Source organism: Pithys albifrons, chromosome 5 (genome assembly GCF_047495875.1).
Source record: "Pithys albifrons albifrons isolate INPA30051 chromosome 5, PitAlb_v1, whole genome shotgun sequence".
NCBI classification, from domain to species: Eukaryota; Metazoa; Chordata; class Aves; order Passeriformes; family Thamnophilidae; genus Pithys; species Pithys albifrons.
The window spans coordinates 34,942,677-35,174,665 of NC_092462.1; the positions used below are offsets into that span (position 1 = coordinate 34,942,677).

General features: G+C 37.9%; 3 protein-coding genes across 6 annotated transcripts; all 3 read left to right on the forward strand.

The window, feature by feature from the left end:
- Positions 1-1,364: 1,364 nt before the first annotated feature.
- On the forward strand, positions 1,365-63,319 carry KLHL2 (kelch like family member 2). 3 transcript variants are annotated; one of them, XM_071556199.1, is made up of 15 exons: positions 1,365-1,547; positions 4,409-4,534; positions 8,754-8,860; positions 13,371-13,492; positions 43,052-43,214; positions 51,248-51,357; positions 52,744-52,860; positions 53,391-53,540; positions 54,382-54,499; positions 55,129-55,326; positions 56,052-56,153; positions 57,093-57,221; positions 61,472-61,612; positions 61,779-61,922; positions 62,544-63,319. In XM_071556199.1, the coding sequence occupies exons 1-15, from the start codon at positions 1,525-1,527 to the stop codon at positions 62,570-62,572; spliced, it is 1,779 nt and encodes a 592-aa protein (XP_071412300.1). In that variant the 5' UTR covers positions 1,365-1,524; the 3' UTR covers positions 62,573-63,319. The 3 variants fall into 3 exon arrangements, with proteins under 3 accessions (XP_071412300.1, XP_071412302.1, XP_071412301.1); XM_071556201.1 differs by lacking the exon at positions 1,365-1,547 and adding an exon at positions 2,281-2,348; XM_071556200.1 differs by lacking the exons at positions 1,365-1,547; positions 8,754-8,860 and having other exon boundaries at positions 4,448-4,534.
- Positions 63,320-64,533: 1,214 nt separating this feature from the next.
- MSMO1 (methylsterol monooxygenase 1) lies at positions 64,534-72,737 on the forward strand. The gene is made up of 6 exons (XM_071556203.1): positions 64,534-64,659; positions 66,253-66,558; positions 67,220-67,368; positions 68,280-68,406; positions 70,163-70,317; positions 71,793-72,737. The coding sequence occupies exons 2-6, from the start codon at positions 66,304-66,306 to the stop codon at positions 71,998-72,000; spliced, it is 894 nt and encodes a 297-aa protein (XP_071412304.1). The 5' UTR covers positions 64,534-64,659; positions 66,253-66,303; the 3' UTR covers positions 72,001-72,737.
- Positions 72,738-81,341: 8,604 nt separating this feature from the next.
- Positions 81,342-141,720, forward strand: CPE (carboxypeptidase E). Of its 2 annotated transcripts, XR_011697904.1 has the most exons (10): positions 81,342-81,689; positions 123,396-123,592; positions 125,408-125,575; positions 126,547-126,664; positions 127,631-127,813; positions 133,929-134,068; positions 136,474-136,573; positions 138,855-138,973; positions 139,409-139,516; positions 140,038-140,125. XR_011697904.1 is itself a non-coding variant. In XM_071556204.1 (9 exons), exons 1-9 carry the CDS (start codon positions 81,407-81,409, stop codon positions 140,134-140,136), a joined length of 1,407 nt encoding a protein of 468 aa, XP_071412305.1. In that variant the 5' UTR covers positions 81,343-81,406; the 3' UTR covers positions 140,137-141,720. The 2 variants fall into 2 exon arrangements, 1 of the variants encoding a protein (XP_071412305.1); XM_071556204.1 differs by lacking the exon at positions 139,409-139,516 and having other exon boundaries at positions 81,343-81,689; positions 140,038-141,720.
- The last annotated feature ends 90,269 nt before the right edge of the window (positions 141,721-231,989 follow it).

Consider the following 231,989-nt stretch of genomic DNA (forward strand, 5'->3'; position numbering starts at 1 on the left):
AGAGAATTGGTAAACTGAGATATCTAAAATAGTCCAAGTGAGTGTTATTGAAGATTATCAAAAATGAAAATAACAAATTAAAATATGTTTAGTTTTAATAGCCAGTGATTTTATTAGAAACACTGGTGAAGACTTCATGTACCCATCTATAGTATTCTTCACCCAAAACACACCTGCCATTTTCTATTTTGCCTTCTACTTAAAATATGCTGTCCTTGAATTCTTCTCACTCTTAGAAAAACAGTGTTGATCAGTTAGTGGTAGATTTATTAGTTTAGAAATACTATTCCAAAATAAAATCTCTTATTCCAGTGAAAAAGCATTTTATTTTTACAGACGATCAGACTTAATACCTGAGTTGTGTTCAGCTTGCTAAACACATTTCCCACTACACAATCTAAGATGTAGAAGTAATTTAAAGTCTAAGTAAATTCTAAATGTAGTATTCTTCATCACTATTTGCATTAGTATTGCTTACAAAGACATGTCTGAAATAGACCCCTGATCATTTTTCTTTTTGGCATTTTGGATCACAGAAGCTACTGTAGCAAACATGAAAATACAACTAAAGTACTTAATGATAAACGTCAGCAACGTTTGCAAAAGACAGAAGGGCAGCTGTTTTAAGTGTCACTCTTCCCACTGGACTGGATCAAATAAAAGCAGATGAGTTCAAGAAGTCAAAGCGAACTGGAGCACTGAGGCTGCAGCCCGCACAGCTCCTGTGACCCGATGCACTTTTTTCTCTTCAGCCTCTGCTCGAGCCGAAACCACCTGCACGAGCTGGTGCCAAGCCAGCCCCTCGGCTGGCAGGGGAAGAGGCTGGGGATGTCCCTCACGGAGCGCACCTGCGGGTCGGTCTTCTCACTGAGGAGACCTGGGGCCGCTTTCACGTGTTTGGCTCTTTGCCCTGGGCCGGAGCACCTGTGTCCGCACGCGAGCGCCACGAGCCTCCCACCCTCCCGGGTGCCGAGGGCACCCTGACCCGGGCGCTCTGCGGGACGAGTTCCTCTGCACGGGAGCTCGGGGTGTCGCTCTCCGGCCCTGCTCTGAGCCACCGCTCTCCTCGGAGGCGGCAAACACGTACTCGGGCGCTGGATTCGGGCTCACCCCCTGGAAGGCCACGCTTCTTCCAGCAAAGGGCAGTGGCGCCTCATCCTCTCTTCCTGAAGCCCCCGGGACGGCGCTGCCCCACCACGAGGCAGCGATCGCGGCGCCCGGGCGGGCAACTCGGGGGGTGCCGTACCCATCGCACGTACCGCGCCCACCGCCTCCTCCTCGCTCCGGCCCCCGGACAGCGCCGGGGCCCCGCCGCGCCTGCGCGGAGGGGCCCGTCCCCGCCGCGCCCTCCCGCGGGCGGGCACCCGGAAACGGCAGCGCCGGCGGCTCCGGCGGCGGCGGCTCGGCCGGGCGGGCGCAGCCGGCTCCGCACCCCGCACCCACGGCGGGGCAGCGCAGCTGGCATGGTGCTGGCGGCAGCGCGCCGCGCCCGCGTTGCACGGAGGAAGCCCGAGCGGAGCCGCAATGGAGATGCTGCTGCCGCCCGTGTGAGTGCGGCGGTGGCGGGGCGGGCGGGGAGGCTGCCGGGCTCCCCGAGCCCGCCGGGACGGCGATGCGGAGGGGAGCGCTCTGCGGTCCGCGGGCTGGGGGCGCGGGGCGGGCCCGGCCGCGGAGCAGGAGCAGGAGCAGGAGCAGAGCCTCTGCGACGCTCTGCAGCCCCGCCGGCCCGCCCGGGCCCCTCGGCACCGGCGGGAGCGGTGCCCGTGGGCGGGCGGGGATTTGGAAGCGGCTGCGGGGCAGCGCCGGCGGGGGCCGTGTCGGCGACTTGGTGGCGGAACCGGTGCCTGGCGGGCCGGGCTCGCCGGACAGCGAGGCCGCCCGGTGCTCGGAGATGCCTGGTTCTACCGCGACGATGCGGTTCCCGTACCGGGGGCATCCTCCGGGGGCAGCGGCGCTGGGCTGCCCGCACCCCTCCCCGCCGCCTGCCCCAGTGCCTTCCAGCTTGCGAGGGGGACAGGCGGGCTTTTTTCTCTTTCCTCCCCCTCGCTCCTTCTGTTTTCTCCATATGTGGTCCCAAATTATTCCCTGTTTGACTCAGCAGTCGTGCTCATCGCACTCTCGGTTTTCTGCTTATTTAGTTAAGCATCTTTTTTAGTGGAAGTGCCCAGGCAATGTACGTATCTTCAGCTGCATCTCAGCCGGATTCATCGTCTTTTACATGCTCCTCTTTAGTGCAGCTTCATCCTGTGCCTTCGGGAGGTAGTTTTCAGGCACGCTCTGTGTGAGGTTCTTGAGAACAAACCGAAGGCAACCAGTTGCAGACAAGCTTTGACCCAACTCGTGAAATGGTAAGAGATACTCCAGTAACTTCAAGCAGACTGGTAGTTCTTAAAACAGAAGGCATATGACTGATGGTTTTGTAGGCTTCATTACCTTGCAACAAAGTCATCCTTTGTGACAAACAAATGAAACTTCAGCAAATTAATTTGCACTTCTTTGGAGCTCCTCCATCTAATCCAGGTTGCTTGGCAGCTCTGATTGCTGGTTTTCTCCTTGCATAGCTGTGTTCGCTGTGTATGTAGCCTGTATGTGTATGTAGCTTGGTAGACATCAGTCTCTGGTTCATTGCTTTGGGATGTAAAAAGATGCCGCAGAAGTGTTGATCTTGGACTTGCTAAGTCAGTGGTGTAATTAAAAGTTGGGGTTAGTGTTTTGAATGTTTTTTGCTGTCACCGATTTCTCTCTATAATATTTTTGAATGCTGATCACTACATACGTTGCATAATGTAGAAGAGTAATATTCAGTCTAAAAGAGTTTGCTAGATAGAATGTCTTTTTCTTTTTTTACCTCTATGAAGCGGCATATACATGTGCTGAATAGAATGTAATGTGATTTCTTTTTTCTGATTGATGCAAAATTCCCATCTCTTACTTATCAGCTTCCAGTAATGAGTTGTATAATTTTCAAAATTGAGTGTGAAACTTTTAATTCATACCAGTTTCAGGGTACACTGTAGAAAGTTGGTAGTAGGTTGAGTTCTGTGGATGGATATTACATTGTTAGCCAGTATTTTATTGAGACTTTTTACATTGCTTTGTTGCTTGATGCAGTTTTGTGTTGTTGTGCTCCAAAATTTTGCTTCTAGTTTTGGAATAATGAAAAATAAAAAGAATTTGGCTTTGCACTACTGTAGGGAACGGAATATAGAGTTTTAGCTTAAAATCTTAAATTATCAGTGGATTTTTCTTTTAAGCTTCTTTAGACATGCCCAAGTAAAAAGTTTTAGGTATGCCAGAAGAGAGGCTGCAATTATGTGAGTCATTGAATATGTTCAGTTTGACTGTGCTTACCTAAAGCTAGCAAGGTTGAATTTTCATTTGAAATCAGATCTTTGATGTAGCATCAAGTGACTTCGGTGACTTTGCTTATTTCCAGCTCAGAGGTTCAGGAATACAGTTACACTGTTGTAGAAGAAAACGTTGCAGATGCTAAGCATATTTCAAGTGCGTAACAACACAGTTTGCCTGTAACATTGTGATTGTAAACAGGAAACTCATTGGTTTGGTATGGCTTGGAAAATCTACTCGCTTTTTGACTGGTACTAGTGACTGAGGAGTGTGTATAATAATTTTTCTACATTATTTAGTGTCTGTGGAACTTGGGTATTTCTTATTGAAAGAATTAGTTGTAGCTAGGGATAATGATTTTTTACACGGCTTTGTTCCTCTCTTGCTATTTTGTTTGTGTTTTTGAGAGTAAAAAAAATTAAGATGTTGGTCACTTAGGCTTTCTAAAATATTAAGTGGATCTACAAAACTACTCGATTTTTCTGTCACTTATGTCTCATGCTGCTGCTAGGAAAAGCCTGGACAATTACATCATGTGGTCTTCCTGCCAGAGGTGAACTGGGAGTTGTGTGAACCAGTAGGTGAGGGTCCTGGTGGAAGAAAGCTCTTATCTCACAGGCAGTGAAGGCATTAAGAGGCTGAGGTGATGAATGCTGCATTCTGCCATTGATCTGTATGGGCACCAGGCTGAAAAATTCAAAAACTATTTCTCCCTTCACTTCAGGGCTTATTGAAAATATTCTAGAATATTTGTCCACTAAATGAAAAAATATTCACAAAGCCAGAAAATATCTTCATGTTTTCTCTAGTGGAGATTATTATTAGCCCCGAGTGTTTCTTGTCAACCCCACTAGTGTTGGTTACCAACTGATTGCTTCCATGGGAATTCTACCTACTTCTTCACACTGGTGGTAATAGGGAACCCAAAACTGCCTGAAATAAAGAATGAGTTTCAAGTGGAAATCTTCTTCTCCCCAAGATGAAGGTGGAGAAAATAAGTGACAGAATTGGAGATTAGATAGAAGTGTTAACTGTCTTTTTTTCCCCTCTTTCTTTCCAGTTGTACCAAACTTTGCCATCAGAAACCTTTGGATCTGAAAGATGATAACACCGAAATTCACTGTCCTGTTACAGTAAATCCATGGCACATGAAGAAAGCTTTTAAAATTATGAATGAATTAAGAAGGTACTACTTCACTGTATACATCTGCCTGCAGTCCATAATCCAATTTTACTTTCATTTGCCTTTATTAAGTTAATAATAATAGTTTGTTTATTGAGAACATGCAATTTCAGCAGTGTAGCTGGTTTAATTAAGAGAAGGATTAACTATTAAAGGAAGTGATAGCTGAATGATAGTTGTGTGATCATAGCTATAGTGTGTGCACTGTTTCTGCCCTTTGTAAGTTAGGCAAAACTAGTTTTATGAGACTTAAAAGATACTTAGGGGTTGTATCTAAAGATTTACAGCTACTGGTCTTGTCTTGTATGTAGTTGATCCTGCATAGATGAAAAGTGACTCTTTAGTTGAGCCTAAGGCTCTTTGTGTGCCTCTTGTTGATTTCTGGGAACTGGAAAAATGTTAAAATTTTCTAGTCTGGAGACATAGGTCACAGTCTTAACAAATATAAACCAACTGATGGTACATTTTCTTTTCTTAGTTATCTTTTGCTTGCCCCCGGGAGAAATTGATGAACTCCCAAATCAAACGTTTACAGTAACTTAATAAAGTTTTGGAAGACCTTAAGTGATATTATGATCAGTTTCAGCAAAACTGGGAGGCTGGTACTGATTTTGGTTATAGCATTCATATTGATTTATATTCTACATATGAGTAGGTAAAAGGATGTTGAAAACTGTGACAGGTGGTAGGTATAACTCACAACTGAGCTCTGGAAATCAGGACTTAAAACTATCACTGACAGTAATTCAGAACCAATGGAAAAATTAAGTAAATAAGATGCTTCTCTAGCAAAGACAATAACGGAGGCTGTGAGAATCTTGTATTTTTTTGTTACTTCCCATATAAGATTGAAAACTGGAGAGGCTTCACCTGAATGAAACACAGCAACTTATGCTCTTTTAAAGTATGTGCCTGACTTTGATCTTCACTGTTCCTTATAGGTAAATCTTTAGTACTATGTGCTGTATAGACTGACACTTGTTGCTTCACCTAACATGCCTTTTGCTTTTCCAAGTATCCCAGTAACCAGATTCAGTGTCTAAAGGAGCATAATAGAGCCTGGCTAGAGCCAGCAGCAATGACTTCTTAAGGATGAGCAAGAGTTTAGATGGAGAAAGTTTTCCAGAATTAATCTTAACAACAGTTTCAGAAGTCATAAACCTTACCTGCATTTTGTTGTGTTGCAAGTAAAAGATATGTGGTTTTCCAGCAGAGTGCATTGTTGAAGGCCATGGATTATTTTCAGAACATACTTTAGTTTCCATGGTTACATAAATTCTATTGCTGTAGAGGCAATTTGAGCAATTTTCTCTTACATGTATAAATAGTTAAAGTTGGAACAGGAGCAATGCCATGCAAACCTTAACTAGTTCTTATTTAATAAAGTAGTTGATGTAGCAATGTTTACTGTTGAAGCTGAGTATAGCTTTTAAAGTGGTAAGTGGTAATTAGATAAGACTATAAACATTCCTATTTGCATTCATTTGTTTGAAAAAATAAACTGAAATATTTTAGAAATGTTTCAGACTTCATTACTCTAAATGAAGATCTAATATTAATCAAGTAAATTATATTTTTGATTTTGAATACATTTTTAACGTGATGTCTATCTCAGTTCTTTTCATTAGTGTAGCACAGACAGGTGTTTGCCAGAGGGTATACTCTCCAGAAAGTAGATAACTAGTGAAAAAATAATTTGCTTAAGCACCTAAAATGCATTTGGTTTTGAATGCTGAAGTCCGTATGTTTGTATTAAATTTTTGGCTGCTGTCAAGTTGGCTGGCTCTAGTAGCTCATAAGGGTTTCTCTGTGCCTTCAAATTTTGACAAATTTGAGTAATTTTGTCCTTCATAGTTTTTGTCATTTCATTGTTCACCATCACCTCAACTCTGAGTCAGAGAGATCATTAGGATAGCTAATTAGTTCTTGACATACAAAGAAATTACTCTTATGCTTATCTTTTCACATCATTATAATTTGCTTTTGTCACAATGAAATTCGACGTTACCTGTATTTCTTAAAATCCTCATTCTTACAAACAAGACTTTACCAAAACATTTTGAAGATGTAAGTAATTAACTTTCTCTGTATGAACCAATGAAGAATAGCCTGTAAGCTGGTAAGCAGTTATTATTCTTAAATGTATATTTTCTTGTCCCCTATTTCTCATTTTCTTTACCATGAATGGTGTATTCCCCACAGTTCTGTTCTTTCATTCACTCTATAGAAGCAAATTAGTGCAATATCCCTTCAGAACACAAGCCTTTCTAAAATAAATTGATGTGCCCTCATGAAAGAAAGCTGCTGAATTTTGCAAGTTGCTTTCTGCAGAGTACATGATTAAGTTTATAAGCTCATTTCTTTAGCAGTTTATTTATCTTGTCAGCTTTGTAGTAATGCTGAGCATATTCATTCACCTAATGCAGGTCCAGACTAGCGATGTATCTGAACTACCTCTATGTTATTGTGTCTGTATATATGCAGTGTAATTAGTTAGCCTGAGTTTTGCATTGATGTAACTCTCTTGCTTCTGGCTTCATTGTTATCTTTGGTATTTCTGTGCAACTAAGTATAACGCTTTTTGTTCCTGTAGTCAGGATAAGCAAGTGTGTCTGATAAAGCTGGTTATCTGATGCCCTTTTATGTGTAGCTTTCTGTTTCAATTTTATATAATAAATGTAATGGTTGTTTTCAAGATCCTCTGAATTGAGTATTTCATCTGCGTACAGTCATTACCTCATATTGTACATATTTTTTGATAATAATGGTATTGCATATTATGAGATGTAGATAGTTGCTGGAGGTATTAAGAGCTGAAAGGGGAAAGATAATGTTATGGCAGGATTGTAATGTGGCCCCAAAGGTCAGTTGTGGCCACCAGAAATTTTGGTGCGTGACCTCCACAAAGTCACTTTACCTGAATCTGGGCTCATAGAAATTGTATGATTGCAGAGTCTGAGAGGTCACAGGGTTTTCTTTGGACTGAGGTGAGTTTCTGAGCAGTTTGACTGAGAGCTCTAGCTCTGGACAATGCAACTACTCACCTGTCATTGCTACAACTCACTGTGGTAGTTGCAAATTATCTAAAAGTATGCATTCTAACTGTAATATGTATTCAGGAAAAGTAAAAATTTATATTTTTGCAAGTACTGAGAATTGACATCACTGAATTGATGTACAGCTCTAGCTCCATACCTAAGAAATATGTTCTGTTAAAACATAGTTTTCCATCTTCCCTCTGTTGCTGTGACTCTGAGTTTTGGGGAGTATATGCTGCTTCCACAGGAACAGTGCTAGTGTGAGCAGGAAATAAAAGGCAACTGTGACTATGGCTGTTTAGATGCTGGGAAACTGCAGCCTTTTGGTATTGTGGTGTGTTTTCTGTCTTCCCTCCCCACCCCTAACCTCCACCTTCAGCCTAGAAAATGGGAATATAAAGAGTACATGGTGTTGTGGGTTTAACTGGAAGAGGTGTAGCCAATAGCTGTAAACTGCATTAGGAACACCTGCATTAGGAATGATTATAAATGAGATGTTATTTTATTGCAACAGAACAGGGAGGAAATACGTATTACAGTCACAGCGGGCAAGAATGCAAATGGATTTAATGAAGATACAAAGGCAAGATAAGAAGTTAACCATAATAAATTCTAAACTGCTCAGAGTAGAAAAATAATTGCTATTTTGTGCCTGGGCTGGTTATGAAAAATGCTTGGAAAACAGTTAATATAGAGAAGATTGAGGAGTGATTTTGAACAATTAAATAGGCATGAGCTTCCAGTGTAATGTGACACAGGAATCACAATTGAACTTTGGATTCTTTGTTGTCTGTAAAGTCTAGTTTCTTACCTCATTTTTTTAGTGTTTGTGTGTGTTAAATTTTGGTTTTCATCATAGTTATTCAAAGAGGTCCAGACTTCCAGAGAGAAGGTTTATAAATGGGACTGATACAAATTATGGTTATTCAATGCAGAAAACTTCTATGCAAGGGATCACAATTCAGTTGTTTGATTTTTTTTCAAATAGTTCCATGTACCCAAGCACCATCTGTAACCTGATTTGAGTACTAGCCATGTGGTTGTGTAACGCATTTAAAAACATTGCTTCATTAATATTGTCTGCCTCTTTTGAGGACATGGGAAAAGAAATTGTATATGTTATTATATACTTTTCTGTTGTAGTTCACTTATGTGAAACTGCCTTCTCTGATATTTTTAAATAGTCAAAACTTGCTGTGTGATGTGACGATAGTAGCTGAAGACATGGAAATTGCAGCGCATAGAGTTGTGTTAGCCTCCTGCAGCCCCTACTTCCATGCCATGTTTACAGGTACCAAATGTTTCAATATTTACTATGTTCTATTCCAATCCAACTGTATAAAGCACAAAATTACATGACTTTGGCTGTTTAGGATCCGTTTTAACTTTTAGATAAGCCAATAGGAACATTTGGGGTTCTTAATGAATTTTTCAGTCTAAGGACATACTGGCAACTTATTCTTTGTTAGCATGACGAATGCTTTAAAAAGTCTCCTTAATTTAAAAAAGAGTAGATATTAAGTAAGCAAAGAATATACGGGTTGTTATACCCTTTAAGGCTCTGGTAATGTCACTTATCCAAAAGAAGGTTAAAATAACTTTCATGTGAATTTTGGAGTAAATGATGTCCTGTAACAACTACTGCTGCTACATTCTTGAGACCCTGAATGCTCTAGGCTATTAGTAGATACAAAAGCTTTCTGCGGCTTTGGCAGCCTATAGCTGGAGTGCACGTTTCAGTATTTTTAGGGTAATTCTCCGTGGCAGATGTACTCTGCATCATTGCCACAACTTTTCTGTGCAGGGTTGATTCTGCCTCTGCTCGCTCCATGCTGGCCATGTTACTGCTACAGCAGGAATGCTGAGGGCTTTGCAAGGCTAAGATAGGTTCAGGTTCACAAGACCCTCCAAGCTGAATTCCTGTGCTGTGGGTTTAATTCCATAATCGCTATAAATCACATTGAAATAATGTCAAACTCAGTGTCAAAGTGAGAATGCTACTAATGCATGTTAAAATTAACTTCTGAGGTTTTGTCTGTTCCTCCTCAAATCTCATGCCAGTTTTATAGTCTGAAATTAAAAGAATTCTTTGCAGTGCAATTTTTTTGACCATCAACTCAGATGGAGGCAGAAATGTTACTTTTGGCCTGCCTGTGTGCAAGCAGATGACGTTTTAATAACTTTATTTGTATATAACTGAAGATTGATGTAATTTCAAATACTGTTGTGTTCTGGGGAAGCAGGTGATTATTCTTGATTTTATATGCAAATATTTTGACATAACCAAAGCTAAAAGTGGAGTCACTTTTATAACAATGCTTTAAAGTTGCATGTAAAATTAAATATCTATTCCTCTAGTAGTTCTTCAAGTTTGCGTTTCCGGTAGAGACAAACATTCTGGGTGACTTATACATTCTTTCTTAATTTTTACTACTATCCTTAAAGTTAGAAAGAAAACAGCTGCTTCTACAGTTCCTTTTTATCACCTTAGTAACAGAGAAATGCAAGCTTCTTATATTAGTTCTGTATTAAAGATTAACTATTGTTGACTATCACATTGAAAATACTCTTTACTCAGAGTATGGCTTTTTATAATCCTTTATATAGTTAAGACATTTCTACTTGTCCTTACTGCCCTTTCTGTGAAAAAGTTTATTACCCATTCCGAGTGCCAGTGCAGCAGTATTTGTGGCTGCTCTCCAGATAGAATTGCTGAAATCTTCTCTTACCTTGTTTCTATCCCTTTTAACATTTTATGCTTGTTTTATGTTTTAAAATGTAGGTGTAGGAGGTGGAAATGTTTACCTGTGTAATGGGTGTGAACTGTGTAGCCTACATCTGTGGCAATGTTTGTGTAGTTGATGAACCAAATTATTTGGAGTTTAAATAAAATGCAGCTGTGGCTTTAAGATTTATCAACAGATTTTATACTATGCTTATAGGCTGCTTACAGAAAGGGCCAGCTGTGGTATTTGTGCATTACAGCTATTCCTCACACAAAAAAATCCTGAAGTTCATGATAATTATCTCCATGAACCCTGCAATTCACACTTCTCAGGTGGATTTTTATTCTTGTTCAGCAAGTTCAAATAAACAAGTTTAATCCATTAACCAGCCACAACCAAATGGAAAAGTATCTTTATCCATCCTGAATAAAATAGTGATTGAAAAGACAGTAAAAATAGGTGCGCTCTTATGCTTTAGGATTACTTCTTGAAATTAGAAGCTTATATTTAAACATATATTTGCAGGTTGCTTCCATCTTTCTCTTGAGTCATTAAGGACTGTGGTGCAGCACAGGATGTGGCATTAACTGGATTCAAACCCTCTGCCTATTTTGGGGTCTTTTTTCCCCCATTTGCACTTGCAATTGTAGCTCTAATGAATACCCAGAAAGAAAGAAAAAGTTACTGCCTTTCAAAGTTACAAAATCAGTTATCTCATGGAGAGGTATGGGGAAGAAAGGATAAATAGCTGGGACTATGTTAGTAGCAATATTTCTTTTTTCTTATATAATAGAATTATTTAGAAATATGATTTAAATACACTTAAATGTTTAGAAGAATGGATTATGAAACATCAAGGAAGGGTCTCTTCAGTGGTAGTATGACCTGACTTGGGACAAGAGTGACCTGAGTTTAATTTTCAATTCCTCAGTGACAATTATCCTTAGGGAATTACCTGCTCTCTTCACTTTCATGCTCCATTTATAAAATTCTTGTTTTAAAAAGAAAAGAAAACAAACACCCCTGCCTTACATTACTTTGTGAGAAACCATATAAGTTTTCTAGTTAGCCCTTTTAGTATCTTCAACTCATCTGGTGCTTTGCTGCTCCTGTTCGGGAGGTTGGATTAGTTCAGTGCTTTCATTTCTGTTCATGATATGCTTTCCTGTCACTAAGAAATCTGTGGAGATACAGTGGTGCAACTTCCCAGTCATGAACTGAGTTCTTCAGCAGGTTAAATTCCAGACTGAGACTGCCTAGTGAATGCATCTATGGTTTCCTGCATATGATCTATGTAAAAAAGGATGGCTTGATCTAGAACTGCAGTAAGACTGCATGTCTGTTTAGCATGAAAGTTGGGAGCAAGTATTTTTGTAGTTATCTTTGTTGGGTTTTTTTTCATTTGTTTGTTTGGGTGTGGATTTTTTTGTTGTTGGGGTTTTTATATATATATACTCTGGACTCCATTGTTAAACAGAAAAGGTGCCTATCCATGACTCTAAAAGCCTTGACACAAAATCTGAAAACAAACCTAATGTGCTTGCAGAATATCTAAATCTGTTCTCCCACACACAAAATTTTCCCAAGGGACCACCTCCACAGAAGCTTGCATAATAAATAACTTGCAGCATACACGCTCTGAAGATCAAGAGGTTTAATCTGTGTCAAACTAGAAGTAGAAACTTGGAATACAGAGCCCTTCAGGGAACATGCTGCAGTCATGCTTCAAAGGTGTAGGGAAATGTTTCAGAAGAGCAGGTGAAGAGAAAGTTCTGTTGGGGCTGGATTTTGCTGGGTTTTGTGCAGACCTCTATCAGTGTTTTCTAGAATGCTAGCAACCTATGTTGCTGTTAAAGTAATATGAACTTCTGAACTTTCTGCCACTTAAAGGATTGATTTACAAAGCCATTCTTTACCCTTCAGCTCAAAAAAAGGCATGAATAATGATAACACATTTCTCAGTCATGACCCCTTTGCTGGAAGCACTGAGTGACATGTATTGGTTGACACAAACCCTAGAGACAAAAGGGTAACAAACAATGAAAATGTGTATGTACGTCATAAGAAATTATCAGCAATGATTGGCATGTTCTTGTTCACTTCCCCATTCTATCTGCTTTTGTTGTTGTATACATTGCATTTATTACATCATCAATACCCTTATCTCTAGATGCTTAGGCCTAAGGGAAAGAAATAATATCCAACATGGAAGAATGAAAAAATAGTATGTCCCAGTCTCTGAATACATTCTTTCATAGTCCAAGTTTATATATCTTTCAACCTGATTGGTGTAGTTCATGTTCTGCTTCTCAGTGCAAGTCAGTGCAAAAGGGTTTAAAAGTCTGAGATGATGTGGTTGGAAATCATGAAGAAGTTTGTAATCATTACTTCAAGATGTATCTTTTGACAATAATTTCAGACATAAAGAAAATGTTGCAGTTTGAGAAACATATTTTGGAAGGTGGAAGCTATTTTGCAGGTCTTTCTATGAAGATCAGTTGTGGCAGATGGCCAATATGTCAGCCTCCACAAAATGAGATCCAACAAGTTTTCCCTTGCTTACCATTTTATCGGAGCTTGAGTTTTAGCTGCTAAATCAGATCTGTAAAAAATCGGTAAAAGATGTGAAATTGCTAAGGAAATAATAGGAAGGCAAGCAAAGAAATATATATGTTAATTCTTCTGTGGGGATATAATTTATCTTATTTAAATAAAATTACTCCTAACTGTGTTTGGTGTGCTCCTTCAATTAAGTGTATTTTAACAGCTTGCTTTGCCAACAAAATGTTTCCATATACATTTGAAGAGTATTTAGGTCTGATAACAATATTTTCTTGATACTGTACACTGGAGAAAATAGGTCACCGGAAGAAGAGTGTTAACGCAGGTAGCATTTGCATGATGGTAACACCAAGTCTTCCTTTCTTGTTAGAGAAGAAAGAAAGAAATTGAATTACTATTAAAGTTGTTCTACTACCACAGCTGATCATACATGAAATTTCTGCTGCTATTAAACTTGTACATCTGTACTGTATTTCTGTCTAATTTACTTGATTAATAAGTTGGTTTTTGTAGGTGAGATGAGTGAAAGCCGAGCAAAAAAAGTTCGAATAAAGGAAGTTGATGGCTGGACTCTAAGGATGCTTATTGATTATATTTACACTGCTGAAATTCAAGTTACAGAAGAAAACGTGCAGGTAAGATTGAGACCATTTTCTGCAATAAAAGAGATGTAATGCACAGAGTCATTTATTTTGTCAGTACAGTTCAATTCCAACGTAGGAATTTTATCTGCAAGCGGGTTTTTTTCAGAGCTTGTGCTTACAAAGCAAGTAGTCATGCTGTTTAAATTCTGGGTCAAATTCAAAGACTATTCAACTAAATGAAGAGTCAGTTAACTTTAATGGGCTTTGCAACTAAAACTTACGTAATATAATAAAATAGATGGTTTACTCTGCCCGAAATTAATGCTGTCGGCCACCTCTGTACCACCCCCTCTCTGATATGTAAGTGCAATTTACACAAACAAAATAGATATGTTCCTAAATGTGAAACCATGTTCTCCAATTAAGCTGTGCTGTTTGGGTTTTTGTTTGCTTGTTTGTTTTTTTAATCTGTTAGACTACAGAATAAAGTTCTTTCCCCTGCTCAGTCTCTTTAACTTGCCAGTAGTCAAATGTGCAGAAATTTTTAGATACTGCTTTTTTTTTAATCAACCAATATCTACCATGATAATTTTGCCCATCCCACATAAAGCTAATCTGTTTTTCCAACTGGCTGTACGTTAAGCTGAAGCTTCAATTAGAATAAAACAAACACAAGCTTAAAAAAACATCGCCTTCTGCCCTTGATGTTTTCTAACTGCAAACCCTGAGGATGGACAGAGTAGATTTTCCTCAGAGTAGATTCTTTTGAGATTTGGCATATATGTTTGGTAGGTTAAAAACCCATAACAGGTGATATATTTCATTCTCATGTTTTATTTCTTGCTCCTCTGCTCTTCTTTCTATTCTTGCCCAATGCCAAATTGCTGGTTATTAGCAGTTATTTTTCTGCTTTTGTGGGGTGTAAAACCATGTTGCTGTATTAGGCATTGAAAAATTCTGTTACAATTGTGTATTCTGAAATTAATGTCTTTTACTGGGCATTAGGCAGACATTGATAGGTTTTTATTGGCTGCTGAATGCAATGGGAACGCTGCTACTTATAGCTATGCTTGATTGAAGGCCTAGAAATGAGAAGTATTGCCAACTTGAAACAAAATATCCTACTACTAAATCCTCCATTCCTAGGTCATACCATAAGGAATTTAATTCTACAAGATTACTTTCTTGTCACTTTCTTCTTAAGAAATTGTTTACTTCTGGTCTGATGATGAATGTACATAGTGAAAAAACTGACTGAAATAATGTTGTGTCTTACCAATCCAGTGGTTGCACAAATCTCTGTACTGCTGTGGAAGACTTTGGGCAAAATCCAGAGCTGTCAGAGATTCCCTAATATACCTCTTATTGCTTGATCATGCTGGCTTTTTATCCTTAAAGCAGAATATTCTGTCTTGCTGACAGAGCTTAATGGCCTTAATCTTGTACATTTGATCTATAACATCAGAGTGGACTTAACAGGCAGCCTACTGTATTTTGGCTGTAGGTGCTGCCTAGGAAACAGCATTCTCCTTGGCAATGCTGACTCTTCTATGTTTATGCAGAGGAAAAGCCAGAGTTATGTTTCTTCCTCATACAGGAATCATTTATGGCCAGAAATCCCTGTGTTTAAAGCTCCTGAGTCTGACAGGGCTTTAATTTTCATGGCTCCAGCTTATCTGTCAGAAGATATATATGATGATGTTGAGGATATTACTATAAGTAATATGGCCTGGTGAGTGATGTTACAAGTTTGTGGTGACTTTAAGAACTGAGAAGACAGTCAAGCTTTTAAGCTAGATTTTGATTTATTGCAATACAGTTGCACTTTACTGTTGATAATGAATATACTTGTAATATGACTGATAATGTAATGCTATTTTTACTTTGTCACTTTCATCCTTTTTGCATTAGTATTACTATACATGTAGTATTTATTTTCAGTACAACAGAAATATACAGTATGAAAAAAAACAAGTAAGCTAATGCAAGCCCTTTTCCTTAAATTTGAAAACCAAGATGGGAAAATTGTTACTATGAATTTCTGGAAACTTGGAAACATAGCACAAATTGTCAGGCCTTAGTTAAAACTGTGTTCTCTCCATAAACATGTTGCATGCTCTTGGAATTAATTCTAGCTTTCCATTTCTTGTCTGTTATCTAGAAGGTATTGTGAAATGTTAGTAATGGTCAAGTCTTAACTTACTTTATATTTGTCTAATATGCTACAGTGGAGCTTCAGCTTCTAGGTAGCTGGTTATGATTCTCTATTCTGATACCCTGCATGGAATCTCACTGATATTATTCTGTCAGGGTATGCATAATAAGAATAGGTATTGAATTAATATGTGATACAATGTTTGAAGAGGATGTGCATTCTTCCATGTTTAAGTAATGTAGAATTGTTAATTCCAAAGCAGAATTGTAATTCCTGGTATTAAAATAGGTACATTGTATATTTATGAAAACTAATTATAAATGAATACATAATGATATAGGCAAGTTCACTGGCCTTTCTCAAGGGACAGGTTAATTATGAGCCTCTTTCATGAGGGTTGTACTTGATCTAGATATGGACAGGAGAGTGCTTCCTTACTGTGCCTTTGTAGCTTCTGAGTAAGAGCTATTCATTTCTTCTCTCCACTGGCCTGTTCTCACTTGTGTATGTTTTTGGACAAGGTGGAGGGATAGAAAAGACAGGTGTAATCAATGATTGAGAAGAAAACCGCATTCATTTAGAGCATAAACTGTCAACACAAGAGGCCCTCATCACTGCCTGTTTTCACTTCATTAGTTAAATACAAAAAAGCATTTGTTCTTTTCTTCAGTTCTTCCTTCAATAGGTTCCACCCAGCCCCCAACAGTAAGACAGCTGGTATATGAATGTGTACATACTTTTAGTGTTTGTCCTTCATTTAGAATGAGTTATTTTATGATGCATCTCTAATAGCACCCACTTTGCATAATACTATACCAATGTTTCTGCTGTATTGACATACTATGTCACATTTTTCTGCATTCTTTACTCTCTGCTCTTCTTTTTCTTTCTTTTTTGTTTTTCCCTCCAGGAATGAAATTAAATGTCAGACTTAATACCATATCTCATTCTTCATATTTTAAGAAGGGAACATCATAGTTAATGTTTTCAGAAGGCAAATCAACTTTCTTGCACATCAAATTTTTTTGATATCCATATAGATATTAACTACATGCAGTGCACAATGTGGGAGAGTTAGTTACTATAAGAAGCTCATGCATGAGTAACTCTCCCACGCTATACGTGTGCCTTTCAGCACGTATTTAGTCAGCTGTTTACCTAGGGCATCTACTGAGCACAAATGTATCATGGAGAAATTCCTGCAGTTGTTTGCAGGCTGTGGATTTGTTATGAGGTAAGCGTGATACAGGGTGAGCAGAATGTGATTTGAGTAAACATGGATTAAAGTTGATTGAGTTCCTTTCTGATTCCCTGCTACAGTTCTCTGTTCCTTTAATTATGCTGATACAACTATACGCTGGACTGCTTTATGAAACAGATAACTGAACTTTAAAAAGCATCCAGGAATACAGCACTAAGTATCTCCACTCCCACTCTGCATGTTTTTTTGTTTTGGTTTGGTTTTTTTTTTCAGTTATTCTTACCTTGGATGGCTTCAAGGATCTATTCTATAACATGGTCCTGCCAGGGGTTGAGTTCACCCAGTACTTCAGGTTAGCGTATTGAAGTGTGGAAACATACATTTGTGTTGGGAATAGACATTTCCCTGCTTCCTGAGGAAAACATTACACATAGCTTCATTTTGGACCTGCTGCTGTCTTGCTTTTGAACAAGATGAATGCATGAGAGCAGAAGATAAAATCACAAAAAATGGTATTTTTACATAACTCTGTCCTAGCATATTCTTCCCTTTAAAGAATTTTGTTAGGTAAAACAAACACTAAGTCCAAAATCCTGAACAGGGTCCTTTTTAAGATATATCATTTTTGTGTTCGTTTTCTATAGTTATTCAAGAACAACGTTAGCATAGTAATAAGCATATTATGAACACACAGTGTGTGTGCTTTTTTTTATTTGTAATTTATACTGCTCACATAGATTGCCATAAAAAGTACAACTAACATGCTTCTATTTGTATAGTGTCATGGGGTGTGGGTATGAGTTGACAGTACTTTTGATTTGAGTCAAAACAAGGTCCAAAAAAGCAGCTGATTTCCCCAAGAAATCCTCAGAAAAGAAGATCCTCATGTTATCCCAGCTATTTACTAAGGTAGTCATTCTACAATACCATGTTTGGTAATACAGGCTTTGACTATTCCTGCTGCACCTCATCACCTGTAGGGTCTACTGATTGAACAGCTTTGCAGGGTTGTTGAATCTTGAAGAATTCTCTAGGCTGAAAATGAACAGATTCTTCACACCAAAAGCCAGAGAAATTCCATAGCTTTTGAAGACAGTTGTGTGACTTTTAAGATGATCAGCTTCTGAATTATGTTTGTGGCATGGCCCATGTGCACAAGCTCAACTGAGGGTATGATAAAGTAGCACAAAGGAAGAAGGAATGTGAGATTACAGGGAAAATCATAAAACATAACTGCTACTGAACTCTGTAATAGTGACTGAATGTACAGTAAGTGACTGTGTCTAGACCTGGCAGAACATATTTAATCTAATAGTAGAAACTTGATAACAATCCTTATGTGGTTAGTGCCAGTTGCTTTAATAGTTTTTACAGTTCAAAAGGTAGTATCTGACTTAAATCTTAGTCTGTACTAGACTGGTACTTCCTTCTGTTCTCTTGTAAAACAACTTGTTGCTAGTTTTGCTGTATGTGCTGGTTTAAAGGCGAACCAGCAGAGGAAATGAACTCACCACGAGAGAGAGATTATAAGTCAGACCTAAAATTTAATAATAATATTACAATAAAAACACTGACACAAAAGGGAAATTGCTTTCAACTCACAAAAACCCAGCAGTATAACCCAGTGTCCTGGGGCACAAACCCAAGGGGGTTTGTTTGCCCTTGGGCTGAGACCCCTGTGGCTCCCCCAAGTCCAGAGCAAAAGGAAATGAAAAACCTGTTGGTGCAGACGAGGGCTGTGGTCTGGGCAAGAGCAGTGATCTCCTCCTGTCGAGGTCCTGCTGCTCCTCTGGATCCGACGAGAAGTTACTAAAGTCTTCTTACCCACCACTTATGTACCCTCAGGGAGCACCCAGTCCCTCCCCCTGGGCGGGGACTCACACAATGGGTGATTAACTCTGGGAGCCAGGGGGTATTGAACTGTTGATGGCCCACTAGCAGCTCTGCCCCCTTAGGCTGGGTGTGAAGGTGATAATGACTCCCTGGGCAGCTGCTGCTAATGGCCCATTGTCCTTGGGGAATGAATAGAGGGGGTAGAATACACAGCTTTGATCACCCCCACACAGTGTCAACTGGTCCCTCCTGCTCAACTAGGACACTGTAACAATCTTATGTATTAAAAGACTGGTTTTATTCATGTAATTTAATTTTTTTTCTTTAGGTCAAACATCAGTGACTTCTTTGGAGGCAATAGTTTCTAAATCTTTTATCTTTCTCTTCTAGACTCTTTCCATTTCACTTACATCTATGTTTTTAACATGCAATGGCCAAAATGGGTCCATTGAGGCCTTGTTAGAGTGAAATTATTATCTTACGAGTTAAAAAACAGTGTTTCTTTAGATCATTGAATGAGTTTGCCTTTCCAGTAACATGACATTTACTCTAGCAGTTGCTTCCTATTTATGCTGGTAGAGAGAGTGAGAACATGGAAGTTGTCATCATACAGTGGGAAAAGGAAATTGTGGTACCTCTTCATTTTGGTAAATGCCAATTTGAGTGGTTTGTTGTTGTAAGTATTTAAGCTTATTAGCAGAATACTTCTAGTGAACCAAAAATGCAACCACTGGAAGGCATTATCTGGTTTAATAGTAGTAGAGTGTCTTTCAGTAAGTTTATTGGGCAAGACTTCAGTTTCACACCTGGCACTATCTGTTATGAAAAGGTGCCAATGTGCAAGTCTGTTTCCAGAGTACAACCACATGTTAAAATTGTTTTTTAATAAAAAATGTAAAGAAATTTCTTGTTTTCGTTTTGGAGAATTGTTCAATTTTATTTTAAAGCTCATTACAACAGAAAAGAATGACGTACTGAAAATCTTGTAAAATTACACTAGATTTAGGGTTGGGAGGGCAAGGGAGGAGAAAAAAGATATGTACAAGTAATTTTAAAAATGTTTGAAAGAAAAATTTAGAATATTTTTAAGAGACCATTACACAGAATAGAATGCAAAATAGTGAGTAACCCAGGCTTGTGCATGTTGAGGAGGACAAAAATCCCCAACAAACCACCAAGGAGTAGCTATTAGTTACAATAAAATGTAGTAAAACTGTGCATGATTAGTAAAGTGAAGTCCTACTGGACACTAATTTCAAGGCAGAAATAAAATTCTGTGCAGCATGTAATATTCCTTATTTGATCTTCTGCTGAGCACTTGGATAAACTCAGATAAAAATATTCAGGATAAATTGTTGTATTGTACTTGGAAGTGACCTGCTTATGATGCACCATGGGCAGTTTTATGTGGGTTGGACATGTGAAATGACCTGTTTAGGGGCTATGAATTTGTTCTGAAACTTGTGTTACCAGAATGTCAGATTTCGTAAAGGAGTTTTTTTCCTCATGCCTGTGTCTCGGATCCCCTCCTTTGGTACCCTTTCCACTAAGGGACAGATATATGAGTTTACAAGAGTTTAATTAAACAGGGGGTTCAGATCATGATGGAATTACCAGTTTGACAACTTGCTATTGCACATCAGCTGAACAACAGCATCTAGTTGTGTGCACTTTTAACTTGAACAAAATACAAAATGACCAAGTACAAAACAGCTTATAAAACCGATCTCTTTACTTAGTATTTGCCACAGTCTTCTAGCACTTACTTGATCAAATTACTTACATTCCAGTAATCTTCAGAGCTATACTATCTTTGTACCTGAGCTTAAAGTCAAAATAACTCCTGAGAGTATTGTGGTGCTTGTCAAGCTTTATCCTTGAAACCAAATATTTTGTGTATATGAGCTGGTGACTAAACTAATAGTCTTTATGTGAATTAGCAACACAGTGATGTGTAAAGAGCATAAAGCATGTGTAAAGAGCATAAAGCATGTTTTTTTGAAACTAGTTTCATTTTAGATGCCTAACTTGGAATGTTTTCCAAGAGTTTGTAAGGCCTGCCAACAAAGTATACCTTTGAACACTGAAGAACTTCTTTTTTCCCTTATTACCTTATCAAAAGATGTAACTCCCCTTTCAAAGGGGTATACCCAGTTTTCTTTATAAATATAGGAAATTTTCTGTTTTAATTGGGGTAGATTTTTCCTTTTTAGAATCAAATGCTGACTGTCCTTTACAAATATATAATTTGGCTTTGTAAGAGGAGAGAGTTGAATTCAATACTTGAACAGAGACGTGCATTCTGTGTTCTGGAAATGTGCCTGCTGCTGTGTAAGTGGGTGGGAGAGATAAAAGAAATATTTATTCAACTGATCTGAATGCTGTGAAGCATTTACTGAATCTTATAATACAGGAGGTTCTGTTTCAAATATAACATTATATATATGTTTTAGATATAAAACTGCTTTGAGAGAAGGTAATGCTGAAATTGCTTCTAGGGGAATTGGCTGTTCTCCTTCAGAGAACCTATGAAAGAGATGTCTGGAAAAAAATGCCACACTTAGACAGCCAAAAAGGGCAGGAAGGGAGTAAGTTTGATGCATTTACAGATGTGCCTCTACCTTCTCTTCTTTAAGGACTTTTTCATAATCAGGGAAAGTGAACCAGCTTAAATGAAAGTATATCCTGAGGAGAGCGAGTGCTCGGTAGGCTGGATCTAGGCAATTGGATCTAGACCAACAGCCCTGATGGTCATGATTAACCCCTTGCAAGGGACCAAATCCCCAGTTGTGCACTCTACTGAAATGCAGGGCTTCTTAGGAAGAGTTTGTTCTGTATTAACAGCAATTACTCAACGATTTTCAAATAAATTACGATGTCCTAGACAGTGCAGTTTGGTGATGACAGCATGGGTCATGATAACAATTTTTCTAGCTAGAAGTCACAGTCTTCTAGCAAATGCAAGTAACTTATAAAAACTATTTATTGCTATACCACAGGTTAATGTTGGCATCTCTGAAATTTGCTGACTGGTTGTTGATAAAGGCTTTTTGTCTACTTGCATTTGCCTCTATATACTGAGCACAGCATTTGAAAATCATCACTATATTATCTATTAATTGAATACAATTTTGAGTTTCTAGTAGTATGTTCTAAGCTAGTGGGTCGTTGTGGTGGGTCATCCCCCTGTCCTGTTCCCCCCCTTCCTCCTGGTTCTGTGTCCAGCTTTCCTCTTGCATCTCCACAGTACCTAGACAGTCGGTTCATGTTGGTTTAGCTTCCAAAGTCTTTCCTGTAGTATGTGGCTACTTACGTGTTAGGTGCTAGAGATAGAATACTGGGCCATATGACTATTCTTCTGAGTGGATTTATTGCTAAACTCTGCTCCTAAAGAAGAATGCAGTTAGGTCAGACAATACTAACACTATTGAAGATAAGCGATACTTGTTTGGGTTTTTTTTTTTTTGTTTTCTCTTTCTAGAGATAATTTTTTGGAGTGAATGACTTTAAGTTGTTTCTCTTACTGTCCCTAAAATAAAACAGGGAGCAATATGGCACTGATTTCCCTGTTGATAGCTGCAGTAGATTTTTAAAAAAAAGAAAATAGCTCTGAATTTACATTAAAGTTTAAAAATACAATTGGTAGACTCTTGAGAGCTGAAATCTGTCAATTTCTGTTTCCTATGACTTAAATTTAATGTGTCAGAAACTCTGAGCAAAGTATCCTGTTGTGGTACTTGTTTTTTTAGACAGACCATTAGGCCAAATCTTCATTAAAACTCTAGAGCTATCTTTTAAGCTGTTCCTATAGTTATATTTTTCTGAGCTGGTATGGAATTCCAATTCCCAAATAATCTCCTAAAAGGTTAACATTTTGAACAGATTTGGCTTCCTGCCTCCTATATATTATGATGAGTAAGGTGTTAATAATTGAACCCTGAAGTGACAGGTTAGAATCCTGCTTATTTCTGAGAAAATTAAAGTATTTGCCATTGTCTTTGATTGCCTTATCTTCCATATCCTCCACCAGTGGCTGTTTCTAGACTCACTGTAAGCTTGAACTCACTGTATTTCCACCATCATATTTCAGTTTACCATCACTTTTTGTACTTGGCTTTCATGAAGACCTAAAACTTTCTGTCCATAAACTCACTTGTTTTTTTGTTAATATGTTTCAGGCAACTGCACTAATTCTTGAAAGTAGTTTTCTTTACAAAAATGTTTCATGTAATAGAGCCTATTGAGTGTCAATAAGTATGGGTGGTCAGTGATCTTATTTCCCTGACACAGATATTACTAAAAATTTAGGAGGAGATGAAGTTCTTTGTTGGATCATCTTATGGAGATTTAAAAATAAATAAACCTTTGGTCTTTCTGCTCATCTCCATCATTGTTGCTGTGGCATAGCTACTAAATTATGAAATGCCTTGCAAAAAGTTGTATTCAGAGTCATTCAGGTTAAAAAGTTTTATGAAACTGGTTCATCCTCATGATTTCATGATTAAAACAGGATTAACTGATTTTTTTTCATTCAGATGTATGCTTAAATTACTTGTTACATGGTAATCGAAACTTTCACTGTTATTCTTTTATGCCAGCACAGTTCTAATAATATTAGGGGCTTGCTGACACTGCAGAGAGGTACTTAAATCCAAGTTGACATGAGTTTCATTACAAACCCTATTCATAGAAACACGTTTAAGTCTTACTGGGCAAGAATTTCATGTTGGACTAAACAGCCTTATGGTATACTCTTTGATTGTGTGCTGAAAGAGCACCACTGTGTTTTGCTATTGTACATATTTTATACTTTAGGCTTCAAGCAACCATCTGGTAACATCCTTTTGACCTATTTTTATATTTCTGGCAAGCTTTGAGGATTTTAATAACGTGAGGGCACAACTAATATGTGGCATAGCTGGAGGAGAGACAGTGGCACACTTCTTAAATTTATATGCATTGTAGGACATGTCAGGCAACAGTAAATGATCTCATTTTTCCAGTGCAATAATCCTAGTATGCATTCTTCATTTGCTTATATGTGCCTGCCTGTCAAGAGAGGGAGTGTAGGAGGGAAGGGAAAAAAGGAGTGAGATCTTTTTACAGGCGTATTTTATTAAAATACAGGCTTTGTTAATTTGCACTTTAAATGAGTAATCTTCACATAAAAGAGCTGCTGAGTGAAATACTAAGCAAACAGCTTTGCAGAGAAACTTAATATTTTGTTCTCTGCCAATTTTAAAATGCATTTAAGATGTATTTTTCTCTATTTTTTCATAGCGTATCTTTTGTAGCTTTACCTATAAGATATGATATTAATAGAACTATGGTTTTTTTGGGGCAGAATATGACCCTGAGATTAGCTCAGTCAGTTAAAACTTGGTTGTAATAATGCCAAGGTCATAGGTTCAATCCCCTGTATGGGCCATTGACTTAAGAGTTGGACTCGATGATCCTTGTGGGTCCCTTCCAACTCAGAATAGTCTGTGATTCTGTGATTATTATGTGCACTGCAGAATATACATACAGTAGCTATATTGTCACTCCCCTTCCTATGTTTATTTTAACTGAGGAACTGGAGTTTTGATGTGGTTGAAGGTGTATTCCAAAGCCTTGCATTTAGCTGTTTGATGCTCTTTTAAAGGATTTTCTTTTCTACTCTGTCTTGCTTGGTGGCATGTGGCAGAAGTAAATCACACTGTGAGCTTAATGTGAGGCAAGTGTTAGAGGTTGCTGAATCTGGTAGCCTGATAACGGCTGGGAGGCTGCAGCTCCATATCTTCAAGCTCCAGCTTGGTAGTGAGGCTGAGCATGTCTTTCCAGCAGGTACATACACAATCACATGTGCACAGTACATGTACAGTCAGTCCCACAGATTAGTGCACACAGAAACACTCACCTGACATCTCCATTCTTTCTTGAGCTGGGCCATCTTCTGAGTCTCTTGGACATGTCTGTTCAACACCTTCTTTTGCGTTGTTAACCCAAGCTGAATAAATACAGTTCATGCTTCATTTAGGAATAAAATTCCTTACTATTTCCTCTCCTGAGTTAGAGATGGTATGGTGAAGTTCATGAGGTAGGTAGCAAAAGAGAAAGAGAAAGCAACTGCTGTTCCTGTATAGCTGTAGCTGTGATTAGTGCAGAGAGAAAAATGGTGGCAGGACCATCAGGACCAGGAGAAGCAGATGTTGCACAGATATGGCAAATACTGTCTCCTGAGGTATTCACACTTTTATGTTCTTTTTTTTTCTTCCCTTCTGCAGATACCTTGCTGCTGTTTTTCTCTGTTCTTCAAATGATGGTTTATTCACATTTTCCTGTCCCTTTCCAGCCAGTTAATTCTTTTATAATTTTTGGTGGTTTTTGCAATGGCCTTGCTGAATAAGAAAATTGAGTAGGCAGAAGGGTATGAGCCTTATAAGAATGAAAAGATACCTGAATGGACATTTGAGCTCTTGTACAGCAGCTTGTAGGTGCTAAAGGGAAATACTTAAGGGAGAAACAGAACTGAGCACAAGATATAAAGATTAATTTAAAGTGTGGATCAAAAGGTATGAGGAATGAATTAAAATTGTCCCCAGGCTGTAAAAGTCTGTCTTGGATTATCCAGTGCCAGTGTGTGTGGGAGGCAGAGTTGTGTACTTCAGGAGAGAGACTAAGATATTACCGACTGAATTACAGATTTTCCTTGTCTCAAAATCTTTGTAGCTGCAGAAGATGTTTGGGTGTTGTGTTGGTTTTTTTGGTTTGTTTCAGGGGAGGAGTGGGTGGGTGGGCATTAGGGCTTAAAAAGCACTCATTTCTGCTTATTTGGAAAAGAGACTTCTGGGCAAAGGCGGTGAAGAGGCTTGTAGCTTGGCTATGTCAGCATGGGCTAAGCGAGAGCCAAGGAATGAATCAGAAACTCTTGGAGGAGGTGATGGGGTGAGAGAGAAGTGGGGTTGAGGCAAGAATACATTACAGAAGAGATACTGATCTGTAATCCTGCATTTCAGAAGCATGTGATTCTGATTACTGTGGGAGGTGAATGGGAAGTCACCGAGGGATTTAAACAGGCATGTTTAATTTAAATGATAAAAAGAATAAAACACTTTTACTCAGCACTGCAACTCTAAATATAACATCTGTTCAGTTTCCTGCATATTCTTTCTTTAATGAGTGATTTAGGAGAGCGTGTAGGCTGTCAGAGCCACACATGAGCAAGGTGCCAAAAAACTAATTAAGGTAGAAAAAAGCCCCAGTTATGCCAACGGACTGTGCAAGGTGCATCCTCTTGCAGATCAAGAATAGGCTTAGAGAAGGGGTCAAAAGATAAAGCAAATGAATAAAAACATGCAATCACTAGGGCAAATAGGATTTTCAAGACATACTTGTAAAAACAATCCTTACACACCCACAGAAAAGAAACTTAAAGTGAGGTGGCTGAGACTGTGCAAAAATATTATATTCTCTAGCTGGCTATTGCTTGGAATTTCAGTTCGTGTTTTAGTAAATCACTACAATGTCTTTAGTGATCCTGAGCTTTATAAAGACTATGAAATATTTGGTTTTTCTTAGTGGTAGGTGGGATAAGGAAAGTTCAAATTTTCAGTATGTTTCAGAATTCTAGTTGTGAGTTATGCATAGCTCCTTAAAACCTCCTGTAACTCTTTGAGTGGTCCAGAAATAACCATATCAAAGGCTTTTGAAAGTCAAGTTTTAGTTATAGTCCCTCCTAAATTGTCACATGATGAGCAATAAATAGATCAAAAATCCCTAGGGAGCACAGGAACAAATAGGAATAAATAGTTGGTTTTCACTGTGTCAAAGTGGTTATAATGTATCCCAGGCTTCCAAAGGACACATTTTCTTTAGTTTTGAAAAGTAGGTAGCAAAAGATGTAGGTGATGAACTGGTTTAAGGATTTTCTTCAAGATCAGACAAAAATAGAAAATTTCACTGCTTTCTAGCTAAGCTAGATGTCAGGCTAGAATGATCACAGACCAAATTTAATGTTGGAAAGTGTAAAGTAATGCATGAAAAGAAAAATTTGAATTACTCCTACGTATTGCTATGTATTACATTAACAGCTTTTCCTAGAATAGAATAACATACTGTAGTCACCTTAGAAAAACTGCTCATTGTGAAATAGTCTTTCTAAAGGAGCATAAAAAAGGGCACAGCAGCATCTGTGTGTCATTGTATAAATCTGTGTTATCACCTTAACACTGCTGGATGGTCTAAAATATGACAGGAATAGCATGTGTTGGGGAAAGGCTTAAAGCCAGTAAAGGCAAGGATAGGCTATCATTTGAGAGAGGCAGGAAATTCAGGCCTTTTCTAGATTGACTGAGTTGACTAAAAAAAGGACTTTATTTTTCTTCCAACCTGTTTCAAAGACTCCACATACACTTTTTAAGGGTAAAAGGGTGAATTACTTACGCTGAAAGACAGCAAGCTTTTATTTAGGAGAGGGATGCACAAAAACATACATATGCATAGATACTGTTATGACATTTAGGGTGGACGCCAAAACGAATAGAGCATGCTGCTGCCAAATGTATGAGTGCAGCTGCCTAGGATGGACAAGATGAGCAGTGAGCTTTCTAGTTGTGCTGGAAATGATTATCTGTGAACTTTGGGTTACCATTAGATAGACTGTGTTTCAAAGCAGGTATTTTCACCCCTTAAGGTTTACCTTCCTAATTAGGTGAGAACATATGAGATCCAGATCTGGGTTAGGTTCACCTGTTCTACTTTCCTCCATCTCAGGTTTCCTATCCTCCTTTCCCTCATTAGAGGGGTGTCCTAGTTCAGCAGGAGGGACCAGCTAACCCTGTGTGGGGGTGATCAAAGCTGTGTATTCTACCCCCTCTAATCATTCCCCAAGGACAATGGGCCATTAGCAGCAGCTGCCCAGGGAGCCATTATCACCTTCACACCCAGCCTGAGGGGGGCGGAGCTGCTAATGGGCCATCAACAGCTCAACACCCCCTGGCTCCCAGAGTCAATCACCCATTGTGTGAGTCCCCGCCCAGGGGGAGGGACTGAGTGCTCCCTGAGGGTACATAAGTGGTGGGTAAGAAGACCTCGGTTACTTCTTCTCGTCAGATCCAGAGCAGCAGCAGGACCTCGACAGCAGGAGATCACCGCTCTCGCCCAGACCACAGCCCTCGCCTGCACCAACAGGTCTTTCTTTTCCTTTTGCTCTGGACTTGGGGGAGCCACAGGGGTCTCAGCACAAGGGCAAACAAACCCCCTTGGGTTTGTGCCCCAGGACACTGGGTTATACTGCTGGGGTATTGTGCGTTGAAAGCAATTTCCCTTGTGTGTCAGTGTTGCTATAATAATATTATTATTAAATTTTAGCTCTGACTTATAATCTCTCTCGTGGTGAGTTCATTCTCCCTTGCTGGTTCACCTTCAAACCAGCACATCTTTTGGCGCCCAACGTGGGGCACGAGAGAGAAGTCAGAACTACAATTTCATTTTGTGTATTTGGGTACAGAAACTCCCTGACTACCATGTTGCTTGATGTATTCATGTGGATGGTGTATCTGGGCCTGTTCATATTTCGACACATGGGGAACCATGTGCCTGTTTTGATGCTCTCTTTAATACCAGGGAGAAGGATCAAAATTGCTTTATTAATATACTATGTTTATGTTGTCATAACATCAGAAGCAATGAATTTCATTGTGAATGTATATTCAGTCTGGTCTGCCTGTCCTGGTTTGGGTTGTTACCTCTGGGGTCTCATTAAAAATAGCACCCAGACTGTGGGGAAAACAGGCGGAGATGGTTACTTCCACCTTTTCACCTCTGCTACAACAATCATTGAAAATATTGAGCTTCCTTTTGATGTTAGGGACAGCATAATCTTGCTGTTAGTGTTGCTTTGTCTCCTCTGTACTGTATACACCATGTTTAGGGTCAGAACTGGGCTCTCTAAGGAGACTTGCTGGAGGCCTGCCCTGGGAGCGGATGATGTTGAGTGGCACGGGAAGTGGGAAGATATGGGCCAGTATTTGGAGACCTTCTCTCCTCAAATGATCTGGAAATTCACCCCAGAACAACTGCAGGACCCTGCCAAAATGCTAAGCTATGTGAAAGGAAGATGCTCTGGTAGTCCCAGAGATGTGCAGCTCACAGCAACCTGCTGGGCCCTGGCCACTGCCTACCGCACACTGCTTGGTGTGGTACAGCATCATCAGGAGGAGGAGAAAAGGAGCAAATCCACAGGCACCATGTCCACCCAAACCACGTCTGAGCCAGTGAGGAAGAGAGATACATCAATCAGCACCATGTCCAGCCAGACCATGACTGAGCCAGAGAGGAAGAGAGATACATCAACTAGCGCCATGTCCACCCAGACCATGACTGAGCCAGAGAGGAAGAGAGATACATCAACTAGCGCCATGTCCACCCAGACCATGACTGAGCCAGAGAGGAAGAGAGATACATCAACTAGCGCCATGTCCACCCAGACCATGACTGAGCCAGAGAGGAAGAGAGATACATCAACCAGCACCATGTCCACACAAACCATGGAGGAGCCAGAAGGACAACAGAAACCGATAGCAGTTGCCCCTGTCCAGAAAAGAAAATCAAAGACCAAATCAGTTCGTATAGTGCATGACGAGGAAGAGTCAGGACCTTCATCTCAAGCAGAAGAAATGGAGCCAGAAATAATCACCCGGTCCCTATCCCTGGGAGAGCTGCGTGAGCTCCGGAGAGAGTTCACACGACAGGCAAATGAGTCCATCTTGACCTGGCTACTTCGAATCTGGGATGCTGCAGCCAATGATACCATTCTAGATGGGAGTGAGGCAAGGCAGCTGGGATCCCTGTCTCGAGATGTTGTCATTGATCAGGGCATTGGAAAGAGACAGGAAACTCTCAGCCTCTGGCGGCGACTGTTGTCAAGCGTGAGGGAGAGATATCTTTGTAAGGAGGACCTCCACGTACAGCAAGGACAGTGGAACACGATGGAACAAGGTATCCGGTGCTTAAGGGAATTAGCCGTACTGGAGATAATCTTTTCAGAGGATGAGAGATTCCCTAAAAGTCCAGATGGTGTCCAGTGCACATCCCAGATGTGGTTAAAATTTGCACGACTTGGGCCAGAAATGTATTCTCGCTACCTTGCAACATTGCAGTGGAGAGAGGGAGAAGACAAGGTGGGTGCACTGGTCAGCAAACTCAGGATTTATGAAGACACTGTCACTGCTCCATTACGAGCCCATGTCTCAGCTGTGGAAACAAAACTGGCTGAACTGGAAGAGAAGATTAAGGAAGGACTCTTCCATATCTCTCCAGAACAAACAAGAGTCTCCGCCATCAGAAGCAGGCGTCTTCCAGCTAAGGAGAAAGGGTACACTCCACGCGGCAATCTGTGGTTTTACCTCCATGAGCATGGAGAAGATATGAGGAAGTGGGAGGGGAAACCCACCTCTTCCTTAGCAGCTCGGGTACGTGAATTGCAAAGAGGCACAACTAACACAGGGAATTCTTCAAGGTTGAAGGCTGCTCCGGTCTCTCGTGGGCAAGGCTCCAGACAGTATAGGAATGATGATGTTATGCCCGATCCTCTTGAAGGAACCTCCCGGTCATATTCACAGGGAGAGCGCAGTGAATACCATGACCAGAACTAGGGGGGCCCTGCCTCTAGCCAGGTAGAGGAGAGGGACAATCGGGTTTATTGGACTGTGTGGATTCGGTGGCCTGGCTCATCAGACCCACAGAAATACAAAGCTTTAGTGGACACTGGCGCACAATGCACGTTGATGCCATCAGGATACGTCGGGGCAGAATCCATCTCTATTTCTGGGGTAACAGGGGGATCCCAACAGCTGACTGTACTGGAAGCTGAAGTCAGCTTGACTGGCAAGGAATGGCATAGACACCCCATTGTGACTGGTCCAGAAGCCCCGTGTATCCTTGGCATAGACTACCTGAGGAATGGATATTTCAAAGACCCAAAGGGACTGCGTTGGGCCTTTGGCATAGCTGCTGTGGAGACAGAGGAAATCAGACAGCTGAGCACCTTGCCTGGCCTCTCAGAGGACCCTTCTGCTGTAGGACTGCTGAAAGTTGAAGAACAATTGGTACCGCTGGCCACAGCCACAGTGCACCGTCGGCAATACCGCACTGACCGAGACTCTGTGACCCCCATACACAAGATGATTCGTGAGCTGGAGAGCCAAGGGGTGGTCAGCAAGACTCACTCACCCTTTAATAGCCCCATATGGCCAGTACGAAAGTCCAGTGGAGAGTGGAGGCTGACGGTGGATTACCGTGGTCTCAATGAGGTCACACCCCCCCTGAGTGCCGCTGTGCCGGACATGCTGGAGCTTCAGTATGAGCTGGAGTCCAAGGCAGCCAAGTGGTATGCCACCATCGACATTGCCAATGCCTTTTTCTCCATTCCGTTGGCAGCAGAGTGCAGGCCGCAGTTCGCTTTCACCTGGAAGGGGGTGCAGTACACCTGGAATCGACTGCCCCAGGGGTGGAAACACAGTCCCACCATTTGCCATGGACTGATCCAGACTGCATTGGAAAAGGGTGAGGCTCCAGAACATCTACAGTACATCGATGACATCATTGTATGGGGGAACACAGCAGGGGAGGTTTTTGAGAAAGGAAAGAAGATAATCCAGATTCTCCTAAGAGCTGGTTTTGCCATTAAACGAAGTAAGGTCAAGGGACCTGCTCAGGAAATTCAGTTCCTAGGAGTGAAGTGGCAAGACGGGCGTCGTCAGATTCCAACAGAGGTGATCAACAAAATAGCAGCTATGTCCCCACCGACCAGCAAGAAGGAAACTCAGGCTTTCCTAGGCGCCGTGGGCTTTTGGAGGATGCATATCCCTGAGTACAGTCAGATTGTAAGCCCTCTCTACCTTGTGACACGGAAGAAAAATGATTTCCAGTGGGGCCCTGAACAACAACAAGCCTTTGAGCAGATTAAACAGGAGATTACCCATGCAGTAGCCCTTGGGCCAGTCAGGACAGGACAGGATGTGAAGAATGTGCTCTACACTGCAGCCGGGGAGAATGGCCCATCCTGGAGCCTCTGGCAGAAAGTACCTGGGGAGACTCGAGGACGACCGCTGGGATTCTGGAGTCGGGGATACAAAGGGTCTGAGGCCAGCTACACCCCAACTGAGAAAGAGATCCTGGCAGCTTATGAAGGAGTTCGAGCTGCCTCAGAAGTGATTGGCACTGAGGCACAGCTCATCCTGGCACCCCGACTACCAGTGTTGGGCTGGATGTTCAAAGGAAAAGCTCCTTCTACCCATCACGCCACTGATGCCACATGGAGTAAGTGGATCGCTCTGATCACGCAGCGAACCCGGATAGGGAATCCTAATCGCCCTGGGATTTTGGAAATCATCACCAACTGGCCAGAAGGTGAGAGTTTCGGATTGTCCTCTGAAGAAGAAGAGGAGCAGGTGACACGAGCTGAGGAGGCCCCACCATATAACCAGCTACCAGAAGAGGAGAAGCGATATGCTCTCTTCACAGATGGCTCCTGCCGCATTGTAGGGACAAGCCGGAAATGGAAAGCAGCTGTATGGAGTCCTACACGTCGAGTTGCAGAAGCGACTGAAGGACAAGGTGGATCAAGTCAGGTTGCAGAGCTGAAAGCTGTTCAGCTGGCTTTGGATATCGCCGAACGAGAGAAGTGGCCAAGACTCTACCTTTACACTGACTCGTGGATGGTGGCCAATGCTCTGTGGGGATGGCTGGAGCGCTGGAGAAAGGCCGGCTGGCAGCGCAAAGGGAAACCCATCTGGGCGGCTGAGATGTGGCAGGACATCGCTGCCCGGGTAGAGAAGCTGAGTGTGAAGGTCCGTCACGTAGATGCTCATGTACCCAAGAGCCGGGCTAATGAGGAGCATCGTAACAACGAGCAGGTGGATCGAGCTGCCAGAATTGAAGTCTCTCAGGTAGATCTGGATTGGCAGCATAAAGGTGAATTGTTTCTAGCCCGATGGGCCCATGATGCCTCTGGTCATCAAGGCAGAGATGCGACATACAGATGGGCTCGTGACCGAGGGGTGGATCTAACCATGGACAGTGTCTCACAGGTTATCCATGACTGTGACACATGTGCTGCCATCAAGCAGGCCAAGCGGGTGAAGCCTCTATGGTATGGTGGACGGTGGTTGAAATACAGGTATGGGGAAGCCTGGCAAGTTGATTACATCACACTTCCCCAAACACGCCACGGCAAGCGCTATGTGCTGACCATGGTAGAGGCAACCACTGGATGGCTGGAGACATACCCCGTATCTCACGCCACTGCCCGGAATACCATCCTGGGCCTTGAGAAACAAGTCCTGTGGAGACACGGCACCCCAGAGAGAATAGAGTCTGACAACGGCACCCACTTCAAGAACAGCCTCATAGACACCTGGGCCAGAGAGCACGGCATTGAGTGGGTGTATCATATCCCCTACCATGCTCCAGCTGCCGGGAAAGTTGAGCGATGTAATGGACTGCTGAAAACAACCTTGAAGGCGTTGGGTGGGGGAACTTTCAAACACTGGGAGCTGCATTTGGCAAAGGCCACCTGGTTGGTCAACACTCGGGGCTCCATCAATCGAGCTGGCCCTGCCCAATCAGAACTCTTGAATACTGTAGATGGAGATAAAGTCCCTGTGGTCCATATGAGAGGTATGTTAGGAAAGACTGTTTGGGTGAGTCCCACCTCAAACAAAGGCAAACCCATCCGAGGGATTGTCTTTGCTCAAGGACCTGGTTGCACTTGGTGGGTAATGCAAAAAGATGGAGAAACACGTTGTGTACCACAAGGGGACCTAATTTTGAGCGAGAAGAGTTTGTAATGTTTCATTGTATATATGTGTATATATATGTATGTATAGGTAAAAAGGGGATTAATTTGGGAATGACTAGATGGAGTAGAATAAGGGGTGGATAATGTCCTAGTTCAGCAGGAGGGACCAGCTAACCCTGTGTGGGGGTGATCAAAGCTGTGTATTCTACCCCCTCTAATCATTCCCCAAGGACAATGGGCCATTAGCAGCAGCTGCCCAGGGAGCCATTATCACCTTCACACCCAGCCTGAGGGGGGCGGAGCTGCTAATGGGCCATCAACAGCTCAACACCCCCTGGCTCCCAGAGTCAATCACCCATTGTGTGAGTCCCCGCCCAGGGGGAGGGACTGAGTGCTCCCTGAGGGTACATAAGTGGTGGGTAAGAAGACCTCGGTTACTTCTTCTCGTCAGATCCAGAGCAGCAGCAGGACCTCGACAGCAGGAGATCACCGCTCTCGCCCAGACCACAGCCCTCGCCTGCACCAACAGGTCTTTCTTTTCCTTTTGCTCTGGACTTGGGGGAGCCACAGGGGTCTCAGCACAAGGGCAAACAAACCCCCTTGGGTTTGTGCCCCAGGACACTGGGTTATACTGCTGGGGTATTGTGCGTTGAAAGCAATTTCCCTTGTGTGTCAGTGTTGCTATAATAATATTATTATTAAATTTTAGCTCTGACTTATAATCTCTCTCGTGGTGAGTTCATTCTCCCTTGCTGGTTCACCTTCAAACCAGCACAAGGGGGAAGACAGAAGAAGCGATGGTGCTGATGGAAGCAGAGTAGTGCTGTGAAGCTTCATTTCACTAAATACTGGGTTTACCCACTTATTGAGTAAGGAAAAAGGACATAAAAGATTCTGTCTTGAGCCAGTCCCCAACTTGCTTCCAGCATGGCTCAGACTAGGCAGGAGATCCCTAGCTGGTTGCAGCAGAGCTAGACAAAACAGTTTACAGAAAGGCAAAAATTTTGCCATTTCTTCCTCTTTATATTCTAACTCCATCCTCCTCTTAAAGGATGTTTGCATCCCTGATGCACCAACCAGAGCCATAGCCACTATCATAATCTTTTACTGTCCCCGTTCAAACCTGAAAGACCAGGCTTTTGTCCTGTTGCAGCCCTGATGTTTATTTACCTACAAAGCACTGGACAGTGCTAGTTTTTCTCAAGTGAAGTTTGGTTTTAACTAACTAGAAATGCTATTCTAAAAGGTTAACATCCATTCGTGTGCTTTAAGAGCAAACTATTCATTGCATTTTGTTACAGTGGCTAGTTTACTCTGGACTGTGGAGTTTCATGCACTCTGATAGTGGATGAAGATGGATGTTTCTAGACTGCCTGGGGTGAATAGACTATTGCTTTGGTCTAATATGTAGTTATCCCTGTAATTTCATTGTTACCATGACTTACGATTAGTCTTTTAACTGTTTGTAAGTGTTCAGCTTCTACACCAGAAGGCTGTTTTCCTTCTAAAAATAGTGTGGGAGAAAATGCAAATGAAAGCATGCAGAAAGAAACAGATATTTGTTATGTAGCTGACTAGGGAGGCATGTGATGGTTTTTCCTTTTAGAAGACATGGATTTTACTCATTATTTAAACACTTAGCTAAAAAACTGTAGTTCTAGACTAGCCTGAAAAATATTTTTAACTCTTTGTTTTGTAGGCCAGCAGGGATTAGTATTCCATTATGAAAGGTATTACAGCAACAAGCTGCAAGTATGATGTGATTTGAAACAGTTTACAAGAGCTTACAAAAGACTGTATGCCCAGAGAAGTTGTGGCTGCCCCATCCCTAGAAGTGTTCAAGGCCAGGTTTGGTGGGGCTCTGAGTAACCTGGTCTAGCGGAAGGTGCTCCAGCCCATGGCAGGGTGTGTTGGAACTAGATGATCTTTAAGATCCCTTTGAACCCAGGCCATTCTATGATTTAAATTAAGCAGAAAATTAAAAAAAAAAAAGGGTAAAACAGGTATGATGACCATTGGGTAGGTCAGAAGTAGTCAGGACCAAGATTACAAGTTTTCTGATTCTAAAACCTGGTGCCTTCATCTTCCATTCCTAGGATGTGGTTGCCCTTTAACTAGACATTAATGAATAATACCTTCTGCATCTAAACTGCTTTCTCAGACCAACCAGCTTGTGCAACTTTGAGTCTGTGATCTTTAAAATCATCATGCTGCTAGGCTGTGTCAAGTCAGATGGAAAAAGCTACTTTTATCTTAACTATGACCTTTCCCATAGGCATCCATGTATCTATTTCTCTGTATGACTGTAAAGCTACCTGTGGCAAAACCTGAAAGGGAGTCCCTGCCAACCTAAAGTGCAGAGGTCATTTGCTCAAATGAGTGCATGTGTTCCCATCTACCTCCCTATGAAATTCAAGGTGCTTATTATAAGTAAATTAAGTCACTTAAAGAGACTCTACATTTAACCTCTCTTACTTGCAGATAGGTGCAGAAGTATGCTGCTACACATAAGAAATTTTGGAAGCTGAATAAAGGTTTTCTTGAAAGCCTTTTTTCTAGATACTGGTCATGCTTTAAATCATGAAATATATGCATTAAACTTTCCTCTGACAAAAAAAAAAGTCAAATAGGAGGCTAGAGATGCCATTTGCTTTGGGAATTTTGTCCCTGCATACCTGAATTTTGCAAGCACAACATCGAGATTAAAGTGGTTATGAAATTTGTCACTAAATCTAGGGCTTTTTTTTGAGGACATGCTCTGTGACATTTCTAGGAGAATATAATTATGGGCTGTTGTAGAAAAATGAAAAATAAAAGATTATATTATTAAACTACAAAAACATAACTGTAATATCAAAAGCTTGAAGTAATCAAATGTGTTTTAAGTCCACTGAAGGGCCATTTATTGCATATTAGATGGTAATTGTGACACAGTTTTTGTATTGAAGATAAGCACCATGTACAGAAACCATTTTTACTTCATGCTGTTTTTGCTGTTCTCAGTTCTTCGTTTTGGATTACTATAAAACTTGGTAGTATGGATGCATCTTCTGTACCAGAGAATGGAATAATAGAGAAGGCAGAGGTTCATAATTTATCCCAGTCATGCTGCTGTTTGTTTCCAGCACAGGCTTTAAGGTTTTGCAAATGGTATTTCAAGCCCTCTCTTTTAGATTATCAGAAAATAGGCAGTTGTGCTAGGAGAACAAACCTTGTTTGTTACAAGTCAGTTTGTAATGTACAAAAAAAACCTCAACAAACCAACCAACAATTCCTTCCTCAGTGCCTCTACTCCCTTCCACTCCCAGCCTCTTCAAAATTGTCTTGTATAGGAAACAGCAAATGAACAATTTTAGTCTTTTGTCAGCCTTTTACATCTTCAGTTTTAGGCACTCTTAAAAATGTTTTGATCATAGTAATTTTTGGTATTCTCAAACTTGGTGTGTCTGTCAGTGGGGTCTGAAACTGAAGGTGGTCTGGTACAGCAGGTGTGAGGTATTACAGCTAAATCCTGCAGCTGAAGTACTCTAGCTGAAAGCATCAGCTGATACAGCAATTCTTTATGTGGGTCAGCTTTTATAGAAGAGAGAAGACCATGTAGTGCAAATTATGTTATCCTGCCTACTTAATTTTTTCAGCTTCTTCTAATCCTTTTGCAGGGTAGCTTTTTATATTATTTGGCTAGGACTTTAGATCCCATAATTAATGAACAAATTGTCCCGTTCCTGAATGACGTGGTATCAGCAGCAAGTGGCTTTGTTCAGACTCTAGTTAGTCTCGTTTAAATTACCCTGTCCTTAAAAAAGTATAAAGGTTTGGTGGGGTTTTTTATGCAGCTGTATAATCTTTTAAACACTGAATTAATTACAGTATGATGAAGGATTCTGAGCTTTCATTTTATATTACTTACTATACACATACTTAAATTCATTGACCAACCTTCAAATCAAAAACCCTGCTCCTATAAAATCAAAATGTCTACATTTTTTTTTCAATGAAAGAAAAATCTAAAATTCTAACTAAAATTATTTTAGGTTCAAGAATGTTTTACTCCAAGTGAGAGAATGTTCCATTTCTATTTCCAGTATCTTTTAACGAAGAAGAGGATCTGAAAGGCTGAGCTTATGACTGTTAACAAAAATAACCATCAGACTAGGAAATCAGTCTGTGTCTTTTCTGTGGAAGCTTATGACAAAATGCACAGTTACATGGTGGTTAGGGCACTGATAGAGAAGATGTAGGAGAATCCTCAAGCCAAGCAAGACTGCATTGTTCTCCCCTGTAGATGAGATGAACCCTCCTCATTATAGTGTATTCCTTGATTAAAGTGACTCTTCTGTTATTTCATTTGCTTCAGGAATCTTGTTTCTGTACTTCAGCAAACCCTAACTGCATCCCTAATTCCTCTCAAAATTTCCACAGCTATCCCCTTTAAAAAAACCCCAAGAAAACAACAGAACACCCACCTCCACAACAGATGTTTTAATTAATAATTAGTAGTTAATTCAGACTAATCTTCTGAAGTGGTATCTGTTCAAATACTGCTTTTCGAGCAATTGGTTACTTCTTATCAATAGCATGTCACTACCTGAAGTGGACTTTTAAGTACAGATTATGATACAGGTTAAACAGCAGGCTTGTAAAGCAGTTAATTTTTCTTTACATTTCATTTTAATCTGTCACACTGGTTTCCAAGTTGAGAGCTGTTTAGTATTTTGTAGATCATGTCACTCATTTAAAATATTATATTTTCATGATTATTTTCTTCTACTGAAGTGTTGCTCTACCAATTTTTATCTAGTACAAAGGGAATTTGAAGGAATAGGTTTGTTGTTTGATCAGTAGTCTGATTCCTTCATGTGATAGTAGAAAACTGTCTCCTGCACCTGATTTTTAATTGCAGGGAGCTCCTTAATCTAAAGATAAATTTATACATTTGTGTCTTCATTGTGCAGTAGCCTATAAAGTCAAAGATGTTAAGATATCCAGAAGGTATATTTTGTATAATGTGATATTATGTTCTAAACTTGCAGCTGCTGCCCATCTTTAAGTCCAATGCAGCCTCTTATTTTGGTATTTCAACACTGGAACAGTGCACTTAACATGCACATGTTGTTTGTACAGAAATTCTAACAGGGTTGAATTTTCCAAAATTGGAACTTCTACATTTTATTCCATAGATGCCTTAAAATATTTGTATCTATTTTAGTGTTTTTGTATGCATATTCCCAAATAGCAAAATTTCAGTGCAATGTGGAATGATTTCACTAGAATTTAACTACAGTTCAGTTACAAACCACAGTTTTAATTACAGCACAGATGCATGTAGATGAGAATAAAAAGAAATAAGATAATTTGGATTATCTATAACTATTATGTTCATTTCCTTCTTTCTTATGCCACAATAGTATAAACAGCAAGTGAAGGAGTTTAGTTTGCTGAAGTGGTTACTCAGAAACAGATGTTAAACCTTATTGTATTTCTCAAGATTTTTTTATTACAGGTGTTAACATAATGACTGTTCTGTGTCATAACTGAATATATGCAGTATCGGTGATTAGCAAGGATGTAACTTGCACTTCTGTGTGCTTCTATGTTGCACTGTAGTGTGTCCGGATTATTATGAATCTGTTTTCCTAGGTTAGTGTCTTTCCTAATGTCACAAAATTGTTTTTCTTTCTATGCAGTAAAGAATGGAAGTTTTCTATTTTAGGCAGCACATTATTCAATTCTCTTGGCATATACCACTTTGATTTTTATTGACTTATTTGATTGCAAAGTACTTCAGTGTTCTGAAAAATTTTGGTTTTGTTTATGTTGTGGGATCTTGTTTTCAAAACCTGCAATATGATCATTCATTGTTTTCATATTGGCTTTATACAGATACACAGATATATATGCAGTTTTGGTGGGTATCAATTTGAATTTGAGCAAGAATTCCTGACAGAAATTTTAAAGAAATTTAAAAAAAAAATTAAAATCAGTAGAGATGAAAATATTCCCTTAAGCATCTTCATATGTCAGGTAGCACAATATGTTCTGTGTAGGAGAATCTATTAGCACAAAAAGAGTGCAAAGAGGATAGCATGTATTTTTACAATATTACTGGATCAAATTGGTTTAAATCAGCAGGCAGAAAGATGTAATCAGTTTAAATTCTACTTTGCGTTGAGCTTTTTAAAAGCAGGTCTAGTTAAAGCAGGTTCATGGGCCTGTTCACTGAATTTTTAGTATCTCCCAGGTGTGGAGATTCTGCAGCTACTTGGGGCAACCTTTTCCAGGGCTTAAGGAGCCTCATGGTTTAAAAAGTATCCAACAAAACACAATACAAAATAACAAAAAAGGCAACTTAACTTCTTTTTCTATCAATCAGATTTCCCTATGTTCCTATTTGCCTCTTCACTCACTGCTATGCATCTCCAGGAACAGTCTGGCTCACTCTTCTCTACTCTCCCATTGGGTAGCTGTAGACTGTAATAGGAGCTCCCTTTTCTTTTATGGCTGAACAAACTGTTTTCTTAGCCTCTCCTTGTAATATCACATGCTTCAGCCCTCTGATCATCTTGATGGCTCCTTCTACTGGACTTGTTTCTCCATTCTCAACTAGTGAGGTAGTTACTAAAAACCTTGTGTGTTGCATCAAGTGCTACCAGTCAAGGGGCTGTGGGAAAGGAGGAGTAGCACTGAGCTCTGAAGTGAATATACTGTGAAGGGGTGCCTGGTAGGTCATCTAGCAGTCCTCAGGCAGGATGGACACCCTTCTCTGGTATGGAGGCAGTCCAGGGCAGCTGGTCTGACCAGATTCTTCTAGACAGTCCATGAGAAGGGTTTAATGTTTGATATCAAATGTCCTTTTTTGAAGATACTTGCTACTACATAGTGTTATGTTTTGATTTAGTTTTTGATCAGAGACATACTGCAGTATGCTGAAATCACAACACAAACATGATACAGCAATTGAAATAGACATTCGGATCACGATGCAAAAGTGATTCCCATTACTGATCTTTTTATGCCTACTAGCAGAATGCTTGGTATTCCCAGTTCCTTCACCAGGAGGGAATATGTGGGCTAAAGCTGTCTCAAGCCCATTGCTCTCTTGAGAGCTTCTTCTATTGGTTTTTCAGCTTTACACTTAATGTGTGATGAGCCATATCACATATGTACTTCTCCCCCTGCTGGCCTGGTTAGCTGGGGAAGACCTTACATGCTCCTAATGCTACTAATTATTTTAGAGAAGGCTGTTTACACAACCTGATGACTTACTGCTACAGCCATATATATAAAGTAAAAGTTACCCTCCAGGTCCCCTTATGTTGAGATATAGTGTGCTTTCTTTATGCCACTTGATGCTCATTCTTACATTTCTTCACTGACTTCATCAGCCTTGCCTACCTCCTTTGAGCCTTCTTCCATGGTAGGGGTTTATTCATTGGTCACATAGGCTGTATCTCCCTGAGACGGCTATAAATGTGTTCCCTGTGAACTGATGGGTCACAGATACCTGTAGAGGTGCCTGCCTGTACCAGTGGCTCCTCACCACGAAGCTCAATGCACATATGTATTGGGTCAATGAAAGTAAATATGCCCAGCTACACAAGGATGAACAGAGTCATACTGCTGTCAAAAAAATAAAAAAGGAGGGGGGAGGGAGAAAAGCTGCAGGGATCATCAGTAGCCCAGCCCCTGACAGACTCCTGGAATGTACCTGAAGGGCCATAAAAGAGGGCAGCAGCCTCAGATGCAGGTTGATGGTCTAGTTGAGTTAGTGTGAAGGGCTCGAATCTACTCCAATGAAAACAAAGACCCAAGTACAAGGCCTTAAGTGGATCCTTCCTGACTATGCAAGTGACCTTGCAGGTGGATTTTAAAACAAATACTTGTACCTGGTTAAAGTCCTTTTTGTCTCAGTGAGATGTATTTGGACATCTCAGGAAGATGTATTTGGTATGGGTAGTGCATGCAGCTTTGGGAATAGTTGTGTTACTGCAGGAAGGAGAATCAAGAGGAAATAACCAGGAAGGAGTTTTCAAAGGCTGTAAGAGTTAAATCATCTGGTCTAGGAAATCTAGCAGTCATTCTAAGATTCATCAAAATTTTGACAAAAAGAAAGAGAATATGTATTTTCTTATTTGCCATCTGTAGTAATAATGTGTTCAGTTTCTTTGATTATAAAACCAACAAATGCTGTGATGAGGATACATTTTGATAGAATAAGCAACTGGAGATTATTTTTTTCACCTCTGCAGTTCTTGCAGTACAAAGCGGTATGCGTATTATTTTGATCTTTTAAGGAAAGTTATGATACCCTCTACTGGCTATTTTTGGAAATAAATCTAAGCTGTAGCTGACCAGTTTAGAGTTAGCTAAACCTAGTCTGCACTTCAGTTTTAATGTCGTGGGAGTTTTTGGGGGGGTTTTTTGGTGGGTTGTTTGTTTGTGTGTGTTTTTTGGTTTTTTTGGCTGGGTTTTTTGATTGTTTGTTTATTTGTGGGTATTGGGATTTTTGTAAGGATTTGACAGGAATTTTTGTTGTTTTGATAGTTTTTCCCTCTCTGGTTCTGTCCCTGGCTTCAGCAGAGTGAATCTGTCTGTGGTGGAGCTGTATTTTTAAATCCAGGTTTTTACAGCTTCCAGGCCGGCAGTTCTATAGGTACAGATGAAAGTAGCTAGATGTTATCACAGCTTTTGTTGCCTAGTAACCAAAGCCCAACATATAATTGAGTAGGATAAATTTGATGCCCTTTGCCTCTCTTTTCCTTTTTAGTTGCAGAATATGTAAATATTTTTAGATGTTTTATTGTCTGATAACTAAAATGTATTGAAATCTGTAACTTTACAAACTTGATTGAAAATAGTTTAAGAATTGATGTAACTTTCCCATATCTTCTAATTCTTGTAACATCGCTTTACTGTTCGTATGAATGAGCAAGTGTGCCAGTGTGACTGTATCTAAAACATTATTTTCTGCATGGCATTCTTAAATTTCACCTTTCCATTTTGCATACTGATTTGATGATGATTTTACATATCTTTCTACTGGATTCATTTATGCAGTCAAGAATTGTTCTAATAGTTATTTGCTCAACTATGCTGATAACATGCCTAAAATTATCTAGGACTGCCCTTGAGTTAGTTACTGAATTTGTGAATGCTGTTTGCATAATTATTTATAATATGCATAATAATAATTTCTGATGTTAACAAGAAAAGGATACACTGTCCAGTGCTTGCATGCAAACAAGATTTATATGTCCACTCGTGGTCTAGAAAACTTTGATTTAAAGACATATGTAATGCTGAAGGCTTGGAAGTAATTATGGACTGTTGAGAACTTGTGAATGAATATTGGGAATTGTTTACATGAAGTATGATAATTACAGTCTGTGGAACGATTTCTCCAGGGAACAGGGTGGTAGAGTTGGTGTGTATTATTTCAAATCTTAAATGGTATTTGTAGGGAGGTAAAAATCATACTAATGTTGGGTTGTAACTTTTTTGGTTGCATAATGCTGAAATATTCCTCTCTGTTTTAGTCAAAATTTTTTAATAGTTTGTTTTGTTTTCCTTATTGAGAATACTCTTGTATAAGCTTATAATTGAACTGAGACTTTAACCGCCTGTTGCTTCTTCTTACAGGTACTGCTCCCAGCAGCTGGTCTCTTGCAACTGCAGGATGTGAAAAGGACTTGCTGTGAATTTTTGGAATCCCAACTTCATCCGATCAACTGCTTGGGGATTCGTGCTTTTGCTGACATGCATGCATGCACAGATCTATTGACCAAGGCCAACACATATGCAGGCAAGTTATCATTAGTACAGTGCAGAGCTTGGTATCTCTATGTGTGGGTGCCCACACCGTGGGTTCCATGCCCACCTCACCCAGAGGAAACCGAGTTTTATCCAGGATATTGCAGACATGTATGTCCTGATGAAAACTACATTTGATATGAATGTCTTAAGACAATTAAAGTATCCTGGCTGGATTAAGCCCAAAGGAACAGCATCCTCACAGCCAATCATGTCCATGCAGGGTTCAAGCCATTAGTAATCCAGAAAGAAACTAGCTTGCTGTTCAAAATTTTGCGTCATTGCTTAGGAGAGGAAATCAGGAAAGAAAAATTAAAATTTTGGCCACTATCACAAGTCAAAGTATGTAGGAAGAAATAAGGGCATGATGGAGGATATCTCTATCCTCTGCACTGCAGTGGCTAAGAAGGAAGAAATGTACCATCGGGTATTGTGTTATCAACTTGTCTTCTGAGAATTCTGCTCTTCTAGCCCAAGACTTGAAATTTCTTCCTAAAAGGGTACCTATAATCTCATTCTACTACCTTGACACAAAGTAGACAGAAGTGCATCTTCTAACTAACCATAACCCACAAAATTCTACTTTCCTTGTAAAGAGCGTTTGCCATTGGATTTTTCTCTTTTTTATTTCAGGAAATTTTTTAATGGAATTCTTAATTTTGTTACTAAAAGTACATCATTGTGGTGTGTATGTATGTCTAACACACTGAAGATTGTGTTATTTATATTTGTAAGAGGACTGGCTCACATCAAGCCTTGACATTTTTGAAAATTATGTTCTCTTTTTCCTTGCTGTTAATGGAAAAGGAATTAAAATTCTGCGGTGAAGTAATAGTAGTGATGTATGGTGGAATAACAGAAAAATTATTCCCTTTTTCTTGATAGTTGTGAGGCCTCAGATGCAAATTGCTGAACCAAACTAAGATAGATGCAAACAGGCTGAAGCAAATCCAAGGAAGTCTAACATGAACATTATAGCAAGCCGATTAACCTGTGACAGAGAAGAGTGTCCTCAGTTAAGAAACCTAAAATGTTAGGAGGATGAGAAAGATTGTAAATCTTCTGTGCATGAAAATGACTGAGAGTGAATAAGTTTAACTTGCAAGCTATTTTTAAAGTAATTTCAGATATTACGGTAAAAATCTGACTGTAACAGTAACAGAGGTTGGACAAGCTGTCTGTGGAAGTTTCATTTCTGCATCAGGTTCAGAAAACCTGAATTGCTGTCAATCTAAACACCTTTCCTTTCTCCCTATGTTCCTCTCACTAGTTATTTGAGGGTTCTCCCATTCATTCAGGTTTGTAAATTTGACAACTTGAACTCTCCTCCATCATATTCTCCAAAATACCCAATTTTGTGTTGCTCTATTTTGTTTCTTCTCTCCCTACCAAATCTGCTCTATATCATTCCCTTTTGCTGCAATTAAATCTCTCTCTGCCCTAACTTCCTGTTTGCTAAGGTCATTTTACTACTTTTGCAATATTCCTTTACCCCTGGATCAAATCATCAATGTGTTTTTCAGTTCAGCAGTTGAATCTTTCATCTCTCTCTCTTTTACTTTTGTGCTTGGTGCTGTCTCTTTCCTCCGTAATCAAACCACATTCCATTTTTGTCAAAATCCTCCAGAAAGCACTTTCCTTATCTACACTTCCCTTATTGTCATTGTATTCTTGGAGTACTGCTAGCCCATACAACAAGCTGCCAGCTCAACTCCTACTGTGTTTTTGCTGTATCTGTGTGGTGGATTTTAAGGTAATGCACACTCTGTTCTTACTTTTGAGATAAATATGCTGTGCATGGTCAGGATGCACAGTCAGGTCCACTCTCTGCCCTGCCTTCCTTAAGGCCTAACACTGTCAGACTTAGTATAAGAGCAATACAAAAAAAGAGAATTAAAAATGAAATGTCCTGATAATGAAATGTCCTGTAGAAAAAAGTATGTGATTGCATTGCTTTTCATAACTTTTCTAAAATGTACAGCATCGTTAACAATTAGTACAGAGTTAAAATCGAAGATTTTACTGAAATAGAGCATTAAGTGTTTCAACTCTTATGTCCAGGTCCAAATAATAGGGGTTTTGTTGCCTTGAGTAAATTTAGATGTCATAAACACAAAGACTTGGATGAATGCTTTCAGTTGTCTTTATTCCTAGAAAATCTGTTTTCTGGTATAGGGTTTTTTTCCTAACCCCAAGGAGATTATATTATTTCTATCAAGGAGGGATGTTTCAGGAAAAAACAGAAATGCAGCAAAATCATGAGTAGATGTCTGTCAACAGAATCTGTGACTACTGTCTTAAGTGTACAACTGAGGTATACAAATCAGGCATACTCAGAAGCTTTCAGTCAAGTAAAATTTTATTCAAATTATTGATATATCAATTTAAACATTCAAAATCTTTTCAGATTGTTTTTGAAAGTACTTACTCAAGAATTTGTGATGTGTACATGACTGAATGACTTTGTGATATTTGTATTTAGACAACTATGCAAAATGTTTTAATTAAATCATTTTATCTTTCAATAATACAGTATCAAATCCAAAAAGCTATTATATTTTTGACCTTTTGTGCAATAAAAAGCAAGATATACATTTATTGACTAGAGCTAATGTTCAGCGGCTTAATGTTTTAGGGAACACATTTTAATATAGCTGCTGCCTAATTTTGAATTTTAAATTATTTTTTCCAACTTCTGTTGTGACTTCTGGGCCTCAGTTACTTCTAAACTAAACTAAACCAAATCTCTAAACTACTTCAGTTACTTCTAAACAATCATTGTTCAGTTTAGTAGTTGAAGCTAATATTTATGTAGATTACTTTCTAGAAACATAGACCCTGGGAAGATCTTGAGTGCATTACTGGTTAAATGTGTTTTGAGAGCACAGGAACTGTGTCCAACTGGTAACTCTCCCTCCCTGAGTCATTTTGTTCAGGCATCCTTTACTGTGCTCAGAGAGACTCTGCAAACAGGTTATAGGCAAGTGAAAAAAAGAGGGAAGCTGTTCGTTGGTCCCACACAGGACATGCACGCTACTAGACTGAGCACCAGAATGCTCAGTGTTCCAGGTAAAAGCATCAAGAGAGAAAGAGTTGGCCTTCATTTCTCCTTGGCACTGGCTGATCATCAGTCTTGCTGAATTTCTGTCTGCTGACTCCAATTTTCTTCTCTACACTTCTGTACATTTTCGGGTCAATGGTTTTCCTCTTGAATTTTCAGGCTACTTACTGCCTGTATCTCAGCTATCATAGCTCCTTTTCACCCTGTTTTTACCTCAAATGGCTCTTTTTAGTTCATCAAAGCTTTCTTACAATGGAAAAAAAATTCTCAAAAGTCTGAGACAAAAATATGTGGCTGTGCCATTTCAGAATTAGGCCTTGTATCACAGGCAGCTTAACTCTCAGAGCAGACATTTTGGAATGAAGGCTCCAGAAGTCAGAGTGAGTACAGAAAAGGATTGTTAGATTGACAAAAGCAGTGAAAATATTTCTCTACATGAGAAAATGAAAAGCATTTTTATTTTTAACTTCTCCCAGTTTTTTGTTTTACCTGTTACTTTATATTTATACAAAACTAGTCAGGGAGATAGTTCTGCTAATAGACAATGATAGTATAAAAGCAAATGGATGCCAATGGATCAAAAGTTACTGCTTCCAGTGGGAGTAAAAACTCAACTTTCATTGAAATTGGAGCTTCATTATCCTATGGTGGGGTTGATCCTTCTGTAGCAGAGTGCAAGATTTCTAGGAGAGTCACTTATATCCACCTGTGATGCCTATGGAGAGATCTGAAAATCGTGGACAATTGATACAGGTTACTTGGAACGAGCTTATGTTGCAATTAAACTTTGAGATACTACCTGTTCTCATCATGCTCCAAAGTAATTCTGCTCTGGGTCTTGTTGCTCTTGCACACTCAGGGACTATGCATAGCTAAGGCCTCTCATCCTTCTTGTGTGAGGATTCCTATGAAGAGGATGCAACATGAGCATCCTCATCTGTCTTTAGTTTTAGTCTGGGATATGTCCTACATAATCTTAAAGGATGTTCACAAAATAACAATTTTGACTCAGAAAGTGGTCTTCTACAGACTATTCTTGTGTACATCCAAATGCATGAGATTGAAAGGATGTAGTTTTCAGAATCTTTCTTATGATTCTATTCTGAGTAGCAACGTCTGTTGCTATGCTGTTGTTGCCTTGGCTTCTGTGAATTTCATGGTGTTCTAAAAAGCAGTTATTTAGGCATAAAATTGACAAGTAAATCATATTAAAAAAATACTCTGTAGTGTTTAGTTCCTACTGGTTCTCCAACTGGCAGAGCTTGTGTCTATCCTTCTGCAATAAGGCTGGGATCCCTGCTTGATCAGTGCCTTAAATTAGGCCATTAGCAAAGACCTTTTGTCCCAAGCCAAAAAATGACAATGTGACATTATGAATTGAAGCAATATTTTTAAAGATAATTCTTCTTCATGTTTTTGTTTCATCTGCTTGAGAAACTGTTTTCCATCTTTCTTCTAAGTGACCATAAGGCTTTGACCTTTCCAAGCTCCCATGCTATGCATTGCTCTAAAACAAGAGGTCATCAGTTCAGAAAGAACGGGAAACAAAGTGCTGTAACATTCCAGTGGTTTTGTAGTAGTATCACATCAGAAAGGTGCAGGTACTCCAGTTGGGTTATAAAAAAATAATTTCTTTTGTGGAATAGAAATAGTTGCCCTAAACCAGACAAGAGGCACTTAGGAAACTCAGTATATTTGGTTGTGATATTTTGCCTCACACATAAACACATGTTTGAATACAGTCATGAAAAGATCTAGAGAATGAGGAGGTTTTCCCTTTTTCCAGCTGCAGACTCTGGCACTGTTAAGCTGTGGCCATTTTTTTTCATACACATTAATGTGGCTTTGGGAAGATCTCTTCTGACTGCAGGTATACAAATAAGTGAACAAGTGTTTTGGTGTTAATCTACAAATGTTTATAGCATAAAACATCCTATGTAGATTTCAGATGTAGCTTTCCTTCCTATGTAATTGAAAAATATAATGTCAGTATCTTTATGGACCAGGAAGATTTTGTGCCTTTCAGATAGAAGAGCTGTCAAGTGCTTTTTGCTGCACATACATGTGTCATACATGGCTCCAGACTAATCATGTACGAAAAGTCTTACATGTACATCTCCTATTATCTTTCTATGCTCTTCTTGCTGGGATTGTTTATTGTACTTACAAATATTTTGTTACTAGCCCCTCTACTGTTGTTAAGGAGTCCTTTTAGTCCTCATAGTTTGTTCCTGCAACTAAAGTCCCATCCTGCTGGTACAGGGCAGACAAGGACAGATTTTTAGCTATTCAGATACAAACTGACTCGGTTGTGAAAATGTGAAAATCTGTTTTTCATATGCAATTGGAACAGATATTTTAGAAATGTCCTAAAATGGAAGGGTTTTTTTTAAAAGACAGATTTTAGTTTTGATAATAAAGAAGTAGGATTCTACTTGCTGAGGAAGTGGGAATTTGGGAGCCAATCCTCTGCAGTTCCTAAGCCAGCTTGTTTCCAGGCTGCCAGACTTTGGAGCCAGCTGGCTTCAATGTCTGAGTAAAGAGGCAAGAAATGGGGCAGGATTCCAGTACAAATTTGTCAGAGTTGCATACTGTGTGGAAAATTCTGATTTAGGAAAAAATTATTATTTTATTCTCTTATGGAAACTTCCATCTGGATAGTTCTCTCTTTGCTTCTCTAGAAGATGTTCATTAAAAAAGAAGTATGTTACCTAATACAATAAATAAAAAAACAAGGTAATTTAAGATTTTACAGGGGACAGATGCATGAAATATTTAATCATGTTACGAGTTTCATCACGTTTGATGTTAATATCTTCAGATTATCAAATCTTTCAGGAAGTGAGCAATAATATGAGATAATTCAAATCTTAACCCAGGCAGCAAAAAATTTCACACACCTCCAATACTATTTTTGTCTCCTCATTATGGGGAAAAGAGGATCCAAGTGTGATTTTTTTTTTCAAATATAGTACTGAATCATATTATTTCAAAGATGCTGATATCCTTCTTGTTAAAAAAGATGCAAAAAGTTTGGTTTTCATAAACAATTATATATGTAATAAAGCCACCTGTCTTCAACATTTGAACAGCATTACATTAATTGCCATAGGCAGATTTAATTGGTTTTGCATTTTCTTGTTATTTTTCAGTTTTTATTTATTTCAAATAATCCATTTAAGCTGTAATTTCAATTGGCTTCTGCCCAAAGGTTATCTGTCCATCAGTTTTGAAGACAGGAAATTATTTGTAAAGAGTGGAAAAGTATTGGGGATGTTAAAAAAAATCAATAGTAATTCTCCTCATCCTTTTTCTCCTATACCTGAAATACTGCAGAAAATACTGCCTATCATAAGAGAATGCTGCAGAATTAGAGGAACTTTTAGTGATGATGATTTCATGAATGAAAAGGCTGGTAGGGTAAGGGACTGAAAATGCAAGGACTATCTACTTTAGAGGTGAAGACTAAAAAGGAAATAGAGTAACGGATGATTTTGAATAAACAGGTTGCAGCTTAGTAGCATTAGTAGCATAGTAGCATTAGTTGCATAGTAGCATTAGTATGGGGACTCAGATTGAAACTGAGAACTAATTAACGGTAAACTGGGTGTTAAATCTAGTGGCTTTTTGTTTGTTGTTACTGGGGGACTATTACTACAGGAAAATAATAAAGTCAAGATTTTAACAGGATTCAAGGGGACTAGACTGTATCTCACTAAACTCATTGTTTAGTAAAATGTGGTTAAGGTAAAATACCATCTTTCTAGCTAGCAAACTCTAATCATTTATGGTTATAGTGAGACCTTTATGAGAGGAGGTTTTATTATCATACTTTTCATATAAATTCTTGGACTTCCATCTGAAGCAATTTGTGCTCCCTATTTCAAGGAACAGTATGCGGAACTAGATAAAGGATGAGAATTATACTGAGTTATATTTATTATTTTATACTCTCTGTATTTTAGTAAAGTAAAAAAGAGCTGTTGTACCCTGCAAAGTTTAACTGGAAATTAAATCTCCAGAGCTGGAAGCACTCAGCATTCTTTAAATTTTTTAACAGCTTGAAGCTGCTTCTCAAATATGGAGTCTTAACTATAGTAGCACTAGTAGAGTGATAGAAAAGGCTATAAAATGTTCTTTAGTTTGAATATGTTTGATGGTCTCTTTTTAACTTATTCTTGAGTGAATTCTCAAATTCGCAGTAACAGTTGTCCCTTCTATTAGGAATAACAGAAGAGGACAAAAATAATTTAACTAAATGGAACTATTTTTTTTAAGTAACTGAATGGTAGCAATTTTAAGGAAGGAAGGGGGCAACTGAATAACTGAACAACAATGATAAAGATACATGCTCTGTGTTAAAAAATTATTCTATAACTGAAAACATTAAATTTTGTTAGTTAACTTTAGGTTGAGGCTTTAAAAAAGAAAATCTGAGGGAAAATTACTGACTTTCTACACATTGTAGAGATTGTGATATGCCAAATTTTATGACCTTGGAGTAGTTGTGAAAGATGCAACAGGATCCAGGATTGATTTTGACACTTCTGGTTAGTTCTGATGAATCAATTATTGTTCATGTTGAACTACAGATTTAAAACATGTTTGTCAACAATATACAGAGCATGTTCTTTATCTGAAGTAATTTTTGCTGTATTTGTGTGTATAAAGTTAGCAAAATGAGATTTATATAATTGTCAAGGAGAAATACTGAGATTAAGCAGTGCTGAAAATTGCTATGGTCAATACTTGTGTTTTAATATTTCAGTTATTTTAAAGAACCTTTAAGTATAAAAGCTAATTGTGAGACCAAGCTTTAACTTACAGAAAAGGTTTTAAGATATTGCTTCTAGTTATGACAAAATAGCATGCAATTGAATCCCTTTCCTCTGTTTTCCCCTGCTGCTTTAATGCTTGTTTTGAGATACGTGTCACACTGTATGTTAACATATTTCTTCCTACAGAACAGCACTTTTCCGATGTTGTACTTAGTGAAGAATACCTCAATCTTGGTGTAGAGCAGGTGTGCAGTCTTATATCCAGTGACAAACTCACAATTGCCTCAGAGGAGAAGGTAAGATCATCCGTATCCTATTATTCTTTTTATCCTTTGGGTGAGAGAGAAAGCTTCCTCATATTGCTCTTTTATACTTCTTTGGATGTGTTTTTTATTGTCTTAGTGCATTTTTTCCCAAAGTATTACCAGTCTGATGTTGAAAATTAGTATCTTACAAATCCTAAAACTGTATTAACTCACATTACTCTTCTTTGGGGAAAAAAAAAAAACAAAAACCCAAACAAACAAAAAACAAAGTACATTAAATGGAAATTCCTTCTCATCTTCAAAGAGAACAAACAGAACGCATGCTGAGTCACATACATAGGAGTTTAGTTTACCAAGGTATAAATAACTCGAAGTTTGCAAAGCAAGTATATGCCATTTGCTAACTTGTAACATCAGCTGTCCCACAAAGATACTAAAACTCTATATGTATATGTGAGCTGTTTAGCCTAACTGAACAAATGTGGCTTGCAAGGGAGATGACTAGGCAGCTTGGTGTTACCTAACTGGAGTTTAATGTGTACTGGATAGATCTCAATCTTTAAGAGCTAATTTTGAAACACTGTGGTCTTCAGTGAGCCCAGGGCATTTCTACAAACTTCTAATGATTTTCAGCTTGTGGATGTGTTCATTATAAGCTTTTTTTATTCAGTTATGATCTATTCGAGGTATGTTGGTTTTCTTTCTTCCAAGGAGCATGTAGTTGTACTAACACCTCTGTTCAAATGACGCGAAATTGTGTTCAAAATCATGTTTGAGTACTGATTTGTATGGCTAGGTAGTGTTTCATGTTAAAGCCTTTTTGAAACTTTGAATCTAAGAACTGTATGCTTAAACTGCAGCTGGCAAAGGCATGCTGTTATTACTGTAATACCCTGAAGGTCCAGTTCTATCACTTTGATACATGTGATGTTGCTTTTGTAGAGTATAATTAAGGTTTTAGTGCAATGTATGATACGCTGCTGTGCAATGGAAGTCAAACTAGGCTTGGGATTATTCTCTCAGTAAGACTCGGTGATGATAAGTCATTTGAATGGTGATGTGGCAGGCCAATTCTCCAAGAAAGGAAGAAAAGTATGAGAACTGTAATATCGGTGCTGCTGTGTTGTTTGTTTACTTACCTTTACTGGATTTTCAGTATCAATGAAGTTACTGTCTGCATTTTATCAGTGTAGCACAACTATCCTTGAAACACCAGCAGATGAGCAGTATAAAAGGAGACTGGCTAATACACTTAATTTTGTAGTTGATAAATATGGAAGTAATGGAAGCTGTAGCTGCATCTTTTCTTATATTAGGAATTTTAGCGTAAGCAAAACTATTTTTGGAGGCACACTGATGTTTTCATACTTAGGAACTTGTAAGTAAAGAGACTCACATTTGTTTATTTTCTGGAAGGTATTTGAAGCAGTGATAGCCTGGGTAAACCATGACAAAGATGTAAGGCAGGAGTTAATGGCACGTCTGATGGAGCATGTTCGGCTTCCTTTGCTTTCTCGGGAATATTTAGTTCAGGTAAGCAAAAAGGAATACTAATTATTCTGCGTGTGAACATTTCTGTTCAGTATTTTAATGCCAGATGAATAATTTAAAATTTAAAGAACAGTGTCATGTATTTTATTACTGATAGTAAAATTAAACAGACAGCCATTACCACATATGCATGTGCACATGCACACACTGAGTCAGGTGAGGGACTGCCACTTAGAGGATGACTTATATAAGTAATTTATCTGTTTGACTGACTACATGTTATACCACTTTAGTAATCTGAACAATGCAGTTCGCTGAGATCAGGTTACCTTTCATTTGTAATGCAATCTCTGATAAAAGATTTGGTTAGAATCAACATCTATTTTTTTCTTTTTAGGGACTGCATATTGCCAACACATAAATTTGTGTCTAACTGGCTAAACAACCATCTGAAAAATTAGATGAATCTGCATTTGTGTGATACAACACAGGCTTTATTACACTTCAGACTGTGATTTGTGTTTTACTTCCTTAACATGCTCATAACTTGTTAAACTTCTATTAATAAACAGAGAGTTGAAGAGGAAATATTGGTTAAGAACAGCAGTGCTTGTAAAGATTACCTCATTGAAGCTATGAAGTATCACTTGCTACCAACTGAGCAACGAGCATTGATGAAAAGCACTCGAACAAAATTGAGAACACCCGCTAGCCTTCCAAAAGTAAGACCCTTATCTTTCCAATGTACTTACTACTTCAAACTCCATTTTAAAAGATTTCATAAGAGCATGGCTGTCTGTTGGGGTATTACAGTACCAGAATATTTATCACAAAATTATAACAAGTGATTAGCTTTGCACTCCATGCTACTTACAATATAGGTGTTTTAGTCTCGCACCTACACACAGTACCACCACTACCTCTCCTCCCAGAAAACATCTTTAATAAGTGCTTCAGCATTTCAGAAATATACAGTGGGAAATAAGTCCACTGTTAAAAAAAAAAGAAACAATTGAAACCAAGCAAAGATGAGTGAAGCTTCTGAGTTGAGACATTTTATTCAATTTTTAGTTAAATATTGCCTTTCGTCCATTTTAGGAGAAAACAAAACAAACAATAGATATTATCTTCTCTCCAATGAAGTAAAGAAGTTTTCTCATAGTACTGTTGTGACTACTGCAGTAATGGAATAGGAGATTCTTTCCAGCAGATGGATGGTCACAGTTTCATTACACATCATAGACATTGAATTCTCATACCGGAGGTCAGAGTAGGATGTGAAGATACAGCAGGATCTCCCTTGTTTGTGGGAGCTTTACTTAGATTCTAATTACTTTTCTACTTAAGGTATTTCCTCTGAATACAATAATTATGAATTACATTTGTTTAAAAAAACCCAGCAATCAATTTTGCCTAGTTTGCAAGACACCAATTTCTAATTTAGGAGAAGCAGCCCTAAATTATTTCTTGTACAGAGGCTTGCTTTATTTTTTTAACACTTTTGATCTTTCAGGTGCTCTCCTATATGCAGATGACTAACAATTATTATTATCTCCGTTTTAGTTGATGATGGTAGTTGGAGGACAGGCACCAAAGGCAATTCGGAGTGTTGAATGCTATGATTTTAAAGAAGAACGCTGGCATCAGGTGGCTGAATTGCCTTCCAGAAGATGTAGAGCAGGTAAGCAATGCCCAATTTTTTGGTTTGGATGGTAATGCGTCAGAATTCAGGCATCTGTATAAACCATTGTGTGTTTTTTGGAACAGTACTTAAGATACTTATCAGAGAAGGACTAAGCCTTGACTTCAGCATTTGAATTACTTGCTAATTTGGAACAATACAAGTTTGATAAATTGTGCTTAATTTTTGTGCTTCAGTTTGTAATCTGTAGGATAAACTGCTTTATTACCTTCATTAGACACACGGGATAAATAAATTTAAATATTAATGTGTTGCAATAATGACTAATTTTGCTATTAAAATACCCTATTATTATTATTAAATGAAATAAAGAATGTGAAGAAGTGATCAACCACTATTAAAAGCATGAAAATGTGATCTTGAAGCAGCTGAGCTATCTAAGCAAGAAGAATTTCAGCCAGCATGGTAATCAGAAGTGTGAGCTATTAGCAGCAAAAAGTGTCAGAACCTCTAGTGCTTAATCTGAACGAAGACTGTCAAAAGCACCACAAGTGTAGTGAGTACTGTAAATTGTGTCAAGTATCTGCATACTTAGGACAATACGGAATAAAATTAATTGACAAAGAGACCAAAACACTCATCTTTCCTCCCCATTTCCTTGCTCCTAGGAATGGTGTACATGGGAGGCATGGTTTACGCTGTTGGGGGTTTCAATGGTTCTTTAAGAGTTCGCACAGTAGACTCCTATGACCCAGTGAAGGACCAGTGGACAAGTGTTGCTAACATGCAAGACAGGAGAAGCACATTGGGAGCAGCTGTATTAAATGGCCTTCTTTATGCTGTAGGAGGATTTGATGGGAGTACAGGTATATTTGCCTTACACACTTCTGAATAGTTTTGACTACTCTTTACATAATTGTATCAAATTTGAATGTCTCTTTCTTGGTGGCTGTGGTGAAACCAAGCATGTGGCTAGCCTGGCATCCAGTGATGTGCAATGTACTTAAGTGGGTCACAACCCCTCTACCTGAACATTGGATTGTTTCCTCCTGTCTTAAGTGTTCAGATTTAATGAATAGTGAATTTTTGACAAGTTCTCATTCAATATTCCTTCTGCAGTCAGAGTCCTTAACTTCTGGAAGATGTGAGCAGTTATTCCTGCATTTTCATGTAGTGTAAATAGCATTATAAACAGTTTTTCCTGACCTGTGGCAAGGCTTTAGAAATACACTGTTCATTCTCTTCCCAAGTGCATGAAACCATTTGTGCAGAGGCAATCCTTTTGCTTAATAACTATTGTAGAAGCATATGTAGGAGAAAGAATGTGACTTAATTAAAAAGAAAGGAAAAAATGAGGGAAGAATTTCTCAAAGTTCAGCAAAAGCTTTTAGTAATTTGTCCATTTTCAGACACCAAGAATATGTTGACTGTAACTGGCTATGTAAAGGACATCAGTTATGCTTTTTGTACAGTAATGAACAGTCCTTAAAATGAAATAATTTGCATTTTCAGATAGGAAGAATTTTCTGAAAGCTAGACAGTATGTTCCACCTAGATTTATAGAGAAAATAATGTTATATTGTCTTCATAGGTTTATCATCAGTCGAAGTTTACAACTTAAAGACTAACGAGTGGTTTCATGTAGCTCCAATGAACACAAGAAGAAGTAGTGTTGGTGTAGGTGTTGTTGGAGGTAAGTTGACAAATTACAGTAGAAAAACTAGGGGGGAAATATAATCACTTACCCTACTACTTTTTCTTACTTTTGAAAACATACTTCTCATTTATGCTTTTGCTCAACCTTGTAATTCAAATGGAATGAACAATATGTAATAATTCCACCTGGGTTTTATCAGTTTTTACCATAGTAGTTTTAGTATTTTTTTTCAGAGCTTCAACTGTGTCTGATAGAAAAGCTCTCTAAGCATGTCTACTCTATATTGTGTATGTCAGCAAAGTCAGAGAGCTGAAGTGACAACCTTATCAGTTGGTCTTTAGTGATGTAGCACTACTGTATTGTCAGCTCAGTTATCCGTGGCTCAGTTTGCTGGCTGCATGCTGGGGATGATCCCAAGGACAGTGCCAGGAAAACTGCTGACTTTCCAGTAGGTTGGTGGTGAATAGCCTGGATGTCACTTGCGCAATGCAGGCGTGGGCTGTGTCTTGGATCTTGAAACAACTTTAGGTTCGCATGTTTTAACTGCATACTGCTGTTTCTAATCTGAAAATGCAGACTGTACAGTTAATTTTCATATGAATTTCTGATAGTTCTAGGAAGCTGTCTTGGGTTGAGCTGTCTATTTGTGAGTGTCCAGCATTGAACATACTTGAATTAACTTGCTTTTGAAGAATGCTTAATTAAAAACCTTGCTTTTGTATTTCAGCTAGGCAATTTAAAATATTTCGACTTGCATTGTTCTTGTAGATACTGACTGCCTTTTACATCTTGAAAATGACAAAAACTATGGTGTGCTATAACCTAAACTGTTTACAGAGTAGAAACTCAGTAATTGCTTGATGACAGGTACTGATTAGTAGCTAATCTAGAGAACAATTACATCCTTTCTGCCTGTGTACCAGTACAGTCTATGTGTATTAGAAATTTGTTGCATTCTGTTGGTTACCCTTCTAGGTAAACTGTATGCTGTTGGTGGTTACGATGGAGCATCACGGCAGTGCCTTAGTTCAGTAGAATGCTATGATGCTAATACAAATGAGTGGAGCTATGTTGCAGAAATGAGCACTAGACGGAGTGGAGCGGGTGAGTGGACAAGGATGAACTATCCTTGTAGAACTGAAAATTTATGGGTTTAAAATGTATCTTAAGAATATAAAAGGTAAGCAAAAGTCTAAATCTAATGGAATGTTCTAGTCCTAGATAACTGATATAGAGCAGGTTATAAAACAAAACTGTCCTACAGAGTAAGATTCAGTCTGTTAATAGTAAATATTTATCTTTGCTTTTTCATACTTTCCTGTTTCTCCTCTTTCCACAACTTCTGATGTTTTTTAACATACAGACTAATACTCATGGATTGTAACAATCACTGTAACCTAAATACTGAAGTACCGAAATCAATACTGCCAGGATGAAAAAATGTCTTTTCTTCAGAGATATCTCTTTGCCAGTGTAGGGCTGCTTTGTCAGGTTGACTTTACATGAGAACTGTGACTAGGTTTCCACCTGTTTGGAGGACTTGTTCTGCATTCTGATTCACTGCAGGAAATATTGTCCTTGTTCATTCTTAAGTTTGTATTACTGGTTTCATCCTATTACTTCCACTTATGTACCCTTTATTTCACCTTCAGTAATTCTTCTCATCACCTGGTGTTTACATCCTCTGTACATGTACACCCTACCACGTTATCCTTCCTTATCATTTAGCCAAGGTATATCCATTTATTTTGTATAATCTTTAAAATCCCTTTTTTATTTTTTGTGGATTTTTTTTCCTTCTTGCAATTCTGGGTATGTATATTTCTCTTTAAAGACATCAAAAGTGCCTGTGGTATTCCACTTTAATGAAATGATGCTTCCACAGCTCCAAACTGACTTCAGCGTTTTCATTATCTATTTATATTATGGACTTGAATCTCATTTACTGTTCACTGTCCTCTATTTGTCTTTTGGTATTTCAGGTTTTTTCAACTCGCAGAAGTTGTTTTATTTCTCTAGATGCGTTCCCATGGACTTTTTCAAGTCAAATTCCATGATATTATTTTCTTCATTTATTTTTTAATAGTTTAAGTAACGTTTTTTGCCAAGTACTCAAAGGTGTTTTTTAGCAACACCCCTCAAGTATCTATCTACTGGTGATTGCATTAATGTGCTTCATAATTGGAAGACATATTGCTACAAATAAATCTGGATGGACTTCTAGTATGCTCAGTAGATGATTAATAGTTATCCCAACTTTTCATCTTGCTTTTCGTTATTCTTTGTTAACTCTGAACAGTTTTTATCTATATAATTATATTTAAGTTCAAATTCAAAAGAAATCTATCAAAGTATTAAATTTGTTACTAAAATTAAGATATTTTGTGATACTTCCATTATAGCCTTACAAAATCAGTACGTTGATATCTCTTATGACTAAAAGTCAGGTTTTCATTGTGTTTCTAAACTAAAACTACAATGTTATTGAAGGAAACATGATACACTGTACCTCAAGAAAATAATTGTCTTGTGACACTTCTAGTAACTCAATCTGCACATCTTGGAAGTAAATTCTGGATTCAAAACTGGACAGAGTTGCAATACGGGTACCATTAGATACTCCTGTTTAATACTGGCAAATTTTGAAGAACATACTTTTATAAAATGGGCAAATTACAAGTATCATTATAAAGACAAATAGTGTTGGTGGGTTGTGGCAAAGCTTCATTTTGCAGTCTGCCTGCACACCATTTTGTTTCAGCATTTGGGGTTTATTTTTTGATACTGTTTTTGCAAACTGTTGTTGTGCTTGTAGCCCATTTATACAATAGTATTTTCAGATTTTTTTTTAATGTTGAATTTCTTCTACAACTTTGAAATTTTTAGTTCTTTAGATACACTAACTCCTGGGATCTTTCTGCCCCTCTCCTCTCTCCCCTTGTCCTTGAGTTCAGGACTGTGTTTGCTTACTCAGCTCTCTTCTGCCTTTTACCTTGCCCTCTGATTAAAAAAAAATGGCAAAGGAAAAGTAAATGTAGTCAGTTATTTCAGGCTCTATAATTGAGTAAAATAATGGACATTCTTCTGCACCACTCTGTTAAATATGTGGAAAACTATATTTTTGTGTGCTGGAGGAGTGGGTGGTGATGTGAAAATCATGACTGCTGATTGAGCTTGGCTGTAGAGGCCTAATATCCAAACCCACCAGAACTGTTTCAACTGGTGATCAGTCCTGGTGGTGTTATAGGTGCTAACAGCAAAGAATTTTGTTCCTGTGTTAAATTTGTGGATCTCTGGTCATCTCAAGGAACTTAAGCTCATCTCTCTTCTGTTCCTACTGCTTCAGCTTCATTCAAAAGCAACTTTTCAGAGGTTAACCCTTCTTTAGTACCAACTGCTTCTCAGTTGATCAATACGGGGACAGATCTGTTTCCAGCAACATATTGGGATGAGGAACTTCAGATCCATATATAGGCCATTTGGGAGGGCTGAGATTTAAGACAGGGTCCTGAAAAATGGGCAGGAAAGAAAAGTAACAAAGAAAGGAGAACTCAGAAGACGGCAACAAGAGGATACAGACGGAAGGAGCAAGAAATAAGGTAGGACCTGGAAACTGGGTGTGGGATTAAGGGAAAACGAAGCACCAAGGAGTAATGGAGGACATTATTAAAAATAAGGAGCTATGAAAGAAAAAAATGGCAAAATGTGGCAGAGGGAAAACTCTAGACACTAAATAGGAAGGTTGGTAACTATAGCAAACGTATGGGTGGGTGGGGTTATACCACATCACATATTTAAGCTGAAAATCGTAGCCCTCCTTCTAGCTCTGTGATGTTTAATTCTACAAAAGCTGCATGTTGCATTATCCTGTCTAATAATGTGTGATCAGAGTGGGAGAAAGAAAAGTTGTCATACTATACTGTGACATGATAGCTAGAAATAATAGCAATAAAAGAGGAATTAAATGAACTAGGAAGGATATGAAGAAATGTTAGTAGTGAATATCACTGATAAAGCATTAGATAGGGTGATTTATAAAAGTGTCCTATCAAAAAGCTATTTTTCAGAGTTACAGTACCAATTAAGTTCCATATTTCCTTTCTCTCTTCCTTTAATGATTAAGTCTTCTTAGTAAGAAAATTTAGTCATTTCAACAGTTGTTTCTCTAGCCATGTATATGTAAGAATGGCTCTTACATACAATATTAGTGATATGTTTTCAAAGATATTTCAGCTGGTTATTAAGGTATTGGGGTTCTCTGTTGTTGTTTTTGTTTTACAATGAGTATTTTTTTCATCTGGAGGACTTAACTGATCTTTTGCATTCATACTTGTTTTTTCCCTTTAAAAAAGATTTTAAGCAGTGACCTTTCTGTGGAATCTTTTATGAACTATATTTGCAAATCTCTATCTCAGCTTTGAGTTTCACAATCTTAAATGTGACATATGTTAGATTTCCCAATATATTTTCATAGTGGTGCTCTTTCAATTGTCTTTATGGTCCATCAGGCAAGGGTTTTAATGCAAAAGCCCCCTACATTTCTGAAATTTATTATGTTTGGATACTAATAATGCATTATAAAATGAGGAGTAAATAGACACCTTTCTTTCTGCTTCCCCCATTACCATCTTTTCAGTATGTGCAGCCCAGTTAGCAAGTAGATAGAACTGGCTTTATTCATTCCTTCATTCCAAGCCCACAGATTGATAAACTTTTGTTGTATAGTAAAGGAGACTTTAGGATTAAAGAATACGTTTTAATATCCTTTTGGATATTTTGATAACTGAAGCTTGGCATTCTCCTCCAAATCCCAGAGAAGGTATTCACTCTTAACTCTTTACTTTTGTTCCGTATATATGTTTACAAAGTATTCCAACACTTCAGTGGAAACATCCCTATTGTATAATGTCTATCCATTCAGCTTTTATCCTCTGTATTGCACAGTTTTTACTTTCTAAAGATTCACTTACACTTTATCATCTTGTCAGATTTCCTTTATGCTGGCTGAGCACACTGTCTCATTTACTGTCACTTCTAATTAGTCCTAAATTTCAACAATCCTCATTTTCCTGCACATCATTTTTCGTCCAAAATTTTCTAAATCTTCTGTTGCAGAACAGCACTGGTCTTTGTATGCTGCAATATGGTAGATGGGCATGCAAGGCACTACTTTATCAGTGTCCTGCTATAGTTACTGTCTCTTTGCTTTAATGCGTCCTGACCCAAATGTTTTTTGAAAGAGTTTCTAGCATTGACTTAATGATCTATGTTAGTGGACACAGTATTTGTTTTTTCTCCTTTGTATCATTCAAACCATTCTCTGGTTAATTCTGAGTATTTTCATATTTTCACAGGTGTTGGTGTGTTAAACAATTTATTGTATGCAGTAGGTGGTCATGACGGTCCTTTGGTAAGAAAAAGTGTTGAAGTGTTTGACCCCATTGCCAGTACGTGGAAGCAGGTTGCAGACATGAACATGTGCAGAAGGAATGCAGGTACGTGCAACAATGACTTTAAAATCGTGCCAATGTCATTTGGTGTGAATGGCATGTTCGTGAATTTCTGCTTCTTTCATGATGTGGCAGAATAAAAACCATGCTTTTTTGGGGGTTGAATAAGTGAATTGCTATTTTTCATACTTGTTTCTTGTCATTTTTTTAGGTGTTTGTGCTGTAAATGGTCTTTTGTATGTAGTTGGAGGAGATGATGGTTCCTGTAATTTATCAACAGTGGAGTATTATAATCCAACAACTGATAAATGGACAGTTGTGTCATCTTGTATGAGTACAGGAAGGAGCTATGCAGGTAATGCATATAGATATTTTTAATAGACTATTTACAGTATAACAGCTAGGACAAGAAATTCAACAAAGCATCCAAACAGTCTTATCTAAGGTAAAACCTAAGGTACTAAAAGGGGTAGGAAGAATCTGATGGTACCTTTTGAATGATGACCTCAAACAATTATTCACTACAAGGAAACAATGGTATTAAACTGTACTCAAGAGAGATTCGACACATAAATGGTGATTCAGAAAGATGATTCTGTTATGATTAGTTTTTTTAACAAGAAATTGGTCTCAGTCTAGGGGGTCCAATTCAGAAGTTATTTGGTATTTAGAAAATGAGCTGTTTCCTTCAATAACTGCAGTTTCGGAAATGAATTATCTAAGTGAATGTTAAGTATATATTTCAGTGATAACAAAATTAAATTCAAGTTGAAGAAACTTTCAGAACATTGCACTGATTCAGACAGCTTTGTGTCAGAAATTAGGAAGAAGTATGTATGTGGATGCTGGTGCACAGCTAAATGCTAATTGCAACATACTATACTAAAATGATATATATACATGTATAGGTATATATTTTTTCTTGATTTTTAAAAAAATACTACCTAAAGAGTTATCCCTTTTTTCCCCACTCTAGGTGTTACAGTTATTGACAAACCCTTATGATCAGTAAAGGGATTTTCAACTTGATTATGCACTAGAAGCAGTCTTCAGCAAGTGTATTTGAAGTGACTGAGTATCTAAGCACTTCTCTACTTGTAGCTGCACCTTGAGTCACAGTGGAAGATGTGACTGTCTACAATGACAGATGACAGATGATGAAGATTACTCTAGGTAGAAGCAATGCGTGGGATTATTCTGCAGTTGAGCAGAAGCTGATTGAATTTGTGAAGCCTAGTGGACCTTTTTTTTAATTGCAAGATCTTCAACAAAAAAAAAAAGCCACCTTTCATAAGGACTGACTTACGTCAGTCATGACTGAGAAACGGATTGTCGGTGAAGAATGGTGTGTATTCTGGTGAAAGTAAATTTTTGTCTTATTTTTTCCAGACACTAATAATTATATTTAAGGAAATGAACTGTCAGTCTTCATAGTAGGCATTGAATCCCATCTCAGTAATTCAAGCTGGCACGGGATAAATTTGTTTCCTTTTATAAAACTTTTGTTACATAACTATACTATGTGCATATGTTTGTTGCTCTCTATTGAAACTCTTCAAAACCTGATTTTACTATTTATAATTTGGCACAGTACTTTGAATATGTCAGTACTATGTAGTAAAACAGAGCTGTATTTTTTGATATGTAACAATGCTTAACGCTACTAATTCCCACTGAAGGAGATCAGAGACGGTATAACACTTCTTAAATGTGTGTAATTTCAAGATCTTTTTAATAAAAATGTTGTCTGTACTTCAGATTTTTTTTTCCTGTTCAATTTTGGTCATGTTTAGATGTTACTTCTTTTTTTACCTTTTTATCCAAAAGGTGATTTGGCATGAGAATAACTGAAAATTTATAGTGAATGTATGCAATTGCATTGAACTTGCATGGTACTAAGGCCTATTTATGCGTGTAAGCTCAGCTTCTATTAGCCAGTATCTGAATATACTGTATGTGGCCATGCTTATAAAAGCAGTTCATTTTTATTTGTACTTGGATGGCCTCCTTTTAACATGACCAAAGTTACTGTCATATTTGAGACATTTTCTTCAAATAAAAGTTTGTACATTGTTTCTTAATGCCAACAGGTTGCTTAAAACTTGTGTTTCTCAATACAAGTCTCAAACCAAAGAATCCTGACATCAGAGAAAAAAAAATAAAAATTGGGGGACGGTGAGGTAGGCAGGAAGTTGGGTGTTCTAAACATCCCAATGCAAACCAATTAAGAATTAAGGTTTAGGAACCAGTCATGTCAGCATCAGTGGTTTGCCGCAGGCTTTGTTTCCGAAAGCTTTGGTTGTCCGAGAGTGAAGGAAGGACTGGCCCCCGGTACATTCCCGTGAAACCGCCTGAGGTGTGAGGGATGAAGGGGCCGAGCGGCTCTAGGTGCTCCAGCGCGATGTGCCAATGCCCGAGCTGCGCCGGGCGCGGACCGGAGCCCTGCCCTTCGCACTGTAGGACTTTACCCGCATGGCAACCCCCAGGAACGGGGCTCAGGGCCGTGGCCACCGTGACGACACAGTCGCCTTCGTACTCCAGTGTTTTCATTAGCAGTGGAGCAGGAAGCGGGTCCGGACACCTGCAGGGCTCACAACAACGCGTCCGCCCGCACGACGGCTCCTGCAGACAAGCGCTTTGAAGGCAGCGCAGGGGGCTGGCGGGCAGCGCTTCCCACCGCTGCTCCTGCGGCGCCAGGTGGGGAGCCGGACCGGGAATCTGGAAGCGGCGCAGCGCTAGCGCCCCGCGGGCCCCGCCCCATCGCGTCGTGTGCGTCACCCGCCTGCCCCCATCCCATTGGCCGAGCGCCGCGGTCTCACTATCCTCACTCCACCCCTTCAACCAATCGCTGCGCGGCAGCCGCCGCTCTGGTCCCGCCCCCCACCCGCCTGACCCTGCGCCGCTGCCCCCAGCTGGCCAATGGGCGCCACGCCAGACGGTGCCGTGTGGCCAATGGGCGGGCGCGCTGGCGGAGCGGGCGGCCCCGGCGGGCGGTACCGCTGCGAGGACGCTGCTGCTGTTGTCGCTGCTGCTGCCGCTGCTGTCACCGACATCGACACCATCGGCACCGCCGTCACCGAGTCCGCCACCAGGTGAGAGCGGCGGGCGGGCTCGCTCGGCGCGGAGTTGCCGGTGCCGGGCGGGCTGCGCGGCTCCTGCCGGGCGTCTCCCCTCGGCATTCCCCGCGCGTGGGCGCCGTGTGCCTGGTCCGACTGCTCCCTCGCAGGGGCCCGGCGGGACGGGCGAGCCTGCTCCCAGTGCGGGCTGGCCGCTGATCCCTCGGCTGCCGGCGGCTTTTTCGGGGGGAGAGCGGGTAAATTGACTTGGGTGCTCGAGGCTCAGGAGCTCGGGTTGGTAGCTGCTTTGGCATCTGATGGGATGCTTTTGCTGTTAGTAAGAAATGGCAACATCATGATGCTGTTGCTAAGAAACAAATAATTAGTGTTGCTGAATACTGGCTTAGTATATTGTTTGGTATGTTAGGATATGTTATTTGGTATGTTAGACATTGGAATGGGCTGCCCGGGGAGGTGGTGGAGTCACCATCCCTGGGGTGTTTAAGGAAAGACTGGACATGGCACTCAATGCCATGGTCTAGTGGATGTGATGGTGTTCGGTCATGGGTTGGACTCCATGATTTCAGAGGTCTTTTCCCACCTAATTGATTCTGATTTATGTTAGACCTAGCCTAAGCCTAACATCTGGGGACTGACCAGTGTCAAACAAGGAAGTTTGAGAGGGGTAGGTGGTCCAGAGCAGGGCCCTGAAAATGGTCAGAGGACACATCACCTATGGGAGGAAGCTGGCAGAGTTGGAGTTGAGCTGCCTGAAGGTTCCAAGGACACTATAGTGTGGCCTTTTGGTGAAAAAAGGGAGCTTCTTGCCAAGGCTTGTAGTGACAAGGCATGAGACAGTGGTTTTAAGCTAAAAATGGTTGGGTTTAGATTGGGCATAAGGATGAGAGTGCTGAGGGACTGAAACAAGTTGCCCAGAGAAGTTGTGGATGCCCCATTCCTGAAAGTGTTTGAATGCCAGATTGGATGGGGCTTTGATCCACATGATTTAGTGAAAAATGTCCCTGTCCATCCCAAGAGCAACCCTCTATGACTACAAATGACCCTTAAAGGTCCCTTCCAACCCAAACCAACAGGCAGCCTAGTCTGTGAAAGTGGCACAAGTTCAGGGCACCTGCGGGAATGCAGCGTCCATGCTTTTGGGAGCTGTGATGAAAAGTCCATTACTCACAGAAAGGTAGATTGCCTCAGGCCAGCTGCAGTGTTGATTTTAATAATTTGCATGGATTTTGACTCACAGCTGTGAGAAGAATGGAACTGGATAATCAAGAGGTCACAGTAAATTAATTTATTAAATCTCATTTGAACCTTTCCATGCTCTTTTAGTATAGAATATAATTATCCCACAAAAAACTTGAAATAAAACTGGCCAATAATTAGTACTTCGTAATCTTTTGCTCCCTTGACCTAATCTCCAAACCTAAGAGCTGATTGCCTCTCAAATTGCTTCTCAAACCTAAGCGTTGTCCTTTTAGTCTATCCTGTGGAAAGAGAATCTGTATTTCCCCTGTTTTTCCAGTTTTTACTTTTAAAAGTATGTAACAACTATGATAGGTCGTGTTTTTTTTTCTCTGAAGATTAACTACTGTTAAATCTTTCTCTAAATTGCAGGGTACTGACAACTATAGAAGAGCTGTAATTGTGATGTTTTATGCTTGAACGATGGCAATGAACGACAGTGTTAATATCTTGAACTCTGCTTATCTGGCAGTGGAATATATAGACTCTTTCTTGCCTGACAATCCCCTGCAGCAACCATTTAAAAATGCCTGGAATTACATGCTGGATAACTACACAAAGTTCCAGATAGCAACTTGGGGGTCACTCATAGTTCATGAAGTTTCATACTTCTTGCTCTGTGTACCTGGATTTGTCTTCCAGTTTATACCATACATGCAAAAGTATAAAATTCAGCAGGTAAGAGAAAGTTGTGAACTATACACTTCCTGATTTGTCTTTGAACACATCAAATAGAGCATATAACTGCAGTATCACAGTTTCCAAGGTATATGGCCCCATTTCATCTGAACATCCCAGAAATGACAGAGTAGAATTCCAGTGTATGTATCTAAAGATCATTGTTTTCCCCCAGTTCATTGCTTTATGAATTGGAAATTAACAACACCAGCTTCTGAAATTATTATAGGAGTTCATAAAATGTCTCCCTGCAAAACCTGGATGTTTTCAAGACAATTTCTTTGTCCTTCAGCTTCTCTTTGTATTATTTTAGCAATGGAAATGCATTCTGTGGTGTGAAGAAGAAAAGCAAACCTAAGTTGTATTAACCTGTTGAGTATGAAGTGTTCCTGCTAACTATAAACACTAAAATAACAAAAATAGTTTGGGATGACTGGCAAAGACAACTTACATTAAAACACTAGCTTAGAAAAAAAAGAGGTTTCAATGAATCTAAATCACATCCCTTGTCATTTGTATTGCCTGAGTTAATTTGCATTATTGGAAGACATGCTATCTGCTTCGAAGGTGAAATGACACCTTCTCCAAGTAACTTTTTGCAGCACTTCAGTTATGTGCAGTAGAAACAGTAACACAATTGATTCTTTTTGCTTCTTTTTAGGATAAACCAGAAACATGGGAAAAACAGTGGAAGTGTTTCAAAACACTCCTCTTCAATCACTTCTTCATTCAGCTTCCTCTGATTTGTGGTACCTATTACTTCACAGAGTATTTTAACATCCCATATGAGTGGGAAGAGATGCCTAGATGGTATGTAGATTTTTCTGCTATGTTGATGCTGAGTTACATACAGTTGGAGGCAGAATTTTTAACAGTTAATGTTGTCAACATTAATACACAATAATTTTCTGGCAACATAAATCGTCTGTATTAGTCATCCTTTTGTTGATGATTAACTGCTATAGGAGCTAATTGGAATTTTCTAGATTTTTTTAAATGGCCCCAAAGTTTTTCTAATCCTCAGAATAAAGGAGATTAGGAGAGAGTTTATGGAAGTGAAGCAAGATTCATGGTGGCAGGGTTTAAATGTTGGACTTCTGGGGGGAGTTTGATTCATCCAAATTTTTTTATTCCTTCTAAATATTTCTTCCCTCCATGTTGTAGGTGTTCCTCAATGCAGTAGGGTGTTCCTCAAAGGCGAGAATGTACCACCTGCTTCATATTCTCTTTTATATGGACTAAACTGATGCACCTTTAAAGAAAGCTGAACTAGCTATAAGTGTACCCCTCCTCGCTCACCTCCTCCCCCACCAGCCCTGATAGCAGTTTTTTACCACAGAAGGTCATCTTTCTTGGAAAGCCATTTGCTCCCTGGTGTAGATGGCTGATGCAGCTCTATATTTTTATATCAAGGTCTCACACGGTCTGTGTTTCGACTATACACTGTGTGTTCTTTGTAGACTGCATGTGTAATATTGAAATGACAGCTTGTTACACTGTGCTAACTCTTCAGCATATCAACAGATGAACTGATAAGCACAATAGCCTTTTTACCTGGTAATTGGTATTTTTAGCATGTTAAAAAAGTAGTTTCAGTGCACTGTTGTACAGTCAGTAAAAAGTATACTCATTTCTGACCATTATTAGCATATAAACTATTTTCTTTTCCAGGACTGTGTGTCTGCTAGTATATAACTAATAGCTCTTCTGCTTTTTTAAAGGTATATTCTGGTTGCCCAGTGTTTTGGGTGTGCAGTAATTGAGGATGCCTGGCACTATTTCCTGCATAGATTGCTGCATCACAAGAGAATTTACAAGTACATCCATAAGGTTCACCATGAGTTTGTTGTATGTATTCCTTGACTTTCTTCTTTAATAATAGTTTATAGTATATGTTCCATACCACCTATTTAAATATCTTATTGGAAAGACCTAAGAATTTTGTGTCCCTCTCACAGTAGGTAGACATCTTTTCTTGAGTTCATTGTCAAGAACAGTCATCCATTTTGTTTCTGCAGACACCTCCAGTAATTTTATTTTATTTCATGGGAATTAAAGATTGCACTCTTGCTGAAGTTTAATCATATCTGTTGAGCGAGGTGAAGCAGGCTTTAAAAAGTGTACATATGGGTCTCATCATTAGAGGAAGGGAAATAGTAAATATCTGGGTTTGGTTGTTTGGTTGGTTCCCCACCACCTGGGCTGTTACCCAGAGCATACAAATCCCCAGAATTTGATTAGACAGGCAGCTCTTGCACAACTTGGGCGTGTGCATCCTATGCATGATTCAGGCAAGTATTACAGCTTTGGATGTGGGGTTCTAGAGCACTCCAGCCCATTGTGCAATACTGCATCAAGAGCACAGTGCAGCACAGAGATTTTGGGTGGTTCTGCAATTTAGTGTTATTACCCAGCACTGAGCACACTTGACCGGAGGAGATGTTGTGAGACAGGTAAGGTCCAGCAGTGCTTGCACATTACAGTTAATATCCTGTGTTTAGATGGCACTGCCTCAGGATCACAGAAGTCAGTGCTACTGCATTTGTGTAGTGGTGTGTTTCAGGGTACAACCTATGCAGTGCCAAAAGTAAACTGCAACCTGCTGGAGCAGGGTGGTTTATATATGTGCTGGCAATAACAGAGGAGCCTGGTGTTGATGGATGCATGCATATGTACAGACATCTGCAGCAGCAGCTGCTCTGTTCCTCTTGCTCTTGGCAGCCCCTTAGATCTCTGGCAGGAGCAGCTTTTGGCCATTATTCTTGAGAGTGGTTAGCCATTCTCACAGAAGTGCTCTGTGGGCTAATAGCTGTTTCAAAAACTTTTCCTGATAGTAAAAAGTGATGATTTTAAAATATCCTTAAGACAAAGTGGACTTTACTTTTTTCTGATGAGCTTATTTATAACCTTCAGCATTAAGTTAAAATTTTTTAAACTGTACTCTATGTATGGTGTTCTGCTTTCTGTGGAATGTCTTGTTTTGGTAAACCAAATGTAGGAATGACTGATGTGTGTGTGTGTGTGTGTGTGTGTGTGTGTGTGTGTGCACATATATATATGTAAAGGAGAGAAAATGTTTTAAATCCATCTCAACATCTGAGTGGTACAAATTTATTTTTAAAGATGGTCAAAGATGAGGGATTTTTACTTTTCATAATAAATTCCTAAGTGAGTCCTGCTTCTGAGAATATTTTGGCTTCCTTCTTTCTTCCGCTTCCAAGACTGGATATGTGGCAAAGCTGATAGGAGCTTTCCAAACACTTTAATATTCCTGAAATAATGCTATGACCTGGAGTAATGGTAGGCCTAAATAAAAGTTTTCAACTTTTCAACTAGTAGTGAAGTGTTTGGAATTACTAATGGAATGATAATTCTGACCTTGGAATACTGTTTTCCCCATGGAGGACTGAATACATGCGTTATGACCCTTGCTCAGTCATACCCTGTTTTTTGCCCACAACATCATTCCATTTGTCCTGTTGCAGTCTTGTGGAGTAATGGGAAGGAGAGAGTAGCACAGAAATATGATGATTTGGTGATTCTTATTTGGGTGTATATAAGACTGAAAATGATGACTTGTTTCCTGTCTCCTGTCTCTTTCTAGTCTCCATTTGGAATGCAAGCAGAATATGCTCATCCTCTGGAAACACTTATACTTGGAACTGGCTTTTTTATTGGAATTGTTGTTTTCTGTAACCATGTGGTTCTTCTCTGGGCATGGGTGATATGTCGCTTGATGGAAACCATTGATGTACACAGGTGAAATGCTTATTGCTTCTTAATTGCTTTTTCTCTTGCCCCTAAGTCTGTCTCAAACTTACCTGTCCCTTTCATGAGATGTACTGCTTATTTTGCACTGAAATGCTTTTATGTGTCTTACAGATAATGGCACAACCTGAAGAGTTGTCACTGTTTTCTGTTTTGAGTAGTGTTAACAGGTAGTCTTGCTGATTAAAAGGGTGTGGACTATCAGCTAGAGCATCTCAAGGAGGGTTTGAGAAGCTGGGTGCCTCGTTATCTGAAGTGATCCTAAGCATATTAGAACACCAAAAATCAATTACAAAAAGAGATATTGCAGCCAAGAGTTCTTTCTGTTTAATATTTTATCAGACTGTTTTCTTGGGCCAGGGAAGCTTTATGCTATATGACCACTGACTCTCTTTAAAATAAATGTATAAATTTCTTCTCTTTAGTTGTTTATTTATTGTAGGTACAAAGGACAAGACTTCTTGTCTCTGTAGTAAAATTACTTAGTTCAAACTTGGCTCCAAAATGCTAGGGCAAATCCCAGTAGGCTTAGTTTAGTTCATCTACAAATGAATGAGCTTTTCTTTCCTGTGTTTAAGGACGAAGGAGTCACTAAGAGTTCATTTTTGAAATGCTAGTATTAACACTTGACCTTATATTTGTGAATATATTATGAAGCATATAGTGTCCTATTGCAATTTGAGTGTCAAGTGTTTTAGTGGAACATGAACTACTAGTAAATGCATCATATAGAGCATGGGTGGTTAGTTACATATTGCAAAGTATGTGTTGTGACATAAAGCAATTGATGCAAACCCTGGATTTCGTCTGATAATTACCATTTGAGTTCAATGACCACATGAGTTGTTTATAACAAATTACCATGTGCTATCCCCACTAGGTGGCGGTAAAATGCTTTCCAGTACTATTAAGCAAAAGAGTTGAAATCCTTCTAAAGCAAACTGTTCTGTTTTAAATCTTATTTTAATCATATATTTGAATTTTAAATATTTTTAAGAACTTACAGTAAGCTGAAAATAACAGTAGGCATACTGTAACTGTAGTTGATTTGAGATGCTCTCTCATGAGCTGCTGAGCTGATGCCCATAGCTTGTCACTAAAAGACAGTGTTACCTCTTGTTCCTCCTTTCTATTGTCACTCCTAGCCAGTTAAAACTGCTAAGCCAGAACAAAGTCAACCACTGTGATTTTATAGGTTATTTGCTTGAATTTTTTCATATTACCTAGTAAACTGAGCTGAAAAGCAAGTGTCAAAGCCATTGTGGGATAGTTTACAGAATCATTTGGCTGGGATCGGAGCAATCTTGTTTTCATACTAAGTCAATATCATAGTGATTACCTCAGGGCCTTAGAATACCAAACAACATTTTGTTTTTATAAAATGACAAGTTGGTGTTTATATTTTGTAGTTATTTCTGGGAAAAATCCTTACCGTTGTTTCTTTTCTTTTTTTTTCTCCCCTATAGTGGCTATGACGTTCCACTGAACCCTCTTCATTTGGTGCCTTTCTATGCTGGGGCCCGTTTCCATGATTTCCATCACATGAACTTTATTGGTAACTATGCCTCAACCTTCACATGGTGGGACAGAATCTTTGGTACAGACTCTCAATTCATTGCCTATCAAGAAAAAGAGAAGAAGAAACAATTCATAACAAAGAAGAAGGCTAACTAAATTTCCAGTGTAAAAGTCAAATTTTGCTTTTCTGTAAAGCAAAATCATGATTGTGTGTTTAGCATAAATCTTGTTCCTTGGCTAAGGGGTAGGGAAAAACAGGTAATTAAACTGCAGTATCTTTCTAATGGGAATGTTTTCTATTTTATACATAAGTACTGCATATATTTTAACTACAGATTTAAAGATGATGGAAAAAAACTGAGATGAATTGTGTCTATCTTCTTTTTTTTCATTGGATAAAAAGAAGTCAACTTTATCTATAATATTGCCCATTTTGGATCCAGGTAGAATTGTACAGGTACACTGAAGTTGGTCTTAGTTTTTTTAATATATATTCTTAAATTTGTACTATCAAATAGCAGAAGATATTAACTAGTATGATCACTGTATTATTTAAATATTGAATAAAAGTTGCTTAAAACCAAAATATCTGTTACTAGGAAGCTTGGACAGGTCTTTTGCACACTGGATAATGTGAACTGCTAATAACAGAATACCTGGCTAAACATGAGTTTGCAGAGACATTCCTGATCTAGATTTATTATGTTATTTTAGATAACAGGTAAAAAGAACTTTTTATTTGAATAAACTCAGTTTTTGCTGCTCTTTTCAAGTTGGTCTGTCAGTGTACTTAGCATTTACATTACATTCTTCTCTATGTGTTGTAATTTGCTGAACTGACGTGTTGCTATATTTGCACTTGTGACTGATGAAATAAATGTGGTTTGGTTTGATGCATGTGTTCTATTTTTCATATGCTTCTTAATACAAAGCCGTGATAAAAAACATGTAGGGTGTATAGTGTCTTCCTCTTCATCTGTTTAAGGAAGTGTCGCAGGTTTGTCCTGGCTGTTGCCAACCCTGGACTGGCCCCCCTTCCCCCTCCCAGAACCTTCCCAGCAAAGGAAAGAAAAAAAAACTGAAAAGAAACGCACTCTAGAAAAACTGAACTGAATAAAAAGAATAAATTATATTTACTAACATTTACAAACCACACTGTATACACAATACATAGGATCCCACCCCCCAGGGGAGAGGGGAAGGGAGAAAAGGGGAATGATTAGCCGGAAAATAGGGAAGACACCAACCCAACCCAAAGAAACCGAATGAATCAAAACAAACACAATTAAAAACCTCAAGGAAGGGGAACAAGAATGAAACAATCTCACCCAGGACAGGAGAACCACCAGGCACCGGAGGGACCAGACTTCAACCACCTCCCTCCAGCTCCTCAGCCAAGGAAGCGAAGAAAGAACCAAAACCACTCCCCCACTGCTACGTGGAAGAAACGTGTGGAATACTTGTAACTTCCTTAGATACAATGGTTACTGAGGAAGCCATGGGTCAAACCATTACAGGAAGAAGCATTATTTGTAAGTATGGTTTATTGCAGTTCCATCTGTTAAACTAAGACAGCAGTAAGAAATGGAAATGGAGAACATGCACATTCTGTTGGTTTGTGTCTTTAAGGACTTGGATGCATAACCTCTCAATGTAGCAACAACTTTTGAGCCATGTGCTTTCTCGAGTTAATCTACAGCTTGATCACAAACAAAATCTCAAAATCTACTACTTCAGGTGTACTAGAAGCAGTAGTCAAATATTTTTTAATCTACTATAAATATTTGTTTATTGCACAGGAAATAAAAGTGAAAGTACTTGAGAAGGGTTTAAACCCTTACATCTTGCACTTTATATTGTCACATCAGCTGTTCTTCAGTCTTCAAATACCACTTCAACTACTCTGTAAGTCCTTTAGAGAACTTTAGAGTGTTTTAAGACCTCACCTGGAGTTTCATTCTGCTTCACATACAGTTTGTATAATACTCAAAACAGGTACTCCAGTGAAAGTTCAGATGAGATCAGGCTTCTAACAAAACCCAAGGTTTGAATGACATGTGGAATGACTCAAATATTACTTGAGATATGGGAGTAATTCAAATTCCTCTTCTGCATGTGCTTTGTAGAAGCTTTTAGTTCTCTATCTGTATCCCTGTTAAAATTCAGCATTCTTCCCTGTAAAAAGAAGTAAAAATTATTTTACTATGGCAGGTGAGTGGAAGCTGAAATCCCTGTATTTTTCAGTTTTCAGCAGAGACTGCTACTAAGACTTGCGGAATCCATATGCACTGCCAGCCTGAACTCTCCATGGTGGAAGTGATCTCTTTAATCAGATTTTAAAGATGGCCATTGTCTTCTGATGTGTCAACTCCCACTCCCATCCTGCAGCTGCAGCTATACTTAGTTTCATTTTACTGAACCATTAGCCTAAAAACACAAGGAGCTTTCAATGCTTCAGATTTTCCCTGAAAAATTAAGAGAAAACTACAATAGAACACACACAGGAAAATAACTTCCCACTCCCCAATTAATACAAAGTGTATCACTCTAAATCTATAAGTATTCTAAAAGACACCTATCAAGAAACAAAGTATAACAACGAAATATTTATACTTCCCTGAATTCAAACAAAATGCAAGCAGAGGCAGCAGGAGGAGGAGCAAGGCCTATTCCAAGACAGAAGCTGGATCACATCCAGCTTGTACCTCGGCCATGGCAGAACTGAACAAAGCCACTCCCACACACTGGATTTTACACTCTTTGAGATGATGTAGTATGGTATGGAATACAATATTATTGGCTAGAAGGAGTCAGCTGTTAGCTAGCTCAGCCCAGCTCAGATCAGCTGACAATCCCAGGCCTAGCTGAACTTTAAAACCTAAGTTTAGGCCCACCTGGCCAAACCCATAACATTACATCATTCTATTCGCTGGCTTTCAGCACACTGCCTTGTGTATACACTTGCAAAATTATGCAAACTTGTAAGCCAATTACTTAAATAATCTAATAAAGGTATTTGTAAAAGCTTGTTCTCTCAGTTATTGAAAAGCTCAATCAGAGTGCTAAAAGCTTGTTGGGATTGACTTACAAATTGCAATGTGTCTTCCATTCTTCAAGCAGTTTAAAAATAATGCAATCTTAATGCTTATACTATTGTTTGAGGTAGTGTGCATGGGGTTTTTTTGAACCTTTGTTCATTACTTGAATCTGTGGTTTTCTCACATCCGTTGGTATTTTAGTTTTTTTGGTTATTTTATGTACATCTCTAGTGTGATCACATCGTTGCTTTTATCTTTTTTTAACAAATCCCTAGAGAATTCTGTAAGCGCTGCTTTATAAATTTATTCTTTTCTGAAAAAAAGAAGTGCCTGCTGGACCTCTCAATACAGGAACTTGCATTTGAAACCCACAGACTTGTTTTGCTGCAGTACTAGACAGATCTGCATTTTACTACCATTTACCACTTTTTCAAATGCAGAACCTTGTATTTTTTACTGAATGTATCCTGAGTAAATGACCTATCTCATTACCTCGTATGTATTTCAAGAACTGTGTCAGACAATTACATTTTTGTTATTTTAGGCCTTTCTCAAATAAGACAGTACTGATTCCCCCCCTCCCCCCATATTTCATGAGAGAGACTATAGAGCATGGGTAGTTCTGAAAATGAAGATGGTTTTGTGCAAAGAGAGCAACGTACGGGTAACAGTTTTGGTTCTTCACAAGACACAATAAAACGTTACGCAATCAGTTGTTCTTCATCCTCTTTAACAAGGAGACAAATTTAAATGTGGTAACGTAGGAGAATAAGTGGGGAAGGAACATTTTCCACCACATAATCTTTTCCTGAAAGTCCAGTTAGTTTAAGTAAAGCTCATCTGTGGGAAATAACAGTTTGTACTATCACTTAGGATATGGCAATAAGTAAGTCCTATGAAAGCAATTAATTAATTTCTTGGGGTTTATGTCAAAAAAACATGCAAATTTGAAAAGCATAATAAATTGTTAGGATTGCAAAATAATCAACTTTTTCGTGGCTGATGTGAAATACTAAATGAGGCAGTTTATTTTACACTAGCACAATCTGCCAGAAAATATTAATCTTGATCAATATTATTATATTTGCAGATTATATTATTTCATTTATTTTCCTTGCAGAGTTTATAATAAATGCTGCATGTTCTATGATAATCTTAAAGAAAAGTGTGATATGCTTCTATATTTTTGACATTCAGGGTTTTTAAAAACATTTTATTACTGAAACCTGCATTATGGCTACAGATTGTTGCTGACTACAGTGTCTGGTTCATTGCCTCCAAATCTCCATCTTGTTGCCATTGCCTCTCACACTCTCAGCTGCAGCCTTCTGGCAAATCTCAGCCATGGAAACCTGCAACTGGCAGGTCCAGGGAGAAGACAACTTTGTGCCATTAGTTCTTGCTAAAAATTTGTCTGTGAAAGTAATAAACACAACAGTCAAATTGCTTTTCAATTGTATTTTTACCAGTTAACCAGATTATATCATGTCCTCTTCAGTAAGGCTTTTCATCTGTTTCTCAAATCACTTCTGTGGCTTGTCTCTGAACTTTCACAGTCTTGTTTCAAGTGTAGGTACCAAAATTTTGTGTTCAGGTTGTTCTAACACCACCTTAGTGATATATCCTTCCTCTTAACCATAATCCTTCTGTCTAAGCATTGCTCTGGAAAATAGTTGTTATCTATCTTTTGTGATCTGTCAGTGCTTCAAGAAATACTTTTGCCAGACTGTTATGAATGTGTTTTGTATATCTTGCTCTTAAGTGTAATTTGAAATTTGCTTCTCTGAAATCTTTAAATGTGCTTGACATATCAGGTAAACCACATTCCAGATCTGCTATAGCCTTATTATCACCATTTTAATCAGTTTTGATTCACATTTATGTAATTACAGACTCAATTAACCCCCAGATTTGAAATACTGGTACCTATGTGTCCTAGTTAAAGAGGCCAGGACCCACTGTGTGGGTGCAACTAAAACTACACCCTCTATGTCCTTTCTGATGAACTGTTAATAATGGATCCTCTGCAGCAGCTGCCCAGGGCACACCTGACACCTCAGGCTACAAGCTGGGTGTTAAGGAACTCTGGGACGCATGAGAATGTTTTCTGTCTTCACACCAGTGACAGCTCTGATAACTCCCCTACTGGGCGGCATTAGCACCTCCACACCCAGTCTGAGGGGTCACATCTGCTAATGGGCCATTACAGACTGGCATAACAGGCAGTTGCAAGGACCTAGACCATTTAAGATTCCAAAAATATTCCCTGACTCACCCACAGTGAAACTCCCTGCCCTGGGGGAGATACTGGACATTCCTATCTGAACCTAAACATATATAATCTTTGGGTTTGGGGACTTTGGCTACCACTTGTTAGATCAAGAGGAGGACCAGAACCTCAACAGGGCTGCGACTGCCACTCTGAACAAGACTGAGACCACCACCAACTCACCAACAGGTTTTCCTTTCCTTTTATGTTGTACTCGGGGGAGCAGGTGTCTCTCAGCACAGGGGCTAACAAACACTATTCTGTTCATGCCTCAGGGTGCTGGGTTATACATCTGGTTTTTGTGGGTTTAAACCAATTTTTTCTCTGTATCAACGTATTTATTGTGATCTTTTTAGTAAATTGTAATCTCTCTTGAGTTGGGTTCATTTCTCCTGCTGGTTTACCTTTAAACCAGCACATTGTGGAAGACCAGAAGAATGCTCCTCTAAGATCATATCTCACCACTTTAAAAAAACGTGTCAGCTAGTTTTGCAAACTCTCACAGTGATCCTGCATGGTAGTTTCTCTGTGTGAGAGTGTTTGGCACCACAGCCAGGCTATACCATCTCTCGGAAGCAGCATTCCAGTTCAGTGTCCAGGGCTTAGCATCACTCCAAGAGCAATTATTACTCCTGCAAACTGACACAAGGGGCAGCAGTAAGTCATGGCCATTTGTGTAGATATGCCCTGTGTAAATGCAAATGTCAGATATGTTTTGCATAAAATTTAAGTTGCAATCTATAAAGAGGTTCATTGCAGAATTGTTACATACATAGGATGTTCATCATCCCGCAAGAGCACAGTATGCTCTTAAATACCTGATAGGGCTGGATTTCAGTAACATGTGAGTCATCTAGCAGCTGGAGACAATGAAAGATTTGGTCTTGCCATGCTTGGAAGGTGGGTGACTTTTTTCTTCTGCATTTCTGTGATGTCCTGCATAAGTGACTTGTCTTTATTTATATTTTTACAATTTTTTGTTGTTAATATTTCCTTTGCCCTGCTTTACATTACGCCCCTTCTTAAGGTATTGGAAAAGCTGCAACTTTCTATATCTCAATGCTGTTTTGTAAGCATTCAAGAAATAGAGCCACTGAGTTGTGCAAGACTTTTTGAAGGTTGTTAATTGAAGCATCTATCTTGAAGACATATCTTCAAGTGACCAGAGCTGCCAGGTGCAGTATATGTGTATATGGTCAGCATTCCAGTGAGTTTTGTAAAATCTTCTTACAGTTACAAATATCTCTACCTACTTGCTCGGTAATTTGTCAACACTGAGATCAACTGTTTTCTCTTTTAAATTGATCCTTGCTGGCGAATCATGATTTGCTGAAAAAGACAGATTTAGGTAAGTAAAAAGTATTGGAAAATTTGAATAAGAAAATTCTATTTGAACAAAAGAATGGAGTAATCTATAAATATGTATGAATATCATATGTATGTTTGTGTGTATATGTAGATTTGTCTATAAATAAATACTTTGGAAATGTCAATGAATTTTTTCACCATTACCAAGTTATTTAGGCTGTGTCTGTTGGTGAAATATAACTTACTATTTGGTGTTATATACAGACATAAAAGAGAGGTAAACCAGATTTGAAATCTGCTGAGCAGTACATTTCCTGGAGCACTTCTGCTCCACTCACTGCTCTCATTAGTATTACCAACTTATGAGGCCATACCCAGATGCCTGGTTATGCACGTAGGCTGGGAATACCCCTGGGGTTAGTGTATTCCTCTGAGACTAAGGCAAGTGCCAAAACTTTTTCCATATTATAAGGAAATTTGGCCTTTGTCTTTGACGATAGTCATCATCCCTGAACTATGGAAAATAGAAGGAAGGATTAGATACAAAGGAAGTCATCAATTTATTCCTCCTACTCAGTTCTGCAAATGCTCCTAAACTCTCTGAGAATTTAAAAATTGTTTCTTAATCCCCTATTTAAAAGAAATTAGTATGTGTGAAATCAAAATTAAATATTTGATAGTATATAAACCACCCTGTTTTACACAAGATATATATGTGCATATGTTTTTATAAGTATGAATTCTCTTAATTTTTTAAGGGTGGATAGGGGCTTAATGAGTATGGAAATAAATGTAAATGTTTCAAATATTGTTGTGAGACTAATTTTGTGTAGTGGAATTCACTGCTTGAAGAGATGAAATGCATGATTTCTGGACCCACATATATCTTTTAGTGATCTATTTTGGGCAAATAAATTTGAAGGGAAGCCAGTGAGAGTTGCTACAACACACAAAGGGTTTTTTTAATCAGAAAGTTACCCAAGAAAATGATACTATGAGTTTTAAATCACAGCATCACCAGATTTATTTACTTTGTGTATTGAATGCAAGGAAAAGTGATTAAGAAACAAGGAACGTTTAGCCTGTGATGAATGTAGCCAACAAAACTGATAACGAATGTGAATCTTTTGAATGCCAGGTCAACTATCTTTATTTGCAGGTCAGTTTCAAGCCCTGAGAGTGCTGCATGTATTGCACTTAATTCTAAAACAGGGTAAAGTCATAAACAAATTCATACTACAATTAATGCTGTTAGGAAGGAGAGAATTCAGAAAGATAGCATTTTTGTGATCCTAAACCCAAAAAGTGATCTTGGTAGGAGAAAACACCATATCAGGTAGTTTGTATACATCCAAGTCTTGTGAAATTCTTAGGCCAAATTTGCATTGTCATAAACCCAGAGCTAGTGTGACATGATCTGGCAGGCATCTCCCAAAGTTTTCTAGAAGTAAGAATGGAGAGTTGAAGACTTCAAGAAGTGCACTGAAGGTGGTTTTGCACATGGTTGCCTACTGGTAACCTGGAATTAAACTAGACAGAGAAGCTTCTGAACCTAGATGGCTTTGAAAGATGTTAAGGACTGGACAAGCAGAACTTTGGTTCTTGTTATAAAGAAACACATCAAATAGTCTAGGATTGAGTTACAGCACTGGTAGACAACAAGTATCGGTTATATCAAGTATTTGTGCATAGTAGTTGTATTTTCAGGTCTGAGTTACAAATGCTGGATCAATTTCTGAGCTGGTATATCACCAAGCATCAGTGAAGATGTTCTCCTAGCAGAGATTATTTCCATTATCTTAGTTGGAACTATACACCCAAAATTTAGGAAAATATCCATAGGATCACAAAGGCTTATTAAAAAGCATGCCTGAAAATTGATTCAGTATTAATCGCTGATAGAAGGGAGTGTTATACAGGCTCACCCTTTTAGATGGAAGATCTGAATAAAACATGCATAAATTATTGAGGGCAAGATTCTATTTGTAGAATGATTAATTGGATGTGTACTAATAAAATTTTGAACCTCTCAAAAATTTCCAGCAAGTCCTTGTGTCCTTTATAAAAAAAACAAATATCCCCTCCAAAAAGAAAAAAACAACCCCAAACCTAAAACTACCCAACCAAAAAACCAAACCCAGAATAACCCCAAACAAACAAGGAAAAAAACTCCACCAAAACCCTGAAATTGAAAACCAAAACCCAGTAACGTGACATGGAAGTTTCTTTTTAGCATTTATCCTTTTGCTTTTATCACTTGTCCTGTACAGGCTGTTTCAACATAGTCTAAACACTTATGTCTATAGAAACAGGTTGAAAAATTATGACTTCAGAAGCCCTGTAGTATCTGTGGTTTAGAAGAAACTGTGATTTATTAAGATATGGTGAATGGTTCCTCACAGAACCATTCCCACTGAATGTACTGGTATGTGCTCTCTAAGTGTAGTCAGTATCAGAAAGTAAGTCTTGCTTTATCCTCTCTGTTCTGTGATGCAGCAAAAGGTGTCTTACAGATGATGAGCAAAGCAATCTTTGAGGAGATTGTTAATAGTTTTCCCTGTGAGGTCAGTCAAATACATTCGTGTTATCCTGCCATAGCACTGTCTGAATCATTCATGGAGAACTCTGTTACTTTAGGTTTGTAGCACTGGGTTAACCCGCTGGGACCGCAGAAAATGATGAAGCAGCGCGGAAAACGAGCACCCGGATTCTCCCAGGGCTTTTTTCGCATCTGGTTCATGAAAACAGCTTTAGCGGCTTTCGCTCGCATCTTGTGGCCCCAGGTCACCGCCCTCCGCGGGCGCGCTCGCACCTCCCGCCGCCGACCGCGGAGAGGGAGGAGCGGCCGGTACCACCCCGCCCCGCCGCCCCCTAGCTCCCTCCCAGCTCCTTCCCTCATTCCCTGCCGCCGGGGCTGGCGACAGCTGCGTGGCCGCAGGCGGGCGGGATGGCGGTGCGGGTGCTGCTGGCGCTGTGCGGGGTACTCGCTGCCTGCTGGGCGGCGGCGGCGGCAGAGCCGGCGGCGGGGGCCGTCAGCCGGCGGCGGCGGCTGAGCGCCGAGGAGGGCATCTCCTTCGAGTACCACCGCTACGCCGAGCTGCGGGAGGCGCTGGTGGCCGTGTGGCTGCAGTGCCCCGCCATCAGCAGGATCTACACGGTGGGACGCAGCGCCGAGGGCCGGGAGCTCCTGGTCATCGAGATCTCCGACCGCCCTGGCGAGCACGAGCCCGGTAAGGCGGTGCCCGCACCTGGCGGCAGGTAGCGGCGGGGCGGTGCTGCCGCGGGGACGGGCGCTGTCCCTGCGATATTCGCTGCGGTAGAAGCACCGGCTGTCAGCGATCGTCTGCAGCCGGCGTGGAGCGGCTTTGTGCCGCTGTGTTTGGGTTTAGCGCCCCGTTGCAGAGAGCAACGAGTTGAATTCCCCTTAAAATGTCAGGAGGTGCAGCAGCTGCCGAAGTGACAGCGCTCGGAGTAGGCGCCCGGCGCGGGGCCGCCGGCAGGGAAGGTGCTGGCGGCCCCTTCCCCGCACGAACCGCACCGCCGAGGAAAGAAAGGGCTGAGGCAGGAGCCTGCCCGTGTGAGAGGCGTGACGCGGTCAGGGTGTCCCCAGCGCCGTGTCACCCACCGCGGCACGCTGCAGGCGCCGGCACAGATACCTCGGCATATGTGGTTGGGTGTGTTTGGCGTTAGGGACGTTTTTGTTATAAAAAGGAATGTGATTGATGCTGTGCACTTGTTTTATTTTACACCTACGAGTGTGTATGTTTCGTTGTTTCCAGGGTTAGAATCCATAGTATCGCTAATGTCTGTATGTGAAAGGGCTTAATCGTGAAAGCTGCTCAGCACCTTTGGCCCAGCCATAAGCCTCCTGCAGTCATGTCCTCACATTTCTTTCAGTGGGTTACAGCACAGGTCTGGAAGTCTGTGTCTTCTAGGTGGACATGTGGATTCTGTGGGTCTCTGTGGGTCCAATACAATTAGTTCTTAATATTCTGCTTTATGACCTGAATATAACCTTGCTTTTTGTCCTCAGGGGACTTAACGTTTGTGTAGACTGCGTTAGGGGTACAGATAAAACCTGAAGATTATAGGATATTGAATATAAGGAAGAGGAAGCCTGAGTAGCGAAGAACTGTCTTGAAATGAAATAGGAATTGCAATAAATTTTGAAAAATTTCTTTGTATTATGTTGCCATCTTGATAAGAGGTGTGAGGATCCTGAGGCAATGAATTAGTCTATTGCTGCTGTGTAATTTGCTTGGGAGAACGATAACACAGTTATTTTTGTGGCTTTGTGTTACTATCAGGGGATAGTCACTACAGCTCGTTTATTTGACTGTTGTGTCAAGTCAACAAGGCTTGAAAGAGGGACAAAAAGAGCATGCTGTGCAGTCTGAGATGGGGCTGTTGCTCTTCCTGGAGACACAATTCTCCTCTTGGTGTCAGTGACATGAGAAAGGGTTTGTCACTGAGCCCAAGCAAAAGGGAATCCAACAATATTCCTTTCCTGGAATATGCTAGGTCCCTGACTAAGGGAGCCCTATAGAATAAAAATGCCACATGTTGCAATGTCCACATCACATGTCAGGAAATGTGATGAGTTCTGGCAATCTTTAGTGGTGGATGCTGAAAATGCTGGGTTTTGAAGGGGATTAACCAGGGTTTGAACCAAAGCAAATTCATTGTTTTATTTCAACCCTCAGTTTCATTTGTGAGGTTCTGAGAGTTTCCAAAAAAAGTGGAGAGCTACTGCTCTCTGCGGTGACATATGGGAGAAACTCGGGGTCTTTTCAGGAAGGGCAACAAGCCTAATCTCACGCATAGTTTGTGCTCCTTTGAAAGAATTGATAACACTTCTGCTTCTTTGTTACACAGCCTAAGCAGCGCATACTGTGCCAATGGTTGCATTAGAGGTGTTTTCTTCTTAATAATGTGTCCTTTCTTCTACTGTGTAGTAAAAGGTAACACTGTTTTTTTTTTTTTTAATGTAAACTTTTTAAAGCTATGCAGTAAAAGAAGTGGAGCCTTGTACCAGCCTTGGCAAGAAATAATGTGCCTGATTCTCCTCATACCTAAGGGGGACCTTGCTCACTCTGAGCATCCATACTTAATTCCCAGGGCAACAAATGGAATAAGGATATTTGGTGTGATAAAGCTTGCAGGATCAGAATCTGGTTTATCATCATCTATTACTATTAAAAAATAATAGAGAGATCCACAGATACATACCTACCTACATACATATACTTATTTTTTCATTTTCCCTGACAGACCAAAAATTTGTAATTTCTGAGCATTATCTATCCTGCAAGATATCCTGTCATTTGGTTTATTTTTTAAATATAGGGAAGTATAAACAAAATATATGCTGTGGTTCATAGTTTACACTCTGTAGAGAGCTCATGCTTCTAGAAGCCTGGTGAGTACACAGGGATGATACCTGAATCATCTAGTGAAGAGCTGTGAAACAAAAACGTTTGTGTTCACTCAGCGAGCAAGTTGATGACAAAATAGATCAGGAAAGTGTCAGCAGAGCATCAGTAAAGACTCTTTGTACTGAGTAAAGAGGCTTTGTACTGAGTAAATCAGATACTGCACATACATGCAACTGTTGCATAATCACACATATTTCATGGCTCTGCAGCATTGTGTGAATGCATATGCAAGCATATAAATAAACTTTAATTTTAGAAGATCAACTATTTTTGAAATTTAATGTGTAGTATATGTGCAACATTTGAGAAAAAAAAACCAAACATGAAAAAATAGGAATTTAGATATGTGATCTAGACCCCCAAAGGAACAGGAAAAATCCTGAAGTGAATGAAGAAACTGGAAGAAATTGTAAGGGCCTCATTTTTTTTTTTTGGAGTAAATATACATTATGAGGATTTCTTTCTGTCCTAGGTTGAGCTGGCAAAACGCCAACTGTCCAGGACAGAATGAAAAGGGTTCCTCCTCCCCCCAACCAGCTAAGGGAAAAAGAAGAGGGAGAGGAAAGAAAAACCTTCAAACCAAGTTTATGCTGGAACTAACTACATGTATTTATACAGAAAAGAGAAAATTAAGAGGATACTACAATATAACACACACATACACAAGTTATGCATATATAACAAGGAATAACTTCCCACTCCCCAATTAATACAAAGCCCATTACTCTAAATTCATAAGCACTCCAAAAGACACTCAGCAAGAAAGAGAAAGTATAACAGCAAAATATTCCTACTTCCCTGAATGCAAACAAAATGCAAGCACAGGCAGCAGAAGCAGGGCCTAGCATAGTAGAGGAGCTGCTAGATGTCCTCCTCTTAGTGCAGCCATGATGGAACTGACCCAGCCACTCCCACACACTGGATTTTACACCCTTTGAGATGATGTAGTATGGTATGGAATACAATATTATTGGCTGGAAGAAGTCAGCTGTTAGCTAGCTCAGCCCAGCTTAAATCAGCTGACAATCCTAGGCCTAGCTGAACTTTAAAACCTAAGTTTAGGCCCACCTGGCTAAACCCATAACACTCTCAAGTCCTAATACTGCATTGGAAATCAGAACAACTTCACATGAGCCAATCTGGTTTCTTGCATAATCATACCAAGTATCTTCACAAATCTTAGAAACCCTAATTAGTTACTTGGAAAATGCAAGCTGAGCCTTCAGCCTTCACTGAGCTCTTTCTGGGTACATGATAAATGCCAGAAGCGTGAGACTGCTGAAAGTTACTGATGCTACATTAAATATTTAGAGAATGTGCTGCCTTCTCTGAAAACTTGAACACCACACTATGTGTGTTTCAATTGTGGTTCATGCCAAGCAGTTTGGGCTACTGTTTTGCAATTTTGTTTGTTTTGTGTTTTATTATTTGGTTTTATTTGGTTGTTTGGTTTGTTTGTTATTGGTTTTTTGTTTATTTTTTGTTTGTTTGGAGGGTTTTTTTTTATGGCAGTAATTTCTGTAGGCAGATACTGCACCTAGATGGGAGATTAGAACCTGCAATCACTGATGGAAAAAAAAAAGCCCTTGAATAAGGAACACCACAGCTTGGAGATGAAGATATTTGAACTTTATTGAAGTTTTATACTGAGGCAGCGGTTCCTTGCACTGACACTGTGTCAGTGGTTACGTGTAGAAGGTGTTGCATGAACCTAGACTGGAAGCAATCAAAATGTTTTGGTGTAGCTCTGATTATATAAGGGAATACAGTTCTGTCCCTGTGCTTGCCAAAAATTGTCCAAGTTGACAGAAAGTGGTAGATGGCAAGGTCAAATTAAATGAGAAGAAAGAGGCTGTGAGAAGTTAATGGTGCCCCAAGGGAAAATGGTACAGTTGATGGTAAAACACAGATTTTTCTTTCTGAGAGAAACTAAGCCATATTTTGCCTTAGTTCAGGTGCAGGAGAATACAGTCTACTCCTGAGGGAGGAAATAGGCTCTTGCTTTGGATGTCTGAGGTTCTATTGAACAAACACCCCATGAATGCTGATCTCTAAAGGCTTTTTGTTACCATAATTGAGCTTATTTTGAGCATAAATTTATATTCTTTAATAGCAATGAAATATATTTAGAATTGATTAATGCCAAAAACAGTTCATCCACCATTAATGTTCAGGCACTTGTCTAGGCGTGCTGCCACTTCTGACTCATTAGTACCATTGATTTTGGAGGTAGAAATCAGTCCCCTCCATTATCACTTCACTTTGAATGAAATATTTGACACTTTCAAGATTTCTAGTTTTTTTCTTGTATTTTTTCTTACATTTATATTCAAATTGCAGATACATATTTTCATTACCTCCTACTTTAAAAATATAAACAACTAATATTTTAACAGTGGTTATTTTTCAGTGTTTAGTTTTGTTAAGAAATCTTCAAAGCAAGGCTGATTAATTTATTGGTTACATGTGTAACAGATACAGGCTCCAAAAATTACTGTCACATAAATTGGAGGGAGAGAGGATGGATGAACATACAGATTTTGTGACAACAAAATGACCTGCAAATTTGTAACATTTTCATCAAATTTTGCATGCTAGAAATAAAGAAACAGAAATCCTGAAAACATCGGAATAATGGCATTTTGGGAACAAAATATTTCATGCCTTTTTAGTGTTTATGATTTTTTGTTCATCCTTTTCCACACATCTTTAACAATAAACATCTTTAACAATACTTCACATAGATAGAAGAGGTTTATTTGTAATTGAATGAGACAACTGATTTTCTAGAAAATTGCATACCTTGGATTTTGCAGTTTTAAACAACAAAGTGCTGTGAACAGCTGAGGCAGGAGCACACTGTGTGTGAGCTGAGCAGTGCAGCTGTGACTTGGTGCATTTGCAAGGCCCTGTGGGAGAGACTTCAGTTGATTTTATGAGATGCATTAATCCTTGGACCCATCACTATCAAAGACCCCACTTGGCAGTATGGGGAAATGATTTGGGTGGGTCAGCGCTGGCACTGAGCCTGAATAAGCCTTGGCTTTGGAAATTGTAGCTTCTGTTCTAGCTCCCACTATTTCCTTCTGCAAAATATAATTAAAGGGTGGCTAGAAGAGAAGTGAAAACTGTGATTCTACTCTGTATTGATGAATGGGAAAATCCAAGATCTGTCTGCTAATATGGAAACCATGCCTGGTTTTTATTCTGTCAATAAAGTGATCCCTTATTGAGCTCCTAATGTCTTTATGTCATTGTTGCACAAAACCGGTTTTAAAATATTTTTAAATTATTGTAATTTATATGACTCTGCAGCCATTTCAAAGAACCATAAGCAAGTGCTGCTCTTTTTCAAAAAATAAAAATCAGCAGAAGCAAACATGTAGCAGGCTGCTGTGATTTCAGCCCATTGTGGGCAGGAGTCAGCTGTGGCACTGCAGCATGGTATTCTCAGAGCAGGGAGACCACTGGATATCAGCTGTGGGTCGTATGGGCTGTCCCACTTCAGATGGGTAAGCACAGTGCTGGGGGTCATGGCAGGGTTCATGGCATTCTGTATCAATGGTAAACTCAGAAAGTACACAGCTCATCTCTTGACTATGGTGATGTCATCAGATACAGGTGTTCTAATTTTATTACCTACAGTTAATTCAACTTGATTTTCTAAAGTTTCTTTTTCTTGTGCTCTGAATCTGCACATAAAAATCTTGTGAGCTCTTTGATTGGCCCTATTGATTTCTCCTGTATATACAATTAATAAAAATTGCATTTGGCTTGTTATTAAATTTAGGTATTAGAGAGCAAGCCTATGTTTTGCCTGCTTGAGTTTTAAGCAAACACCAGTTTTTATCAAGGCCCTCTTGTTTAGCATTCCTTTTCTGAAGGGAGATGTTGAAGGGTACAGTACTGGTTGCTGGTAAATACATGTGCACTGAGTTCATACTCATTCAGCTGCACTGCATACAGGTAGGGACTGTAAATGGGTGGGTATAAGCAGAGCACTTTATATCAGGAATACGGGAGATGCTGTGCTGACCATGTTATGCTTTCACCCTTTTCTGTCAGCTGTGGTTTATCTTCCCTCCTGACTTAGGTTTGCAATCCTCTTTAAAGGTGAACTGCTGTCTGGGCAGCCTGGTTAATAAGAGCACCTGCAGTACCAAACCACGAGCGGGAGTAAGGGAGCTTCTGGTGTCTCCATAGGAATGCATAAAATAAAATGCAGACTAAAACATGGTTGAACCTGTTACTCAAGTAGCCTTCTGCATTTGGACAGTTTCTTTCCTTTGTACATCAGGGAACAGATTTTCTTTCAGAGCTTGTGAGGATGTTCTGGCTTTCTCATCAAACACCACCAGGGACTGACTCGCCTGATGGAAATGCAGATCTGGGGCTGGCTGTACCTTGTACATTCTACAGAAGGCTGAGAAGCTGTGATTACCTTTCAAGCAAAATCCCTTATGGGCTTTTGTGCCACTTATGGTATCTCCCTGGAGTCACCCAGCCAGGATTTGGCCTGGGGTTATCTCTGGCAGGACAATTTTAATGCTGCCTGTGTTCTGAGTCCTTTGCAGCCTGTGTAGGTTGCACAGGTCTTGGGAGGGCTGTGGGATTTGCTGACAGGAAGATGGCTTTCTGTACATGCCGAGTGGGTTTTTAAAAATTATGTTTTATTGTTAAGAGCCTTGAATATCTTATTTTTTTAATGTACTTTGTAACATGCAGTTTTTTGAAAATAGATTTTTCTTCCTTTATATTTAAGAAAGAAAATATTCTTTCCTTTATAATTCTGATTTCGTCCTATTTCAGTTTTCACGTTCAGCTAAAAATAGAGGTGTGGAATACCAAGAGAAAAATATGCTCACAGAACTCTGGCGAAAATCAAGGAGAGGGTAGATATGCTTATAGATCACATTCGCAGCTAGTTGTTAATGCTATTCACGTTCCCATTGAAGTCAATGGAAATTCACAGTGAGTGTGGTTAGGCTGCTGTGCTAGGCAGTGTGCAGTGTTTTTTAGAGATAGGATGCCCTCCCTCCAAATCACTTCACTGGCTAGGGTTTGAGAGCCTGTGTGCTACCGGCAAAAACCCTGCGAATTCCAGCTACTGCGTGTCAGAAATTTATCTTTTATTTGCTGGAATAACATAAAGGACAAACAAGCTGTGGTAAAAAGGTCTGTAATCACGGAGAATAAACATGACTCTACAGAAGACAGTTGTTTGGGGTTTTTTTCAGGCTTAAAATGAGCCTGGATATGCAGACTACTCAGTTTGTTGATCTGACCTAGGCTGCTTTTTGCTATCTCACTCCTTTTGAAAGAGTTGATTACTTTAATTTGTTTTAAAGAGAGAGTCATCATCACCTCCCACACCTGTAGAATACCTTAGCAGTTTTCAAAGAAAACAGAAGGGGAGCCTGTTTTGTCCTTGGTTTGGCTTAAAGTGATGTGTTATTATGGTGACATTAACGTGAACTCCAGAGAATTAGTGAGAAGTCTGTAGAACATGTTATTTCCCAAGATTTTGTTGTTTTTCTTTTTCTGAGAAACTGTTTATTATTCTATTATTTAGTAATCAGTATCTCAGATAGGTATTCCTATTTTAGGATAACCACAAATTTTTGGTTGTAACAGTGGAGCTACTACTAGCCTCAGCCAGTAATTTGCTATTAATACTAGTTTAGAATTATTTCTGTGTTCATTCCACCTAATTTTTGTTTTCAAAGGTGATATGTGATTTTGAAGCCCACATATTGGGCATGCATTTCATGCTACAATCTCCCTTTTACTGGTTAGCAGGTAAACCTCTTGGTTGGTCTGCATTGCTCTCTAAATACATCTATTTTCTCTGCTGACTGCAAGAGGAGCTAACATTGGGCAGGCTTGTAAGTTAGAAATATGTGCATGAGCTTATGGTTAAGACCAGATGAATCCATGTCTTATCATCTAATGTACTTTGTTGTGTTTTATGTGCTTACTTTGCAAAACATACAATTTATGGACCCTGTCTGATCTTTTCTCAGCAGATTAATTTATATTGTTAAGTCCTCGTACCTATTTTAATTCATGTTCCTCCCCCATCCCCTCCCCTCCCCCAAAAAAACCCTAACCAAAACCATCTTACCTCATATTTTTCTTTTTGCTCTACATTTTCATTTAAAAGAAAAAGTCTCATGCAAGTATTAGCAGCCTTGCTTTCTTCTTTTTGCCCCATCAAATTGGGAATTACACTGTAAAGAAGATTTGTAACTGAATTATCTTAAAATTTTGTGGAATCAAGCAAAAGTGAAAGTTGTAGTGTGCACTTTTCAGGTTCTGGGTAAGGTAATTGAAATGATTGGTAGAGTTGAGGAGTGGAGTAAAGGGTGTAAACTTCATATACTTCATTTTGGAATAAGTTGCACATGAATAGCCAGAGTTCAGTGAATTCAGTGGGAATGGGATGGTATATGTGAAAGTTATTTTCTCGCATGCTGAGGCTTAATGAAGTCATCAAGGGCCTACACAGTTAAAAGGCTGGAAAAAAATAATCCTTATCAGTAAAATGATAAGAATAAAATGGTAGCAGAGTAGGTGGGTTTCATTTGCTGTGTGACAGGAAAGGGAGCTCTTTTGATTGCCATAGGTCAACTTGTATCATCTCAGGATAAGGATGAAAGGTGGTGATGTATTTGGGAGTGGGTTAGGAGCTCTGCAGAACAACAGTGCTGAAACTGAGCAAGTCCCAGCTTGATGAGCTGGGATTTTGGAATAGAAGTCCTGCCATATTACGAAGAAATGACTGTATGTGCTGTGGTGCCATAGCTGTGCCCTGGCTCTGAAGTTGTTACCTGTCTTTCTGCTTTCAGGGGCACTGCTGGGGCCAAGGATACCAGACTAAAAGCGAGGTCTTGGTTCATAGTGCCTTTCCCTTTGAAATGGAGGTTTCTTGCAGTGTGCTAGTGCTGTACTAGCTGAATTGACATTGGCTGCATCTTCCCATCACAGCAGCAGGTGATTGCCACGTTGTTTGGATCAATACAAAGGCATACATTTGAGATATGTCTCTGTAGCTACAATGGCCTGGTCAGAGAGAATCTTGAATCATAAACCTATGGTTGGCAGTTCAAAGGCAGTAAACAATTGTTTTTAATTAATTAATTTTCCAAAGTGGGACATTTATGACTCGATAAGCAAGTCAGTGCTTCCTGGTAGTTGTTCATATTGAATTATGAGCAAAACCTGACATCCTTGTTTACTCACAAACGATGTCTCATGAAACAAGCTGAGACAGCCATTCTTTGTGTGGAGCTGCTCATGGCCATGGAGTACGAGCTGCCTGATTTATGACCACAGAAACATATTGCTCTGGCTGCAGAGCCTGCTCACAGCAAGAAGAGCCACTGAATGCCATTTTGAGTACTTGTGCTTAAGTACGGATCTGCCTTAAAGCCAAATAAAAAGACTTTGTTTGATCAGGAGGAACACTGGACTGGCCAAGGTTTATTGGACTGTTTTCTTGGCACAGACATCCTTGCTAGTGTAACAATCTAATGATCTGATAGGTTTTTTTGGTTTCTAGAAAGTATGACCCTGACCTTTGCCATATTAGTGCCTACTTTCTTCCTGTCATATTTTTCCTAGTAGTAAATAGCCCCCGTGTTTGTGCTGACTTAGTTATGCTAATGAACATATGGTGAGGACTCATCAAGAGTTTCTCTCCCCATTTACCTGTTGCAGATACATAGGTTTTTGTTTTGTTTAAAAATCTTCCTTGCTAGCATACAAGTATGAAGAAGGTACCAATTCCTTTTCTTCCAATGCTGATAGGTAGAGTCAGAGACAGAGACATCAATATTTGCAAGGTTTCCATGTGTTACTGTTAGGGGAACAAATCCATAGTTTCAATAAATAGTACAAACCTTCAGTGAAAATCTTATAGTACAAACCTTTGGTGGAAAAGTCTATAAATAAACAGAACCAGAGAAGCCTCTGTTCCTTGATACTGCATGAAGCAGCTGATAAAAATAAAATCTGTATTATAATAGTAGCCAGTACAAAGTGAAAAAGTACCTGCCAACAGAAGACCCCCTGAATAGAGAAGTTTAGAGGCCAAGAAGCTCATCTGACTTGAAAATTGAAGAATTGCCTGAAATAGATGTTGCCATGGAGACAGAGAGGATTAGCAGCCTGAGACTGATTTCATTGGTCTGCTGCTAGCACAAGTTGCTTGTTTGAGTAGCATTAATATGTTGTCTCATGCTGCTTTATATGCTGAGACCATCTGGCATTAGTGGTATTTAAAGGTGCAGCTCTGTTATGGAAAGAGTTGGCCAACATGGTTTAATTTATGTTTGCAAGATAAGTTACAAGAGTTAGGAGGCCTTCGAAAAGCTGTCTTGTGCATAAAAATATTCTGAAAAGTCACAGCATATATAGAGATGAAGTGGGGCTTTGGGCAGCAGCACGAGGAATTTCAGAAGTTTGTTTTATACTCAGTCAGCACACTTTTAAAATATTCACTGCACAAATATGCACTTTTGCATGTTTCTTCAGGTGCGTATCTGAAGGCAGCCACCTTTTTGCAAAAATAAGCCTTTTCACTCTGGACTGCAAAGCTACTTGGGAGCTACAGCTCCATCACCTTCAACAAGCATAATTTTGTGTATTAAGGAAAAGTATGTTTTATAGCTAAATGAACAAAATACGGTCTAACTAAACAGAGTCCATTGAGCTTACTTAAAAGTCCATGATTTCTAGAAGTATTTTCTTTTAATTTGACTATATACCTTTGAAAATGTATTTTTAGCAAAGGATTTGATAAGAAAGTTTGTAGAGACTAAGATAAACCTTATCTTTGATCTATTTATAGCTGTGAGTTTTCATCTGCTTTCCTTAATACCACTCTGAAGTAGGAGTTATTTTTCAAAGAAGCTTATATGACAGTACTGACATTCCTCAGAGGTTTATAAATTTTCACTATTTTGTTCTTTGACATTTATTATAATGATATTTAATTGTTCTCAAGACCTTTTCCCCAGATAGAGATGGCTGCTTAAAGAGTGACCAAATAATATGCAGAAAATGTTTCTGTCTGAACTTATGAGTTCCTATGTGGAAGTCTTTCTGTGGGCTGACCATCATAGGGAAAGTTGTCTGGAGGGAAAACAAGCTGGATGCTTTGCTCTCCTGAATAGATTTAACACTGGACCAAATCTGAAATTATTTCTTGATAATAAGCACTGTGAAAGCATAGGAATGAAAGCATTTTTACATTCTTATCTTACTGATGTGCTGAAATTACTGATAAAATCATTTATAATGGTGTTCTGCAGCTGTGTAACACTTGTCATCAGATATTGATGTGATATTCATTGGATATTGATGTGTTCTGTGTAGTACAATAGTAAAATAAATCAAGGACTTGGAGTCTATTTCTCAAATCTTTGTTTTAAGCTTTTGTTCTGGAGCTCAGACTTTGGTGCCAAAATAAATTTTTCATATAATTTCACTTCAAATGCAAGACCCAAGAAATACATAGCTGTGGATGTCCTAGCTCCTTCAAATATCTTTAGAATGATTATGTTTGATATTTAATGTTTTTACAGCTTAGTTCTGTTTTAACTCTGTCAGAATGAATATAGGGCACATGAAGGAAGCCAAATAACTTGTCCTTCCAGCCCATTCCCAACCCCCAATTCCTTTGCAAGTCAGTTCACTCCCTGGGGTTTGTTTGTTTCTTTCTTTTTGTTTGTGATTTTTTTTGTTTGCTTGTTTGTTTTAATACTGTCATTCAGTTGTCTCTGAGACAAAGTTCGGGTGCAGTTTTGGGCACCAGTTCACCCCGCGACCCACCTTGAGGTGATACAGACAGCACCACTGCAGGGCTGCTTGCTGCTCTTATGCCTGAGCTTCCTTCCAGTGTTACCTCATCATGTCTTGCAGCTTCACATACATCTACCTACTCTCACAACACATCCAGGGCATGACAATATTTCACAACGTGTGAGAGTATTAAAATCAGCCTGAGAGGCTGTGACCCTACCTTCGTGTGATTGCAGGCCCTTTGAACTAGATAAACCCACAAATAATTACTTAATAAAAACAAACTGTGGGGCCTGTAGTAGCTTTTTCCAGCTATGGGAGATGACCAGAAAGGTTCTTTGAGGAACCAAGGTGTAAGCCACCTATACTGCTTGGTGGAGGGGGTGGTCTCCTGGGTGCCCTTAGCAATGTAGGCTTAGTGCTAATTGTTGGTTTTCTGTTTTATTATTCTTGCTTAAAAACACAATTTCTGTAGCTGCTGATTTTGGCCAGAAGCTTCTTCATTCCTTCACTTTATTTGGTTTGTTTCAGTTCTCCAGATACTGACATTTGACATTTGTCTGGTAGTGAACTTTTTTTTTCTCCATTCCATTAATTTCCAAGGATGGAACGCTACTTCCACTTTTGCTGCATTTCCAAAGCACTTAAATGAGTCTACTGCAGCTGGCTAAACTAATCACACATTATTTCAGTGTAAGGAAGGATGATAGAATTGAGAAACAATAGCATCTGAAATACTGGTGGTGCTACATAACATTATACTGAGGTGCAAACTCTGCTGCTTTGTCTGTCTGAAATTGAAATAGCTGTAATTAGGTTTTCTTGTCTAGAGTGTCCAATACAATTCTTTAAATTTGTTATTAATGTGAAGGGCTATTAACATAGATGCATATATCATAAGTTTTTTGATCTGGTAGCCTTGAAAAGTAATTATATGGGAATGTGCTTTTCAAGCAACCAACCATAAAGGGCTAATGACATGTTCTTCTCACAATACCACTGCAATAGCTCTGTAGATACAGTGGATCTATTTTAACAATACAATTTCTTTATTCAGTGGATTACTCAAATGTGATTCCATATGATGTGGACAATTTCAGAAACGTGTAGCTAGAAACAGCTGAATCATTGGAAAGTGAAATGTGCCCTGTACAAAGGATCAATAAAAAGCTCTGAAAATGCTTTGTTTAAATATAAACAGAGCTGTTATTAGGTTTACGCTTTCTAAGGTTTGTCTCTGGTATATTGCGCCTTTAGATGCCATTCCAGTGCTACTCCTGTAATCCTATTGAAATCACAGTATAAGGTCACTTTGGAGTGCTCAGGTATTGCTCTGAAGACTTGACAAAGATTTAGCGGCCATCTCTACCTCTGACTTCTTCCATTCTGCCTGAACCACAGTTTGCCCTCTGGAACCCTGGATCTAGCAGCAACTCGTGAGAGGGAATCCTTTGATATCTGTATTCACCAAACACTACAGAAACTGGAGATGCTGGCTAATGAGGTCCAATCCATTTTTCATTTTCTCTTTCCTAGGAATTGGAAAGATTAGGATGATCTAAACAAGTAAAAGCATTCTTTAGTGTCCTCTCTAATGACTTAGTGGCATTTTCTTCTGCTCATGCGCATCCACTCTATAAGGAGTTGCTACCACAGAATATGGTGTAGGATTGCCATTCTCCTAAAATGTAGGGGAATGGTAATCCTACAATCAGTGGAAGAATTTTACCAGCAATCGATTTATAGTGACGAGGATCACCTTGAACCAGCTGCCCCTGAAGAAGATCAATGTACTGTGACTGTTTAAGGGATTCTAATGGACATTTAATGAATGTTTTTTGCGTTATGTATGTTTTCTCCTGTTCAGCAATGGTTATTCAAACAGAGTCCTAGTTGTTAATTTTTCCTTTAGAGATTCTATGGTTTTGTTCTGTTAAACCCTCAGGGCTGCTTTCCGACCTCTGTCAGAGCCTTGAACTCTAAATGGCTGTTGGATGTGATCCCCTATTGGTTAGTTGTTGAATCCCTATGCCTGCTATTGGTGTGTGGATGCGATCCCCTATTGAATAGTTGTTGAATTCCTGCGCCTGTTATTGGTGTGTTTTTCAATCCTGTTTTCCACCAATGGACATCCAGGTCCCACCCGTATTTCCAGAGAGTTCCATCTTAACCCTACAAAAGAAGGTGTTTCGCCTCAATAAAGTGCTTCCATTCCATTGCTTCTGGGAGTCCTGTCACCTTTCCGAGAGCGATACTGGGAGTGGGAGCTGGGATCGCCAGTCCAATGGCCACCAATATTGTGCCTCTATGAGTTCCTTATTCACTTGGTATCAACCTTAAATTGCTTTAAATATAAATTACAGATCTTGTGTTGGTTTGTTGGGTTTTTTTGTTTTTTTGTTTTCCTATCATAAAACAGATTGGTGTGAGGCAGGACACTGAGCATCATGCTACTAACTGGAGTTAGGAGAGAGATACATTTTGCAAAGAACAAGTCATCATCCAGAGTTACCCAACTCATAATCTACTTATTGACTGTGCCTGCCATCTGGGAGCACTTCCCAAGTTATTTCTATTAAAATTAAATTTATGGACATTGAATTAGATAGACCTTACCCTATTGCTGGTATAAAAAATGTAGGTTGAAACCTTTATGAGCTTACAATTATAATTTAGACTTGTTGCACCCTGGAAAGCTGTGAATGGCATATTGGTTTTGATATAAGAATTTATTTAAAATATTTTTGACTTTCTTTTTTTATTTCTTCCATTCTTTTCACTATTATCCCTACCTTTTTATCATTTTTTAAAAATCACTGCAGTTGTCTTTTAAAAGCAGCCTCTCAAAATACAGCAAAAGTGAAATAGAGAGGAAACAGAGAAGACTAAGGAAAATGTAGCTTTGCTACAAATTCTGTAGACTTTCTGTAGTTTTCTCCAGCCTTAAGGCTGCATTATGGGGTGTATCAAGATTACACTGTCTGGAAGGAAGCTGTAGGTGTAATGTACAACAAAAACATGGCACATTAGTCAGCAATTTGTTTATAACATTGTGGTTTAGAGCAGAAACCCTTTCTGTGGGAGATTCTCCAGCAGAATCACAGGGAAACTGAAGCAGCTGTGGCTGTAAAAGGAAATGTACATTAAAATGCCACGGAGAAACCATAAGCAGGGATCCTCCTCTGCCGTTTATAGCTCTATCATTAAATGTCTTTTTCAAAGCTTTGAACAGAGAGAAATCACATTTACATTTAGAAACATAAAAGGAATACACAAATAATGACATCAGTGGTTCAGCTGATGGTGTGATGATTGCTGCAATCTCTGATAAAGTAGGATCTGTAATTGCAGTTAGTGTCTAAATAGAAACCTCTGAGCAAATGAGGGTGGGATTATATGCGACAGTAAGTGTACAGGGTCTAACCTAGTGCTTAGGAGTAGAAGCGAGCAAAGAAAATATTGTGATATTTTCACCATTAATACTTTTAGAGAAAAATGCTCATTGAGTTTTTGAGATTTTCTTGTGCAGAGTCAAAAGGAGCGTGGATTAAACTCTTTGCTGTGATTGCTTTAGATCAGGAATAGGTGTCAATTCAGTCACCCTGCTTTTTCTTTTTCTTTGCTTACCCTTGTGTTACTCTTTGTTGTTTAAAAATACATTGAAATTAATGCAGTATAATTTTTCTTTGTGTTTAGTTGGCAGATTGGGTAGCCCTTGTTTAATTTTTGAAACAGTTTATCAGATATGCACTAAGTGCATTTCAAGAAATGTATGTCAAGAGTTATTTCTTCCAGCTTTTCCATTAACTGAACTACAATGATGAATATATCTTCCAGGAAAGCAGTCAAAATTAAATAGCATGAAAATCTATATGCGTTTCAGTTCAGCACACAATGAAGTCAATTGAAGCCTTGCCAGTGTCATGAAGGGATCCATAGTTTAACATATTGCTTAAACAATTAAGTACTATGAAAGTGAGTTGCAAGGGCTGGCTATATGTGTCTTCATAAGCTATAAATAATATGAAATAACTCATTATATATTAAAATCATATGTGATTGTGTGTACATATTCTTGTGTATGTGTACATTTTATATCAGAAGTCTTCCAAAAAGTGCTCATAGAAAGGAAAAATCAAATCTCTCAACCCTGGGTTGTAGTGAATCTGTTTCTTGGTAGCTGTAGCAGGAGCTTATCAATGTGGAAGCGAAGGTGCACCCATCTGTGGGGTCATTGCTGAGCTGATCTTCAAAGCTCCGTGTATACTCAATGACAGGCAGTAAATTTAAAAGACGAGAGAGACTTACTCTAGTCCTTATCTTAGATAGGTATCCACATTAAAAATTAGATACTTGGTAAACTTTCTAGCCCTTCATATTCATGCTGAAATTACCTTTTCATAAAGAAATGTTATGAAAATATGAAAAGAAGCATAGCAGCAATGATTTTGTGATTTTGTTAATCCTTTCTTTGATAAACACATGAGTCCCTGAGTCATCTGATGATAATATACTGATACGTATTAACACACAATTATACCTGATCTTGTGTTATAAGTTGATTTATATTGTTAATAGTGCACACAGGAAAAAGTTTAACAACAGATGAAATATATAAAGCCCCTGTTCTTCCCTTGTTTCTAGTCATTTACACAGCTAAGTCGTGATATTTTGCCTTTCCTTGAGTTATTAGCAAAGCTTTCATGGTCTTCAGTGTGTGCAAAATTAATATTCTGATTGATTTTCTTTCCTATATGTTTGGCTATTTCTAGTAGCAATTAAAATTTTAGACTACTTCAAAAACCAGTCTTTTTTCCTAAGATGTTGAGGAAATAAAAAAAAAAAGCCTAACAACTGAAAACCGAACACCAAAATCAAACAACTAGAAACTCTTTCCATACTGCTTTTTATTTTTAAAGGTTTTGGGAAAAAAGTAAAATTTTTAATTCCTCGGATATTGCTCATGAAAAATTTACCAGAAAATGAAGAGGGGAAAAAATATCCATCTAAGAAACATGACAGTCTTGTCAGTTAAATTTTTTTTTTGACTTATGCAATGTCAAAAGTCATAAGTCTTCTGCCTTGTATTTGTGTTCCTTGGTTTCCTAGTTCCATCAAGATGTTGTGGAGTAGCCTTTTCTGGACAGGTCATAATTCTCCAGTGGCAAAGACTTTTTTTTTCCCCCCTAATATAGGTTGATTAATTAAGTTTTAATAAAAGTGAATGAACATGTAAAATTACCCAAATATGAATCAGTTTGAAGCATGGAGGTATAGCTAAAATTCAAGCCTCAGTTTGCCATTCTTACATGGCGTGTCAAACTTCACCAGTTTTTTACTAAGTCTTTTTTGAGGTGGTGTCCTGACATATTTCAAAACTTTAAGCATTATTACATATTATAGGAAAAGATGTTTTGAACTTTTTATCATCTCTGTAAAAGTTAAAGTGCACTTGGGGAAGGTTTCTCAGGTCAACCTGTGCTTGACTTTCAAGAGTGAGGCCAGGATCTTTAACACTGTGGACACAGTGGGCCTGTCTCACCAGAGGGTCAAGGCAAACCAGAATACCATTGGTAGGGGTCCAAATGAAAGATACTGCAGAAAACAGTGTTTCAAATGTTCACATTGAGCTTCAAAGCCTCAAAGATCTATTAAGCCTAAACTATGTTCAAGTCAAGAGCTTGCTTTGTCTGCTGTTCAGTGATTTCAAAGGGGATAAACATAAATAACTTTAAAAAGGAAGTGATCTTAGAAAATAGGGACAAAAATACCAAAGGTAACTTTCTAAAACTTTCTCATGTATTGAAGGGGTAAGAGCAGACAGGTTAGAGGGATATGGTGCATCTTGAATAACTGTTTTATTTAGTACTCTGCAATTAAAGAAAAGACGTAAAAGAATCTAGCTAATGTTAAAGTCTGTGAAAGCTCTTTAGATGAAAAGAAACAGAATTCTCCCAAGAGTGCTAGTGTGTTGCTATGTGAACAATTATAGTGTGGTAGCAGAAAATGTTTACTGAATGCCCACTATTCTAGGAAGGATTTTCTGTAGGCTATATTAAAAGAGAAAGAAGTGCTTTGATGCCAGTTGAAAAGATCTGTCTGTTGTGAGATCTGTTCAGTTATGTTTAGTGTGAAGAATCATGGCAAGCCTATTTACCACGGCTCAAACAGACTCTAAAATCCCTCAAGAGTTAAGAAGACATTCAAGGCCAATTTCATTCTTATAAATTACTGATATGCAGTATACTATATGTGTGGAGGACAAATTTATTCAGAAGAGAGATGCACAAACCCAACCCTTTGTAAGGTGTCCACTAAATAGCTAAGAGTGCAGTTGGACCAAAAAGTAAACTTTGTTTAGTCAAATCACTGAATCCAATGGCATCGATAAAAATATGTTACTAGAGGTTTTCCTCTCTTACAATGGAGCTTTACCTGAGGGTGTTTTACCTGGGATTTTTCAGTGTTTATTTGTATTGCTAGCCTGTGCTTAAACCTGCATCTTCATCACTGTTGTCACCCACTTATGTAGGTTAAACTTGTCCATGCTGCTTTTACATCTCCACTGACAAGATTTTTCTTGTGCAGTGTGGTTGTTGTAATTGAAATCTGAACAGAGGACCAGGATAAACAACCTATTCATTAAAGAAATGTCACAGAATTTTCAACATGGTCAGATATGAACTTATTATATTTCCTATTAATCGGGATGTTGAGACCCTCCGAAAGATGGTCTTGAACCATGCAAGACATTCATTCCCAGTGGATTTTGTAATATCCAGTATTCTGTGAAAAAAGCAAGGAAAGAAATCTTCATTGAAATATCTTCCTTTGCTAATGATGATGACATTGTTATTAGATTTTCCTTGATATTTTTAAGTGAAATAATGTCTCTAGCTGATATCACAAAGATGATGTTGAATGTTCTATTCTTTTTGATGCCATTGTGCTAATAAACTTCTTAAAATGGATTTTTCACATTTTTCTAATAGTTAAAATAAATATAATTTATTAAAGTAGTGAAATTGGCAACAACAATTAAGATTTATTACATTTTTTTCGGTCAGTGAAAACTTTAGAAACTAATATAAAACAAATATAATTTTGATGTTTTTTCTCTGTTCCTTCTTTATGTTGTTATTATTTTATTTTTTTAATCACAGCTCTGGAGGGAAATTCCTGACCTTTTAATATTTCCCATGTAAGTGCTGAACTGCATTTGACATGTCAACTCATAAAGTTGTCATAATGTCATGATTATGGTTTCAGACCTGTGTCTCTGTGAGATTTCCTCAGGAACCAGGAATCATAAACAGGGTTTGTAGATAGATTCTAGAACTATATTTCACTGATAAGTGGAATGCACACAATGAATTAAGAAGTCTTTTTAGTTAATTGTTAAGCATTACCATTTTAGGAATGATCAGAAGAGAAAGAACTGGTCAAATTTTCCTAATTCTAGTAAAAGTGAAATCAGGTATGTATGATTTTTATATTAATTTGACTTTTGAGAATGATCTGTAATTGAAAAGTAATTTATCATGGACCAATCCATCACTGTTAAGGATACTTTCTACTCAGTTCAAGTTCATTTTACTTACAACAAAAATGAATGCATTGTTCTTGGATAGTAAGGTCAACACAGCAGTGGAAGAAATGAGCTGGCTTTTGTATGAACAGTTAGGCACTGCACTGCTACTTTAGTGAAAGTAGAAATTGATTACAAGATATTTTCCAGAGGTAAGAAGACTGTGATGAAGGATATAGTGGAAAAATGTAAGACAGAAAGGTTAAAAAATGGCTCAGAGAGAACACTAAGTTTTAAAGCACTAAGCCTTTTCGAGGTAGCAGCTAGAATAATTTCACCTTTTAGCATAGCAAGTAGGGCAGTGCATGTCCCATCACTGTCCCAATGCATATGATGTTCCATCAGTTCCTAGCACTTGAGTAGAACAACCCCAATATTATGATTCTCTGTGAGACGAAACACTAATTTTACTTTATTGCTTGTCAAAGTCATAAGGAGGATAAATGCAAATATATTAGTTTGGCAGAAACCCAAGACACATAACTGATGTCGTTGGGTATCCAACAGGTCTCCAGTGAATAGATGCTATTACTATACCAAATGGAATATTTTTCAGGGTGGATGGGTAGAAAGCAAAGTCTGAGGATTAAGATTAAGCAGAGGTGAGGTCACATACAGAACTACTATTCAATCTGGAACACCTCATCAGAGAGACAGTAATAAACTGTGCAAACTTAGTAGTAAGGAGGTGGTTTATGAGAAAAAGGTAAAGACATGAAACAAGAAAATAGTCATGTAAGAAAAAAGGACAGCAAAATAACTAATAACATTCAAGTTAGAAAGCTAAATTATGAAAGAAAATATGATCAAATCCTCAGAAGTGTTCTTAGATCAGTGCCAGTTGGTCTTGTTAGGTCTGTGGTATGAGAAGCCCATGAAGACTTTCCCCTCCTCCCCTTTTTGTCCTTCTTATTACCATCATGATAACTCTGTAATTTTAGATGGAGTGAAAACAGCAGCATGCTCTGGGTGGTGATCTCACAGGGTGAATGATGATGGAAGGCTGGTTGTTAGCTTATAGCCATGGAAACATGAACTTGGTGGCCCAGTGCTGCCTGTCTGAGCGCGGCACTTGGAGTGAACTGGTCTGTTTTCCACCTCCAAAGAACATGCATTGCTTGTTTGAGAGCTGTGTGGCTCATAATCTGCCACCTCTGTTTCTCAGGCTTCAGAACAGAGCATTTTTTGAGCTTAGGCTGCCAGGTTTACAGCTTCTGCCTGTTGTCCTCCCTCTTTTTAGGTCCTGTGTAGTGAAACTTCCTTCTTCCTCACCCTTTACTTCAAAGGATCTCCAATTTCTTGAAAGCATTTCTTTGCTGTCCTCAAAAGCATCACCTCAAATCAAGGAATAGCCTTCTGGGCAAGTGAGTGAATTTCAAAGTGCTGTTTTCCAGTCACTGAGATATTGTGAGACTGCCTTTGTTCACTTACAAGCCTTGCAGCAGAACTGAGCTCATTCCTTTCAGAGGCTGACATGGAGTATTATTTCATATTTCATCCTACTGTCTGCCTGGGGTAGCTTATACTGGTATTGTATTCTTCTCTATAATTGCCTTTATTAGTTGACCTCTTACAGCAGCTTAGTTCTTAATTCACCCTAAAGACCACAATAACTTCTGAAATATTTTGACTCAGTGGGAAAACTCAAGACGGATTATCTTCTTTATTGTATTTTAACCTCAGGAAATCCTGGGCTCCTGTTACTCAAAATGAAGGACATGTAAGGGTTACAGGAGAACAGCAGCATTTGTATTTCCACAGTGATTTCCAGAGGAAAATCTTAGCATGTCTTAAGTATTTTCTTAATTTTTTAAAGCTGTGTTCTTTACTTGTCTTCCAACTTAGTAGTTTAAATGTGCCTCTCTCTCTTCTATTTCTAACAATCTCTAAATGTTGAGATAAATTAAAAATATGCACGCGTTTATGCACGAAGATGAGTACGTGGAAGTTTTTGGAAGAAACGGACTTTGTCTTAATGCAACACCCTATATATAGGATGTAGGTTGATGAAAATAATTACAGAACTGTAGCCTCACAATTTTTAAAGGAAAAAAAGTGTATTTTTCTATTACCGTTTCAAGACCATATGATGTGAAACGATGTTTGTGTGCACTGTGATGTAAAGTGGAATTTATAGCTGCTGTGTAAACCTTGATAGGTTGCTTTTGGCTTGTTTCTTTTCTTTGTGAATAATTTTTGCAATATATAAATTCAATGGAAAGATTCAAACTTAAGAAGAAATGAAGTTTACCTTGGTCTGGTACCCAGGATTTGTCTTCCAGAGTAATTCTTTGAAATTACCTACATCAAGGTTTGTGTGAGAAAAAAGTAGTGTTAGGAATTTGTGCCAGCAAAATGTGGCAGGTTCAGTATCCTGTATCCCCAGGCATAGAATATTGATGCCAAACTAAAATCTCAATTTCCTGTATGTGACAGAAAAAAACCATCTAGCAGCAAATGTGCTGTGAGGGGAATCTGTCATGTCTCTTTAGACCTCTGAAATGTACAGGGTCACTGAAAGCAGTGTATCTTCAAAATGCATTATTTATGGAATGCACATCTGTGTTATGTGGTGCTCACTAGAACAGGAATGAGCTGCTGCTGTGGTTTGCTGCCACCCATAATTATCTGTGTCCATATCTTTATGTCTGTTACTCCTTCATAGCTAGTTACAGTCAAATCTAGAAGTAATCGAGGAATCCCATACCACAGAACTGAAAGAGTAAACCCACCAAACAAAATCTTAACAAAAATTCCAGCACAGAAAAGTTCCAAAGAGCAAAATTCTTTTTCTGTATGAAATAATACAGCTAGCACCACATGTAACGGAAAAAAACCCCCAACCAATTAAAAAAATGGAAAATGTTACTTATCTAGGTCTTAACACATACTTCTTTCATATGCATTTGAAGTGTGGAGGTTTTGCCCTTTCAAACATGTGAGCCTTTTATTAAAAAGTGAGTAAAATAAATAGCTTACTGTTGTGGACCAGTGTCTAGGTTTGACTTGGCCACCAGTGAAAATGTGTCTAGGTTTGACCTGGCCTCCCTGCCAAGCTTAAACTGCCTCCTTCCTTTTCCTCCTGCTCTTCCAAGCAAGGAAAAAATAACAAAAGGAAACTGAGAACTTGAAAGAAACTGAATTAAATCAGAATATATATATTTTCAGATATTTACAATTATATATACAATTTGTACATACAACAGGGAGCCCCTTAGAGAAAAAGGGACAAGGGAGGGGAAAACAGGGATAAAGGAGGGATAAAACAGAAACAGAACAGGCAAGCACAATCAAAACTCCTAAAAAACGGGCACAATATAATCTCACCAAAGTTTTCTCAAGGGAAAACTAACTTCTCTCTGATCTCCTGTGGGGTAGATGATGGCAACTGCTGCAACAGAGCCTCAGGCTCTGATAAGGGAGACTGATGCCCGGACTGCCTGCTTCAAGCCTCACCAGAAGAAGAAGAAACTTCCTATCTCTCAGTTATACTTTCTTGTTACGTGAAAAAAACCAGTGTGAAATACCTGGGAAATGGGCCTTTCCTTAGTTACCACTGGTTACCGAGGAAGGCCTGGATCAAAACTGTCACAACCAGTATGGTGATCTTTATGCCAGCTCTTTGAACTTGCTTTTCTGCTCACTATCAGAAACACTTTGAAGTGTGGTATTGAGCTGTAGTCTGATTACTTCAGGCAATAATCTGTCTTCAGTTTGTAGACAATTTGGCACAGAATTTGGAGTAATGTAGTTTGACACTGTTTTGTCTAATCTCAGATGGACTAAAACATTTCCATATCGTGTAGATTTATTTTTAATGAATAAATATTTCCAGCCCTTCAAAAAAGCCAGAAGTGCTTTTTGAGTTTGAAAGCTTACAGAGGAACCATAACATTCTAATCTCCATATTAAAAAAGGTGTGAACCTGAACTGTCATAATACATGTGAATATTAGCATTTACTCTTACTGATAAATTTAACTGCCAGATTCACTTTAAAAATGAAATTGTTGTGGCACGGACCATTGCCTTTGACAGGTGCTCGGATACTGGCTCTCCAGGGTGCTTGCAGTCTTTTAAGTAATTCACTTTTTGGATAAAGGAACTTCGTCTAGTTCTAGACAGGATTTCCACTGCATAAGAGAGATGGAGTAGACAAAAAACGCCTACAAACTCTGCAGGGCAAGAGTGTTTCAATCCATATAAGCCACAAGGAGGGACTGTGAAGAGCAAAGCAACTTATTTTTTCTTTCTTCAGGTGTGTTTTTCTGCTGGTACCATATTGTCCAGATAAAAAACGCCACCTCTTTGTGATTGTCACCTTTATGAGACTTCTGTGGGGCATAGCAGCTAATTCAGGCAGTCACTCAGTGTCACAGTTGAGTGTGTCCCTTCATGCAGTTTGGCCACTCCTGGCTTAGCCAGCCTCATCCTAAAACCTTGGTTCAGGTCTGGAGCTGAGCTGTGAAAGGCAGTGCACAGTTCTCTTGCTTGCTCTTGTGTCTCCTGTTTTATCCCAAAGACAGGGTGTTTGTGTAGAATGGGAAGATATTTTGCAGATTATAAATTAAAGCAGAAGCAAAAGAAAATTACTGAGAACCCTAAATCAACTGGCGGGAGTATCAAGTAACTCAGTGCAAGGAATCGTTGTAGTGGTGAAAGTGAGAAACAAAAATTTACTGGAAGGTTCTTCAGACCAGGGATTAGCTACAAAGGGTGTCAGGAGCTAATTATTTAGAAATAAACAATAAACCTAGAAGGATTCTTTGAAGTAAAATCTTCTGACAGGAGAATACAAAATTTCCATGTAGGCCTTGTCAGCTTCTCTGGCTTCTTCACTTAACTGATTAAAAAAATAGCTGTCTTTCACTCTTGTATGTTGAGATTTAGAATATTCCTGGGATTTGAATGAACCTACACATGAAAGGTATAATGGAACTGCAATCTCTTCTCTATTTTTTTTAATTCACCTGAAAATTATTCACTAGATGTGACACTGTTTTCACAAAACTTTTATTTTCCTTTGTAGGTGGATATGTGTGAGTGTAATCCCAATTCAGTAATCCCAAAATAAAACCATAAGATAGCACATTTCCTTCCTTCATTTAAATAGAAACATTTATCTATAAAGCCCAGTGATAAGCAAACATTGAACATAATACATCATCCTGCTTTCTCTCATGCACATTGATGTGATAGCGATATTACATCTGTTAGGATATTTCTTTAGTGAAAAATCTATGAAGAAGGAGCTCTGCAGTACATTTGACCAGACTCTCTGGTTGTTTTTAATGGAATCATATTAGCAGTATGCTCAGGAATAAATACAGTGTAATAAAAAGTGGTATGGTTTTTTTCTCTGCCACTATTCACTTGCTTTTTTAATAACCCAGTAGTGAACTGATTTTCATTTGATTCAGTGTTGCTTTTCTTGCACTATCCTGCCTGTTTCTTCATATTGAACTATTTCTGAAGAAAAGATGTACTCATATTTCATTGTCTATTTGAGCTGAATGTTGCTTATTCTGCCAGCTTTGGACATTTCTTTGAGTCCAAAGGCTTGGAGCATCATTTAGACTTGTTACTCAATTGTGTTGCTGTTGAAACATTAACTGACAAAATATTAGTAAATGTTAAAACCTCAGTATAAGGTTAGTTAAAATATTAGTTTGTAATTCTGAGGCATTAATGACCTCTTCCGCTCTCCACTGAGCAAATTTTCAAACCACCTTTCTTGCACTTGCTCTTGTGACAGCAAACAACTTCCTCACAATGGTGTCAGAGGAAATGAATTATTTCCTTCTGCAGATCTCTCCTTAATATTTACTTTTGTCTCAGCAGTTTTTAAGGGAGAAAAAGGGTTAATGAGACCTATGGTGAGATCATAGCCTGCCCTGTGCTTGCCATATGCTTCTTTATCTTTTCTTCTTTTGCTTACATAGCAAATGCTCTGAGAGCAGGTACAGTCTTTGTTCAGTTGTGGCAGACTGGTGTCTGTCCTGTGATGGAGGCTGTTATAGGCTTCATGATAATAGTATTAACGCTTCTATAGGAAGTCTTGCACTGCTGAAGTGGCAGCTTAGAATAAACCATGGTTAAGATCCCAGAATGGCTCTTAGCACTGTGACTGCACCTCGTAATGGTACTTGCATACGTGTTGGGAAGGAGAGTCTGTCAGCTCTGCCTGATGTGTTGGGTTTCTTGGTGTTTTCCTTTTAGTTTTCGTATGTGTGTTCAGTGACCACTTGTCCTGGGTTGAGCTGGCAAAGTGCCAACTGTCCAGGACAGAGTGAAAAGGGTTCCTCCTCCCCCCAACCAGCCAAGGGAAAAAGAAGAGGGAGAGAGGAAAAAAAACTTCCAAAGCCAGGTCTAAGCTGAAACTAACTACATGTATTTATACAGAAAAGAGAAAATTAAGAGGAAACTATAATGTAACACACACTTACACAAGTCATGTATAACAAGAAATAACTTCCCACTTTCCAGTAAACACAAATTCTACCATTTTAACTACAAATCATTCTAGAGAAGTTGGTTCTTCAGAGACAGACTTAAGCAGAGAGAAAAGCTAAGAACAAACATTTTACTTCCCTCAGATAACATGATGTTAAGCCGGTGCTCTGGGCTTGGGCCTCCCCATCCCTCCTGGGACAGCAGAGTGTCTCGCTGGCACCACAGCTGTGAAGCAACTGCCCAAGCCACACCCACACACCAGCTCTTACCCCTTTTGAGATGATGCAATATGGTATGGAATACAATATTATTGGCTAGAAGAAGTCAGCTGTTAGCTAGCTCAGCCCAGCTCAAGTCAGCTGACAATTCCCAGGCCTAGCTGAACTTTAAAACCTAAATGTAGGCCCAGCTGGCTAAACCCATAACATATTCCACCCCTTATTCCATACCATATTACATCACTCATATCTTCAATCTATCTATTCCCGCGCTTAAACAGTCTTTGTTCTTTCCAGGGCTGTCTTCCACCCCTCCATATTGTAGGCAATAGTCCATTAGGATGGGGTAGGTACTTAAGGCAGGTGAAAACAGTTCATCATTGGACACCAACACCAGTTCAGCTCAGGTCTTCTTCATCTCATGGTTCATGTCCTACAACACAAAACTCAAAATCCAAGTTACCTTTTTCCTCAAGGTTAAATGTCCTTGAGGCACACATTGGGATTATCCCATCCCCTTCTTAGGGGTCACTGTAACCTCATTAGGGTCACCATCCCCACACTGGGGGCACTATCCCCTTTTCAGGGGTCACTATCCCCACACTGGGGTCTCCATCCCCTTTTCAGGGGTCACTATCCCCACACTGGGGTCTCCATCCCCTTCTCAGGGGTCTCTATCCCCACACTGGGGTCACTATCCCCTTCTCAGGGGTTTCACAATAGCGGATAACCTGGGAAATAATGTCCATGGTTAAATCCACCCCTCGGCCTTGTCCACCTGCAGGTGGGCTGAGGCATCATGGGCCCATTGAGCCAGGAACAACTCTCCCTTATGCCAGTCCAGGTGTGCTGTTCCTCCTCAGCTCAGCCTTTGGGCACATGAGCATCCACATGGTGAATCTCTACAGATTCTACTCAAGCAGCAGTGTCCTGCCACACACCAACAGCCCACATGGGCCACTTTGTGCTCCAATTGATCTTTTATCGGTCCAGCCACCCTCAGAGGGGCACTGGCTGTCATCTACAAGTCAGTGTAGATGTACAGTCTTGGTTAGTTTTCTGGTTCAGCAATGTCCAGTAGACTTGGTCGTTCTCCTCCTCCTCTCGGCTGGAGGCAGGGCAGCTTAAGTGCTGTTCTTGGCTCTGTTCTGGGATCTCTGCTTCAACATGTGGACAGCTTTTTACCGGCTTTCTTACGTTTTGATTTCCATACCTGGACTTCAAGCACAGAAGTCGATGCACTGTCCCACCTCCTCATGCCTTTCCCCTGGTCACACAGGCAGGACGACAGTTCACCATGTGACTCATGCTTGGGGTTTGCTCTCTGTTGAGGTGAGGCAGGAGAGAAAGACAGCTTGCTTTGGCTGTAAGGCTTCTCCTTGCAGTGGCTGCATTCACAGCAGGTACGAGTTGAGCTGTCTGAACTCACAAAAACAGTCAGTACAAGGAATGAAACGAGTATCCAGTAGCAAGAGAACATTGTTTATATTAGATGTACCCAAGCAATGCAGATATCAAGGAATGTTTCTATAACAAAGCTCCCGGGAACCCTGCCAACTCTCTGGGACACTTGCTAGTGTCCTTCGTTTCCCGGCCAATGCACCATTTATCTGTCCTGGGTTGAGCTGGCAAAACGCCAACTGTCCAGGACAGAGTGAAAAGAGTTCCTCCTCCCCCCAACAAGCCAAGGGAGAGAAGGAAAAAAAAACTTCCAAAGCCAGGTCTAAGCTGAAACTAACTACATGTATTTATACAGAAAAGAGAAAATTAAGAGGAAACTATAATGTAACACACACTTACACAAGTCATGTATAACAAGAAATAACTTCCCACTTTCCAGTAAACACAAATTCTACCATTTTAACTACAAATCATTCTAGAGAAGTTGGTTCTTCAGAGACAGACTTAAGCAGAGAGAAAAGCTAAGAACAAACATTTTACTTCCCTCAGATAACATGATGTTAAGCCGGTGCTCTGGGCTTGGGCCTCCCCATCCCTCCTGGGACAGCAGAGTGTCTCGCTGGCACCACAGCTGTGAAGCAACTGCCCAAGCCACACCCACACACCAGCTCTTACCCCTTTTGAGATGATGCAATATGGTATGGAATACAATATTATTGGCTAGAAGAAGTCAGCTGTTAGCTAGCTCAGCCCAGCTCAAGTCAGCTGACAATTCCCAGGCCTAGCTGAACTTTAAAACCTAAATGTAGGCCCAGCTGGCTAAACCCATAACACCACTACAGTAAACTATATAGATTTTTCATATTTCAGTATAGGACTGAAGCCACCCACCATTGACAAGCAATCTTAAATAGGACCCTTTTTCTGTTTCTGGGAAAACACATCATGGTCAGACTGTTTTTACCTGGTTTAAAGAGCTGTAAGCCAAAGCATGAAATGCTCATAGCAGCTGTGTATAATACATAGCTCAAAAAACCTGAGAAAGTCTGTTTTCCTACATTACACAGTGTTATATTTTAGCTTGATAGTTTGTAAGTTATGCAGCTGTGACAGAACATCTTGATGGAAGTCTGGGAGCTGTTCCTAGTCAGGAAACTCATACAGTTCCTGAATTTACCTCTTGGATTTTCTTTTTCTTCTTGCCACAAAAGATTTAGGTTTGCCCTCATATCCTGCTTCCTTTGACATGTTGAGTTGATTATTTAGGTCTAACGGGGCCTTCTGAATACTGTAAGATGTGATTACAGCATTTTCCTCAGTGTGAAATATTTTATGAGCAAAACTTGGGTTTGAGTTTGTCACTTTCATAGGATTACGGTACTAGACTACCATGTTCAGTGAGGGACATAAAGCTTAGTCTGAGATCTGGAATGCATTTGTTCCCAGCATAGCCTTATTGCTAGGGGCTGCTGTAAGAAAAGTGTAATTCTCTAACATTAAAGAGTTTGAAATCTTTGTCTTAGCATCGGAATAGTATAATATAGATGTAATTTTGCTTTCTGTCTTCCTTTTTAAGCAAAATAAGAGATAAAGCGCTTATTGTTGTACTAACTTCAGTGTCCTTTTCTATGGTTGGTGACCAGGTGGGAGTCTGCCCAGCACGGTGTTAAGCACCAACACCTCATGTGTGTGGCATGTGCCCAGCACCAATACTTTATATGCACTTTTTCTAGTAGCTTTTCAAATAGTGTCAGGATTCTAAATTTCACATTGCAAGATGTCAGGCATTTTAAAGTCTGTTGCTTCATACCTGGTTTAAAGAATAGGCCTCAGGTAAAATGAGCCACCTAGAAAATTTTTACATGAAAAAATAATTTTTCTGGTTTACACAAGTGCAAAGAAAATATCTTTGAAAAAAAAAAAGTTGTCTTAATAGGGCCTATATTTTTTAACCCTCAGATAAATTATAAGCAGGTGAAAATCTTTTGCTTACAAAAAAGGGTTGTTAAATGTGTATAGAAACTAAATATGGAAAAATTACATCCAGAAAGAAGCTTATTCAAAATAAAGGCTCGATTGAGAATTTACAGAAGTCAGTGGAAAATCTCTTTTCAAAGTTGCTTTTGCTTGACTCCATAATGTCTTAGTCTGAGCATGTGCTTGACTTGATGTTTCAGACTAACCCCCCTGATGCTAATGTGCTGAAGCCAAGTACATGTTTATGGTTCCTACATAAAAGGAAAAGAAGATAACACTTAGCTCTAAATGCAGTTTTAATGGTCTTTATTGTATACATACAGATGTCTTTATGATTAGAAAAGCAGCCCCACCAGGTCAGATTATCCCTGGGTTGTTTGGGGAGAAAAGTGTAGTTCCTTCCTGCTGGGTTAGTAGCATGTCTTTGCAAGTTATACGGGCTGGCTACTCTTCCCCAAATTTGTTGCCTTTTATTAAATGGAGTTTTTAAGGAACAATGTGTTAGTCTTCAATTCCTTTGCCTTCCCATTTCCATGGTTCCTTAAATATGAACACAATTTTTTAGGTTCATTACATTTTGTAACTGTTTCCTTTTTCTTTATGATTTAGCAGACTGCTGGGAAAAATGTACTGAAACGTGCTTTTGGCAGTCGTGACACTGTGATCATAAAAGCTAAATCCAGGATGAAAGAAAAACTTAAGAACAAAAAAAAATAGAAAATGTGGCAGACTGGGTGTCTAATATATTATGAAACAATTCAAGCAGCTTTAAGTTTGTTTTTTAATGCAAAAAGATAATAATTTAATGAAAAGGCTTTTCTTTCAGATTGTTTGATTAAATAAGAATGAACTATTGACTCATAAGGTGTAACAGGGTTAATAAGGACAGGGAATACTGGGTCACTTACCAAAAAGTTGTGTTTCTCTCTCCCTTGGAGTCATGTGGTTTTGATTTTGTTTGTGAAGTGTACCAAATCTGTCTTTTCATATGATTTTGAGTATCTGTAAACACAATTTCTTTAGTTAAAATTAGAAGTGTGCTTTAGATCTAAAAAGATGTTAGCAAAAAGAAACATGAAAATCATTTTCATGACCTGGGGATGACCTCCTTGGTGCCAGAGTCTCTCTATTAGAGATGATCGTGCCTACAGGATGTATAATGTCTGCAATGGTAGAGAAGTGCTTGCATACAGGTAGAAAAGATTTTGCATCCACACTACTCAGTTCTCTTGCCTGTTGGATTACTGTCCTTGAATTAAGAGCTTGACAGATGCATAATGGATCAGGCACCAACCACATCATATTCCTATTTGACTGGTGTTATAATTTCCTATGTTTCCTTTTTTCCTCATTAGAGAGGTTTTTCTTCTCAAAATTCCTCAAATGCTGTGAAACTCCAAGTGAAAGTATTGCTGTAGAGTTTCTCAGGAGATCTTTTTGGCTGTATTATGTCCTCTTTTGCAGGCTTGCTAGTTACCTACTTCGTAGGGTCTCTAGCCATGAAGAATGATAGTACGTATGAGAAAAATATTTCATGAACCTCAGAATATTTTAAATAAATAAAAGGACAAAATGTATGAACTCAGCTTTTTAAGAAGTGCCAGACTTTATCATACTTCTTCATTATACAGTGCCAGCCTTCTACACCTGCATAAAATTGAAATAAAATACAATCAATCTGGAAGGTAGGGCATGGTTTTATTCTTGGTTTCAATGCTTTAGTATTGGTCTGAATTACACAAATGTGGCAAAATATTTCAGCTCATCGTGTTTCATTACACTTACTAAAAATACAAATGACTGCACAGGAATCATGGTGAAAATGCTCATACTGATGCCAGATACTGCTGATAGCAGTAACAAAAGTCCTTTAGACTTCTATTAATGAAGCAATTTGTCCTTGGATAAGATGCATGATTTCACTAACATGATGCTTTCTCCTGCATTGTCAGAAAAGAGCTTGTGGGATATACTGCTAGTAACATAAAAGAGAAAGAAAGTTTCAAGTGAGATGAAAGAGACCGCAAAAGATAGACTTGCTGTAGCTTTTCACATTGCTCAGAGGAAACAGTAATTAGACAGTGCTAGGAATTAATCCTTGGTTTCTGACCCTGCTGGTATTGCCCACTAATGTTATGGACATATTGGAAGCATAATGGGTGTAGAGGTATAACATGGCTATTACTTGCCCTTTTGTGAGGAATGTGCCTTCTCAGAACTAGCCTTTCTGCTTGCACTTAAAATAAACTCTGGGTAGGCTCATTTTATACCAAATTGCACAAAGCTCTATTGCCATACATAGAGCTCATTATAAAATATGAAGTTGCTCAGTTGCTTGTTGACTTTCTGCACTTACAGGTGCTGTTCGAGGTCAAGGATTTCAATTTCTGTTGGTTTTGACTGAGACAACATGTACAACTCCTTTCTCTAAATGCAGAACTGTCTTCCTACTATTTGGAGGGAAAAAGTGGTGGAAGCTCTGAGGACAGCTGAGAAGATACATTGTGTTTATTCCCTATATGAGGACAAATATCTGTTTTTAGGACACTAGGATGTGTGACTTTGAGCAGACCTGAAAGCCATTACAGATTTCTTTTTGACCATTTATTTCTGTCTTATGAAGGCTGTTCTGTGTCTTGCAGCTAATACAATTGTGCTGTGGTTTGCATTGTCAGAGTCAGTGCCCATAGGGGTTTTTTGGCTGGAGTTTCCTCATTTAGAGGCAAAACTTATTTTGAAAGCCTTCTGGATCCACTCCTATTGAGACAAAGGATTTGCCTTAGTCCGTTATCTCCATCATTATTCTTGAGTCAGCAAGCTGTTATGATTCACTTCTTCCTCTTACGCACGAAGCTTGATTTTATTAGCCTCTGCACCAGTTCAGCTTCCTCTCCTTATACTATCTTGCTAGGAATAATAATCATCTTTTTTTTTCCTTTTCTTTTTAATGTGTATTTTTATTATGATGCTATGAGAAGTGTTTTCTAAAGGGTATCTATAGTTCAAACATCTATGAGTGTGAAGAGAGAGAACCTCCTCCAGGCACCCAGGTCTGCATTTATACCTAAACTGACTATAAATGTCATTAAGGTACAATAACAATTTTTATTTAAAATTCTACATATCATTCAAAAATTCTGAAGCCACTGTTGCAGTGTTTGATATGTAGTGTTGCTCTACCAATCTTGATCACTGTGTACCCACTTAATCTTTATTTCCTTCTGCTTCGTTCTCACCTGATTTAACTAATGCTATCTCATGTACGATTGAGATTTACTGCTGGTTATCACTTAGCATTCATTCCTTAAATGTACTTGAGAGACCTGAAAGGGCATTACCTGCTAAAATCAGGCTGGAGGTGAAGTGCAGCAGAACAGATTTCAATGACACTTTTTCATCAGGGTTTCACAGAGTTTGCTGGCTTTTTAAGCAAACAATGCTTCTGTATTTTTTCAGGGAAAACAAACAGACAAACCCAACCAACATTCATCATCTGGAAGTCTGTTATTAAAAATTTGTACCAAGAGGGTGATAGTAAAGTAATTCTTAGGAATAAAAGAAGCTACCTGGGTATTTGTTGCTTTCTGAGAATAATGATGTAAATCAGGTTTGACTGTGTTCTGACATAAATAGTGTCCTCTGTTAGTCATCACAATATTTCATTTTTTTTTCTACAAAGGAGCAAATTAACTGCATAATTAGCCTTTGCAGTTTTCCTTTGTCTTTCTTGCTGTCTTTTTTTAAAAGGTCACTTTATAACATTTTCTGTAAACCCCATGGGAAATAATCACAGAAGCTAAGATCAATAAGGATTGGGGCTCATCTAAGCCATGGAAGCTGATTAAATATGCCAGTGAAAAGGAACTCTTATTCTGTGACATGCTGTCTACACTATGGACTTGTTACAGATGTACTTTTATGGGGAGATTTTATTCCTTTCCATCTGTTAGCAATGACCAAAGCACTTCAGCATCATCTGTGTGAATCACAGATCTGCAGCCCACAGATAATTTTAATGCAGTGTCAGCTTGTGACAAAGTGGGAGTGGAATAAAAGAATGTTCCATTTACCAATAAAGAAGGAATATCCATTATGAGTAGCCTTGTTGGAGTAGCAAGTGCTATTTCAATGCCTCAGAAAGGCTTTGGAAATCAAGGGGGGAAGTCTGGAAGGTTACCACTAATAATTCCTAGATCCTTAAGTGCAGAACAGCCTCATGACAGAAATTGTAATACTTTTCAGTCAGAAATACCTTTCCTCTATGGAGAGAACGATGCAGAATTTTTCTGTGTGTAGATGAACTCCATGATTGTGGTTGCCTTGCATGTGGTGGTACAGCCCAGGGCCCTAGGCAGTGCACCCCCAAACACTGTCCAAGCTTTCTTTCCTCCTGAAACATGGCCTTGCAGTGAGTTCTGGGGCTTGACACTACAGGGGAGGACCCCTGACTTGACCTTACTCCCTCAGCCCTTTTAAGGTTTGCTTTCTGCTCTGGGGACTGCTGGGGAAACCACAGTGCCCATCATTTCCAGGCTGGAAATTGCCACCCCACAAGCTTGTGCCTGCACTTCTGTGCTTTTGGCCACCCACTTGGCAGAAGGGAGTCATAGAATGGCTAGGGTTTGAAGGGACCTTAAAGATCATCTAGTTCTGACACCCCCTCCCCGATGTGGGCAGGGACCCCTTACACTCTAGACCAGGTTGCTGAAAGCCCTATCCAATGTGGTCTTCAACACTTCCAGGGATGGGACCTCCCCAGCTTCTCCGGGCAACCTGTTCCAGTGCCTTGCCACCCCCACAGTAAAGAATTTCCTCCTAACAGATAATCTAAATCTACACAGCAATCTTTAATTGGGCCTGTAAAACTTACTGGGAAAAATTATTTACATGTTTCCATGAACTTTTTCTTTGTTTCTTTCCAGTAATAAGGGAGAGCTTACTTTTGTTTCTTCACCTTATTTGTCCAGCATTTCTGCCCAGTTCTTTGACTTTAGAGTCTGGAATCTAGACGTAATTTTTTTCTCTCATTTTTATTTTTTTATTTCATGAAATGAGGATGAACAAAAGCAGAGCCCAAATCTGTTTCCTGCTGGCAGCAGATATTTGAACTAGTTAGCTTTGAAATTTCCTGTATATTTGTTGCATGCAAAAGAAATGAGATAGTCATGCTCAGTCCTTTTGAAGTGCTCTGATGGTTGGCAAGTACCTTCATAGTTGAAGCGAAAAAGCTGATTCTAGAGTTTGCTGAAGAGACAAAGCTTGTTAAGTAAACTTGATATGGTACTATCATAAACACGTCTGGATTATGTATCAGCTTTCTCTTAATTGGGTCTGTTTTACTGACGAATTGATGGATTGAAAAAAATAATCTTTGCTCTATCTGTGAGTCAAAATTTGAGGCATACAGTGGGTGCCTTTGAAATGAAAATTCACTTGGTCATACACTGTTATAAATGGAAAATCCTTCTCTTGTACTGAGCACAGTGGAAAAGATGAATTGAATTTGTAACATCCCACTGTCAGCATCACAGTGGACATAGAGTTACTCATGACATCTCTGTACTGCCAGTGTCATTTACAAAGAACCATAGGTTACATTTTTGTCTGTTTTTTCCCAAGCAGTGAGATCAAAAACTGACAGATGAAAAAACCTGTCTCATGCTCTGCCATATACTGGTAAGGGTGGTTCACAGATTCGTAAGGGTGAAAATTTCATGTTTGGTTTCTTAGAAATCTCATCTTCTGTGCAGGTAGCAATACTTGCTGCTGTAACACTGTAGCAAGCTCTGTAAATGCAAAATCCTATTCAGTTTTCCTAGGGCGTGGAAAATACAATTTGTTGTAAAACTAATTTGGTTAACCTAGTTGTATATATAGATGGTTATTTGTTGCTTCTAAAATTCTGATTTTTAAAATCTGCTTTGAACTCAGGGAGGGCTTTTTAATACATTTATACAAAATCAGGGTCTTGTGCATATCACATTTCAGTGTTTCTTACTAAGTTAAAAGGTTTTGTTTAAATAAGTAAACTTGTTTTTCTTTCCAAGGGATTTGTTATGATTTAAAGAATCCTCACCAGGTGTATTGTGCACAATTAGTTTGTGCACAATAACACCAACCTAGTAGGCAAAAATCTTTGAACTCTGTGGTAAGGCAGGTGGGCTTTTCCCAAAATGCTGAATGCAGTGCCACACTATGCAACACTTCAGTGTAAGCACAGCACGTTGTGGAAAGATCAGAGAGATGTGCCAGCAAAGAGCTGTAGGTGGGGACTGCAGGAGCTGAGCAGATGCCTTGCCCACTTCTTGTGGGAGGCTATGCCAAGTGCTGTAGCTGCTGGGGTGAGAGTGGGCTGTTGGAAACCTGAAGAAAACACTGAGTCATTTAGAACCTTTCTGATGGAAATAGCTGTCTTGGACATGAGGTAATCTGTCTGGAGAATTTAATTTTCAATGCAAAGACACGTAGAGATCCTAGTTTGAAGCCCATCTGACGAGATTTGTATGCAGTAAAATGGAGATTGCATCTTAATTTGTGTATGTCAAGGCCAGCAGAAACAGCAGCTATTTGTGAGCTTTCACTCCAAGCTTAATGTTTTGTACAGAATTTATTGTTAACTTTAATTTTAAGCAGTAGTGTTCAAATAATTATGAAAATTTCCAGAAGAGCTTGAAACTGCTCTTAAATCACAACTGTTACAAATGCATGCATTTTTTTTGTAAAGCAAGAGGTTACCAAAAAAGCCCTAATTTTCTTTTGTCTTACTTTCTTCTCAGTGTATTTTCTAGCAGTTAATGGCAAGACAGTGAAATATTAAGTTTTTCAAAGGCCTTCAGTGTTGACCTATTTCTGCATTCATGGAAGCCACTCATGAAACTTCTAGTAGTTACTCTTTCAGCAAGGTTAGATCAATGCTGCCACCTTAGTAAATGTTGTCCTAAAATCATATAAGGCCTATATAATGATTTAGAAACTAATACTGCATTGCAGCTCTACCTTTCAATGCCACTTCTGCAAAAATTGTGTAGTTTTTGAGATAGGGTGAAGACATTTAGTTTACAGGATGTTGAAAATCTAAATTTTCTAATTAGTTCCCTTTCCTATCTCACATTCAGATTTATTTTCTTCTTTTCCTCTCTTAATTTTTTCATAATCAAAGGAGATTTTATAATTTTTGGTTTTCCATGTAGTTGATCTCCAGAGAATTTCTTTCTCTTTAAAATATTACTAAAAATGTGGAGCATAAGGAAGTCTTCCATAACATTTAATGAATCAACTTCTTACCAGTGGGAATTCTGAGATTTTTTATGCCATTTATCTACAAGAAAAGTTTACTGGTTGCCATACTGAAAATGACAAGCAACTGTAAGTAATCAGAAACACTAAGTCTGTTATTTCAGGAATGTTGCTGGCTTTTCCATAAGAAATACAAGAAAGCAGAAGGACTCACTTTTTAAGGATATTCAAGGCTGGTTTGCAAAACAGTCTATTAAGCACTTAAACTTCCAAGTAGTTAATTTTTTCTGTCTCATAAGGCTTGCACTTGATGAGCGAAATCCTATATGTTAAGACTAGCAACTGCTTGACATCAGACCATGACTAGCAGCATGACATGGCCTTGACTTGTGGTATATATAATTAGTAGGTGCTAAACTTTTTGTCCCTACATTTTAGAAAATTTACTCTTTACTGTACAAATACAGCCTGACCTGAAAATGCCAGTGGTTACTCACAGTAATTGGATGACCTGTCTGGCATTAATGATGTACATGCTGTTCCTAGGATACTGTGAAAGACCTTTACTGACAGTAACTGCAGAAGCCAATGATGACATTCACAATGTTTGTCAGGCACCAGAAAAGCATGATATTTTAAACCACTTTTTTTTCTCAATCGTTTATCAGGTTGTAATGTACCACACAGTCAATCTAAGAGGGATGTAAAAGCTTTTTAAAAGCCATAATGATGTGATGGCTCACATTTCACTGGAGATATTAAGATATTTTGTAAACTTGATTGCTGCATTTAATTTCTTATGTTAGTACCTACTCATTCATTCATTATCACAAACCTCCATATCTGAGATGAAATTAGGTGTAAGCATATATAAAGTTATATATTGTTTGCAAGGCATACTTTTGCTATTGTGAATGAGAGATTATTTTTTGTCAAGATATACCATCAGAAAATTAATAAAATTCATTAAAGAAGAATTTTGAATATTCAGTCAATGGAGAAGTTCCTTTGTGTTTATTGTGTCTTGGAGCATGAGAATCCATCAAAACAATTTTACATTATTTTTGTGGGAGGGTCAAACAAATAAGAAAAGCCAGTTATATTTCTTCAAGCTTCTTCTTCCTTAAAGTTAACTCCAATTCTGCAGTGGAACAGAAGTTTCTCTACTGGTCTGAAGCAACTATTTAAAAGTTCTCCATAAAGTTGACATTTACAGAGACTTAATTAAAAAAAAATCATCTGTGAAGCAATTGCAAAATTGCAGTTACAGAACCTTATGAAGGATTATTAAGGTCTGCATTAAGTGGCTCATGAGGGATTAATGGGAAGAGCAGCTCTTCCTCTAGCTAAGTAGTATGCTGGCAACAGGTGACTCAGGGGCTGTTTTCTCCATGGGTTGGGCTGTTTTCCAGAGAAGGCTGAAACCTGTAGAAATGATGTGGCAGGATATATTCTATGAATAGATAAGGGAAACCAGAAAGTGTTAAGGCTGAATGACCTGATGGCTACCATTCTTGGCGTTTGAGGTATCTGTTTTAGCCCAAGCAGTGGAGAAGGAGGAGGAAGAGCTAGTTCCTTTGGGTGCAGTAGTGGGCCTGGAATGCTAACTGGATTCCAGAGTCATTCACTAACTCAGGCAGCTGAGCTTGCTTAACTCAGCCAACAGAGACAGGCATTTTTCTGTTGGCCTCAGCAGCCTGACCTCCAGCTTGGACTTCATTGCCCTAGAGAAAGAGAGGGTTAGGAAGGAATTTAGGTAGAAGTAGCTCAAAAAGAAAAGAAAACATAAAAAAACCAAACCACAAGGTCCCTAGAAGGTAGATCCTGAGTTGCAGTTTTTACTCTAACAAGGCAGACAGAAATGCAAATGCAAATTAAGAGTGTCATTAGCTGCAAAGATGTATCAGCCTGTAATAGCCTGTGGAAGCTCCCTCATAATTTTTTGGGCACTATGACAATAACTAATGACTTTGGCACCATTGTCTCCTTTTCTAGAATGGACTCCTTGATTTTGTTTGCTCATGATAGGCATGAACAAGCAATGATTGGACTGCTAATTCCATGTCCCTTCCCAGTTACGTGGTAGCATTAATTTGCTGAAATAAATAGTAAAAATTTGTTTTCCATGGATCAGCTGCAAAATTTGGAAGTGATACTTATTTTTCCCATTGTTCTGTTAGATGTAAGTTACACTGTTGAAATGATTGGGGTTTCCTAAGATTGTTGGATATAGTATGAAATTCAGTATCTACTCATATTGAGCAGATACTCAGTATTTCTTTGATTGCTGTGCCTAGAATTAAGAAAATGGGCAGGGCTGGGGACTGGCAGAGAAGAGATCCCATAGGTGTGGTTCAGGTTGCCTTGTTCTCTGCAGCCAGAGGACTGATAGGAGATGGATTTCTTTCTTTCAGAGACAGGGACAAGAAAATGCCCGAGTGAGGCAAAATATAAACACAAATGTTATGTTTTGAAGCTGGGCTGTTACTCAGCTCTGTTATCTTTCCCTTTTGATTCTTTTTGCATTTGCTTTTAGATTGTTTCTTTAATTCTTAGTTTGCTTGGAGTTTGGAAACTTGGAGTTTCGTTGACACCTCACTTCCAAGAGGATTCTTTGAATACTGGTTTCACACTTTGTGCTATGAGTAATGTAATTTTTCTTTATCACTCTAAAAACAGTCACTGTTCTCTTTCACTGAAAATCACTCTCTTGTTTGTGGTAAAGGGAAGTATGGTTTTCCTGGCCAAGTCCTCCATGCCATAATGATTCGTGTATTTGACTGTCCCTTATTAGTCTTCCTAAGGAAAATTAGGTTGTTGTCTTCAAGCACTTTTCATAGGAAACACTTTCCATATTTCCAGTGACTTGTTACCTCTTCCTGACCTTCTTGTTCATTGCGGATGGGTCATTGCTACTGAAGATATGCTGTAATGAGGCTGTACTCTTGGCTCACTATAGACCCTGTGTGACTGTTTTCATGAACCCTTCTAACACTGTTAACGATTCTTTGGGGAGGAGGCCAAGTAATACAGTATGGGAAACATATGTTTCTCTTTATTCATTTGAACCAGACCTGTAAAATTCAAATGAGTGAGAAAGGGGAGTGATTGATGCACAGGTCTGGGAATCAGAAAAAACTCTTTCAGGCTTCCGTAGTGATGTCCAAGGGAAAAGCACAAGTGCAAAATGCTGCCATGTTCATATTTATGTTAGTAACAATTTTGCCTGTTAGCTTGTGAAGCCTTTCCCCATAAGTAACATGCCAAAATATACATGAATGTGTATTCTGAGTATATGTGATGTGCAGTGCTACACATTTTATTATATGGTGTCCATCTGTTTTCATGAGATCAAGTTGATTGCATAGTCTGATTATTCTTGATGATTAAACCTCTTGCATTCCCTGGTATTAACAGATAGGAAGAAACAGTAAATAGGATCTCTAGGCCAAAAGAGGAAATGGAGGGCTTTAGTCACAGTAACAGCATTGTGTCCATCAAATAAAATGAAACTGTTTCATTGAAACTAGAAAATGTGTTAACCTGTCTAGCAAAGAATTTCAGGGATGAATGCATATGAACAAAACCAATTTAGCCAGAAGTCAAGGAAGTCACATTATTAATAGCACCGTGTCTACTAGCATCTTATCACTGGATTAAGGTTAACAAGCACAGACTGAAGGGCCGTAAGTAGATATGGCTGCTTGCTTGATTAACAATTACTTAGGTCTTGTTTGTATAACATTCCCTGGCTTGAATTTGCCCCTCTAACAGTGCTAAAGGATATCACAAAGTATGATTGAAGACTATTCCGAGCCTATAATCAGCTGAATGTTTTAAAAAAGCAATTACAACAGAACTACATTTTTAAAGTAAAATAGCATATTTCTCATTTTAGTTCCAGGACACTCTTTTTAATCTTATTCAGTCATTTACATGTAAACTAAAACCTCTCTGGAATTAGGGCCCAAAATGTAGTCTTTTGAAAGGTAAATCCTTCACCCCTCTATAAGATATGTCTGGTGTAATTTTTATGTCCATGGTCATGAGAATGAGACTCATGGGCAATTGGGAATATTGGATAGCTTTTTATTATAGAGAATATATATTGAATACATATTACACATTGAATATATGTATTTTATGACTATACAATTTTTATTAAATATACACATAAATATTCAATATGGATTTTATATATGTATATATATTTAATGTTCAAACATATATTTAAATCTGTTTATTGGAATGTTAAATAGGAGTGATTAGTTTTATGAGTTACTTTATTGTACTTGCTTCATAAAGTCTGAGCTGAACATCCAAAACATCTGCCAAGTAAGATTTTTTGGTTCACTACAATTAAGAGCTGTTCACTGGCAATTCTTTCATGAAAGAATTGCAGTTTAATGCCTGTGTATTGCAATAAGCTTAACCTATTATTGAAAGGCCCATTAAAGATAAGAAGTTCTGTATATATTTAAAAACTGCCTAATCAAGACACATTTTTGTAGTGTTGAGGCATCAGTTGCCTTAGATCTCAACAGTAGTAATGTTAATGTTGGTGCTTAGCATTTCTTTTGGCACAATGTGTTGTCCTCTGGTGGTCTTCCTCTGACTTTGGCAAATGGCTGAATATAAATGAGCATTTTTTAAGCCAGAGTTTAGAATGAACTCTAAATCTTTGTTTTTGAAGGAGGTTTGCTTCCTGGGAATGCTGTGCCTGGTTGTAGTAATAGTCATACTCACATCTCAGGTGTTCTGTGAAATCCAGTCTGTGGGTGATTTTTATATGTTGCTTTAAGACATGTTCTTCCTTTTTTTGCAGGAGAACCAGAGTTTAAATATGTTGGGAATATGCATGGCAATGAAGCTGTTGGAAGGGAATTACTCATCTTCTTGGCTCAGTACTTGTGCAATGAATACCAGAAAGGAAATGATACCATTATCAACTTGATCCATAGCACACGTATCCATATCATGCCATCTTTGAACCCAGATGGCTTTGAGAAGGCAGCATCCCAGGTTTGTAAGGCTCTATGTTTAAGAATAGTTATCAATGTCTATCAGCCTTAGGATCATAATGACACTTGAACTAGAAGTTTTACAGATACATGAACTCTTGGTTGTGATTATTGAATGGAACCACAGAAGTATTTCCTAATAGTACAGTATAGGCTTGTTATGTTTGACAGGAATTATTTTATGCTTGACTTTACAACAAAGAACTTTCTCTTTTGTGAGTTTACTGTATTTTAAAATATAATTATGTTTATGTTTCATGCATACTCTTTCATCTAAGTTCACTGACTGAACTGCTGCCTGGACAAGTAATTTCTAGTGATATATGATGTTTCAGAAATATTAGAAAAGGAAACGTTGATGTTTTCTTTAAGAAGATTCTCATGTAAATGCACTTATAAGAATTATTCACGTCATCAGAACTTGATCCCAACACAACAAACGTTGTGAGTCATCTTTCTAGTATGAATAACTTTGATTCTAAGTTTAATGCATGAAGTACTTTAATTAAGTTATTACTCAAGAAAATTTAATATGCATTTTAGGGTGATGACTCAGTCAAGAAATATGTAATGCATTAATGCATAACTAGCAAATGGAAGCCAAATAGTGACCCTGTTGTACAGATTCTGGTGTATATTATGTTCTAAACAAACAAAAGAATTCTCTTGTTTATAGATGTATTTCTTTTTTAAATTAATATGTAAATGTTGAACATTTTCATGTGACTATTAGTTTATGAAACCATAACCCAAACTTTATTAAGATCCTTATTAAACTGATTCTCATGAAGTCTTAAAAAAAACACACAGACCTCTTTCAAACTATATTTGGTTGTATGTCTCCCTCTCGTGGCAGTGAAGCAGAAGCTCTTCTCAAATTGGTGCAGCATTTTACTACTTTGAATTCTCTTGCTCTGTAGAGATTCTGTAATATTATTTGAAACTTTTTCTCTGTAGACAAAGTACACCTGCTTTTTTATGTCTGCCTTGCAAGTTAAATATTATTTTAATTGTTACATTTTATTATAAATTTTATCTAAATTGCTTAAGTGCTCCTGTTACTCTAATTTAGAAGTATCTTGATCCTGTACACAGTGCGTGAAAGTAGATTCAATATACCCCAAGATTAAAACCAGTAAACAAACTAAGCCTACTTTAAGGAGTACTGAAAGCTTACAGAGACAAGCTAGGGAAAACTATGCATTCTGAAGTAACTTCCTTAATAAAATCCAAAACTTACTTTAGAGAATCAGCTTAAGAAAAAGATTTTGCAAAAATTCTCATTGTGTCTTTGTTTAGTGCTATCATTTCAGTGAGCTGACAGACACAACAAAAAAAAAGTTTGAAGTGAAGATTAGGGTCCTTCTTTACCCTGAAGCCATTTAGAGGAACTTTTAAACAAGTGTGAACATTCTTCTTGGCTGGTGGATAAATCTACAACTGCTCTGAATTTTGCTAAAATGAGGTTTGTAATTCACAGTCACAGGCAGAAGGCAATGGGGAAAAAGCCAAGTCTTGGGGGAAGACATGGCTGACACTGAAAAATCTGATACTGCTGGTAATTTTACCCATCCTTAGTCGAAGTGTGCCACTATGAGAATAATCCTCTCCTGTGAGAGCCTCAGTGAAGTACAGGTTGGTTTTGTTCCCACAAAACTTTAGGAAGGAATAGACGTGATTCAGTTCTTGGTGCCTCAGAAGTTTGTACACGATGCCTTCAAGCACATGAGAGGTAAATATACCCATATAAAACTTGAAATGTAATCTCCTGAATCTACTCATCTCCCTTCTCTTTCTGTACCCTTTTCTCATTCAGCCTGGTGAACTTAAAGACTGGTTTGTTGGTCGAAGTAATGCCCAAGGAATAGATCTAAACCGGAATTTTCCCGATCTTGATAGAATTGTGTACATTAATGAGAAAGAAGGTGGCCCAAACAACCATCTTCTGAAAAACATGAAAAAGGCCGTAGATCAGAATCCCAAGGTAAGTAGGGACTGATAACTGGGTCACTTAGGTGCCCATCTCTTTCCTTTCATGCAAGGAAACAAGTAGTGCCCTGTAAGAGATGGTCTTTATGATTCATGTTCTTCTGATTATTTTGTTTATTTTGTTAAATAATTTATCCATCTGATGCTTCTTGAATTTTTACTCAAAATGGCTTGCTATAATAAACCCTTTTGATCCATGTTGCTTAATCCTTACACAATTCCTCACTCAAAATATGTTGGTTTTTTTTTTTTTTGGGTATAGTCTTCTCTCTTGATTTGAAGCTATTTTTGCAAATAGTCTGTGTTTTTGCCGTTGCCAGAAATTCACTTGTGTGTTGTTCTTAATTACCTTGCTGGCTAGATAGCTATTTTCACATATAGCATGTCCTTTTGTTAGCCTTCAATATACAGCAATATATCTGGAGGGATTTTTATCTTCCTGTGTTTATCTCTCAGAGGAGGTTCTAGAAAAGACAGTGTTGTGACTGCAGTCCCATAGGACTGTGGCCTTAAGAGATGTATTCTCTCTCCAAAATTGAATTATTAATAAAGTATTTTTACTTTCCTTGCAGAGAATAGATTGCATCCTACCAACTTTTATTTTGAATTAATTTATTTTCCTTGGTTTAAAATTTGATAGGCTTTTTTTATCCATGATAGGAAGAAGTAAAAGGTTGAGATTGCTTATTTTGGAGTCCCACTCTCAGTTAATTTACACCAGTTTTTGACTTACAATAATCTACTTACTATAATTATAAATCTAATGTAAAGGACTGATTAATTTTATCAGAAGCTAAAATAAAATTGCTGTTCATTTAACTGTCTTGCATAATGTATGTGATAATAATTAAGCTCATTGTGTTTAATTTAATGTTTCTTCTTTGAATTATCGATTTGTATCTGCTGGTAATGCTGCTTCTTTTTGTCTGTTGGTTTGGTTTCGTTTGGGTTTGGGGTTTTTTGTAGCTTGCTCCTGAAACAAAAGGTGTCATTCACTGGATTATGGATATCCCCTTTGTGCTCTCTGCCAATCTTCATGGAGGAGACCTCGTCGCAAACTATCCTTATGATGAGACTCGGAGTGGTAAGTAAATATAAGTTAACATGAAATAGTAGGAGGTAGAAATTTCACTCTATAGTTATTTCACTGCTACCTAAGGTCCACTTCGTAAGAATTATGTTGTTGCATTGTAATGACTTATTTCATCATATTAATCACATTTAAAACTGGTCACTGTATGACCATGTTTTCTAGTTTTGAAGATGATAGTTTGTTTCAGCAGATTTACATGACAAAAACAATGTAATACCTGAGGGAATCATAGTCCCCCAGACATTTCAATCAAGGCAACTCAGCTCTTAAATTATCTGGGGCTGTTTGTACCCTGTTAAATGAAATAAGGAAGGTGTGTCTAGGCTAAGGTGTCTTGCACGTGTTAAAAAATTAATTTCTGAAAGCAGTAGCATGTTAAGAGAAACAACTATCATTGTTACCACTTTCTCGGTCCCCTATGAAAAGGATCACATTCTGACAGAGATGCTATCATATAGTACACAGCAATATTAATTTGTTTTTCCTGCTACTGGGGGATGAGCACATGACTTAAGTTTCATGAAATAATTATATTGTTTGTGATTATCTTCTTTGACTCAACTTTCTCTCAGTTTAATTTCAAATCCTTTTTAATATCAGACTATAAAACTCTTTAGAAAGACACCTGTGTCTTTGTTCTATGTGTTCTTAAAATATCTAAAGCCTAGAATAGCTTAGGTCTTCTGGTGTAATTTTAAATTAGTATTTTCCTAAATATGAAGACTGATATGATTAATAATAGGACAACCTGGTACAAACAATTGATGAAGTGTTGCAGTAATGTTAATGTTATTAAAATAGTGCTATATTACCTCGTGCTGCTATAGGACACTTAGCTGTGTATACAGGATTTCCAGGCACAAGGCTGCTGTGCAGTGTGCTAATCTAGGTTGTGAGGCCAGTCGGTGGGACTGCCCTTTTAACAATCCTTGTTCCTGGGCTTTTTTTCCTCCCTAGGCAGTGCTCATGAATACAGCTCCTGCCCTGATGATGCTATTTTTCAAAGCCTGGCTCGCAGTTACTCTTCTTTTAATCCTGCTATGTCTGATCCAAACAGACCACCATGTCGTAAAAATGACGATGACAGCAGCTTTGTGGATGGAACAACTAATGGCGGTGCCTGGTACAGCGTCCCGGGAGGTGAGCCCCACCACATGGGGGTTCCGGGTCACGGGTTATTTTGAGCTTGAGTTTTGTTATCCACAACTTTTGATCTGGTTAAGGCTAAATCAAAGGCTGATCACTTGCCACAATACATCTACAAAATCCTATAAAGCTCACTGTGGTGCCTATTAAAATATTCCTTTTTATTGCTTTTTCTATAGTGTTTCTTCAGTCAGGGTTCAGGTAGTTGCAAATTTAATAGTTCTACAGTGGGTGAGTGATTGCTTTGTTATCATGAGAGCTTAACATTTGGTTTGTTTTCTTCAAAAGAAAGAGTAAAAAAAAAATCCCATGACAAACACTGATGAGAGCAGGCTACCAATGGTTCCATTAAACATCCGTTACAAAGGCATCCAAGCCTGAAGGAAGTGGGGAGGTCTGGTTTTACAGTGTCATAGATAGAAGATGGGAGTTTGGCCTGTGATTTTGATGGGATCAAAACCAGCCATAGATACTTGTGTATTTTTGTGGCTTGATTAGTGCCTGATTCTGCCCAGGTGCTGTTCCCATAGATTTTGGTAGAGCCTTCTGTGCTAAGAGGAACAGTAGGGCTACTATGGGTATGTCCAGGCTAGTTTTTCAGGAGAACTCTAGAAGAGTAGCCTGAAATGAGACATTTCATTCTTTTCTACTAAGAATTTGGATATGCCATTCTTTTGTAAACTGAGGCAGACAGGTGTAGGGATATCTAAATCTTTGAATCTTCTATCTCTGCTAAACTTGAAATGAAAACTGAGCTGGAGATTCTGGGCTAAAAACTCAGCTTACATTGCAGTGATTTGCCTGTGCTTTGGCTTTGTTGATTTATAGCACATAACTTTGAACACATAACAGTTTTGTTGTTTTTATTGCCTCTTTAATATTCATTCAATGTCTCCAAATGAATTTAAGTTTTTACCTTAAGTCACAAGGAATCTCTCAAAACATTAGACAGCCTAAGTGGTAGCTGAACTCTGCTTCTCTTACAGAAAATGTTGTATTAGAAGAAGAAAATAATTAAGCTTATGTGAAAAAATTAGAAACAGAACAGTGACTGGGAGTGTTCACACAACCAGCAATCACCAGCTTATTCTTAGAGCTGTTATTCCCGGTCTTACAGGGGCAGCATCTTTCCTCTGCTGTGGTACCACTGCTACCAGGTACCAGGGAATGGGTGTGAAGTAAAATATTGACATGTCTGAACATAACTGAAAATCAAGAATTTCCCTTTGTGGTAGGCTTTCCACAGACTTTAAATTGAGACTATTAAGAGACCCTTGACTAAACAAAGTTTACAAAAGTTGAAACAAAAATAAAGAAATATTTAGGAGTTTAATAGTTAAAATTTATTTCAATTCAATTCAAAAATTATCTTAATGAAATATTAAATGCTAACTATAAAAAACGTGGACATATTTAGCTTCTGTTTTCCTAGGAAAATGGTATGAAAAACAGTTTTTTCCATTGTTTTGAGGAAATGCTTTGATTCTGACTAAACTTCACATGCTGAAGACACTTTTTCCCATTGGAAAAACTTTTCTGATCTGATTTTAAGTTAGACTGCAAATGTCCCAAGCGAGGCCTTTCTTTTTCTCATGTATTTGTACAGATGTTAGTAGGCAGGAATCCTAGTTCTAAGCAGGACCTATGATCCTAATATGTTGCCGTTAATCAAAAATGGAGAGACAACTATGTACTTTGGACCATACAGCATGAATCTGTTGTGGTTTTGGGTTTTTTTCCTCCATGTGTAGAAATCAGTTGGCAAGCTGTGACTTTTGAACAAAACCTCTATGTTAGTTTTTACTGACTTAAAAAACCAAATACAATTCAGTGAAAACAGTTCTGTTCTTTCTGCGTCTAGTGTTAAGGAAAATAGCTAAACATTGCTCAGTTCAAGGGAAAATTTTCTTTGAAACTTTAGTCTGTAAAGCTCTGTCTGGAAATCAAACTGGCAGTTAGATTGTTGATTGTGTGAGTGATCTATTGCTATCCATTTGGTAATGCACTCAAAGTTAGCAGCAGCCTATGAGACCTACAATGGCACTGCTCTGCCTTCGCACCCTTGGGTTGCTGTGTGCTGTCATCCTTCACTTTCTTTTCCTTTCTTTTCCTATTTTCCTGCTAAAGTCACACATCCCTTTCTCCACAAAACACACCAGTGGTACCCACTCTTGCCCATTTGTTATCTTTGTTCCAAATCATCTCCTAGATACTACTTTTGACAGTATCTCAGTGAACCAAGAGGTCTGACCTAGGAAAGGATGATTTTTCATTCTAATGAATTACTATAGGTGCTGTTGCCCTATAGAGCTTATTATGGTGCCCTCAGTTGTGTGATATCTATTCTTTGTCCATATCATTCACCCACAGGAGTTTGCACCTTCTGTAAAAGACAGCGCTGCATGGTGGGTTGGCAGCAATCTTCACTGGTTCTTGAGTATGCAGGAACAGTATGTGGGTGGCTCTCTTGTGACTGTGGTTTGCTTTTGCATGTTTTTTCTGAGTACCTGGACTCTTTCAGTAGGAAGGCTGGATGTCTGGCAGCAGAAATATCTGGTAACAGTTCTTGTCTTAAACTGGAAGTAAGGATGAACCCTCCATTGCATTCATGTTCTGTCCTTACCTTTTGTCTGACCTTGGGATTTCCTCACCAACCTCATACAAGGTGGCAATTCTCTTTTCAGTCTTTGGGCTTTTGGGGTGGAGACAGCGAGTGATGTCCAGGAATATTTGACAGTTGATTCTGTCTCTTAATACATTTTGCTGTGAGATTTTTCTCACCATTACCTGTTTAATAGTTACTTTCTTCTGTAGAGAAGCAGCACAGAGAAAATAGCTCCCCCCACCACATCTTTGTGCTAAATCTGAGACCATAATGTCTGTTACACTTGTAGTAGTTGTCATCTGTAATTAGTTGATCCTTGTGGGTTTTTCAGAGACAGCAAGCAAAGGCAAGCAGGTCATTCTTCTGTGTTCCAAAATGGCTCTTTAAGCCATCAGACTCTGGAGAGAAACAAGTTTGTACATAAAACCTATGCTGCTTTTAACACTTTCTATCAGCATTTAATTAATGATTTCACTTATGAACAAGAAAGCCAAATTAAATTTACACAAGTAGCTTTAATAGTTGCACTTCCTTAGCTGTTGAGTGTATAACTTTTCAACATCCCTAATAGTTTTTTAATCTACCTTTTTTGTGGAGCATTTATTAGGAACTATAAATGAGAAGAACAGATAGTAAGGGATTACTACCTAGCCACATGCCTGTTCTGCTTGTTCTGTCATTACAGAGTCCCATGAGTCTAATCAGATTCATGTCATTACAAAAATAGCTTTTCAAAGCAGCTTACTGCTATTGCTGTATTATTAGGCTATTTAAATATTTTAAAAGTTTGGGGGTTTTTTTGGGTACTCTCAAATCACTCTTTGCACTCAACTAATTCCTTACCTGAAGTGCCACTTTTGGAAGCAGTGTTAGCAGGTTTTTTTAGGATTTCATACAACACACATAGGAGGCACATGTTCTCCCCATTATGCACAAGGCTCAAGTTCATCCTGTCCCGCTAAATGTCTTTTCTATGTGTAGAAGCTGCACTAACTTAGTGGTGTAGCTTGTAATTCTGTCTGAAGTAAAGCTGATGTCTGGATGCCAGGGACACACCCTGCATTCCGCTTCCTTTGTGAAGCTTGGCATTACTTTTTTAAATACGGATGAAATTAATTTTTTTCCCACATTCTAAGCTTATATATGTAAGCACTAACAGAGACAGTGCAGTTCTTCAGGACACCAGAGCAGTGCAACAGAGAACTGTGTTCTCAGTTTCAAAGAAAAGTTCCACTCATGGTCAGCAATGAAGGGCATTCACTGCAGAATCTCATTTGTATCTGAGGTATCTAAGCCTGTCTGAATCTCAGAGAGTGTTAAAGTGTAACAAAGCACTATACTTTGTTAAAATGAGAGGCTTTGGGAGTGTGGTGATGTGCATGCATGTAATATATGCCATGTACATACTAAGATGAAATAGGGCAGTTAGAGGACTTGACCACTGGCAGTTAAGTTGCTACAAGGTTGAATAAATGTTTTGAAACTTTTTGATTTCTTGGATGTTGCACCTCATCACCATTTTGAAGGTAAAGAGTGCACAGCCCAATACACTCCAGATTACATATACAGTAGGCCAGAGTTTAAATCTAGGCCAGCTTCACCCCATTCTCTATCTCAGAGATTCAGATCACCATCTGCAGTTCAATGAAGCTGAATTTTTTCAGGAGGAACACATACACCTTGGGCCAGGCCAGCAGCAGGATATGGACATTGTGTACAAAGGTGGAAAATATATTACTTCTTTATTCTGTTCTTGAGAAACTAGGGCATCTCTGAGTAATACTTTGAGGGAGGGAGAAATTTCCTGAGAATTGGAACTGTAATGGTCAGTGTTGTTGGCACTACAGTAAAATTACATCATGCCCTTTGTGTTCCAGTTCTCCTCTTCATGCATTCTTTCTTTGTTTTAGAAGAAATACAAAAATCAAGAAAGGCAGCATCATCTGGTGACTAGAACAGATGCCCAGCAGTCAGCACTGCTGTCAGGATTTAATTCATGACTCCACTACTCTCTTGCTCTGTACTGCTGTATGGTCCATCTAGCATCCCACTGGTTGGAACACCAGAGCCATCCTTTCCAGAAGCACCTTTGCCTTCTGTGTCCTCTTTTTTCTAAAATGATTTAGAAATAAAAATGTTCTTTTAGCAATGTGAAAAGTCCCTGTGCTTATCAGTAGTTAGGAGTCTTGTTGCCTGGTTGGCAGAAAATAGGCTCTTCACCCTAATGTGTTGGAAAAATCCCACCTGACTCAATCTGTTTGCTGCCCTCAGGGTTCTTTTTGATATGACATCAGTTCTCTGGTCCCCTATGGACCTTGAACAACACCGGTGCTTCAGTAAAGGGCCTGCATTAGGTCTCATATAAAGTTTACATGGGAAAATATAGGGCTGGATGAATTAGCTGTCTTAGAAGCACTTTTAAATCCCTCAGTGACCTCCACAGAGATGCTCAAAATGCTTGATAGCCATTTTCTTTTCAGTCTTCCATTTGAGAATACACTCACTCTGCTAGCTAGATAGACTGTGAAGTCAAGTGATAGTTCTGCATCAGCTTCTGCAAAGAATATATTTATAACCCTCCTGGGGATGGCCACTGTCCCTCTCCAGCTGGTTGACCCAGTTACAAAACTGGAAACCTCTTTGGTTATTGATTGACCAATCTGAGAAAATAGCCAATATAACTGTGTAGTAAGAGGAGCAGCTCAGAAATGTAAAAGAGCACATATTTTGCATGAAGCTTTTTTCATAGTAATGATAGTCTCATACTACTTATATTTTTAAATTGTTATGATTAAAGTTGCATTAATAATGATATTTCTCTTCTTTCTTGAAGGCTATCCAGCACTGATTTTGCAGAGGCATTGTGTGTAGGAAATACCCCTCTCTGTGAAAAAATTTGCATGAAAATAAATTTTATAGGATTTTTTTTTGTGTGTGTAAAATATTTGTAATCTATGCAAAAATATGGCAGGTGTTTTTCATGTAAATGTTAATAACTTGGAACACTACATTTTCAGGAAAACCCACAACACATTTTGGACCCATCTTTATAGAAACCTCTTTTTCAATGTAATTTTATTATGTTCAGTTTGCTTTATAATTGTCATTTGTGGCTTATGAAGTGATTGTCTTTCCTTTTTTTTTTTTTATGTAGCAATATAATTTTCTGTTCCAAAAGAGAAAAAATGTAATTTATGTCAGCTGTCCAAGTATGTGGGAGGTAGGAGTATACAGGCTAGGTGCAACATCAAGTAGAAGTATACAGGCCACATGCCAAATCTTTTCTAAACTTTCCCTGGAAGAAGATGTATTTTAGAATTAAATGTCTTATTGGTTTCTCAGATTTAAAGCTTCTGAATTCAAAACTAAGCAGATTAACTGGAACTGCACCAATTGTATTTATAGCTGTTCTTTTCTTAATAGTCCCAGCATCTCATGTGTCCCCCTCTATTTATTTCAGAATAATACAAAGCACTTAACTAACTCTCTTTTCTGGCATTGAAGGAATGCAGGATTTCAATTACCTCAGCAGCAACTGCTTTGAAATCACAGTGGAACTTAGCTGTGAAAAATTCCCACCTGAAGAAACTCTGAAGGGCTACTGGGAGGACAACAAGAACTCCCTTATAAATTACATTGAGCAGGTAACACAAAAGAAGATGGCAAAACTCTAGTTATTGTACATTAAACTTCTAAACTTCGTGCTGTATGACCATCTAATTCAAAATTCCATATTAATCCAGACTTTGCTACGTAATTCTTGCCTGTCTCTAAGGTGGTAAATCCTGTGTGATATTTCTAAATAAGTTGAAGAAGATGGAAAAAAGGGAAGATGTTATAGTAAGGAATTCATCTCACCTTACTTAAGTTGTTGTGGACATTTAATTAAAATGATTTGTGTTAAGTTCCTCAACGAAAAGAAATGCACATTTTCAGAGTCTATAATTCACTCCCCCAGCACTGATGTGTTTACTGAGGGGGATGGATTGCTCTCTGCAGGTATTAAAGTGTGCATGCAGATGTGGGGTGGATCACTCTGTGAATGTACAGGGAATCTAGACAGTTGGATTGGACTGTAGCTACCTGGCAGTTCAGTGTAATGTCATGGGGCATCTCTAATTCTGGGTTTGAAGAAAATTTGCTGCTCTCTGATTGCATGAGCTACTGATATTCAGTATAGAGCTGTCAGTGCAATGCTTCCATTAAAAATGGCACCAAATCTGGTTAAAAATGTAAAGCGTTGTCATGGTTTCATATAATCTTGTGCTAACGGGTTGTTAGAAGTTAAGACTCATGAAATAGACATATATATGTGTGTTGGGGGGGGGAAGTTTATTCGTTGTTATTTTTGTTTGTTTGTTTGTTTTTAACTCATTTCATGCCTCTATCAGGCTGCACTGAAATGATGTTTCCGAGCAATGTGGTAGTATTGAATTTTTGAAACCGAGTATTGTAGTTAATGATTACAAATACATTTGATATCATTAATGGCTGTGGCTGCACTCCTGAGATGGTGAACTCAGAAACACACTTCGTAAGCAGAGCTGATCAGTTAAGGCATTCATTTCTTTAAGAACTTATTTGTGCAGAAATGCTTTAGTTAGTCAAAAATCTGAAATATTTGAAATGTTTGAGTTATACTGTTCTGTTAATAAGATATGTGGCCTGAGGAAAAAGCTGTACCTGTCCTGCAGGTTTTTACCCATTGATTATGAGATCCATCTCAAATTGTTCAGCTCCTTTCCACATGGGTTAATTTTCTCTGACTTGTGGAAAACTATGTTATCACTGCATTTTCAAAATTACTCATGGGTAAGATACTATTTTTCCAATAGTATCTCCTGTGGACCTAAAGCTGCTGGCTTTATCCTTAAAACTCAGCTGGTCTAGATGGCAATGATTTTTATCCTATTGCAGAGTAAGAGGTTCAGGTCTATGCTCCAGCTCTCCTGTGATTGCTGAGGAGAGTGCAAATATTTACTTTCTGCTTTTTCTAAGCTGATCTGCATCAGACTTCTCCTGTAGTGCTCATTAGAGAAATCTGAACTAAACTATAGCAGCTGAATACACCATATAGGTTGATAAGGGGAACATAAATATCTCAAAATAAAATTTGGGATCCCAAAATCTTTTCAAATATCACAGAATCAGAGACAAGCCTGAACTCCACAGTATTTTGCTGCTTAATTTCCAGGCTCGCTAGGAGAAACATCTCCACACATGCTCCCAATATCCCCTTCGTCTCACCACTGGGAGTTCCCTATTTCAGGCCATGAAAAAGCAGTTGATCTTCAGTGTCCTGCCCCTGAGCAGCTCAGTCTGCTTTCAGACCGTGCTTAAGGTATACTAGCAGGACTCCACACACTGTGATCAAATCAGTGCTTTAATTTCATGTATGCTGAGAACAGACAGATTAGGTACTGCTGGGGCTGTTGCCTGGAGCGTATTGCATAAGAGGCAAGAAGGAACTAGGACATGACCCACCACTGCCTTTCTTTCACAGACCATGAGGAGTGTGTTGTGATTCTATATGGTCCCAGCTCAAAGACCTGGATGTCTTGGGTGCACAATAGAAAGCTCAAGCATCTCACAGAGGGACTGAAGTCCAAGTGACCTCCTTTACTTTGATGTTTTGTTTTTAAGCAGTTATGACCATTATTAGGTCTAAATTCTTACAGTTGATGAAACTTAAAAAAAAAAGTTATTTTTAGGCTATCTTTCAAAGTTTATCAGTGCATTCATTAATCCCCAGTACAACAAAGGTTTTCACGTCAGTGTTCACATGTATTATGATTTGCTGCCTATTTCTGAGAATTGTTTCTATTGCACAGGTACATTATTATAACTATCTGCTGACTTATTTTTCCTCTTCACTCTTTGTTCCATTATGGTGTTAAGTATTTCTCATTGATAGTTGTCAGCATGTAGACTCTGGGGTCTATGACATACTTGGTTAGATATATCAGTAGCTATTCTATTGACAAAAATGTCATCTTTTTAAACAATTTTCCAATTAGTTACTATGTGTTGCTGACCTTATTTATTTTAGATTCATCGAGGAGTGAAGGGGTTTGTTAAAGATCTTCAGGGCAATCCAATAGCAAATGCTACAATTTCTGTGGAGGGGATAAGCCATGACATTACATCAGGTGAGTGTGGTACCTTAGCAAAACAAGAAGTGCTGGGATATATTGCTTCTCATCTGCTTAGGAACTTGAAGCTATTTCCACATCTTTTCAATTGAAGCTTTAAGGGAGCAAATTTTGAAACCAGAAAAGTATGTTGTACTTCAAGATGCTTGTTGACTGCAGAATTTCGTGCATCTTTCCCTTGTATTTTGCTCTCCACATATCTGAGACTTGTTTTTGTGACTTGATGGATTGTCAATGTGAGCTGGTTCTGGGGGCTCTTGCTTGGTAATGCTTAGACTGTCTTCTGATTTGTGATGTAAATAGTGTTCCACAACTCTGCTAGGATTTAAAGTCCTGTCAGCAGTTCTGTTTTGAGTTTGAAGGCTAAACTTTAGTCCAAGAGCGTTATATTATTTACAATGCAATCATGCCTTTTGGTATGTAAATTCTTGACAGATTTTCAATTTACATAACTTCCTTCTGCAAAGGCTGTTTACAATTATGTGACCTTTTTTCACAAAGGAAGTTCTAAAAATGAAATTATTGTGTTGGTTGGTGTTCATAGAAAATTATGTGTCACCTCTTCAGCAATATGCATTATTCTAGGAATAAGTTCAAAGGTAGTTCACACAGTGCCAACTTTCAGTCTTCCTTTTAGACCTATGTTGTCTTATCCTGAATGATTTTTTTTAAATTTGCTCAAGACACTAATTAGAAAAACAATAAGAAAATGTAATTGCTTTACGCATGAGCTTAAATTATGGTCATTTTCTCAATGATATGTCTCACTATACTGTTACAGAATGCAGAATACTATGAAACTGGACTGTTGAAATCTTCAGGTGGCTCCAATTTGTGTCTGTTTGTACATCACCTGCAAACAGGCCAGCACTTCTGCCAAGCAGGAAAGCAGTCTCTGAAAACATTAGTCATCTTCATTCACTGTAAATAAGAGGGCAAAATGTATAGAACTTGGAAATAAATTTTCAGGAATAAGAAGAGAATAAGCTGTGTAAATAGGTATTTTGAGGTAGGAGAGAGTGAGGTATATGAGAGAGAAGCTCATGTTTTTACAGTGCAAAAAACTGCATCTAATCATGAGCGTTTTTACATCATCGTGTATTTATAAGCCTTGAAGTCATGTATTGTCAAAACAGTGAGAAAAACAAGTACTTGAATTTTGGCACAGTCAAAATGAAGGATAGATATTTTTTAGCTTTTCTTTTCCACTGCTCCTTTGTTCATAAGTTGAAATTCAGCTTTGTTTCAGTGCCAGAAATTAGAATAGATCATTATCGTAGTTCTACAGAGTATTTTTTTCCCTTCTGTTTTATGAAGACAAAAATCTGGGAACAACTGGATTGACTACTGACGTTTTTTGTTCATGTGAATTGCAGACATTTAAGTAATATTTCCCTTTGTGCACTGTGTAGCTGCAGATGTGGTGAAAAAGCATTTAAGGGACTGGCAGAACAAGCATGGCCAAGTCTTTTAAATGGCACTGCAAAATGAACTTAGGAATAGCCTTGCAATGTTTTCTGGAGATAGAGAAATTCAGAGTATTAGCCTGTGACAAATGAGGTAATTGCACACTGCTGGTGCAGGGAAGTTCTGAGTCTTTGTGAAAATGGGATAAGTGTCATTTGTAAAGAACAGGATGATGTGTTTTGATTCTGTGACTGGAAAAGATGATTCCCAATAAGTGTAGTAGAAGCCTCTCCTTGATCTGATCCATTTCTTTGGATAAAAGAAAGATAAAAGCCCTGACAATGCCTAGATACTGAAACATGTAGATAATGACACTTCAAGGGTGATACACATGGAATATTCTAGGAAATTACAATTTATGGCTTTTTCTGAAATGTGAGAAAGGTGGTCCCATTTATTTAAATTTGATGAAAATAAAGTGCATTTACACTTGGATTTTCAGAATACTGAGGAACATTAAAAATCCATATCACACTGCAAACTGACACTCAGACACTTAATGGGGGCTTTACATTGGCTAAGGGGTGCTTCTAAAGTAGAGTAATGTCCCATATTGTCCTTTTCTTCAGTGTGATGAACCTTCAGTCTCAGCAGGCAAAATCTTTTATGTAGTCTACAGCACAACTTCAAAGTTTACATTAGTGTTTTGGTTACCTGAAAAGAAGAAAATCAGTAATGATATAATTATATAGCTCTTACAGAAAAAGCCTTTCAGGCAGACAAAAGGAAAGGGCTGACATATGGTCTGTTCTCCTTAGCAGTGTAATTAGTTTCATACATATTTGGATTTTTTTATTCTTCTCCTCTACAGCCAAGGATGGTGATTATTGGAGATTGCTTGTGCCCGGAAATTATAAACTTACAGCCTCAGCACCAGGCTATCTAGCAATAACTAAAAAAGTGGCTGTGCCCTTCAGCCCTGCAGTTGTGGTACGTGTTCATGTGTGTTGGTTTATCATCTATTATATTTAAAAGTTCTCTGCTTCCTTCATGGTATACATGTAAGCAGGAGTGGATTTTTTTTCAGAATATTCAAGAATATGCTAATTTATAAATCCTGGAAATGTACTCTTCTAGCACTTGAGGTACCAGCTGCTGACGGTAATCTCATTTTAAACTCATTTAATCTCCTGCTGGTCGTATTTTTAATGAAAAGACACAGAGAAGGGTAGTATTGAGATACTTAAACATTTTATTGCTTGATGTGTGAATAGCCGACCAGATAGAAGATTACAGAATATCTCTAAATAGTACAACATGAAAAAAGTAAGAAATGTTGAGGTTTGGGTTGAGACATGATACTTTTAATCTAAATTGTCAAATGACTACCTGCTTAGGTTAAAATCAGTATTCATCTCTGTGCAGGAAAACAGCAGTGAACCTCTCTTTGTGCAGATACCTTGTATGTGCGGTGAATAAGACCTAGACTTTATCTAAGACTTCAGAAGCATTTTTAATTCACCTTCTGTACAGGTGTGGATGTCTCTTAACAATTAAAATAGCACATCATGTCTACATTAATAAACCAGGTATTACGAAAAGCTCCCTGGAAAAAAGAAAGGCTCCTGGCATGAAAATGAATATGTGTTTTGATATGCTGCGGGTCTACATTGCTAGGTGTTAGCAATAAGCTGTCGATACTTCTTATAATATGCTACATGATTTATGCGGCTGGCTTTTTTTCAGTTTTAATTTCATTGCCCTATGTGTTTTGAACCTTTTAGACAAGTCAAAGTCTTCACAGGTTTCTGGTTCTTTTGGAAATTCTGCTCACCTGTGTATATTTTTAGATAAGTTATTGTACTGATATGCTAGTATTGCACGTATTTAAATCATCCTTGAGACACTTTGGAATAAACCTAGCCTAAAATGGAAGGTACCTTCCTAAGCCCCATGTCTGTGTTAAAGAACTTCTTTCAATTAATGACTTAAAAGCCTACACTACTCTCTTTCTACAAGTCTTACTGACATATTTGATTGTTTCTCTTACTCAGGTTGATTTTGAACTGGAGTCATTGTCTGAAAGAAAAGAAGAGGAAAAAGAAGAGTTGATGGAATGGTGGAAGATGATGTCAGAAACACTAAATTTTTAAATGAGGATTTTGTCTTTGCAGCTTTTAATCTATTACATGTTGACCTAGTATAATGTACTGTGGAAACTCCCTATATTCTAGATTTTGTGCACTTCACAATAATTAACTTTGAATTTTTAAGTCATCTTTTGATTAATATGATTACAAATAACTACTAGCCTCCTAGGTAGATAAATAAGTTATTAATTTTCTTTCATATTATTATAGAAGATTCACTCATATACAAATCAGAAAAAAATGAATGAATATGCAGCCTATATGACAGTACAATCTGTTGTGTATTATTTGCAAGTTCAGAATATGTAGGTTAGCTCTTGATTTTAAAAAAGAAGTATGCTTTAGGCAATTACTGATACTGCCAGAAATATTTTACAGTGCATAGTAGTAGACAGCGCTCTTTATTGAGTTCTATAATGGATGTTATTGAAAAGATTTATAACAGTGTGTGGTGTAATAACATTTTACATTAAGGATTAAAATTCAGTATAACATATTGTATGTCTCTGGTGTTGGCGCTATTTAAATTTGTAAGAAATAAGCTGACTTCATTTTAGTAAGCAGAAGGAATCTGTGTAAACTCTTTTATTAAAGATGGCATAGAATGAATTCAGGAAATAACAGAGCTTTATTCTTTAAACAGTACATAATATTCAAAGATCAGGTTTTAATTATTTCTCATTACTTATTAAGCAAATTAAAAATTCTGAGTGGGCAAAGATGAGCTTGTGCATCTTGTTAATATGCTACTTGTGTTTGTTTTACAGTAATGATATCTGTTTTAATTAGACAACTCTCTTTTGAACATGGTGTCTACATAATCAGCCAAATGTTAATCTGTTCAATGAAGGCTACCAAAGCATAGTTATAGACAATGAATTGGAAGTCTACTGAGGTTGTGCATTTAGTCTCGCAAGTGAAGAATGGATGTTTCCAGCGTTGTTTCTTCTGCTGGCTAGTCTTATCTAAAACTAGAAGCAAGACAGATAAGTGAATTTTTTTCAGTATGGTGAAATTTTTGCATAATTTTTGAAGATGATACAAAATTCTTGCTCTCCCCCCCCCCCCTCCCTCCTCCCCCCGCTATTTTTTTTAATACTTTAATTAACATACTTTAGTATTTTGGCTAAAATGAATGAAATTTGAAGAGTTAGAGAATACACATGGACGGCAGTAGGTGCAAGTTTGGTATAATTCTCCTCAAAAACCTGCCAGTATGTTACTTGATACCAGCTAAGCCTCTCATCTGTTTGAAAACTTACACACTATTGATGATCTATTTTAATTCAAGATCAGATATTTCTTTAGTATCACTGTGTTTTGATTAGCATATTGTTTTAGCTGATGCTGTAGGAATTCTGTATGGTTCAGAACCAATCAATGAACTATTCATGGTCCTGCTGCAAGTGAAAAATCACATGTTCAGTGCAGGATCCAAATTCATCACCTTTGAGTATTTAAAAATTTACTGAAAATACTATTTTTTGAGAATTTTTAAGTCTTTAATAAAAGTATCACTTAGTCCTTTTAAGGAACAGGCTTCAGGTTTGACATACACTGAACAGTAATAAAAAGGCATAAACTTTATCTCTTTGATCAAGAGTTTTCTATGTAACCTGTACCTTGTTTGGGTAGCAGATGTTTAATTCCATATTTCAAGGGAACTTTAGTCACTGTAAGTCATTATACAGTGATGGACTTCAAATCTCCATTGGGATGAGAAAACTTAGTGGCAAATAAAGAATCTTGTCTAAATTTGTCTTGGTAACAACAAGTGTACATAAAGGGTGCCTGGTTACACCAACTTGGATGTTTATGACAATTTGAAATTCTAAGATGTGGCACAGGACAGTTTCTGTGCCTGGACCAGGTAAGGTCAAAGCAAATTGTATAAGAATAAATTATAATAAGAGACTGTTGGCATCAGGGCAAATAGCTGCTAATGTATAGGCAAATGGTAAACTAATGTAATAAGGCCAATGTATATTTGTATAGACCACCCTGCTCTGCCTCTTCCAAATCTAAGAATTTCAATCTAAATGACACTATTACATGGCACAATGCCTGTCATGCATCCCGTCTTCTTGTGGCATAGACATTACATCAAAGTGATCTCATAACAGATTTCTAATCCATACCTGTATTATATGTGAGAGATCTTTTGGTCTACTGTTTCATGCAGTTGAGACTAAACATGGTGTCCCTTAAGTGATTTCTTCATTGTGCTCTAGATGATTGCTTGCTATTACTGTGTTGAGATCAGGTTAAAGTGATTAAATGTTACAACACCAGAACCACTGCCACTGTTCTTTCTCTAGGTGAACATTCTTAAGAGCAGCATAGTCAGGACTCTTAATAAATTAATTCATTATGTCGCTTTCCTAGCTGAGCTGAGCTGTGTTGTAGGACTGTGTATGTTTAATGGAAGATTAAAGTGTTGTGTGATGCTGAGCTTTTGGTTAAAAAGGCACATGCTGTACTATTGTACAATAAATCTACAGTTTTATTTAAAATATAAAATGTGTGAGAAATTTACAGGTTCAAAATGTGATCTCTTTGGCTGTCCATGTCTTCAAAGTACGCCATAAACTCATTCTCAGTGAAGGGTGTGTGCCAATTAATTTGCTGTTTAAATAGAGTAAGGAGCCTGGGATTAGTGATGATATCCTATTGACAGCTGTCCACAGCCCCTTAACTTTGTGCTGGAACATCTGCCTTTTGGAGCATACCTCTTTCCCAGCAGTTTTCCCGTGGAGGCTTTCAAATCACATAAGGGGTAGTAGTGAGATGCTCTGAATCCATGAAGGGTGAGCAGGGACAGGGCATACACTTTTGCATGTCTCTTTCACAGTATTTACAAATCTTTTTCCATATCGATTTTATCAGTCCTTAGGATTAGAAAACAGAGTGTGCAGTGTGCTTGCAAACCTGTGGTACTATGCATTCCTTAAAACTACAGTGGCCAGGATTATAATAACAATGAAGTCAGTCAAATAAAATCACTGCATCTGAATTTTATTTCCTTTTTCTTAGATTGTGGTGTTCACATCCATATATGTAAACTCACATATAGTACTGGCTAGTCCTGAGCTGCTAATAACATACCTCGAAGTGTAAATTATGTATTATGTTAGAAAGAATTGCTTCTGAGTTTCTTTGAGGTTTTTTAACAGATATAACCAATGTATTAGGAACATTTAATAACTGGGCTATGAAAGGAAGAAGTTTCAGAAAAGGATGACATAGGTTAAGAGGAGCTTGAATTTAAAGCTAAAAGGTGCAGTTCTGATGAGCCTGATTTTCTCCCATATCTGGGCTTAGTTTGACTCAGATGTGCAGAAGCTGTAGAGTAGCAGCAGTTTAATGACAGGCTCTCTAAGAGTTAGAGCAGCTGTCTAGAGCTTCTCAGTAAGCCTGCTCCACTGGAAGTGTCTTGTTTCCTACTTGTGGTTAACACTGGAATTGCAGGACTGAGAAATGCCACCACAGCACTTGCTTTCTACCTTCCTGAATCTTGCAAAATATTTGTTCTGATCATCTGCTTGCAGGTATTTTATTCCCCATATACATTTCTGTTTATTATGTAGAGCTACATGTGTTATGAATAATTTACTGCTTGTTAATCTGACTCCTGAATTTGGTCATTGACACAGCCTGTGTTCCAGTATTTCTGACTTACATCATTAAACTCAGAAAACAAAAACACTCAGGAGATTTTCTGAAAGTCATAGCATAAAAAAACCCAACCAGTGGATTTGTTTGCCTTCCAGCTTTTGGGGGTTTCAAGTGAGCTTGCTTCAAGTTTCCATCTTTAAAGCCGTCTTTAGGGAGTCAAAAATATGTCAACTGAGAAGCTGATGTAATTCTATGCAACTGGTGTCTAAGGCTTTCAGCAGTATAGCAAGTAGTGGAATTGGCAATATAAAAATGAGATATTTAAAAACAACTGCTGTTTATTTTTACTAATGGTGATAATGAGAGTATATTACTTGAGTTTAATGGCCTTGCAGTGTTGATCTGTCCTTATTTTGTCTCTCTGTGCCCCAGGCCTTATATTTCAGCAATGACTTAAACCCATCCATGATTAGGCATCATTCATCACAATGCTAGATTTTCCTTAAATTAATGGTTAATAATTCATGATATTTTATTTTCATTCTACTTTCATGTTCAGTTAAGCCACCACAGATTTTTGTAGTCACACATCCCTGTGCACAGTGGAAACTTAAAAAGAAGCCGAAGAGTTTGGCTCCTGCATTGTGAATGTAGAGGGAATTTGACATCTGGAAATGCACTGGAAGCAGAGAGGGCTGAATAGGGTTTTGTGCCTATGGGATTCTAGGAGTGGAGCATGTCTGTGTCTTTAGTCTTAAGGTAAAGCTGTGCTGGAAAGATTCCTGTTATTCTCAGACCCTCAAGCTGAGAGTCTGAGTAGTCAGGATTATCTGGTGTCAAGGCTGCTAATTTTGCATCAACAGTAGTTGTTTTTCATCTTTTCTAGGAGAAAGTTGCAAAATAATGAACAAGAAATTAAGTTCACTTTCACAATGTGCAGAATTGGTTGTGGAACTTAAGATTCATGGCAAGACCCAAAGTAAAAATAATGGAGATGAGCTGAACCAGTTGCAACCTACAGTTCATTAAGTCTCTGAACTCTGCTGCTCAGTAAAAAATAGCAGGATAAATCTGGGTGCCATTTTTGTTACATTCACCCACTGAGATTGGGGTCCAGGCCCTAATTTTGAGACAAAAATTTGGAGCTAGATGGAATTCTCACTTGACAGTAACATGGCAGCAATAGAGGGGATTCAAAGTGTTGCAATGCCATCCATTAATGGGATATTCCAGTTCATGGGCTCAGTGGAGCATCTGTTCTGCAGTCTGCCGTGATGTATCCGAGGGGGCAGAACTAACATCCTTCCCCCATATTCCAGCACCCCTTTCAGTAAAGGTAAATTGACTGCCAAGAACAGTACAAAATTACAGTCTAACTTCCCTCCCTTCAGCTTACTAAGTATCAGCTCATGTGGCTTTTCTTGGCTGCTTCCAGTTCTTTCTCAGGGTGTGTCAAAAACTGGCCCAGTCTTAGCAGCTCAAGCAACACTTGTGCCAAGACCCATCAGGAGTGGATTACAGGACTTTCTGGTGCCTATAAAGGTTCTAAGTTTGCACTTGGAATCACAGAATCATTGAATGGTTGGAGTTGGAAGAGACCTCAAAGATCATCTAGTTCCAACCTTTCTGCAATGGGCAGGGAACCTTCCACTAGACCAGCCGGCCTTGAACATTTCAGGGATGGGACAGTCACAACTTTCTGTCCACTGTCCACATCGTAATGGGCACAGCTGTGAATTTATTGAGGTGCTGAAGCTTCCTGTTCAATCAGGTCCCCTGGTATGGCCTGGAACTGTCAATATTCAGGTCTCCAGAACAGGGACCTCACCAGTAGCTTGCTTTTGGCCTGCATGCTTAAATTCCTTTCAGTGGAAGTAGAAGACAGCGGCTATACCTTCTTGGTGGTATAGGAGGAATGAGCTGGCCTCTGACTCCATACCGGGGTGTGGCAGGCACACGTTAAGACTTTGAGGCTGGGAAGTGCTCCTGGATCCCATAGGTTAAACACGGTCAAGATAGGGTGACTGTAGAAACTCAATCTGAAAAGGAATATCAGCAAACCTAATACCACCTACTCTCCCCTTCAGATTCAGGTAATATATTTGAAGGTTTATCATGTTAGTGATATTTATCCCTGTATATGTATATATCAGCATATCTGCTTTGTGCTCCCTATGGGGGATAGTGTGCTTTTCAGTTTAAAGACATTTTGGATAAAATACAGAAGGAGCTTTGGGAGCAGGCGTACACTGAAAAACAACTGACTGGCTTGTGCTGCATAGCATTTATTATTAATGTGTGGCAGAGAAGGAACATTCTCTCCAGTACTAGGGCTGCTAGGTTTTAACAGAAATAACAAAAACTGTTGGAGGTCAGTCTTTGCACATGTTTAATGTATCAAAACTTAAAGTCCAGAAAGATCTTACTGAAGACATAGGGCTTAGATGCTGTAAAGTTTATCTTTTGGGTTCAATGTGTGCATACATATGTAAGTATGCATGGGAGCAAGAGAGCAGGACAAGAATGTACGTCATCTTCCCTAGTCTGTTTTAGGCATTTAACTGCTCAGAAATCCTTGAAGGCACCTATTCTGTTTGCCATAAGAGAAATACAGGCTCCTGGTTTTGTGAATCACATCTAAATTAGACGCCTACGGCATGCCAGTGAATCCCAGGCCAACTCTTGTGTTATGGGGCTGGGAGTCCCCAGAGGGCAAAAAAAGTCTCTCAGTGGGGAGGGCCAGACAGCCACCTACCAGAGGCTAAGGAAGCCTGTAGCCCTGTTACTGCTTACAGAAGGATTTTAAAATGCATATCATACAGCTCTAATATAGCTGGTGACTATGTCAAACTGTATGGCTGCCCTCCATTGCCTCTGTGCACTGTCATGCACTGTGCCAAATCCTATATACCTAAATATTTTACCAAATTTTGATCTAAAAATCCCATTAGCTGTTTCAGCAGGGCTCTTGCAAAAGAAACTTCTGAAAGCATTACTTTCTTGTGCCTCCTTCTGGAAACTGAAAGACTAAATGAAAAGAAACTTTTTGTTATACCAGGACATGTTAGATACCCTTCCAAATAAATACAAATTCTGTCTTCAGCTTTCTATTTTCACATAGGTCTGACAGGACTCAACGTCAGATGCTTGTTAATGTATGTGGTAATATGCAAGATGTTAAACATCTGCAAAATCTTCTGATCATTTTTGTAATGTCTGAAAAGTTAGACATAGCTTGCAGGGAATTTCCACTGAAAAGAAACATAATTTGGAGGATATCCCAAGTTAAGTCATTCAATATTTGTTTGCCAATACACTGGATGGTATTACAAAATGCCAAGATAAATTCAAATCAACATGTAAAATAGGCAGTCCTATTGGCTGTGTGTTTACATAAGTTGCTGGCACATTATGTTAAGAATTCTCAGATAAGTAGTTGCCAGGAAAACAAAGTACAAATGAAAAAACAATACATATAATACACTTGAACAAGTGGCAGAGAAGAATGAAATTTTTATCCAGTGGAATTTTTCTTCAACAAAGCAATTAAACATGGAGATGTGTTCACAGGCTGTTTTGAAATAATTGATGTTAAATCCCTCCTTTTAAATTGAAGAATTGCCAGATAAAAGTAGAAGACACTATGAATTTTAAAATAAAAATTCAACAAATACAAATTTAAAAATTACAAATATATTGCATTGAGTATTTGTGTACTGAAACAATTCACTTGTGATAAAGCTTCCCAGATGCCTTGGGTGCCTTTGAAAACTGTAGGTTGAAAAATAATTTTTTAAGGGTTATTAAAAGATGAACAGTAAAATTTTTAAAAACCTACAATTCTGCTTCCACTTGAATCTTTAATTTATAAAAATGGTAATTCAGATTTTTTATATTTTATAGTATAACCTTTACACTTAAAAGCATTTTTACTAGTTTTGTAGTTTTTATTAATGTAGCCACATAAATGAAACCACAGTCTGGCAGAGAAAGACTGAACAAGATCAAAGAGTTGGCAGCTGAAATTAGGCAAATTTAGAAGCAGAACTAATGTTCAGTATTTTCTTAGTGGGCTAATTCACCTTTGGGATAGTTCATGTAGCTGTACAGTAGATTTTTCATCACATTAGTTTTTTTAAAGTAAGGCTGTTGTTCTTCTGAAAAACTGTTTAAATGCTGTTTGCATTCCTTGGCTGAACTAATCCTTTATTCTTCATGGGTAACGCCCTTCCAGTTGAATTTCCCACCTGGTTAAATTGTTTCCTGAGACCTTAGCTAATCCCACATCCCCTTGAGCTTCTGCTTCATTAATCTAAGAGCATGTTTGGATTCGCTAATTATGGGATTCTGAGAATTCAGGCTTGGATTCCGTGGGCAGTATCTGCATCCCTTTAAAAATATCTGGGTATTGATTTTCCATGCTTGCTTTTGGGTTGCTTCCCTTACTAGCTGTGATCTGATTGAAGCCAAGTGAGATTTTTTTAAGCTTTGATTCTTAACTGAATTTTCAAATGTAACAGAACCTCCTGAAATGTTGTAGGAATGTATTTGATTTTAAGATCAATCACAATTCTTAAAAATGCTTTCTCTACTCCAGTCTCCCATGTTTCTCAGTTTCCTTGAAATTACACTCTTCCTAGAATTTACTAATTAATGACATAATATTTTTTGTGTCAGCAGCTTCACTCCCATAATATTTAAGAAAATACTTTGTGTTACAAGTCTCCATTCCTCTGAAATCCATCTATGTCCATGGGATGGATGGCATGTCAAAGCCATATATTTTTCTTCTCTTCAGCAGTCTGTCATTGTTCTTTCTCCACAACCTCATGTTTTTCATTCTAACATCCCAAAGATGCATGCTAAAACCGTGATAAGACTTGTGTACTGCAGAAGGTGGTGGTTTCCAGGTCAGTAAAAGTGAAAGCGATTGCAATACAATGAAATTTATTCTAAAACCTGAAACTAAGCTGCTGTTGGTAATAGAAATTCATAAACTCACAGAGCACACACTGCTTTATCATTTTTGATGAACAGCCTCGTTATTCTGTTCCTTTGGATAGAAATGGTTGAGGCAATGAGTAGTCATTACACTTCATGTTCTACCATTTTCACTCAGGAATTCTTCTTGAAGATGGGGTTAGAAAGCTGTGATCATAAAATGTAGGTCAGTTCCTCATGCCATTAAAACACTTATATGAGCAAACTACTCCATGGCAGCTTACAGTTTCTTTTAGACAAATAGCTGCTTACGTAGATATTGTGCAAACCATAAAAAAGCCCTCACAAAAGAGAAACAAAAATTATTAAGGGAGCATAAGGCCCAACAGTTTTCTTGGCATATTACAGTCAGCTGTAGGTGTGTCTCATGGTTTATTCAATTTCTCATTTTGTGTTGCAAGGAATAATTTTCCTCCAAGAGAGGATGACCCATGAAATTGCTTTGCCTGACTGACCATAACACCTACAACAACAATTTCAATACTTGAAAAATTTATTAATCCAAATAGTTTGAACTGCTGCTTTATTGTTTTATAGTCTTGGATCAGGACCTGGATAGTCTTAATCTTAGAATCAAACCCATACTTGGTAATGAGAGGAAATACCAGAATAAGCTCCATTAATTGTAGGCAGGCAGCTAAGAGCACAAACATCCAGGAGCACACCCAGTGAAACTCTTTCTTGCTTACAACTGGAGCTGAAAACTGGAAAACTGTGTGTTTCTGGAGACAATGAATGTACAATGAAGGAAAATAATAAAGTCACCTCACACTTTTAAATTTAAGCCAGTTCTTCTCTGGGGCACCACCGAATTGTAAGGATTTTTACACCAGAATAGATTATTGGTGAGGAGGAAGGGAAGCTTAAAATGGGATTCTGTTTGATTTACTCATTTTTACACTTCCCTGTCATCAGCTAAGTAACAAATACTCCGTAGCATTATTTTCTGCAATATCAGAGTCACAGTTTCCATTACTTAGATTCTGTCAATCTCAGCATATATTTTCAGTCGAAGTTTTTCAGATAGTTCTTCTAGATATGTTGGTGACCTTGAAACTTGATCATGCATTGGAACTTTGGGATGTTGAGATTAGCCTGAAGTTCCCCGATGGCCATCATTGGCACTGCCAGAGGGAGGCTAGCAGGGGTGTATCAATGTGTACTAGCTGTGAATCGGTGCTCTGTGCAGCCAAGCAGCAACTTGCTGGCATGTTTTGAGGCAGTAGCTCACATTCAGATACTCACATATATGAACAATGTCATTTCTACCTCTTCGTAATGTATATGCCCATAATTTTTTACAGTGAGGTTACAAAGTGGCACCATGAAGAGACAAAATGGGAAATAGCTGTGTGGAATTGACAGGCCTTTGACATACGACCTTGCAACTCTCATCTGTGTTGAAGTTCAGGGAATGTATCTCACTTAATTCCCATGTCATACTTTTCCAAATAATGTTTTCCCTTTAGAAAATTGTGGATCAAAATAACCAAAAGATAAAAATTGAATTGCCCAAACATTTCCTGTTACAGATTCCCTGAAACACTCCCCCTCCCCCCCCAAGTCTTTAATACTTGAAAACCTTGCTTTGAGAAGCTAAAAACCAAACAAAGAGAAAGCTACAAATAAACTTGGAACTTGGATTATAAATATGTATGAAAATCTAAGCATAAAATTAAGAACTATGTAAATGCCCTAAATAGGCTTTAATTATTACTTGATGACCAAAACTAAAACAGAATCTGGATATCTATGCTAACTATTACTGTCAAGACTATATTATTTTGTTTCCACCTTGAAATTATGTGAAGTGAAAAATGTGTTTTTATTAAAACCACACCTCCTTCTGGGCAGCATCCTCTGCTAGAGAGATGGCACAAATACAATTTGAGTGATGAGCTGATCATCCTCTGTAACACCTTAATTTAACATGTTTTGTGAGTCAGCAAATCCAGATATTTAGGCACCTGTTTGGCCCTTTTTCTAGGTGTGCTTAGAGAGGAAGAGAGACTGAATATCTGCTGAATTGACTGTCTGCCTTCCATTGTGTTTAAAAAGGAATAACAGCTGGAGTCCATTTTCCACTCTGATTTTAAAACCATTGAATTCAGTGGAATCACATTGGATTACAAATGTCATCCTTGGGAGTAGCAAATGACCTTGTGTCCTTTTTCTTTCCACCACAAAGTTCCTCTTTCCAGCTTTCCCAGGTTGAGCAAGGGCAGTTTGGCATGTGCTACTACTGCATGTTTCCCTCCCAATTACCCGTTTCCTCTCCTGTGTTCATTTTTGGCATGACATGTTGTGTTCTGAAACCTCACATACCTGAAACATTTGGAAGGACTGAGTTCTGGACATATCTGGTTATTAGATTTGAGATGGCTACCCCTTCTGTGAAGAAAACCCTCATATTGCCATAGGAAATTCCATGAAGTTTTCCCCCCATATTAAAATTTTGCCTCTGATATTTTACTGCTTCATTTATTAACAAAGATATTTTATATAAACAATGAAAAATACTGTAGAAGTTTAAATTAAAGATATAATTTTTAGAACAAGGATGTAAAATCCTCTTCTTCAAGATGAAGATATACATCCCTCACAGCTAAATTAAGTGGTAAAGTTTGCCATCCACTGTGGTGAATGCTCTGTGGCAGGCAATGGCCTTTGGCAAACAGTTCTATAGATGAATAGAAATATTGTTTTTCTGTATATTTTTACTGTGAAAATTCGTGTGTGATCATATGATCAGCAAAACACTTTCTTGTAAAGTTGTAGTGTGAACAGCTTGAGAAATCTCTTTTCATTTCAGCCTGCTGATGTTTGACAAACTGGTACACAGAAGGGCTCTTAGTACAAGCTTCATCCTCTGCTCTATCTTAGGAATTAGTAGAACAATATCTTTAGAAATATCTTCCTTCTCCTCTACATTCTTAGAATAACATTTTTCCCATGCTAGTAGAGTGCAAATGGAAGGCTGGCTGCTGATTTAAATGCCTAGAGCTATCAAACAAATCGAGGCTCATCAATTATATACTGTTTAATTCTCTATGTTATTAGGTTTCTAACCGGAAGAGTTCTTTCTTCTCTGAATTTTAATTTTAAACATCTTGCTATTTCCACTTTCAATAAAAAACCCCAACCAACTCATTAGAAGTTATAAAAGGATAAAGGATCCACTCAGTTTAGAATATTTTTTTCTTCAGTTAGTAAAAATTCATTTTTCTTTTAGAAAAATAATGTAGATACCACCACTTGTTACAAAAAGAATTACCTTCTTTTTTATGTCTTTCTCTCTGAAGAAAACTCATTTTATTAACTAATCATGTAGTAAGATGGTGATAAGTTGTAAGTGCTTTTATTTCTGGTAAATGGGGGAAGAAATAAACTCTAATTACAACAGTGGCAGTTTTTACTGACTACATGCCAAAAGGCTACAGATATTCCTTAACTAGCTTAGATGTTTCTGTGCCTGACTGTGAATTTTTGGCTGGAAAAAAGTTTAAAGATAGAGACAGAATGAGGAAAACAGTCCACAGAAGGGGATGGAAAATCTCTCACTAGTTCTATATCTGTAGATTATTGTGTTAAAGCCTTAATTGAGCAAGCCACTTAGTACTTGTTTCACTTTTGTACCTGAGTTGCTGTCCTATTGAAGAGAATGGGAATAGTTACACGATTGGTGGTATGTACAGGTGTCAGTACCTTGCTGAATTAGTATTCAACATATTTGGAAAAAAAAAGGAATTATAATCACCCTGGAACTCTATTTACACCTGCAACCTTTTCTCACAGCATAATGCCCAACAGCTGCACTAACAAGAGACATTATCAGCCCTAATTGTCCTTCACCTCCCTCCCTGATGGAAAGGACTGATCTGCTGACAAAGCCAGTGTAGTGTTACGTTTAAAATAGCATTGGTTAGCTTAAGCAGGTGGGTTTTGCTAACTTGACTCTTTTAGACTGAAATTAATTAGGGTGCCAGCTACCCTTCATCTCTAGGGCAGTTGCTTATGGGCTGTGCATGTGTCTGTATCATGAAGCACAATGTAAGTAATATATGTAGGTCAATAACAATCCCAGACTTCATCTGATGAAGAGTATATTTTGGATATTAATTTTAGTGGCAACAAATGCAAGTGGGTATTGTAGTGGCCAAACAAAAGGCTCCAGTCTCTTAAATGTATTTTTTGCTACTACACCCTGCAATGTACTATATGATAAGGCCAGTAAAGTATGTAAATGTCTTAACAAGGACACCCAGTAATTCAAGCTCCAACAGTTAGCAGAAAAGAAGGTAAAATCTCTTTTATTTATGCATAAAATATTATGCACAAAAAATATTATTTATGCATAATACTAGCCACTTGATATATTGGTAAAATGGGGAGACACTGAAAAAAAAAAAAGCAGTTCTTGTGAAACTTGTTATTTGCAACTGATATTGGGGCATAAAGGAGCTTCTTTAGATCCATAATGGGGATGCTGGATTTTGATAGCAGAGGCATGTTTTTGAGAGGCCGCTTCCTTTTTGGGTCAAGGTAATGATTCTTTCTTGTGCTTTCTTTCCAGTGGAGAGTCTGTTTCTCCTCAGATGCGCTGGCAGGTGAGGTGAGTGTGAAACCATTTTTCTCCTTTTGCACTGACATTCACTGCAGCACCCTGTGGTCCAGGGAAGGAATGAGTGGGAGGTGGGACTGCTCAGTGCCTTCTGGAGAACCTGGGGGCCAGGTCATCTCATATACAGTGTCAGGGCATTTACTTGTTTCTCTGTAGCTTTCACTATATTATAATTTAATCGTTGTGTTCTGGGCTGGAGTCAGTTTGTCTTGAAAGAACTCCTCTAGAAAAAGTAAATTTTACCATAAAGACTGGGGAAATATGCTTCAGAGGTCTGGGTTTAAAAGTTCAGATTCTTAAACTTGAGTGAGGCTGATATGTTCAAATGCATGATGGCTCAGCATTCAGTGTTGCAAGACTTCAAGATGGCCAAGCTCTATTTTTACAAGTGTCCAAAATTCTTCTGGTCTTGACTTGGGCATGACTCTGGCAGTGTTCACAGTTGGGAAATTCAGAGACTCTTACCAAGTCATGCAGGAAGGATAGTGCTCAAGGGTGGGATACATAGCTGCTGACAGTTCACACAGGATGGTATGCTGTGGGGAAACCTGTCTCCCAAACCATTTTTCTTAGAACAGGACTGACCTAATTTCATGCATCTGCATGGGGCAAGTGTCTCATGGCTAGGGCAGCATGGTAGGAAGACCCCCATGACTATGTTGTGGAGCAGCCTTTTTCCTGTGCGAAATGAACTGTGCCTTCCTGCCATCCAGGGTCTTGTCAGTGCAGCTGAGCCAATGATCTTTGTCTCAACAGCAGTTTAATTAGTTATAGAAAGTGGCATGGAAGAGAGTAGGATTGGTCCCTTCTTCTTGACTCAGTATTATCAGGGGTGAGGGTCCACATCCCCTCCAGGGGAGGACCATTGAATCCAAAGCACCCTTTGCCACATGAGAACAGTTGAAATGTCTGAAACTCCCGGGGAACTGTACCCATCAAAGGCACAGACCAAGATTCTGCAAGTAATGATTTCTTTATTGTGATGAATCTCAGTAACAGTTGTATGTTTCTTGTGATTTTGTAGCCTGGAAAAAATCTGTGCTGCTACAAGATAAAAGGCATTGAGCAAAGCCAACTAAGGGGAAAATTCAGTTGTTTTATGTGATGTATTTGTTTCCTGGGATTTACAATATATATTTCATACACTAGATGGCAATATAATACCTGCATAAAGAGGTTTCCATGAAATTCAACAAAAAGTGCTTTCAGGTAGGCACTACTAGCTCTTTCAAAATAACAGCTTTACTTCAACTCTTTTATAGTAAATACTCTATCACAAGGAGAAAACACGACAAATTTAGATCAGTAGAGCGCCATCGAATTTGATTCTTGCTTGTTCTCATTTGTTTAATAACTTTTAGAACAGTGTATACATTTGTCACATAGCTTAATAATTATTTCATAAGTTAAGCACTATTAGCATGTAGTTTTATGGGCTTTGTTATGTTTTGCATCTTCTATCCCTGCTTGACCTTAGCTCAAATAGCTTTGAAACATCCTTCCCGTATATTCCCTTTAGAATACTTTAGACATTGCAGATGTTCCCTTTTCATTTCCTCTTTTTTTCCAATGAGCAAAAGTCTGTGTAATAGCTTGGTAATGTTTCTGGGACACAAGAAAGCTCTATTGCATATGTATCTCAGGTCCACCTCTTTCTCAGGCTTTGCTGTGCCTTTCTGAACTTAGCCCAGGCATAGATAAGCCTAGAATAATATTTGTTTTAACATATACTGTACCGTACCATTTCATATATTTAGGCAATTGTCTCATTCATCTAGAGCCAGTACTGAATCTTCAGTAAGGTTTTGTAATATACTGAGAAGCTCTTTCTTTACTGTGCTGTTTTTGGTGGGGTTTGTTTGTTTGCTTGTTTTTTAATAGTATTTATTTTTCAGATACTATTTAAATAAAATTTAAGGGAAATCTGCTGTCCTGAGCACAAAGGAGAAATTCTAGTTGGTTGTTTTGTGGTGCTGCTGTCATTAAGAATCAACCAGGGAAATTGTTGTGTTGCACCTTTCGAATGATAAGAGAAAAAGTTAATATTGAAACTATGTGTTGAACTTTCCATCTAAATTCACATCCAATTCATCCCCTTTACACCTTGCTTAGTTGCATAATTAAAATGAAATGTTTCTTAGTGAAATTCTCAGTGTTGTTTTCAGTCAATGAAAGATTAGTGACACGCTCCAGTGATGTTCTTCAGCATTTCTGGTGTCATTTCTAGGTATGAAGAGCTGCAAGCAGAAATCCTGTAGGTCCATCAAGAAACTGCCCTATCAAATATCAGTCTACATCCCACAGAGCTGCTCAGCTTTGTTTCCCAGGTTTTCATTTTCTATCTCCTAGTTAATCTTCCATAATTTTCCCCACTAGAGCAGTCTCTCTCTCTCAATGCTTATTATTTCCATCCTGCCCAACAATCTGCTTTTTTTAGCTACCTTTTCCTTCCTCTTACTTCACTGTATAGAACCTACAAGGAACATTATCTTCAAGCTTGTTAACAGAAATATTTAAATTTGTGTTATCCTGTGATGGCCTGGTTTGGTATTACTATCTCTCAGACCCTGTCATAAGATTAATTGTTTTTTTTGTCTTCTCAACAGAGTATCTGAGTGCAAGCATATGCATTAAAAATATAGAATTGTAATACACTGCATTTCATGCAAGACTAAACGTTGTCATGTATTTATCCTGACAGTAGCTGTCATACTGTCATAGAATCATATCATAGAATGTCTTGGGCTGGAAGGGCCCTGAAAGATCATCTAGTTCCTGCCCTGGAGAGGGTCATTTTCCACTAGACTTAGATAGCTTAAAGCCCCATTGAACATGGCCTTGAGCACTTCTGGGATGGAGCATCTTCTTTCTTGTCATCTAATGTGATGAAAGCTCCTATGCTATGCTTCCTTCCTTGCCTCTTTTCTAGCAAGGGCCTACTCTTGCAGTTGAGGTCAACAGTGGACCTATCCTTGAACACAGACTTCTATTAAAAACCAGCATGCGTTTGAGTTGTGCTGCAGTACTGCTAGCCTCAGGGCTTTCTTTTAAGGTGAAACTGAATGCCAAAGTGAAAACTGAATTAATTTGTTAATTTATGGAAAATGTCTTCCCTAACCTGGAAGTATGGCATTGGATAAAAGTCAGTTGAAAATTCTCCGTGAAATCATTTTGGTGCTTTTGATTACTGAAGGAACCACAGGATAAATTCCTCCATTCTTAATGCCATGCATACCATGGGGAATCTTGCATTGTAGATGTTTTATTATTCTCATATTTTCAGCAAGTTAAAAATACTATTTTTTAAACCCTATTATATAAAAATACTTGCGCTTTAACCACAGCTGGTTAGAAAATGTATTTAGCATCTCTGATTTATATTTTCATTTGACTCTTTGGCACAAAGACATTTTTCTCTGACTTTGGAGTGAAAGATTCCTTTGAGGTATAAAGTTAGCTGCCTTGGGTAAAAGATGTCTTCACACCTGCATAGGCAAGAGATTAATATATTAAAGGGATTAATTTTACCCAATTAAGTTTTTCACACAACCAAAGAGCAGTCTCCATTTGAGTGTAGAAAAGCAAGGCAACCTGTGCAAATGTATTGTTTCACTCTATAATTTTGGGGCTATAGTCTTATGCCATCAACATATTCTGTCAGACAATTTTCCTGTTTTATAAGGTACTGCACAGTTCCAGGTGTTGGAAAAAAGCAAAAGCCACTCCGTGTTATTTTATTTTGACATATAAAGAGTGTATACTAGGTAAGGAGTGAAAGGTCAGTGTAATTGGTTTAGCCTCAAGACACAGGTCTTCTATATATGTAATTTTCACAGTTCTTAATAGCAAATTCTGCGGAGTGGCTTTATAAGAGGTAAAAAAACCCTGCTTCACTGGTAAACTGATTTGATTCCAGAATTACTGACTTACTGAGATAAAAATGAAAACTTGCACATGTCTCTCTTTGATCACAAATTCCCCAAGACAAATCAAAATTAAGAAACATCTAATAAGTCATGGATGAATGAAATGCTAAAATAACTGTTGCAGTGGAATGTCAGCCCATCTCTGGCAGTTACAGAATATGAGCTCACTAGTGCTTTGCAACTTCCAAGCTGAAATTTTGATTTTGTTTTGTTTTGTTGCTATTTACAATGAAACGTAACAAATCTGATGTGGATTGCCTGTCTTTGCTTTGTTGTAAAGTTGGATAGTCAGACTGTGGTGATGATTGCAGTAGCAGGCATTTGTCTTCTGTGAGAGTTGTATTTACAAGTTTTAGGATTGGTGATATAGTTCCTTCCTTTAAGTTCAAAGTCTTCCCCATAAAGGTTTTTATTTAATTATGCACTTCTTTCTTGAAAGGAAAATAGTGAGATTATTCTCACTGCAAATCTTTTGCATCTGCTAGTTATAATGTTCAGACTGGACAGCTTTGCTATCTGACTATCTGTTTTCTATGCTAAAATCAAGTGAGCTAAAAGCTGATCTTGACCACCTTAGTAAGAAATCCCCACTGTGCTTATGGTGCTCAGCAAAGCTCTTAAGTGAGCAGGCACAGTAGCTGACTGAAGTTCCTGGAGAGAAAGGCAGTATGGCTATTACCTTGAAAAAAAAACCAACAAAAGCAAACATATCCAAAAAACCTAAGCAAAATAATTTTTACCTTCACATTTCCAGTAATATGACCTGCAGGTTTTGGGAAAAATGTTGCAACTTTTTGTTGAGCGATTGTTTCTTCAAGAATTTGTGTTTGCCTTGATGTCTTGGCTTATTCAGAGAGCCTGCTTTGTGAATGAGCTCATCAAAAGCTATGTTATCTGGAAAGACAGACTTTCATTAAATATGCCTGAGGTTACCATGTGGGCACTGATGAAGTGTGAGGTTTTTTGAAACTTTGACAGAAATGATTCTAAAAAAAACCCCCAAACAAACAAAAGCCACCTTGTTGAGCTGACGGTGATAGTTTGAGGCATCCAGGATTATCTTAGAAATCTCATTGAGAATCTTTGATCTTCATGCCTTAAACTCTGGAGAGGAGGATGAAACAAAACAAAACAAAAAGCACTGTAGACCAACACAGAGAAAATATGTTTCTTTTACTTCAATATACAAATACGTGCCTTGTTTTCTTAAGCACAAAATTTCTTTAATGTTTTTGAATATGTACTAAGCTGATACTTAAAAAAAAATACTCAAAGGATATCATGCCTATGTTGCATGCTAAATTCCCTCTGCCTCAGCAATGATTGTGTATATACTGCACATAAAGCTAAGCTGGCCTTTTTCTGAAAAAGCAGTCAGGATTCTTGCTAATTCTTTCCAGGAAAAACACCGAAATGCAGAGAAAAAGGATTAGAGGTGGTAAACATAATCAATAAAATATTAAATGTTGACAAAATTGTGATATAGTATGTATGAATTAGGTGAAAAGAGCTTTTGGGGTTTTTTCTTGCTTGTTTTTTTCTCCTCTCTCAGAAGACATATTTTATTTCTGCTGGTAACAAATATCTCTGCGATTATGAAAAGTTTTACAAGAAGGGGAGATAATTTTATAACTTAAGTATTTGTTAAGCTCTAGGTAATTAAACTGCTCTCCTTTCAATCTGTTGAAGGAAGAGCAGCGAGTACTTCAAACATTTCTTCAAGAGTTTGCTCACTCTCTTCTGGTATCTCGTACAGATTCATTGCGATAATTAGACAGACGTGAAAGAAGCAGTTGCTCTTGCAGCCGCTACTGTTGAGGAATGAAACGAACAGCTGGGGGAGGTGAAATGATGGAGGGCACCTGGGAAGGGAGCTCAGTTTTGAAAGAAGTTCCTGGTGGGTGGTAAGGAAGTGATACTGCAAACTCAAGGAGAAGGAAAAAAAAGAGAATCAAAAATAGAGATAAATTGTCAATGGTATATTGATGTGGGAAGAATAAAGGTTAGAAAAAATTTGGAGAGGGAACACCAGAGGTAGTGGGTTTAGGGGTGGAGGAGGCAATAGCTGAAAAGGGAAAATGGAGAATGAGCAGCTTTTCAAGCCAGTAGTAAGATCACGAAGGGGAGGAAGGCAGCATTCCGTGCATATAATGTGTGCTGAGCTCTTCTGGAGAAACTGCCATGCTGCTTTGGGAGACAAAGCATGGTTACAGTCAGCACCGAGGGTTTGGGCATGGGGAGGTGTCAGCTGCTGTTGAGCCTCTCCCCCAACCTCTGCAGCCACAATTCTTGCTGATAACTCCTGTGAAGGGCAAGACCGCGTGTAGCAGCAGCAAAGCCCGGGAGGAAGCCAGACTGACACAGCCCCTAGGAGCAGCGTGCAGAGCTGCCTAATTCAAGCAAACACATCTTCAGACAGAACTTGTTTGCACTTCACCTGGTTTCTGACCCTGCTTGAGGCTATATCCTACTGAACTTGAATAGTGTAAGGCAAAAAGATGTGGAAACTCTTCAATCCAGAATGCAGAGAGAGCATTTACAGGAAGTGGTTAATAGGACCCCAAGGTCTGGTGATTACAAAGCTTGCTGCAGCCCCTTGTCTTTGATCTTACCAGGGTGCTTGTCCCATCGATCATTACAATTTATTGCGCTATCTATGCACATTTGCTCTTTGTGGAACTATTTACACAATCCATCCTCATTAGATTATCAGGTGATTTACTCCCTGTCTACACAAAACCAATTCACAATGGGTGATCCCATTGATGTGCAAGTGGGTTTTAAACAATTCAGTTGACACTGAAGTAAATGGCACTGCAGGTTTATAGTATGTGGGCACAAATGTGGATTAAGGGGTTGGCAGAATAACAATTACACTGATGTTAATCTCACTACAGAACAAACTTTCAAAACAGAAAGAAATTTAGATAAGAAATAAGAAGTATTCCAAGTACTATTTTGCAGCACAGAATAAAACTTACTCTGAAGCAGATTTTCCCCTCTTTTTGAATTGGGAAAAAAAAAAAGAAAAAAGAGGAGGAGTAGAAGTTAGCATTTGAAGTACTGTAGGCTTTATACCCCCAACTTATTAATAGGGGAGAAAATACCTAGTAATATATTCCTTATCTATAAAAGCTTTATTTGGATAAAATAACACAGGAAAACATGTTTCCCAGTCTCTGTATCCATTAAACATCTCGAATACTACTAACATACTTTTAAATTTTCCAAGAGCTTAAACAATTCAATTTTAAGCATATTGATTACTGAAAAGAATCAGGTGCCTAAGAGAGGGCTGAAAAGAAGAATTGTTAATAGAAGTTAGGATAAGGAAATAAATTTAAAAAAACCCCAACAAAACAACACCCAAACCAAACCAACAACCAACCAATAACATGTGTAGTCACACCAAGGCATCTGCAGGGAATGTTGCCTCCATCTGGGCTGCTGCTCCGGAAGCCAGGGAATGGTAATAAGGGTGGCTGTGAAAGCACTAGTATCTCTTTTCTGTCTGTTCTGCTTCTGCTGCTCAGAAAAAAATATTCTTTTCTGTATTTGAGTGTGCTGCTTCAGTACTTTGCTTTTTCATCTCTCTGCTGGAAATTTGAAAAGAATTTCCCTACTCGGTTTTCTGTTTGTACGGACATTGCTGTTTAGACTTTGATCTCTGGTTCAAGTGCTTTGGTACTACTTTGCTTCTCTTCATCTTATCTTTAGGCAAAGAAGCAGTAGTGATATCATTTGTCACCTGATACTGTATTGGTACAGTGAAACCAATAAGGTTGAAGGGTGATTTCTTTGATGCATCTGTTCAGGTTACTTTACCAGAGACCCCAGCAACCTGGTTCTGTGTTGGATTGGATTAAGTTGATTGATTTTGTATTTGAGAATTAATGATAAAGATGTAAAAACAGCTCCAGTGGTACTATTAGGAGATATTTTGTCATTGCCTCTCTTAGGCAGTGTCCTACCTTATAAATATAGTGATTGAACCATGGGCATTTAGCAGTTGTAGTCTGAACTGTGTGTGTTTTGCTAGTTTTTGAATGGACATACAATATTTTGCTATTTACAGAGTACTGTAGCTTTATTTTTCCCAAGAAAAATTTGAGACATGAAAAAAATTACAGCTTATAAACCACCAGGAGTAGAAGCCTGGCTTTCATAGAACAGTCTCCAGTAGAAGATAAATTTTCTGATAATGGCATTACACTTTGTTTCTAGAGACAGCAAATTCAAAGAGCACTTAGAGTAAATATTGAGCCATACAATATGTCTCTTGGGATAGACATCAGTTTGAGTCCTGAATGATGTATCACTCTAATAAAGTCAAAGTCAGATGGAACAGAATAAAGGATTTTCTTCACCTGCTACTTGGCCTGTCACACATTTTGGAGATGAAGTAGTGGATTACATTCACACAACTAATGAAAGGTCTCAACAAATGACAAAATATACTAAAGAGACAGAGCAATAGGTCTTGCTTCAATAAGGAACCAACTGTTCCCAGAGTGTGGTTAGGTTTTGGGGGTTTGGTTTTGTTTTGTCTCTTCCCCTCAAGATAAATCTGTATTTGAGACTGTTGACCCAAGTGATCATTCTCAAATGATTGTCTTTGCTTCTGCTCTGCTTAGTCACTATTATTCTAAAGCTGATTTCCATGCTTGCTAAGGCAGTTTCCCTTGTTCTGCCTGTCTCAATAGGTGTTTTTAGAAGACATATCTTTAATTAAACTGAAGAAGACTTAAAATAAAAATTCAAAAAAAAAAAGGATTTTAGCACAAGGAATGAAGCACTGAAAAAGTTTAAATGTTGAAGCATTTGGCAGAAATAATAAAGTATGTTCATTACAATTGCTAGGAAGAAGGGACTGGAATTCAACAAGATGAACAATGGCACAGATTTAACACTTGGGTGTAAGACCTTTTCAGAAATAAATGTATAGGGTAATGATTTTCCAAGTGGGACTGGAAGTTAAATTAAAATCAAATCAAAATGTACAAGGAGGTATTGCATACCATTTTGGTCTGGTATTCTGTAATATAGTGAGATTTTTTTGGCAATATGAAAAGTAGCACTTTTATAAGTGAGTTCACACTGCCCTTCTAATTTCAGCCACAGAGCTACAATAACATAACTGGTGAAGAAAGTTGAATATGATTGATTGGATAGAGTGCATGGATTAATAGGTGTCAGAGTGGAGAAAAAATGTGCAATGAAGAGAAATGAGGCAAGAGAGGAGAAGGAAAGCAGGTGTTGTGGCTTAATAGAGGGTTTATGGAATTTGGCACAGAGCATGGTCCCCTACTTACTGAAGCTGATAGCAAAGCTCCCATTAACTTTAATCATGCAGAATCCAGACATTTCCCAGGCTATCCAGAAGAAAATAAGAAAGATTGCAGGGGAGCAAAATAATCATGAAAATATGGGAACTTGGAGAACAGCAACACTGAACAATACAAGCTTGTCAGAAGCCAGCCAACAGAAAACAGTGATTTAGTAATAATAAGTTTATTCCATCTTATTGACCAAGTGAATACAACTTCAAAAAAGGTAGAACTGGTTTAAAGAATTCCTGTTCTGTCATCTTTATCTACCTAGATAATTGTCCAAATGTTAACTCTTGTGCATTAGCATGGCTCAGAATAGTATGTCTCTTATTTGTTGATGACTGTGATGATTTAGGAAAACTGAGTTATTTTGTGTAGATACTTCTAGCAATGATGAATGTGAGGCAGTAGTCACTTATTCTTTCTTAAGGAAGAATAGCTCATCAGGCAAATGTATGTTCTTAATTTTGTATGTTCAGCTTGTTCGTGTGTCCTTAAATTTGGTTAATTCTATTCCCTATCTAAATGGTCTTTTAAAGGTGACCAACGGACATCTAGACAGGAGTGATGGGGTTCACTACAAGACATCTGTTTTTAATGATACTATTTTGATAGGAGAATAACTTCAATTTTTCTGCTCAAACCACAGTTTTCTCAGTCAAAGCCAGCAGAAAGTGTATCTTAAACTGTTGGGTTTGCGATGTATTGGTGAATGTGTCTTTAAGATATTTTTGGCCTCTGAGCTGTGTCTGAGAGTACCTGACTGTGAATAAGCTATCCACATGATACAGAAAGGAGGAAATCCCAAAAACACATTAAAAAGAAACAAACCTGATCTGTACTTAAATTATCACTCTTTTTTTTAATTAGAAAAATCTGAATCACAGAAAAACATGAAAACAAAAATTTTTCTGATGAAGAGGTTATGAAACAAGTTGCTCGATGATATTGAGATCTGGGACTGTTTAAATGAAGATTTATGAATAGTCGAGAAAGTGGTGTTTTTATTGTTATAATGTGATATAGACACATCAGTGGTATATACCCTTTTCTTTATTAGGTTGCATGATTCTGGATTCAGTGATCTATGATCAGAAAAAGTTTTGGATTAATTTAGTCCTATATTCAATTTCCTATAGTTACAGTACTATGACCCATTTTTAAATATTTTTGAGAAATACTTGGAGATAGGGAATATTCTACTGAATAGATTTTTAATTCTGAACCGCAGTTCCCAGTTATTTTTGTGGACTGTACCTAGCAGTTTGGACCTAGAACAAAAATAATCTGTGCCCTAGTACCTTTTTGTTCCATGTCAGTTACAGGATGCTTGATGTATGCAAACAGGGAGAATTCAGCAGCATTACTGAATGAATTGTTGAAAGGGACAAACACAACTGACCTTTCCAGCAGTTATTTCAAGCAACATAAAGTTCTGTCTCTGGCACCTGGCTTTGCTCTCTCTGAGAGCAGTCACTGGATGCCAGGCCTACTTAATAAATCCTGTTTCAACATATATGTGGAAAGCACCTTCCTATGCAGCTTTGTTGCTGTCACTACCAAACACTGCTGACTGTGACGGTATCAGCAGCCCTGGCCTCCCACTTCTGTAAAAGAGAGCTGGCAACTGGGCTTTTTTGACTGCCTGTCTTCGGTTTGCAGGTCATGCATTAGGATATTTGTTATCTCTGTTAGCATCTCCTCTGTCTGGTGGGCTCTCACCAACCCTACTGACAGATGTGATGTGCTATCCCTGAGACTGATCCGAGTGCACATGCTAATCTCTGACTGCTCTGGGAGGAACTTAGTGGCCCCAACAGCTGTTGTAAGCAGACAGTTGTGCTGAAGTCCATCACAACTAAAAGGTTCATGTATAAACATCACAAAAAGAATTTGAAGGTTGTAGTTTTGGCAACCTTGGCTTTTCAGTACCATGAGATTATTCAGTGTATGATTTAATTTTTAGCTATCTCAGAACTTGCAGTGTAGAGAAATGGCTAGAACCAGCCTGAGGAGCAAGGACACTGCACAATCATATCACAATCATAACAAAAGTGCACATACTTTGCATTAATATGTGTTCAGGATCAATGCTTATATATGTTTGTCTAATTATCATAATTATGATCCAGTTGTTTCTCTGCACCTGAAAAACTGGTACCTTTTGGCTTCAGCATTGAAACTCAGAGTGCTCAGTCATCATCACCTTTACAATATGTTAATTGTATATACATCTGTCTTGTTCTATCCCTGGCTTTTACATGCCCACCCACATACATTCTCTACTTTGTTAATGTGCCTGATATTTAATACAGATTTATAGACTGTTTTCATATAGTGATATAATGGTATTTATATAACCCAAGAGCAATGAAAAGCAAAGGATGGAAACAATGCACACATCAGCCTGATCATGAAGGTTGCTGAAGCTGTATTTGCTAGGAAGATGAAGAGCCCTGGGATGGGAAAATTTGCTGGTAGCTAAGCAGAGCACTGAGTGAGAAAGTGGGCACTGGACCAGGATAATATCTTACAGGACAAACCTGTTATTTTTACACTAATGAAAACCTTATTTGGTGTTTACTTATTCTGTTCCTTTCTCAGAACTTTTCACTGTTTACGATTAAACTATGTAGGTCTACAATTCAGGTAGATGCATCCATCTTTAAATCACCTTAAATACTACCTTTCTGTCTCTTACATTTATTAAACATTTGACCTCATTAATGCTGACAGAGGCTTCAGCTAGCTGAGTATATGCCAGAACTGACAAGACTCTGATTATGAACTTGGCTGGGATGTGAATGAGCTCTAAATTGTGGATTATAAAGGCATGTATGAATTGTTATTGTCTGGGATTGTGCATCTGGATGCTTGGTAACAAAACTGACTGTCCCCAGCATATCCTATAGTCTAGCACTGGAAAGCTCAGCAAAATGAATAAGACAATTGCAAAATTCTGCAATCAAATATGGATTATGAGTTTTATTCCATATTTCCTTATGACTGCATTCAATTTAATTCTGTAAGGTTGTAGAACTTACCTTATGAAAGTTTCTGTGATGAATTATCATTAATATGCAGCACTTAGAATAGGTATATGAATACAGATTTTAATGTAGTGATGGGAGGGAAGATTCTTGAATGTAGCAGAGCCGTGACTTTTGCAGGACTTTGAGTAACACTTTAAAACATTTCATAGCTTTCTGTATAACTTCTTGACAAAACTGACAAGAAACTTTCAAAAAGTTTGTGTCATTTGAACCTTCCAAAATGTCTTTTGGATATAGATGTCTACATGTATGGAGTCAAAGTAGTTTCCTCTCCCTTTCTGTACGAAATTAATAAAAAAGTCAAACCGCTGACATGACACTTGAAAATGACTCAGTTAAGGTGCTTCTGACATACAGTGTGTAAATAATTTAAGACTATCTTCCCTTATTTGCGACCACATTTGGAAATGTGCTGATGGCAGGTGTAACAGACCACTACTTAGAAAGTGCTGCTCAAACACTTTCTTGTCTCTACTGCTCCATTTCAAAGTAAATGTTCTATTTCTTCTGTGCCTGCCTCAGACCTTATTTTGCTGATCACAATTGAAAAATGGCATCCAATAACCTAAAATGACATTAAAGGTCAATACCTGTTGCTCTGAAGTGGCAGTAATTGTACCTCGTGTTCAAGATTTATGGCAAGGCAAACTTGCTCATCAACTTCCATTTCAGGAGACTATTTAAATCTTTAGGATGAATGTCTATAATCTAAAAACATTTTTGTTTTATATTGCTAGCAATGCCTCATACCAGGTAAACAATTCCATTCTGCTGTAAGGATAAAAGCGTATCATTTGTGTTCAGGGCATTATTTAACAATATCACAGATAGTTGTGTATGGAAATAGCAGCATTCATATAAAAGTGTTAAATCTGTGTTTCTGCCTGTTATTCTTAGGGTCACCTCTGAGCTATTTTTCTACTACTGTCCAATTAATCTACTAGCAAATGATAGATTTACAAACATGCCTCTTGTAGAATTATGATTCCTAAAGTCTTCAGTTTAGATTTAGGACCTTTTATACTCAGAGAAGCCAATATTGCTGAAAATACAGTCTTCAAGGGAGTGAAATACACAAGTCACAAAAAAGCAGAAGGGAGAAAGTATTGTTGTTCTAGTCTCAGTATTAAGTAGATAAAGAACCAATGCACTGAAACGGAATGACTTGCTGCAATGTAGTCCAGATTTTTTGTAGTAAATCCAATGAAATAGTTTTGATTTCTCTAGTGCTCAACCCCACCGTTCCTTTACAATATTCTTTATCTTGAAACAATCCCTAGATCCCGTTCATATCAAGTGAGAGCAAAATAAATATTTGCATCTTCGTGCAGACATATTTGCAGAAAATGCAAAACTTCTACAGTATAAATTCTGTAACACTAATAGCTTATTGATGTGTTCCTTGTCCCCAGGGTCTTTTGATGCAGAAATTAAGAAGGTGGTTTTCATTCTTCTTTTACCTACATGTAGAATGCTATCTATATGTTAAAATGTTCAATCTGCTTACTCATTATTGGCAAGAGAAACAAATTTTGAAACTTGTTCTGGCACATATCCATCTCTAAATCTGCTGCATATAGCTGTTCTAATGTTTCCTTTTTTCTCCAGAGTAGGCACAATCACTCTTTGTCCTCTATGGAGCAGATCAGTGCACCGGGAAATCTCATCTCAGCACCAGTACAACTTGAGTACTGTGTTGTTTCAGTACTTTATTCTGACCATCTGCGTTACTGCTTCAGCAAGTTTCCTCTTAGTATTGTCATTAAGCATTTTCTGCACGCAGACTTTGCACTTGGAAATGAGCAATGTTGTGTTAATCTAATTCTGGTACATCAGCTACACTGTGTAAATTTGTAGAGACACATTATTTGGACCAGAATACATATTTCCTTTTTTTTTCCCCATATTTCCCATTTTCTTTTTTCTCTTGTCACTAGTGTTCAAGTCACTTTCTATTCAGATATCTGTACTATTGCAGACAACTAGTTACTTAGGAAAAAAAAAAACCAGCTTCCTTGGGAATATAGAGCCTCTCTATTACTAAAAATTGTTCTTCAGGCTTTCTCCATTTTAAGACAGGATACAAAGACATTTAGGCAAGAGGAAGAGTTCACAAAGCAGTTCAATTTTTTGATTTTGGTGTTCATTTTGGATCCCTGCACCTGCTGGATTTTATATATGTAATGTCCTGTGGTATAAGAATATAAATGTGATTTTGAAGAAGGTAAACAAGCTTCTTTTCCAGAGACTTATATTGTCATTCTGCAAATGTTTACTATTTCTCTTGTTAGAGACCTTTAAAATAAAACACTAAAACCACCAACACAGACAAAAAAAATAGCCAATAACAAAATGTCTATTTAAAATCAGACAAAAACCCCTCAAATCCCCCAAAATAAAAACCTACAAAAGTTCATCTTTGTATTTAATAATAACAGTTATATGTCTGTTAGTGATGGGATTTCATGAGCTGTTCTTCACAGCAAACGGATGCTTCCTACCATAAAACACTAAATGTCTAAATAGATTATGAAAAATGAGCAGATATGGCAGTCAGGAAACACAAACTGTACAAGAAGCACTGAGTGCACAACCTAGGAGACTTGTATGCACAAATGAATGCATGCCTTCGTTACTACTTCAGCAACACTTAAAGTGGAGGAAGATGGAAGTAAGTAGTTCAGTAAAGAAAACTGACAGGTTCTGCATAGACCAAAGCATTGCCAGGGTCAGGTTAACAAGTGCAACTGAGAACAGAGGGCTTTTGGCACAGGACTTCTACATTTGCAGTGCTAAAGGGTCCTGGAAATTGCTCCAAGTGCATAATTCTTTCTGCTTCTGGAAAGCAAGTATTCAATTTTCTTTATATTTATACACTGTGTTTTCCTCTGTTTGTTCACTTTGAGTTCAGGAGAGGGGTCATAACTATTCAGGATGCATAAATCCACCTCTTTTTGAGCTTGTGAAGTCTAGTCCAAGGAAGGACCACTGTAGTGAATGTATTCCCTCTCCCCCACCTGCCCTTAGCTCTGGAGCACACTGTGTTTTGTAAAATGACTGCAGAAATGCAGGATGAGCCTTAAAGGGCCAACTGCTGGTTCTAGCTGCCATAAGGACAAGTGGTGTCATCACAGTGATGATGAAGACAGTTGCTGTCTTACAGGCCTTCTGTCACATGGGTGTTCCCAGCAGCTGTCTGGGCTGGCAGCTGTATCTTTTTCTCAGTAGTACAGTTCCAGAAGATTATTTTCTCGTTACTTAGGAAGCAAGTTTTGTTCTGATCTGTTGCCCTTTTTTGTCTGACAGCATTCCACTACTCAGTTGTATGACCAGGTTGGTAGGCTATACACTTTTTAGTAGCTTGTTTACAAGAGTTAATTCAAGTTAAATGTTCATGGGGATTTTTTTGACTGAATGTGATGCACAGATGCTGTTTGTTTTCTTCTACCATTTTCATAGTTGGTAGTGACAGAAAACCCTGTGGTTGGCAGCAAGCAATTCTTAGCCTTATTTAAAACCATAGTATCTGCATCATGTAATAGGCTACACAGACCTACTGAGTAGAAATCACTTGGTTAACAAAAATAAAGGGAAAGAAATTGCATCATGAGATGGCTGTTCATAATGACCTGCATGAGATATGCACTGAAGTGATTTGACATGAACTAGACTGTCCCTCTTAAAAAAAGAATCCTCTCAGATAAGTGGAAGAATTCCCCCTGATCCCACTACATGTTGGATGAGGGCATTTGTAGATGACTCACAAACCTTCTTTATAAAGTTATACCTTGGACATTCTTTGAATCTCGCAGAATAGAAACTGAATTTCACTCTTACTTTTATTATCTTTCATGTTATAGAATTTGCATATTTTTTTCTCCTGAGGATGAATGTAAAAGCCAGAAAATTGACATAATAGGTGCTTCACAGCAGCTGAAAGTCCTTGGGTGAAGGACTCCAATTGCTGGATTGTGCTGTGGTCTGGCACCTGTGAGCCAAGTGTGGTGAGAGCCTTGGATAATGAGAGAGGTTGAGGAATGTAGGATAGTTTGAGGAAGACTTTTTTTTTTTTGGTAACAGCACAGCAGTTCTGAAAATATACAAATGCATTTTAAATATTTGGCTCAGTTTGTCAGATTTATTATTCTTTTAGGTTATTGCAGATGGTAAATTCTTTTTAATCTCACTTTTTAATGTTCTGTACATGTTTATAAATTCTTTAACTTTAGAAACATCTGTATTATGTTTTTCTAGTGTTAATAAAGTTGCATCACATTCACTTTCAGAATATCATTATGTGCAGCACTGTTACCAGATTAAAGAAATTATTATGGTTATGAACTACCTGTACATTTAGGTGTCAGTTCTCTGCCAGTCTGTAAGATGGCTGAGTGGATCTGATTTGCAGCATGACTGGTTTCTGCAGCATGCAGATGATTAAGGCCTATAATTAACTGATGATCTATACAGCAATTTGACAAATTCTTTTTGCTCTAATTGTCTACTCCCCACAGAAACCTTTCTGTAGCTTCACAGAAATTTCTGCTTCTGACCTCTCCAAATCTCAGCTATAAAACCTCCTTTAATTTATGAAAGAACTTAGTGTTCCTCTTTTTAGTGATGGAGATGGCTGTGCAAACTTCACAGCTTAGAGCAGAGCAGGAGAGGAAGTAAAAACGTCCCTAGTTAAGAGAAGAGCTCTTTTGCAGCTCTCCTCTAAGTGCAGCCAGCAGTTGTGGCAGCCTGCCATCCTTTGCGAAAGGTAAAGCCATAAACATGGCTTTTGAGGGCAGAGCGACCCGTCATTTCTGAAGTAACTGTAAATGTAACATCTCCTTTAAATGACAACCTGAAACAATAATAGTGTTTAGGGAAACAATGGCCCGTTAAGAGTAAGCGATGCTGGAACAACCTTTGCCGTCCTTGACTTTCCAACAGCCCTGGAGCCGGTGAGGAAACGCAGATGGAGCCAGTCTGCACAGGCCTCTTCACACTCACTTTTTTTTCTTTTCAAACAGCAGGAAAATATTGAACAGTGCCAAAGTCCAAATGAGTCACTCTGCATACAATAGGAAAATTCATAGAACACTGAAGACCACCTTAGATGTGAGTTCAAAAGAAAAATGTGTATACACATCTTGCATGTATTGCTGATCTTCTTCCTCTAAATCCCCACTATGAATTTTCCAGGAAAACATGTGACAAACAACAAAGAGAAAGCTCTTTGATTTATATTGTATTCTAGAATGGTAGAAGAAAATGTTGGAAAATAATCAAGGCAGTGTTTTAAAAAAAGGGAGCACACCTCAGAAAAACTGATTTACACCCCTATCAATCTCCTATTTAAATCAGTGGCAAGCCTTCAAGTGGCTTCAGAGAGAGAAAGACTCAGCATTGAGAAAACAGACTAGTTTTTAGTTTATTCCCTCTCCCTTTTTAAATGACTGAAAAGATAAACTGTATTTAATGAAAATGTGCACAGTTAATACAAAAAACATACAAGTTACAATTGCTTTGACAATACCAGAAGCTACAATAACACCCAAAAGAGGATTATAATTTCTATGAAGAGTGAGTTTCAGCCACTAGAAGTAAACTAGAAAGCTTGTATCTTCAGTTAGAGGAAGGGCTTGGAAGAAAAAGTTACTATGGTAGAACAGTATGAAAGGCAAGAAAATTGATATTAAAACCAAAGACCATCTGTGAGAAGGGAAAAGACCTGAAGATCACATTTCTTGGAGCAAATAAAATGTTTGACATCAAAGGAGATATGCTGATTAATGTCAGTAGCTTCGAATTCAAGATTTTAACTGGAAATTATTATGCCAGAACATACATAGCAGCAAAGATCTAAAACTAGGTTTTTGCAAGTTGGCCTGCTACCTGTGAGAAAGTCACAATGGAGTTAACAAATCAGGAGATGCTTCTATTTATCCTGCACATTAAATCGTATTTTATATTTTCATCTTCAGACTGTTTTGTTATACCTCTGAACCCCCTGAGCATTGCCTGAAAAAGATATTCATCATTCATAACAGTTGGACAAAACTTGAATTCCATCTGTTTCTTCCATAATAAGTAACTGGAATGAAGGTGGTAACAAAGAACTCCCCTTTTCTAAACACCACATCAATGCTATTTGTGGTTTTATGTCTGAAATTCTTGCTTAGTGCTTATGCAAAGAAAAACTGCTTTCTATGCAGAAGCCATATGATCAGACAACTGTGCCAGCTGATCATCCAATCTGGTAAAAGAATGCACAGATCCTCTCCTGTGTAACAGCTTTTGGATTTTTGATTGGTACATCAAGGTAATTTTAGTAGGATAAGAGTTTTGTATAGAAAATTGTATGACTGAGAATTCCAGGTCTTCCTAACAAGCATTTTGCTTGTGACAAATTCATCCAGAATATATAAATATTTATTAAAATGTTTTTCACTCTTTCATTAGCCTCTTTGAGACTTTCCTTTACAACATTTTTCTTATTTCATTTTACATTGTTCTTACTGCTTATCTGCAAACCAAGTAAAGAATAATAGATCTTGAATACCCACAGCTCTAATGAACTCTGAGGCCAGGGAGGAAGTAGATTTGGGGAGTATTAGAGACAAGAAAAAGGAAATTGGTAGTGCAGATTGTATTTAAATATTTTTATATATCTGATACAACTGAGGAGAATGTGAGTTGCATTATAGCCACCTTGCATCTGCTTACTCTCTTAAGTTATTTGAAGCTTATTCCCTAAGTCATGAAGAAATTGACACAAATTCACTGACAGTTTGTTCTGAGTGATACTAGAAATAAACAGTTCATAGATATCTGAAAGTAAGCATTGGCAATGACCGTTAACACAGAACCCACCAGTGCAGTTCTTGTATCTCAGTCATTCCCTAATCATTGCCAGAGATACACAGATGTCTCTAGAGCAAATATTAACTCTCCTGCTAAATGAGATGTTTGTCATTATAATAGATAAAACAGAAACTTGAGCTGAATGTAGCTCCTGACTAAAGGACCTAAAAGGTGAAGTCCAAGAGCTTTGCACTATGCTCTTTTATTCTTTTCCTGAGAAAATAATGGATTGGAAACTATCACGTATTAATAGTTTTCATTAGATTTCCTTTCCGTGTCCCTCTTATATGTCCTTTCTGTCTAGTTTATGACTTCACATACAATAATAATCTCAAAGTGCAGGTCACCATGTTCAAAATGTTACACCCGTTTCTGGCAACATCCTTATAAATAGCCTGGAGCATATGCTTCCTGTATCATCCTCTACTCTTAGGGACAGAGGCTGTTATTGCTGATAACAAATCAGATCATCTGTGATTCATGGGAATTAAATGCCAATACAACCTGAAGTGTTTTTGTCTCACCCAGTCTTACCACTTGATACAGCGCCCTTACTCAGGACTTCCTAGAATGGTGTGGTCATCACCTCCTGATGCTCTTTGGCATGAGCAAAGTCTACACTGCCCTTGGGTAAAATGACTATACTTTTTGGAACAGAATTTTATTTTCTACATCAGTAGTTTTCACTGATTCCATGGAAACTCCTTGCAGGATCTCTTCTATTTTGTACTTTAATTTATAGGCAATTTGCTATTCAGTATTGGAATTATTTTTGCATTCAAATGTTGTTTCTCTGTGATTGTGTATTAAAAAAAAGTCTTTAACCAACTGATTTCTAAAAGTCAGAGAGGTGATAAAAAATACTCTTTTCAAGATTTAACTCCTCTGCTATAGTATGCTCCTCAAATAAATTCTCCTGGAGATCAAAATAGTGAAGGATAATGCTGTATTTAAAGTGTTTGAAGCTCATAGAACATGATGGGCTCATCAGCTGAGATAGCAAATGCTTTTTCAGAGAAATTTCATCTGTCAGTTCTGCACAGTGTGTTTTGTATATCCTTCACAGCAGGAACTGAGTATTACAACTAAAATTTCTTTTAATTTTTTGCAGAATTTCACAGATTGAAGGCAAACCTTTAAAGCTGCCTTTGTTACAACTACAACATAATGATGCAAAACAAATCACATTTCAGCCTATTGCATATTGCAGGTCTATTTTTTCACCTAAAAGCCTATATTGTTTAAGCTCATGCCCCACTTGCAAAAAGAGAAAAATGAGAACACTCCCAACAACCATGAGTTTGATCTTGAAAAGATACAAAAGGAAGGAAAAAAAGTATAACCAGAAAATTATTTTAATACTGTACTTCCAAACATCCTATAAGTGCCTTCCCCTTTGGATATCAAGTTGGAGAACCCACTCCATCACTAATTGCAACTTTCAAGTAGAGCTGGTAAAAACCCTCTGCATTTCTCAATCCATTTAATTGAATGATTAGCCTTCCCTTCTGATATCCAAGGATCATTTCATAACATATTTCCATAATGGTTTTCATTTACAACTAAATAGAAATATATATATGTATTTTAATATAAAGTAGACTGAGAAGTATAACTTCAGTGAAGGCAGCATTTGAAGGGGTTGTGAATGGCTGTGCTGGAATTGCTTAAGGTCCCCATCTTTGGTAGCTGATTTGTCTGGGTTTTTCTCCCATTCTTCTAAGCACATCTCTGTAGTTGTCTGCTTATTATGGATTTGTTAATGCATGTATTGCAAAGTCCTATTGAAGAGGGTGGAATCTGAAATTATGTAGCTTTTACACCAAAAATGTTAGGCCACCTGTAAATACATTGTTTCTAAGAAAATATCTGTGCCTGAGAGAAAAAGTCACTACCCTTCACCTCAGTTTTTACCTTTCTATATCTTTTGGACTTGATTTTATTTAAAAATGTCAATGGAATAAAAAAAAAAATCAAATCCAAAATGACCGAGGAGCCTCAGCACTGACATCAAGCAAGCTATTGATAATTACAGATTTTTTAACTCTTCTGCAGATAAAAACATTTCTCTATACAGAATGAAATCAAGCAAATATATGCACCACTTAGATTTAGTTTATCATGTTCTCCATGTTTTACTGATTAGTTAAAAGACCTGACTGTGTTCAAAGACACAATAAAGTTGGCACATCCAGGAATGACTTTCTGAGCAGGATATACTAGTGTCAGGGTTATTTTCTGCCTTTCTCTGATACTGATCCTACTTGCTGCATTATTTTTAGAAAGTTGTCCATTGATAAAAAGCTCAGTAAGGTTGACCTGTAAAGAAGCCAGGATGATTCCTTTCACCTCACCCAAGAACTGTAAAGAAACAAAAACAACCAGCAGCCTTTCTGCAGTGCATGAATAAGACTATTTTCTAATTAATTTTTTAGCATCAATTTAAATACCTTCCTCCATAACCTGCAATAGGAGGGATTTCAAACCCTACCTCAGCAATTATTGAGGTATCCAGTGAGACAATACAACATTTTTCTTCCCACTGTATGGAGAAGAAGAAGAGTCTAGATGTCTGGTTGTTAAGGGTTCCTAGTTCATAGGCTGTCAGATCAACAGGGTGAAGCAGGCAGGAGGCACTGACAAAGCCCAAGGTTACACTGTAAGTCATGGTAGGAGGAGTGGAACTTGGTGTGTGGCTGCTGGGGATCCATAGGCTTTGTGGAGCAGCCCTGCAGCTTCACAGTAACTTAGGAGGGTAGGTAGAAAGATTACTTGGCAATTGCCATTCAGTCTGATCCTAGAAGAATATAATTGTGAAAGTTTGTCCAAGCTTTCTACAATATGCCTGAGCATTCAACACCTCAATGTGTCAAGACCAGAAATGGGAAGAAAAGGGAAATGATTGCACCTCATGACTGTCAAATCTCTATATTTGTACAAATCTAGCACTGCGTAAATAGGAAGTGATGTCCTTGTAACAGTTTAATAAACATTCATTGCAATGTTTTCTAATCTAAATGGGATGATTAGTTGCTGATTTGTGGGTTTTGTTGTTTCATTTTCTTTAAAAAGATTTGTTAAAATCTTGATGAAAGTAGAGAACTATTTCTGCTTATGTGCCCTGGGAAACTGTCCCATCATTTTTCTCCTCCTATAGAACAGGATATGAGAGTTCCCAAGGACTAGACTTGGTGAGCAGATTGTGGAGGTCCAGCTCATCCTACTTAATGCAGTTCAGAAGTAGGAGGTTCCACCTACTCTAAAAGATGATTAGCTTCTAGTGATTTTCCATAACTAGCATAATTTTATTGCTGTGCAGTGTCTGTCTGTAGACAAATGGTTCTGGTAAGGAACTGACACAGATCATGTATCACAGTGTATGAGTGCAGTAGAAATTTATTTCTGCCTTCCTATCCTGACCTCCCTTCTCCAGATTAAATTTTCAGACACACCCAGGTTTACACAGATCCTTAAAAAACCAAACAATTATGTTTAAAGAAATATGGAAAAGTTCTATTTTTATCTGACTCTCTGACATGGACTGGGGGGGGGGGTTAATGAGCTTTGAGGAACTGTTGTGTGAGTCATTCCAGTAAGAAAATTTGTAATCTCAGGGTGTGTATCTTGTTAGTTAATTTGTATACAGGAACAAAGTTTCATCAAAAGTTTGTAGCAGCAAAATGGTTTGTCTCACTTAGTCACCCAGCTCAGGAGAATCTGAATTGGAGAAATAAAGTGCACTGACAGCCCTCAAGCATCTTTTTATCTCAGTATGCTTACTACGTAAAGTCACCACAGGTTTTATTACCTTAAATTGATTGCAAAATGTTGCCATCATAGAGTTTTGAGATTTCTTCGCAACATTTCCAATATGCTAGTTCACATGATTTTAGTGCAATTAAATCTCCAATTTATCTGGATCTAATGATGTGCCTGTGATATCTTTATTTCTTTGGATCAAACACGTCCTTTCGAAGGGAGTCTTCTGGTAATCCTCTCCTTTCACTGCATTTTGGATCGTATGTGGGAGCATGGGCGTTAGACTGTGTTAATTGGCCAGTGTAAGCACTCCAACACCCTTACGGCACCCATGGCAGGTCCTCTGTTCAATGTATAGATAGCCTGTATATGCTGAATCAAGTATTCCCATAACTGGGCACATACCCTAGAGCAGTTTTCTATTCTCCATAATGACGGGGTCAGTCTGGCTAGTCTACATCTCCTAGTTCAGTTCAAGCATCTTCCTTTGTGCAAGGATGGAAGAATGAGATGTCACACTGAGCAAGCCAGTGCTGTGCAGCACGCAGCCTGCTCTTCCCAAGCCATGCTGATGCTCTGTTTTCAGGTGGTATGGAGACTGCTGCCATGGAAACTCTTTCCATGATGACCAGTGTCCTAACTCCCCTATTTTATCATCAAGCTATTCTACTTTCAGACTATCCAATCACACATTGGCCTTAATGAGTAGGACAATGTGAGAAAGTCGCTAAATTAACTTGTGTTTGTAATTGTGAATGACCTTTTCCAGGGTATATTAAAGTAATTTCACTGCTTCTACCTTTGATTATCTCCATAATCTTCAGTTTTGCAAGTAGACTCCGATGTACTATGTTAACATACATCTGAAAAGCTTCTTGCAATGGCCTTGAAGATTCCCCCAGGAATTCTTGTTATTGGATCTGAACATTGAAGGTAGTACAAACAGAAAATAGAGAAGGGGGAATGTGAATATGTAAGAACCAGTGAACTGACTAAATTCTCTGCAGAATGCCAAAATGGAGAAGCTTGGTAGAAATTAGTGAGCATCCCATGTCACAGAACTGAGGACTCAGAGTTTCTTTTTAATATTTTCTCTTTTGTGATACTCTTGTTTCTATCACTCTGAGATATCTTGAGGAAACCAGTGAGTAATTAAGGATGAGGGGAACTGACTGAGTGACCAGGTAGTTCACTGGCTTGCTGTGTGACCTTGTATTGTTTCACTGCTCTCTAGATATTTTTTAAAAATAATTTTTAATAAAGGATTCCTGAAGTGTAGCTAACATTTGCAAAGGATTTTGTTTCACATAAAAAAGCAATGTAACAGCACCGTGATATGACACTTATTGCTTGGCTTCATGCATTTATTATTTTTCCACAAATAGCTTTTAGGCTCAACAAAAAGGAGTACTGGATGCAAAAACTCAGTGTCAGCAACTTCATATCCTCTCTATTATTTCTTGAAAAATCTCACTTGTGTTCTTAATTTTACTGGGGACTTGCTGATCAGTTTTCTCATCACAGCAAGACAAATAGTGCTCTGTAGACAATATTTTTACATTCATTGGTGGCAGGGGAGAAACCACATTGTTTAATCAGATTGGCAAATGTGATCTAGGAGAACTTCAGTTTAACTTCATAATCTCTATTTTCCAATTATTGTTTAATGTTTTCCTAAGTGATCTTTTAAAGAGCTGCCTTTTTTCCACACACTCTGTATTCTGTGTTGTCTTGTTTACTTATAGAACAGAAAAAGAATCTGGCATAAGGCTATGCTTTGGTTGGTGCTGCTATATCAAGGAGTGCAGATGGTACAGAGAGGGTGCTGTATCCCATTGTCTCTGGGATGCAGAGACACTGCAAAAGTCACTGGATGATCTTCAAAGTATCAACAGCAATGTCATTAACGATCTGCCAAGTGCAATGACTGGAGGATTATACAAAACAAAACATGATTTCAGGACTAATGGAAATTTCCATGAAACATGAGGGCATATGAAAAAAACCCTACACCCACCCAATCGTTAAAAACATTACAGGTTGTAAGATAAATGTAATATTTTGTGGATCTATAGGGGTCTCAGAAATTTGAGGGAAGCTTTCTTAGAAAGAGTATAAGATGATGCTGCAGCATCTGATGCCTGAAGTATAGAAAAGAGCTGGAGTTTTCTGTGCATAATTATATTTAAGTATGTATGTCAATTTTCTGTTGCAAATCATGTTTTAAGTGTAAATTGGACAGTCTCCTCCATTCCAGATAAGAATTCCCCTTTTAAAAAATGGAACTGCAGAAAAAAAAAGAAAAAAAAAAGAAAAAAGGTTTTATAAACCAATAGTAGTCCTTTGCTTAATGAGAAGCTAAGGAGAGTATTTCTGTCAGCTCTGCTAGTGTAAGGGATTCAGAAGAAACGTGTGGCCAAAGAACATAAGGAAGAGTGACCTTGGTGTCTTTAAATATGTTTCTTTGTTTTTCTTCTTTGTTTTGATGAAGCTGTGCTAATTTGGGGGGTTTGTCTTATTGTGATCCAAATTAAAAATAATGTACTAGCCAAAGCTTTAAAACAGAAATTAAATACTTTTGAAGTTGTTCAAATTATTTTAAATACAGTTTGAGACATTTTTCTTAGTAGTTTTACCCTAAAGAATAAATCTTCATATGGTCAAATTGATAAGCCACTTTAAGTCCAGATTTGATAACAGTTTGTTTCTCTTACTCTCATCTGCCTTGGTTTGTTTTATGTTGATTTTTTTCTGCTGTAATACTGTTATAATGTAATAATACATCAAAGTATTTCTGTTGACTATGTGGCTTTTTATTACTTAGTCACTCCTGTTGTCTTTTGGATTTTTTTCTCCTGTTGGTTTTACCCTATTTTCCACTCCCATTCTTCTTTTTTCCTTTTCTATCTTACAAATTTAATCCTCTTTCCCAATATTTTTTTTAAATTTCCTTTTTTTCTGGGAACACCTAAAACATAACTATTATTATTGTTTTATCCTGCTTTTAAAATAATTTATGTGTAGCTATGTAGAACATATAAAATTATGCCCATATATCTAATTCTGTTTTAAGTGAAAAATTAAATAATTTCTTTTTGACATGACCTAATAGGATCAAGTTAATTGACAAGATCTAAGATGGTCAAGCAGAGGGTTTGCTAATGACAAAAAGTGAAGATCTTTTTTTACATCAGCGACATTGGTTATTAATCCAGAAGGATCTCTCTATTCTCATGACCAGTGTCAGGACTTGAGAAAAATGACATGAAGCTGAGTTGGGGTAGGTCTAGTTTAGATATCAAGAAAAGGTTCTTCACCCAGAGGGTGGCTGGCCACTGGAACAGACTGCCCAGGGTGGTGGTCACAGCACCAAGCCTGACAGAGTTCTAGAAGTGCTTAGACAATTTTCTCAGGTTCATGGTGTGACTCTTGGGGCTTGTCCTGTACAGGACCAGGAGTTGGATTTGATGATCCTGATGGGTCCCTTCCAAATCAGCATATTTTATGATTCTTTGATAATGATAAAGCTGGTGTCTATCTTTAAATGAACTGAAAAAGAATTATTATTGATGAGTCAGCTTTGATTCAATGCATGGAAAAATACTGGAACTAAAAATCAAGCCAAGTGTTTGTAAATACTTTGAAAAAGGAGAGCATCAAAAGGATATAAGTTGTAGTCAACACAAACCTGCCAAAATTATATTAAATCTAATTAATTTCCACCCAGTACTGGCTAATACCTCTTGTCAGCAGGGAGAAGGTATTAAATATTGTCATATTAGTAGGACTGTGGATATTTTCATAAGCAAAGGAAATACAGTCTAGACACAAGATGAATCATTAGAACTCAGACTCAGACACTATACTAAGCAATTTCCTACAGTCCACTATGAACTCATTTAATTAGCTATCTAGATAATATGTTAGAGAATGTTCTTATTATCTTTGTAGGTGGCATGCTCCCAGGAGAGTCAGCAAGCACTTTCAGGTGGGGTTGGATTTTGAGATAAGCATTGGCACAGGGAGGATCATGGCATAGTCTTCAGGGCACAGGACAGAACCACTGTCCTTCACAAGAGGTTGATTTGGCTGCTGCTGACCACAGAAGAGCCTTGTTCACAGCCAGTGTCCTGCTGAAATCTGTCCATGTGGAGTGCTGTAGCTGTGACAGGATATGCCAGAGCTTACACTCAGAGATGTGAGAGCCTTGGAACTGGTTTGTAGGGTCAGCCTTGGGACACCACTCTTTCTGCAGAGATGGGCTCTTGGAGATGGTCAGTGGACGAGCAGCTGAAGTCATCACAACCTGTGAAACTGGGAAACCATTGACAAATTTAGAGGAGGCAAGAAGGAAGTATGTTAAGTCATCACATAAGTAAAATATTTCTACTAAAACTGGATAAACCAAGAAGAAAGTCATTAATTATGCCATGAAAGGTTTCTGTTAGATTTTAGGAAAATGTGATGGCTAATAACAAGGTTAAAAAAGTATTTGGATAGATTCTTGGAAAAGGCTCTCATTAGTAAGGGCTTTAACAGTGAAGTTAGAGAAGTATCTGCAAGGAACATCTGACATGCAGTTTGATCCTGATTTGTGGAGGTAGAAAGCCTAATGAATAACCTTTTTATCTCCCTTACAGCTTTATGTTTTAAGATTTTATAATAAGAAAACATTATTCCAGAGCAAAAAGATAGCTTTATACTTCAGTCAGTGGAAGATGTTGTGAAGACCTGAAAATCACATTTTGAAAGTAGACACAACCCCCTGCAGCGCTACAGGCTGGGCACAGCGTGGCTGGAGAGCAGCCAGGCAGAAAGGGACCTTGGAGTACTAATTGACAGGAAGCTCAACATGAGCCAACAGTGTGCCCAGGTGGCCAAGAAGGCCAATGGGATCCTGTCCTGTATCAAAAATAGCGTGGCCAGCAGGACCAGGGAAGTGATCCTTCCCCTGTACTCTGCATTGGTGAGGCCACACCTTGAGTACTGTGTTCAGTTCTGGGCCCCTCAGTTCAGAAAGGATATTGAGGTTCTGGAGCGAGCCCAGAGAAGAGCAACAAGGCTGGTGAAGGGACTGGAGCACAAGCCCTATGGGGAGAGGCTGAGGGAGCTAGGGTTGTTTAGCCTGGGGAAGAGGAGGCTCAGAGGTGACCTCATCACTGTCTAGAACTACCTGAAGGGAAGTTCTAGCCAGGTGGGGGCTGGTCTCTTCTCCCAGGCACTCAGCAATAGGACAAGAGGACACGGGCTTAAGCTCTGCCAGGGGAAATTTAAGTTGGATATCAGAAAAAAATTTTTTACAGAGAGAGTAATCAGGCATTGGAATGGGCTGCCCAGAGAGGTAGTGGATTCACCATCCCTAGAGATTTTTAAACGCAGATTGGACGTGGCGCTGAGTGCCATGATCTGATAAATGGACTAGAGTTGGACCAAGGGTTGGACTCGATGATCTTGGAGGTCTTTTCCAACCCAATCGATTCTATGATTCTATGATTCTACATGTGAAGTTTGTTAGACAAGATACAAGAAAATTTAAACATGGGCCCATATGACCTTTAGAAGACCTTTATCTCCTTTTCTCTAATATGCTAGAAATTAGGGTGGTGGTTCTTTATAATACTATAACATTGATTTATGAGCTAGCTGATGTTTTACAAATATCTTCCCCCCCTCCACCCCTCCTTCATCTATAAAATTGGCTTTCTTGGAGTCTTTTGATTAACATGCAACAAAGAAATATTATTTCACTTGTGAGAGTATTTTTGTGGTTCTAGAAATATTCTCAGGAGTGTGAACTTTATGAGAAATGTTTAGCAAAACAGATTCCACCTATTTTCCCACATTTGCTTTGTAATTTGAAACCCGAGGTTTTTTTAAAAAAATCAAGCATTTCTACTCAACATTTTCCCTGGTAAAACCCTATTAAAACTATATTTCTGAAACATTACAGGAAAAATTACAGGATGACCAAAACAGTTGGAGTGTTCTCACTAAGGTGTCTCTATAATATCTGATAGTTATTGGCATTTTAGATTTATGAAGGGCCAGCTGTGAGACAAGCACAAACAAGAACTTTTGATTTATTTATTATTAACAACTAGCAGAAGCCTGCATTGGAAAATGAATTGCACAATGTGACAAGTTAAGGAAATGAGTAAATTCCTTGTGCCAAACATGTGACTGTACATTTGCATACTGAATTCATTTGCTCATAAGTGGTCAGAAAAATGCTCATCTCCAAAGTACAAAGTTTTTCTTCCTTTGAGTTTTTTAAAAAAGTTTATATGATGAATAAACATGATGAAACTGCCTTTAAGCTTATCCCAGAGATTAGTTTTGTTTGTTGCTAGTAATCTGCTGTCAGAAGGATGTCAACTCATTCATGTGAACTTTGAAAAATATATCATTTTTCTTTTTTTGAGATATGCAGAGCTAATTTTTGTATAATTGTTTGCAGAACTACCAGGGGAACTACTGAAATTCATTCTGTTTTTCAAGACAGCTTGCCAGGTCATGCACAGATATTAATATCATCCAGTTTCCCACTCATAGGGAGCTTCCTTTCTATTTATCACTGGTGTTTAGTTCTACCAAATGCCTACCTGACTCCTCCTTCTGATTTATCTAAAAATTTAGTGATACTGTTTTAAGAAATCATAGCTTCACTTTTTTTCTTTTCTTTTTTTTTTTTTAATGCATGTTTGGTTAGAATGAAAAGTTGTAGCATTTGATAATATACTTTTGATAGTCTGTTTCTGTGCATGGGAAGACATTATTCCTGGCAGTATGATGAAGAAATAGTTATATATACATATATATATATATGTCCACTTGTTCTAGGGAGGAACCATTTGGAAGACCAAAGTACTCAGAGGTTTCTGGTTTTTGCAATGCCACTGGCTGATGTTGACATAGTTTTTATAATCAGATTTATCTAAGTATTCTTTTTTTAATTGAAGAAGATATGTCTGATACAGTACAATTATACCAAAGGACCAGCCCAAATCACATATTATTGAACATAAAAAGTGGATTTCATTGTTTGACTGTAGTTTAAATTCTGAGGCAATATATCAAAAAATCCACAGGTTTTTTATATACCATAAATTCTATGAATAATAAAACTGGATTATATATTCAAAATATCTGTTTAAAATTGTGATAGCTCAAAATAATATTATCAATGGATATGCAACCATTTATGATTGCAGTGTTAATAATTAACAAAAATTTCTGTAGATTTGTAGTGGGATTTAAAACAGTACTATTTTCTGCAGAAACCTATTTCAAACAGTAGTAGATCTATTTCCTTACCATTGGTGTTCAACACCATGCTCTCTCATTCCATTGTTATGCTTCTGATCTAACTTTAGATTAAAAGTAGGAACCATGGTGTTATTGTTAACATCAATGGCATGGCTCCCCTTAATGTCAATGAATTCATGCTCCATTATTGTTATATTTCAGTTTCAGGTTCCATGGGTGTGTGTGATATTGTATAGGTAGTAATTTCACATAAGTCTATGCTTGTTAATTATGGAAATGTAAGTTGAGAATATAAAATAGACTTAGAGTATAGAATTTTATAAAATAAAAAATACTTATTTAAAAAAGTAAATTAGAACTGCAGTCCAGAGGACCATCTTTTCAAAATTGGTAATCTAATATGACTTTCTACATTTGAAACTGCAACGTCAGTAAAAGAGTGAATGAGCACTCATTTCTCAGTGTTGTCCAAAACCATTTTAGTGAACAAAATGCATCTAATGAGATCAGTGGGCTTTGGCTCACACTCTACCTCATGCCTATAGGGGCTGAGATATGTAAAATAGATGAATATATATTTAATGTACAGTCACCTTAGAAAAAATATTACCCTGCATGGTTATTGACCTATCAATTTCTCACTTACGTGGTCTTTAAGTCTCTAAAACCTGCATGGAGGTGGTGTGAAAGATGCAGACCTTTCCTTTCTGAATTTTTCAGAAAAATACCTAGATTGGGTAAAGCTGCAAAATACTGTCTGACAGTTTTGAAGTCCATTTAAAAATCTGTGCATGAATTTTTCTTGTTGATTTGCATGACAGCAGTCAAAGCTGTTTACTGTAAAATGTAGAGAAAAGTCAAGTTTCATTTAAAAAAGGAACCTGACTCTTCAAGAAAGTAGATACAGCATTAAATTCAACTCTATAGGATATATTTAGTAAGAACTGCTGAAATTTAAATAAACAGAAGAGTCATAAACCTGTAGTTTTGAGCGGGTTTCAAAATCTGATATCCTTTTTTTTTTTTTTTTTTTTTTGAGGAGGAGGAGAAGGAGGAGAATGTATCAGGAATACTTTGGTGAAATTTATGTTCCTATTTCAGGCTTAATTTTCAATGTCTCTCTTGCATTCTAGGTCCTTAATATAAAGTGCTGATCTTGCTTTCTTTCCTCTGACAAACCTCTGAACTTCTTGTTTAATTTACAACAAACAAATGAAGATGTCATCTCTCATGAGAATTTCCTTGTAATTCATTTGTCTGCCAATAATAAAATCTGTTCTTCCTAGGGCTGGCCAGATTTTGCACTAGTGATCAAATAAATAGCATGTGGTGATGCTGGCTTGTCAAAGACAAAATAGCGATCATAATGCTGATGAATATTTATTATAATAAGTTGTCTTACCTGAAGAAGTATTGATACTTGTCTGAAGCAGTTATTTCTCTAAAAATGGATCTAGACTACTTCAAAACCCCTTGAGATTTTGTGAAGTTAAGCATGCCCCTCTGCTGTTATTTTTCTCCATTCCCTGGCTTGGAAAAAAAATGGTCTCACACAGGTCCGTACTGCTTCTATGCTGGCAAATAGGGAATATACTGAGGAGCAGGGAATATCTCAATGTATTTGGAAACCTGTCTTTGTAGATTCAGTTTATACTGGGTGAGAAATAGTTTGATGCTAAGTACTTGCTTGGATATTATGGTAATCTACTCTAAGATAAAATACAAATAAAAATACATTATCACCTTATATGGACTAAAAAATATAATCCAAAAATTTTGTTCAAATAAATACCAAAGTGAAAGAAAACACCACCTTTACCATCTTCCTAGTGATAAATCAACCCAAAAAGCTGTCTCATGAATGCTAATTCTCTACTAGATACTTTCTGGCTGTTTAGGATTGCGGTTCTCCGTTTTTTTCTACCTTTCACAGGAATATCCCACTCCTTGTGAAATGCATTTGCTTTTATAACCAAATTTTTTCTTGGAGCTTTCCAGGGATCCCATTCAGATCCATATTTTCCTTCTATTTATCTCTAAATTTTTGGTGGAAATTTTTGATAACCTCCCATTGAATTACTAGCCTGCCCTTTCTTTGCAGACAGTCATGTCTGCAGACCAGTCTTCATCCTGTGTGTTTTACTAGCTTGCAAATGACTTTGTGCCTGGAAGAAAGACCTCATCTTCTTGTCAGTGTCTGAAGTTATGCTGTCTTTCATGGAAAAACTGATGTGAAAGGCTTTGTTTAGTTACCAGGATAATTCAGACAGGGCTTTCACTTTGCTGTCATGTCAGTTATGGTTGCACATTTTTGTGTGGATGATCCACAAAATATTTCAGCTTAAGAGTAAGTTCCTCAAGATGTAATTATTCAACAGCATAATTTCTTTATAAAGTGTGTATATACAGTGCAAAGTGCCTCCATCTAAAACTCGTAATTGATCACCTATAAACGGTAAAAAATATATACACATCTAGGTGAGATTAATGTGTGTGCCCCACAACATGCAGTTGACTGAGCCTAAACATATGAGTAATTAAACACTGCAGGAGCATAATGTGTATGAGGAAACCACTGCCAAAATCTATACTGGGGAAAGAAAATATACTTGGAAAGTATTGTTTTCAAGTAAATGGTAACACTGATTACCTCTGTGCTGTAAATGTAAGACCTCTAAGTATACAAGAAACTACATATCAAATAATTACAAATAAAATGTTAACAATGTTAGGTTCTCATTCATTTGGGGGTTTTTGTTTGTTTTTGAGCATCAAATGGACCTTGCATGAAGATATATAAATAAAGAAAAGAATGAAATCAAGATGTGATAAGAAATCCCCAACCAAATTGCTTTCAGAGCCTGGATAAGCTTTCTGCGTTGCTTTGGTCTGTGCATTGCTTTTTTTCCCTTTTTTTTTTCCTGTTACACCCACATACCTAGTTCTGTCCAGCTTCCAAATCTTGTACAGTCTTAGAATAACATCAAATCAATGCACATCCAATATTCTTGCTTTTGCCTCAACAGAAAAGAGCTAATGATGCTGACAGTCTTTGAAAAGCTTTCCAGTTGGCCCCAGTATGGAATAAATTATCCTGAAAAAGAAGTAGAACTCTTTTCCAGCTATGCTATTATTGTAGTACATTCCATCAGCACTACCTTTAAGTGTTTAATAATACATTACAGTATTACAGGCTAATGGAGGATATCACTTTTATTACAGAAAAACTGGTGCATGCTTTCTTTCTCCAGCTTTTTCTAGAAAACTTACTCCTCAAAGCACTCCTGTGATTTTTCTATTGCAGCTTCAAACATAGAGTCTTTATGAAGTAAACACATTTAATGTGAAATGCTTGCATAATTTCCTTAGTAAGTAGTTTAGGAAGAAAAAGGAGTGTAGCTTCATGTTGTTTTCTAAATATATGTGCTGTGACTTTGTTTTGAGAGGGCTCTTAGGCATGTGTCTCACTTTAATTCTGTAAATCTATTGATGCTAACATGGCCTGTTATGTATTAGCATGACATACACATGTGCTAAGGGATGTTCTTTTGTCACAAAAGGGGGAAGAAATGAATCTTGTGTGTCTTGTTTCTTCTTTGCTGTTCTGCTTATTCTTTGCAAATGTCCTTGTCTTTTTAGCCTCCTCCTTACAGATTTGGCATCTTATCTTCTGCCCTTCTGGTACTTATTAATCCATTTACTTCTCCAGACAAGTCATCATACACATTTTGGTGAGCAGAGGTATTAGATGCAATACTAGGATAATCTGTTACCTCATAATTGTCTCCAGCCCTCCCATGTTTCTACCTCTTCAGCAGTGTCAACATATTTGTTTGTAGTGAAATTTGATAAGCATTATTCAATAAATTCTGTTCTTGGGTTACTCATCTGGTTCACAGTGCAGCCTCAGGCATGGCTGGTTGGCACAAATGAGTTGCAGTTAACTGCAGTTTACCACTGTAGAGCAGTGGATATAAACAGGTAGTCATGGAAAGGGTCGAGGTTATCTTGGGTAATACTTAAGATGGTGTTTTTGACAGTGCTTCGTGCCTCAGAGTAAGGCCTGAGAGCAACACTGCTTTAAGAAAAGAAAACAGCATGATTTCCAGATAAGAAGTTGAAAAGTCTGTGGAATAACTAGTGATATAGCTGGAGACAGCTTGACCTCTTTCATTTGGGAGGAAACTGTAGAGCAGTCAAAATTCAAAAGGTTGTGTCATAAATCATCATAAATGATTTTTATAACTTGATCATAAATGGTTTTAAAATATTATTAGATTCATAAGAATGCAGGCTGTAAACAGTTGGAGCTTGCTTGTTTATAACATCTTTAAACTTTTGCGTATAAAACATTGAGATGCATGCTGTAGTCACAAAACTCTTATTGACATCCCATGTGAAGTCAAGCCTTGATATTGTGATTCCAAACTACAGAATTGCATTGAAAAATCTGGAGGACTGTAGGAGATACTGTAGATCTCACACAAGAGTGCTACTATCATTTTATGAGACTCTTTAAACAGGCAGATTTTGTCCTTATTCTTTTTGTATTTTTTTCTGATGGTATAATGAGTCCATCTGAGTTTGCCAAATGGCATTCACCAGAAGCATTTGCTAATAGTACTGTTTGCACTGAAGGAAGATGGAAATTCTTTAAGTCTAACTTTTTAGGGTGAAACTCACCAGATACTTACATAAAAAAATTAAAAGGAATTGTTCTTATTAAGAATCAGAAACTTTTCCCACCAATATATATGATTTTTTTAGTAGAAGAAGAATTTTATTGTTTGTATGTTATCAACAAAATTATTTTCAAACTCTTATTTAGTTTGGATGTTTAGAAAGAAAAACAGTCACTAGATCAAGTATTTATTCTGGCTAATTTTCAGCTAGAATAATTACATAGTTTTTTTTAAATAAGTAAAAGATTTTGTAGATATTCTGTTTTGTGTTTTCAAATGCTTTTGGCAGGAAGAATAGGCATAGAAAAGACATTCTATATGAAGCTGTTTGATATCAGATTTTACCATTTGTTCACAAGAGCTAGGTAGATAGATTGGGAGGGCAAAAGATAGCAGGAAATAAATTAACACCCTCTCACCCCCAAAAAACACAAAAAAAATGCCCCAACAAGATAATTTGTGGGAATTGTAAATCAGATGACTGGCTACCATCAGCATAGGACTATCATTGTGTATCAGTTAGTGGGTGTCAGACATTTAATTTCCACTTACTGCTTTTCTTTTGGTTTGCAATCATACCATGGCTATATTTAACAAGATTAAAATTCACCTGGGTAGTTAGACCCCATTGGCAAGGTTAAAGGGACAATGAGAAAGAGTTATGCTGGGAAAAATAAAAGCATCAGTGGTGGTTTAGCACCAAGAATGGATGGGAAACTTCAATAAATTTACAGTGAAATTGGAGTATAGCCAGGAAGATAAAGGCAATTTTTTTTTTCCTTTTCTGGGATGAATATAATTCTTTTATCCCAGATAAATTCTTCTTCATTTTAGGAAATTCTGGTTTGTTGTATAAATGTCAACAGAAATGCTGATTACCTTATATTAGCTGATTTTATTTCAAAGTTACTCTCCTATACAGTATTATATGCTAGTATATGCCATCCTCCTACATTGCAACTAACTGGAACACTTAAGACCTCAGACCAAGAGAAGTTTAATAATTTTCCTAACATCAAATAAGAAAGCCTTGGCTCTTTGGTATTTGGGTAAAAGAGACTTTCTATAGTCTTGATTGTTTTGAACTTAGTTGGCTGTCTTGTCTATGAAACTCAGCTCTGGGAGTAATACTAAATTAGAAATGAGTGACTGTGGTGGATGGTATTAGGAGTAGAAGACAGACATGGATAATATAGAGGTATTTTTCCATGATTCCCATTGCTATCATTATATATATTACTATCACATCAATAGAATCAACACATTAGTCCAGAGATCTGCCTCTGTGTCTGTGTTGCAGTTGAAGTTTATTGTTTGTGGATAAGTGACTCTAATAACTGTAAACACAGATTATGTTTCCCAAGGTGCCCAGTCCTCTTTGCATGCAGAAAAGGTGGCTCCTCTAATGAACAGGCTCTGATTATCCAAATGTTTTTTATTAACTTGGGTCAGTAGTTTACAACAAGGATACATGAAATTGGGAAGATTGACATCTGAGGGAAGATTAGCTGTATCTATTTGACTGTCAGCCTGTAAATGACTAGAGCTGTTTCTAATTTGTTGAAATACTTGTGAAAATTTCTGCTCAACCTTTTTTCTTCCCATTTTGTTTAAAAGAAAAAAAAACAATCCAAAGAAAGCAAACTTCTTTTGACTACAACAACAACAACAAAAAGACAGTGAATGACAAGTAAGGAAAAGGAAAGGAAATAAAACTGGAGATCTGGAAACAAAGAGCTGGAAAAGCTGGAACAGAAGCTATCTGTGAATATTCTTATTCATTTAAAATCTCTGTTACAGCTTTCCCCTCAGATACTTTGCAGAAATGTGATTACATTGTGCTTCCTAAGACCAGACTTGGCTTGGTATTTTCCCTCACCCATTTTATCTGCTTATCTGTTGATAGGAAGCACAACCTGGTCTCCTCAGTACTTGGTGCAAAAGTGAAGTTGCAGATCTAGCTGATACTGTTTAGCTTGGTGCTGATGGCTGCCTTCCATTTCATCCACTGAGAGTTCATCTCGCTGTTGTGGTAAATTATAGTCCTTGCCCATGGATCTTTTCCTTCTCTTTCTTCAGCACTGCCAGCCAGTTTTCTGTTGAGCACAGTGAAAAGCTGACTGCCCAAGGTTAAGGCAAGATGGACACTTTTTTTCCTGCTGGAAAGCTGACAGTGAGCAGAAGAATTCTGCCTGAAGAAAAGGACTTAACCAAAATAACTGTTATTAAAAGATCTTTTCATTACACTTGAGATTCATGGATCTACTCATGGTAGTTGCTTTAAAATTGCTAGAACTGTTAATGACCCTTCCTATCATTTTCTTAAAACATTTGAAAGATCCTAACCACAAATTTTATCAGTGTCTCATGATATTTTCCATTCCTTAATAGACATTCCAAAATGAAAAAAAAATCTTTTTGCTTAACTCTACTACTTTCATATGTTGAAAGCACAGGAAAAGGTAATTCAGAAAGGGAAAAGCATGAATGTAAAGAAAAGATTTTTGGCATGGGATTCAAGAGCATATCATTAGTGGAAAAAGGTATTATTATGGAAACAGGACCAGAGCAATACTTATTTTTAATAAACCTTTTCCTGCTCTTCCAGTGGTTTAACATGAGGTTGATTTCAAGATTATCATCCATATAAAATTGAAATTTGGCCCTAAACTTATGCCTGAACCTATGTCTGTGGTATTTGCTTGCTAGTGCTAGACTTGAATTCAATCCCAGGAGACACATTACTTGTAAAGGCACTCCTGAAAATATAGTTTTTGGGAGGTAATTCACAAATTGAGGAAGTGAATCAAAATAACAGGCCAGCATAATTTTCTTCATGATTGTGTTATTCTCAGAATACACCTTGCTAAATTTGAAGGATTATAAAGGTGATGATAGAAGACTGGATGTTACCTTTATGTTGAAAAAAAAATTCTTTCTGCAGATTGAATTCTAGTCTTATAGGACTTTAAATTCTTGCTAGAGGGTAAAACACTAACCTATGTGTCTCACACAGAATTGAAATTCAAGCATAGTTTTAAAAACAAAGCTAATTGTTCAAAAATTTCTAAACAGTGTTCTGTGAGTAGACATTGTGTTATGAGCAAGATTTCTGCCAGCAAATTATTGTTTTTTCTCATGCTCTTGACATTATTTGGGGATATATCTTTTGCATCAGGGATATACTTCCCTAAATTCCAGTTCAAATTCTATTAAGAATTAAAAAAATTTTAAGTATCTTTTTTCTTCCTGTTTCAGTCAACAATGGGTTAAGCATTTATAATTATTACCCTTATATAGATGCCATTGGATCATACTCAGGTTTCCTTCTAATTTTGAGTAGTAAAACCAAAAAGTGTAACACAGCACAACACTTGCAAGTAAAGCAAGTTCCTTTTGTATCTCATCATATTTCTTGGCTGAGTTTTGAATAGATAAACAGGATGAAGACAGAGAAGGTTAAAGACTGAAGTCCTATGTCAGAAGAGCCATATACGCCTCTTTGCAGTAGGATACTATACTTTGCCCCATAGTTATCTGTCTCCATTTAAATTACCTGACAGCATGCAGTTCATATTTGTTACCATGAAAATGTGAATAAATCTTAGTCATTGCTTCATTTCCATCACTTTCCTGAGGCTCAGTAAGCGTATCACTTTGCCACATGCCACTTTTCCTGACCTTGTATCCTGGAGAACTTTGAACATCTAAATGGCTAAAAGCATGAATGATGCATAGCTAGAACACATCAGTCAATCAAGAATCAAACGCTTCTGAAAATAAAACTGTTTTGGACAGTGAATTATCTTCATTTCATACCATTGGTATTGATTTTTCTGTAAGCCACCTGTTGCCAGTTTTACATGATCAAAGATTTCTGAGCAATGAACATGCTAATGGGCTTAAGCACATAGCAAAATGACTAGGTATACTGTAGTTTAGAAATGCAATTTAAAAAAAATTATAATGCATCCCTAGATCATGACAGAGGCATAAAATGCTAGTGAGTCTGTCTGCTGGTAATGAATTATGACCACCTACAGATCTGGCCTTAGATGAGGATAACTAGCTTAAAACTTGAATTACAATTTAAGAATTTTAAAGCTCAGTAGATGACTTCTGTCTCCTGGAGAAATGATAAGGGAGCCTTCAGCATTTGAAATGCAGACTCAATCACCAAAGGCAAAATTTACATAGTAAAGCTGCTATTTTCTACCTTTAAGAAAACTCCCCAAATGAGTACTGATGCCCAGTGGTCACTCTCTGGGATAGTAAAGCTAGACATTTTTATTTGCTCTCCAACCCTGTGTTGGCATATAAAATAGATATGGCTAAAAGCAGAAAGAAAGTCTCATGCAGTAATAAAAAAAAACCCTAGGAAGGTCCTGCACCTGGTTTATCCATGCCAGTCTTGTGGGCTCAGCACAGGTTCCTCTCAGTTGCACTGTGCTGGCCTAGCCCAACCATGTCCATCCCCTGTCCTTTTCCCAATGTGTGATTGTGCTGCTGTCAGTCTCCACTTGCTCATGTATGACTTGTACCTGTCTGTCACCACACGCACTGGCATTGAGTTTGTGTGGAACCCTCACGGCCAGCCCTGCATTGTGAGTTGGACATGCCAGAGGTGGCAAAGCACTGAGGCACTCCACAAAGCAAACGTCTAAAGGAAAAGCCTTATTGAAAGAAGATGTTAAACTGATTATAGTTTTACCTATTTCTCCCTGCAGCCTTCTTAAACATTTAAGTGCTTAGCATGAAATAGTACTACTGTTATATATATATATATTACCAACAGGATTAATTATTATAGAATCATAGAATGGTTTAGGTTGGAAAAGACCATTTTCATGATTGAGTCCAACAGTTCATTGATTTGAAGTGTAAATTTTTTACATTAAAGTCTTAATGCTAGTAACAATAAACATACTAGGTATCTGCAATTACAGAATTTCCTTACAGAAACCACAAGTACATTTAAAAAAACATTAATTTCTTTGTGCATTCAATGCAAGTTAATATACAGCAAAATGTTACAATAAGCAAGTGTGATTTGTTCTTTCAATTAAATTTAGCTCATTAGAAAATAACACTTTTGGTACCTTTGTATACCTTTGTACTTTCATATGAATTTAGGCATGATTCCTTAAGAAACCAAAGAATATAAAAAAAGAGCCAGTTACTTCATGAATTCTGTATTTCTTACCTTTATTCAACACAGTACAACAAAAAGTTTAGTAAGGTTTTTTGTTTTTTTTTTTTGTTTGTTTTGTTTTGTTTTTTTTTTTAAGTCCCAGGTGCTGTATAAAAGCAGAACAATTGAACACATTGCTACTTAGGTCAACTAATTTTCACTTGAAAATAATTGCATTTAGAGTTGATTACATATGCTGGTTTTACTTAAAAGACATGATTTAAAAAATATTTCATGAAAAAGCCTTATTTTTGTTTAGCCATGTAAAGAAATCTAGTACTTATCAAAGGTGTCTATATGGATAAAATCAGCTATATTATTATTAAGACTGCTCAGAGAAAGCCCAAGTCACAAATGCTACATGAGCTCATACTTCTTCAAATACCTATTCACAAAGTTTTTGTGGTGTTCATGAAGTTTTACTCTGAACTGTAAGGCTGCTGCTCATGTCTTATCTTTATTTAGCATCTTCAAAAGAGGTGAGGGGGAGAAAGCTCAGACTTTTCCTGCTGAGAGTATAGGCTTTTTTCATCTTGCTACCTTTCACAGAACTGGCAGGAAGAATCTAAGCTGGTGAGGAAAAACTGCTTGTGATATTTCTAGGTAACATCTCTTGTGTTGTCTATTTTTTCTTTCTTCCAAGGCTCTTTTATTTTCAAGATGAATAACTGTCACAATAAATAAATAATCTTCACAAGTTTCAGAGAGCATTATTTGCTCTGTTGAATTTTCTCAATGATCTTGACTCAAATATCAAAAACCTTTCACAGAGGTGGGAAAGCCTTTCATTCCCAAAGGAGGGAAACAGTACTGCTGGTATAGAAATTGAGCCAGCTTCGCTATAGAAAGGAATGCAGTTCTCCTGTAGCTATGATGGAAAAAACCTACAAGTAATTTTGGCTGTCATTCTTGTGGCTGTGGTTTCTTTTCCATGGTTCTGTTTCAATCTCTGTGACCTTGCAGCTGCTGCAGCCATGTTGCAGAAATGAGGCCTTAGCGTTTTTTGCCTTTACACTGTGAAGACTGTGACCCATGGACTCCATAGAAATTTATCCAGTTGTTCACATCTGGAAAGGAGAAATTGAAGTGCCCGATTTTTTTTTTTGGGGGGGGAGGGGGGTAGCGGGGAGGAGGCTCAGTTGTTTGAGTTTTGTGGGGGTTTTAGTGTGTGTGTGTTTTTGTTTCTGTTTTTGTTTTCAGTGGGGGAATGAGGAGTAGAAGAGACGCAAAGGATAGGATCAGGCTTTGGATTTTAATTACTTCTACTGCTTACTGAATTAGTATTATTGATTTGTAGAAATTTAACCTACACAAGAAGAGAGGCTCAGTTTTATACTTTAGGCATTCAAAGTCTAACACTGGGAAAACAGTTTTAAGATCATTTTGCCTGCTCAGATATGGAAGCAGCAATGCAGCAAACAGATAAAGAGGTAGCAGAGGATTCAGGCACCAGAGAGATCCTTGAAGAGCAGCAGTGCCTTAGTAGTGAAGTGCAGCTGATGAAGCAGGAGACAGGGTTTTGGTATTGGTAACTGCTGTCTCATCCAGGAGGCAAGCTGAATCTCAACCAAAAAGGGCAACAGGAAAGTTGACACCCAGTTATCATAGCGAAGTGGAGTGAAATTCAATGGCAATGAAAGATAGGTATGCTTTAATAAATAACTCTTGATGTTTCTTAAGTGATTGAAATAACTTTACTGTACAAAAATCTCTACTTTTCCAATCTCTTCCCCCAGTCCAGCCTACATTTCTTGGGGGTAAGAACTGGTTGTAGTGGGAGCTGGACAGCAAGACTGCATATTTTACACTCTGGATGTTTTCGTTGTACTAATTAGAATTATAAGAGTTGTAATTTCATTGCTGCTTGTCTGTGTGTAGCAGTACAGGATACCATCACATGCTTCTCCAAATATTACAAAAAACAGAAATGAGAGAGAGTGAAATTATTTACAAAGGAGAAATCTCATGTGGTTGATGTTTATTAGTGCTGTCTACAAGCTGAAGCAACCTATAAATCTACGGTGTTGAAGAAAGTTTATTTATTACTGTGCAGTGAGTGAAATTAGCAATCTGGGCAGTAGTTTTCCTACTGAGGCAGTAAGAAAATTAAATGCTTTTACTGGCAAAAACCCTGGAGCACTGGGGAATTATACAATGAGATCTGGGAAATTTAACAATTTGTTGGTAGTATAGAGTTGGTGGAGCTAGTCTCGGAAAACGCAAGTCAACAAAAACATTTCTGGTGAAAGAATAAATTATGATACAATGTAGAGTTTAGTGTCCATATAAGACCTGAACTTTGACAAGTGTTAAGAAAAGACAGGACTTATTAACCTGCTTATTTAGCTTATATAATTTCTGTATAATTAGACGTGATAATACCTACATGAATACATTTGGTTCTGAACACTAGAAAAGCAGAAGATTGCTGAAGAAATACCTTAAGAAGTAAATGGAATGGTCAAACAGAAGGGTATTTGTAGATATAGATCGGTGTCTGATAAGGAAAGTAACATCAGCACAGCTGTGTGAAGAATGTCACAGCAAAAGAGACAATATTCTCCTGTTTAATACTATAGAAATTTTCATCATAAGATTCATTGTGAGTTTTCCTCATCATCCTAATTACCTGAAAATGAATGAGTTGTGATATTTCTTAGCAATAATAAAGTGGCATAACCTAGAGCAGTGTAAATAAACTGAAGGGGAAAATATAATATTTACAGAAGTTTTAGTAAATTAATAAATGCAACAACTGTAAGCATCTTTGAACTATTTGATGTGCATTAACCAAATTGATCTGTTATACTTAGTATATTTTGGGATTTTATTCATTATCATCTTTTCACAAGACAATCTTCTCCACTTTATACTTTTGAGGTAAGATTACTCAACATATTTTTGACTTAATGGTCTGTGTAACAAGTTCTGACTCTGAAATCTTCTATTCGTTTTACATTCTAAGTATACTAAAACAAATCATTATGAAATATAATGTTTAGAAGGTGTTGGATGTGTCATAGTGGCTGTTTCTAACTCTTTCTATAAAACCAGTTTTACATGTATTTCATTAATTCTTAATATTGTATTGTCTGATTCTTTCCAAGATCTCTCTCTTATTTTTTAATTTATTCTGATGATAAGAAAACTTATGGTTAACTTGGAGCTGCTCTTAAAAGAAAAAAAAACCCCACTATATAGAAACAATTTTACAAGGCCAGACACCTTGATCATATGCTGATTGTGCCTGAGCAATAAATGAGGAAATACATAGGCTCACTTTTTATTCCAGAAATCCAAAACTTTTTAATATAAAAGGATAATAGAAACAATTTTGAAAAGCTAGAATTGAAGTAAATGAAGGAAATGAAAAGCCAAATATTTTTTTAAAAAATAAATGTATTTTTGTTCTCTTATTGGTGAAAAAATGAAGTAACTAAATTTCATATTAACCAGTGTGTTCTACATGTTAACATTGCTAGGTATTAATATTCAATCTATTTGGACAAGAAAAGCTCAGAAATTATATTTCTAACCTGACATTTCAAAATGGTATAAGGTTTTTGTTGATATTTTTCTTCTGGGACTGTTCACCTCCTCCGGTAAGTTGGACATCCAAAGTACTGTGGCTTCATAAACATGAGAAATACAAGAAAAATATTTTAATTTCCTTGAATGGTATCAATAAAAATTAGGTTACGGGATATGTTTGGATATATCTCAGGGAGTTTGAATTATGTTTGGATATATCTTACTGAGAGTATGGATAAATTTGAGAGCATAAATTTCCTCAAGCGTACCATCTGTTACTTTTAGACTGTACCTTTATTAATGAGAAATTTGCTGAGGGAAGATTTTTAACAGAGCTTATGTAGCACAGTCAAAGGGGAGGCCCCTTTCATTTACGAGTGGTATGAGTAGCAGGTTTAGTTTTTTAGGGGTTGTTCTTTGACTCTTCATCTACTTGATAAGTTCTTAATTGAGGTACACAGAGTAATGCTATGAAAAATACAGGTGTTGTCAGAAGTGTCTCTGAAATATCAGGTGATCTTAATCAGATATGAATAAATTTCTAAATATTAAAGGTAGAAACATTTTCTCTAGAATCAAGTTTGTGAATAGCCATTGTATCCTTAGTTATTTGAATACTTTGAAGGATATTAAAAACAGCTTATCAATACTTTTTCATCACAGCAAATTCAGATTTAGTAAATTTATTGTGCTCAAAAATTGCATGGAGAACATCTCTGGCATTTCTTAGGCAGAAGGATAGGAGTGAGCTATGCTGTTGGTGGCAAAAGCTGTGCATTTGCTTTGTGTGCATTTGGAGCACAAACAACAAAACATTAACATCATGTCTGTGATACGATAAGGCTAATAAGCAATTCTGCTTATTTCAGGTAGTTCTAGGGTATTAGTACCTGCCAAATAGAAAAGGGCATTGCAATTTCATTTGTACAGAGCTAGTCAGTGAAATTCAATTGTCTCAGAAAGCATTCTGCTCCGAATTTGGTTTTGCTCAAAAATAGGAGTAGCCAATTTTAAAGAAAAAGAGCTTGTATTTTATCCAGGATTCTCTATTTTTTTTTAAAGAAGTAAGTTAAAGAGTGTTTTTTGTAATCTACTGATGTGAAGTTAAAAATTAAATTTTAATCTAAAGTCTGTAAAAGCAAGCACCCATCAGAAATTCAGTCCTATAGATGAAAACTGTTATCAATGAAATGAATAAAACCGAAATTCTTGTTCCTAGCAATATGGTAACTTTTTGCCCTTTTGAGGTTTCTAAAATATGTGCAATACGGCAAAGATTTGTACAACAATTTTTGTATACAACTTTAAATGGTTCACCCCAACCTTTTAATCTCACACAGGTATAACCATGACTTAGATGAGCAAACTCACATATACAGAGATGGTTTGCTAATAGTAGTGGAAATCACCAGAAATACAGGCTTTTTAACCATCAGCAGCACTTGTGTCTTTCTGTCACTTTACAAGGAAGATGGATTCTGATTTTCATGCAGAAGGATTGGTGACATTGCTCTAAATAATACTGAAGAAGTTGTGTTATTAACCCAAGCAGCTAAACTGATGCATCACAACCCCTCCAGAATGATCCAACTTGCTTTAAAAAAAGGAAAAAAGAAACAAAGAAGAGCTTTATTATAAAAGTATTATAGTCTCTTTATTGTCTCCTGATTTTTGTCAGATTTCATGGTTTCTAGATTTTTTAATATGAGGTCTAGGATTGGCAAGGGTGGGGCCATGGTTACTTTTGCTTTGTTTTGTTTTATATAAAACCTCAGAGTCTGCTATGATTATGCACTTCCTGAAGATATTTGTTTCCAAACTGCTAACCACTATTGCAACACGGCAGCTGGCAGAAGCAGGAAGGCCTCTGCTGTGAGGACCCTGCAGCCAGAGAAGCTGCTGAGAGCTACCTAGAGCTCTCCTTTGACTGGGAATGAAAGTGCTCCCCCATCACAGAAACAGGGGAAATAATGCTTTTAATAAGTGGAAGAAGCTGCAGAAAACAAAATGACATCTGCACCTTTTCAGCATTCCTCTTGCATACACAACAGTTGATAGTCCTCCAAAAGTTGAAGTGAATGTTTCAGAAGTCTCACTGTTATCTGCTCATGTACGGATGGAACATGAAAATTAATTGAAGTGAGCCCTTCCAGTCCAAAGTTTTCCCATGTCTAGATAACTAACAATAAAAAAAACAAAACACTGTTGCCCTGGGGACAGTAAATCTCTCCAGATTACTAGCTTGTATTTTTACTGCGTCAACAAGGATGTAGATTTGTAAATATCCCAGACTACCCAAAAGGGCAGTAAGTTATTCCTCTTTGTTGTTTTCTTACGTAATATACTTCCTTATTTTCATAGAGAAGGAAATATAATGCTGAGAACCACTGCTAGAAGTTGCCTACTCAGAGTCTTTCTCATAAATATGAGTGAGTCAGAAGTTGCCAATTTGTCCAGGAAAAGCTATGTAACACCACCACACAGAGATGAAAGAAATGTATTTCCTAAGGATGCCTTGTATTACCAGAGTTTTAAAGGCTGAATAATTACAAAGGTCAGAAGTTAATCTTTGTTTTCAGGTTAAAGCTCTGCTTTGGGAAAAAACTTGAGTCATTTACTGTCAGCAGTGAAGGCTTGAATTACATTAATTTATAGTTTGTATTCTGCCATGCATTGTTGTGAAAAATGCCTTCAAAGTGCTATTATATTGAAATGACAGTGTGAAATGAAGTCTGAGCTAAAGGATGTAGGTACATTCTGGACTCATTAAAGTCAAAAGAGTTCTACAGTAAACCTCAGTGAAATTATCATTTCCACTCACCCCACCTCTACTAGACAGCTGCCAGTTCTAAAATGGCAGGTTTGTCTGGGCTTTCTGGTAAAATCTTTCTCAATTTGTAGCTAAATTCCTTCTGTGTGTGCCCTGTTTCTCCTGCCATGTTAGCTGTAGTATCCAGGAAACTTCAACTGACTTGCTGCTGAAATGCTTCTTTTGTGCCTACAGGACTCTGTGGACTCAGTTTAGTTGACTAAACTGCCCTATTTAGTGTCATATGGACTGCTCTGATGTGTCTGAAATGCTTGTGTGAAAGAGATTAAAGGAAAATGCAAGAATATATGAAAATTTAGTTCAGTGAGCCCTCGGTTACAGTGTGTGGGTAAGGTATAAGAATACTAAAACGCTATCTCACCAAATTATGTCATTTAAGTAAAACCTTTGTATTTTATTCTGCTTTTTTTGATTTAAAGTATTTAAAATATTTGTTTTGAAAGTAAATTTTTCTTTTAAAATGAACACAAATTATATCAAGTAAAAAGAGGATTTAAAGTTTATACATAATACTGAACTCATGGAAGACAAATTCTGTTTTTTAATATTTTAAAATTTAACTTCAAAGTATATTGACTTAGTTTCAGTCTGACCACATTTTCCATGGGGTATTCTTGAGTTGAGGGCCTGAATTAATATAAATTCACTCCTTTTTCAGCCTTTTACTTTCCTACACAAATACTGTTGCAAGATTTCTTTTGGAGTAAAAATTCTCTTACCCCTTCTTCCAGTCCAAAGGACTGTTTTCCTCTGTGTCTTGTCAGGTTTGAAGACAGCAATTTGTGCCAGAACATTGCCCCAAGCCGTTATCATATATCTGACTCTTCCCCATTATTGTATTTTTCACCTGGGTTTCTGCCAGGGAGAAATCGATTCCAGGTAGTGGAATACTAAAAACAAACCCACAGGTGGTATTTAAGTTCTCATCTCCAATATCTTTAGCTCCTACTCAGCTCTGAGTACTTGGGCTTTAACTACACGGAGTGAGTCCTGTTGTCAAAAAGTGAACATCATGGCAGAATAGGTCTGCTCTGGATAATGATATTTCTTCATATTTTATGGTCTTGGTGTGAAATTCTGATGCCATTTAGCAATAATTTTGCCTTCAACTGAACAGATTCAAAATTTCCTCTTTTTTCTCTTCAAACTGGAGCTGTGTCAGGTTGTCTATATTGGTCTCATAAAATTTTTGTCAGCCTTATGCCAAGATAAATAATTCTCTTAGTAACATAAATTGAAAAGATTTAATCTCATTCTGAGTCTAAATGAACTACTAATCTGTTTATCTAATCAGCCTACTTTCTTTCAAATCTATGAGGTTGACATCTGAATTTTAGCCTATTATGTGATAGGTTAAACTTAAACTGACTGCCCTGTAACACTTTGCTATTCTTCTCAAACTTCCCTCTCTGTTTCGAACCTACAAAGATGTTTCAAAAGTGGAGTTTAAAGTGATCCCAGACTGACACATTATTTTTTGATTCAAACTTCAGGTTTTCAAACTATTGCCCATTTAGAGAAAATTCTCTCTCTGGTAAATATATCTGAAAAATGAAGTTACATTTTGATCAGTGCTTTCAACAGGTGATGCTATTTTGTAGTAGTTCATTATTAAATATTATATCCATATGTTTTTATTTAAAACCATTCTTCTTATCAATTTTATTTGCAAAAATCAGAAATATAGGACTCAATTCAATCTTGTGGGTTAAGGGAAAGTGATATATGCACAAAGAAAACCCCCAAAAGAAATACAGTTCACAATGAAAATATTCAGTTTTCTCAGTGTAGTTTTGCCACATATTATTCATACTTTGTCAGACTTTTAGCTAGAGTTATTGTTCAGTAGATACAGTAATTTCTATTGTCTGTTTCTTATTGTCTGGCGTTTTTAATAGATTAAACATGTTACATTCCTCCCTTCTGCCTACTTTGCTGTGCATCATATTAGAGGGATCATCCACCTACCAGTTACTCACACACGTAATCATAGTTTAATCCTTCGGAACTTCTAGAATCTCATTTTAGTCAAAGTTTTATGAGTATAAGGGGTTTTTTTCTGATTTTATTTTTCTGAGGAAGTGAAAAGTCTTCATGAGGAAAGGATGGTTAGCAGATTAAGAGATGGTATGAATATCACTGTAATTCATCTACACTCTGTAGTGTGTTCTTGCATCATCCTCAGCCAAATCTGTTTGATTTGGGATTTGGTTTGTTTTCTGTTGGTTGTTGTTGTTGTTGTTTTTTTAAGAAGATCTTTCTTATGACAAGAAAAAGAAAAGGTATGGGCTTTACCTCCTTTTTCCCCCCACTATTCTGTGACACCTCTGTAGGAATCTGTGTATCCTGACTTCTAAGCCCTTGGAAAAGGAAGAATTGATTCACTGAGGTAGTGGTAGAAACTTCAAGGAATGAATCCCTAGCACATTTTAACCCAGAAAACCTTACTTTTCTGCTTGAAGTTCTATCACAGTCTAGATTCTGAAATCTATATTTACTGGTTATAGTGGGCTTGTATCTATCTTTTCCGGGGTGGTCAGTGTTGTAATGGTGAGCACTTCGGACTCTGGATCACAAAATTGTGAGTTCAAGTCTCAGTGGAGACCGTACCGGGCAGTTCAATGCCTCCCTGCCATCCCGTCCCGTCAGATCTCGGATGCTCAGCAGGGTCAACCCCGGTTAGTACCGGGTGCTGTAGACAGTCCTGAGGACTTCACTGTCACAGTCCAAGCTTGCTCGGCCATGGCAGATGGACCTCAGGACTGAAGCGGTGGGGCCAGTTCTGCGCACGCTGAGCCTCACCTAAAAAATCCACTGCGCAGGCTCGAAGGGAACACCCCCACCTGGGGAGCACCCTTCCCAAATCTTCGTTTGCAAAGTTTGTCCATACATACATCTATTTTTTCCATGTAAAAGGTAATAATAGTATCCTCGTGTAGGATTAATATGAGTAAAAAATCTTGAGATGAAATATACCATGAAACTTAAAATTGTTCTGACTATATTTAAGTCCTGTTTTTAATTATATTTCTCTTTGGTTATGAGTGAATTTCTCTACGAGACTGAAACTAGGTCAATGAGCAGATAATGTATTCACGTGACTACAAGTATTCTTTTAGAGTTGTAAGTTTCACAGTTTTATCATGATATATATCAATGGTATTGTGACAAGTGCAGCTTATTTCCATTGCATACTAGATATGGAACAGTTAACTGTCATGCATATAGAAACGAGGGAGCAGGTCTTGCAAGGTGCTCTATGATGTAAAATATCCGACACCAGTAGAGTTCAGCACTCCCAGGACTGTAATGAAATATATGAAAATATTTTATTGCTCTATTTTAATATTTATAGTTTTGCCTTTCATGCAATGGGATTTGAAACCACACTACAAAGCGACAATGAAAGGTGAAACTTTCAAGGAGCTGATTTTCATTTTGAAGGCCTCATAGTGTTCGTGTTTAAAAAAGTGGTAATGCAGTGCAATTAGTATCCGGTCTGCAGAGAAGAAACAGAATTATTCTTCTGAACACAGAATACTCATAAAAAATATACAGTCCAAGGAGTTTTTATTGGTTGGTGGCCACAGAACTTGGTTTTGCCTGGATCAGAACTATGTTGGCTTTCTAGTATTTTTCTTAATACTCTCTAACAGGACTGCTTAATCTAATTTGGCTGTTTAATATTCCTTTGTTTAAACAGTATCTCATTTTAAGAAAAATATTTTAAAGGGTATAATTGCACCCTCAGGTTTACATTAATGTCCTGTGAAATAAGATACATGTTAAATTAGTACTGGTTAGGAATTAACTACTACCATGAGACCTCTGTGTTTCTCTGTTAAACTGCTAGAAAAGTGAAACTCAGGAAAATAGCTGACTTCCACCTCTTCATACCAACACAGAATTTGTAATACTATCAGCAAACCTGATGGCATTTCAATGCAAAACCTGAAAAGGAATACTGTGTTTTCTGTGATTAATAGCCAAATGAAATATCCTCCTGTAGAAAAGCTACACATGAAATCAGACTTTATCTGCAAAAACACTGGCTCTTGTACCCTTCTGTCTAGTTTATCAGATTTCTTCCTGAAATCTCACTGCACCCTATGATAAAAATCCAGAGACTGAGATATCATGTGAAGAATTAGACTCTAGTTTTGTGCCTGGTCACTTTAGTGCCACTTAAGTCAACTGTTAGCTTATTTGTTACTGGCTATATATTTAGATTCACAGCATATCACAGAATCATAGAAGAGTTTGAGTTGGAAGAGACCTTTAAAGGTCCAAACCCTCTTCAGTGAGCAGGGCTACTGTGAGGTTGCTTAGAGCATGATCCAGTCTGACTTTGAATGTTTCCAGGGATGGAGCATCTACCACCTCTCTGGGCAACCTGTTTCAGAGTTTCACCACCCTCACTGTAGAAAATTTATTCCTTATATCTAGCCTAAATTGACCCTTCTTCAAAAATTACCCCTTGTCCTATTTCAACAAGCCCTGCTAAAAATTTTGTCCCCATAGTAATTTTATGGTATCGTACCTTGCAATAACTGACCAAACCTTATGTGCAAACCTGCCTTCTCCCCTTCCTCTTCTTTTGCTCCCCTAAACTAAGTAGTGCACTTCCAGGGTGTTCGTAAATATTTCTGAGTTAGTGGAGGAGAGTTTTGGAATACAATCAAAGCCAAACAGGAAATATTGAAACTACTTCAGTTCTGTCAAACAGATGTTTCAATTTTTTACCTGAAATCACAAAGGAACTTCTGTGCTGTTCACAAGGTGAAGCATAATAAGGCATAAGTTACATTTATCTCTTATGACTTCTTAGGCAGCATATAGGCCAGAGCATATATCTGAATACAAGTGTGTAGGTCAGGTGTTCCAATTTCGAGATTTTAGAGCAATTCAGCAATACTATTTCTTCTATTAGCAGTCCTCCACTGTTGAGTGATTTAAAACTTGATTTTACTCTCTCAGAACATGCCTTACATTTCCAATTAGTATTTTAACTGCTTTAATTCAAAACTGAGTTAATGATGAACATTGTACCCTTTCCATAAGTTATGTTGCTAGATAAAGAAGCATTACCCTCTCCTGAAATTATTGGAAAGTGAATCATGCTAATCTCTTCCTGTATGTTCATGACAGAATAGAAAGATCACCCAACCCCAGATCTCTAGTAAATACAATCAATAGTTTCCTTTCTGTGCTCTTAGAAAAAAAATTGTATTAAAAAAATTAATTGGGTTGGCAGGCTGGTTATACATTCTTGCACCTGGGAATTTTTCATTGGATACCATAGTAATTTTTAGATATAATGGAGCTTAAAACCAAAATTAAAGCCATTCAAAAGTATTCTCTCTATGGCAAGTTGTAAGTCCTCTCTTTTTCCCATAATGTATAAGAAAAGTTTTTGCAATTTTCTATTAAATAATTACTTTCAAATAAAGTTGTATTATTTTGGATCTCATTTACATGGCATTGTAATTTGTTTTTAAATGGAGAAAGAAAGATAGTAGCAGACTCACTGTGTTACTCAAACTAGACCTTTTAAATATGCAGAACAATTATAACTTGAACTAGTGTAGAAAGATTTCTTGCTTTTTATTTGAGTTTGTTGAAGAGGTCAATATTTATAAAGTGGACAAAATGCTGTTTGGCAAGAAAATATTCCCTCATTTTAGGCCTCTTTGGTTTCATTAACTGTTATCAGTCCTTGAAGCTGCAACTTCTACTCATAATAACATTTATCCATAGGAATTCAAGAAGATTCACAAGTGATTTAGTACTGCAACTTCTCAATGAAGACTGCAATTGCTGGGTGGGAAGCATGTTCAAAGAGACCTGGCATAGTCACTGAAGAATTGTGTGTCATTGTCTGGCATAACACAGTCTCTCAAATCCACCCCTGTTCCTTAGGCAGAGATTAAGGAACAGATAAGAAGGCAGTAGGTTATAATGCATTTACAGTAATAGGATCTGTAGAACATTAGAAGTTGTATGTTATAGTGTAGTGTAATCTCTATAGTTTTATAGGGACGTCTTCAACACTTTGACTTATGCTATTATCATCATAGAAATATTCAGTGTGCAAATGTTTATATTTCATTCTGCATTCTAATTTGCAGCTTCATATCAGCCTCTTGACAAAGACAGGTTTTTAACTAATTTTTTTATCTGAGAGACATAAGCAGATAATCAAGTCTTGTACTGACTCACAGGTACAGAAAGGTATTAATATTAAATGTTTTGAAGATAAAAGTCACAGAATTATTCCATCCCTACCTGATTTGGTAAATGGAACTTCACACAGACAAAAAATTTCTCTATTACCTTTACAAAGTACTTTATCACTTTTCGGAAACAATACTGCTCTTGTTTTAATTAATAGTGACTCAAACAAACTGGTGAAAATGAAATTATCACGAGTACCGTGTTGCTAAATAGGCTAAGTTCTTTGTGAGTTTGAAGGCTAGACTATTGCCAGAATGAAGTTCAGACTTGTCTCTGCTAAACATCTGTGCTCTCAGAGTTACCAGTGTTGTGACTCTTTGACCTGTTTCATTTGAACTTTGCTGGAAATGGATTTTCACACTACTAAATCAAACTTCAGGGTGTGAATCACTACTGGGTGATGATAGCTAATTGGATGGTGAACTCAGCAGGGGCATGAGAGTACTGGAGCTCCTATGTTCTCAAAAGAAAAAACCAAAAAATTGGAAGTTGGGAATGGGTGATGGTGGAGTTTCTCTTGATTATAAAGAAAGCAGTTTTTGCAATGTGTTCTGTGACAGTTAATTTTTATAATAACAGGTGAAGTCTTTCTGCACATCATGAATTAACATAAGTGATGATAATACAGAAACACACTGGGGTGGATGAAACATACTTATTTTTAGCAACCAAATAAATCTATCTCAGCAGACTTTTTGAGCAGACAAGCATGAATTTAGTCTGCTATTGAAGAACTTGTAACATGCAAGAAACAGGACTTTTGGATGGCCTGATCTGGGAGAGGGCAACCCTTGCCCACAGACTGCTTGGCAACCCATCAGTTATTGTGTACCCAGTGGTGAAAATAGCAGAGCGTGGGTAGATGATGTGATATAAACTGCCTCATCTTGAAAAGATGAGCTCTACTAGTACTGCTACATTTATTCCTGTGTGAAAGAAGCAGAATTTGCCTCTGTGCTGATTAAATCTGCTTGTAAAATCATTCATACTAGAACTATCCAGTTCTACTAATGAAATAGGTTTAATTTATATTTTCCGAAACTTGGGAAAGCACATCAGCCTTGGGCTTCCCCAAGATTATAGTAATTATGTCAACTTCTCTTGACCCCCACTTGGCGGGTTTGAGGGTGTTTTGGAAGAGGTACCCTATCTGCTATATATATTTACAATCTTGTTTTCATGTGAAACAACTTGTGTTAATTATTTGTTGCCTGATATGATTCTCAGTCTTCTGCTGGGAATGCATTATCAGTGTGTTTCTGTATAGATGTAAGTTCTTAAGTAAAGTGTGTATTGCTCCACAGGGAGAAAGAGGGGTGAGAAGTGGGTGAGGTTTATTGTTGTAGTGAACTATACTAATGGGGATTCAAAACATAGCGGAAAAAGACACTTTGGGATTCATTCAACAACATGCATAACCTTGGCACTGATCCCAGTGTATCGGTGTTGAACTGAATAAAGCAAATATTGGATGCTGAATGAGGCTTTCTGAAGTGTCTTGCATGTGTTTCTGCTTTACATGATAAATATTTGTGGATCTGGTTTTAGTTAACATTATTGACACAGATTAGGTGAGGAAAAGAGACACAAACTCAAAAAAACATTCAGAAGCTTGCTTAAACTATTAGTTTATCCCTTCTAATGCTCTGTGCTACTACTTCAGCATGTATTTATTTCTGTGGAAATACCAGATTGTCTGATATGTGCTTCGTAACTCTAGCATGTTTAATAGCACTTCTGAGAGAAAAGCTTACTGCATGATTGATATCGTATTTTGCTGAAGACACAATGAAAAAAAAAACAAACAAAAAGGAAGAAAACCCTTAGTATAACTTTGAATCTTATTTCTTTAATAGGGCAGTCGATGGTGTAATGGATAGCCCTCTGGACTCTGAATCCCAGGGTCCTGAGTTCGAGTCTCAGTGGGGACTGTCCACTGGCAGTTCAATGCCTCCCTGCCATCCCATCCCATCAGATCTCGGATGCTCAGCAGGGTCAGCCCCAGTTAGTACCAGGTGCTGTGACAGTCCCGAGGACTTCGCTGTCACTGTCCAAGCTCACTCGGCCATGGCAGGACTTAAACGGTGGGGCCAGTTCTGTGCACACTGTACCTCACCTAAAAAATCCACTGTGCAGGCTGGAAGGGCACACCCACGTGGGGAGAGCCCTTCCCAAATCTTTGTTCACAAAGTCTGGCCATACATATATGTATGTACATTTCTTTAATGTTGTATTGCATGATTAGAAGAAAAGGAGGATGTGGAATTATTTCCTGTGTTCTAATTAAAAAAAAAAATCTAAATATTGCAATGTTGTATTGAAGCTGCTTTTTAGAATTCTTTTTGCTCTTCTTTCTCCTTCCGCCATGAAGAAGTCCATCGTGCTCCAGTCCCTGAATGTTAATGTCAGTGCAGGTTTTCCCATTACAGGAGTCCATCTGTACAGCTTTTCAGCCAGTAACTGTGTGTTCTTTTCTAACTGAAACAAAGTGGCTCTAGCAGTGCCTCACTCTCTGTTGCCTTCTCCCACACAGGCACTCTGGGCTGTGATAGCATTTGGCAGTTTTTTCATGTTTCTCCATAATTACTTGTGCCTGTTTTCTTTCTCATGTTTGCCTCTGTGAGAATGGCTCACAACTATGTTTATAGGAACAATGCCTTGTAGAAAACACTCAAAAATAATGTAGATGTTATGTTGCTAATTTATTAGCTGCTATTGTGAATTTGGAGGTAGAGGTTTTATTAGGAGCACTTGTGGAAATAGTTCATAATATGAAGCCTGAAGCACAGAGTCTTCAAAGCCCCTAAATTTAAGTGGAACTGGTTGGCCTGTCATCGCAAACCATCCTTAGTTGGTTTGACAGCAAGTGGCTTTTAAAATTTTTTTACTATAGACCTGAAGACAGATAATAAAAACACTCATCTCAGCCCTTCTGCAAAATATGTCCTGCCCCACTTTCCTCAGCAGTCTCTGTGCAGTTATGGAATCAGCACTACTGGAGTGGTAGTCCCACCTGGACACCAGTGCCAGTAAATAGTTCACAGGGAGATTTGCAGAACGTAGAAGTTCTCTTCTGTCTCTGGGGTCTCTCTGAGGCAGCTGTTTTTGATAAGAGATTGTTGTGTTCATGGAGGTTGAGCAAACATTACAGGTGATGACTGAACATCTCTCTGGAGGGATGTGCATAAGAGTACAGTTGAAACATGACCCCTCTATTACAATACATCCTGTTTGAGAGTCTAAAAGTAACCCCTCTTCAGTCTTCTTTTTAAGCATGAAGTCAATACATGAGCTGGCCAGTGAGATGCATGCCTATGTTTTACCTCACTGTGTCCTTGCATCTAAAAAAAGAAAATCAAATCCCTCCTAACTTTATCTCATGAGTCCAAGAACTATTCTTTTTGTATTGCCTTCTCAATTCAAAATATGTAGAAAAATATATACTAATGCATAGAAATCAAAACAATCTACTTTGAACACGCTTCTTTCTCTACCAAGAATATCATGGCAAATATTTGGCAGAGGGAAGTGACATTAGAAAGTGCTTAAATAAGAGTAAATGTTGAATATAAACCATATTTCCCTCCCCACTTTTCTAAAGCTACTAATGAGAAATAGCTGCTGTTGTGAGAAATATCTGAAATACATTCAGATTAACTTTCTCTGTATCTATAGTTGAAAAAAATATGATGCTCTTAGGCTTAGAATCAGCAATTGTGTTCTGGGAGACATGCAGTTTTCTGAAACAGAATACAAGTAATAATCGCAGGAAGCTGTGTCTCTGGAGTAGAAGGTGGCAAAGCTCATGAAAAGAAAGAAACAAATAGGGTAGGCATATGTGGCATTCCATATGCATTCACAACATCTGACCTTGTCAAACTGTGGTCTCTTTAGTGGAAAACTTGTTGAAATGAAAGCTAATTTTATAATTCGGTTAGGTGTGTGTGATATGGCAGATTTAAAAGATGAACATTTACTGGTTTGCAAGTTGATTAGTCTTTGGATGGTACTTGTAGATTCAGCAGCACACAGGGTATACTAATGGTTTCTAGCCCTACTCAAGCTGTTATTGCTGGCATGTTCTTTCATCAGTATACATAATCACTTTGGCAACCAGAGTGTGACCAATAGTGATTCTAGCCAATGGGTGTAGAAAAAGTTCATCAGCTAACTAAATACTGTCACAATTTCCATTACACATAATTTTGTTGATATGATTTTAAACACTGTTTTGTAATAGTTCCTTTTGCACTAAAAAGTGCCACAATAACTCTGGTGATGTTTACAATTAAAACCAAGTCATTTGGGATCTGAAATACCATGTTTCAATGTGCATCAGTCTGATTTTTTTTTTTTAATTTTGTAGATGCAAGTTTTGGTTTTGTTTGATTTTCTAAACCCACTCCAATTAGCAAAGAGAGTAATGTTTATTTTCCTATTAGGTTGGTTTTTTTTTTAATTCTTCTTTTGAACTCACCCCAAAGTAGTTGTAAAATCAAATTTGAAAAATTAATAAATCCATTTTACAAGTAATTAGTCTATGAGGAGGCCATTCAGAGAAAAATATTAGTCAAATGGAAGACTTATGTTAGGAACAGTTTTCTTGTAGTAGCACCTTTCCTCATAAGGGACAACAGCAGTCAGTGAAAATCAGTATCCTTTTGTATGACAAGCAAGAAATATATCCTTTCCTTCCCTTGTTCCTTTGGTCCCACAGCAGCATTGAAGATCCTTATCTGCACCTTGTCTGGGCCTGGACTGAGTGATGTTTGCCTTCAATAGGCTGTCCGGGACATTGAAAGCTCAAGGATGCGTTTGCAATGTGTATCTTCAGGTCCTGCTGAGTCCTGCAACACTGGCAAGGCTGTGGCAGAATCCAGGGAGTCTCTGAAAGCCTCATTTTAGGCATTAGAATCCATCCTCACCCAGATTTCTCATAACTTGCTTCAGATGAGTGGGGTGGCAGGAAGGCAACTTTCTACCTATCTTCTAGTTCAGTGGTGAAATACCCAGAGAGTCCTGGCTTTTCAGGCTCTGATGTTGTCATATGGAACTCTAGACTCAACATTAAGCATCACGGATGATGAGAAGATGTATCTCTAACACATGACTTCATGGAAATTTTGAGCTGTACCCCACTGCTGGCTGATATCCCTTGCCCTATGTGCCCTGCATGTGGCTTTCACCTTCAGACTTGCACTAACATTGTTCAAGTAGCTTGTGTGTGTCAGCTCTGCTAATGTCTTCCTCTTTTCTACCATTTGGAAATGCTCCTAGAAGGAAGCCTATAGATGCAGGTGGGGCTTCTTGAGCAGGATTCTGGTGTGCCAATCATGGCACACAGTGCTTGTAGGGGAAGACAGCCTGGTAGATGTGTATTTTGCTTGTGTGCTATTCCACTGGGACATGAAGGACATACCAGATTTTAAGACACAGTGGCATATATTTGTTTCAACTGTAGGTACAAGTGACACCTGAACAGTAGTTTTCAGGTCAGCACTTGTAGGATTCTGCCTGGTTCTTTTTTCTTTCGCATAAGGTGCTTAGGAAAATTTCGTAGTTATTAAATTACTGAACTTAATTTCATCAGCAATTAGACCTTGAACTGGGGTGAATATCACAGAAGTCAGTCTGACTGTAAGCATTTTGTCCCACAGCATAGCAGGGCAATTTAGTAATGTCAGTGGGGTAGTCAGTCACAGGTAGCTAGCCATCATGAAAATCCTGTGTGCCATGCAGGAACACCAGGATACGCTTCTGGTACCAAAATGGTTCAGTCTCCCATCACAGAGTGCTGTGCAGTGCAGATACAGCATCTAGGCCCAAGCAGGTAGTCTCATTTCCAATGTTTAGCAAATTAATCCCTCTATGTTTTGACCAGTGCAAAAGTGCTTAAAATGCTCTGAGTCTTTTGGGGGTTATTGAAATATTTAATCGTATTAAGTGTGCTCATTGAAGGTTTTGTTGTCATCTCTACAGATGCAGTTCTCATCAGTACATCTCTGAAGGTTTCTCTTGGGACTCATAACGAAGTGTCTTGCCCTTACCTTCCTAAGCTGAGAGGCAACAGGATTTGAACTCCCTCATTTGCATCTTTATGTCTTTAGACTTTTTGCTATCACATTTTTAATGACATCACATATAAAATGAATACCCTGTGACAATTTCTGTATCTGTGTATTCCCAAGCTTTGAACAGACTTGGAGTTACTTCAGCATCCAATCCATTTATAATGTATTTCACAGTCTTATTTTTCTAGATCAGAAGCATCTAGCTACTGCTTGAGGCATTTATAAATTATTCATAGAAACACACACAAAAATTATATTGGATCAATATTCACAAGACAGCAAGGTTTCAAATAACATGAAGGCATTTTGCTCTAAGCTATTAAAGTCTGTTCCAGTTTTGAAAGAACTATTACTTTTAAATCCTTATAAATCTGTGGGAAATGATAATATTGATCCTTTTATTTTTGTCTTGCTGCACATTCAATTTATATCCTACAGAGTGCACTATATAACTTCCCTGAAGCAAAAGGAACAGAATCATTTATGCAGAATAGAGCTACGATATATTGCATATATAAAATAGCTTTATAGTTGGACAGTGATTAAAAATAAAATGTGCATTGAATTAATCTCATATTTCTGTGTTCGTACACATTGTCAAGAATCCCTAAGAAATGTGCTTATCAAGAATTGACAGAGTATTATGCAAACATTGACTTTTTATTGCAACTTTAGTCTGGATTTATGCCGAAACCACTCCATTATATTGTTATTTTGAGTAACAGGAGGCATTTATAATGTACTGAAGCATGAACAAATTTTGGAGGCAACTTTTATATCTCTCTGAGGTCTTTAGTATGCTGAGATCCTGCAGTTGAAGTCTTCCAGGCCCAAGGATTTCTATAGCACTTAAATTTCAGATTTTTTAACATATGAATTAGAGGTTTTTTCACTGCATGGAGACATATTATAAGTACTCTCAGTAACTTGAGAATGATCTAGGATACTAGATTGGTTCAGAACCAGAACCACAGTTTCCTGGAAAACTAAAAATTATACACACATGCACAAAAAAAATCCTTCTAAAATAGAACTGTGGAATAAGTGACATTTCAGCGAAGTAGAAGATCCAAAATTTTATTTTTTTGAAATCATAGCAGTTTTTTTCAGTTGCTTTTACAAGCTTTTGGTAAAATAGGAGTGATACAGGAAAGGCTTGAACACTGGTCCTTCTGAAACACCTGTGATATAAGAGAGCTCATTTTCCAGTAGCTCTGGATCCCTCAAAAGCTGGAAAATGGTACATCAATGGTACATTTGTTGTCAGTCCTGGCCATTTTTCACAACAATTTTATTGGAATTGACATATTCCCAGGAGGCAGTTAATGTTCAAGGAACTGGCATTTTTGTTGTTAGAACAACATTTTGTCAGAAAATGCAGAGCTGTCATCACCAGGTTTTGCTGCCATCCTTAGAAATGGCTGTTGAGGATCTCATCATTGTGTAGAGAATATTATTGTTTTACTTTGCCAAGATGAGTTAAGCAGTGCCACAGACAAAAGCTTCAGTCTCCTTTACAACAGGCTGCTGGGAGAGCTGAGTCTCCTCGTCTCCTCTGCAGCTCATACTCATGCATTTGGAAAACAATATTTCCCCACGTCTGTTACAGGAAAGACAAACTTTGTTAGGAATTTAGCTCATAATTTGATAAATGTTTGAGCAGAAGAGGTAGAAAACAACTTACTCTTCCTCTTTCAATACATATAAATATTTCCATAGGTGCTGATGGTTCTATGCCTTATAGCACTAACCACGATTTTTATTTAAATCTGCTGCACAAATGACAGCAAGTGATGCCCTCTTTTAATACAGTTCTCATTTTCATGACAGAATTCTGGACGGAAAGGAAATTAGTATAGTGTTGTGTCAGTTTGGGCCTAGGCTGTAAAGATAGGGCAGTCTTTTGCTTTTCTTGGTAAATCTAGTATCAGCTCATGTGGTGGTTGGAAAAGATAGTTTTTTCCCCTCAACACAGCTTTAATAATACCCTGACAAATTTGAAATATTTAACACCAAAAATTATCTAAGTTTCTAGGCCTGTAGGATAGGACCCATATAATTTTTGTGTATTCACATTTGGGTACTTGTGATGTGCAAACACAAAATACTGCATCTGTAATAGTATGCAGAAAACACCACCTGTACGTTGTGTTACAGAAGATGAAATGTTAAAATTCTGTACTCTCTCTTTTGAACAAATCCGAACATAAATACTTCATTGCAGAGTGGACTGGTCCCTAACTAAACTTCTTTATTAAATTCCTGTAAAAAAAGGCACAGTGGCTTTGGGTATTGGAAATTCAGGTGCCTGCAGATGGACTGTATTTAATTTCCAAGTCAAAGGATGGGTATTAATTGCCAGTAGTGCAACTGAGACTAGTGCCTAAAATTCAGGAGGAATCATAAGGATGATGCCCTTAGAATTAAAATAGGGAATATTTTATGAACAACTGAAAGGAAAACATTAGGATTTGTTGGAGTTAAAGAAACATTAGTTGTTTTTCTTTCATCTTACCATTAGTTTAATAAAGTGAGAACTGAAATTCAAATTGTGAGAAGATCAATGGCTCAGTTTGGTCAACTACCTGATTGACTAGTACCTTCACAGTATTATATTATGTAATACAGTATAATATTATATTGTATTATATATTATATGAGTAGCATTCATAGCCCTGCATTTTGACACAGACATAGGCATAATTTTCTATTTTGCTGGTGGATGTAATTTGTTTTCATAGCATCTCAGGAATATTTTCTTGATGGGAATAGATTAGGAATACTTCAGACTAAATTAGATCTCATTGAAAAAGTAACTGCATGTTCTCACAGAATAGTACAGGCTTATTTTTTTGGAAATATCTTTATAAATACTGCTTCCAATTTGACTTCTTAATGGGAAACTACAGTAAGTAATGCAGAATTTTTTTGGGGGGTTTTTTTGGGGAGTTTTTTGTTTGTTTTTTTGTTTTTGAAGTGCTACATTTTTAGTTTTGACTTTTGTTTTCACTTTCTTCCCTCATTAAGAGAAAATAAAGAATTATGTCATCTGGGACTTTTGTGTATAAGACTTTTCAAAACTTTTTGTCTTGGTTTGAGATAAGCAACTGCCAACCCCCCCAAGCACAGAGAGAAAAGCCTCCCTCCTAACACCAGGGAAAGGGAGGAAAAGACAGAGGAAAGGAAAAAACCACTTCAAACCACGTTTATACTAAAACTACATATATTTTTCACAGAAAGAAAGAGACAATTAGAAGAGAGTACAAATATACACTCACACAAGTCTGCAACAAGTTCCTCACCTCAACTTCTTAATGAACACACAAATTCTACTGTCTTAACTACACATTACTTAAGAAGACTTATTCCCCAGGGAGACAAACTCAAGCAGAAAGGAGAGACCCAGAACAACACATTTTACTTTCCTGAGATCCCCTGTGAGCCAGTGGTGGGCCTGGTCCTCTCCATCCCCCCTGGGACAGCATCGTGCGTCCTCCTATGAGGAGGGCTGAGAATCAACTGCCTTAACCACTCCCACACTGGTTCCTGCTTCCCCGGAGATGATGTCATAATGTGGTATGGAATACAAAATTACTGGCTAGAAGAGGTCAGCTGTTAGCTCAGCCCAGCTCAAGTCAGCTGACAGCTTCGGCCTAGTCCAAACTTCAGAGCCCAAATCTAGGCCCACCTAGGTGAACCCATAACACTTTTCCAAGTTGAGAAAAATAACAAAATAATTTGGAAAAAATGTGCAACTTTTCCATTGTGTACTGGAAGTATGGAGATATTTTGTAATGACAACGCAAGGAGGGGAATATGAATATTATTAATTTTATCCAAGGTAGCATGAAAGCAAACAGGGTGCAACACAAGTTTAAAAATCTGATATTCAGATCTTTGTGTTTTCTACGTACCATAATTTTTTCAAACCCTTATTTGAAAACCAGTGCATAGCTTCAAAATTTGCAAGTATTTTCTAAGTGGTTTTGCAATAAGTTAAGAAGTTGTAGATGAACAGGAACCATTTTAAGATCATCAGATATGAGTTTAACTTGGTTACCTTCTCAGTGCTGTTGGATTCAATTCTGCAAAGACCAGAAAGCACCCAGCAGTGACTGCTCAGTAAAGTAGCTCCATTTATATCAATTAAGGTATAGAAATCAAACCCAGCTGCCAATCTGACCTATATTTAGTGCCTGTCACTGACAGCTGTGAACAGGTTTTATTCTTGTCATCGAGAACCTCACAGTTAAATTAAATCCATTGTAACATAGAACACCCAAGAAATGAAATTACTCCCATGACTGAAAACCTAGCTGAGTAATGGCTTATGAGCCATGAAGTAAATTATATTTGGCTTCATAGCAGGACAGAACAAAGAGACGAATAATTGAAATATATTTCTGCCAGTCTCAAAAATTTTGAAGACATGGCTTTTTTTTTTTTTTTCTGACAAGAGAGGACCACAAACTGTGTAATTTGTCCATGTGTCCTTTTAAACAGCCTTTTAATGTGGTGTGCTGGCACTTGACGCAGCCTTTGAAGTGGTGTTAGCTTCATAGTTGGGATGAGAACAGCTTTTTCAGTATCTTATTTTGTTTTGCAAAATGCAAATTATTTTCACTGAGGAATCAGGGACTTTTCTGTTTTGTTCATCATAGATGTATTTTGCTCATCTAGACTGACAAAGTTTCTTTTTAGTTTAGTTTCAAAAGCTACCACATACCTAGTCTTACAACAATTCTGTCCACTGTTAGGTTTTGCAACTTAGAGTACTAGAACTGTGACATATTATTATGAACTTGAATAGAAAATGAATGTGCAGTGGCAAGTATTGACTGCTTATGTAGTGCTTATTTTTAAATAAAAAAAATCTTTCCCTTAAGACATTCAGAAATGAAAATGTGATTGAGATTTTTTGCCTTTCCATTGGATTTTTAACATGTATGGATTAAAAGTTGAAAGCAGCCATAAAACTCATGCAAAATGGCAACATGTTTCACAGAATTTCAGCACCAGTAAACCTTATCTCTTCCTGCAGAATTCACCAGGGCTATCTTCCCATGCAGAGCTACTCCACTACTGTACAAAAGCAGTATTCTGTATATTTCAACTCCACCCCACACTGAAGTCCCTTAGTACAATATTCTTTGGCTGTCATTTGCTATCCAGAAGCCAAATCATCTGTGTTTGTGTAACTTGGTAAAAGAGAAGTTTTAAAATCTATTCAGTTTAAAGGAGCTTCTGCTTCTAGGTCAGACAGACAATAATTCTTCTCTTTACTTTAAAGTCTTATATGCTGTATCAGTAATTCTAGGGCATCTGAATAATAATATCTGAACATTATGGTATCATTTATGTATTCCCAAGGAACTAAAATGATTGCCTGAAGAATGTTTTGCAGTCATTTTCAGTGAGATTGGAAGTTTTTTCCCTGACTAATTCTCCCTTGAAAATTTGAGGCCACATAAATGAATTACACATGTAAAGACTCAGATTCACATGTCAGTTTATCTCAGCAAACACTTAAATCTCAGTTCACTATCCAGCTATTGATACAGAAATGTAAGAATTCATTTGTCAATGTAGATGACTCTGAAAAAAATGTGTCTACTTATTTAAAATGATACACAACAGTTTTTGTACTAACTTTCTATAAGTAATAAGCATGTATAGATTATTTCAACAATGTATGTGTATGTATGTGTGTATGTATGGCCAAACTTCGCGAACGAAGATTTGGGAAGGGCTGTTCCCCACGTGGGTGTGCCCTTCCAGCCTGCGCAGTGGATTTTAGGTGAGGCTCAGCGTGTGCAGAACTGGCCCCACCGTTTAAGTCCTGAGGTTCATCTGCCACGGCCGAGCGAGCTTGGACAGTGCCAGTGAAGTCCTCAGGACTAGAACCTACAGCACCCGGCATTTCCCGGGAGGTCTCCCATCCAAGTACTAATCCGGGGCTGACCCTGCTTAGCTTCTGAGATCTGACGGGATCGGATGTCAGGGAGGCATTTAACTGCCCATTTCAACAATAAATTGCTAGCATTTCTACATTAAATATTCATGTTTAATGCAACTCCTGTGTTTACATCTTGCATGAAATAGATGGTCATCCTTACCAATCAGAAATGTCTAAGTTATTCTTTCTCTCCATAGGGAAGGAGTTTTAAACTCCTAACAAATTCTGGGTTTTTTTATTAGTGGTACCCCACCAGGTCAGTCTGGCAAATGATCAGTTTATGAAGTAGAAAACCAAGACTTAAAAGGCAATAAGAATTAAACTGTATCCATGTAATTGAAAACGATTTTCCATTAATTTAATTTTACGTAGTCTTAAGATCTGCCTCTGGCTGAGCCACAAACAGCAAAAGTTCCAGACTTTGAATCTACAAGCAAACCTGAGAACTCAGAATTATGTTTTTCAGGAAAATGGAGATTTCTAGGGTGATGGTATTTAAAGAACTTCTCTCAAGTTTTGCTGTTTAAGAATGGGCACCCCAAACACCACTAGAAAATATTAAAAATTGATCCTGAAACATCTACCATCAATGTCTGCGGGGTAAACACAACAAACAAGCATCTTGAGTCTTGCAGTCTTGTCTAGAGATCTACAGTAGATTTTCTAGTCTGTTAAAATCTTGCTCGTATATTTTTAGACTGAACTGGAAGATACCATGGTTTTTCTGATTTCTGATAGACATTAGCTGGAAGTATCAAGAACACATTGGTTTGGAAACATTTATCATGCATGTTCTTCCCTAAAGCAAAGTTGTTATACACTCTGGCTATCCAATTATCTGCTACAATAGCTCTGGTAAACTGGCAGGCTTGTCTGGTTTATCTCTGGGAATGTTATTTTCAATGGGCAGTAGGAGGTCCTGAAATCTTTCACCTCAAATTCTGGGTGACCTCATTCAAGGAGAATTTTCAGCCTGTCCACTTATCAAGCAAGAATTCTTGCTCGTCGGAGATAAAAAGCTTCAGGCTAGTCCTGGATTTTTCAGATTCTGAATCCTTGCTCTGCAACAGATATCCTCTCGTTAAATAACCTATAAAAAATCAAAGAAGAAAAGCCATGAAGAAAGTATGTCTGAGGTGCTCAAGGGTCAGAGTCCAGGAGCAGCAAGGTTTACTTGGGCCCTGTCCTGAATCCAGTGTCCCAGTCTTCAGAGTAAAACACTTTAATCTGTGAAAATTGCTGAGGTTTGGGGGGTTGGTGGTTGTTGTTTTTTTTTTTTGTTTGTTTGTTTGGGGTTTTTTTTGATTTTTTGTAGTTGTTGTTGTTTTGGCTTTTTGTTCATTGGTTGGATTTTAAAGTTGTTCTTCCCTTTTTCTTTTCCTCTCGGAGTTTCCAGCTATCCCCTCAGAGTAGTGAACTAAATTTAGGTGATGCATACTGGTCCTGTATTGACTAGAAATCAGTTTTCCTTTGATATTCTGTAAATTCTCAAATAATTTCTGTGAACAAAATGTTGATGCCCGCCAGGGTGCTACCAAATGCTTGACTTCACTCAGGAAGATGGAAAAAAGTTAATCACTAACTTAGAAGTAGCAGTCAACCAGGTACTAATACTGTATTTCATACAAATCAGTTTATATATTTTGAACTTTAAAAGTACCAGTTTCCAAAAATTTAATGCCTTGTTGCTGTAAGTGACAAGGACCATATATTCAAAAGAGAAAATGTTTGTGGAAACTGGCAACCAATTAGACAACCCATTAGATGTACAAAAAGCTGATTTCATAGACATAAAGAAATAATGCTGAGCAGAAAATAGTCCTGTTGTAAGAAAGAGTTAGAACAGTGCTACAGAGTAGAAGACAAAATAAAATAACTTTTCTGATGAACTTAAATAATTAACAATGATGAATATAACTTGAAAGTTATATTGGCTAACACAAAACTTAAAACCAGATTCTTACCAAGACAGTCAGAAAATATTTAAGTGACAATGAAAATAGCAATTTCATTTCTAGATGCAGGTGGTAACATCAAGTATCATCAATACAAAATAGATAATATAGTCAGTAGGCATTTTTATTCTGTATTTGGAACTAAGCTGCAGCTATCAAAAATTAATGAAATAGATTTACACTTTTAAACTATTTAAAAGCTTACCTACTGTGGTAGAAGGGAGAATAAAGCAGTATCTGTTTCCCTCACCTCCCCTCAGATCAACAACTAAGTAACTAATCCTCAAAAGCGTTAAAAAGAGCCATAGAGACATGCAACAAACAAGTAATATTTGTTTGGGTTTTGTCACAAACCTTATAAGTTAATAGACTATTATATGGTTCATCCTTTAGTCCCAGATTCTCTGTAATTTTTTTATAGAAGTTGCACAAAAGAAATTTTATTGCAAACTGCACAACATCCTTATTATACAGTTTTATCTGTCCCATCCATTGAGGGATACATGTTGAAGGACTGATGAGCTGGACAGGTCACTTTCATGGGCTTCTCTGTAATTTTCATATAAAGTTATTATTCTGTTCTAGGAGTATTTTGGGAGTGGGAGGTGGGAGAATTTAATTTATTTGGTCTGAAGCTGGAGAATTTCCTACATCATTTCAGGGCTGAGACATTGATTTCCACTGGCCAGTGGACTGTAGCTAGTTAGCAGATGTGAGATCACAAACATCTCTTATGAAAGTTAGAGAAGTGCTAAATTGGCAAATACTGAGATGAAGTCACTGTATTTAATTGAAGCTTTGCCATAATAGCCTTAAAGTCCAGGATCAAACATATCCCAATACATTATGCAGCTGCTCAAATATATCATTGCTTAGACAGCAGCATGTTTTTATTGGATTCAGTCCATGTGAATACCCTTCCTAGGGGTAGCATTTTACACAAATTATATCAATTTATTCCATGAGTTGTTAGGCTGGAAGTGAAGTTTCCTGTAGGAGAAGTACCTATCATCCAAGATCATGGATTCTATTTATTACATTTCAGTTAGGAAAAAAAATTAAAATATGTTTGTTGCATTACTGAATAATAAAAAAAAAATCCATGTCACAGGAGTCTCCTCTCCATTTTCTAGTCATTTCAGCCAGAAATATCCCTGCTACGTTGTACTTAGGTCCTGACCTTCTTATATTTTATTATAAAAGAATGTTCTTGACATTGAACCTCTATTCAGCATGAAGAACTATTGCTAAACCTTATTTCCTCTACAAAAGGTTTCTTTTCATGCCTCCCTGCCATGTTCTTTTGAACCACTAAGATGTACTTTGTAATCCCTCATGGCTCATGCTTTATCACCAGAAATAAAACTGAAATAGCTCTTCTAATTTTGCCTGATAAATTTGGCTTTATTTAGCTCAGGTAAAGAAATGGCAAGTTTTAGGTGAAGACTCTATAATGAGAAGCCTAAGCTGGTAAAGGCATTTATATTCAGTTATTAAAAGATTATGAAGAGCACTTTTCATAATGAGTATAAAAATGAAATTAGACAGAGGGAATGTCGTGAGCTGCACCTTGTACCTTGCAGTAGCATTCACACATGATTGTCATTTTTGTATCCTGTCAGTCACATATTTCATACAGTATAGTTTTATGTGCCACTGCTTCAGCACAGTCCTACATCTTCATGTAGGACTGGACTACAGGAAAACTGAGGGCAGTAATGCCTTTTCCAACTGTAAAAGACATGTGCTCTTCTGTAAATCTACTATAAAGCAGAGAGCCATTTTGCTGCAGTCAGGAATCTAATCAAATCCTTAAAAGTTACTTCATATATAATTTGCTTTCATAAAAGTAACTGTGCTCAAACAAGCAAATATGATTTGTTTTTTTTGTTTTTTTTTTTTTTTAAAAGGCTGGAAAGACACTGCTACAAAAAATGTTGCTTGATTATTTAAAAAAGAATTTATTATCTTAGCTACCATTGGAGAATGTGACAAATGTTATGATTTTAGCTGGTTTAATGTTTCACTTTAAGAACTTTCCAACAGAGTCCCTTCCTGCCCAACACATTCAGTTGAGGTTCCCCTGGGTTTTTTGATTCATGGATACAATTGCTTCTCTGACATGCGTAATGTCCCTGGCCATAGGAAGCTTTGGCAGGTATAATTCCTTCTGAAGCCCATGAGATATTCACTGAAGCTGGGAGCTGGGTTTTACTCCTGAGCTGTAACAGGACAAAAGGTTCCCCTGTAGTACGGCTGAGAACACATTACATCTTGAATCTTTGTTTGCCTTATAGCTAGAAATTTTATTTGCACCTTGCTGTGAATTTGTTAGTGTGGTACAGGCATGTAATTGTAAGGAAGAGCTTGAGGAGTGACTTTGTGTGCTATCTTCAATACTGTTTAGCTTTGATGATTTTACGTATCTTATTACTTTCTCTCTAACAATTTTTTCTTGTGTATTCATCCTTGAATCTGACACAAATGTATACATTTGTTGTGGCTTGTTGTCCCACATGGGGAAAATCTTTGTTAGAAAACAAGAGAAAACCCCCCACAATTTCTTTAAAAAAATATAACTTGGCTTTGATCCAGTAAAAAGAAAAAAAAAAAAAGAAAAGGAAAAAAGCTAAAAAAGCTGCTGTCCTTATTAGCAAACCCAAGGGGACCATTAAATTTTCACTGGTGCCCAGATGAAAACATTTGCTTTCTGCTCAAGTTATTATTTTAAATCTGTAAAATCTGTTTGATCTAATATCATATAAGCAATTCCTGCAAGCGGCAACAAGTTTTAATTAAAGTACAGCATATTCCTGAGTGTGAACCCATGATTTTAGTGATTTTCCATGTAAAACTGAGGGCCTTAGAATGCAGGTCAGAAAATGCCATGCTTTTCTCTGCTATAGCTTGGTGTAGAAGAGCAATTGGACCAGAAAGGTCTTCTCTTGTTCTCACCTAAGGGAGTCATTCTTGTAGCCTTGCCTTAGAGATGGATATGATTAGGAATGTCCTATTTTATGAGATAGGACCTTCTCCCTGTTTCAAGAGACAATTTGTTATTATGAAGACTGGTAAAAAATGCACATTGTTTTTCACCATGTAGAGTTTCACCGAAAAATAATTTGGCCATCATAGATAACTATTTTGGGTAATTACACATTTCCAGGGATATTTCCATGATGCATGGCTATTTTTCATAGGACATCTTTGTACGTGCTTGGACTATTAAGTGGTGAAGACATTTTACAGAATACACATTGTATATTGTGTTTCCTGGATAACATGGTTAAGCCTCTTTTTTTTTCTTACTGGATCACCTGCTACTACCTTTTAATATGAATTTTTGAGGAAAAGTCATTTGAAATTACCACATAACAAATTAATAAATTTTGAGACACACAGATAAATCTTGCCTTTTATTTAAAAAACTTATATCTAATGTGATTTTCGAGAGAAAACTGAATAGAAATGTAGCACATCCATGTTCAGTGTGATTGTTTTCCATTATGTTATTTGGTGACTAGCAGGATTTTTCTGTCAGTGAGTACTGTAGCAAAATATGAAATAAATATTTTCAAATAAACAAGTATCTATTGTTATGTTAAAGTTCTTGTGTAATCAAACCCTCCTCCTGAAAAAACGTTTTTTAAGTTTCTGTCACTTTTTTATGTGTATTTTGAATATGGGGTCTCTGCAGGGCTGTCTTTGATGAAAAACTACAAACCACTCTTGGGTTTTACTTGTCAGCGTGTATTCCCTTCATACATGAGATGGATCTCTTTCCAAACAAGTATTTACTGGGAATGCATGAACTCTTGTGAATATAAATGTGTTTTGAAAAATTACACTTTCGTTTGGGTAAAGTTAAACCGCATTCTATGAATGAAAGAAACTGCCTCAGTAAAAGTACAACATTTTGTCAGCATGTCTTTAAAAGGCACCACCCAAATTAAGATCCACTTCTGAGCAACTCAGGTCTGTCTGCCACCAAAAAATTGTTACCTTAAACATTGCCTAACATTAGTTCAGACAGCACTGTTTTACTACTGTCAAAAATTAGCCGTTTTGTTATATCTAACAGTTGCTTTATTCTGCTCACATTTATTACTCAGAAGGCAGAGGTCTACCAGCAGCTTTATAGCAAGGCTGATGGTAAGCACTAAAGCTGACAAACTGTCTCCCTTCAAGATAGGGATGAATTTATTTTTTTTATTGTTATCCAGGTATTTGAGTAAAACATAAAGAGATGGCTCATAAGTAGCTTATAATATTTCTTATACTTCTGTAATGTTTAAGCTTTTACATGGATTTTTTTAAAGTCTATGGATTTAATTACTATTGCTTTGAAACTTAGCACTTTTATGCAAGCATCCTGATACTGCAAGTGTTAACAAAAGTTATCCAGTTTGCCTGGGCACTTACTAGAGAAGTTAGTAGGATTGCTTGATGTTTTGTTAGAACATCTGGGTTTTGCATCAACATAACACTGTCATATGGAAGCACTACATTTCCATAAATGGGCATTTGGCTTTGTTTTACAGAACACTTATTACAGAGTTTGCAGAATACAATAAACATAAAAGGTCTTTACAACTTACTATAAAAAATTCTGTATGGTTTACTTCAGTGTATAAATTTGTTTTCTTGCTTCTTCTCAAGTTCCTTTAAAACAACTACATTACAAACCTCTGTATTCATACTTTAATTAGAATTTTTAAAAATCACTGTCTGTCAAAGTTGTAAATTGTCCACTGGATTTTTCCACTTGTGATTAAAGTGTCTTAGTGGTGAGTGTTTTCAGGAGTCATGCAAAATAGCCCTCAGAGCATAGTCAGAAAATTAGTTGCCTTGGGGACCTAGAGGCGCTGTCAGTAGGATGGAACATACGTTATAACCTGAGGAACAAGTGAACAAGGAAAACATTAAGAAATCCTAATGCAAGTTTGCTGGCAGATTCTTTTTTATGAATACAAAAACTAAATAGCACTTTTCTACTTTGTCTCTTGTGTAGTCTCTCTCCCTGCTTCCAAATATGATGACCTTCTACATCTGAAAAGGATTCAGGTCTGCTGCCCCTGAGATAGTTGTCATGGTGTGTAGGACATTCTGTGGATGTAGGAAAGGTTGCTCAAAGTGTCTTCAAGTTTCTCTAGCTCAGAGAAAGGAATGACATAAAGTTTTTATTGTTCTCAGTGAGCAACATAATTGGACAATCCATGTTTCAGAAGCGATCTGTATCAGTCCTGCAATATTGCTTGTAGATACAGAAACTGGACACTTAAAAGCCATTTGAGGCTGAAAATGAGAGTGCAATATAACCAATTGGTAAAGGTGGCAAAACTTTCATTTACAGTAAGGAAAGATTGGCCACCCTCTTGATTTGGTTTATAGGCACCTGATTTTCATATTTAAATTTTGTCTTTTATTTTTTAAAAATAAGATTAAAATGCCTCCTCTGGTGTGTGTAGAAGGAATGTTCTGGATTGCCTTTGTTAGGATCTTACATTAAATTTTGCCTGTCTGGGAAAAAAAAAAAGGATTCTCTGTTTCTTTGTTTGTTTCAAGCTGACTTAGGATGTTTTTGATTTCATGTCCAAACACTGGAACAGAAGTCCTTTCCAGACCTGCCCCACAGCCCCAGCCTTCTTTGTGCAACTTGACACCAGAACAGAACTATGAGCCAGTTTGCCTGGGCCATGTTCCCAAGGATAGCCTGATATTTTTTGAGTCTCTTCACATCAAACAAAACTGGTAACAAAATAAAGATTTCTTTTTTTCCTTTTTAATTACAATAAAGATAGAAGGGCAAATAAGTTCATGTTGAAGACCAAAAACTGGTAGCAGAAATAAATAATCCTCCACATTTGCATAGAGCAGAAACAAGGTATTGTAATAAAATTATGTTTTTAAAAATGCAGGTTTTTTATGCTACTTGCCCAATAGAATTTCAGCTTTTGCAAGACTCAGGATCTTGCTTCAGAAATGATTTTTTCCATGTTGTTTGTGACAGCAAAAAACAGCATATTAATGTCAAGGAAATATTATAAAAATATCTCAGCATTTTCAATGTAAGAAAGGAAGTAAATAATGGCCATATGTATCTTTTGTCTTGCTTGGAATTATCTCTATAATGTTGGAAGTTTTTATTCGGAAGTCTATGTTGACTCTTGTGATTAAGGCCAGAAATCCTACAGCTGACAGGAAAGTGACCTATAAATAATGATCTATGATGGACTTGTCATACAGTCACTAAATGAAATATTCTAGTACCTATTTCCTTAGTCTTGTTCCTTAGTTTCCGTCTTGTTTAAGATTGTTCCTTTTGACATTTTCCGCTAGCTATCTGGTAAGAGTGGGCTTTCTTTGTCTTGTAAATGTATTCCATTTTCACCATAAATGTACCACTGTAAATATTATTGGAATTATTTTTGTCAACAAGAACTCCACTTGTATATAGCTGGATACAGTTAATATCAGATTTCCAAGTCAAAGATAACTAAGGGGGTTTTCTTTAAGTGAAGGCTTATGAATACACAGATATAAATATATTATAAAACAGAATTAGAAAGAGTTGCTTACAAAACACTATGAATTCTGTAGTTTTGAGCAACTGAAAATGTTAGAATTTAGTAAGGATATAAATATGCAACACATCAAATGCACTACAGTAATAACCTGCATATATTCCTTTACTACCATGCAGTAGTAATAGCTGTAGAAAGTCAGCAAGCTCGTGGTAGCAGCCCATGTACTTTATCTTAGAAAATAAAACCTGACAGTTTTACTTAATAAAACCTGCTACTTTTTCAGCAAGAAATAAATTATTTTATTTCATTTGCTAACAGTGAAAAATGTGCATATAGGATGATAACATCATGTCACAGATGCTTTCTGACTTTACATCCCAGCTTTTTGCATGACAACTTGTAGGTCATATCTCTAATGATAAGAATATGATGCTTCTATTCATACTTCTAACTGATAATTGCAGAGAGGTTCTGTGCTAAAAGTCTGTCCTCAAAAAGGGGCCCTTCTTATTACTGGGGTGTAGAAAGATGTCAGGAGATAGAAATCGTAGCACTACTATAGTCCATATTGATGCCGAAAGGGTTTTTTTAATTTTTCAATTTTCATATTTTGTAGATTTTAGAGACACAGTAGATGTAATGCTGTAGATTTTAGTGAATTAATATTTAGCAGCTTGTAGCATAAAGTCCTCCTATCTGTACCCCTGCTCCAGAACAGGCAGCTGAGATCTGCCAGCTATTTAGTCTCTTCCTCAAGGTACCTGATTAAAGCATATCAGAAGAGAACATAAACATGGAGCAGTGTGACCCGAAGCCCTGGAAAGCGTCCAAGAGACCTTTGTGTGCTGAAGAAGAGGAGGTGGATGAAGACAGAGGGTCCCAACGACCCCAGCCCCAATTCAACAGGGTTGGGAACTGGGAGGCGACAGAGGTGGAACTGGACATGTGGACAGTAGTGATTGGATAGGTTATATTATAAAAGCTCTAGAACTTAGAGCTTGCTTGCGCACGCGTCGATGTATTCCTGGATGAGCGGGGTTGCTCATTAAAGTGCCTGCCCATTATCTTATCTCCTACAAAACTTGGCTCGGAGTCTTTTTTACAGACTTTTACAGCAACAATATGAATGTTACCATTGAATTCACTGAATCCAGGATTTCACCCCAATCTTGTAGTTCATATCTCACTTGTTTACTCTGAGTAATGAGGTAAAAAGAAGCACCCATGCCCAATGTGATTGGTTAACATGCTTTCAACAATACTGCCAAGAGTGAACTCCCCTTCCAACACAATTCAATAAGCATTATATACATCACCCTGGCACTTGATACTGCTTAAGAGTCTACAATGGAACATTGCATGAAAAAAAGACATAAAAACAGGCTTGCGCCACCTATGTGTGTGCAAAAATTGCAAAAAATTTGTGTTGGCATATAAATTAGAGTAGGCTTAATGAAAAGTAATCTCCATTGTTTTCACCTTTCCTTTGGTTTATAAGCTTATGTTATCTACAAGAAAAGATGATATGACAGCAAGAACCTCAGTGTTGTATCTGCCAGTCTCACTTTCCCTCCTTTTGGAAAAAAGGATGATTTACTGCAGGAAAAGGAATAATAAGTATGTCTAAATGGCTTAGTAGATGAGATACTTCTGCTTGAGATTATGCTTGATTGATGGAATAAATCAGAATATTTTTTGTTTGTTTCTAGTTGAACCTCAAGGATAACATTTATCTCATTAATACTTCAGCTCACTGTGTTTGAGTAACTCAGTACATACCCTGTTCAACGATATTGAATTACAAGGTTTGAGTATTCATCATTTTCTGTTGACCTACAGTAGAAAATATGCTGTGATCTGCGCCATTAATAACCATTAGAAGTAATAACCATTACTTGTAACATCAATGAAACAACTGGAGTGACTAGTATAGGTTTTTGAAGACTAGTCATGTATGTAAACTATACTTACAATTTAATTTGCTTTAACGAGGTTGCACATCTGCTCATTTAACTGTCACTTCTTGGCTGAGCTGGAAATGATGTTTTTCAGCTACAAAGCTACAGTTCTGCTCATGTGTCTAGTCACAGAAAAAGAGAGGAATCATAGTTCATAACTGGAGATGGAGCTATTACATTCTTACTTCCCTTTTTGCAAGTTTTGACAAATGAGATACATCAATAGACAGGGAAAGGCATGCCTTTAACAGTGGTAATATTAAAAGCCCTACTTTCTGTTTCTTTCCTTCTCTAAGAAGCTCTCCAAAACAGTTCTGGAGACAAAATAGTACAAAGCTGAAAGAAAGTTATTAGTAACATAAGGTAGCTGATATAAAGGGAAGAGTTTGGCCATATTTAATTTAATGGCCATAATTGTATTGGGTGGAGTCAGCTACATTTCAGTTAACATCTTCATAGTGGGCTATATTTATACACTTATTTTCATTAAAAAGGGTATAGACTCCACATTACTGTCTGGATGGTCTGAATAACAGGTAGAGTATTCTGAAGAAAATTAATACTGAAATAAGTTATGATCACTCTGTGATGGCAAAAGAATGAAAGCACATAAATATTTCTAATGCACCAAGAATGTCCTAAGATTCTTCAGGTATCACCTGAGCAACCAAGAGTCCACTGCATTGAACACCAGATTTCTAGCTCCTCATCTTTGTGTAAAACAAACCTCTTCACAATACGGCAATCAGCTTGCTATAGTGAAAGCATCCTAAATGCATAGCTTCTCATCCAGACACCTAGGTAATATTAAGAGTATATAATGAATATGTAATGAATAATATATAACAAATTAGGAGCCTATAATGAAATAAGTCAGTGCATGCATAATTTAATCTGTAAAAAGCCCTTTACCTAAACAGTAATAGATGGAAATAAGGCCTTTGGATTTATCTCTGTCTAGCTGAGAAGACTTAAGTTTGTTCAAGGTTAGGCTCTCTATCTTTCAGGATAGTAGCAAGCAATTAATTTTCATTTAGGAGATTTCTATAAGATCAGGACCCCAAAGTTATATAGGACTGTTTTGCTTGTTTTCCATCTGTTAGTAAACATCATGCTATTTTTTCTTTTTCAAATGACAGCTGGCCATTTCCTCATTTGCTCATCTGCATTTGTAATAACCTTTTCTAAAAGGATTGATATAGTCCCTGTTTTTTATGCTTCGCTAAGAAATCTGAGTTCCTTAGCCATTTCTCAGTTTCCTTTAGATGCATTTAAGACCACACCTAGTAAGCTGTTAGAGGTTAGTAACACATCAGAAATATGTAGATTTTTAATGATGCAGGAAATAGGAATTTGATTTCTTGGTCTTAGCATTTCAGAATTTGTTACTCAGCAAAGAATGTTTGTTTGCAAAAAAGCTTTCTTTTCCAGATGTGAGTTTCAAGGTGGCATCAGTACAAAAGCCTTTAAATACTTTGTCTTTTTAGGAAGACAATTTTAACAGATGATTTTCTGATTAATTTACAATGCTTGCCAAAACTTGTGCATAGTTCTTCAGTTTTAATGTACTTGTCTGAATAGTAACCTGCAGAGTCATCATGGCTAGGCTACGCGAACGAAGATTTGAGGAGGGCACTACCCACGCTTGCTGCAAGCGTGCTGGTGGCTAAAAAGGCCAATACGGGATAGGCAGGTCCGGTCACAAAAGGCACAGCGGGACGTCTCCCTAGGTGACATTGGCAAGGAACGGTTCTTTCTGCATTGTCTTTTCTCCTCCAGACTGACTCTCCGTGCATTCTCAAAGGAAGCAGCAACGTCGTGAATGGTGTGTCTCCATGAATCCCGATTGGAGGCCAGAGTGGACCATTGGTGGCAGTCAATATGGCCAAGGCTGAGGTGTTGTTTCAGGGAGTCTTTGTATCTCTTCTTCGGGGCTCCTCTCTTGCGGCAGCCGGTGGCGAGTTCACCATAGAGCACAATCTTCGGAAGGCGGTGATCCTCCATCCTGGAGACGTGCCCTGCCCAGCGCAGCTGCGTTCTCATCAGCGTGGCCTCGATACTGCTGACCCCTGCCTGTTCAAGAACAGACACATTGGTCACGTAATCAGACCAGTGGATGTTTAGGATTGAACGAAGGCAGCGCTGATGGAAGCGTTCGAGAAGCCGCAGGTGGTGGCGGTAGATGACTCAGGATTCAGACCCATATAAAAGAGTAGACAGTAAAATGGCTCTGTAGACACTGATCTTTGTACTTTTCTTCAGGTGTTTATTGGACCAGACTCTTTTATGGAGTTTTCCGAAGGCTTTGTATGCCTTTGCTAGCCTGTTGTCTATTTCTTTGTCGATCTTACCGTCTGAGGAAATGATACTTCCCAGATAGGTGAACTGCTGGACTGACTTAAGCTCTGAATTGCCTATGGTGATGTGAGGATGATGGAAGACTTCTTGAGGTGCAGGTTGGTAGAGAACTTCCGTCTTCCTCAGGGTGACTTCCAGCCCAAAAAGCTCAGCAGCCTCTGCAAAGCAGGATGTTAAGCGCTGCAGAGCTGCTTCTGTGTGAGCAACGAGGGCGGCATCATCAGCAAAAAGCAGCTTGCGGACAAGGTGGTTCAGAGTCTTGGTGTGGGCCTTCAGTCGCCTTAGGTTGAATAGGCTTCCATCGGTACGATATCGGATGTAGATGCCGTTTTCTTCATCGAGGTCTGCTGTGGCTCTTTGGAGCATCATGCTGAAGAAGATTGTGAATAGAGTTGGTGCAAGAACGCAACCTTGTTTCACACCATTAGTTATTGGAAAGGGCTCAGAGCCATATCTGACTTGTCCACGCTGATCCTCATGTAGCAGAATGATCATTTTGAGGAACTTGGGGGGACATCCTAAACGTTCCAAGATCTGCCACAGGCCTTTTCTGCTCACAGTGTCGAAAGCTTCGGTGAGGTCAACGAAGGTTACATAGAGACCTTTGTTCTGTTCCCTACACTTCTCTTGTGGTTGTCTGAGAACAAACACCATGTCTGTGGTGCTCCTATTGGCTCTGAAACCACACTGGCTTTCAGGTAGAAGATCTTCTGCAAGAGTGGGTACTAATCTGTTCAGAAGTATTCTTGCAAGGATTTTACCAGCAATGGAGAGCAAAGTAATACCTCGGTAATTTGAGCAGTCTGATTTTTCTCCTTTCTTCTTGTACAGGGTGATGATGACTGCGTCACGGAGATCTGGTGGTAGTTCCCCTTGTTCCCAGCAACGCACAACAAGCTCGTGGAATTTGGCATGGAGTGCTTGACCTCCATGCTTCCAGATTTCAGGTGGAATTCCATCAACCCCAGCTGCCTTGCCAGTTTTCACCTGTTGTATGGCCTTGAGTATCTGTCCCATAGTAGGGGCTGCATCCAATTCATGTTTCACCGGTTGTTTTGTAATGTGCTGAATTGCTGAGCCTTGGACTACACGGTTGGTACTGAAGAGAGTCTGAAAGTGCTCAGACCATCGGTTCAGGAT

What these genes read in the sequence shown, in the direction of transcription:
- KLHL2 (XM_071556199.1), top strand. Translation starts at nt 1,525, where the DNA reads ATGGAGATGCTGCTGCCGCCCGT. An exon ending in CTTCCATGCCATGTTTACAG is followed by an intron (nt 8,861 to 13,370) that starts GTACCAAATGTT and finishes TGGTTTTTGTAG; the next exon opens with GTGAGATGAGTGAAAGCCGA. An exon ending in TACAGGAAGGAGCTATGCAG is followed by an intron (nt 61,923 to 62,543) that starts GTAATGCATATA and finishes TCCCCACTCTAG; the next exon opens with GTGTTACAGTTATTGACAAA.
- MSMO1 (XM_071556203.1), top strand. Translation starts at nt 66,304, where the DNA reads ATGGCAATGAACGACAGTGTTAATATCTTGAACTCTGCTTATCTGGCA. An exon ending in AAAAGTATAAAATTCAGCAG is followed by an intron (nt 66,559 to 67,219) that starts GTAAGAGAAAGT and finishes GCTTCTTTTTAG; the next exon opens with GATAAACCAGAAACATGGGA. An exon ending in GAAACCATTGATGTACACAG is followed by an intron (nt 70,318 to 71,792) that starts GTGAAATGCTTA and finishes TCTCCCCTATAG; the next exon opens with TGGCTATGACGTTCCACTGA.
- CPE (XM_071556204.1), top strand. Translation starts at nt 81,407, where the DNA reads ATGGCGGTGCGGGTGCTGCTGGCGCTGTGCGGGGTACTCGCTGCCTGC. An exon ending in CCCTGGCGAGCACGAGCCCG is followed by an intron (nt 81,690 to 123,395) that starts GTAAGGCGGTGC and finishes CTTTTTTTGCAG; the next exon opens with GAGAACCAGAGTTTAAATAT. An exon ending in TTATAAATTACATTGAGCAG is followed by an intron (nt 134,069 to 136,473) that starts GTAACACAAAAG and finishes TATTTATTTTAG; the next exon opens with ATTCATCGAGGAGTGAAGGG.